Consider the following 288358-nt stretch of genomic DNA (forward strand, 5'->3'; position numbering starts at 1 on the left):
CATAATAATACTTTTACGTTTTGCAATCTACAAAGGTTTGTACTTTCAGAATCAACTTGTGAGAACTGTGAGTAATGTTCATGTGTGTGGGGAAAAAAAGTGTATGAAGTGTGTGGCGAGGGGCTAGTTATTCTGAGAACCCCTGCTGCAATAAATGAGGGACCACTGTATATAATTTCACTATGATTATTGTATTCAACCTGTTAACATTTAATATCATCTCGATAGAACCAACTGATTCTGCAGCAGAGCATCCCCTGTTGCTTCTCCTGGCTCCCCAGTCCCTGAGCTCCTGCTGCTGCACCCACAGGTGTGCAATTGTAGCATCAGATGTACAGCAAGCACTGATAGCTTTGTACTCGGTGGGATTCCCTTGTGATCACCTTTACTAAATATCTACAACCAATCTGATTATATCCTGTTTTGTTTTTTTCAATGTTGAAAATGAAAATCTAGTAGCAGCCTTCTCATGTCTTTGTGTTTTGTGCTGTGTTTTACAGGCCCACAGAGGAGGACAGCTCCGAGGCAGATGAGGGACGGGTCCCAGGACGGTCCATCGGTGGTGGAGCTGGCCATCCTTTTTTTTTTTTTTTAATGGTCCATTTGATTCATCTTTTATTGTTTATTTTATTTTCACTTGCTGAATACAGGACAGACTTGACTGGAGGAAAGAAGGGGAGAAAGAAAGAGGGAAAGAGAAACAGCTGAGAAGAGGGACGGGGGAGAAGGGCAAAAAACAAAAACCAACAGAATGGGCAGGAAAAAAAATGCATCTATCGATCAGCTGGATCACCTATTGAGAAAGAAAAAAGAAAACAAGCAGAAGAGAACAAGAGTAATAGAATAAACAACATCACAATGATATATGGGAATATGACAGTAAATACTAAATATTAAACATTATTGTGCAGCACATAAGATCAACAGAACACAGTGTGCTTTGAGGTAGGAGCCAAAAAGGGTGTAGGGTGAAAAAGGGTGAACGGATAATTGGAGGTGAGCTTCCCTCCCTCCAAGACATCTACAGGAAGCGGTGCCTGAGGAAAGCGGGGAGGATCATCAAGGACTCTAGTCACCCCAGCCATAAACTGTTCAGACTACTTCCATCAGGAAGGAGGTTCTGCAGCATCCGGTCCCGTACCAGCAGACTGAGAGACAGCTTCTTCCACCAGGCCATCAGACTGCTGAACACTTCATAGACACCTCAGGTTCACTACTGGAACTTTAACATTATGCACTCCATACTGTACAGTAATGCCACTGTTTTGCACATGTCTCACTCTGTATATTTTATTTTATTTATTTTAAATATTCTACTTATTGTTTACTCTATTTAATTTGTAAAATATGTGTACACACACACACACGTAGAAAAATATTTAGTATACACATCCAGAAATGCATATACTATTATATATTGTACATATATTTATTAGTTTCAGATGTAGCCATTCTTGTATTTTGCTTGTTTACATTATTGTATTTTGCACAACTCTGTTGCTTGTGAAGCTCGCACACAAGAATTTCACTCACATGTGCTGTACCAATGTACCTGCACATGTGATGTGACAATAAAAGTGATTTGATTTGATTTGATTTGTGGGTGTGATCACCCGTGTGTACACCTGTGAGCATGGACGCGCTTGTTTTTTTAAAAGGTTCCTTCATGTAATGACCTGCTAGAGGGTGTGGGGGGGCCACAGCCCCGTCCTCCAGGGCATGAAGCAGGTATGGAGGAGATCAAAACTCCAGACATCCAGAGGCCCCCAGAACACAAGAGACCAAGGAAGACCAACAGAGGGGCAGCCGCGCCACTGTCCCAGAAAGAGCTGAGGAGAATCCCAGATGAGGGCTGACTCAGCAGCCGCGTAGCAGAAGCCAGGGGGAGTTGCAGTGGCGCGCCCGTGAGCTCCACCGGCAGTCAGCTGTGCCTGAGTGACCAAGCCCCAGGCCGAGCTGGCCATCCTGGTGTCCCTGAAGAGGCCACACCAGTCTCCAATGGAGCATTTCCTCCTCAGCCTTGTTCCTGCTCTGGAGAGCAGCTGGGTCCTTTTTATTCCTGTCTCTCTGTAAATACTTATATTTTATATATTTATGTTTAATGTTTTTGTGTGTGAGAATTTTAATATTATTTCAAATAAATGTTTATAATGACTAATGTCTCAGTTCTACTACACAGCAAATGTTGGCACACGAATTTATTTCATATTATACTAATGACAAAATATACTAATACAGTGGGATGCAAAAGTTTGGGCAACCTAATTAATAGCCATTATTTTCCTGTATAAATCGTTGGTTGTTACAATAAAAAATGTCAGTTAAATATATCATATAGGAGACACACACAATGATATTTGAGAAGTGAAAAGAAGTTTACTGGATTTACAAAAAGTGTGCAATAATTGTTTAAACAAAATCAAGCAGGTGCATAAATTTGGGCACCACAAAAAAGAAATGGAATAAATATTTAGTGTATATCAATGTGTGTGTCTCCTATATGATATATGGGTGCCTTTGTCTGGACGTGCTTCCCATCCAGAGCTCCACAGCAGAGAGGGAAGTTCCAGCGCTCCTGGAATCCTTCTGTGATGGACCGCCAGTCTCCAGGTGAAGGCACAGCCATGAAGTCGTCCACTAGACAGTCCCAGATGGCCGTCGCTACCTGGGGGTGATCTGGCTCACCGTGGACACACCGACTCTGAAACTGTACGCGATGGTCCTGAAGGAGTCCCCGGTGACAAGGAACCTGGACAAAATTGTTCAAAATTAGTATTATGTGTGCTGCAGTTACAAAATACATTATTCAAAATCCAAAATTTTGTGATGTCAGATTTAAATTACAAAACATAAATCTTACCTAAAACATTTTGTAATTATAGGGATAATTACATAATATATATTAGATATAATATAAAACAGTCTGAGGGGATATATTCAACTATACCAGAAGTAAACCAGGTCTAAATAAAAAAGGAGTGAGTATCACTACAAAGATTAACCCACAGTGGTCCTCATACCACAGTTTGATATCAGCAAACACCGAGAGCATACACTGATATGACAACACAGCCATGCTATCATTGCAAACACTGATAACAGCATAAATCGAATTAAATCGGGACTTGATGAGACCTTTTGAGTATCATTAGAAATATTATACACAGTCGTCTCCATACCACAGTTTGCTATCAGTAAACACCGACGGCATTCACTGTTAGCATACCACATCCATGTTAGCAGTCTATAAATGATAGTTTAGCATATATTAGCACAGGTATCAATAAAGGACTACCGTATTAAACACTTTTACTAACCTCAGCCAGATGGACTGGCGCTCTGCAGGTGGGCTTGAGCGCCTGTTGTTGGTTATGGGCTCAAAATGTGGTCATAAATATTTTGTACTTGTAAAAAAGATTTGTATGTGTAAAAAAGATTTGTGTGTGCGTAAAAAAGATTTGTATGTGTAAAAAAGATTTGTGTGTGCGTAAAAAAGATTTGTGTGTGCGTAAAAAAGATTTGTATGTGTAAAAAAGATTTGTGTGTGCGTAAAAAAGATTTGTATGTGTAAAAAAGATTTGTGTGTGCGTAAAAAAGATTTGTATGTGTAAAAAAGATTTGTGTGTGGACTTAGAAAAAAACCCCTGCAAGTTACAAGTACGGATTTTTGACCCTATTTTTCTTCCCTTCATCTGATTGGTCAATGTCATGTCAATCACAAATGTAACAATCCAATCAGAGAGCAGATGGGTTTGGCTGTCGGAGGGGCGCTTTTTTGAACTGAAGGGTGATACCGTTTGAAGCTGGAGGATCGCTATATAAATATCCGATAGCAGCTAGGTCCCCTAACTTTCAGTAGCTGTTGAAAGGATAAAGTTGTGGTATATCAGTGGTTAGAAATAACATTATTACTTTAGGATTAGTTTAACACAAAGTCAGGGCTGACCCAGGACCATTGCTGTGAGTCACAGTGCGCAGCATAAAAGTCCTTTCACATCAGATGCAGGATACGCTGCTAATGCTAACTGCTAACTAAAAGCAAAGGATCCAGAATTTGTTACGCTGGCTGCTGAGCTCTGTGGGTTTTTGCAGCAGCTCTACCTGTACTAGATGCACCTGCTCCTTGTCTTTTCTAGCTCTGACTTTATGTCCTCTACAAGAGTTTGTTTTTTTTGCTAGTTCTTCAAATGTTCAATAAAAACATGTATGCTAATTCATAACGAAGAAAGCTTTGTAATGAAGACTGTCATTTCCAAAACACTGCCCGCCCCCACCCCGCGGTCCGCAGCGCTGTTGAAAAGGCTGTGGAAGTCCCTGTATTAAACACGTAGACCTGTGACATAAAAATCACCAAACTCGGACGACCACAGACTGCTTTCCTTCGTGGTGATGAAGGAAAACGCTGGGTTGGCATGTAAAAGGGCATTTATTCCCTTCAAAGACCTGCAGTTCAAAAAAGCGCCCCTCCGACAGCCAAACCCATCTGCTCTCTGATTGGATTGTTACATTTGTGATTGACATGACATTGACCAATCAGATGAAGGGAAGAAAAATAGGGTCAAAAATCCGTACTTGTAACTTGCAGGGGTTTTTTTTCTAAGTCCACACACAAATCTTTTTTACGCACACACAAATCTTTTTTACACATACAAATCTTTTTTACGCACACACAAATCTTTTTTACGCACACACAAATCTTTTTTACACATACAAATCTTTTTTACACATACAAATCTTTTTTACGCACACACAAATTCTTTTTACACATACAAATCTTTTTTACACATACAAATCTTTTTTACGCACACACAAATTCTTTTTACACATACAAATCTTTTTTACGCACACACAAATCTTTTTTACACATACAAATCTTTTTTACAAGTACAAAGTATTTATGACCACATTTTGAGCCCATAGTTGGTGACTAAGCGGGCGATTCTGGGACCGACGCGGGACAGCAGGTCCTCAAACTGGGTGAGTGAAAGACGGTGGTACCGCTGAAATCATCCATGCGCAACTCCTGGAGCAAGTGGTGAAACTCACCAAACTGCTGATGAACCTAGGTACGGCAAGGACGTCCTTAACGCCGCTGCTCTGCTCTCCACAGTAAATATAGAACGGAGACTCTCTCTTCAAGTGCTAGCTCGACAGCTGCCATCTTGCAAAGATACCATCTGGCACAACTTCCTCCCACATTTCCAGTTCACGTGCGTCAAAATTGCATATTTTGATGCGCGATTGATTTGTGTTGGACACGCGTCGAGGTGCGAATGTGCACGCGTCAAATTAGGGGCGTCTGGTGCGTTTTTGTTCGCGTCTATGTGAACACACCGTAAGAGTTTAGGAAACAGAGAAACATGGACCAAAAATTACTGTGAAGAAATGCAAAACAAGTCCATAGAATAACCACATAAAAGTGGAAAACAGAAACCAATGTAAAGAAATACAAAAAGGCCTGTAAACAAGTCAGCTGCTTTCAGTTTGAGTTTCCAGCTACTGCACAGAAGAGATTGAAGCCCTTTTATACAAGAGTGCATGGGGCCCACAATTTTATAAAGTCTTATGACTGTGAATATTAAAAAGTCAGATTGGGACATTAAATATTGACCTGTATGTGTCTGTAGTTATCAGCTGTTTCAAAATGCAGAAAGGACCATAATTTTTTTTTTCATTTTTCACTAATAAACAGTAAGACACATTTGATTTCATGGAAATAAACAAACAGCTTAACAATGGAAGAACTTGTGTGTTATTAAACTATTGTAGCACTTTCTGTTACAGCTCAGTAATAATGAGGTAAAAGTGGGGTAAGATGGTAGAACCAAGAAGGCAATAATATAGAAATTTGGGAATTGGGAATTTGGGAATTTTCGAGTAATAAAATGTTAATGGTTACAGGTGAGTAATAATATACTGATTTGACTGGATAATACTGACCAAAAATCAGCTAATAACCTCACGATAATGAGGTAATAGTGGCTGATGTTTTAGCATTATAGGATAGTATTACCATATTATAAAGCTTGAATTGATTTTATCTTAAGTTCTCAGCATTCTGCTTTGCTTAAAATAAGAAGTGATGTAATTGTGTGGTGGTTGGGATCCCCTCACAAATACCTTCACACTACTTACTTCTGTAACTACTATGCAGGAGAAAATGTCTTTATGAAGATGAAGGAGTCATGTGACCTTGTGGTGGATTTTTGTATGATATGTATAACTATGTAACTATATACACTATATGTCTATGTGCACTGAACATATATATTTTAACTTTCATGTAGAGTCTTAAGCACAAGACATTTTGCTTCACCGAGGTTTATTAAGGTGGTACAGTAACAGGGCAGTTAATGTAAGAGGAGAGTTCTCCTGAATAATTTACTCTAACTAACCTTCCCTAATACACACTCAACGTCTTTAATGCAGCACAACCAAAAACAGTAACACTGTAAACGATATAGACACACACACATACTATATGTGCCACTTGCTGTGTAAGATTTAGTAATTAGGATTAATGTGTGATGTTTGACCGTGTCATGACCTTTTGTGATAAGCTAGAGCAAGGGGTAGTCAGAGTCCTGACTGGCCTTTGGCCAAGACCTTGGCCTCTACCTGACCCCTGCAGCTGTGTTTGGACGGGTGGGAAAGTTACCCAGCAGCAGGGGGCGTGGATACTGGTCCCTATATATTAGGGGACCAGAGGACACCCCAGCACTTTTCCCCCCTCTGCTGTTACTCTCTGTCCGACTCTGCGTTGCTCTACTCTCTGTGCTTAAGGCTGTACACTAGTGATGTGTCGGTCACGAACGAAATGGCTCTTAGAGCCGGATCTTTGACGTGAACGACGCGAGCTGCCTCCTTATCGCAAGCCGTGTTTTTCTTTTTCTTTCTTTCACCCCTCTCTCTCACACTTTTTTTCCGCTTCACTCCTCACGCGAGCCTTGTGTTTTGCGCTGGGCAGAGGGGGGAGGGGCGGTAGTTACACTTGCAGTAGCACAGGGACAGAGCGGGAGGGAGAGAGAAAGAGAGCCAGGGACAACAACGTCACATCAGAAAGGTATAGTAATCATCCACAACTATTTTCAGTTGCAGATGATAAAGGATTCAGAAAGTTTATTCATGCAGGCTCATATGACAGAGAATATGCATCTTCTTTTTGTTTTCATATTGTAATTTATATTTAATTGTGTTGTGGTTTGCAGTGTTTTGTGTTGTTTCACTTTAAATTTGTTTAAAAGGAAAAAGCTAAAAATTTAAATAGTTAAAAGTTGAAATGTGAATAGTTGGTTTTTTGTATTATATGATTTATTTATTACATTTTATGTGGAGTGAATAAATAAAAGTATATTTACGGTGGCCCCAAGAGACAAAACACGTAAAAACTCCAAAACACGTAAAAACTCAGAAGTATGTAAAAACTCCAAAACACGTACAAAACACAACAGAAGTGCTCCAGAATGCTACGCCCAGCGTTGAGCTTTTGTTACCTAGAGGCTACACAAGCCAGCAAGTACCAACGACCGGATTTGGTGTGTGGTAGAAACAGGTAAATTAACTTTTTTTTTAAATTATTTGAATATATATGAGTGCTTGTGTAGAAATACACAAACAATTGTTTGTGTATTTATCACTTAAATTACACAATTGAAAGCATATGTGTATTAATACACATATGCTTTCAATTGTGTAATATGTTTAAACATATATAAATAAAACCACTTTTTTTACATTAGTAATTCCTTTTGTGCATAATTTTATATTATTCTTAATAATAAATTAATTAAAGCAACAAAACAACCTGAAGAGCCGGTTCGGATCCGAAAGAGTCGGCTCTTTTTAGTGAGCCGAGCCGAAAGAGCCGGTTCTCTAAAAAGAGCCGGAAATCCCATCATTACTGTACACCCCAGGGATTTGCTTTGCTTGATTTCTGCTATGTAATTCTCTTGCTAAATGTCTGTATGTATTTTTCCTGCTGTTCATATGATTCGGTGTATTAAACTCTGTTCCAAGAATTCTACTCTTTTACAGAGCATCTTTTTGAGTGTCTTGATTTTAATTGGATCTAAAAGGGTTGGATCTCCACATCCTTGGTGGAAGAAGGTTATCAGGATGGCTTCAAAATTTGCGACCACAACCTGTACTGCTGTACTAACTTTGAGCCCTGAACCATACTGACCCAGCAGGAAAACACCTTTAACGGACTTGTTGTGAGTACTTTTGCTAATCTGGCTAAAAACACACAGACAATATTATATTGCAGTATCGTAACACTCATGTTGAACTGAGACTGACATTTATATTTTTAGTTTATTTCACTGGTTCTGATATTTTGCAGCAGTTGGTCTGCACTGATGAAATGCAATCTAAAAATACAACATGCTGTGGGTTTATAGAGGACTATGTGAATGTGTTTCTGTGGCCAGTCAGAAGCTGTTATTTTATATTGATGCTGCTTTGGTTTCCTGACATGTGTGTGACGTGTCAAAGACGAGTGTTTGTTAAAGTCAGGTAGATGTAGTCTCTGGAGGCATTTCTGCCAGTTCAGTTGTGACTCGATTTCATCATGACTGGACATCTATCGTTTGTCATCCTTCTCTGTAAGTTAAACTTTCTCTCATATATATTGTTTAAATGTGAATACTGCTACTTACACTTAATAGAAATGTAAAGTTGAATTTTTAATCTTTCTAATGTAATATTACTATTGGAACTATTTAATTTATTAACTAATTGTTTCTCCAACAGATTCTTTCTGTGAGATCAAAGGTCAGTCTATGAATTTGATATTGCTTTTGACAGTCACTTTTATCGATATTTAACATAATTCATACACATACAGTTCGCTCCAGAAATAGGTGCGCAGAGACAACAGGGGCTCAAAAGCAATTGGACAACAATTTAAATTAATAACTCAAAATAAGATGTTAATTTCTAATACTTGGTACTCTTTGCTGTCCATAACGGCCTGTAGTCGAACTCATGGACATCAGCAGATACTGGGTTTCCTCCTTTTTAATGCTCTGCCAGGCCTTTTTTGCAGCAGCCTTCAGTTGTTGTTCGTTTGTGGGTCTTTCTGTCCAAAGTTTAGTCTCCAGCAAGTGAAATGCATTCTCAGTTGGACAAAGGTCAGGTGACTGACTCGGCCATTCAAGAATAATCCACTTCTGTGCTTTAATAAACTCCTGGGTTGCTCTGGGTGTATGTTATTGTCCATCTGTATTATGAAATGCCGCCCAATTAATTTTACTGCATATAGCTGGATTTAAGCAGACATTATGTCTCTGAACACCCCAGAAATCATCTGCTGCTTCTGTCCTGTGTCACATCGTCAATAAACACTAGTGTCTCAGTTCCACTTGCAGCCATGCACGCCAAGCCAACCCACTGCCTCTGCCTGTCTTTTACAGATGATATGATATGCTTTGGATCATGAGCTAGCCTTCCTATTCTTGAAGCTTGTTAGCGGCTGGCGCCTTACAGTGAACTTCTCTCTATTTATTTTCATACATTCTTCTCTTTATGTTAGACTTGGACATCGATACACCTTCCTCCTGGAGAGTGTTTTTTCACTTGGTTGGCTGTTGTGAAGGGATTTCTCATCACCATGGAAATTTTTCTGTGATCATCTACCACCGTTGTCCTCCATGAATAGCCAGGTCTTTTTGTGTTGCTGAGTTTACCAGTGCTTTCTCACTTTCTCGGGATGTACTAAACTAAATTTTACAACTCACAATAATGTAGCAATTTCTCAGATGGGTTTTTTTTCCCTGCACAGCTTAAGGATGGCTTGTTTTACCCACATGGTGAGCTGCTTTAACCGCATTTTGTCTGTTCACAGCAAAATCTTCCAAATGCAAGCACCACACCTCAAATCAACTGCAGGCCTTTTATCTATTTAGTTGATAAGGACATAACGGGGGAATTACCCACACCTGCCCATGAAATAGCCTTTGAGTCAATTGTCCGGTTACTTTTAGTTTCTTTAAAAAGAGGGTAGCACATGTTAAGGAGCTGAAACTCTGAAATGCTTCATCCTTTTGGAATCTGCATATCCTCAAATACCCAACACACCTACAGATTTTGTGCAGACTCAGCTCTATGCCCATTATATAACTAAATTGGAATAAACTGGTAAAAATCAACGATTGTGTCCAAATATAAATGGGCCTAAATGTATGTTATTCTCTTACTTTACAGCTCTTCCTGAACCTAAACTGACAGTGAGCAGATCAGAGATCACAGAAACAGATTCAGTCACACTGAAATGCGAGGCTCCATCCTCTGTTCCTATGTCTCAGTGTTCTTTCTACTCTTCCACTGGAGCAACTGTTAAAGAATTGCCCTGCTTAACGACACTGACAGCAACCGAACTGCTGAAGATGGCAAATCTCAAATCACCTGCTACTGTTAAACTGAACTGTTTTTACACAACGCAGCCTGGAGCACCAAACTCTCCATACAGTAACTTTTCCAGCATCATCATTCAAAGTCAGTGGCTTTAGCACTGATTACTGATGGCATCTTAATGCAGCCTCAACACAAGTAACACATACTTTTAGCATGTTGCTCATGTTCACAGATATAATCCTAATGTTAATTAATGCTTCAATTCTTCAGCTCCTCTTCCACCTAAACTCATCGTTAATCCACTGGTGATCACAGAGACAGACTCAGTCACACTCAACTGTGAGACTCCCCCATCTGTTTCTGTGCCTGAATGTGATTTCTACACTTTGAGTGGAGGAATAGTCAACAGGTTTTCCTGTCTAACGACACTGACAGCAACCAAACTGCTGGAGTTGGCACATCTCAGATCACCTGCTGAAATTAAACTGAAATGTTCTTACACTGCACGGTCTGGAGAGTTAACATCTCCATACAGTAACATGTCCACCATTAAAGTACAAAGTAAGTGATTTTCTATTCTACCCTATTATATATTGGACATATACAATAATACATTATATAATACAATATACAACACATTATATATTGTATAATTTTAGGGTCTACCTTAAAATATAAAGTGCCTTAAGGCAACTGTTTTTGTAATTTGGTGCTCTATAAATAAAATTGGAATTGAAATATTCATACAATATCATAACAGCAGATGTTGTGTATCGTAACATTTCAGTTTTAAATGTGACTTCAGTGGAAAATCCAAAGGATGCAAGCACGACAGATTTAACAACCATCATTCCTGATAAAACATCATCATCATAAAACATAATGTGTTTTAAGTTTGTCCACTATTCTAATTTAAAAAACATTAGTGTCACATACAGTAAATATTATTTAATTACACAACAGTAACTGTTCTAATTAAATCTTTGTTTTACAAAACCAAATTTACAGAAGTTCTGATTCTGTATCAAGATGTAAATAAAAAGAAAATGCAAGGATGTAGAAATGGACTTTCTATTCCACCTCATTCACAGTATGCTAATCACAGATGTTTCCTGCTGTAATATTCCAGTCTTAAATTGTGTTTAGGGACAACTTCAAAGGATGGAAGAACCACAGATTTAACCACTGTCAGACCTGGTAAAAAAAACACCTGGGCACAAAGTTCACACACGTATCTATCATGAACATATGTCATTGTTACAGTGTGCCTGCAATATCATTTTCTAGTTTGTCCACTACTGTTCCACATGTTATGTAATCACATAAAATAACAGGTATAAACCTATCTGTTTTCAAATTTACAAAAAAATATAAATAAATCCAGAATGCAATGATTTTTTTTAATCTTATCCACCTGTATTTTATTCACAACCAAATGAATACAGTACAAAGTGAATGACTTTCTTTTCTTTCATTTATACATTTATGCAGTATCCTCATCACAGATATTTTGTGCTATAACATTTCACTTTTAAATGTTTATTTAGGAGCAAATCTCAAGGATAAAAGAACCACAGATTTCACAACCTTCAATCCTGGTACACTATCATCTGGGGAGACAGTTGATAAAGGTATCCTTCATTAAAATATTTTACTGGGACAGCGTGACATTTCTTTTTTCTTTTTTTTTTTTGGTATTTTTGTTATCTTTGTTGTTGTTGGTTTTTTTTGTTTGTTTCAAGTTTGTCCACTACTCTGTTTTTAAAATACTGCTGCCACATAAATGTTATCTAATTACAAAACAGTGACAGATCTGAATTTATCTTTGTTTTATGACTCAGAATCCAAAAAAGTTATAATGCTGCGTAAGCTTTAGATAAAAACTAAATGCAAAGATTTAGTTTAGATTTAGGCCATGTAAAACCAGAGTCATGATAAAAAATATATACGCGGCGTTTTTTCCTCAATAGTTTCATCACGTTTACTGTCTAAGGACAGCGCTAGCAAGCACTCTCTGCTTATGAGCAAAACAAACAAACAAACAAACAGAGGGCGTTTTAGGAGTGTTTTAGGAGTGACGGCTAGAGAGAGAGAGAGAGAGAGAGCAGGAAAGAGCAGATAGAGAGAGAAAACGAGTTTTGAGATGTGAGAGATTTGTAACGTTTAGCGTGTTTGGAGTGTGTAATTAATGTGTTGTCTTGTGTAGTTAGTGTGTAGTGTTTTGTGTTGTGTGTCAGAACAATGAGGCGACTGCTGTCTCCAGGTAGAAAAAGGAGTGATACACCTGCTGCTGTCAGACCTGCAGGTATCAGGCTGTGATGTTCTTCTTTATAGTGGACAGAAATTATGTTTTTGGAGTGGCACAAATAATTTGTGTGGCATCTTATTGAATGCAGAACAGCTGATTGTTCTGTAAATAGTTTGAAATGGTTATTTAAAAAAATCAAGGTAAAAGGTAAATGGATGCAAATAACTTTATTGTTTGCAAAACTTGTGCATAGGATTTTAAAATTGACAAGTTACGAAATATGATTCATTAAACATATGTGTGGTTGCTACAGTTAAAAATATAACTTTTTCTACTCTGATTTTATGTTTTGTGTCTGATTTTAGATCAATTGTGTTAATACAGTATGTCAAAATGAAAACATGACTGTAAATTTAGACACGTGAGGTTGTGCTGAGAAGAATGATACCAAACAGGGCAAAGTAAATAGTTTTTAAAGGTGAAATGTAGAGTTCAAATCAAAAGTAGTTAAAAATGGCCAAGTATACCCTGGACCCCAGAGGGTTAAACATTTTTTTTAAAGTAACGCAATAGTTACTTTTCAAGTAATTAATTACTTTTAGAATATTGTAACTCAGTTACTAACTCAGTTACTTTTTTGAAGAAGTAACTAGTAACTATAATTAATTACTTTTCAAAGTAACTTGCCCACCACTGCATAGGATACATGTTATATAATCTCATAAAAATAACAGGTATAAGTCTATCTTTGTTTTCAAACTCCAAATTTACAAATAAAAATAAATCTCTATGTGATGGTATGTTATTTTGAAAAAACATATCTCAAAATGTAACCAACATTTTAAATTATCATCTTAGAAATGGTTACTCCATTATCTATGGTAAACAATTTGTTAATGGTTGGTTTCACTGTCTCAGTCTTAGTTTTGTGCAACTGAAAAAGTAAGATTTTCTTGTTTATGACCTCTTGTGCTGCAAAACAGATGTACTGATATGGAAACTGGTGGTTTCAACTGGTTGTGGAGTTGCTGTGGGTGTTGTCTTACTGGGATGTGTACTTGTGAGGAATCTGAAAAGAACTGGTGAGAAATGCTGTTAATTTTTATTTATCTTTTAATGATCTTCAAATACACTTTTTATTTAAATTGAGAATTAGACAAAATTATTTTAAATGCAAATTGTATCAAGGTTTTTCAGCCGGGAGAATTTCATTAAGTTCCATATGAAACATCACAGAAGTTTGGTGTTGAAGTGTCCAAATTCTTTATGGGGCCAATTTCCAGTATGTGTATTATAAGGGTATCGGGTTAAATGTATTGTTACAAATAATTTTTTTCACGATTCCAATTTTCCCATCATCTCTTCAATAATTATCCTCTCACTTCTGCCTTATTTTGTTTTTTCAAACTAGTCCCCTCCAGGAAACGAGCAATCATACTCTATATTCACCTCAGTACCTGCTGCTGATCCAGGTGAGCTTCTTTGTATCCTTATTTGTAAGAATGTAAACGATACAATTTAATGGCAATTCTATAAAACCTCAAAAACCTTTTTCTATAACATGCTTTGCATTAAAGATTTTCCTTTTCAGTTGCAGATTCTACTCAAGAAGATGGACAGCAACTTCAAAAAAATGAAGTAAGTCTGTCACAAGCAGAGATAGCAAAAGTATGGACATTCTTAAGCAGAAGTGTTAAAGAAATTAACATTGGAGACAGTGGAGAAAAAAAAGAAAACAAGATGTACATTTCTAAAAATTTTGTGAGATCTCGTGTTACCTCTGTGAGGTCCCACAAGTCCATGCACTTCCAGGTCAGTACTGAGACCTTGGAATCAACCATAGCGATGGAAGACAAACACTTGCGGGTTATTAGTGTAAGCAGGCAGAGTCGTCACAAGGAGTATACTGACCTGGCAGTTTTGGTTGAATTCATTAACAGTGTTGGGACTAACGCGTTATTAAGTAACGCGTTACAGTAACTACGTTATTATTGTGGTAACGAGCACGGTAACTAGTTATTATGCCAAAACCGGGAACGCGTTACTCGTTACTGGGATTTAGATAGGCTCGTTATTCGTTACTTCGTGTGGTGGCTGTCGCGGAGCTTCCACAGATTCAATAACATTAGCAAGTGGTGGAAGCCAGCAGGTGGATGAAGGAAAAGGGAGGCAAGAGGAGGAGAGACCCAAAGCGGCCGCTGGTCCGAGTGTCAGGTGAACTGAACTTCAGGTAAGAAGTTATGACCTGCAGTCCATCTGGGTCAGATATGAACCAAGTTTAGGTGGAGTTTATTTTAGTTATGCTGACTTTTTCGTACTGCATGCTAGCTAGCATGACGAAGTTTCTATACAGCTGGGTGGTGCTATGTTACTGATGTTGAACTTTATTTTGTTCATAAGGTTAATTATTAGAGCTGCCAACCGTCCTGTACAAAATGGAATCGTCTCGTATTCAGAGAAAATATTACGCGTTTCGTATTGAGATGAAAAGGAACAGTTTGTCCCGGACTTCAGCTACAATGAAAAAGGCACAAAGCTGGAGGTATTCTGTGTTTACGCTGCACAGCTGCCTCTTCTTCTCTCATCCTCTCCCCTCCCTCTCCTGTTTCTACTTCAATCATGAAACTGATCAATGATCAGCTGATCGGCTTTTCTCTCTTGCTTGTTTATCACCCACTTTGCGCCAGAAAGAGGAAACCAGCGGATGTCGCGGTAAACAACAGCAGCACGTTTAAGCTTGATCAGCTGTTGTTAGAATTTATTTAATATTAATTTCTAGTATCAGCTGATGTTTGCTGGAGCCACAGCTGTAAAGCTGCTGGCCATGATATCGGTTTGAATATGTGGTGAGAGGGAAACATGAAGATGAAACCAGGAGATGTCCTTACTGAATCATCAGAGCTGAACAGGTGATGGAGAAACAGGTTTACCTTTTAGGTGACATGAATGAGTTGAAGGGAAGTTATGAACTGTTTCTGAGCGACAAATAACACCAGGATCCTTTTCTAAGTAGCTGACAGCTGGTAACTGTGCAGGGGCGGGTCTAGCAAAGTGTTGCCAGGGGTCCATGTAGGGCAGTAAAAGGGAAAGGAGGGCACAAGGAAACACTTTCTTTTTCTCATTTAAAATGTCTCACTTTTAAAAAAAATAATTATCTGAGTCTTGCAACAAACAATTGATAGATTGATGCATATATACCATCAGAACGGTGAACATCACAACAGCGTCACAACAGCGTTTATTTTCATTCAAAGGCTTTATGATTTTTCCTATAATGGTGGGCCGGTCTCTAGTCAAAATGCCCGGGACGATTTTTTTGTCCCAGTCCAGCCCTGTATGCAGCTCATCTGCAGTCTGGTGTTACCTACATCTTCCTATTCAGAAGGCAGAATTTCCAAGTTCTGAGTACAATCGAAAGCACCACGACTGCAGTTTTTGTGTTGGATGTAAAAAGCGCACATGATGCTGTGACGTAGGCTAGAATCATGGCAGCAGTCAATGACGGTCCAGGCGTGGGATTTCTCTCGTGGAAATATGCACATTATCTTTTCCTTTCTATTGGTAGGTGGCACAGTGCACTTGTGGCAAGTAAGCAAGCTAGAAGACTGGCACTCTTGCTGGGTATCCAGTTACGGAAGGAACACATTAACAAGAGAATTCTGAGTTAAACCAAAGTTACTTTCCCTAGTAACTAGTTACTCTGAAAGTAACGAGTAACTTGAAGTAACTGAGTTACTTTTGATAGAAGTAACTAGTAATGTAACTAAGTTACTAATTTAAAGTAACTTACCCAACACTGTTCATTAACTACCACCTGAAGTACTTTGAAGCTCCAATATCAAGTACAATAAATGCAGGAGGGGGAAGCATTTCTCAATCTCTCGCAAAACTTTTGCAGGATCTTGCAAAAGTACATCTTTTTCTTTTTTTCTCCCATGTCCCTTGCAAGGCTCTGTACATTTGAAATTATCTGCCTCATAAAAATATTATACCCTTATCCTCACTCCTCTTCTATAGCTAGCTAGATGCTGAAGTACCATGATCACAATTTGTGCCCATCTGCACTTGTCCCGGTGTTTTGCCATAAAAAGCACTGGCCCACTTTAATTCCTATGGCGCTATAAATAATGCAAAAATACAGTAAATGTAGTAATGTGAAATAATAACTCCCCTCAAATGTCCTAAAACAAAAGTAACAAGCCTGTTTTGAAAATGTAAGAAGCAGAAAGTGTTAGTTGTGTTAAAATGTAAGGAGTAAAAGTGAAAAGATGTTAGAAAAATAAATGCTTAAGTAAAATACAGATACCTTACAAGTATTTGTACTTTGTTACTTCCCACCTCTAGTCACAAGGGTAACATTAAATCTGCTGGTCATATAAGTTAATAGATAATACAGTTTATTTTCTCCCCCCCCCCCAGTCTGACATATACCATTTGTACTCAACCATCCCCAAGGAGCCAGCTACATCAGCCCTGAAGAGTATGGTGTATAGCACTGTGAACCCTATGTACACCTCTGTGAACTCCGTGTAAACTGCAAATGAAAATTGTTTTAACTTAACTGCATTAAGACAGTTTGATAGCCTAAATGTTAAATTCCTGATTAAATTAAAATGTTTTTAAAAAGTATTGTTTTCTAATGTGTCTATTTTATGCTTAACACATTTTTTGTAATGTTTTTTTTATATATATATATATATTTTGTTTTTCCTCCAGGACTGTATATACAGTAAATAGCATCACATTTATATTCAATGTCTGCAATTCAGCTACACAAACTCACCCACACAAAAAAGTATCTTAATGTGTAAATGATGGAAAATATTTATTTGCATTTATTCATCAGCTTTCCTAAACATGTAGTTACGAGTATGTGGTCACCTTGACAAATGGCTGAACACATCAATGCCACATTCTTCAAACACACTGCTCTTTTTCATGCACCTTGTACTTTTCTTAAATATAATTTGCTTAAAAAAACAGAATAAAGCCATTTAATATTTTCCAATGTCTCACTACTATTTTACATGATCCATTACAGACATCAAAGCAAATTTAGTAAAACAAATAAATTTTACTAAATAAATTGTTTTAACAAATCATTACTGTTTGTAATGATTTACTGCCTAAAACAAAGACCACTCTGCATTCTTTTCTCATTTCACAAAAGTGCATTTTACATTCTGCAGACAATAGCTTTCATATTTTTCCTGACACAACAAATAATCAAACATTTAATGTCTTCCTGTGCACAAAGGCTTGTCTTAGACTTTGAGTAAAGCACTCTCACTTGTTGAGAGGCATTCTACGTTTCTTTCTTCTAATAAATTCAGCACATATGTAGAGCAATTTTGCAAACTCTATTTGGTATGCTCTGCTGTGCGCTGATCAAAGTCACCAAGCACTCCTGTTATTCTCATTTTCTTTTGTTCTCTGCATTAATGGATGTGTCTCAGTGCTAAAGATTTTGTCTTTGCAGAGTACTGCCTGTATTAGAGGTATGAGCAAATTCATGTTTTTATGTGTCTATAAGCTTCTTCTCATTGAATTAGTCCTTACTGATTTCCACTGCAGCTGCTATTGGTCACCTGCTGATGGTCGCTGTTATCAGAGGCAGCAGAGCTGCTGCTAGGGGACCGGAGAAGCGTGTTGCTGAACCGCACTCCATGGCATTTTCCTGTAAGGTACACAATCAATTGTCATATTGCAGTACACATGCTCTTTAGTAAACTTACCAGCTGTATTTGGCTATGAGAGTACTGAATATAACTTTAGATAACTTTTTTAATAATGTTAACTTGACCCATATAATGTTATTTATATGTAAAAACAAAGTGAAATAACTATTCAGTGACATGGATGAGAACGATCCCCCTTGGAATTGCAATGTACAAGTGAAAAATACAGATGTGGACAATCAGGATTTAAAAAAAAACAAAGAAACCAACCCTCTAAAATTGTGGGATGAGTTAACAATTCATAGCTGAAAATTTTAAATATAAGATTTTAAATATGTACATTTTTATTAACAGATTAGTTTTTAGACATTTAATGCTAGAAGAGGATATGCCATCATCACTCCACATTGTGTTTGGACTGGCCTTTCATATACTACTGTAGCCCACATCTTAAAAGAAGCAAGCCAGTGGGTTAAAAATCAAGTACCAGCTCCCTATTACTACTACCACTTTAACTACTATCTCTAAAGATAACTTACTATTATATTATTATAACAATATTATGTTATTCTTACAGAAAGAAAACAGTTTCAGTGATGTTATATGGAATTATATTACCATTATCACATTTTCATAGAGTAGCACATAACCTTATTTGTGTTTCCTTTACTGTCAGCTTTCACTGTATCGATGTTGACCCGCATACATACAGATAGTGTGTGCAGATCAGCACTTTCACATACCTCAGGGTGGAAAGGATGACATGATTCAGGCTTTTTTCTGTCCTTCTGATACTTCAGTCTCTCACATTTTAGTGACTCGTTGTGTTCAAAGGAGTCAAGGGTGTAAGAATAAATCAACAAGATATGGTTCTAAGTTTGAAACCCAACTAGCATGCATTAAACCTCACTTACCCTAAACCACAACTTCAAATTTAACCCTAAGTGTAATCATCTCAATAGTAAACCCCTCAAGATGAAATTCATAATGATCACTTTTTCTCACAGCCAGCTAAACATATTTAGGAAACAATTTTTGTTTAAAAAACAAACAAACCTTTCAGCTATTTTGTTTCAGTTCATGAAATGTCTCTGCTTCATACAGAAAGGATATATATGATCTCAATGGGATCCATTGTCACTGGAGGAGCACTGCTGCAGTCACACTTATTATCCACAACAACCATGAACAGGTTGCTGCTGGGAATCTGCTGTATGACAAAAGATCTGCAGCACAAACACAAAGTCTAATTTTAAAAAAAAGTTTAATGTTGGTTAAATGTAATCAAATGATACTATTAGATTATTATTTCATGATTAATAGACAGTTCACTTTGCAGCACCTGATGCAGCCGTCGCACTCAATGTTTCCGGTTGTTTCTTTGATGGTCCGTTCAGACACGAATGCGGGGTATTCTGTATCACATGGTACCATCATGGTTTTACCCCGAGATCTCTGAGCTGAACGTGAAACAGAGCAGGTTTAACTGAAACACAGAGGCTTTACAAAATCAGCATTAAGCAGAAGAGGTTTTCTTTCTGCCGCTCATACTTTCCAAATATTCTCCCTCTCTCAGATCTCAAATGCCTATAAATCATCACGAAGTTATGGTTACCTTTAACTGAGAGATCAATATTCCACCAGCTGTACAGGTTAAATTCTAGCAGGAAACTAAGAGAAAAGCAGAAACATAAAACATAATCAGTGTTTGTGATGAAAGTTATAAGAACAGAGTAAACCATACTAAACAAATATTTTATCAAAAATTCTTACATGACAAGTTCAGTCAGAAGCCATTTAACTACAGAAAATGGCTAAAAGACAAAGAAAAGATAAGGTCAGCTTTTTTATTTGCTTTGTTTTGTATTGATTGTTGTAAATGCTGTAGTTCATTTTCCACTTGTTCAACATGCATCAGCCACATGCAAATGATAACCACAAACTGAAATATGTTCGATGGCCAGTGGTTTAGTTTGAGGACATATGCAGCTGTAGATGTTGTGAACCACAGATTATAAATATCCTTTGACTTCTCTTCCTCTAAACGCTGTCTGTTGCACACTTACATCTGACAAAGTGCGTGCACTGTCACTGCTCCCAGCATACTCTCTGCAAAGGGCCTGGTAGTCATAAAGAGTGATCCTGAAACACACACAGCACAGTGAAGGTCTTAATAAACATCCGATCTCATCATCATCATCATCGTTTATTTATATAGCACTTCGAAAACACACCTGGTAGACCAAAGTGCTGTACAATAAAAATATAAATATAGTAATAAAATAGCAAAAACCAAACATAGCAATAAAATTAATAAAAATGTCAGTTACCCACAGAGTTAAAAGCCAGGGAGTAAAAATAGTTTTTTTTTATCTGGACTTAAAAACTGGCACTGATGTAGCCTGTCTAATATGGAAAGGAAGAGTTTTTCAAAGCATTGAAGCCGAAATAGAGAGTGCTCAGGCTCCTCTAAGTTTCAGCCGTGACTTAGGGACTGAAAGCAACAGCTGCTCAGCTGACCGAAGCGAACGAATGGGGACATGGGGCTTCAACAAAACAGACAACACAAAAAGTCCAGTTTGAGAGATAAGATTTTAACCACAAAAGTGCCGAACCAGAAATTCCCGCACAGTGCTGTAAGCGGGAGATCAGCAAATCGTGATCCACTGTGTCGAATGCAGCGGTCTTGTCCAACAAGACAAGCACTGCATATTTACCACGCTCTGTCGTTATCAGAATGTCATTCATAACTTTTACGAGGGCTGTCTCCATACTGTAAAAGGGCTTACAGCCGGACTGAAAGATTTCACACAATTGAGAGTCATTCAAATAGTCCATCAACTGAGTATAAGCAATCCTTTCCAGGATCTTACTCAGAAAGGGAAGCTTGGAGATGGGTCTAAAATTTGACATGACTGAGCTGTCTAACCCTGGTTTCTTAAGTAAAGAATGTATGACTGCATGCTTAAATTCGTAAGGTACTTGACCAGACAAAATACTAGTATTGTATAGTATACTAGTATGTTCAGAATGTGTGGTCCGATGGTAGGAAATACCTTTTTGAGAAAGCGGGGAGGAACAACATCATTTGGAGAGCCACACGGCTTAGATTTCAACACAGTTTCACTAAAACAGGTAAAACAATTGGTAGAAAAGCAAGAACCATGCATGCCAGATCAGCAGAGGTCTCAACCTAGCAACCTTGTACACAAAATAATTAAGAAACTTATTGCACATAACCTGAGAAGAGTGCAAAAGAACATAGCCTTCTGTATTAAGTACATAATTTATAGTGTTATAGAATACACGAGGGTTATGCGAGCTGGCAGCAATAAGTTGAGAAAAATAGGAGTGCTTGGCAGCCTTTACTGTTCTCTGATAGACGTTCACAACAGTGAAGGAGAGGAGCCCGTTCGCACAAACAGAGTTCAAAACTGGTGTGGCGTGTTGAAGGGGATAGCTGCTTAAAGTCAAGATGTGCCTTATTCTCATATATAACAACATGCTTTTTAGCCTTTGAGTTTAATTTATTAGGTTAAAGCTCAACCAGTTGTTTAACTGTGTCTCAAACCTTTTGAAGGATCCCATTTGTAGCAGTTTGTTCATAACAGCACCTTCCACCTCTCCAAAGAAAAGCCCTGTCTGAGAGAGAAATTATGTCAAAGCACACCAGAAAGCATGAAAAAAAGGATTTTAATTTGTTTAATTGAGTTTTATTTAAGCAGCATTAAGCATTCACAAAGAAACATGAGATGCAAGCTGGCTTTTTAGGGCATCAGCATGTAAATAGCGTCTACCACAGTGAGGTGGTAACCACTGAGACCTGGTCAGCTAAATGTTGTGTAGCCGGAGCTATTTGTTCTTGGTCTGCAGTTGAAGGTTATGTGAATGCTCTGATGCACACAATGTAGAGCACTTATATTACCAGATGTTACTTAATGTCTTTGGGATTTTCTAAAGTGGTAAATGCATAGTTCACTCTTCCACTTTGATATTTCCTTTTGACACTAATGCATTTCAAGACTCAATGGAAAGCCATTAAAGGAAGAACTGAATGAATAAATATCATAAAGAAAATTTCTATGCCTAAATATGTAATAGAAAAAGTTGCTAGTTTTTTAAATTTATATCTAAATTTGTGCTTTTCACAGAAATGTTAACCCTGGACAAAGGAAGGTCAAAATCTAAAAAGATGAGTATTTTATTAAAAAGAAATACATTCTTCAAGCCAAAACTGGTCCTTTGATGTAGTTTAGTTGCACACAGTACCTGAGACTGTTCTTCTGTAACAAGAATAAATCCATTGTTGTCAATGAGATAACAGTTGATGTCCTGTTTGAAATGTGGATATAAAGATCATAGTCATATTTTCTTCTAATACCTTTCAGCACTCCTCAAGTCAGAATAAAGAAGCTCTCTTACCTCATTATCGCAGCTAATGCTACATTTTCCATCCAGAGCTGTACACTGAGCATATAAAGGACAGGTTAGTTTCATGCATAATCATGAGGCTCACTTTTGTATGAAAAACTGTTGTGACACTTGGTGTGTTGTTACCTGTCTGCAGGCAGTCCAGAACTTCTTCTGAAAGTATTCAAGCTTCATTTGGATCCCTACAGCTGAGAGCAAGACCAAGCAAAAGTGAGCTTGGACATAAGTGCAGCTAGAAACTAAAGATATGACAGAATATTCAAAGTCATTACCAGCAACAATTGGAGATTTCCTGTCATCGAGGAGCTGAATTGCTGTGCTGGCCAAAACCACACTTTTATTTTCTAAAGCTGGAGGAGAAAAGGAGATAAATACAGCTCAAGTTATAGTTTCTGTTCACTAGATGGCACCCTTTACCCGGCAACCGCACAATAAACCTAGTAATGGAGTTCAGTCTGGTCTTTTTTGCAGCCAGATGACTATAATAATTCGGAAATGGGTTCTGTGACAGAACATTTCAGGTTATGATGGCAAAGCCTGGCTGGATGCAGTCATTATTAACAGGGGAAAGGGGGGCAAATGTCCCGGAGAAGGAAACTGAGATCTCTACCCTCCAGATAGTAGACAGCACGTGAGCCACATTAACGGCAGGAAAGCTGTGAGGGAGATGAGCATCCCACCAGTAAAAACCACAGTCCATAACAGAGAGAGAGACGTAGAAAGACAAGTTAATGCCTACAGCAACCAAATGAATTTGCAAAATGTACAGTGTGCAATGCTGCATTGAGATGAACTTGTATATTAGAAGATACAGGAAAATTTACCAGCATTGTGGAGATAAATTCATGTTTTGTACATTTTTGTACAGGCTCATAGAGCTGATATTTCACACTCCATAATGTTCTGCATACCTGTGCTGAAGGGGATGGAGTAGACAAATGTGCCGGGAACCTGCTCTGCTGCTCTCTTGTACCACAGAGGGAAGTGATCAGCATTAAACACACCCTCCTTGTCCTCTGCTGTCAGGAAATCTCTGAGGAAGCATACAGAGTGAAACTGAGGTGAAGAGCAAAGGATTAGATTCATCAAGTACAATCACAGCCTCACCTCACGCTGAATGGTTAGAGAAATGTTGAGCGGTGGCACTCACCTGTTGGAGAGCTGATCAACGGGTACAAACAGGTTGGTTCTCGAAAGACCCGTACGTGTTCCCAGAAAAGCAATCTCCACTCCTTTGTCTGAGTTTCTGTTGATCGATTTTAAAGCAGTGAGTGCATGCCACAAAAATATACCTGCGCTTTGATTTTACACACTTTCCCTGAACATTTGTGACTGATTTAATGCAGCATGTAATTTAAATTTCTCTTTGAACACAGTATTTGACAAACTGGGTATTTTTACATAAGAGTTAACTTAACACGGATGTTCTTATTAAGTTCATACTTGATTGCTTTTTAGTTATCCATGTAATTATTCACATATGACTTCTGATGCACTTAGTTTGATATTTTATTGGCAAAATTATTCATTTGTGACAAAAAATATTCAGCAGCTTTATCAAAAGGAAATTATCATCAGTTGCAAACATGCATACACATCTTACACATTATTCTAGAATTCAAAGTGTTGCATCATATCCTGTAACAGTGTAATAGTTGATGAAGAATTAGCTTCAGCTATATCAGCCAAAAACTGAATTATACAGATGTATTAATTTGAGTCTTACAAGGCATATCTTTTTAAGGTATGTATAATTTGAACAAAAGATGTTATTTAGAATTAAATAATTTCATAATGTGTCAGAGATTTATAAATACTAGTAATAATTAACTTCATATTTGGGTAACTGCTTCTAAAGTATTAAAGTGATCAAACCTCAGCTACATCGAAGCACCTCTGTGCATATGGCACTAACACAAACAGCACTTCTGACTTTGCTGGTAAAAAATGGCGACTGGATAATTGCTGCACTCCTACTTGCAACATGGAAAGTTTTGCAATCCATCATATCAGCATAGTCAATTAAAACTTAATTTAGCGTCGTGTACACATGCCACTAGATGGCTGTTTTTAACTCCCTGAGGCAACCACAAATTTTCTTAAATGCACAGTAATATATACCCCTGTGACTGATTAAATGAACACTAAAATCAAATAAATCATATTGTTTTATAATTTAAAAAAATGAAACATATTGCATATCATAATTTTGAGGTTTGGGGGGGCTTTTTTTAACTTCTACAATCTAATCTTATTTTAATGTTCTTTTATTCAACATGTGTGTTGAGCATAATCTTTATGTGTTTAAATGTATTCAATTATGTGGAATGCAATGTTTTTTTTAATCTATGTTTTTAAAAGCAGACCCCAGGAAGACAATCTGTGCCTTCCTAATAAATAAACAAAACAAAAGATGTCAGTATTTACCCAGCAAACCTGCTGGGCTTCTGTAGGAACCCTTCACCCTTCATTTACAGTGACATTTAAGAGTGCAGATGAATTACAAGCAATCTTGTGATAGTTTGGTATATAATGATAATCATATTATTAATGCTTTATTCACAACTACATCTCAGGAATAGGTACCTAAAGTTTCTTACTCTGACTTGTTGAGAGCCAATCCAGTCCAATAGGCCTCGAGCGGAGCAGTGACCACAGCATCAAATAAAACCTCCTGGATCAGCTCTCTGTCACCTGTAACATCAGAGGATAACATGGGTCTGATTAACTGTATATCCATCTCATTCAACATGTTTTTGTCTTGATCACACTTGATAGGATAATTACATTTCAGAAATTATAGGCTGCTTGTACTATGACTTTTTTAAGTGTGCGTGTTAGTCCCCATAGGGAAATAGTTCCTCTGCATTTAACCCATTCACCCAGTGAAGCAGTGGGCAGCCACCAATGCAGCGCCCGGGGAGCAGTGTGTAGGGACGGCACCTTGCTCAGGGGTACCTCAGGGTAGCCGTTCAGTGGAATCAAACCCCCGACCTTCCGATCATGGGGCCACCACTCTACCTACTGAGCTATCCCTGCCCTGCCCTGACTTGCTTATGTGTCACTTTATGTCTTACATTTGAGGTGCGGTCTGCGGCCCGTCATGAAGAGTTTAATAGCTTGAATCTGGGTCAGGTGACGATGTTCATGCTCCTCCTCTATGTTGCAGTAGGTCCTGCATCCAAAAGAGCCACACTGTCAGACCACAGGCCTCAGGATCCCTGGTGATCACAAAGGGGTAACCTACATAACGCATGAATGCCCACTCCCATAACCCCTGTGTTACCATTCGTCTGCCAGGGCGACATCTGGCTGTTCCAGATCACGGAGCCCTGAAAAACACAAGTCAGTAACGCTTCAGCAATGCTGATCTGCAATGACTGAAACACAGAGTAAATTTACATGTGCAAGGATTTTTATCATTAGAGAAATTTGGTTATGTGTTCCTGATGTAAACGTCTTACTTTGTTGTGTTGGTACAAAAACTCATGTATAAATGGATATAAATAACCAGGTTTTATATATTTCCTGTAAATGCCACATTCTCAGGATACTCACTACAGGATACTAACCAAGTAAGATCTTCCTCACAAGCCATTTCTTCATGTATTTGTGAAGTATTCAGACTTAAAAGTGTAAATCAAAGAGTGGAGTACCTGCTTCGAGCGACACATTTCCTCTGAAGAAGTACTTTCCGTGACCTCTTGAGAGAGCTACTCCGACACTAGAGGCACGCACCGAGAAGAACATTAGCCTGAGTCAGTCAACGTTTGAGTAGAAGTGAGACATAAACTGACGGAAAGTCAGTTTATTATGAATGTAATAAAACTTTTCTTCCACCTGAATGGAGTTCCTTTGATGTCAGTGTAGTAATAGTCATTGTGCATCTTTAGCACACGCCTCTGAAAGAATAACAGATTCATTCCCTCAGTTCAGAGACAACAAAGAGAACATTCTCATTTGTTATGGAGACACTAAGCGTCTTTATCTGCAGCCTCACCCCTCTATCCACAGTCTTCTTCACCTCCATAGAGAAGGTCCCTGTCCTCCTGTTCACCATAGCATTGCGTAACTAGAAGATAAAGCAGAGAGGGCAAGGCTGGGTCACTGATCATACTACCAGCCGGATTTCAATGCAATTGCACTGTGTTGCAGAAAACTGAGCAATCCCACCATGGCAATTCATATGCTAATTTGATCTAATAGAAGCCTTTGCCATTACCGAACAAAGTAATAAATGTGTAATTACAGTGTGTAATGAAGTCACTGATTTGCTTAATATTGCAGATCCAAACACATTTAGTGGTTCATATTCTACTAAACATAAAGGCTTAAAACGATATGAATTTTGGCACATACTATGCCATCTTTGTCTTCCCATTCCACCTCCGAGAGATCCACACTGCTGTAGTTGGGCTTCCTCCTCTTCTGACCCTCCTGATACTGCATAGAGGAACACAGCATGCACAACTTAGTGACCTTTTTAGTGTAATATTATTTTATTTGAACTAATAGCTTAACTTAGGTTCAAACATGTCATCTTATCTAGCCTTATTCATCTGTTAAACATACACATAAGACATAATTTTCAAATGCATGAGCCAGATATTAAGGAAATAGATCAATTTAGAAATCATTATTTTTCACTGTAATCTGTCTTTCATGTTGCACTTTCAGAATTAAGACCTACTCTTATTTATCAAGTGCAGTTATTGAGGTTTTGCTGAGTAATTATTTAACAAATCGACTGTGAAATGAACACTGTCAGGTAAATTAAAAATAATTAATATGATTGATAGAAAATCCACGCTCAAACAACTCTACATCGATGCATTAAACTTTAACATGTCAAACTTTGCTACTGAATGTAGTCCCGATCCACATGAAACAACAAGTCAATGACTACGACCACAGCACAGTTTTAGCCACAAAGAGACACAAAGAACCAACACAGACCAACACACACACACACGCACACACAGTTGCACAGAGAGGAATAGCACTAACACTGGCACACACAGATCCACTAGCACAGCCATAGCTCCCGAGGAACCAACGGTGCCAGGGCGAGCGGCTGTGATCTCTGCCAGCGAGTGTTAAGTTACCTCTGGGAAATCTCAGGCCAGCCAGCCCTATGAATGGCCTTTATCCCTGCATGCATACATCAAAGGAAAAGGTGGGGATTACAGACTATACGAGCCCATGTAGCCTCCTAACCAGATAACACATTTGTCTCTGCGTACCCTCGTGGGAGGTTCATATTTTTGGTTATGCATACAATAGCATGGACAAAAGAAAAAAAGGAAAAATAGGGTCAAGTCAGGGAATGCTGTGAGAATGTTCAGGTGTAAAAATAATGCTAAGAAAGTGAGTTACCAAAGGCCTGAGGTCCGGATGTATCAGGATGTAGCCATTGTTTGTGATGGCAAATACATATCCATGGATCCCTAACTAGAGACAGAAAATGAGATACTTAAGGCAGAATGAAAATATGCATATGAATACATTAATCTAGCCCAAGACAGCTGATTGTACCATATGTTTGGGGATGAGCTTCATCAGCTCCTGCAGAGGGATGTCTGTTCCTACCACCCCCAACAGAATACCCTGGTTCTTCTGCATGAAAAGATTCAAAACACATACACAACTTTAGATAAAAACGGCGTTTAATATTCAGTCACCCAGCAGTGGGAGGATATCATTGCTCTAGTAAAAGGTGTTTAAAGTATGAAAAAGTAAGTTTAGTCTTTGCTTTGCATAATTTAAATGAAAGAGAAGGGGCATTTCACCTTGTCAGTTTGGTAATTCAGTCCACCAGGGGTGTTTTTAAGGTATATACAGAAGATAAAGTCAGAAAGAAAAATACTAAGGTCTGGTGCTCGCACTCTGATTTCAATTTCTCTTTATTGTTCATTTTTTTCAAAAGTTTAGATACAAAAGTGTCTTTTTGTCAGAATTTTTACACCAAAGAAGCCAAATTTCTTGTATTCATATAGATTTAAAGTGGACCTATTATGTTCATCAGCCCTACATTTATATGCCTGAAACCAATTAGAATAGCTTTTTCAAAATTTCCATATTAAAAACAATCTTTAGTTATCAATACCAGAGCTTTACAAAGCCTATAAGTTTATCCATGACCCTAAAACAAGCAGTTTGAGCACCCCTTGATCATTTTTAAAACAACTTTCTTCTGACTGGCTGTTCTTTAAAAAAGAAGATTTGAACATCAGGGGAGTTTTTGCGCCCACATCCACATATAGTGATTGATCTCACCCACAGAGACGCGACACACAGCCGTTATGTGAAATTTAATCATCAAAACACCTAGTAACTAGCTAATAAATGCTATAATTGACTCACAGTTTCATTCTTTGTGCTGAAGACAGGCATGGCCACTGTAGTTGTCAAAGTTGGGCCCGATTTGTCATTCAACTGAAAAAAAAAAAGACAGAAAAAAGCAAAAGAGGACTTTATTATTTATAATAATAAAGCAAGGGAAGAAAAATTGTATTGAAAAAAACACTCTCTCCCCTAGATAGGCTCTGATAATCAAACATAATTAAAATAACTTTTCGTTTTTTAATTAAAAGCTCTGAAACTGACAGGAGCCAACAATGCATTCATCCACAGAACATAAAACTTTCATTAAACTTTCTTCACCATCACATTTGATACATTTTAAGACAAGTTACATACAAAGCATGCTGCCTATGTTTATGTTGACACATTTTGTTTATCATCAGTACCTAAAGTCCTGCAAAATTATATTAATGATATAGATTATGTAAAAACAATAAATCTGAACCACCCAATAAAGTAGTTAATTGGTAATAACGATACAGCCTAAGTTACATATAAGTGTGTTATTAATGTATTTATTAAATGTGTAAAAATTGATCCCATAACACAAGACTGATGTGAAAGGCAGGGGCGGAATTTATTCCCTTCACATAATATATAACTGTAGCATCCAAACAGTCCTGAAGAATTACATGTAAAATGAACTGAGACTGGTTAAAGCCTTTAACTTGTCAGACCTGAACCATGTGCGGCTCATGTGCTCAGGAGGATGAAGGCTGACATCAGCGCATGAGCACCATTAAAATAGGTCTGCCTTTCCCTCACATTGTGAAATGGTACAGCTGAGCATGCCTGTGTCCGTGTTTGTGCATGAGCGTGGTTGATGTTCAGGTTGTGTGTGTGTGTGTGTGTGTGTGTGTGTGTGTGTGTGTGTGTGTGTGTGTGTGTGTGTGTGTGTGTGTGTGCGTGTATATATGAAGCCAACGAGCTGTGAACTGCTGTGTGTACAAGCTGGCTTGACAAAATGAAGAATGGAGGCTCCTTAAATTCATCACAGCACACAATGGAAGAGAAAACTGGCCTGCTTTAGTCCTTACAACCATACGCACACAGGTACAGCAATGGACACCTCCATCGCTCTCGCTCTCTACCTTCTTTCCTTCTTTCCTTCTTTCTTGGTCTCTCCTCCAGTGTCAGTTTTATTATGGGCTTTAGGAGATAAAGTGCAATGATCCACAGAATGATGAATGGTGTGTCTGAGGCTGAGATACAAGAGCACACACTGCAGAGGACAATCTCCCAACCCTTTCTGTATGTGTGTGTAAATGTATATGTGCGTGTGAGAGGGAGAGTGTGTGTGTTTTAGTGTGTGCATGCTTATTGCCTCCATATTGGAAAGAAAGACAATAAATGCTCCTCTGCTGTTTGTGCCCCTCAGAGCAACCCCCCGACTGAAGCATGATGTCGAAAGGCGAGAAACAATGGGCAGGTATTTAACCTCTCAAGTCACTTCTGCTTCATATAATATGACTTGTACTGGCTGATACTGAATAAAAAATTTTTTTATATCCTGCCCATGATGCCTTTTCTGGTCCTACTTCAGAACCAGATCCACAGCACAAGGCCAGTTCTTGCACAAGAAAACGAAAACTTTGCTGACGTACCTTGTGGGCCAGGGAAAGCTGATGGGGAAGAAGAGATACACAAGGATTGAATCATCAGTGAAATAAAATCTGCATATTCTGCATCGACTTTGTGGACACAGATGCACACTGGGGGGAAAAATCCATGCAGATTAATGAAGCTCATAATGAGGAATCATTCCAGCAGCATGAGGAGTAATGATGAGAGAGCAGACCCACACATGTGAATACTCATTGTACAGTACAAGAGATGGACAACACAGCATGAAAACCTCATATCATGTAGAACAGCAACAGGATACAGCATTTAAATGTCTCTGAAACAGACAGTTCGACAAATCTGTTGCTTTATTTCTGATGCTCAGGTATTTTATGAACAACGCTTTCACACCAGAAAACTATTGTATACTTGAATAATGAACCAGTAATATTAATTAATGTACAATACTTAAGATATACTTACAGCACTGTCCACGTAAGCCTCAGTCCACACTGTGTCGTGCTCATGATCGATAACCTTTGGGCGGCTCATGACATGAAGATATCTCATGACGTTCTCCTGAACATCAGCTAAGGTTGAGATCTGACTAAAATATCCTGCAATGACACACACACACACACACACACACACACACACACACACACACACACACACACACACACACACACACACACACACATTAACCCACAATCACAGCAAACACACTTCTGCAAGAGGAAGGATGTGATCCATAAACTCATTAAAGAACAGCCCAACATGTGGAGTATTTAACACATCAAACGCAAAATTTACATCTAGTGGTTGGAACAACAGTTCCTTTACTGAGGTAAAGTTAAAAAAAAAAATACAAGTGAAAACTCCAAGTTCGCCAAACGCATCAATGAACAATCATTCATAAAATGGATCTACAGGAATTTTCATCTTAAGTACAGACAAAACGATGTAGAAAATCACAGCTTACTAAGCGGAGCATCTATGTGTAAACTATGCCGTTAGGGAGGGTCCTTCACACTCCCGTATCTAATGTATTCATATGTGTTATTCTTTTAAACTTAATTATTAACATTTTGCATAAGTGCATTAGAGACTTCCTGATGCTTTTTTTAATCAACTATCATGACCATAGTATTAAATTCCTGCTTATTACACAGAAACCACCACAGGTGTTTCCTGGTAGTCATTACTATTCTTTAAGTGTGTTTTAAAAGTCTATTACCTGGCTATTAATATGTTATTAAGTAGAAACAAGCTGGTTTGCATTTTACAGCTATGTTTTCTGCTTATTATGCAGAAACTACCCAAGATATTTCCAGGTAATAGCCTCACAAACACACAAGTTTGCTTTAATGGGATATTCGTATGTTATTAAATAGAAACAGGCAGTTTTGCATTTTGCAGCTCTGTTTCCTGCTTATTACACAGAAACTACCCTGGCTAATTGAGTGGTTATAACTTAGAAATGACCACCTTATCTCTTTCTTGTTACCCTACAATTACCACTTTATCACAGAGCTATATGTCCACATTGTTACCCCAGTTTTGGGGCCCTTATTATCCTGTTACATAAATTTCAGAGTACTATTACTCAACTCTAACCACTGTTGCTACCATGCTGGTACTTGGATATTATGTAGTTATTACTTTAGTAATTGCATAGTAATAACTTAGAAATTACTATATTATTACGCTCTTGTTTCCGCTTTGTTACCCTACTATTTCCCCTTTATTACCGAGCTGTGATAGAAAGTGGTACCGAGTTTCCTGATGGTTATGTGGGAGTGTTTGAGTTATATGTGCGTCCAAGCCTGAGATAAACTTTGCAGTTTTTCCCTCTGCCCCACTTCATTCACTGCAGCAGCAACACATTCCTCCCACACAGCGTGTTTGGCTTTGTTTGTCAACCCTTTACCATTCGTTTAATTTCTAACAATTTAGCCCTACTCTTTTAGTGTGAGGCTAAATCCAACCTTTGCTAACATGATCTAGGTAAGAGGAGAGATAAGTTTAAAAGATATTACAGATCGCTGGTGTGTAAACTCCTCAGCATCCTTAGACAAATCAAATGTAAGGACACCACTGGGGATGGTCTTCAGTCTAAGTCCATTTATGAATGCAAAAAATAATATTTTAAATTTAAACTTTACATTAAAACTTTTTAAACTATTATATGTTTTTGCATGTTTTTATTCACACAATTAATAAATTCTATTAGATTTATTAAGGTGATGTGGTGCACTAAAAAAAAAGAATTCTGAATCCTAAAGCTAATACAATTTCAACATGCTGCACATTTAAATCAGCTCACAATACCCACCGTGTGTAGTTTTTAATGACTTAACAACCCAACATATATCTATCAATCCATCCATTATTTCAATAGCTACTTATAAAATTCAGGGTCATGGGGAGGCTGAACCCAGCTGTCACATTTCAACATTTCCAGGAAAAATGACCCAGCTTTGAACTCACTGTCTTCACTGATGTCAACAGAAATGTCAGCAAAGTATAAGATTGCACAAAACAGTATCTCTCAAATATTTTGTGTATATATTCCATGTTATTTGACTATTATTGGTGTGTTTTAAAACTTCTACTGATTATATTAAAATTAAGTCTAAAATAGCTTTTAATTCAAATATGGTTCCAAACCAAAAGAAAGTACCTCAAAACTGTGTTAAAGTACACTACTGCCCTCCTGCTGATGTCTCTGCTGGATTGCACAGAGCCAGTGTTTCTGTTTAAACTGAGTGTCACCTCCTGCTGTTGCTGACAATGTTTTATATCAGACATGTTGGGTTATAACGCAGCAGTGGCCTGTATGGGAAGGAGGTTTGTGGCTTGTCATTCCACAATCCCTCTGTGATCTGTTTTCCTGGCTGTGACTTTCCCTTCCAGAGGGCACTCATCTGGAGCGTTGACGCGAGGGAGCCATCAGTAGTGAGCAGCCAAGAGGAAGACACTGACAGGAAGAGGGATTAGAGCAAATTGACCTCTGACCCTCCCGAGTGCCACTTCATTGCCTCTTGGCAGAAAGAGTCTGAGCAAGCACATGCATATGCGTGCACACACACACAAAACACACAAAGCTACACATACATGTCCAAACCACACAGACCCCAAAAATCCTTAATCTATCATATTATTGCACACAAGCGCAGCATCAGACCCTGTTTGACACTCTGATACGAAGCTGTCTTGGAAAGTGTTTATCAAAAGGTCTCCAACCTTTGTTGGCACAAGCCATCCATTTAAGGTTATCAGCAAATGCAGACTCTCGTCCAATCAGGTAAGGGAATAACCGGACCTGTTTAAAGGACACATAGATGACAAGAGTTTTTGAGAAAGAAGGATTAAAAAACATGCAAAGTGATGTATCTCCTCAGTGCTTCATCTTCCTGTCCTGATTCTATCTGGTTCTGGAGAAGGAGGAAGCTATATGTTCTTTTAAATTCTCAGGAGGAAAGTGTGTCTTTGCACTTTTCTTTTTTTAGCCAATCCTTTTTACTTTATTTTTATTTTTTCATCTTTTTTTGAGTTTATGTAGTCAAATTAAATTAATTTTCCTTTGTTATTGTTTGGGCATGGGGGCATGTACAACTGTCCTTCTGAAGAACGCTGCGTGACACTTTGCCAGACCTTTACGGCTCATTGGCTCCAGATGCTTTGCTAAGCAGAAAGCATATAGAAAACACTGAAAAGCTGCCATATAGCAGCCCTCAGGGTGTATTTGCGGGGTGGGTGGGTAGGATGAAGGGGGGGTGCCCTGCCAAACACTGCCCGGTGCTCTGCCAAAAGCCCCACACATATGCTTCACAGGACTGAACAAAAGCCCTTTAGCTGTTGTTTTTATGGCTCTGTGAGCTGCACAGCAGTTCATTTCATTTTAACTGCATTTAGGTCTTACTGAGAAAGACCAACAAAAGATTTTAAACCCAGTATTGAATCCACGAAGAAGTGTGGGGAGAGCACAGCAGAGGGGTAAGAGTCCTTTGAGCCTGAGCTGCTTGTACATGCAGTGCCCTTGAAAATAATTAATTTCCCATGCTTTATTCCCTGAGCTGTAATTCATCAACACACTGAAAACATCATATTGACAACGATTTTTACACGAGTGATAATGAATTAAGAAACCAATTCCTCAAAACATCAGACCGGAGCTCCAGCTGGGATAATGTAAAATGTACATTTGATGCAAGAAAACTGCAGTGCAAGCAAAAAACTGTGATGCTTACAATTTAAAATTAGACAGAAAAGACAGTGTGATGGAGACGAATAGAAGGGGAGAGAGACAGCGGTTAAGACTCACTTTTCTTTCTGGCCAGTTGTATTTTTCAAAAACATCGTCATACATCTCAGTTGCCCCATCAGTGACGAGCATTATGGCCTGACTGCACACGCTGCCACGACCAGTCTGATTGAACTAAAGTACAAGGGGGGAAATGCATGAGAGTAACATAGCATAACAGAAAAATCAAACAATATCTATGATGTTATTTACACATGAAATAAATAGAACTAGCATTATGTTGAAGTAAATAAACCTGAAAAATGTGGCACACTTGACTCAGATGCAAGAAGATGCAGTGCAGTAATTAAGTGGCTTATTGACTTGTAGCAGTGTAAATGTGAAGAACCACAGGAGTGTGAAGAGACAAGATCACAGGACAAATCCTGCTGAGCACACCTGTTCTTAACATATAATATGCATCTTTTCATTTCTGTTGTCATTGGAGGACAACAAACAGAGACTGTGGCTGTATGTGTGAGGTCAGCATGACTCAGTGTCAGGAAAAACAAGGAAAAGGATGAAACCCTTGGCAGGTGCAGGTATTAAAAATTAGTTAGAAACATACAGCAAACTCTTCTGATTGGGTAACTTTGGGTAAGGTTTCATCTAATATTAGAAAACGGAAAGAATGAAAGCAGTGACTAATGTGATCATCCACCACATCTGAATGTTAAAAAATGGTTTTAGTTCATCGTGTGTTTTGCTGACAGGAGATCTTTTAAACTGTCAAAAGTAAAACATGAGAGTGGCGACAGTGAATCAGTATAAACATTATCAGGAACACCAATTTTTTACTTTGATTAGTTAGACCTGTGCCTTTTCTGACAAATGCCAGCAGAAAGCTCAGTTGAGATGTTGCGGGATGCCTTTCCAGCTGTGGTTGTTCCTCATTTCAGGCTGTTGACTTGCTCTTGTTTTCTGACAAGCATCCATTCTTTCTTATAAATTCTAAACTCTTGCTGTTAAAGAGTTAAATCCATATTATTTTTTTCAGAAAATATATTATAAATTAGTATTGGCAGAATGTTTTTTGTGTTTGCTGTTTTATGGTACTTTTATATCACTAGCTTTGTAAAGCAGTTTGTGTGTGTGCTTCTCAGCTTTACTCTCATCCATCTCACCAGGCCTCGGTATAAATGCTGCAGAGCTTGTTAAGTGCAAAGAGTTTCTCTGTGATTCGGTCTATGATAGGATGCATTGTGACTTTATTCACTGTGCAGCGGTGTAACAGTGAATTTCGATGGTAAGCTACGGGCTACCTGATTACCATATTCATTGCAGAGCTTTAATTAATCTGACAAATGCAGAGGTAAAAGCTGCGCTCCCTCAGCTTCAGCAGCACTGCCAAAGCTTGCCTGAAAACAGGGAGATAAAAGCAGTGCGGCGTGGCTCCTGGCCTTATCTTCTTTGTGTTCCAATCACACGTTATTAATCATTGACGTTAATTAGAGCCATTAATCACAGTTCAGAATAGATGTGTCTGTGTTTGGAGGGTGGAACGGGGATTGCAATGGAGCATTTCGATGGGCGGCACACCTCCCAAATGCTCGAATATATTTGACTAGAGTGTGCTACTTTTTATGATTAGCTCTGTGTTGTACTTGGAGCACATTCTGACAGTGAAAACAAATGTGGCTTGTAAAATGAAAGTTTCTCTTGTGTTCGGGTCAAATGGAGCACTTGAATTAAATGAGAACGAAGAAGCATTTGTCTTATGTGGGCACGTGCAAAAATTCATTATTTTTATGTCAAATTAATCAATAAATGAATTAAACTTTTTATAATAAAATTACAAATGCTAATAATCCAACATTAAAATGCAATCAGAAAATCAGAAGCTGTTTCACCTCCTTTGTAATAAGTTAATTTATTAGAGTATAGACTGAGAGGATGTTTGAAAGATTTGTCATTAAATGTCAGTCACAGTTTTTTTTTTTACTGGAACTTACATCACTCAGGATCATGAAAGCTTCAGTCAGAGCTTCACCAAGCAGTCCGATCCCTTTGGCAAACAGCTTGTCCAGATGTTCACGGAAATGCTGACACATAACCACAAAAGTGGAAGAAGAAGTTTTTCAACTTTAGCTGCGTGAATTCGACCTGCTGCGAGACATATATTCATTAGTTTTAATAGGGACTCACGTCTTTATTGGTTCTGTCGGCCCGGACCAGCGTACCATTCAAACAAGGCTCCACATAGTGGATCTCCTGATTATACTGTGGGAGTATAACAACCATTTAAACAGAAGAGATTTAAATAACCAATCTTTGTTTTTCATGGATGACTGCGCTCCAGTTATGCCGAATACAAGAACATTGTAGAAACATCTAAAAATGTGTTCATTAAAGTAACAGAGAGGGCCTGAGATTACACAGGAATGTGAGAATCATTAATTTAAAGGAGTAAATACTTTGTTTCGACTTTAACTTACAGCAATTATGTTGAAGAAGTCATCATCTCCCAGTGTGTCTAATATGGAGGAAACAGTCTGTCTGGCAATGGTAAGCCTCAGCCCCTTCATACTTCCACTAACATCAACTAAGATCACAACATCCTTGGGAGACGTAGCGGCCTGAATGTACCTGTGAGACAGAGTTCACTTAAAGCAGGGGCGTCAAATATTTTAATTTATGGACCTTGTCTAGTTCAATTTAATCCAAAGGGACTAGGAAAAACCATCTATTATAAACAAAGTGTCTTTTTTTTCTTTTTAGTGCAAAAAAAAGTAAAGGTACATTTTGGAAAAGTGTCAGTTGTGAGTGTGAGTGTCTTTAAAAATTGAATGCAATTAGTGTCTTCGATTTCCCACATCTAGTCCGTCTGCTGTAATTGCATTCATTGTGCATTACAAAATAATAGCGGTTGAGCTACAAAGGCACAAAACCTTCACATGTAATTGCAGCTAAAAAAAACTTTCAGATGATGCCAAGATCTAAAAATTAACTTTTGAAATGTCTTCCTTTGTTTATGTAATTTTGACCTCCTCACACCAGGGATAGTAGGAATATATATAAGATGACTTACACACTTCCTTGGACAAATAGACTAATGACTTCTAGAATCTAGAAGCTGTGTGATGTACAAAACTTCTCAGGTACATGCAGGCTTACCACTTCCGATTTCTGCAGTCGAAGCCAATGACGCCATGCTCATCTGGATGCCACTTAACTCCTGGGGGGCAGATTCAGAAAAATCAGAATTGGCAGAATTTTAAAGTAATAAAATAACATTGCTTCACAGAGAGCAAACACAAGCACACTGACAAGATATATTAACATGTAACAGTAATCAAAATATAAGTTCTTCATCTGTCAAGCCCTTCAGTAAGACACAGCATACTACATTGTTCCAGTTACAGATCATAAAGAGTCACACTATAGTGCGCTGGGTAATAAGCTACATATTGGGAGGTTTGTTAAATACGGTGTTCACCTTGCATGAATCTACATAAAAGACTGATAATGCACTATATTTTTAAAGCCACCAGATTTGTGAGGGGAAAAAAAACAAAGCTCTCCCACTATCAAATTTAGCCTGTGGGTGAATTTCTCTGAGCCACTGAGTGCTACTGTTGCCAAAAAACTATTAAAAAGACATTACAAGCCGCATTGCTGCAGTGGGCAACATGTTCCCTCGTTATGATGAACACACTCAGTGTGGCTTATCTCGAGTCAGTCCCACATTAACCATCCTGATGCAGTAGACTCACGAGGCTCATCAAATCTGGTTTAATCTAAGGATAAAAACACTCACCACAAAATAGCTGTTGAGACCTATTTATTTAAAGTTTAAAAGCTGCAGTGCTTGAAAAACCAATGACACTAAAAGACTCGACATCTCTGCAAAAACTGAAAGCTCTAAAAGGATATCTGGGTCTGAATTAATTAAATTTTAATTTGATATTTGTGAAGATATGAAAAGACATGAAAAACACACAGATGCTTGGCCATGAACAACAGCCACACACAAATATATTTGTCTTCTCAGTTAGTTTCTTTAACAGAAACCAAAAACACAACAAAAAATGAACAATCAGGCTGAAAATATTAAAAGTTAATATCTGTTTATGTAAATTTCTTTCCTCATTTAATGCAACGTGTTCCCAAAACAAAGAGCAGTATTGTGGAGTGAGTAATAAAAACATGAATACATATATTAGCAAAAGACTGATGAGAAACATTTGGCCTTTAAAGATTCCCCGTTATGCATTAATCACATAAAGCCTACATCTGTTAACAATCTCAAAAGCCATTTCTCATCACTGCAGCTTCTCTACAGTGAACAGGCAGCCTGTTTTACATCAGCGTAACCGTCTGAATAACATCGTCTGGATCTAAGAGATGTTACTGAGTGTGGCTGCAGACCAACTCTGGCAAATTCAGATTAATTGCAGTCTGTATATATGCATCCTCTCTGATGGTCTGTAAAATTACAACATTAGCCAAATTACCCCTTTAGTAATTCAAAATCATTTGTTCTGATCAGTTTTTTTTTCACTGACAGTTGAGAGCTCCCATGGGATGCTCTCTCTCTCTCTCTCTCTCTCTCTCTCACACACACACACACACACACACACACACACACACACACACACACACACACACACACACACACACACATGCAGACTGACAGACAGATTGGCAGCACTCACCAGGGTACTGTCTGAAGAAACCTTTGGCACTCCCAAAGTACTGCCAGATAAGCGTTGGATCTCTTTCATAATTATCTACAAACACTTTATTCAGGGCCTCAGACCAGTAAACCCCGTTCACTATATCAGGATCTGCAAATGGCGGCCACAGGGACACACACACAGGCATGGTGAAAGAAAGGAGAAAAAGAGAGAAAAGTAAATTAAATGGTGATAATGGTAACCATTCTGGTCACCATTACCGAGTGCATGGTTGACCTTTGTCCCTTATTGACCCCCCTGAAAGAGATACAATGCCTGTGACTAAATCATCCCTCCCTTCCTCCTGCTGGGTGACTCCCCTTTTGTGCTGTAAACAGAGAGTTATGGGGAGTCCATTAATGCTGAACAAAAGCCACACAGGCAATACACGGGAAGAGGTGAGAACAAGAAGCGACAGAGCAGCTACCATATGGGCAGCATCTTTCCAGAGCAGACTGCTGCTGCTTTCTTGTTATGTCTGGGCTCATATCGATCACCTATCTCCACTTCGCCCAGCCTGTCACACTGATACAGCTTCAGCTACCATTTCTCACTTTCACCACTTACTTTCCTCCCTCCCTCTCTCCTCCCCATTCATCAGCTTCCTGTAGGTGAATATCACTCACATAATCCTGAATTTAAGGCAGCCGCAGAGAAGAGGAATACACACCTTTGTTGTACATGTTGGTGGGCACCTGGACAACACTGAGGCTGAGGTTGACTGAGAGGTTATTGAAATGGTAATTGGGCTCCAGGAGGAACTCTCCTCCTAGCTCCACATTATTGCCCTCCTCATCCACTTCATTGATCAGCACAGCATTGAAGTATTCATACTGCAAAAAGAGCAGACACAACAGATATTAGACATACAGATATGTTAACCAAAGCCCGCAAAAACAAAGACAGAACAGTTACTGCACACACACGACAATAATAACAATATTTATGTTCATATTTAAAATATGTAGTGGGGGAAATAATTATTTTATCCACTGCTGAATTTGTAAGTTTGTTCACAAAGTAATGAAGAGTCTAGAAGTTTTATGGTAGTTTCATTTTAATCAAGAGAGACAGAAAATCAACCACAAATCCAGAAAAAATGCATTGTATAAAAGTTAGAATTTGATTTGCATGTCATTTAGTTAAATACGTACCTGATCCCCGTCGAGCCAATCAGAAATTTGGCTGACACCGATTAGCTATTTGCCCATGTGGCACACAGATTACAATCAACCAATTACAGATACACCTGATCTCAACTCATTATGTATATAAAGCAAACTTGTACACAGAATTTCAACCTCTTGACCACTATGGGCAAGACCAAAGAGCTGTCAAAGGATGTCAGAGACAAGCTTGTAGACCTCTACAAACTAGCTACAAGACTATCAGCAAAAAACTTGGTGAGAAGGTGACAGCAGCTGGTGTGATTATTTAGAAATGGAAAAGATCTAACATGACCATAAATCGCCTTCTGTCTTGTGCTCCATGTAAGATTTTGCCTCATGGGGTGAGGATGATCATGAGAAAGATGGTGGATCAGCCCAAACTGCAAGGAGCTCATTAATGACCTGAAGGTAAATGAGACCACATTTACCAAGAACACAATTGCTAGCACACTAGGAAGTAATGGATCAAAATCTTGCATCACCTGTAAGGTTTTCCTGCTCAAAAAAAAAAAAATGTTCAGGCCCATATTAAGTTTGCCAGTGGACACTTAATTTGTGTCAGAGAAGACTTGGGAGAAAAAGCTATGATCAGATTCGGCTTAATTCAGTTTAGTTTTATTTATACAGCGCCTAATCACAACAACAGTCACCTCAAGACACTTTATAATGTAAGGTGGAAATGCTGCAATAGAAAACAGAAAATCCCAACAATCATATAACACCCTATGAGCAAGTGCTTTGGTGACAGTAGGAAGGAAAAACTCCCTTTTAACAGGAAGAAACCTCCAGCAGAACCAGGCTCAGGGTGGGGCGGGGCCATCTGCTGCGACCGGTTGGGGGTGAGGGGAGGCAGACAGGACAAAAGACATGCTGTGGAAGAGAACCAGAGTTTAATAATAACTACTGACTAAATGCAGAAAGGTGTATATACACAAGATTCAGGATCACCTGGTCCAGCCCTAACTATATGCTTTAGCAAAAAGGAAAGTTTTAAGCCTAATCTTAAAATTAGAGAGGGTGTCTGTGTCCTGAATCCAAACTGAAAGATGATTCTATAGAAGAGAGGCCTGAAAACTGAAGGCTCTCCCTCCCATTCTACTTTTAAAAATTCTAGGAACAACAAGTAGGCCTGCAGTGTGAGAGCGAAGTGCTCTAATGGAAGAATATGGTACCATAAGGTCATTAAGATAAGATGGGGGCTGATTATTTAAGACCTTGTATGTGAGGAGCAGGATTTTGAATTCTGGATTTAACAGGGAGCCAATGAAGGGAAGCCAATACAGGAGAAATCTGATCTCTCTTTCTAGTCCCTGTCAGCACTCTTGCTCCAGCATTTTGGATTAATTGAAGGCTTTTCCAGGGGTTTTTAGGACATCCTGATAATAATGAATTACAGTCATCCAACCTAGACGTAATAGATGCACAAAGTAGTTTTTTTAGCGTCACTCTGAGACAGAATGTTTCTAATTTTAGAGATGTTGCGCAAATGGAAGAAAGCAGTCCTACATATTTGTTTCATATGTACATTGAAGGATATATCCTGGTCAAGAACGACTCCAGGATTCCTCACAGTGTTACTGGAGGCCAGTGTTATGCCATCCAGAGTAAGAATCTGATGAAATCCAAATCTAGCTCTTTGGCATCAACTCAACCTGCCATGTTTGGAGGAAAGAGAAATGCTTTGGATCTATTTTCTGCTAAGGGTACCAAACTGACGGACCAACGGATAATATCTTGAATGAGAACTCTTTTAGCCAAAACACTGAATCACGGATGGGTCTTCCAGCATCTTATCCAGAAAAATTAGGCATCTTAGACCCTAAACCCCAACCAAAATGACCTTTACAAATGTTAACACTCATGTGTGCTCTGTCTACATCTGCAGGTTCCAAACCATGAAACCAAAAGAAAAAATAAACAATGGACACAAATGGCATCAAAAACAGACCTTTCTAAAGCAGATTACAGTTAGCACAGTTGTTGTTTTTTTCTTTATATATATTTCTCAGTTTGTCAAAAAAATTGGCACTGGATGTGCAAACAAGGACTATGAGTAGAAAGTGAAACCCAACAATTTTTCTGTCCTGTCCTTCACTGCCTGCTGCTGCAGTAGAAAGACTACCTCATCCCGTGTGAGCGGCCTCTCTGTGGCCTCTAGTCCTCATTGTCTGCACTAAGAAAGAGAGTGTGAGAGATGGGGGAGGCAGGGAGGGAGGTGAGATGGGTGATGGACTCTCAACCATCCCTCCTAGGAAGAGGGGGAGCAAGTGGGCATCGTCATCAAGCAGCCTCTGACAGCTCATACCACGCCTGAGCAGCTCTCTGACGAGCTGTGGTGGTGGTGGGGCAGGAGGAGGCGGGGCGGCTGTGGAGGAGGAGAGAAACGTGCATCCTCAGCAGAATTGAGTGCTGTAGAGAGGCACGTTAACCACCAGGGTTATTACTGTAGAGCAGGCCATGGGACACTGCAGCTCTCCGAGACAGCCCGCTGACTCTTACACCACTGCAGTTAGCTGTAGGCCTTACTGCAGAGATCTGCCCTCCATTACAAACAGCTAGGCCTTACTGTATAAGCAGGCTCGACAGCTGCAGCTATCAGGTCTCACTAAACTTTGCTGGATTTAACAGCCCTTAATCTCCACACTATCTTATCATATCGAAGTTAAAACTTGTTAGTTTCAAAGCTTTTGCTTTGTGTGATGTGATGAGTCAGATTGTTCATGGGGGAAGTGCTGCTTACAACATGAAGTCAAACAATGAAACACTGTGATAAATTCATTTATAGTAAGTATTTATAGTATAGCATCTTTAGAGATACACATCACAAAATGGTTCACAATGAAATGCCAGAACAGAAAAACAAAAGTATGACTAGAGAATTAGCATAATTGTATATGAGTGTGATTATACAAACTTAAATCTTTGTGGTGTCTATAAAGACCTTTGTTGTTGTTGTTGTTTAAATGAAGTGATTCAGATTCAAACATAGTTTTTTAAACCAGTTTTTTAAAACATCTGAAGTAGAAATAAAGGAATTCTCACAAAGCCTTAAAAGTATTTTTAAAAACATGCACAAAGTCAGACTTTATGTTGTTTTAATGTTTAGAGAAATTTAGAGCCTGTATGAAACAATTTTATTGATGTGTCTTGTTATGCATTTGTATTAGGAGACAGAATAATTCTAAAGGAATGATCTTATGAACAACAACTTTATATTGCTCATATTTTAATATTTAATACTTTCTTTTAGGCCTACTGAAAGGAACACTGACACCCCCCCCCCCCCCCCCCCCCCCCCAAAAAAAAAAAAAGAAACTAAATAAGGCTCTACTGTACAAATGTTTCGTTTACACCATCAGACTGGATCCACACACCCTTGAATTGCACTCAGGTCAGCACAAAACATCTGAGTGTCCTGAGACAAAGCAGCTGAGATAAGAGCAGCCAGCTTATCTCACTGTGGTCAGTGAAATGGTGCGTGAAAAATGTGTGGTGTCAGAGGAGGCGAGGTTGGCTGAATGATGCCAAGAGGAGTACTATAATGACATCACATCATTACCGCAGGTGGATATTGAATTTTCCTTATTATTTTTTATGGCCTTTAAGCTGAAATGGCTGTGTGATAGGCCTGTGTGATAACTGTCAAGGGCTTGGATGAGAACTTTTCTTATCTAAGAGTGTGCAACAATTTATGTGTACCAATGCAGCCACGGGAGGATCACGAAAAACTGAAAAATAAAAAACAAAAAAATGAAATAAGATCTTCAGATATTTCAGGAAATAATGTTTTTGACAAAAATATAAAGAATGTAATATTTGTGTTTCTTTGAAGGGACTCATAAATACATAAATGCATAAAAGATATAGTTTGGTTTGTGGATTATTGCTTTGAGTCTGATAAATCTTCACATTTCCTACAGATCTTATTTCTTAAATATAAAATAGAGGAGGTTGGGGGTATTTAAGTATAAGCCAAACCGTTTCAAATAGGTTAAAGACAAAAATACTTCTTTATTTCACTGGTCATATATTTCTTTTAAGGTAGCATCTCTCCCTCTTGTCCCTCTTGTTCTGTGGATGTGAACAGCAAAGAAATGGACAGGAGAACAAGGTGACAGAATGTATTCATATGATGTAAATGCTTCTATTAACTGTAAAGTGCTCCAGTTATTTCAGTGTTTTGTTGCTCGAGTGGTTTTCCAATCTGCAGCCATGGAAGTGAAACAATGCGCCACGCAAAAGAGTTTCATTTATCTCTGTCCAGTGGACGGAGAGAGAGCGAGGGAGAGCGGTAACAAACGCCAGAAATACTGCATTCCCTCTGCAGAGACCAGGGAAGCTCTCAGCGCGCACTGAGAGCCGCTAAATAATGTCCCCAACAAAGCCCGAGCGCATGAGCAGATCCTGTGAAGTATAATTAAATTTAGAATGACTTGTCTCCCTTCCCTTTTCTTTCTGGTTAACCTACAGACCGCCCTCTAATAGACTACCTTACCTGAGGGGGAAAATTGGTGGTTCTACAAAATATAATACCATGCACAACAACCCGAAGCCCATACTTGTGCTCGCAGAGGGTGAGATAGATCTTAATCTCCACTGTGTTCTAGTTAGTGTTAATTACAGTATGTAAAAGCTTAAAGGCTCTGCAGCCTAATTTAAAAAAAAAAAAACATGGTTATGAGTTATGGCAGTATTGGCGCCGCAGCCTTCACTGTGTGAGGCTTGACTTATCAAAGAAACATTATGTATCAAACCGCTGGCAGGACGTCAGAGTGAAGGGCGCTGCCAACGCAATTAAAGACTTTTAGGGCCTATTACCCTTCTCTCACCTTGCAGCCGCTCCTCCCCTCACCAACTAAAAGATGATTCATCGTGATCTATGACAGTGACACGCCACTTTAAAAAAAAAAAAATCACGTCTTTCCTTTCCTTTTCTTTTGCAGCCTCACCTGCAGGTCGGGATTTTCCTCATGCTGATGATGCGCTTCTTCGGCCGCCTCCACGAGTCGCTGAGAGGAGAGAAGTGTTGCTTAATAAGAGCAAAACTTTTTAAAAAATGCATGTTTAAAATATACAAACTCTTCCGTTCATACATGGTGACTGTACAGAAACTGTTAAGACACTGCGTAAAACTTGGCGTAGCTTCGAGACTCCCACAAATTTCCCCCGAGGCGTTAACACTCTGCTGCTTTTTTTTTCTGTTTCTCAGACTTGCTGTTTGGACATTGCTCTGCTCCTCGATAATTTCCAAAGCGCAGCGAATGACATTTCACCAAAGAGGAACGTGATCGAGGACCGTAGCACTGCTTTAAATTAAATCTTAGAATGAAATCGGCAGCATGTGAAGATTTCTGTCAGCGCTCTCCAGAACTTACGAAAATGATATGTTCTCAAAATTCAGTCGATTAATTCTTGACTGTCCTCGCAGCATTTTAAAGGGGAAAATGTACATAAAATATAGGCAACTGCTGCAGAGAGCAGGAGCGGAATGATTGATGGAGGCAGGTTGGAACGGGATTTTGATGCCTTTCACCAAAGCAGAGCTAACTTCTGGAATAGATTGATTCAGAGAAATATGCTTGACTCCGGGTTTCCCGGGAAACCGCAGGTAAGCAGGTAATTAACATCTGTCACGCGTGTCAAAACAAACTGCTATATAAACACAACTGCGGCTTTTTCCGCCGACTCCTGAGGATAAATTCAATTGACCCCAAAGTGAGTTCTAGTGGTGTCAGCAGTTGTCGAATAAAAGCAGCAGGAAATAGGTTAAATCTATTTTATTTTATTATTTTTTTATTTTTTGTGGTAGGTATGAATGTCTTTTTTTCACCCTTAACACTTGAGAACAGCGTCGATTTTCAATTTGGAGCAAAGCGACGACGCAGTCAGACTGAGATAAACCTGAAACTGATTTTGTTTTTGCACGTGTCCGTTTATTTATATATTTAATGTGTATTATTCAGCCGCACTTCAAACTGATTCCAGCCGGGTTTTTTTATTAAATTAAATCTGTGTATCCGGTGTCATTTGTGGCCCGAGTTGCCATGAATTATCGCGCACATGGGACAAGGCGCAGGGAGATAAACGTTATCATTTCCCAGCAGTTCGTGCGAGGCGTAGCATTAAAATGGTTACAAGCTCCTGTGCGCTGAGGTCGCAGACAGGCTGCTGCTGTGAGGCTTGACTTCACCTCAGGCCCAGACTGTAACAGACTACATTCACGACTACTACACTTCAGATCCACGTAATCTCTCAAAGTTTCTCAGATCGGTGACTACTCTTTTTATTTTCTTCCTGGTATTCACGAAGTTACGTATTATTGTTACCAAAAAAAAAATGCACATAAAAAAAAAGCAAAGCCAGCAAAAGTCATTGTGGTCACTGTTACTGAGGATAACTCCTGCAAATTTTCATACTCCCTTTATGAGAAACAAAATAAGCATAAATTGTTGACTTGATCAGACTCCAGATTGTTTCTCAAAGCTAAACTCGCACTGACACAGTTAGAGCTGCTTTTAATTGTCAGGTGCGTCAGAAAACATTAAACATTGAAGCTCAAGTTAAGTAAATGAGAAGGGAAGAATTTGAAAAAAAAAACAAAAAAAACAAAAAAACCCAAAAACCTTATTTCAGCAAAAAAAAAAAAAAGGAAAGGAAAAAGACTGATTTCACCCCTATCCCATACATGCCCTTACCCTGACAAATTGAAATGAATATATTGTACTATAAATGTATTTTTCTGATAAATAAAAATTCAGTAACACGGCCTACCCTTGTTGCTTCGGCTTTTCTCCGGAACATTTCCTCCATCTTCACAGCCAAGTTCTTGACCACTTTCATACCATCAATCTCTTCCACTCTGACTGACTTTTCGAATTCTTTATATTTCTGAAAATAACCAGAAGAATCATAAAGTGTGGTGCTGACAGGGGCAACAGCTGTGTGTCCTGTAACATGGAGAGCATAGTTTAAACGTAATGAGATCTCAAGACTGATTAACCCATTCCTTAGATCTTACTCAGCATGACAGGGAAAGAAACAGATAATTAACATCTTCTGTGTGTATATTTGTATGCATATTTAAGCCTTATTGTTTCACTGTATCCACTATAGAAATGAGTAAATTGTTAAACAAGGTTTAAAAGCTTTCACAGGTTGGCTGACGGGCTGCATGCAGCTAGTCTCAGGTGAACATAAAATCCATGCTGGGACACAAAATGACTGATGGTCTTTATCTGGTCTCAGTTACTGGCTGCACATGCCGCATCTTCCTCGCTGATTGGCTGGAGAAGGCCATGTTGGGTGGCCAGGGAGGGGGTGGAGCTGGATCTGAAGGCTATGCATGGCAAGAGGGTAATTGAAATGGAGTCAAAGCACAGAAGAAAGATAATAACGTGTCAAGCTTGGGCGACTCTGGGTAATGAACTACACCTCACATAATGCTGATTCTGCTGGATGCACAGGACCTCCAGTGATACAGAACAAAGCCCGTCACAGCTCGAAGGAATATAGCATTACATAATCCCACACCTGCCTGCCACACACACACACACACACACACACACACACACACACACACACACACACACACACACACACACACACACACACACATGCCAAGTAAAAACAAAAAGCTTGATCCTCCCACACTCTCCAGTCAGCCACTTCATGCACACATCCAGCAATTGTATCTAAAAATAAACACAAGCCACTAAAGGCTCGTAGCACGTCCAATATTACATGTTACGGGGACAGGATATACAAAAAACACACACAAACCAGTACATGAGGCAACAAATTACCTACTGAAAGGAAGAGTGTGGACTTTCAGTGGAGCAGAACAGTTCATTTCACGCCTGTCCTCCTCGCCCCAGCACCCTGAGTCCCCAGTCCCACCCCAGACCCCCACCTTCCTACCTCCCACCCCTCCAAGTCATCAAGTGGAGGTTAAGCCCCATCCATCAAAAACACTCATCACTATTATTGATTAGAGTAATGACCAATGCTTGAGTGCTGGGAGCCGGAAGAGCCAGTCTTTTCCCCCTTCTTTGTGAAATCGGGTAAATCACCATAAAAAGCATCTAATGATCAGCCTTAATGACCAGCCCCTAACGACCCATCAGTTCCCTCACAGCTCACTGCTTTGTGCTGACTGGTTCAGTACAGCTCTCTCCAGATATGGCTCCATGAACCGCAACATAAGCAAAGTGCTTACATACAGACAAAGAAAAAAAAGTATATATTTGCAGGGCATCATGAAAAAGTCTTTTTTGTTCCAATTTGATAAAAAGAAAAATAGAAGGGGAGCTTTATATACAGCTGTGTTTCACTTTCAACCACACATCTTAGCTTAAATTCAAAAGAAGTCACCTCAGAACAAGAAGATCCTAGGCTGGGACCCTGAAGACGTCTTCTAATTGCAGTTTGAACACTCTCTCCATGCTTGCGTGGACTTCCTCTGGGAAGTCCGCCTTCTTCCCACCCTCCAAGACAGGCGGGATTCTTAATCCTGCTGCTGCCCTTGACTGAGGTGGTGCCCTCAGAGCTGGAGTTGACACCTGGACGTGGCGCTGTGATTGCCCACAGCTCCTAAAATAGCAATGTGGATCAATGCATTAGTATTAGCAAGAGTCATGCACAGATTCATGTACTTAACAAGAGGAAAGTAAAGGTTATAAACAGCAGACAGGGAAGATGACAGTGTTCTGACAAGAAAAATGGAAACACTGTAATACAGTCCTCTATACCAGTTTTGTAATTAAAGCCTCACATAAATTTAAAGATTTCCCTATTTTTATTGCCACACATATGAAAGGATAACTCAAATATGACACCACCACAAAGAACAGCTTTACGATACAGTGAAAAAGAACCTGAATATTTAACTGTAGCTATACAGCACTGCCGAGCTCCTGCACTGCACCGCATTACATCACACTTAAGTGAGAAGGTCAGGAGAAGGAGTATGCACACTCAAAAACTTACTCAGTAAAAGTTGCTTTTCAGTTTAGAGACACGCGGCATGCTTACAGCATTCATCTCTTCAAGCTAAGCTGAAATTGCTTGTACAACCTTTCAACATACAAAGTTTTTTTTTAACTTTTTTCACTTCAAAATTAGATGATTCCGCAGTTTGAAGTTAGACTAAATACGTGGGAGAATCTACAAGATTTCCAGAGACACAGCCATTAAAACAGAGAATGTCCACTTTGACTTGTTAGCAGCAATAAAACATGACTGCATGTTATTTTCCCAAACGCTGGGATTCATAACTGTCATCCTAACATTCATGCAGGGTCTTTACCTAACATCATAAAGCACTTGGTGACTGTTGTAATTTGGTGCTTTATAAATACAATTGAAAAACCCTCACTTGGGTTACTGCAAATAATTTGGTGTTTTTTTCTTTTAAATCTTTTTACCTGAACCCTGTAAAAAAATAATAATTCGAAGTCTTTGCACACAGTGCTATAAGCCTGCACAGCTATTCTGTATTCATGCACAGCTCCTACAGCTGTTTGCTTTGCAGTCCCTGGTTTGGTCACTTTTGAGGGAAACCTGCAGTTTACCATTCATCCCGAATGAACACTGACCACCTTTTTACACCTCAGGCCTGTGACTACAGCGCACACCTCTGCCATCATGTGGTCAGAAAGTTAAATCTACTGCATTGGACCGTCGCTCATTCTCCCGAGGTTTCACTTGTTCATCTTGTCACTCCCCTACACCCTCTATCAAACTCCACCACACTTATTTAATTTGTCCCCTTGTCACAATCATATCCAGAGGTTGAAACTCTTGACTCCAGAGAGTTAACTGGAGACATGAGATGAGAGAGGAATCAGAGCCATGGTTAATGGGCCGTATCATGAACAAATACACACACACACACACAAATGTGTGCATGCGCACAAAAACACATGCACACACATATACACAGAGTGCTCTACCAAGCACACCTGAGTCTCCTCCAGAATAACGCATCAGCATTCAGCTGAGACACGGAAATGTCTCTGCAGTCATTAGATAGCACTACAGCATACAATGGATGTAACTGCATGGCATTCAGACAAAGGAAAAATCCATCCATGTTAAAAAATAACATAAAGGAAATCTACCTTTTGCAGTAGCTGGGAACCAGAATATTTAGCAGATATTGATTTAATTTCTCCCCCAAATGCAGAGGCCCAAAGCTTTACGCTAAGAAAAAAGACAGAAAATGACAAGGCAATTTATCCAACAGTTCTCTACATAAAAGAGAAGAAGCAAAATTTAACAAGACAAGACAATAGAGTAGAGAGTATTTTGAGTATTTAAAATATAAAATCCTTTTGATCTATCATTTTAAGCTTCCTTTATGAAATGATCAGTGAGATTATTGAAGAAGATTATCATAAACCTTCACTTTCCTGATAAAAGTTTATAATCTGATGATCTAAACTACAGTTATTGAACCCTCTTATATTAAACTGTAAATAACGTCTACGTGGCATCAAAATTTTGCACTGTGAATATTAAATTAACATCATTTCAGCTGACAAACTTGCCTTTTTATTCCTAAATGGGAAGTAGATTTATTTAATGATATGCTAATTTTAAAAAGCCCATGAAACACTGAATACATGTTTTCAAAAATAATGTGTTGCAGGTCAACTGTCTCCATGTGCAAAACAAACTTTGGTAAAAAGATAATCCTTCTAGCGCTTCCCAAATGGTTTCTCAAATATCCAAAGGGGGAGATTTTTTTTTCCTTTGCACAGTTTTTATTTGTTTTCAAAATCTGTCCATTTCACATTAAATTGCACCTTAAATGAACTTGCTAGGAGAAAAAAAGTATTTTTAAAATATTTTACAGATAGATGCACAGCACTAACTTCCATATAAGTGAGCGTTAACTGCAGTGGAAACTAGATTTATTTACACCTTACACATTATTTTAGATTTTACAGTCTTTCATTTAGACATTTTCAGAACAAATGAAGCTTGGTAAAAACTTATTTCATTAAATTATACAGCATTGAAATAGGTGTCTACAATCTGCTACAAATAGGCCTACAAATAGTTATAACAAAGAAAATGTAAATCACTTGCAGCTAAACAGTTATGTGGGCATTAAATTATTAGATTACACTTGTATAGGACTGGGTGGGGATTCCAGCTATAACACTTCACACTTATGTGTGTTATTATAATGAAGAGTGTGTCTTCTTTATTGCAACTCTTAAAAAATAAAATGATAAAAAAAATTCCCTTTAAGAAAAAGATGCTGTAGTCCATCATATTAAAATGTCTTGTTTTATGAAAAATGAATAGGCGCGTCATGCTTACATTTATGACAGCAAATGCAGGTATAACTGTAGATAAACAGGTAGCATTCACTGCAAAGAACGTTTAGGTCTGCAGTTTAGTTTCCAGATATATCTAAATTCCTCAACCTTATTTTAATTTTTACAACGTTTTTTGACATACATCCAAGAGGCAAGCGGTATTTTATGAGATGCAAAATACGTTTGTTACTAGATACATTTATTTAAATCTAGAACATAATGCATGATTTGAAACGCGGACGTTGTGGTAGTTTAATTATCTGTAAGTCACAAATCGACACGTTCAATGCGAATCAAAGTTGCACAGCAGTTTCTCACTCACACTGACAGAGGGATCCCTTGCTGGGACCCTACCACCTCTACCACATTCAAGCCGACGAAGATCCAGAGCAGAAGAAAGCTGGTGCTGCACACGTGGGAGAACAGGATCCTCCAGTTTCCCTCCATCTCCAACTCTCTTTATAAAATGTGGGTACAGTAAAATCCAGTCCCGGCACCGTGCTGGACCGCTCGACCCCAGTGCACCTTCTCAAACCCGCGCTTCTGCCAGCACGTATCCTACTGTACACCGCTGTATGGACGAGAGAGAGAGAGAGAGAGAGAGAGAGAGAGAGAGAGAGAGAGAGAGTATTACACTCCAGCTTGTCTCTCCAACCTCTCTGCTCCATTGCCTTATCTGAAAATGGGGGGAAAGCCCTTACTCGGCTCTCCGGTGCAGGAATCGCGATTTCTGTGTGTGAGAAAGCCTGAAAAGCTCGGAGAGGCAGGAGATCACTTATATCTAGCAAGACTTCATGCGTTTTCATTTCCACCTCAGCAGAGCAGCACACAGGTGTATGAGACTCTGAGCTGCAGAAGCACAATGCTTTACTTCTGTACTTGTCTTCTGTCAGGTCGAAGGAAACTGGCACTGAATTGTCCTAAAGTTGTAGCATTAACGCTGACGCAGCAGTATAACTGTACACGGCCGCTGGACCGTGCTGCCTCCAGTGTCCAATCTTTTGCCGGTATAAAGGTAATCAGGTGGTGCAAAACGTACTTCCTCTTTTTAAACACATATAAATGGTTAAATATGAATTCTGCTTGGCGTTTGAAGGGGGCATTGTTCACATAAATTGTGGCTCTGCGGGTAATAATGAGACTGCAGATGTGATGAAAGCTTCCGCACTGGCTGCACAACAAAGGAAGAAGAAAACATTCAGTTATTTGGTTTAGCGAAGATGCGGGTAGTCAACCAGAATGAAAGAGAAGAAACACTAATGGGTAACCGTGGAGGGGGGGAAAGAAGCTCGTCTATGATTGGATGAAATCCTGCCGAATGAATCAATCATGGTCACTCAGTGCAACTTTATTTTAAAAACGTCAGTCCCGCGAATTATTTGGGGAGTTGTGAATAAGCTCCTCTCTTGTGGAAACAGTGAAGGTGCAACTAAATGGCTTGCAATAAAAGTGTTGGATTGTGCGCAGTTTTCACTCTCTGGTATTCAGTCAGGCCGAAAGATGTCCCCATCGTCCTGCACCTTAAAGGCTGATTAGGAGGCGATAATGATGTCAAGGCAGCAGGCGGGTTGATGCAGCACGCCTCCCCCCCTCCGTGCCACCATCACCTCACCGGGAATCCTGTTTCGACTTGAAGCTTTTATTAGTTTAGTAATTGCATCATACATCAAAGTTGTGAGGAGCCTCTGCTGCCTGCGACGTGTCGATAAGGCGCCCGCATGTTGGATGACGGACAGTATCATCCAATGTCTTCTCTCTGACCGCCCGCTCTGTTCAGCGGCTCCCAGAAAGCTTTAATTAAGTAAATAAAAGCAACTCGCTCTTATTATCCTTAAGGTCCTTTGCTTTTATCGAGCTAGTTCAAGACGCTTACTGTAGCTCAAGGTGTGCTGTCCTTGTGCAAGCAGTGGCATGGTTTGAGGTTTTCATGTATTAGGATACAGAGTTCATTGACTACATTTCTTATGATCTCCACCCACAGAATGCAGCTTGGGTATATTTCAATATATCTTGTTCTCGTCGCTGCAGTGTTTTATGTAAAGCAGCCTATAGAGAACCCGAGTTATTCCAGGGTCTCTTTTTAAGCATAAATCTGTGTTTTCAGGTAAAAATTTATTTACTGATCTGTAAATTTTACTGCCCCTATCAGCTGAAAGTAGAGTCTGATTAGCTTAAGTCATAATTCAGCTAATCAGGTGCTGAGTTTGATTTACAGCAGCATGAGATCAAATATGATCAATTGAGGTTTGTCTAAGCAACTCTGTTTATAGTGTATCAGAAAAAAACGTGATTCTAGGGGAAAGCAATCTATTTCCTTGATCATTCTCTGATCCCTGACACTTTTCCTCCTGAACTCCAGCTTGATTGCTTTTACTTCCAGTCTATATTGGTCCTCATGGACCCTCTGGTCCCACCCCAGAAAACGTTCACCAAAAGACAGACTTCCAAGCAGTAAAACGTAGTCAAGGTGTAGTCATAATAATATTGTGAGGGGGATGGATTTGGTCCATGCCCTTTGACCTCTATTGTCATGATATGGATCTATGTTGCCTGATATCTGAACAAGTTGCCTAAATGCAGGCTTGTTTTTTTGTTCTTGTTTTTTTTTAAACAGACTTAGTTTAGTTTAGAGTGGCTTGAACTTGATTCTTCTGTAGTTGAAAAGACCCTGGAGTATTTGTGCTTTGTTGACCTCTTGGACTGTCTGGGCTCTTCTGAAGTCTGTTCATTTACTGTCCAGCCTTGAGCTAAAGGTATACCTGAGACTACATGCTTGTTAGGGCAGTTGGTGTTTATATGCATTACTTTTAGGTAGGTGTGTAAATGTTGAACTGGGCTGAATGATAACCATTAAGAAAGTAATGGTTGAGACATCTTCATGAATGGGGAAAAACAGAGGGCTGCAAACACTGAATACACTCAAGAACAAAAAGGCCAGGTTAGACTCTGTAAAAAACAAACAAACAAACAAACAAACAAACAAACATCTAAAATAATCCTCAAGTCCACAATTCTGTTTGGAGATATGATACCATGATTGACTGGCACCAGAAAGATGGGAAGAGAAAATTAAGGAGAAGGAGAGAATCAGCTATCTAAAGCATGCCAAATATCTGATGAACATGATGGAGACCATGTTATCACACAGGCATGTACGGCTACCAGTGGAACTAAGCTATTAGTGTTTGTTGATGATGTGACTTGAGATACAAGTACAGAGGCTGAAGTGTGCAGGCCTATACTCTGTTTAGATTCAGCCAAATAATGTTAAACAGACCAGACAGCACTTGGATAGTGAGTTTCTTAAGACAAAAAAATGGGATGTTCTTTATTAGCAAAGTAAGTCACCTGATCTCAGCTGCTTATTATCTCAGATAACAAGCAGCAACTAAACGTGGCTGCAGTAAAGATCTGGCAAAGCATCTCAAGAGAGGAAACACAGCAACTGACATCAAAGTATTAAAATTAAATATTACAAATATTATCTTTGAAATTAAGTTAGATCATCAAATTACCGTTGTGCCTCTGAAAATGAACATAGAGTAAATGGTTAACTGAAAGCAGTGTGAGTATCTGTATTTACTGTCCTCAACTAAAAGTAAATATTTCCAAATTTATTTCGCAGAATTTATAATATATATATTTATTTATCGTACATTGTTTTGTTAAACACAGATCTACCCACCAAAGTCATGTTATACCATGCATAAATACAATATTACATGCAAGCTAAATAACAGCTGTTAATTTTACTGTGTGCATACTTTATTAGCAGGGTAACAATAGCATCAAGGTAAAAACAGAAAAGTCAGAAAAGTCAAACAAGGGCACTGAAGGAACATGGAGTGAGGAGTAGTGACACAGTAACACACTGTGTAGCACAAAGTGCTCTCTAGTTACACAAGTAAGATTAGTACAATAGCTTTCCTAAGAGCTGTCAACAACAAGAGCTGTCAACAACAACACGGTCTTTATGAGCAGATAGATTTACCCAGGAGATGTTCTGGATGTGTTCAAATCTGTCAAAAATATTTTGGGGAAGTAATTTGGAACAACAACATTTCAATATCAAAGTGCTTTCAGTGATCTGAAAACAGTTTTAACATTCTCATGAAGGTATGAAAAGTAAAGTTTTCCTGGATGAGACAATTTCCAAGAATTCAAGTAAATGTTAACCGACAACAGTACGGCCTCTGATAGTGGGATGGGCTTCTTTTTTTACCACTTAGGTAAGATTTTGTTTCAAAATGAAAGAGAAGTGCTATCATCTGAATTAAAAAAAAGAAAAAAAATCTTTTCATCAGTGCTCTGGAACCCACGACCCAAACAGTTGTAATCTGTGTCTTGACTTGATTGAAAATAAGCCTCTTAAAGGGTTAAACATTGGACACCTCTTGGCATGTTCTCTTGATAATCTTGAGGATTAACCTCACCTTGCAACCCCAGCAGCTGCGGATAACTTAATTCAGGCCACTTCCAATGGTCATTCAGTCTTATGTATTCAGCAAAGGCCATGACTGAGTGAACTGTTCTGGCTTGCTGTGCCATATGTTATTAAGTCTTGTGGTGGACCACTAGAGGGCTCCACTCACACCCAGTGTAAAGGAAGTGTGTTCCTGTGTTTTGTGGCGCGATATGCTGAGTTGTTGTCGAGAGACGAATAAAGAAGGAGTGAGGACTGAGAGCTCTGTGTCGTTAATGCTTACCTCCACATTGGTGACCCCTGACTCGAGCATGCAACGGGCCGCAGATAACACAGACCCCGCTATGGATATATCAGCGGCCGCCGGACCTCCGCCTCCTGTTTCAGCTACGTTCGCTGTGGCGCTGAAACTGCCGGACTTTTGGCTCCATGACCCCCCGTCATGGTTTGTACACGTGGAGGCTCAGTTCGCCCTTCGCGGCATCTCGGCTGACGACACGAAGTATCACCATGTGGTGGCCTCGCTCGACCCGCTGGCCACCCGCCGCGCGATGGCGCTCCTCCGGGACCCACCCGCCCAAGGGAAATACGCCGCCCTCAAAGAGCTGCTTCTTCGGCGCTATGCCCTCTCTGACGCTGAACGAGCCGACAAGCTCCTCAACCTGTCAGGCTTAGGTGGCGGTACTGCGCTCGAGCTCATGGAGAACATGCTATCGTTGCTCGGGCCAGATGACGGTGGTTTCCTCTTCGCCCACCTCTTCCTCCGCCAACTACCGGCCGCCGTGAGAGCTGTCCTCGCGAACTCTCCACTTCTGCCTGCGAAGGATTATCGCTCCCTGGCTGAAGAAGCGGATCGCATTCTCCTGGCTAGCCGCACTTTCGACGTTCACGCCCTGGCTACGGACACGCCGGCGGCACCTTCCACGCCTCCACCTGCCTCCCCCGGAGCATCCGCCCCCTTGCTGACGGCAGGGATTGCTACACGCCGTCGCCGCGGAAAGAGCATCTGTTTCTACCATCAGCGTTTTGGCGACAGAGCGCGTCGCTGCCTGCCGCCTTGCGCTTTCACGGCCCAGGGAAACGGACCCGCCAGCGCGCCGTAGCGGCCGCGACCGCTGGCAATACAGAAAGGCTGCTCTTCATAGAGGACTCGCGCTCCGGGAGACGTTTTCTTGTGGACTCCGGCTCCCAGAAGAGCCTCCTTCCCCCTACCGCTGCCGACGGACTAGCAGCGAACTGTGGGCCGCAGCTCATTGCAGCTAATGGCTCTCCCATCAAAACGTTTGGGGAAAGGTTGGTGACTGTTTGTTTTCATGGCCGGGATTTCCAGTGGAACTTTGTTGTTGCCGCTAGCTCTGTACCTATTTTGGGAGCTGATTTCCTGTGTGCTAATGGACTGCTTGTCGATGTGGCTAACAGACGTTTAATCGATGCTGTTTCGTTTTCTTCGCTACCCTGTTTTACCCGGGCCGCCGAGCCCCTGATTCGAGCTAATGTAGTGACCTCCGGGGATGCTTTTCAGCGTTTGCTTTTACAGTTTCCATCGCTGTCTGTCCCTAATTTCTCTAACACGGTAACGAAGCATGGGGTTGAGCATTATATTCCCACGGTCGGGCCCCCGGTGTTCGCACGCGCGCGCCGCCTCGACCCCGCGAAACTGTCCGTCGCTCGGGAAGAGTTTGCAGCCATGGAGCGCCTTGGCATTGTACAGCGTTCGAACAGTGCATGGGCCTCTCCGCTTCACATGGTGCCCAAATCGGACGGTCGGTGGCGGCCATGCGGAGATTTCCGCCGTTTAAATAATGCCACGGACAATGACCGTTACCCCATCCCCCACATTCAGGATTTTTCTGCCAATCTCGCGGGAACATCAATTTTTTCTAAAATTGACTTGGTGCGGGGGTATCACCAGGTTCCCGTGCGCGCCGAAGACGTTCCTAAAACCGCTGTCATTACCCCCTTCGGCTTGTTCGAGTTTTTGCGCATGCCGTTTGGCCTGAAAGGTGCTGCCCAGACCTTTCAGCGGCTGATGGACTCCGTTTTGCGTGGGCTGCCGTTCGTTTTTGTTTATCTGGACGATATATTGGTGGCCAGCTGCTCAGCAAGCCAGCACGAGTCCCATCTGCGCCAGGTTTTCCAGCGTTTGGCAGCGCACGGCCTGATCATCAACCCTTCCAAGTGCCAGTTTGGGTTGCCTGTTCTGGATTTCCTCGGGCACCGCATTTCCGCTGAAGGTGTGGTTCCGTTGCCCGACAGAGTCCAGGCCGTTTCGGTTTTTCCGCGTCCCACGTCAGTTAAAGCGCTGCAGGAGTTCTTGGGGATGATAAATTTTTACAACCGCTTTCTCCCCAGAGCTGCCCACCTGCTACAGCCACTCTATGCTGCCTTAAAGGGTAAAACAGCCAAAGATCCGGTTGACTGGCTGCCAGAACGCGTCCGTGCGTTTTCCGCAGCTAAGTCTGCGCTGGCTGACGCCGCCCTGCTGGCCCACCCGCTTCCGTCGGCAGAGATCGCGTTGACCACCGACGCCTCTGACGTGGCAGTGGGTGGGGTGTTGGAACAGCGGGTTTCAGGTCTCTGGCAACCGCTCGCCTTTTTCAGTCGTACGCTCAGGGATGCTGAACGCAGGTACAGTGTTTTTGACAGGGAGTTGCTGGCCCTGCACCTCGCGACACGACATTTTCGTTTTTTCCTCGAGGGTCGCAACTTTACTGCGTACGTTGACCACAAACCTTTGACGTTTGCGATGTCCAAGGTCTCTGACCCATGGAGCGCACGCCAGCAGCGCCAGTTGGCGGCCATTTCAGAGTTTACTACAGACATTCAGCATGTGGCTGGTAAGTCCAATCGCGTCGCTGACTGTCTCTCACGTGTGTTGGTTTCTCCGGTGTATGTTGGCATCGACTACGCTGCCATGGCCGCCGAGCAACGTGCTGACCCGGACGTCCTTGCCCTTCAGTCAACGAAAACGGGCCTCGTGCTGGAGGACACCCCGGTGTGGGACGGCGGTCCGCACCTTCTTTGCGACATTTCCACCGGCCGCCCCCGCCCGGTGGTTCCCCGTTCGTGGCGTCGTCGTGTTTTTGACTCGGTGCATGCCCTCTCTCATCCCGGCGTACGGGCCTCGGTCAAGCTGGTCAGCGCCAGGTTTGTTTGGCCGGGCCTTCGCAAGACGGTGAAAGAATGGGCGGCGGTTTGTATCCCATGCCAACGCTCGAAAATCCACCGGCACACACAGGCACCCCTCGAACCTTTCCGTGTCCCAGGTAGGCGTTTCGATCACGTTCATGTGGACTTGGTTGGTCCCTTGCCGCAGTCACAGGGTTTCACGCACCTTTTGACTGTGGTGGACCGCACAACCAGGTGGCCGGAGGCGGTACCCCTGGCGTCCACGACAGCGGCGACGGTGGCCAGGGCATTTTTGTCAACGTGGGTTTCACGTTTCGGCCCCCCTGCTGACATTACCTCGGACAGGGGCCCCCAGTTTGTTTCCGAGCTTTGGTCTGCTATGGCTGACGGCCTGGGAGTCAAGGTCCACCGCACCACAGCATACCACCCGCAAGCTAATGGGATGTGCGAACGGTTTCACCGGTCACTTAAGGCCGCGCTCCGGGCTTCCTTAACGAGTGGCGACTGGGTCGACCGTCTTCCGTGGGTTTTGCTGGGATTGCGTAGCGCGGTTAAAGAAGACCTCGGGGTTTCCCCGGCTGAACTGGTCCTCGGCCAGCCTCTCCGGGTCCCTGGGGAATTCTTACCTGAGAGCCCTCCCCCATGTTTCGATACCTCTTTGTTGCCTTTTCGCCCCCCAAGAGACTCATTTCCTGTTCCTGGTCCTGTGCACCACTGCCTGCCTGACACTTTTGTTCCGAGTTCGTTGGACTCTGCTCGTTTCGTTTTCGTCAGGCACGATGCCCATAGGACTCCGCTGCGTCCACCATATGACGGGCCATACAGGGTTCTTAAACCAGGCAACAAACATTTCATTTTGGACTTTGGCGGTCGGGAGGAAGTTGTCTCTGTTGACAGGCTTAAGCCTGCATATGTTATGCAAGAGGATCAGGTGGTCCCGGCCCAGGCCCCTCGCCGCGGCCGCCCACCTGCCGCCGAGCTGATGGATTCTGTTTTTTCCCCCAGGAGCGACCCAAAATCAACGGAGTCGTCTGCAGCTTTTTCTGACCGCCAGTGCCAGCCTCGCTCCCAGGCTGGGTTGCCCTCTGTCGTTTCCCCATCCCCCCAGTTCAGCCGTTCCGGCCGTTTGCTTAAGCCCCGGGTCCTGGACTAGTTCTGCTGGGTGTTCGGGGGGGGCATGTGTGGTGGACCACTAGAGGGCTCCACTCACACCCAGTGTAAAGGAAGTGTGTTCCTGTGTTTTGTGGCGCGATATGCTGAGTTGTTGTCGAGAGACGAATAAAGAAGGAGTGAGGACTGAGAGCTCTGTGTCGTTAATGCTTACCTCCACAGTCTAACATATAAATACAGATCACATTTCATCATCAAAAATTGGTTGTGTTTTTTTCTTTACTTTTTAATCACTGCTGTGAATTTGTGTAACACATTAATTAGTAATCCAGCTAGCAGTGAAATAGTAATATAATAGTAATATTACACTTGTAACGTGTTGTTATAAATAAATATAGATCAAATAAAAATATTTATTTTTACTTGATGATTAGGTTCAAACCTAACCTTTGCACTTGTTAAAGTGTTTGCATCTTGTTGTTGTTTGTCTGAGTTCTGGGTTTAGGTGGAACTTTAATACAGAGTTATTAATAGCACATCACCGTAATCCTGAGTCCAAACAGCCCGTTACATGAGTTTGTAGCTAAAACGTAACCGGTTACTTCATCGCTTGTTTAATCGAATCTCTCTTTAAGAACTAGTCTTAAGCCAGCCTTCAGAATAAACTTTGTTGCACACAGAGAGACAAAATTGTTCACATCAAACTAATTCCACATAATATAATTAATGCAATGATATATTTACCATTGTCATTATCCTACACAACAAGCACTTCATGGCTTTGTCACCCTGAAGTAAATATTTTATTCATATAGACTATAAAAATACTCAATATATATGTTTTGCTTTCTGACAGAAATCTGTTATTAGTAATATAGTTTCAAAATTAAGTTTGTTGAAGACATTTTTATGCCAACATTCAAGAGAAAAATATTTTAAATCCTCGGACCATTTTGTATAACCCTTCCTTCCCCAACTCACTCAAATCCTAAAGATAAAACTACTCTTGAAGAAAAAAGGATAATTTAATCACATTTGAACTAATTTGTTACACTATTACTGTCATTTTATTGATCTAAAAAATAATTTCCAAGAAAGATGATCATGTTTCTTACGCTGCTGTATTCAAAATTAGCAACTTAGAGAGTTTAATTATGCCTATGCTTTTTCTATACAGAGCAGTAGCACTAAAAGATGCATATTTGAAAAAGTTACAGTTTGATTTTTTTAAAAATATATATATGTCCTCATCTCAAGAAGTCACTAGGATGAGTGAGAAAATGTTTCTCCCACAGAAAACGCAACGTCTAGATGAACAGAATCAACTTTTTGGGGCACACAGTCCTAATTACAGTAGTTAGCACATGTTGTGAAACACCTCTCTCTAAGCATTTCACAGACAACTAAATCAGCAGTCTGATTTAGTTGTCCTCTGTGAGGGGGAGCAGTCACAAATAATCTTATATTATTGTATTTTTATTTTTGTTGTATTGTCTTGCTTTTCTTCTGTACTTGCTCAGTGGGTTGAGCGCAGCAACAAGCACTGCCTGTTTAAATCCTTTTACAATTAAGAAAAGGGTGGGGGATCAAGGACCATCATTTTGGAGGAATTACTCTTTGGTAAGTCCAGATCTGGAGGATTTATTCTTAGACTCGAGTCGTCTAATCTCCACTGTCACACTCGAGTAGTGAGATATTGAACTCTGAGCACCTCCAGGGAAGAAAAGACGACCATACCACTTTTTTTCCTATAGTTTTGCATCCATGCAGCACTCTGGATCTTTACAAAATGCTTCTTTTTACCTGGGTCCGCAGGGGGAACCCTCTCTTCCACGGGCTGGCTACATCATTCTGTCCATCATTATGGCCATTTTTACTGGTCCGGCCATCACCCTCAACGCTACAGTGATTATTGTATCCCTCCTGTACAAGCAGCTGAGGCAGCCGCTCAACTATGCTCTAATGAACATGGCTGTGGCTGATCTGGGCACAGCCATGACCGGAGGAGTGCTTTCTGTGGTCAACAACGCCCAAGGGTACTTTTCCCTGGGCAGAACAGGCTGTGTGATGGAAGGTTTTGCTGTGTCCTTGTTTGGTAAGTTCAAAGAATACCACATGGAGTACAGTGTCATTAAAAGTACTTTCACCTCCACTAGCGTCCGTGAAAATTCAAATTTTATTTTATTTACTTATTTATTTATTTTAGGTATCACATCTCTGTGCACCGTTGCTCTGATCGCAGTGGAGAGGATGTTTGTGGTGTGTAAGCCACTGGGACAAATTACCTTCCAAAAGAAGCATGCAGTTGGAGGTGTTATATTATCTTGGCTGTGGTCCCTGACATGGAACCTGCCTCCATTGTTTGGATGGGGAAGGTATGAGTTGGAGGGTGTTGGGACATCCTGTGCGCCAGACTGGCACAACAGAGACCCTCAAAATGTCTCCTACATCGTGGTTTACTTTGCGGTGTGCTTTGCTGTTCCTTTTGCCATCATCCTGGTATCCTACACCAAGCTAATGTGGACGTTACACCGGGTGAGCTATTATAGCGTTGAAAAAATAACACACATACTTTTAAGTTATGGTGTTAAAGTCATCTGCGGGATTTGTAGCGCAATGGAAGTATGTTTTTGAATTTACATTATAACTCTGATCACTAGTAAAATCTCTTATTTTTAAATTGATCATATTTAACTGACAGCTTTAGGCTACACATACTACTCACAATAAAGACAATATACTATAAGAAGCAGAGGTGTGGACTCGAGTCACATGACTTGGACTCGAGTCAGACTCGAGTCATTAATTTTATGACTTTAGACTTGACTTGAAAAAATGTTCTAAGACTTGTGACTTGACTTGGACTTTTACACCAATGACTTGGGACTTGAATTGGACTTGAACCGGTTTACTTGAAAAGACTTGATATTTTACCCCAAATATAAAATTTAACATGCATATTATATAGAGATTGAAAATGTGACGTCATTCACGGGTAGAACCGCAAAGGATTCTGGGAACTCGTGGCAAGCGGTACTAGCGCACGCAGGCTTTCAATTAAAATCAGTTATACAGCGATAAAAAGAAACACAAAAATGTCAAGAAGCCGTTGTATTATTAACTGCAATAGCCGGTCGCATGACAGCCACGGGAAGCCGACGGGTAAAGAGATCGGTTGTTATCGGATTACGTCATTGAGGAGAAATTGTTCGAGCCATGTTTCCGAAGTAACAAAGACGCGACGGATGGCCTGGATTGCAGCCATTCAAAGATCAAATATAACGTCCCAGAACACTCCAGCTCACAGGTTAGTCTGCTCCAAGCATTTACACGAAGGTCAGTGTTTTTTAGTAGTTAATGCGTCATTTTTCTTAACATAATTGGTGATATAGGTTACAAGCAAGTCTGGCGCTGAACAGAAATTGTCGCGCTATGCTCCTTTATTTATTGTGCATAAATAGTGAATTGTCCTGACACAATATTGCGTTTCGCTTCTGTTATTATGGTACATTGACAAAAACATATACTTTTATTCACAGGATAAAACAGGTTTTTTGTATCACTAATTGCCCAGTACGATTACAGCATACAATATTGTTGTCACTGCTACATTTCTGTGATGGGTACCAGAAATTATTTCCACTGCTAATTAATTACCGTTGAGCTCAAAGGTCCTATTAATAAACGGTTAACGAATGTGTATTTATGATGACGATTTGTGAGACTGGTAAACTTATGATACGTACGATGGTCTTTCGTTCTACACGGTGCATTTCAAGGTCCTGCACCCATCCGTCGGTAAACTGTACCTGGGCTTGTTGCAGTGACCTGAAGTTACTAAACTTCATGATCGTATGCACTCACTCCAAGAACCGTATGATTATAAATATGCATATAAATATGCTACGATGAGATAGCTGACTTCATCTAACTAGCAAATGTTTTCCAGGCTACGTTGGTGATGCAGTTTTTTTTTTTAAATGATATTTTTTTTAAAAATATCATTTATTTATGTATGATATTTTTGTCATGCGATTTTAAAGCCGGTCCTACAACCGCATCCAAGAATAACATGCAGCTTATCTCAGAACTGTCGGTGAAAATTATTCTTGGAGCTAGGTTTAATTGAGCTGCATTTTAAAGAGGTGCAATTTCACAATTTGTGTATATTTTCTAAGTTCACTATTTTGTCATGTGTTGAGAAAAACACAGATTTTAAAATTACATGGTCTAATATTTACATTTATATAACTGCAACATGCTTTTTTTCGTTTTTTTTAACGACTCGAAAGGACTTGAAATTCAAAGTTTCAGACTTGTGACTTGACTCCGACTTTTACACCAGTGACTTGAGACTCGACTCTGACTTGCCTGACATTACTTGAGACTTGACTTGAGACTTGAGGATAAAGACTTGAGACTTACTTGAGACTTGCAAAACAATGACTTGGTCCCACCTCTGATAAGAAGTGTGTAAACTTTATGATACTGTGTTTTATTTTTCTGTTTTTTAAAGGTTAAATCAGTTCTTACCAGCTTTTTTAAAATTCTAATCCTGTTCAGTAAAGTGTTTAGTGTCTAGCTGGGGCTTCTTGTCACTTTCAGTTCAGTCTTGAATCTTACTGCAGAGATGTTTCCTCTCTAAATGTCTTTAGTGACCCTATCAGTAACACACCATTTTACAGGTATCAAAGATGGCTTGTGTGGAAGGTGGCGCAGTGGCTAAAGGGGAGATGAAGGTGGCGTCCATGGTGATCCTGATGGTCCTGACATTTCTGATCAGCTGGATGCCGTATGCCACCCTGGCCATGCTTGTGGTGTACAACCCAGATGTGAAGATTCATCCTCTGGTGGGCACAGTGCCTGTTTATCTGGCCAAGAGCAGCACTGTGTACAATCCCATCATCTATATCTACCTCAATAAGCAGGTAATAATTGTATTCAGCCAGATATGGTAAACACATTGAGGGGAACTAGTGAATCAACTTTTTTCCGTCACATGAGCACCACCCAGTGGGGATAAAATGTATTACACAGCTATTCAGGAAATACAGGAATAAATACAACACTGTTTCTGTTGGTATTATATAACTTACAGATTTGATATATTTTACGTTGAATATTCCAGTTTTAATGAGAAAATTTTAAATTTGTCTACAGTAAATAAACCATTTCACCCCAGTTTAAAACGAGCAAAGGGTTTAGAGTCTATTTTTGTTTATTTTTAATTTTACAGTTACCTTCACATATGATCAATTCTCCCATAAAGCCAGTAAAACATATTTTCAATAGACACAATAGACACACAGGAGGGGTTGTAGTTACAGACATGTATGTTTTTTCTTAAATGCATATTTCTGTGCTTACAAAAGCCTTATTATATGTTTATACTCTCTTTTTAAAGCATATGTGTAGGGTTGGCAATGAGTTACATTTTAAAAGTTATTTTTATTTTGTCACACTTTAATATCACTGTTAGTGTTTGTTTTGTTGTATATGATATAACCTACAATCTAAAAGCCTATCTAATGTACATAGTTTCTACTGTATATGCTGATAAATCAGAAATGTTATTATTGACTTACAATAATAGACTGTGATATATGTTTCCTTTAGTTCCGTAAATACGCTGTACCCTTCCTGATGTGCGGGAAAGAGCCATGGGAGGACGATGAGGCATCGGAGGCGACAACAACTGTGGAGATAAACAAAGTGTCTCCTTCCTGAAATGTGCAAATGCAACATGCTTGTAAAAATTCATTTTGCAGACGTCTTCTGTCACATTACACAAACGTCAGTGAAGTTATGCGTTTGAATTATTTGTTTTGATTTGCGAGGCGACACTCACAGCAACTGTCTGTCTGCTAAAAAGTGTAGAATGCAAAGAGATTAGAACAGCATTTCAGCATAAGTTTATTCAATGATGATCAATAGAAAATAAAATATCAGTATCGATTCAAAGAAAATCAAGGCCAAAATAAAATAAAATAAAAAATACAAAAAATGTATTGATACAAAACCTAGAGGGTTATAGTAAAGCATTTGCTACTAAGAGAAAAGATGTTTACTCAATAAAAACATTAAGGAGCAGATATCAAGACTTTCAAGTAGAGAACATTACCATGGGTCTTTCCATATTGTACATATATTACATTATCTTCTATTTTAATACAGCTTTCTGAACATTAATAGTAGTAATAGTAATTATAATCATAACAAGATGAAGAAAACTAATAGAAACGTTCAAATCAACATGTGTTTCTCTGTAAACTGGTACTTGATCATTTTATTTTATTTTTTCTCCTACCTGCAAAACAGAGGAACAGTGCACCTTGAAAAATGTTTTTAATACTCTTTCATTCCCAGCATTATGAGGTGAGGTGTAAATGACAAATATAGATTCCACTAAACCATACACACAGTCACAAAAAGTACAAAATTGTCTCACCTTAATACACAAATCTGTTTAGAAAAGGGAGAAACAAAAAGCACTATACAGTTACTTGTGCAAAGACAAACAGCTATGTGCTAATATTTAAATACCATTGGTAGACTGAACCAAATCATTATATTCTTTTTTTCTTTTTTCAGGAATCCCTGACATGAGGTAAAAGTAAGTTCTTTTAATCTTTAGTTTAACACAACTTTTAAAAGTGTTTACAAAATAATGCATATCTTCAGTTCATCAGTACTGTAATTGCTACGAATAGTACAATGTGCCTTTTATGTGCATTGGTCCTTTTTATGACAGTTATCAACAAAAGGACTACAACACTTTTTTTTTTTTTTACTCACAAACAATTCAAAGAGCCCTTTCAATGTGCACACAAAATGGAAAACCTACATTTTCATGACAGTATTCGGTTGAATTAGAGTACAGTATGCACTCGCCTACAACAGCAGGTCACATTAACCCTTAAACGCTCTATGGTAACGCCTGAAATAGCCCACCTCAATTTATTTAGTCCAGTATCTTTATGCAAGAGAAAAACGGATGATGAATGGTTAAAAGATATTTTGTTGCCTTGTGTTTTTAAACTTGTGGGCTCCAGCTACTCCTTTATTTAAACGTACCCAGTGTGGGGTTTGCCATTCATTTTCATACAGTCACACTAAAATCCACGTTCAGCCCTAGTTAATCTCAACGAATCCACTGTGGGATACTGGGACAAACAGATAAGCTGTGACAATGATATGTCTTCACCAATGCCTAACGAGGTATACTATACGCAGGAACCAGGGAGGCTGAGAAAGAAAGGTTGGGGGTGTGGGGGTTAGTATTGCTTTGCCTCTCTGCAGCATCCTGACACCAGGACACCCTCAGTACTTTCACCTAGAACACATGTTGGGGCTGTTTCCGGCCCTTGGATGTGTGCATGTGTCTTCTGCCACCTAAGCCCTCTCCACATACAGCATGAAGGCTAAGATGTGATAGCTAAGATTCGGTACAAAGGTCTAACGAAACCCTGCCATGACCAACAAAGAGTGAAATTCCCAGCATGAGCTTTGAAAGTGTTAATTTATCCCTGTTATTACCATCTATCAGTTTTCGTTCTTTCAGCAGCAAAAAGGCATTTCAGTAGGGGCTGACAAAAACCTAGGTTTGACTCCGAAGCCAACTGAAAAAAGCAGCATTGTTAATGCACTACGCATTTTAAAATACTGTGCACAAAATATGCAAACAAATGTGTTCGTCACATCTGTGAGAAATTTCAGCACTGGATCCTTGAGGCTTGCCTTCTAAAAATGCTCCATTGTCGGTTTGATGAAGTAACAAGTGTACTCCTATGCTAAGGAAACAAAGCATATCTTGTGCGGTAGTGTCGCCACATAAGCAGAACCTCTAAAGAATGCTGTCGTCATAGGCAAAATAAAAGGTGCATATTGGCAAAAAAAAAAAAAAGCAAATAAATATCCGAACAGTTTACCTAATAAAATAATGCAAGTCTGCTTTTATAGTATAACATGAGTCACAAGGGTCCATATTGCTGATCTTTTAAATGATACATAATTACAAAATATAGAATATCTCTTTACAAAGTTTCTTTTGTTATATAATACAATTTACAGCATATCAACTATGAAATATTAATCAGGCTATTCTAAAGTGTTAAAATAACCTGCCTGCTAGTGCATTTATCACAAATGCTTTAGTTGCTTGAAAAGTACATATCTCAAGTTGAATGATGCTATAAGTAGGACTGTTAGTTCCTGCATAATCTGGTGCAACTCAGCTCTCTATCTCACTATTTCACTCAGCTCTAGCGATCTTTAAACGATCTGCGCTAACGACGAAGGGGTCGAGTTATTCTAAAAACTATGTGAGGAGATATGCCTTTCTATGCTTGCATTGAAAACTTGCATGATATGCCAAACCTTAAAAAAGTGACTGAGGTAATGACATCGAACATCTGATTGTCATCACCCTTAGAGACCCACCCTCTAGAGCATCTCACACCTTTGCCAGTTGGTCCATCTCTTTCACTGGCATCAGCGTTATTGTCTTTGACTGGCTGCAGGCAGAACCTGTATATTACCATCAGGTCAAAGCCTTTGGAAGGAAGATCCAGTCTGTCCCTCTGTGCTCAACAGGAATGGTAACTGGCTCTGTGCTGTGACCTCCACGGCTGGCAGGTGGAGAACAATTAAACGAACAGGACTTGTGTGTCTCTCATCCCTATGCCTTTTCGCTTCACTTTAAAGGCACTTCTTTGGGTCAGAGCCAACAGATGCATTTCTTTTAAATTTTCGCAAATCTATAAGGGTCCTAATGTGCAGAATCCTCCAGCCTCTGCTATAAAGTTGTGATGCAGATCATCTCGTCTGCCAGGTCCTCCTCGTAAGGACCTCTGGGTTCTGTCTCTGGCTCTTCATCACTGTAGCTGGCTGCGGTGTCCGGCAGTTCATAATCCCTTGGAGTCAGAAGGGGAAACACATTTACCCCATTGATACCCGGGGACATTCCTCCATTCAGCAGGTGGCTGGCTGCACTCTCCATCTCATCTATCGTCATCTCACATGCATCTGCTATCTCGTGCTTTGTGGCAGCGACAAACTTGGGATCCTTGGCATATCTCCCAAGTCCTTCTGATATCAAAACCTGTTCGGAGGAATTTGAAGAAAAATATCTCAGTGTGGATTTTTTTAGGACTGTGTTTTGTGTTTTGTTCAGATGACACAATAAATCTGAAAATGTGCTTGTGAGATCAAAGCCCAGGTCATGCAAAATTTCCAGTAACTATTCCACCAAACAGCCTTAAACTCACCGCTTCCACAAGGCTTGTTGCACTGCCTCTTTTCTGGTGGTACTGGTTATGGTACTCCGGAGGAACCTGCAGGTGCACAGGTGAGTACGTTCTCTGGGAGAACTCGGGATCGTCTGTGTACCAGGAGCTCTTGCGCACAGACACTTGGCTACCAACAACACTCTCCCTGTGTGGGTGTTCCACACGTATGAGAGGGGTGTAGTATGGTGACTGGTCTTTACTGGCCGGTGTGGCAGGGGGTGTGGCCCAAGAACGGGTGGAGCGGGTTGGGGAGAGGCGATGGGCTCTGCTAGAGTCCAGCCCTGCTACAGCCATAACCTGATGGGTGAAGAAGGAGGATTTTGACGGTGGAACACAAAAGTGACTTGAAGTATAGTTAAACTGTGCCACCCACTTGGGAAGCAGTTCTGTTTGCTGCTATTTCATAGCTGTGTAGTATCTCGATTCAACAGTTTTCTGTGATATTTAGCAATTAATTTAAGAAAGCTGATGCAATCTGCAACTTACTAACAAATGTCACTCCACCCAAGGCCAAAAATGTAACTTAAAGAATGTCTGTGTTACCTGGTGCTGCATAAGGTGCAGTGGTAGAGCAGTACGCTGATGTGGAAGCTCATCATGGCTACTTTGTCTGCGCAGACACTCAAAGTTGAAGGATGGCCTTCTATTACCTGAATTAATCCAGAGTAGAGCAGTGAGCATTAACTTAGAAACAATGAGAGAAATTCAAACTTACGAGTAATACAATACAATAAAACGAACAAAAAGCAACGTTTGTGTACATGTACAACCTTTAAAAGAAAACTACAGCTTTGTGAGGTTTGTCCACAAGCACACAAAAAACCCCACACAGCTATTTTATGTTGCTCATCTATTAAAATCACCTTAACTGGATAGAGGATTAACATTTGCCACTTTAATAATTTCAGATATTAAGAAAATCTATGCTCTGATCAATGTACTAATGTACAATGTAATAACAAGCTATGAAGAAATGAAAAGCAAAGAGGGGTGTGCCTCACGTAAAAGCTTTCTACAATATTTAACATTGACACATGGCACCAGGTCAAGGAGGACGACAATCACAGGCTGTTTTTATAGGATGAACAATTTTAATATTTTAGCCACCTTACTTTTTTGGAACCAGAGCCCACATGAAAGGGAAGGATCTGACCAAAAACCAAGGACACTATTACTGTAGCGACAATCACACAATAAGAATACCCTAAAGCATACCCTTCTTTCCTGTCTGCTTACTCTATATCAAACCATAACTGACTAAATGAACATCAGGCCGTGTTAAATAAAGTCATTACTGAGAGTGTAGACTGATTGAGAAAGATTTTTTTTGAGCATAATGCTTATTTTTCTAATTGACTCCTTTTTGCCCCCTACTGGCCATTAGAAAGAATGCATTCAAATATCAGCCTCCACTTTCAGAGAAGAAAGCCATGTCTATCTTTTATATATAAATGACGGTCATAATATACCTTGAGGTGTTGCAGGAAGCAATCTTCTCTTTGGTGACCTCCGTGAGTCGCGGTAGAGAGGCTGCTCATCATCATCGTAGTAACTGTCAGGATGATGGTAGCCTTTGGGAGTCTCATACTCCGTGTCGCTGTTCTGATACCTGGTGAACATTACATTATGGGATCCATTATCCAAAACACCTTTGGAATAAATTTCTAGCCAAGTCAGAATGAAATTGCAACTGCAAACTGCAAAACTGTGAAAAGACTGTTACCTGTCCCCTGACAGCATACTGTCATCTTCATAAAACTCCTCCCCGCTGTAATACTCCCCGGAGAAATGGTCTTCATCAAACTCCTCCTCCCTTCGGATGGTGGGATGGCGACCATCCCCTCTGTGGGACCTGTGAAAGAGCCAGGGCAGAGGGGTTAGAGCGTGCACACTGTTACTGTCGTTATGGGGGTTACTGCTATACTGCCATGCACTGCCATGCAGACACAAGCCTACAGGGGGCAGCAATTCAAGAGACCACCCTTTTACAACCAAACCAAGACAAACAGAAGTCGTGGGTTATCTCTGCCATGTAAACACCCCATCCACTTTGACATTCACTACTTTAATTAAAACACATCTCTTTCTAGTAAGTCATGACGTTAACTATATGCAGTGTTGCGGGAAATGTGCACTAAACAGAAGAAGTGGACACAAGTAGTGATTTTCACTCACTTCATTTCAAACATTCTCATACACTCCCCTGTCTTCAAGCATCTGGGTAGTCCTTTAAAGCAAGCGCATCACTTTTACACATGCATTAAGCAGGGCTGCTCTCAGCACAATGCTGACCACTCACATTCATTTCTCTATTATTTATCCAACAATGCATAAACACAACTGTGCCATAACAACTAGGAAAGCAAAATGACTGGCCAGCATGTAATGTGAAACACTGACTTAGCAAGGATGCAACAATTTCCAAAACCAAGTCAAAATGAAACAAAAGTCCTTCTTTTGCTGTTGAGACACATTGCTGGAACCAAACCTAGAAAAACAACATACCTAACATAGGTCTCATAGTAGCGCCTTCTGTCCAAGAAAGCACAGGGATGGCCAAGAGAAAGAATTTAGTTAGGAAGGAGAAAGGGAGAAGGAGAGAACACAGGAAACTGGGTGAAGAAAGTGTGACATATATATCATACAGTATATGAAGCATATACAGCATTCTCATATATATATGTACAAGGAGAACAGAGAGTGACGGCGATGACTCCACTGTCGGCTGACAATTCCATTATCTATCTTTAAGATAAGAAACAATCTGAGAATCATTTCTTTTTCATAAAGAGGAAGCAATGAAATTGTCCCCCAAACTTCTTGGGCACTAAGGAAAAACAGGCCCAATACTGGAGAATGTAGTTTAAACAGAAGATGGGAAATCAGAAGAAAAATGTGCTACTGGTCACAAATTAAGTGTCAGTACAAGAGTAGGCTTATGATGCATGGTGGAATGAAGTTTCCAGTAGAGGCTAATGTAATGGAAAAGTCTGATAAGAATCTGCCTGTGGAAAAACACAGTAGCAGTATTGTCCATCGATGTCTGACAACAGCAAGCACTCACACAGTGAATAACCACAGTGATGTTTTTAAAAATAAATCCTCTTATGTGTTGTTGTACACCATAAGAAGTCTCTTCGTGACTATCACTGGGCAGAAATGAAGACAAGGACACCTCTTAATATGTGTTAGTGCTATATGTTCTTCCATAATTATCAAATTCATTGTAACATACACTTGTAATTACATTCATACAAACGTGGTATCTGACTTTTCTACAAAGATTTTCTTACAGATAAGTTAGTTCAGACAGTATTGAAATTCCTGCTGCAACAGTCCATGTTGAGCACGTCTTGATGTGACGTAATATTTTACATGTTTAGTCCACATGTAATTGCAACATTTGACGCGTAATGGGAGTAAGTACACACTGCCAAATAAAATGTGCCAGAGACAAAGGATACAACAACAGGGTGTGAATGGAGCTTCAGGTTTATATAAATTTATATAAATCCACTTTCACTCTATATTGTTTGATCTAATTCTGCAACATGACATAATGATCACTGTGTGGATACCTTTGACCCTGGGGTGTCCGTGGCTTGTCGTAATCATAATAGGAGCTGCGTAGACCTGGATAGCCATTGGGAGGTGCGTGTTCGTAGTAGCGATGGTGTCCTCCGTTGGGAAGACTGGACACGTTGGCATTGTTGAGGTTTATGTTGGTAGATTTGGGAGACTTTCCGTAGGAGTTGTGGTGGCGGTGGTGATGATGGTGGTGGTGGTGATGATGGTGGTTGGGATGGGACATTGCATTGGCTCTAGACAGGCGTCCTACTGGCTGCTCCATGTGGGCGTAGTGAGGTGGAGGCTGCACTTGCAGAGGGCGCTGAGTGGCATTGGTTTGATGCCCATTGGATCGCCGATGACCACCATTCATGAGATGGTTACCAAAGAGTCCACCATTACGCTGTGAAGGAACACTCACAGTAAAACCACCAGCATTTCTCCTTCTTACAAGACAAATGCTATTGATGTTAAGTCTGAGGGCTGATATTGTTTAAGAAAAATATATGTGCAAAAGTAAGTTAGGAAGCTGGTACATGGCATGATGTGCGAGCAAAACAAAACACTGTTTAGATTGTTGGAACTGAAATGGAGAAGAAACATAATAAAGCAAAATGAACTCATTAGAAGAAAAAAAACTTACATATTGCAGATATAAAATCTGAAGCTAATGCTTCTGCTACAGATTTAGCTGCTAAATGCTTCCTACTCCATTTCCATCTACAGCTAGCTTTTTCACACGTACCTTTCCATGAACAAGAATTAATATTTACAAGCACAAACATTTCCCTTTGTGTAAATTTGAATCAGTTACCCTATAAATTTCCTCGTCTTCCTCTGGAATAAAGTCTATTAGTTCGTCATCCTGCAGATCACATGATATCGCCCGGCGAATTTCAGGCCCAATATCATGCAGCGTACGAAGGCCAGCCTGGAACCATGACAACAACAAGGCTAAGAGCTATGGTTGTGACCTTCATCTTAAAACTCACAATGCGAACTCTGACATCATACAGGCACAACCACCACACATACTGAACATACACGCACCTGTGCTGTACAACACCTGACACTTACAGTACTTTCAGACTGTGAGAGATGAGAACACAGAGACAGGCAGATGTGCTCTCCTGAATGTAGCCTTCGGTAGATTCCAGATATGCTTCTGTCACATACTGGGAATACTTTGAGTACTGCAGGAAGTAATTTAATATGAATAAAAAAATGTGATTCATGGCTATTTCTTGAGTTAAATATAGAAAAATGTATGTTCAATCACCCATATGTTGTGTTTAGTATTCGATTTTCACTGCAATGATTGCAATTTGTCAAATAAAACTTGACAGAAAGAGAAATCAACAACTCAAAGAATTTGATTGCTGCAGTTGCCTTCCTATCACCAAGAACGGGAGATTATGTTGACTGTGTGGTGCCTAAAATGACTGGATTCCAATTTCTTAAACATCTTATTAATTTGGAAAAAGAGAGCAATTTACATTTCAGGTGAAAGCATTGCATGTAATTATATAATTGATTCGTTTTACTTTTTTATTTATCTTCATTTTTATTCTGCTATTAACTTACCTTCCCATTTTTATGTTTTTTCTTTAAATTAAATCATTTTTGTATGTACTCATTACTGCACTACTTTACTTTACTTTTACACTTCCAAATTACTTAACATTACTCCAAAAAAGTATTTATTCGTATATTTCGCTTTTACTTTTGCTGATGTTGTTTTGTAGCCCTTTCAGTCCCTTTTTTTCCCTCTGAAATATTTTCCACTAGTTGGATGAAAAAAATAAAATGTAAATAATGTAAAAATATAATTTTCTTCTCACTCTTTTCTTTGTAGATCTATATAATAGCAGAATACATAGAAAAAGTTAAATATAAAGAAACTAGTTGGTCATGTTTTTGTCTGACAGTGATATATGGGACTATACTGACGCCATATATCATACGATATAAGGTAACAGAAACTGCAACAAGCTTTGCATGTGAAATTCATGAGTCGTGGACTGTGATGCACAGAAAATACATGCAATGGTGGCTGAAGACAGTGATGTGCACTTAACATCAACATCTAGCTATTTTTTTGAGACACAGAAGACACAAGTACTAAATTCACACAAGAGAAACATAAATCACAGAATCATACTGTACACCAAGATCATGAACGTCCTGCTGGATCACAAACCATAACATCAGCACTCTTGATGAGTTTTGAATGAAATGCACAGAGATGTATATCAGATTTAACAAAGTTCATTCATTCATCCATTTTAACAAAGGTCTCAACAGCCCGTCTCACGTTGTCAGAAACACACTTGAGTGTCGTAAGACTCACCTGTAAAGCAATGGCTGTGTTGTTCTGGGAAGGGTGTGCACCCACCAGGCCTTCCTCTTTACGTTTCTTGAATTTCCTAAAGTAGTCCTGTATCAGGAAGGTGGCATAGAACTTCCCCACGGTTACCTCATCATCTGAGTGAACAGACCACACAAATGCTTCCTATGTCAGCAACACACAGTACCCTGGGAGAGAGAGGGAAAGACTCTTCTCTTCCCTCGTCTATGGGTGGTGGGGGTTCACCACCTTAGAACTTAAGAATAGCGAGGCACTTTTTAACCTCCACCAACCAAATGATTTCTAACCAAATGTTATAAATCCATTTTGATGGTGTATATACTTTACCTCATTATGTACCAAATAGGATCATTTGCTGTGTATCAGAAAGGACAGAGAATGAACATATCCCAACATGTCTTCATGTGTGTATTTCTGTGAGATTACATGTATGTAAGTATGTCTGACTTGTGGATGATTTAATTGGAGGAATTTGTGTTCAAACACCTGCAACATTAAAAGGACTGATAAAACTTTAAATGATTACTATTGCTCTGCAGAAAGTCTTTTCTTCTTCAAGAGAAGATCAACAAGAGCATTTGAGCTCATTGGAAATTAATGAACAATTTTAATTCTGTTCAGTTAATCATGACAGGAAAACAGAAAGGCTTTTCAATTTTTAAATGTGTATCAAAAACAATTTTTCCATTTAGGCCACTTGATTAATTTGTTCAAATTTTTCTTAAATTTTCTTTTCTAAATCTTTCTTGGATGTCAAAGGATGCTATTGAATGTTTTTTAACTGCTTTAGCACATGCAAGCAAGCAAAACTACAGTATGCATCATACATGTCGGTGTGTAATTTCATATGCTTGTGCTCATGTATGCCCCTACATAATATTATGTATGCTTTTTTTTCTAAATACTGTACTCAAAGCTTGTGTTCTTGCATGTATATTCTGCCATTTTTTGAATTTAAAAAGCATGTACGAGTGTGTGAGAATCATTCTGAAGCAGGGGTCTGAATCACTTTGAACAAGCACGCTGGGGACAGAGATCAGAGAGAGAGGCAACACTAGTTCCATGCCACCACCCTAAAACAGAACTGCTTCAGAATATTCTGAAGTGTTTTCAAAGTTTTGGACACAGAGATACAAAAGTATGAGAAGAAAAAAAGCTCAGGCAGTAAAAAAAAAAAAGACAGAAGAGAGAGAGTAGAGACAAGAAACAGATAAAGAAGGAAGGACAGAGATGTTGGAGAGAAAGACGAAGCATGCTCTTGCACAGTGGTCTATAAGGCCATGCAAGCCCAAAGCCCAGCAGATAGTCAGTGGCCTCCATCAGCATCCAGGGCAGGCGGGAGGGAGCAGTGTGTACTGAATACACACAGACTAAAAAAGACATACTGCTGAGGGGACAACAGGGAGAAGATGAACAAAGCAGAAACAGCACAATATAGCCTTATTTATATGTGACACTGTCTCAGTGTGAGCGTGAGTGTTAGGTTTATTTAAGGACTTGGTTACAAAATACCTGTTTGGAGTAATTATATGTGAACAGCATGGAAGCATATGGTTTGTGTGTGTGTGTTTTCTGCAGGCTGCTTTAGGCTGATTTGTGTGTCAAACAGAGGACATGAAGGTGTCTGTGATGTTAATTCCACTAACCACCAGCAGGAGGCACCACTTGATCCAGCAGCTTCATGCTGGTTCTCTTCCAAATTTTCTTGATGACAGCTCGCAGCTCTTCATTGGCCTGCTCTAGATTACCTGCACCACAGGGAAACAAGCATCCCTGAGAACCCAGCCCTCCACTTTACAGCCATTTAAACTGAAGTTGAGAACAATTAATGCAGTGTGTGCGTGAGCTGAATTTTGGGGGAATATTTTTCTTTGTTCTCTTAGCAGCAATTTAATGAAATGTCATTCATGTTTGATTTATACCTTCTGTTTTTATCTTTAGGGCTGTCCGCACCAGTGCAAACAAAGTGGCATTAAACATAACAGTACCATCACTGTTCAGAGGCATGTTCATGGCTACCAGCCTCTGAAAGAAGAGAACAAGCCTTTAATATTGTTGTAAAATAATCATCATTTCTACCTGAAATTATTAATCAAAATGACAGGAGAGAAGAGAAGAGGAGAGGAGAGGAGAGGAGAGGAGAGACCTTGCAAGCCACTCTGTGAGGACACAGCTTGCCAAAACCCAGTGGAGGCTGGATGCGACGAAGAAGGGTTACAACATCCAGATGTTTAATTCTGCCTCTATATGAGAAAAATACATAGAAAGTAATGGACATAGTTAAAAAATGAACATGAACATGAATATTCAGATGAGGAATAAAGCACATACTTTGCCTCAGGGTCATACTCTGACCAAATTCTTTTGAATTCATCAAGGTGGTGAGGACCAAGAATGGACCAATCACGTGTCAGATAGTCAAAGTTGTCCATAATGACGGCCACAAACAAATTAATAATCTACGAAAATAAAAGAAAAAGGTCTTAATATATTTACAAAGTATTTTTTTCAAAATAACAGACATACAGTATACATAGGGTTCTAGGAACACATTGTATTTTATAGAAAGGACATTTTTATTTTGACACTATTGTGCTATGATGCACATAACTTGGACCTGTTGTTTTATGTTATGATGATTTTAAAGATTATTCATTTTTGCCCCATTTCATATTAGCTCTAGGTGTAAGAATGATCAAATGTTATATGTATAGTAATATGTTACACATATTAAACCTGCGATGTGAAAACTGATATCTTTAAGAAACAGAACTCCCACTACTGATGCTGCAAATGATAAGGTAGTGCAATACACACCACGCAAGTATAACTGATAAGAAATGAATCCTTAGATAAACACAGTTTCATTTTTGTGTACCAAGAAAGCACAGAGCATGTAGAAAGTGATGAAGTAAACTATTGCAAATCCACTGCCACACGTCATCTCCTCCCCGGGGTTGTAGTCAGACTCTGGGTCGCACAGTTTCCCTGGCATACAGGCCAACATGATCTCTTGCCACGCTTCACCTGTGGCACACCTGGAGAAAACGCAGGCATGGCGCACACAAATTAATCACCTAGAAAACAAATTTGATTTTCCTGATGGCCTGACATCAGTTATCCACAGACCTGAAGAGAAGCAGCACGGCCTGTGGGAAGGTCTGGAAGTTGTTGTTTCTGTTAATGTGAGTGCCATCAACCATTGCAATCTTTCCAAACACCTGTTAGAGAAACATTGCCAAATGAATACAACTGCACTCTTACTGTTGTGGTTAAAAATTTGTGGAAAAAGTATTTTCTGTCCAGTTTACCAACCTGCATGCCAATGACAGCGTAGATGAAGAACAGCATGGCTATCAGAAGAGCAACATATGGCAGAGCCTTAAGGCAAAAAACAGGGGAAAAGTAGAAAAAGATTCATATGAGCAACTTCCATTTTTCCCTTAGACATTGATTAAACATTTGTGCTGCATCTCACCTGAAAGGATTTAATAAAAGTCCAAAGCAGGGTGCGAATACCCTCTCCTCTGCTGAGAAGTTTGACCAGCCGCATGACTCGAAACAGACGAAAAAAAGTGATGGAGATTCGAGCGCTGTCCTCTGTGTTCTGTGGAGGAAACGTTCAGTGTTATGCAGCAGAAGAGCAACAGAGCACGTTTATAGTGAACACAGAGCACCCGGCTGTGCTTTATGGGATGATGAAGTCTTATCCAAGACGTCTGTACCAGCTACATATGAGCTGAGAAAGCAGCACTGCATCTTTTCATAGTGAAAAACTGAAACTGGATCTTTAAATCAAAGCAGAGTTTTGCTTTTATTTGAGCAGAGATTTTCTGGTTTGACCGCTATGCCTTTCAGATATGATTGCAGCTCTCAAAAACAAATGTAAAGACTTCAAAAAACACAATCTAGAGAAGTCTGTTAGGCAGTCTGCGGCAGCTGATATGTGTCTGTTTCTGCCTGTGTATAAAGCACTGTCAGGTTCCCTGTCACTGTAAAGACCTACAGGGAAGGAAGCAAGGAGGCAAGCATGCTGGAGAAAACCTTGCCATACTTGACAGGACACATCTGCACAAGCATGGCACCCTCAGTCCAGAGTCACTGCATGCGGAGTCACAGTGGGACCAACCCGAACGGGTCGGCCAGGAGGTTCACAGGTCAGAGCTGGGTGACCTGATCCCAGGGGTCATCCATGGGTCACTACCCCACCCAAGAATGGTGGCAGAGACCATGTAGCAGTGTCAACAATACAAACGTGAAGAGCGGCTTAAAAACCGCTCCCACCTAACAGGATACAAACGTCACGTTTGAGAGACACACTCTCCTTCGAAATAACTCCAAACAAAAGGAAAAATTAAAAGCAAATGTTTTGAGGATTTATGCAAAGGAGCTAACAAAAGCAAAATGAGGAAAAGAAGAAAAGAAATATAACGAGAAAGGAAACCTGAACGTGAAAACGTAATAGTACATAACATGGACTTGAAATAAGCAACAGATCATAGAAAGTGTAACTGACAACAGAAGACTAAACAGAGAAATGCAAATCCAAACATGGCATGGCCCTGACAGAGTTAAAGGTGTGGGGGGTGGAGCATCTTACCCCCATCTCATCCAACTGAGGAGTCTCCGTTGGCTTTAAAATCAAAGACCTGTATTAATGACTTGTACAGAGGCCACAGGTCTAACACACAATGGGCCAAAAACGTGGAACAACACATTTGATAGTTTTTGTTTTGTTTTGTTTTTAAAATCACACGACACCAGCACACGTCAGCAAAGACGCAGACAGAACACAGTCACTACTCTTCTCACTGACAGGACAAACTGTCTTATAGTTTCACTGTGACAAAGACACACATGTATTTACCATTAAATCTTATCTTAACACTTTAAAAGACTGCCAAACAACAAGTTCACATTACTTAACATTTCTATGTGGGGTTGACTGACATACAACATAAAATTACTTAAATACGAATCAACATTTAAGACTGACACACAACTTTATCACTCCCCCGGTGTAATGGTTTTTATTGATGAGACTAAATGATGATGAGATCCTCTTAGACGATGTTAATGAGTTGTTACGTCTAACTGACAAATGCAATGAATCGATGTTGCTATAAAAGCATCATGTGCTGTTCTTACAGAGTCCTGCTGTATCTCGACATATACCCTGCAGGCTTCAGATTCAGACAGGTACACATCAACATATGACTGCACAAAAATCATATATTGTGCGCTTGAAGCATTATCTATGGCACAAATAGACACAAGAGAGTACAAGTAGGATGTTCACAATCCAATAGTTTGTCATTTTAAGTGACTGAAAATTTGCTGACCAAAAGAGCTTGAGTATGATCAATTATGTACACACAGTCGCTCGCACAGATTCATACCCATACACAACTTTTGTTTGCAATTCATGTCAATTGACAAATAAATCATTTGATATCATCAGCTGTAATCAGCGAGCATTTATCCCCAAACAAAATCCAGATGCAAAACTTTTAAAAAAAGAAAAGAAACATCAGTCATAGTGATGGTGGTTAGGCTGAGCCTGTATCATGATAATGTGATTTTACAGCAAAAAAAAGCATTTAGCTCCATGTGGAAAATATCAGAAAGGCTCAGCACTGACAACATAAGATAATCAGACAGATGTGGCTTGAGTCAATATTTTGCAAACTGTCGTTATGAGGTGCAGCATGAGCAGAAATGATTAAAAAAAATAGAATTAGCCTGAGGAGGTTCTTTAGGTAATCCTGGCCACAGCGCCGATGGAGCATGCGTTCAGCATTGCCACGTTGCTGGGGAAGCACTGCACGCACACGCAAGACCTTTGAATGATGTGAACTCATAGCAATGCAGCAACTCATGCATGTCAGTAGTGCCCTGCAACAAAACTGCCATAGCAGGGCGCTCTCACAGTCCGGTGCAGAAGGATATGAATAAACATCAGAGAAGGAAAAGAGAGAGAGAGAAAGACACAGACAAAGAGGCAGGAGGAGGGAAACAGCAATAGAGACCAAGACTGGGACAGAAAAGAAAACCAGAGAGACTGAGCCATACTGAAACAGGGAGAAGAAGAAGAAAGGCAGAAAGGTAGAAAGAAGGAAAAAGTAGAGAGTTGCTGTGGGAGTGTTCATGCACCTGACTGGAGTCTACACACCTGCGCTACATATGAGCTCCATTCTGAGCTTTAAGAGCTCACTACAGGAAGACAGAACAAAACACAGAGACAATCACTCACAGAGACACAAACACAAGATCATCAAAGAACCTCAGACTCAGCTGCATTAAACCACCATCATTGTAAGTGTACAAAATCACACTAAATTCGTGCCTACTGAACTCCTGGGAAATTTTCAGACCTTACCTGAATTTTTACTTTGATGTGAACACTACAACTGAGGCCTAACTTTTAGTATCGTTTCCTTTTAGGTCACTCTGTGACTTGATCTGTTCCCTGATTGATGCATTACAGCAGCTACATGTGAAGCCACAGTGGCCTCTACACAACTTTAAGGACATTAAATGGTGACATTAGGAAACACAAGTAAACCTTTGTTAGGAATTCCCAAACACGCTGAGCTTCATAGGTTCATCGGTTTAATTCCCAACATTATTGCCCTTAATGTTGTGTAGAATTTCCAAGCTCTGAGCACCAGGGCCATTCTGTCTGGAAGTAAAGAGGAGTGTAGCAAGCGAACAAGGACAAACTGCACAAGGCTCTATGGAAAAAACTGACCGGAGGGGAATGGAGCGGGTGGCCAAGCGCCATCTGCGAGAGGCGGGACATGGAAAGGATGTTAGGGGGATGAGGTGAGTGTCTGACACCCCAGCATGCATTTGGAGAGGTCACGGTAGTCTGGTAAGAATCTGAGCAATGACACGAGTCATGACTGACACAGCAAGCAAGTAGAAAAAAAAATATTACTGACTCAAAACACATCCTCATAACAGATCTCCTGTTATGAATAAATGCAAAACTAGAATATCTGAACATTTACATGCAGTGCAAATAAGAAAGAAATGCCATGAAAAAGCATGTCATAGAACCACAATGTGAAATAAACATCACGTCTCCAACACACACACACTAACACACTCCTCTGCATACACTCGCACATACAACCGAAAGCACACGCTGAACACACATTAAACACACATGCATAACAATAAAAAACCTGAAAACACACCACTGTGTCTTATGCTTCAAACAAAGTTAATGTTTTGTTGTGCACTCATGCAGACACACATTTTGGAACACAAACTAAGAAGACATGAAAAATTACTCCAGAAAAACAGCACTGCAGCTCAGACATGAGAGCACTCAGGAGGCGGGAGGAGGGTCAGTTTGGGTGATAAGCCTTTGGTATGCTACCCCTATAGTAAGCACCATATTCACCATAGTTATTATCTGGAAATGCAACATTTGGGTGTTTGTTGGAACTTTCTTTTACTATTTTTGTCCTAGCTAAGCTCAAAGCAAAAAAAGCACAAAAGCAGACGTCCAGTCTTTGTTTTTAGACGTTTCTTTTATCAAGGGAAAGCTATAAAGAGAAGCAATCATCTACTATTTTAATGAGCTTCGATATTAATTTTTTAAAGTACTGCGAAATTACAAAAATCTCTTTGTCTTTGTCATTAGTCCATAGCAAAGGGGTCCCAAAGATAAAGTTGTCATCAACAAAAGGTTACACACAAACAACATTTTTTCATTGCCATACTTGCCTCTACAAGTTTCTATGGAAACAAAATAAACAAGAGTAAGAGTTAGACAACTACATCAGAAACCATCCTGCTCTGGACCAAATTCTGGCCACAGTTCACAAAGAAATGTGAGGTTTTGACATTGCTATGTCCAAGAATAAACAGAATAATCAACACGTTCATCAACAAGTTTGTCGCGATGTCCTGTCAAAAACTGCAACAAAAGTTACAGCAGCACAGACAGAAGCAGAACTCCAACAGGAGAGATCTGAGTTAGGTCAATTTAGCATGAAAGAAAAGCTTCATGAAAATCAAACTGAAGTTTTACAAACAAAGCCAACAGCCAGCTTTAAATCATACTTTTTAAATTCTTTTATTAGGGATGCATTTTCAACATTTCTATTATATTTTATAGCGGAAGCTAGATAAGATTCACAGTAAATTTAAGCTAATAACACTAAAACTTGCCAGGTGGCTTTCTTATAAGGCTTCAGTTCAACTTACAAATCAGAAAGAAGAAGTACTTACGTTAACTTCTGTGATAGCGATATCGACGACACTACCGACAACAATTAAGGCATCAAATGTGTTCCAAGCATCAGCAAAATAGTGCTGTTAGTGCACGAAGGTACATGTAAGGGGAAATGATGGGGATGAAAGTGAGAGACCAAGGGAAGGGATAGGGGAAGACAATCAGACAAGAGTGGAAATTTAAAGGAAGTCGTTGTAATCAAATGGAAGGGTTGGAGAGAGAAAGAAAGGAGGAAAAAGTTAGACAAAGCAGCAGAAATCAGAGTCCTGCCCCTAAAACCTGCTGTGGAGGTGGTCTGAAAGGAAAGAAGTCAAAGAGCAGCGGGGTGCTTCAAGCTGAGCTTACTTACATCAATCTCACTGAGAACAATGTCTACTATGCTGCCAATCACAACCAGGGCGTCGAACACATTCCAGGCATCCCCAAAATATCCCTGAGTGAGGTTGAGCGTGTGGTGGGGCGAGTCAAATGTGATATCAGCACAAGAACAAGAAGGCTTTACTCTCACACTGAAATTTAAATCAACGAACTGCTTATTTAAGGACACACGGAAACCCCTGCTAGCTACTTAACCTGAAGGGCTCGTGATTATACAGACTGTGACTGATTGCAGAACACTAAATTTGCACAAATTCCATGCTAACAATAAAATTACACATGAACACTCTGTGACTAAAAAATTGGTTAAAAAAAAAAGATTATTTTTAGCTTAAAAATGGAAGCACGGCACCCCACACGTGTTTGTCTTACTAGCATCCTGTCCTTCTTCTCAACACAGAGCTGTCAGCAGGCAGGGACGCCAAAGGGGAAATGGAAACAAATATTTACATGTCCACATGCTGCTTCTTTAATAAACATAACTGAACATTTTACAAATCGCAGTTTTAGAAACATGCTGAAGAGATGGATACCACTCGTTGCTTTACCTAACAGTCATACTGAAATGTTATTGTCTGCAAGCTCGTACACTCAAAAAAATGAAATTGGGTGGTTGTTACATGTACAAGATTCAAACTTGTAATTTACACTAAATAATTTCATGTTTCTATGGTGAACGTAATTAAATCATGTAGCATCTGCATGAAATTCAGCAACTTAATTTGTTCTTGTTGAGATGACATGATACAATCTAGTAAGAGTGGTTAGTTGCCTGGACTCACGAAATTCACAAGATCGCATTAAATGTCAAACTGCAGGGAAATCGCTGGAGTTTTAAGAGGCAGACAACTACACCCACACCACGTGTATGCTATAGCTATTTATTGTGGTTTAACCTGTCAAGGACAAAAACATACAGAAAATTCTGCATCAAGCCTTGTAATCATAGCTTTCCTAGTTTTGTTAAGCCTGGATTGACAGCATAGTGTGATGGTTAGTGTTGTTGCCTCACAGCAAGAAGGGCCTGGGTTCAAATCCACAATCTGGCTGGTTTGCAGTGTGTAATTAGGGTTAAGTTAATTGGTGATTCTAGATTACCCATGAATGTAAGTGCAAATGGTTGTTTGTCTCTATGAAATAATCAACCCCCATATTGGTTCATTAAGAAAGACTAGCAGTAATTGCCTTGATTAACAAAGTAGTTGTTCAAACAACAAGATTTCATTATTTTTTCCTAAAGTTTTTAACTTGTGTAAAAAGAATTAAAACAAATTTCACTTTACATACTTAAATGAATCACTTCAAGTCAATGTAAGTATACTACGTTGATCCAGAGTAATCAGATTACATTAAACCATCAAATGCCAAATGTGTTGGTTTGACATGGTCAAAAATGGGTTATTGTACTTGGTTAAATCACGTGGAAAAAGGTGCCATGATTAAATTGTGTTCATCGAACAACAGATTTTTTTGAGTGTATAAAGAAACTGAATATAACCATAGACTGTACATAAAAGCTGGATAACCATCATTATGAACGGGTTTGTGATGTTCTGTAAAGTAATGGTTTAGTATTCTGGATGCTACCACCAAATCTCTTTCTATAGCAGGCTGCAAACATGTTTATTTCTGCTGTAAGGCTGGACATGTGAACTGAGGTGTCTAAGGGGACTGACCTACCATTCAAAGTCAGCTCCTGGGTTTGCCAGTTGTGTATGGCACATTTTGCCCCCTTCATATTTTTTATGATTAGCTAAGCTAACTGACTACTAGTTAGTGTATATACATCTGAGCGGTATTGTCCTTCTAACTCATCTCATAATGTTGAAAAGTTACTCTAATAAGCAAAAGCATTTCACAGCAAATGCATCCGTTTAATAGCTGGACTTAATTTGATGCTTCATGTCAGCTCACCCTGGGTTTGAAAGCGATGAGTTTGAGAACCATTTCCACAGTGAATACAGCAGTGAAGACCATATTGAGAATATCCATCACGTAGTTAAAGAGTGCAGACTGGCCGTAGTGCTGCAGACAGAGATGGAGATGTTCGGTTAACATAAAGATTCAATGTATTCAATATACAATGGGAAAGTAATGCGATGTGTCTGAACAAACAGTCTGTTTGCATTTTTTATGTTTTTCTGTGACTCTAGTACTTTTGCATGCACTTATGTTCACCACATTGCTTCTTATAATTCTGTCAAGAAAAAATAGCAAAACCTGAGCAACTGAAAATGACATTTTACAGGCTGACACATCCATACTAATGAAAAGACTTACAGCAACTTACGAGATACTCTAATGATTTAAGTCTGCACATTTACAGTCTTGTGGACTCCATGCAGTAGTGGGAAAAAACTAAAAACACCTTTATTGCTTCCATTAGCATTCAGAGGGTAAGGAGCAGCCATGTTCTGGGGTTGGTTAAATGATTATCAGCAAGTACCTCTATAAAATAACAGAGGCTTTGGCAGTTTGCCGGTTTGAAGCATTCAGGTGTGTGTTAACGCAATGCCACAATCTTTAACAGACGTCCCAGAAAATTCAAACCGAGGTCACTCATGTGGCACAAGTGTATGCTTCAACAAAAGTTTCTCCAAGTAGAAAAATCCATAACTTCAAAGACTCTTTGATGACTGGTTGTCTGGCAGGTAAATACTTGACTTCTTACCTGTACAGCCAGGCAGAGTGTGTTGAGCATGATGAGCACAAACATGATGTACTCAAACCCAGTGGAGTTCACCACATACCAGAACTTGTACTGGTATGGGTTCTTTGGGATGTATCTCCTCAGAGGACGGGCTTTAAGAGCGTATTCCACGCACTGACGCTGCACACAAATACACAAAATATTTAACATCATCATTTAAGAACAATCTTAACGTTCCCTTTTAAATGAGACACAATATTAAAAATGTAAAGGAGTTCATCAGCATTAGAACGTCATCTGTCTTGCTACTTTGTTGATGTTTTGTTTTTCTTGACACAAAGTGAGAGGAACCCCAGAGAAAAGCCTTCAAAATTAATCGTCATACTTTACACATAATGTTTTGTGCTTCTAATGACTCTGACCTGGTTCTTGTCGAGTTCACAGTTTTTATACTCCTTCTCTCCCTGTTCCTGAAATGTGACGATCACAAAACCTACAAAGATGTTCATCATGAAAAAGGCGATGATGATGATGTAGATGATGAAGAAGATGGAAATCTCCACGCGGTAGTTGTAAATGGGACCAAGGTTTTCCCTGTTGGAGTCAATGGCCTTGTACAATAACCTAAAGAAAGATGAGAACAAGCCAACACGTGATTCAGATTCACAAATTCAGGCTTTCTCCGTACATTATCTAAAACGTAATCAGCTCAGTGATGATATCTTTCAATCTTACGCAGGCCAGCCTTCAAAGGTGGACACAGTGAACAGAGCCATCATGGCCATGAGGACGTTGTCAAAGTTAAAGTCACTGTTGTGCCACACCCGTTTGTGGACAGTTGGCTGGTTCACGTCTCCATCTTTGTACAGGATGTAGGTGCCCCTGTGACAAAACATGTTGCATGGAGGTTTAAGTCCAACATGTGATGTTAAACCAGGACATCTGCAGTTCAGGAGCAAGATGGGATGAAACTCACTTGCACTCTTCTGGGCTGGACTTAGCTTCATCTGTGCAGCGATAGAATTTTCCCTGGAAAAAGGAAAAGGAAACGTTTTTGCTGTTATTACACATTTTGAACTTCTTTGGATTGATGTGTATTATTGATGTTTTTCAAACTCAGAGATGCTCACCTTGAACAGCTGCACGCCTATACAGGCAAACATGAACTGAAGCAGCGTGGTGACGATCATGATGTTACCGATAGTTCTGATGGCCACAAACACACACTGCACAACGTGCTGTAAGACACAGATAAAAATGTTTAAAGCTAAGGTTTCAGATAGTGGCTATTGTAGACATGCTAGAAAAGGTCTCGAGTAGCACCCACCTTCAGGCCTTTGGCTCTATTGATGGCCCTCAGGGGTCGAAGTACTCGAAGGACCCTGAGAATCTTCACCACAGAGATGGCAGAAGACCTGAGTGTAAACAAATAATAATAACAGTTTGTAAAAAAGAAGAATCAGAGAAATATGAGCTTTTTTAGGGGTCAAGAACCACTTCAGGAGGAGTAACTGCTGCACTCTGCTTGTATGGCCTGCTTCAACCAAAAGATCAAAAATGACATAAAGTGCTCAGATGATTGAACTTCTTTTCACCTCTATATTATTGCTCAAAGGGGATTTTAGTTTATTTCCTAACTTTCTTCCTTTAACTATTTTTCTTATGAATGAAACCTTTTTGTTTGTGCAAAAAGCTTAATGCAAATATGTTCTGGTTTTTCTGTACTCACTGAATGCCAAAGGAAACGAGGGAGACTCCCACCACCAGCAGGTCCAGAAGGTTGAAGTAATTCCTGCAGAATGCTCCTTTATGAAGAAAAGCTCCATATGTCGTCATCTAAGGAGAGGACAGAGGAAGTTAAAAGAGCAAATGACCAAAAAAAACAAAAAAACATGTAGCATCCAGAAACAAATACAGTGTTGCACTCCTCACACTCCAACAGAAACAAACAAACACACTGAGCTAACAGTTTAAATAGGAAAAACTCATTCTCAGCACTCATTCCCATTATCTCACAGTCAAACACACACGCCCGCACACGTCTCCACACTCTTATAGATCACTCTGATTCGGGGTGGCGAGTTCAGAGCAGTGAAACAGGAGGCTAAAATCTACCATCGCCACCCCCACGGCCCTTAGCTACATGAATGTAGTAGTAAGTCATTCATTTCGCAATCTACTATGGGAGGCAATAAAACATGCATTTTGTTGCCATGACGTCAGGGATATTTACTACCTGCAAGAGCTCTAGTTATAGAGATTGGAAAATAGAAATGGCCTTACTGTCACATTCATGTGGACCGTCGGCTTAAAGCACATTCCATTATGTTCTTTAATAGTTCAGCGTAAGGGGAAGCAGCTCCCAATTAAAACTCCAGAGATCAGCAGGCAGAGAAGAAAAACCAGCCAAAATAACTCTTCTTCAAATAATAAAAGTAAAGGATTCCTTCCAAGAGTGCATGTAAATGTGGAGACCTGCAGACAAGGACTGGATGAAGTTGCTCACTAAGAGCAGTGGACGATTTAGAGTCAAACAGCACTGGGTTGGCAAGTGTTTGCCCACTCCCACTGAAAAAAGAAAGAAAAAAGCTGCAGAGAAAACTCCACATTTCTATGCACTCAGTTGGGGAAAGCAGACTGAACCATGCTCGGCAGGAGCATGGTTGATTTTGCCCCCTCTTTTATGGGTAATCTGAGGAGCAGTCAGTACGAGAGGCATGGAGTTAGCTTTGACTGGAGTTGATTTTCGACTTTCAATCACCGCCACTCTGAAGATGACCTCAAACTCAACTTCAGCCAATGCTCTGATATGTCTGAGCAGCCCGTTAAAAAATTGTGTTGCATCGCACGGGAGGGGGTTGCATTACGTATTACATATCTGCATCATCAAAATCATTTCAGCAATGACTGCCCGAATGAAGTGACACCCATGTGAGTATAATGTAAATGTTCATGATGTTTCCTTCCCCTAACAGTTCTTTCATCAGTGCAATTTGAGCAAATCTTGTGTTTGTGTTCGTGTGTTCAAAATAGTGACTAACAATTCCAAAATTCGCTTCATCTTCTTCTTCTTTTTTTTTTTGCTGTTTTTTTTTTTTGCTTTTTAAAAGAGGTGCCATGAAGAAAAAAGTAAATAAGAGAAAGGAAACAAACAAGCCAGGTTGTACTGAGTGGCGGGTGACACACAAGGAGAGAATGCAGCAAGGCTCTCGTTGTCATTTAAGGGGTTACCTTCAATACGATCTCAAATGTAAACATACTAGTGAAGACATAATCTGCATAGCCTAGGACCTGGAAGGCAACGAGACGTTTGGAATGTTATTGGGGTGTGGTTAGTTACAGCACGCACAGGGGACACAGGGAATTTACCTTCAAAACGATCTCAACAGTAAAGATAGCCGTGAAAGCATAGTCAAAGTAACCAAGTATCTGCAAGAAGCAACGTAGATGTTTAACAAAGACAGTTCATTGTGCAGCGTCATACATTACATGTTAACAAGATGAAAGGGGAAAAAAATGAAAGCATTTTCTGGAAAGGATTTGTTAGAGTGAAGAACTCACAGCAAAGATACTTACTGACCTTACAGCTGTTTTTGCCTGTTTTAGCTCATAAAAAACGAGTCTGCACCTTGAAGCAGACAAGGAGCTTCAATCTGCTTTTAAATGGAAGTGCAAATCGAGGAACAGAAACCAGGAACTAGTCTGATGGACTACTGTGTTTCTTATTTTCTTGTAAAGCACATGCATGCCCAACTAATTAATCAAAAGCTCTACTAAATGTACTGCAATCACATGCAAAACAATAAAAGACAAACAATACTATAAAAGGACAATGTGAACTTGAAGTGTCTTAGATTTAAAAGGCTGCCATTAAGGACTTGATCTCTATATCTTGGAAAGGACCAGAAGGAACAGAGCGATCAGATGTCCGCTTTCAATATAGACACTAGATTTTCAAGTACTTATCCCGGTGTCCTGACAGGACAATTACACTGAATATATGTTTTAGAAAATAAACTGTATCTAATGCTTTCTTGTCTAGGTTAAAGAGAGAATAAATCACATGGCTCAAGATAAAGAAATTGTGAAGTGCAGAAATAACAGACATGAATTTAATACATACCATTTTCACTGCAGTAAAAAGAGTATTGAATGTCATCCTATTACTGATTACTATGGAAAATAAGTGATTTATATTAAAAGTAAAATGCATCTTTTGTTTTGTTACTTTTTTATGTTTTTACAAAAGTGTATAAACTCATGTAGAGTATGCTTTGCAAAATCATCCATATAAAGTACAAAGATCAGCTATAGCAGGGATGCCAAGCACAAGGCTCAGGTGACAAAGGCTCCAATCCAGCTCACTGGGGGACACAAATTTCGAATTTCTAACTGTATTTTCAAAGGTTTTACAGCTTTTTCTACTGATAAAAAGCTCGCCTACCGCCATTCATACTGCACTTACGTCAAGTAATAGATAAACAGAAAAATTCTTGTTTTTCATTATCTATAGAATTGTGCATTTTTTATAGTGGGTTCAACAGTCTTAACAAATTGGAAAAAATTACATTTTCTGGGAATGACCAAAAACCTTTTTTCATGATTGCAGAACAGGCCATGAGCTCCCAGAACTTTATCTGTACATGTCAATTTTGACTAATTTAAGCCCAAAGAGTTGTGCTGACAGACTTCCTATGTGGCCCACAATGTAAAAAGAGTCTGAGATCCCTGATTGTAGTAATTACAATAAATGGGCTAAAACATGCAAAACCAAGAGTACGGTCATTTATAGAAGCATCACAAATTGTTACGCAAAGGCAAACATGAGAAAAGTTATTTTAAATTATTTTACTTCATTTATGTGACTTTACTAATCTGTTCATTTGAAGTTCAAAAATTTTATGACAGGGTTTATAAACTTACAATATTGCGAGCTGAGAAGTTTCGGATTGGATCCTCAGCAGCGAGGGAGACGGAGCTGAGCATGATGAACACCAGGATGAGGTTGGTGAAAATGTGATGATTAATGAGTCTGTGGCAAAACACACGAACCCTGAAGAAAAACAACAACAAAAACACAGCAGACATCAGTGTGATATGAATAGCGACCTGTTTGTGTCTGCACAAACATAATTTCAGCTTACGGGTTTGTGTTGCTGAAGATGAAGAAGGCACTTCCCTCTGGGATAGGAGTGATCTTCTCCTTCTTTACCAGGTCGGAGATGACCGGCCGAGGCCCCGATGGGACTTCAGGATCCTCCTCCTCCGCTGCAGTGTCGTCATTGTCCTCCTCCTCCTCCTTAAACGAAAGCAGGAAATATGTAATGTGTAACACGCGTAACTTTTCAAACTGTAAACATGTTTTCTGACTTAATAAAATTAAAAAAAGAATACCTTGTCATCTTTATCATCATCTTTTTTGTCCCTGTAATGAACACAGATATTTTTATAAATGCAGACTGGAGTTTGACCAATTATCCAAGCAAATATTTGAAGTAATTCGTTGTCAGAGAGAGACATATTGGACGGTCACCCTTTTTTGTCTCCTTCATCTGTGTTGAGAGATTCTGCATCTGCCAAGTTGTCCACAGCGATAGCCAAGAAGACATTCAAGAGGATATCTGAGTAAAGTGTTAAGTCGAGAACAACCCTCCCACTACGAATAAAGTAAAATTCTAGTGACTAATCAATAACACATGTCTGCAGTGGATACAAAGAATTATTGTTTTCTTTGTAACAGCTACACCTTTGTCAGTGTGAGCGAGGATACAGTTTCCACAGATGAATAGGATGATGAAGTAAAAGCACACAATCATTCCAGAGGAGGACGGGCCACCATACGCCATGATCCCATCATACATTACAGCATTCCAGTCTTCTCCAGTCAGAATCTGAATAGTTCACAATATTTATTATGTGAGAAACACAACAACTGAAAAACATCAAGCATAATAAGTGGCAGCTGCTTTATACGATGCAGGGTGGCTACAATGAACATGTTAGAGCTGCAGTAAATTTGCAGTGATTGTGGGTATGATGTGGATGTTGAAACAAGTTTACTGGCATTCATATGCATTTTGACGTTGTGGTCTTATGCCGAATTGTTTTAGGAATTGACACTCACGGCCACTTTTTTAGGTACACCTTGGTATTTCCCTTAGCCTTCAGAACTGCTTTAATTCTTCATGACACAGGTTCAACACGGTGCCACAAATAGTCCTCAGAGATTTGGTGCCATACTGACATGACAGCATCACAGCGTTGCTGCTGATTGATCGGCTGCATGATGTAAATCTCCCATTCCACCACATCCCAGGTGTTAAACTGGATTCAGATCTGCCAAATGCCAAATTCAGACCCCATCATCTGAATTTCACAGCAGAATTCAAGACTAATGAGATCAGGCAACATTTTCCCAGTCTTCTATTATTCAATTTTGGTGACCCAGTGTGAACTGCCTGTTTCCTATTCTTAGCTGCTGTAGCTCATCTGCTCATTTGACCTTTGATATCAACAAGGCATTTTTGCCAGAGAACTGCTGGTGACTGGATAACTTCTTCTGTTCAGACCATTCTCTGTAAATAATAAAGATGGTTGTGTTGTAAAATCCCGGCAGATCAGCACTTTCTGAAATACTCAGAGCATCCTATCTGGAACCAACCACTATGCCACATTCAAAGTCACTTAAATCACCTTTCTTCTCCATTCTGATGGTTCAGTTTGAGTTTCAGCAGGTTGTCTTGATCACGCCTACTTACCCTAATGTCGTGAGTTGTTGCCACATGATTACATATTTGTATTAACCAGCAGTTGAACATGTATTCCTAATAGTGGCTACCTAAAAGTAGTAATAGTAGTAATATTTCAGGCTGTGCTTTTCCTGACTAAAATCCAATCTCCAGTCCAGCCCCTCCTGCATGTATGCCCTGGTTGTACATCACCTCTCTCCAGAGGTTTACTAGCAGCACTTCAATTCTGTGTTTTTGCTAACCTGTGTCTCCTCATGTGTGGTGTCTGTCTGCTCATTCATCTGTGGTACAATTCTCCCGTCTACAGTGTCTCACTTTAGTCCGCTGTGCTCAATCTGCCACAACCTTTCAGCCTGCCGCTCACAAACCATGCCATATAAAGAGATCAAAATGTTCTTTTGAAAAACTTCTCTCAACAATTCACATTTGGGTTTTCAATAAAGCGTCTGAGTTCAGCCTTCAGGCACACTCACGATCCTTGAATGTTTAGTTGTTTTTATAAATCTGTTCTACAACTTCTTGTTACTTCTGAACTGACATATACACCAAAATCTCTAAAATGGGCAAATACTGACTCATATAATGGCTTGTTCACAGAATCTGTTTAGTCTGCCACAAATTCTTCTACATCTGTATGAAACACACCCTTCACCAATTTTATTTACATTTTCAGCCTATTTCACTTGCTGCGTATTTGTATTTAACAGTCAGATTTTACTGTATGACATTATCTGAACTCTGTTAATACCTGAAACACAGTGAGGAGGGCCTGGGGAAAGTTGTCGAAGGTGCTCCTTTTTGTCTGGGTTTCGTCAAAGTTGAATTTTCCACCAAACACCTGCATGCCGAGCAGGGAGAAGATGATGATGAAGAGGAAGAGCAGCAGAAGCAGGGAAGCAATGGACTTCATGGAGTTGAGCAGCGATGCCACCAGGTTACTCAGAGACTGCCAGTGTCTAAACAGAAGGTCGACCAAGAGAGAGGAGGACGGACGGGATTTTAATCGAACTCCACAGGCACGAGACTGTGAACACACGAGCACGAACGCACAGCATGTTGACAGTCTTACCGTGTGACCTTGAAAATCCTCAGCAGGCGCACGCAGCGGAACACAGAGATACCGAGTGGAGACATGATTTCCAGCTCCACCAGAATGGTTTCAGTGATTCCTCCGCACACAACAAAGCAGTCAAAGCGGTTGAAGAGTGACACAAAATAAGCCTGCAGCCCAAGACTGTACATCTTTACCAACATTTCACATGTGAACAGGGCCAGCAGCACCTTGTTGGCCACATCTGAAAAGCAGAGGAAAAGATATTAAATCAGATGAATAAATAGTGAAAGAGAGTGATGCATTATGTATTGGAGGGGTTTTCTGTCTTTTAATGCAACATATAGTAGATCAAACCTCTGGTTGCACAAATATTTTATATTACACCTTCTTGCAGCTTCTTGTAGCTTTTTCTTTGTGTGCACTTCATTTAATTATTACTCTTTTTTACTTCAACCTCATTTCTATTTTTTATTTCTATTTCTTTATTTTTTTATCACAGTTAGACAAAATCTTGCTATGAATCTACACAATTCACATTAATGAAACACATTATTTGCATAAAAATCATGACATTTAAAACAATTTAGTCATCCACAAAATACATACAGTAATAGAGAAGATGGGAAAAAAATCAAATTAGTAAAAATATTCTGATATTTCATGAGAACATCATGACAACATGTTACATTAAGTAATCCTTTAAAAAACACTAATTAATAGAAGATAACCCATTTAAACAAATTCATTCATTTTATTTCAAAATGAGACGTTTGTAATTCGTACCTTGCACCTGTGTCAGCCACAAAGGCTGGTTGTAATGTTCTGATGATATGGTCAGGGTGTTGAGGAACACAAGGATGATGACCAGCCAATAGAAAGGCACTGACTTGACAGCCAAACGGCACTTCCTGCGGCAGAATCTGTTCCATCGGCGCCAGCGCCGACTGCAATGGCAAAGGACACTTTCAGCACATAGAGGCTCAGTTTGCACATAAAGAACACAAGACGCAGTCACACAGATTATGAAGTCAAAACAATGGAACAAACTCATCACTGCAGTGTTTTTAAGAAAATCTCGAAAGTGTGTGCCTCGAAAGTGTGTGTAATAAGAAGAACGCAGTGAAGTATGGGTGAATGCCCACAGGGGACTGCATCAATGCGTTTCTGCAAGTCATACAGTACAGTAAATGAGCTGAAAAGTACTGTGTAAGCCTATTCTCTAAAAATACCTTATAGCACATGCTGACTATATAAAAGTTGTTGATTTATCATTCCCTGTAACATCTCATTAAAAATACAGTAAAAAAGAAGCCAAGCAAAATAAAAATCAGTGTAATTGAATGCAGGCAAAAACCATATATTAACAGCTACATGCACTATGTAGACACGCCTACCTACAAATATACTTACCTGAACTTTGACTTTGAAATCTTTTGACTGAAAAGAAGAACAAGTGAAAGTTGATGAATGCATCTTGTAACAGAAATGAGTTGTTAGCATGTAGTTAACTGACATCAACCCCAAAAAAGTGCAGCTGCAATGTTTGCAGCATGAAGTTTACCAGTTTTTTTAAACACATATGACGAGATAAAGCAGGCACTGACACAGCAAAATGGCTGTGCTGACTGAAATTAGTGACACCGAAAGAAATCCTGTGTACAGGTTCATGGTGCACAGTTCTCACCACAGAGGTCCGCAGCATGGCGTCTTTTCATCCTCCCCGTTCTGATTCTCGGTGTTCACAGACTCTGTTTCACTGGCTGGAACGCTTGCTGTGGCATCAAATAAGGGAGCATATTTAAAATATATATATAAACAAAATCTATGCACTTTGAAATGGTAGAAGATTCTTCAGAAAGGCACAACGCATGCTTCCCATCAGGAGCAAGTGTAAAGAATGTTCCCATTGTATCAACAAGAACGTAGATGCACAAGAAACATATAAACAAAGAGAATTCAGAAACTCTTTTCAGGTGAACGAGAACTGTATGACAGTGATTTTAATCTCCAAAGCCACAGTGCAATCACAAAGCTACCTCAATGAAAGGAACGTGCTAAGTTCCACAGCTCCGCATCACTGTCATCATCAGTATCATTTACCAAGTGCTGAGAGTGAGCTGACGTGGGTCAGGCGAGTGGACAGCTGCTACGTGAGAGCTGTCTGATGCAGACAACGAGGAGCGGAGAGAAGACGGGAGCCGAGAGAGGAAGACAGAGCTCTTTAAACTGTCTCTGAAATGCTACACTCAAACTACTGCCAGCACTTTGGAAAGACTGTGTGTGTGCAGACTGATGATGATTAACTGTGTGAAATGTCTCGGTGCTTTAACTCATGTGAGCGAGCGTGGTGTGCTCTCCTGCTTAGCTTACGCAGACGTGCCGGCTTTGATTCCTAAGTGGTCGGACAGCTCTCAGCTCTGAAAATAGTGCTGACTGCTGGAGTAGTCATCTGGGTTTAACCCTGTTTCCTACATTCATACTGAGCTCCTGCATTTGAAGTGGAACACGGGAGGGAAACAGGGTGTGGTTGCTATCAAGCACAGCTGTACGGCTCTTCCATATCGGACTAGTTTAATAGGTAAGAGACAAGGGGTTTTTATTCAGGACGAGGACATAAGGAGAAACGTAAGAAGGCTGTGATGTTTGGACACAACAGGTAAAAAACAATTGTAAAGCACAATGTGATGGTATATTTTGTCAGGTTTCACACACACACCCACAAAGCAACAGACTTATTAATCTATCCTGGTCAGTAATATGACACTGACTGGTAATATTGCAGTAATGACAATGTACATTTCAGTCTAGTCTTAATAGTTTGAGAAAATATGAGCTAAATTTTCTGTATCAGATCAGTTTGATCTTAAAACACTAACACACACACACACACACACACACACACACACACACACACACACACTGGAGGGAAACCACAGGATTTACCATGAGTGTCGGACGACTGGCTGAACCACCCAAACCTTCCTTTCTTCTTCTCAGTAAGGTCAGCCAGAGTCACCCCTTCATGTGTAATGCATGCAAGCCAATGCATTCAGACACAACGGCACAGCAGAGGGACATGGAGGGGAGGGGGGCGAGAATGGGCTGCTATCAAAATGGGTCAGAGCAGACAAGCACCACAGGACAACAACAGTTTTCAAAATATCAATATTCAACCACGACAAGAGCAGCAGGAGCCACACCGCAGACACTGAGGAGGGCAGAAGAACGACACAGAGAGCTGTTAGTCAAAGGAAGCGTCTGGAGGTGGCAGCGCCCTGTACTAACATGTGACCATGCGAATTAAAGCATTTACCTTTGAACATGTTAGTAGGGGTTCATGTTTCGTGGACACACACTATAAAGCCAGCATGGATGTTTTAGAAAAGCAGTATGGACTCCCTTCTTCTAACACGGCACAATTAACGGCGATTTTCCTGCTTTCTGGTAAACTTACAGAGCACCGCTGTTCTGAAAAATTGGAGCAATAGACTGGTGGAAGAGGCAGGAATATACACAAGGAGTACATAACAGACGTGGGGAAATCATAATGAGTTGACAAAAGGCAAAAAATAGAAAACCCAAGCTCAAACTCTAGGATGAAGCAGTTGCAGGTTTTCTTTTCTGGATCATGTGTGCCGCTTATATAAAGAGGATTTGGATCACTTTTTTTCTACTGCTTGAGTAACATGTTTCTTTTTTTTTCCTTTCCTTTCCTTCCTTTCCTTCCTTTCACTGGTGCTTACAGAGTGCTCCACTTCCATCACCGACATACATGGAGGCTGGAAACAAAACTAGTCTGATCATTTCGTTTCAAACACCTTTCACATATCCACATATGGATGTCAATACTGGCCTCTGTGTCGATATTTGTGCATCTACGCATTTGTCAGTATGTGTACTCTGCTTCTCTATAACCAAAAGGTAGACTATTCAGAAGCACAGTGGATCATCACTAAATCCCAGGAGTCCTTCTGAAATCACTATAGTCCTGTTTTGTTTTGTTTTTCTTTAACTGTGGTGATCAGCTGGCACAATTGATCAACTTGCCTTGTCTAGCTCCATTATAGCATCCATTTTTGCAAATTTGCATGAGAAAACTGAATATTTCAGGGCTCAATCAGACCTAATTAAGATTTCCATGATGCTGGTTTCAAATCTCTGGTGGCTTTCTTCCTGCTTGATTCAAGCAGAATTATTGGGCTAAAAGCAAAGAGGACTTAAATGATGTGTTAGATTATTAAGATTTTTTTCTAATTAATACCCCCTCTATCTGTTCTCAATATGTCTCAGCGTAATTGACCAGTTATCTGGGGCAATATGAAAAATGGAGCACTTTAGACCCAATAAGTCAGGACACAGCACCAATTCTGATTTAAGCAATGTCACGTTCTTTCTCCAGAGTGATTTTTGGTTTGAAGATACTGCTTTTAACCAAGAAAAAAGAAACTCTCTCAAACCAGTAATGATGTACACTACTTGATATTTATCCTTGACATGGCAAGAGTAGCTTCAACCAGTTATTTGCATTGAAGCTCTCTTGTGATGGTAGCGTAGCGTTAACAGCCGGAAAAAGGAAGCGGGTCAGACGGCGCTTACGGTTACGCTTGCTCTCCTCATCTGCCTCGTCCTCATTGTCAGGGTCAATGTCCTCAGCCTGAGTGATCCAGTCCAGGTAACCCTTCAGATCCTCCTCCAGCTGTTGCTTTTCACGCAGCTTCTGGAAGTCTCCGCGAGCTTTGGCCTTTTCCCTCTCCTTGGAGAACTCTCTGTATTTGGAGAAAGAACCCCCAAAACAAAACAAAACAAAACAAACAAAAAAAACCAAACAAACAGAAACACCAACAAATACACAGTAATGCACGAATTAAAGACAAACATGGGACGTTTCACAGCAAACAAGAAACAAATTGTTTCACACAAAATGGAAAGCAACAAACATGTTGTTCTGTTCTAGATCATTTTCCCGACAAAATAAAGACATTCTGTGTATGAGTTTCTGTATATCCTCTTTTCTACATTCTTTAGTCACAGCCTTTTAATTTCTTGTGTGTTTTTCAGAAATGTAGCCACTGGAGGGAGATGTACGCCTTTAAGAGACGACACAGAGCTATATTTAGAGCCCGGCAGTACAGTAGTGTATCTGTCAGGTGGGCATCTTCATCTTACAGAAAAGGCAATTCAGGTAGACAGATTGTTTCAAGAGAACTGCAGCATTTGCACAGTATCCAAACTTATAGTTTATATAAGACAATGAACTTGAAAACAACGAGATTCGACTGTATCTACCCACAGTGCATTGTGAGATAGTCTTATTAGAATAACCTGTATTTAAGCTGGTATACTAAAAAATTAAGATGAATGAAAAAGTCACATGTGTGACAAAAAAGTGAAGACGTCCAGTGTCAAGAAGCCAGCAACAGGTAAAGCTGTATCAAGGTAACTGGTGCTGACAGGTCATGCCAGTCTAAAGACGCCAACATGCACTGTAGGAATGCTTGACTCGATTGTCATGTTAATCTTGTTTTCTTTAAAAAAAAACCACAGGTTTTCTTCGCTGGTCAACCAGCCAGAGTTAGTTGTACTGTAATACCCCACCCCCCACTCCACAGAGCAGGGAAAGCAAACTGGGGTTTGAGAGAGCTTAGGCGTGCAGAGGGAGTGAAGGGCGAGGAATAAGATTAATTTCTTTCACAGGAGGTTGGGTGAGCTGTCGAGGGGGTGGGGGAAGAAACGCTCACTTTGCAGTTGCCGTGGAAAGGATGTAATAGTTTGACATCAACAGAGGTCAGAGAGGAGCGCTTAAGAAACAAAATAGACTCTAATGTAGACTGGCCACTTACTGCTTTATTACTTGTAATGATTTTTGCATTTCTGGCGCACAATTTCCCAAACACACATACTAATTCAATTTCAAGTCAACTCTATTTTATTTATGTAGCGCCAAATCACAGCACCAGTTGCGTCAAGGTGCCTTATATGTTTATAGGTAATAAAGTGAAAACCCCAATAATCAACGGCCCTCTTTGAGCAAGCACTAGGTGACAGTGGGAAAGAAAAACTTCCACTTAACAGGAAGAAACCTCCAGGATCAGGGAGGAGCAGCCATCTGCTGCAATCACCTGGGGATGATGTTGTGAGTGTCAAGGAGCACAGCAAACCCAAAGTGCATGCACTTTGCACACTACAGACCAAACCCACCGCAAAAGTTGCCTCTTACCCACTTAGCACACCTAATACAAGGTTTAACACGAAAAAGGATCCCAGTATAATCAGACTGACAAAATAAATCCACGGTGTTTCCCATCCAATGGCGTCATTGACCTACAGAAGCCAAAAGTAGCCCGTCAACAAACATGGACACATACAAAGACAGAAACCTTCTGCCTCAAAGGAGCAGAAAGTCTCTGTTTTGAAAGAGAAGATGATGCTTACCCGCTCAACACACCCAAAACCAGGTTAAGAACGAAAAAGGAGCCGAAGATCACAAGACTGACAAAGTACACCCATGGAAGTTCAAAGCCCATGGCATCGTTCATCTGCAGGAGTGGATCGGTCACCGCAGAGAAAGGAGAGCAGGGGGAAAAGGAAGGAAGGATGCACAGACAGAAAAAGGGTGTTAAACTGTTAGAAAGGAGGAAGAGAGAGCAAGTCTTAGGAGTGCTGATGACTGTCAGGACAGTATCGTTTTATTTGATGAGTTGTTGATTGAATTCAATCATTTAGCCAATCAATCATATCAGAGTGGTAAGAGCCGCCCCAGGAAATTATCAGCAGCTTCATCATCAGACTGTCAGTCGCATTGGTGTTGTGTGTTTGATTTGAGCAGACATTAAAGCTGAAAGAATGTGACAGTCACAGGTTATTGAACTGGGTGCACAGAGCGAGAGACTCACCCAGTACAGCACATCAGTCCAGCCCTCCATGGTGATACACTGAAACACCGTCAGCATGGCAAACAGAAAGTTGTCAAAGTTGGTGATGCCACCGTTGGGACCTTGCCAGCCTTCCCTGCACTCCGTGCCGTTGATGGGGCACTGGCGCCCATGCCCTGAGATCGCACATGGAGCTGGCTCCTCTTCTGCTATCATATCTACAGAAAGAGAGTTTTAAATAATCTGACACTTAACATAAGTGCTGCAAATAAAGTTGCTTTTTAGACTGCCTAGTCTTAACTGCAGGATTTCCTACTATAAACAGTGTTATGACTAAGAGCACTCTGATTCACTGCATCTTATACCAAATACTCTCTTTAGCAGCTGTCTTATTCTTCTCATTTACAGTTGTTCAGCAGTAGAAAAGTCTACTTTAGACTTTTAAATAACTTTGACAATAACATATCTATATATCTTAGAGACGAACCACTTTTCAATTTACAGTTTCACAATATACAAACATATTATACAAAACATTATTGGAACGATTAACTAACATTTGTGGTTAGGTTTTATGTTTCAGTGAGTTCCATCAAAGAGGTATTTCCATCTCTGAAGATTTAGTTCACAAACTATTAAAATGATTATATTTCTGTGAAATATTGCTCCATCTCACAACCCCTCACATGGACTTGTTCCCCTTGGGAAATTCCTGACGTTTGAAGTAAACTACTTAGAGAATAACTTCTGTCACGTAATCCAATATATCAGTCATGCAGTACATACTTTTATGTTTTTGTCTAAGTTAAGAGTTATATTTCAGTTTAAGGAGAAAACAAGCCAGTCGAGATTGAGTTTGGCATGCCTGATTTGATTTGACTTGCCACATTAATTTATGAAAATTCATCATCCCTCTCAGAGCTAACTGTGTCAGTGTTCATAGAGCACTACATATTGTTTTGTTTGCCATTAGAGGTTATATGAAATAAATAACATAATTTGAGTTCTAACTGGAAAAAGCATGTCTGGGACTCATCTTTGTCTGCTTCATTTTGTCAAATATGAGGCATAATCATAAACTTCTCTAACGATACCCATAAAAACAATCAAACTAGCTTACTATATCACCTTTAATCTTGGCCAGTCTTCCCTGACCAGCGCAGGAACTGTTTGAGGAATGCTTCTATAGGTCGATTGCTACCTAAGATCCATTATAACTACTTGTACTTTGCGTCCGCAATGAATGCTGAATTTTCTCCAGTGTGTCAAAATCCTGAACTTTAAACTCGAACAGTATGAAGCAGCGCTGAGCTAAATGTGACTAAAAAACAAGCTGTGCGCTGGCACACAATGACGTGCACCACAGTTCAGGTCGTTTCAGCTGCCTCGCTCTGAGACACCTCAGGATGCTACAGTAGAACTCTGGGTTGGCAGTCTGGCCCAGGGGGGGACAAATTGACAGTGCACAACCCCGTGAATGACGAAAAAATGGCGCACACGTTCCTGACCAATGTGCCGCCTTGAGGCTTGGACACTGTAGACTGTTTTACTGAAAACTGCTGCGTGATGTCTGCATCATAGCAACAGACCCTGCTCTCTTCAGCATGAAAGTTGTGTCAGTTTGACACAGAGCAAGAAGGGAGGTCAGGTATGGTTTTTGATAATCACTGACAGAGGCAAAGAAGATTATGACCACACCCAATAAGTAATTAAAGCACAGAAACTATTACTGTATCTGATAAAGCTATTACCTGTCCTGATAAAAATCCCTTGTACTCATTTGTCTGGGTAAGCAAATCACCAGACTAAGCATTATCCTGATTATACCTTTAATCTGTTGTTGTTAATGGAAAATCACAGCTGACATACAATAACCTCAACTCCTTGTTACTTTATTTAAAAAAAACAATTTGATTTTATATATAAAAGTCAAAGTGCTCACCTGTACTGGGGAAATAGCAGGTTGCATGCATTTTACCAATGAACAGCTCCAGGCCGATAATAGCATAGATGATAATGACAAACAAGACCAGGAGGGCAATGTGCAGGAGAGGGACCATGGCTTTAATGATGGAGTTCAACACCACCTGTAAACCTAAGCAAAGAAAAACAAACACTTTACACAAAGCCCGGCCGTACTTTGTAGTACCAAATGGAAAACACAAACTACAAATTCTACCAGTCTTTGTACCTGTTCTTAACACAAAAATTAGATTCCTGGCTCCAGATGGTGAAGTGGCTAATTCTGTTTGCTCTTGATCTTACTTAGCTTAAATTGCATAAATACATAAAACGTAATCACAACTGTATAATCATTTCACAGACTGCTAACATAAACAAACGGAAGTATTTATGGTTTTCAAGTATATAAATATAAATAACAATGTAGAAAGAATGTAGATACTCCTTTCAGTATATACAGTGGGGCAAAAAAGTATTTAGTCAGCCACCGATTGTGCAAGTTCCCCCACTTACAATGATGACAGAGGTCAGTAATTTGCACCAGAGGTACACTTCAACTGTGAGAGACAGAATGTGAAAAAAAAATCCATGAATCCACATGGTAGGATTTGTAAAGAATTTATTCGTAAATTAGGGTGGAAAATAAGTATTTGGTCACCTCAAACAAGGAAAATCTCTGGCTCTCACAGACCTGTAACGTCTTCTGTACGAAGCTTTTCTGTCCCCCACTCGTTACCTGTATGAATGGCACCTGTTTGAACTCATCATCTGTATAAAAGACACCTGTCCACAGCCTCAAACAGTCAGACTCCAAACTCCGCCATGGCCAAGACCAAAGAGCTTTCGAAGGACACCAGGAAAAGTATTGTAGACCTGCACCAGACTGGGAAGAGTGAATCTACAATAGGCAAGCAGCTTGGTGTGAAAAAATCAACTGTGGGAGCAATCATCAGAAAATGGAAGACATACAAGACCACTGATAATCTCCCTCGATTGATTGATTGATTGATTGAATCTTTATTTTGAACATGTTGAAAAAGTATAAAAAAAAATAGAATTAAAAGAGACAAATGAACAAAGCAAACAAAAGGAAAACGAGCAACCACAACTCCAAATAACGTCCATGTTCAAAAAGGAGCAGGAAGAAGCATAAGCTTATTTAATCCCACCCCTTTTCCACTATCTAGTATCAATAGACTACAGAAATACCTCCTTGCAATTACATTATATGTTATGTGTAATTTTTTTTTTTTTTTTAATTTATTTTTTTTAAATATATACACATATATGTTTCTATCTATCCATACATACGTATATACACACATACGCACATATACACATTTTCAATAACCCCATTAACACCTCAAGGATACACAGCCTACAATTATATATATATATCCATACCAACAAACCCGTGCATGCACACACACATGAAAATATTAGACAAGAACACCCTATCAAATCTCTACCTTTTCCCTGTACCCTGTAAAAACCATATCCTTAAACCGCTTTTTAAACTGCGCCATGCTTGGACATTGCTTCATATCTTTACTTAGTCTGTTCCACAGCTTCACTCCACACACAGAGATGCAAAAACTTTTTAATGTTGTACGGATATGAGGATCGTTCGATCTGGGGCTCCACGCAAGATCTCATCCCGTGGGGTCAAAATGATCATGAGAACGGTGAGCAAAGATCCCAGAACCACACGGGGGGACCTGGTGAATGACCTGCAGAGAGCTGGGACCAAAGTAACAAAGGTCACCATCAGTAACACACTACAACGGCAGGGAATCAAATCCCGCAGTGCCAGACGTGTTCCGCTGCTGAAGCCAGTGCATGTCCAGGCCCGTCTGAAGTTTGCCAGAGAGCACATGGATGATACAGCAGAGGATTGGGAGAATGTCATGTGGTCAGATGAAACCAAAGTAGAACTTTTTGGTATAAACTCAACTCGTCGTGTTTGGAGGAAGAAGAATACTGAGTTGCATCCCAAGAACACCATACCTACTGTGAAGCATGGGGGTGGAAACATCATGCTATGGGGCTGTTTTTCTGCCAAGGGGACAGGACGACTGATCCGTGTTAAGGACAGAATGAATGGGGCCATGTATCGTGAGATTTTGAGCCAAAACCTCCTTCCATCAGTGAGAACTTTGAAGATGAAACGAGGCTGGGTCTTCCAACATGACAATGATCCAAAACACACCGCCCGGGCAACAAAGGAGTGGCTCCGTAAAAAGCATTTGAAAGTCCTGGAGTGGCCTAGCCAGTCTCCAGACCTCAACCCCATAGAAAATCTGTGGCGGGAGTTGAAAGTCCGTGTTGCTCGGCGACAGCCCCAAAACATCACTGCTCTCGAGAAGATCTGCATGGAGGAATGGGCCAAAATACCAGCTACTGTGTGTGCAAACCTGGTAAAGACCTATAGTAAACGTTTGACCTCTGTTATTGCCAACAAAGGTTATGTTACAAAGTATTGAGTTGTATTTTTGTTATTGACCAAATACTTATTTTCCACCCTGATTTACGAATAAATTCTTTACAAATCCTACCATGTGGATTCATGGATTTTTTTTTCACATTCTGTCTCTCACAGTTGAAGTGTACCTCTGGTGCAAATTACTGACCTCTGTCATCATTTTAGGTGGGGGAACTTGCACAATCGGTGGCTGACTAAATACTTTTTTGCCCCACTGTATTTCAGAACATCTTTGCCTCGTATATTTCATAAGCATGTCGTGTTTTTTTCTGTAAGTTTGTTTATTATTATGGAACTGAGAGCACATGGCCCTTGGTTGCTGATGTAGATGCTTAAAGAAAATAGTCCTCAGGGACTGCACATGGACCATCTGGACTTGCCGTGTTTAACACTTAGCCCTGCATTTTTCTATTAAAAAAAGACTCATTTTATTGTACGACAGATGCAAAAATTATGTACATTTAATAAATATGGGTTGCCAACGTGCGGAGCTTAAAAGTTCTCTTACTGGGTACTCCTGAGACCAGCCGCAGGGGGCGCAGCACACGGAAGGCTCGAAGGGCTTTAACATCAAATCCACCTGGCTTACCCCCGTGCCCATGCATTGATGCATGGTTATCTCCTTCAACTTCTCCCTTTTCTTCTTTGGTCAAAAACTCCAATGCAACACTAAAGAGTCTGTTGGAAAACAAAGAAAAATCCTTACATTAGTCACCTCTGCATTTGAGGTACATAATGAACAGTGCTGACAATCTTTAACAAATAGTAGATAAAGATTAAAGATCATTTTTGAGAAAAAGCATGGCAAACCTTTGACAGTTCAATAATTAATGTAGGAAATAAAGAACAGATTAAGCAGCATTAGATGTACTGATTCTTATATAGCATTTTTCTACTTGAGCACAGAGTAGCCAGTTTTCATTCAATTCTACTATTTTCACTCGTCAATAATTTATTGTAATTAAGAAACAAACCTTCACGAGCATGAGTAAAACTAAGATGTAACAAGTATGTTGTTGAATGTACGAGGCGCTAAAATGGGGTTAATAAACCTTCAGATTCTGACAAAATGTGAGAATATATTAAAAGTCTTACTTTCTCATAGTTCATAAGCTCCTATTCACATCAGTAATGTCACTAAGTCAATTTAAGTTCTCCAACAAACACTTTTGACATTAAAAATTTTGCCTGGCTGAAAGCTTTTCACTTTGCCGTTATTCCCTCAAAGTATCATTTAGCTGTGAAACTATTATGTAGTGGCATCAGTTTACTTTACAGCCACCCACAAGCCATACTGAAATCTCCAGGATACAATTTGATAAAAAGCAGTCTGAAACCTTTATTAACCACAATCCGCTGTAAATATCATTTTAGACTGCATCAAAATGGTTAGTAAACACCGTACTGATAATGATCCAATCAAAAACAATTTTAAGACTAGAAAAAAAAAACTCCCAGATATTTCTTGCCCTACATGCAGCGCTTCAAAAGAAAAAAAAAGAAAAGCCAGTGGATATGTTGAAAGAGCAGGATAATATGACAGCATTGTAACCTGTCAGTGCCCAGTTTGAGTGTACCAACAAAACCTACCCACCCAGCAAAAATTTGGTGAAAAGACGACTTCGTCATACTAATTTGGATTTTGTTAAAAAGTGAAAGTAGGCTATTTACATATGTTCCCAGCATGTGTCACAGTCAAGGTCCATGGAACAAATGTGGATCTCCAAAAGATTTGGCCCCTCCTTACTGTATGCGTGGTCTGGGCAGAAATGCTCGCATCTTGCAAACAGCAAACATTACACAAGCACATATCCACAACGTCTGCAAGCTAAAAAGCCAGCATACAAAAATATGTATTTAACGTATTATTTTTTAATCTACCCGCCACCAAAGATCAAATTACAGATTTTCAGAGAAACAAAAGTTTTTCTGTCTTTGTTGAGCAACAGAACCAAATAAATATATGAACAAAGTTCTGTAACTTTCACAAATACTAAGACTTATAGAAAAATGTGCAATATTATTTACATGCAGAGGTATTTTGTTTTACTAAATAGATCAGATATCACTAGATTGAAAGATGGATATTTATAAAATACACTTTATGGACAAAAGTACTGGGCCATCTGTATATGACACTTCCTGGGACATCCTAACCCATGGTATGAAGATCCCAGTACACAGTTTTTGTGCTGATGTTAATGGCAGAGGAGGTTTGGAGCTCTGCAGTTCCTGAGTCAGCAGATCATTGGTGACCTTTACACATATGCCTTCACATGCTCTCTACCATGCTTTATGTGGTCTCACACTTTGTGGCTAAGTTGCTGTGGTCCCTACTCCATTTCACAATAAAATATTAATGTCTGAACTTTCACTTTTCCCAAATTTAGGCATAAAGGGACATTTTTTTAAAGGTCATGTCTGGCCAGCCAGATTAAGCCCAGAATATAACATCCACTGACATCTGGTGCACGGTGGATCTGTATACAAGAGATAACTGTACCATAGGAAGTGGCCCCTTCCGTGGTCGTAAAGTAAAATCAGCAGTGAACAAATCCCTCCCCAAGAAAGAGGACCCTTCATTACACTCAGATAGACATTCCTCATCTAGCCAAGAGGGAAAATCATCTCAACACATTACATCAAAGCTGCGGACTAAAAGCAGGGAATAGAGCTGCCGATAGGCGCTGGAAGGAGTTCGGATGGCCTTTAAGCACAGTCTGCTCCGGCTTATGTTATACTGAGTCACAGCTGTAAGACTGACCGCCTGCCACTGGGGGTTTTATTAGTCATCCAGTCATGCTTAAAAGAAAACCCTCCTTCACATATTGACACCTTTTTGCGAAACATATTTCATAAAGTAAATCAGAAGGATTTTGAACATCAGATTATTTGAAGCAGGTGTTTTCACAGTGTCTCCAGTCAATATTCAAAGGGTCACTCCAATAGGTTTACAGGTTTAAGCCTATTTGCACCAAATCACAGTTTAACTCTTCCTCCTAGAAACGTGTTCCTTTGCAAAATAGTTTTCCAGTTATGTTTAAGTCCAGCACAATCACTGGCTAGATTATAAAAATGTTTTTAACAAATTCACTGAAACACTTATGAACTCGGTCAGAGTTGGCTCAAAGCTTCAAGCACGGCGGACCTTTTAATAAACCAGACCACAATCTTTTCAAAACCTTATCCAAGTACAGCCAGTGAAGAGAAATATCTCTAAAAATGTTTAATAATGCACATCCCAACACTGCAGTAGATATTTTACAGCAAGAATATCAGTGTAGTATATTAAATATGTTGCCAAAAATGTGTCCACTCTTTGCAACATAGTAAAAACTTTGCTTTAATGCATAATAAATCACAAGGACTTCTGTAGCTTATGCAACTTTCTGAGTTTTCTCTTTGGCTTTTAAACTGCACAAAAAATGTATTTATATTAATGTATTATTTAAGATTAACTGCATATAGTGTAAGAAATATTTACCTTATCTGAGCCAGTATGTTTATAAGACAAACCTTGGTTTAGTATGTGTAAAAAAAAGCTGTGGTACATGAAACCAAAATGGAAAAGTAAAAGAAAGACATTCATTAGCGATTAAAAACTGTCATGTGATCATTTTCTACAGCTTAGTTACCATTAATGATTCCTTCCCATCCAAGACTTTATCCAATGTAATCTAAAATTCTGATCAGTGCATCTTTAGAAATCCATTTTGTAGATTTCAAGACAGTACAATGGCTCAGTGGTTTGCACTGTTCCCTCATAGCAAGCAAGTCCTGGGTTCAAGCTTGTGTACCATAGTACACTTGCAAAAAAGTCTGACTTCCTGGTAAAATAAATGTTAAAATGTAGGTTTAAACCCAACAATATAGTTCTTCAAGTTAAAACAAAACACTATTTTTGGATTATTTTTTTCTCTATGGGGAGTGTGTTTGCCTGTCATGAAGTCCCTACACACTACTATAGAATAAATAGTGGACACACAAACATCCTGATGACTGAACTGTGACGATTTTCATCAGATCCTCGCAAAATTATTTCAAATATGTCATTTCAAATTTTAGAAGCTGCAGTCACATTTAATAGTTGGGACAGCCGTCTTTGCATTTGAGTGGATGGCAGATCAACCCTGCATGCAGCATACAGACAGCGATCTGACCCAGCTACCCACTGGACTGTGTGTATTAGAGGAGAGAAAGAGGGAGGAGAGAGGAGAAAAAAAGAGATAAGGCTGAGATAAGGATGAAGATAACACGGGGAGAGTGTGCAAGAGATAGGAATGAGGGCAGAGAGAGGTGGGGAGGTGTAAAGCATGAACCATTTGAGATATGAAAATGGAAGGGGGCAGTAATAAGAACAAGCTGCAGAGACAAAGGAGAGCAGCGTGAGAGAAAGACAGTCAGTGAGAGGAGAGGGAAAGATGGGAGGGAGTGTTGGAGAAGAGATGAAGTATGGAGAGATGGTGACTCACTCCAGTGGTGGTAAAGCTCTGATTTATTCTCTCTGTCTTTTCTGGGTCATATACTGTGGGTGTATGAGGGTCTCTGTTAGCCACTTGGAGCAGAGGCTTAAGCAACTTTAGCTTTAATACTGACTTCTCCTCTTACAAACACTGTAAACTGCAAATGTCACAAGTAAAAAAAAATCCTAAAAGGAGACTAAAAATAGCTAAACCTTGTGACCTGGCCTGCAAACCAGCACATAGAACGAGCAAATATAATACATAAATATTAACAAATTTAACAATCGCAACTAGTTGTGTCAATAAATGAAATAACAAAAAAAAAAAACTGAACCTAAGATTTTAGATTTCAAACCCCACCATCTGGCCAAAGTTCAGGTAGTGGGTTGCAAAATAATAATTATAGTAAACTAGAACTAACATAAATAACAGTTTTGGTATCTGGTTGACAAAAACTAAGTGGTAACATTTCTGTTAAAAACTGTCAGCCAACCAATTCTCCTGGTGTGAATTTTGGTTATGATCATTTCCCTTTCAATCAATGACTTACAAACTGAAATATTTTCATAACAACCATAGTCATACCAAACGTGAAATAGACACACATGCAGAAGCTGCATTACTGCATGCAGAAATTGCAGTACCAGCACGGGCAGATAATATATTTAAAGTTAAAAGTCGGTAGTGAGTAAAAAACATAAAGTATATTCCAGAGTTTTTAATTTCCGGAACTGATTAAACTAGTTGGCTCCCAGTCCACCCATGGACAGGGTGGACCAGCATGCCTATTACACGCTTTGTCCTGATATCCTGATGGACTGCATCAACTACATCGCTTGCAGAGGATCTCATTATGGTAGTGCCAGCATTCTGTCAAGGTTTAGCAAAGAATCCACCATTGTCCTTTTACCATTTACATTCAGAGCATTTATCATTTAACTTGAAAACTTACCCAATCACCACAATGACGAAATCCAGCATGTTCCAACCGTTTCTCACATACGCATTCTGGTGCATCACCAAGCCATAAGCGATAATCTTCAGAAAGGTCTCAATTGTGAAAATGATGAGGAAGGCATACTCAACTGTTTCCTGCAGATACACAAAAAGGCAAAGAAAGAAAAAAAAAACGAAAACATGAGCAAGGTATTAATACAGACAGTGTTTTGGAGATTCAACACACACAGGTACAGGAATAGGTGCAAAAGACACAGTGCCTATGAAAGGATAAATTAAGCTCTATTTTACTGGTGAGCAACAAGAAAACGACTTTTTGTCGAAGCAAAAATATTTATAAATATTTTACAATTAAATGTAAAAAATTAAGTTGTTTTAACTACTTAAAAATACAATAAATCTATAATTTACAAGAACAATGTGCCTCCAAAGCAATATTCTCGTCAACTTTCATTGATCAGTAGGCACTGAACTGATACATCAGGACACAAAAATAACCCAGGTTTGCAGAAATGACAATACACAATACAGTTACACTATAGGAAACAATATACAAACAGACCAGATTGCTGTGCAGTTTGTCACAACCCCACATTGATTTTACTGACATTTAAAAAGCAAAAGGCCAAAAAAGGTAAACACTCATTCATAGCGTACTTCCAAAGCACTGAACAATGATGTTCCACCCTAAGATCAGAAATACTGACACGGTGCACAAGAAAAGACAGAAACGAAAGATAAGGACATCAATGTTAGTGTAAATTGTCTTTTTTCTTTTTAGATGTATCTTCTAAATTTTGATTACTGGTTTGCAAACATTTCAACGCTCGATGACAGAGTGTGTCATTGCCTGCAGGACAACCTTCCTCAACACTGCCTGAATGTCTTTGATGGACTTCCTATTAAAGGGAACTTTGTGTACAACAACAGCTATTAGAAAAATATCAGAGAGAGAAGAGTCAGAAAGCCAAGAAAAAGTGACCTCCAAAGGGAAACTGAAACTCCTGATTTGCCTGCAACATAGATATGTAGACATCAAGTTTCACAGCTTCTAAGTGTTGGTAATACTAGTCAGTGTATGAAGTGGACATTGTGTGGCTGCCTGTTCACAGCCATTCAGTGACCAAACACAGTGATTAACTTTTCTTGTAACAACTTGGACAACTTTTGTATGTGGAATCAACATAAATCCCATGGAAATGGCATCTCCTGTGTAAGCTTCACCTATAATCCTGAAAACATTTCAGTGCCTGGAATGTATCTTTGAATATGCAAAATTAAAATAAAATTGTGACCACTGTGTACCACTAAAAAAGGGCAAATCTACAAAAGAGCCAGTAAGAGCCATGCTAAAATGGTTAAAACCAATTGACTAGTTTGGAATGAAAGGCATGAATGTATCAGAGAGCTATAGAGGTTAAAAAAAGGGACAAACACTCTCTGAACAAAATCTGTGTTTTTAGAGGGTATATACAGATTAGAACGAGTGATGTAACTCAGCAGTGCGCCTTTCTCCGGTTGTTTCAAAGGCAGAGAGAACACAGGAACATTAAGCCATCAGGTTGAGGTCAACTGGGAGTGGATCTGACAACAGAGGCGGGCAAAGGTAGTATGTGCATTTAAGACAGTGAGATGTTTGTGAAAATGGGGGTGAACACACTAAAAGGTGACATAGCACCATTTAGAAGAGTCCTCGCACCTTTTGCTAAGATGTGAAATCAGAAAGAAGCTCTTTGCATTTTTCAAGCTTGGCAGGTCAGCATAAACTGCACAAAGGCTGGCATTCAAAATATCTGCCAATCAGTACAGCAAGCACTAAATGTATCACAGGCAGGAATTTAACCTTAAACACACTGCGGAAAAATGCATGCATGCACACATACTGTAATATACATAATAACCTCGTCTGCCTGAGGGAGTCTTTAATCCCTTTTCTGTGCTCCTTTTCACGATAAATGCAGGGGTACTGTGGGCTGCAGGGCTCGTTTTCCCAACAGTTTACTGCAGATTGTGAGAAGCACTTAGCCCAGAATAAGAGACATGGGTGTCTTTGTTACTGAAGTAAAAGGTTGAGTTAAGCTTACGGCCGCTGCCTCTATGACAGCGCACGCTGAGGCCACAGGGAGCAGAGAGAACAGAACGATTCATGTGAGGATGGAAGGAAAGTGACAGAGAGACAACTGAACAATTTTAGAGGCAGCAAACAGAGAGGCGGTCTCTTGCATTTTTCTGTTGTTGGTTAGCAAAAACATATAAATAAAAGTCAAATCATATGCTTTAAAGCAGCCAACACACTTATGCATATATGTGTGTGTGTGTGTGTGTGTGTGTGTGTGTGTGTGTGTGTGTGTGTGTGTGTGTGTATATATATATATATATATATATATATATATATATATATATATATATATATATATATATATATAGATCACTAGCAATTTAGCAATGACTGTATATTAAAAACACCCATTATTAACATTATCGGAATTATTTGAGCTTTCAGGGCCACAGTAAGTGTGTGAAAATTACCACTTCCTGGTTTGTGAAAGCATGTTAAATATAATAGCAAATGATAACCGTTCCCTTTCAATTAACCAGCAATTTATTCATTCATCAGCAACGGTGGCAGAAATAGAAAGAGGGAGAGAGACAATAAGAGAAAGAGAGCAAGGAAAGAGGCCTTTGGGGATGACCATAAATATCTCTGACTCATCTTATTGTGCTGTAAAGACACTTACTGTAGCATTTTTCCTCGTCTAATACAGTTTATGAACGATATATGTAGTTAATAGTTTACATCACTGCCATCCTCTTAGGTATATCACGACACATAAAGCACATGTGCTTACACATGCTTACTTTGCATATTTAGACTCAAAAATGCACCGTAACGGCAAAAGCAATAAACTTAGAGTAGGATACTACACGATATAACACAAGTTCCTCCTCAAGCCCCACAGCAACAACCCCAACTGGCCTTTCTCTGCCACAGGGTAAGTGTTCGTGTCTACAGGCACAGCTCACTTCATCTCACAGAGCTCACTTCACCATATGACATATGATGCTAACCCACTGAACCATGCATTCTTCTACATAACACGCCATATGACTGAGCCAGGCGGACAGCAGTAATGTGAACCTATTAACAGTTCAGATTGGCCTGTCCGCAATGCTCATGAGCTGCAATTTAGCTTTCTCTAGACTTCACACAGAAATGACAAAATTCTAGATTTACAAAATTAAAGACATAAAGCTTGTTGTGTAATTTTGTCTATGCTGTTAAAACACTGTGGCTTAATATTTAAATCTGAAATTGCTCTTGAATGAATACATAGTTTTAACAAAGCAGCCTAGCAACCAATCAACATGCATCATTTTGCAAGAAGATAGATAGAAATACCCCTCTAACTTCTGTCTCTGGTTTAAACAGACAGAGCTTATAGACCATTAGCTTGGTTTCGAGACTGCACAGAAGGTGAAATATTAATAACAGTAATCTTTATATACCCTAGAAACCTGCCATACTACCCCTAAAAGTAGGGCTGGGCCATATCATACCGTTCATGGTAATACCGGTATAATGTTGGCCAACGACAAGAAAATGAAATATTGCGATAGAATATGGGTAAAACGCGCATGCTCAGTGGCTTTGTTTTCATACGCACATGGCGAAAAAGGCACGGCGGTGACGGAGAATGACAAGGGCGAAAGCGAATCGTTGAATGAAACGGATGAACCAGAATTGGTTTGTAAAAATGCTGCAACTTCAGTGGTGTGGAACTGGTTTAGCTTTCGTCCGTCAGATACACAACAAAGCACTATTTTTGGTAGAGCATGCTAGCGGGCCGTCATTATAACCGTGTTTTTTGGTAAATACGGCACACTTAAAATCAAACCTTTGATTTTTCTGAAAATCGACAGTGCCCCTTATAATCCCGTGTGCCTTATGTTTGGATTCTGGTTGTGTTTACTGACCTCGAAACGATTTTATGTACACGGCGCTCAAAAATCTGTCAAATGTTTTAGTACGACTTTGCTAAGCTACGAAGCCGCACCGCTTGATGGATTGTCGGAGCATTACGGCTATCGTAGGCAGGAGCCTCGCGGAGTGATACATACGGTGCTTCAACGTAATATTACCATACTGTGTGTGTATAAGCTCTTTTTAAGTTTTGTGGATATTATACATGGTTATGCTGAGGATATGTCGGCCAATTTCCACTGGAAATGCCTTTTGGTTAAACTGTCAGCAAGGAATTTGCATTTGCACTGTTACGTTTTTATACAACTTTGAGCTTGTTTAAGTGAAAATACATTGATGGGGTTTTTTTTTTTTGCAATAATAAAATTGTGGAGTTGTAAAGTATTTTGTCTAGTGTCAATTATATCGTCAGTTATATCGTTATCGCAAATTTTCAAATCTATATCGTGATAAATAAAAGCCAAGTTTGTTAGCTTATCAATTTTCAACTTACATATCATGCCATGTGAGCAGTTCAGAAATGTTTTAATTTATCTTTAATATGCAGATAAGTACCAATCTCTTACTCTCATTAAAAATATAAACTTTCTCGTTCACAAAATCTTTCCTGTTGTTGATGTTTCCTGATGTTCCTTCAAAAATAGGTATAACCACCACAAAAAAGGTAATTACAGAATGTCAAGCTAAAAGATACACCAATCGCTCAGCCCTTTTTCAGCATGTCCGTTCAACTGGTCGATCTCACATAAGTCTCATTATGAGCTGGTCCGTTTCATGCATCCACAACCAGTGTTGGTCAAGTTACTTAAAAAAGTAATCAGTAACTAATTACTGATTACTTCCTACAAAAAGTAATCCCGTTACTTCACTGATTACTTATTTTCAAAAGTAATTAATTACTTAGTTACTTAGTTACATGGTTACTTTTTAAAAACACGATTTACAGCCTGAATAGGTGATAAAGCGATAGATCTTTCAGCCTAAGTCTACTTTTTCTACATAATCCATCATACAAAATGTAATCAAATGGAAACGTCTCTTTTTAAAACTTTAAACTTTAAATCTTTTAACTTTATGCATCAAGCAAAAACTTAATTATATGCAACATTCTCTGACTGGAAGAAATTAGTTTAACATTTAAACCTATTTTCTGCACATTCCAGCACATAAAATAAAATATTTTTTTGTGTTTACACTCTTTCAAATAGATGCAAGTAAAACACAGCAGAAAATAAATAAAGTCAAAGACTAGCGGTCCAGTTGCTCTATTTTCACCTGTAAAGCAGGAGTGGGGTAGGCGGAGGTTTACCCTGGTGCAGGTGTGCCGCAGCGGTCAGTTGAAGAATCCGCGAGTTTCTCTGTGAATTTCCCATTACATCGTAGCTACTCGGTGCTTGCTTGGAAGTTTAGGGGTTTTTTTCGCTGTAAAAAGCAGTTTTCTTCCCACGCACAACGGACACTAATATTTTTGTCACTTTTTATGGAATCAAACTCAAAGTAAGGTCAGTACTTCCACGCTTTAAACGCTGCACGCTCATACTCTCTCCCCACTCGATATATTATCCATTGTTGATCTGCACACAGCTGTTGTCACGAACGTCGCACTCGCTTACGTCACTGTCATGAGACATTCTCGCAAAAAAAATCACGGTTTTAGTAACGCAGTAACGCAGCGTTCCTACGGGAAAGTAATGGTAATCTAATTACCATTTTTGCAATAGTAATCCCTTACATTACTCATTACTTGAAAAAGGTAATCAGATTACAGTAACGCGTTTCACGTTACTGCCCATCTCTGTCCACAACACAACACAGCGCAGCAGCACAGACAAAAAAAAAAAATTGCACGCTGACTCACGCGCAGCCACACAGTAACATGTTTTGAGCTTGGAACCCTTCACCGTGAGTAACAACACAAACTTCACTAAAGTAAAGTACACGGAGACCACCACAAAAATATTCATAACAACAAATCAGATCAGACTGTTACACTTCACCTACCTAGCTTAACATGAACATTTAAAGAAGCTAACAAAGGACAAGCAGCTAAAGTGATCCAGAGTTCAGAGCTAGCCAGGCACGGGCCAGCAGCCTCAGTATGAGCCTTGGTATGAGCAACAGATCAAAACAATTAAAGGAAAAATTACAGAGATGACCGAAACACAGAAAACAGTTATTGTCCTGTTATCTGGTGACATTATAAACATTATGGAAAATACTTAAGTACCTATTGTCACAACCTGAGACCTCATGGTTAATCTTGGGTTTGACCAGAAGACAGTTAATTTCTTAATGCACTACATGACCACAGCAACTTCTGGTGCAGACCTAACCTACTCTGGAGCAGGTTAGAGATGAACAGGCACAAAATCTCAGCCTACTAACTGATCAGTTATTCAGATTCTTAAACTGAAAAATAAAAGCTGAAAATGTTTTACCCGCATCTAAATATTAACTAAATGAAATAAGAATCGCAATTCATCAGATTCCCCTATGTCTTAATCATAGAGCTGTTATACTAAGAAGTCTGCCCACTTACACAGTCAGCATTTTTGCCAGTTTTCTGTCCCGACTTTAAATAGACTAGATTTTTTTATTATAGTCTTTTACAGTCTTACTGACCAAAGCACTTAAAGTGCTCACACATTTATACAGAGCTTTTAATACCTTTATTCTAACGCACTGATATTCTTCAACCTCATTGGTGTTAGACTGTATTATGTGTTTAATTGCTTCATATTGTTGTAATGCTGCAGTTTTACTTTTCTTCTAAAATGTTTGCCAACACCACCCCATTGGCTTCATACTGCAGCGTTCGGCAGGAGAGTCAAGACCGCTGAGGAGGAACACACAAACCACATCATCAAGACGAAGGCTAATAAGTTAGGAGTCAGGAACATAAGACTGGAATAAAAATATATCAAAAATAAATCAGGAATCTCCACAAAGATGATGACATAAACCAGGGTTAAACTTTTTTATTGCATTAAACTTTAAACCTCTAGATGTGTTGAAAATGGTCACAATTAGACTGAAAATATGTGCAGGTTCCTCTGACATAACATGTGCAGTGCACATTTAATTTGCTGTTTGCTCTGTTTTCATAAGTACCTGATTGTCTCTACTGTATACGTACCTGTAGGAATATCTGAGTATGAGACAGCGAGCCCACAGATGGAAATCAGAGTATAAATATGCATGTTTGAGTCCATGTTTGAGTGTATGTCATATGTAGAACAATATAGGGTATACACACTCCGTCCAAATATAAATTCCACAGTTACCAGCTATGGGACAGTTTGAGAGCAGATATCTCTCGAATCTTAAAGAAACATTACAGTGTCATTACGGATCTGATTCTGCACTGAGTAGACATACACTCTCACTCTCCCGCTATCGCCCTCCCCCACGCCCTCTACATCTCTCTTTCCTTCCCCTGTCTGTATAGATCAGTCAGTGCCATCCAGCCAAGCCAGGGGGGGGGGGGTGAGGGCAGCCAATATTTAGTGCTTTTTCACCGCCTACTCCTGCAGGTTTTCACAGTAAATATCTGTGCTTGAGTGTGCAGTCTATATTGGGATGGCTGTTCAAGTGTTTATCAGGTACATCTTTTAATAAGACAGTAATCAGATTACCGGTTAGTCATATGTTTAGTAAACTGGAATATTTGTAATATGGTATTCATATACTTTTCTCAGATATTGTAGCATTTTCAGTAATTCTTAACTACTGATTACAAATACAAGAATAACAAAAGCAGGAATGCAACAAATTGAAATCTGGCAACTACTCTAAGAAATACCATAATGCACTGCGCATCTGCCCTGTGCTCTCTTTTGTATTTGTTCATGTGTTTGTATGTACAGCACATAAATGTGTCTTTTTGTGTAGCTTATGTGTGCGTATCTGAAGTACTGTGGGGGCGGGCAGGAGTTGCGTGTGAGATGTGGATGTCACTCAGCCAAGGAAAACACTACTGTACAGGTCATCTTACCCACACTGCTAAAATGAATGTCTCAACAAAGAAAAAAAGGAAACATAATAATATATACACATATTTGTTGCATAAGAGATAAGTGATAGCTTTTCCCTAAAGCTACATAGTCGACACACAGCTGAGCAGCGATGTAGCTGCTGAATAAAACTGTTGTCATTTCCTCATTTGAAAATGCTGCTGTTGTCAGAGATCAGGTAGTTTGTCTCGCTACAGTTACAGCTCAGTGGAGGGAAAAAAACAGGATTGAGTTTTTACACTACAGCAGTTATCTACAATACCACATGACCTGTACAGAGCAACAATGCTTCTGACAGGAAACAACACAAAACAACCTAGGAAAACATGGGAGATGCAAACTTGACAAAGAGGTACACAGATGCATATACAGTGTATACACTGCCAGAACTATAGCACTCACTGAATGAGACCCAGGTCAAAGTAATCAACAACAGGTGGACACAATCAGGGGAGGTCAGACAGGAAGCAAAACTAACACATCAGAGGAAGGAAAACTATCTTTCAAAATAAAACAGAAAAAATGCCAAAAGACATGGCACATAAACTACTGACACATAACACGTGAACACAGAGAAACCAAGACATGAACAAGGAAATAAGACAAAGGATAATGCAAATGGAAACCAGAACTAAGACTTACATTATACTATAGACAAGGCCCCAAAACAGGAATCCAACATTCACAAAAATCATCACCAAAATCTAAACTTCATATATTAGAACAACCAAATATAAAGAGTCCAAAACTGACAAACATACATGTAAAATTTTTACGACAAAATCCAGGGACGACAACATATTTTATATGAAAATGTTGTTTTAACTGAAATAAAACCACAAACACTCATTTTCAACAGAGAGGTCATGAAGGTTTTCTTGGATCTCATGAATCTTATGAAGGGTTGGTATAAAGTTTGTCAGTGTAACATGCAAATAGAAATTCAAATACATCACATTATATTTCTAATCATCATCTATCATCAACAGCAAATCAACAAACGCTTAGGACAGCAAACAAAAAATGGCAACTTCTCTTTTTCCTCATGCAATCTTGATGAAAATATTTTTATAAGAAATGATTCCGCGTCTATAGAAAAAAAAACAGAATTTCTTCCTAAAACAGTTTTCCCCTTTAAGAAGGCCTGTTTGATGCACAGCCTTTGCACATGCTCGGCTGTTGTACATTATCATGGCTGCACAGTCACACAGCATTTGCACAAAGCTAGCATAGCTCTGCCTCTCTCCATCTCTACCTCAATTACACACACACAAACACACACACAGACAAACACACTCTCGCACTTAGGCACATGTGCAAAACTACACATTCAAGATAACAAGCAGGGACAGAGCTAGTGTGAGCCACAAATGAGCAGCTACGTTAAGTGACTAAACACATACTTCTACAATCATCTCTATGGGAGTCCACGGTCCAGGCGTTACTGCTTGTGCCAGCCATTACACACACACACATACGCACACAAAGAGAGAAAGCCAACTGCTTCATTTACATTTACACTCTTCTATAACACAACATGCCACTAAAGCACTGACATGTGAACCTTGGCAGCACTTCCTATACAATACTTGTCATCTGCTCCCTCAGCTCCCTCCAAAAGCTTAGGGATAGTGGGACCTTTTACACCTCCAAGCCCACGTTGGCACTTTTTGTGTTAAATTATAATTGTGAACAGCATATGGTCTATAAAGACACATGGTGACCATAACTTTTTTTTTAAATTGGCCACTTCATTCTTTTGCTGAGACATACCATAAAGACCACTGCGTATATAAAGTGGAAATAGTGTATATTGTATATTTTTGCTGATAATAACAAAGGCAAGCTGTACACATCATAAACCACCAGTACTACTGAAGTGGAGTTTGAACCTAAGTGCAATGATTATGTTCAACACACTAATGAAAGTGTTGGTGTAAAATATTCAAAACATTATCTCTAAAATCTCCAGCCGTGTAAAAACATTTTTAAAAGTGAGACTGACAATAATCCAGACATGTTCAAATTATAATTAGTTGTGAAAACTTTGCTGTGCTGTGCCTCAGATTTGACAGGAAGCACTGAATGCCTCTCAGTGGTTCGTTGTCACTCTGAAAAACTTGATGATTGTGATCAGTCAGCAGGCATTTGGCTTTGGGTCACAAGTTTGGCACCTTGATAGTTGTTGGTACGTATTTACATCAGAACTGATGATGACGCTGATAGTTGCTCATTTTCTATTACACAATAGGCACATTTCATGCCTAGGACAGAGTCCCATGCATGTTAACTTCACATGTAATAGCCTCTCTTCTTTTAGTTCCTGTAAACATGTTGCTCATTGTGTGACATATCTATGTGATTTTAGTAGAGTTGGCATTGCACTGTGTTGTAACTGACTGAATGTAAGCTTAGGGGGATACATGGTGGTGGATTTGTGTGATTAGTTATTCTGTAGTATATTTGAAGCCATATATGGCATCAGTTTATACCATTACCATTATACCATATCAAACTTATACCATTTATTTGTATTTTAAAAATTGTGGCACAGTAAATTGTAACAGCATCCAAAGGGAAACTGGTCAGAATTGATCATTCTCTGCTGGCATCCAAATGACCTCGTTGTTGGTTGAAGACTGACTCTTTACATGTTAGTGTCCTTTTGTCCCCAGTAAAATAAATAGCTCTGCAGCTCCAGAGTTACGCAATTACAGGGATATGGGCACAGACACTACCTGATACCAGACGCAATTCACTGCATGTTGCCTGACAAAGGATAAGATGTATGAATCATATTCACCGTGAAAAGGTCATTGTTTTGCTCAGCTACCTTCAGCAGGAGCTGCCTGTGGTGTTGAGACTCAGATAGATAAGTCAGAAATGACCTTAAAGCAAAGGCAGGAGGGTCACAGACTATTTGTCTGTCCCTTGGACAAGGTGGGTGTGGAGGAGACGCAGTCACGTGTAGGGTGGGTTACGTGTACATTTCTTATTACTGAAGTGAAATGACTAAACAAAGAAGAGCAGTCAGAGAGCAAACTAAGCAAGAGATTAATGAAAATATGACTATAAGGTCCTGACAAGGGTTTGTGGTCTCACGGTGCATGTGTGTATTTGTGTGCTGGCTACATCCTGTTACTCACTTGTGCCTCCTGGTGGTAGCTAGACCCCAATCTTATGCCCTCTGTTCCGCCTGAGGAGAAAATTGCTTCCTATTTATAATGAGCTGCTGCATTTAACCAAGCCTTACTAACAAGATGGGCAGACTCAGGCTATAAAGGCCTCTGTGACTTTGCAGCAATGTAATGTTCCAAGTCAAGCAGCTCTGCAGCACCTACATACTGTGCACACAGTGTAAAATGCACAGACTGAGTATTTTATCTTGTGATTTCAACAGAACATGCAGGGACTGTCCTGAATATAGTTTACACATCCACACATCTACACAGCAGCGTATTGCATGCTGGTTTTAGTGTCTCTGTGCTTTGTAAGTGAATTAAAACCTGCATGCTATCGCAGCTTTCGGATATCATTTGTTCTGTGCTTTACACATCAGCCTCTGAGCACAGCAACTCAGGTTTCATATCAGTCCACCTGTGAGGCTGCAGAGCAGAGTAGTGTGAAATGGCAATCTTCACTCCAGCCTTACCTGCTGGCTGCTACAACAAAACCAGCTCAGCGTTTTTCTCTCTAGTGCTCCTCCTGTGACTACAGCGTGAGTTCTGTAGAACAACCAAGGCCAAGCTGGCACACCTGCCCTATAAAGATTTCTATTGTTCGAGCGATGCTGAAAAGGAAAAGATTGCATTATTTGCCCTCTAGTATTTGATTATATGCTGCCTCTGCAGAATTAAACCAAAAGCCTGTGCAAGCAAGAGGAAGCTGTGTGTAGCACTGGGCAATAATCAGTGTAACCGCTGTAAGCAAAAAAAAAAAACCTATATAGTGTACTAAAAAAGCCTCTGTATGAATTCAATACAGAGTAGGTTAGAGTTATACGTCTAAAAAGTTAAAGCTCTAACTGTAAAAATTACTGAAAGCACACCAATACATGATAAATCTATTCATATCTACTCATCAGCCCATCGTCTCATCTCTGCTTAATGGCCTTGTTCATGAAGCATGAGAGCCACATAAATGTACTATTCAGTCCTGGATCCTGACAGGCACTGAGGTTTTTCGTTAATTCTTAATGGGTGCATTCATAAATCCAATTTGACACTCCTATGTAAACCACTAGAAGACGGTGAGCAAGTTCAGACAACAAACATAAAGAAGTAAGACACATACAATAACTGCTATGTGGCAAATAGTATCCCTCCTAATAAGTGAAGGTATTTGGTAACCATTTAACTCAACATTTAAAAGGTTCCCAGACTTTGCTGCCAAACTAATTCATATCTGAACAGACATATATGTAAATTCAGACACTTTGAACTGATTAAAATGCCACCATGATGCTCACAGTGCATTAAGGTGCATTTGTAAAAAGATCTAAGCTATAGACACTATACAAAGTTACTGGTACAAAATAAGCAAGCAGCCACACAGTCCATTAACAGTTTGAAGCTAGACACATATTAGTAAGTGGCATCTGTCCCTGAAAGCTGTTTGGTTCAACAGCCATCTAATGCACAATGAAGCTCTCATTCATTTGCATGTAGTTTATCTCAATGCTCAAATAAAACTCAAATGTATGGTCTGTCATTAAAGCATTTTCCTACTACAGATATTCTATGATATAAAGGCAGACAAACACACACAAATTAAATCACAAAAAGCCTTTTGTATCATTATTCACAATGCAAAAGAATGACAATAGTTTTCAAATAAAATATGTTTTCATATTCAGAGAAGAGGAACTAAGTATTACTTATTTCTAGACTCTTTTTCTGTATTTTCTTTTACAACAGTTTCATCTAGTTGTCACCATTACGATTCTAATAGACCACTTTTGGATTTCACTCCAAGCTGAACTTGACAGCATATGGTAGATAATACTGTATCAGGCACTGTAACGTCCCAGATGGCCCACTTTTCTCTGATGTAGCAGTGCTGTGTAAACAAACACCCCGAGGTCACCCTCCAGGAGGTCAAACTGGGACGCAGCACACCTTTCTAAAGTAGACCAACTCACTTTTAACCAGAGCTGTAGCTTATCTTTCACAGCACGTTCAGCAACATAACAGTCAGAGGAGTCATTTAGAGCAAGCCAATAACCTTTCACTCACATGTTTCTGCTCATAAATAGAGCTTTCAAATCCTTTCATGTCTTCATACTCACTCGACACGCCACTCAAAACACACTAAACACTATCAAACTCTGTTCATGCGAGCATCGCAGATTCTATGCATCTGTTTGGCCTTTGAAGAATCCACTTATCCTCAGCTGTGGAACAATGCTTACAACAACTACGCCCCCCATAATTCATCATACAGACATAAATGCACAAGGTGCAAAGAGTGGTGCAATGACGATAAAATTCTAAAAATAGAACGCTGAATAAAACCTGAAAACGATGACATGATAAAGCACCGTGAGAATGGGTGTCTAAGTATTTCTCTCCTAAGCACGGCAGATGCTAAATAATAAAGCTACTGTATACACAGAAAACACTGTCTCTATGCAGTGTCCTGCTGTTACTGCAAAACCTCTGGTATCTTCATCTCAGAAGAATGATATTATCAATCTATATACTTAAAGAGGATTATAAAGCAACAACACGTTTGATAATGTGTCGTGAAACAGCTTAATGATAATATAATCTGATGAAAGCTAACCAGACAAGAAGAGTACAGCATACACTGCACTCGACAATCTTCCTTCAGTTTCATCACAAATACAGCAAAAATAATATTTTTTATATTCCTTACTAATTATCCAATCATTAAGAAGACAGTAAGAAGTTGACATTCTTAGTTGATATTGTTACTATGTGGAGCAATGTGTATGTAGCAGACACCAACAGATACAAACTACTCACCAGGTCATGGTTAGTGGAGTTGGAATCGTCTTCAGGGAAAGGGATATAAACAGCTAAGGCCATACAGTTGGCAAAAATAGCAATTAATATAAAGATATCAAATGGCCTGAGAGAGGAAGTTAAGGAAAATGATGACAGAGAGATGAAGCAATAAATTATATGGATAAAAACTGCACATTTGAACTTCTGTATTTTTTTGAAATCGTGTATCTAACAAAATACTTACTGAAATACTTCACTTATACAGTAGAATACAGAGCTTTGTTTCATGAATCTTAGCTCTCATTTATTTTTATTTGTTTTTATGTATTTGTCATTTAATGTTTTGATTTGGTTTTTATAATAATGCAAATTTTACCCCTTTTTCAAGTTTATATAATTTGCACTGATGACGCCACACATGCGTACACATGCATATAACGTGACTGAAAAAGGCAAAAAAGTTGAAAAAACTGGTAAAAATATCTATGATGGAAAAGAATGGAAAAGAAAGAAAAACGCTTGCATCTAAAAAACAACTGCAATCCCAACAGAGGGTTTATGACAAGCTACACTGATCTAATGAAATGCTGAACCGTGCCAGATTTTTATGACTAAAATTTTTAAAACAGTGGGAAAAGCATTCACCTCCATTATGTCCTCCATTACAGTAAGCACTGACATATTTTACTCTAGCTTTCCATTTTCATTTTCAAATCCTGAAAGGTTAAATTTAAGCTTCTTGTCATTCAAAAATGTAATAAAAAAGGAAAAACGACCCTATTCCAACAACATTTGAGAAAGAAATGCCATTTGTGCCGTGCTGTTGCACGTAGTCCATGCAGAGCAATTTGGGACACCTGATATGGCTACAGCTGCATTTCCTAAAGTGTACTGGTAGTCAATCCCCAGAGACTTTTTTTTCAACAAACATGAAAAGAGGGCTTATGAATATATCTCTGTGATTCATGTTGAGCAAACTACTTTATAACATCTGACGGCTTTTGTGATAGAAGCATCTGTTCCAGCAAAAACACCACCACAGCTGTGCTGTGCCAGGGTTCAGTTGCTTCGTCTATAAAGCTCACCCGTAATGACATGGTAATGTTCACTCTGTCTTTATTGGAGAGACATGCTTCAAATAGCACATAAGCTACATTGCGCCTACCTAAAATACATATATATATATATTTATCAGCATTTAAGATAATATAGAAACTTATTTTCCTGTGACTTTAAGTGTATTCGTTTTCCATCAGAATCAATAAACTAGAAAAACTGAATTCAAAGCTTTACTAAACACAAAAATGCTCCAAAATAAGCAGACAATATGTAAACCATGAGAAATTTAATCTGTTTACCATTTAGTTAACCTAAGTCTACATTTAGTGGCAGTCATCAATAATCATTACTTAATTATCGTAGCTAAGATCCAAGAGTTGTAGACACCAAAAATGATCAGTTTTCATTGATCAGGAAAAAGATCAGCAGAAATTTGTTTCCCTATCAAGGGTCATAAAAAATTTAAAGCTGCCTGTCGCAGTTTCTCACACATACAAACATATTTTCAAACATTTTTGTGTTTCTGTGCTACAGTGACCCAAAATCCTGCACTATCCTGTTCATATGAAGAGAAACAAAGACTTTGCTACTTTGCAGCCATACTGCTTCTATCTGAGATGTTATTTTACAATTTCAATGATCATCAAATTATTTAGAGTTCTGAATGATACATCCAATTATTAATGGCTATTAGATAACTCGATGTAATACGTAATTACATGTGTTACATAAAGCTCTAAACACCAAAATTTCACAGTTTCCTCCTTTGCCCATATCTACTCTTTTATCAGCCTTTATCTTTTGTCCAATCTAAACACAAGCATGCACATGCACCATTTTAAAGGATACTTCCACTCCACCAGGCTGATGCAGGCCCTGCGTATAGGGTTGTTGAGGTTAAGACAGAACAGAGCCCTCGGTGGCCTACTGTTGGCGTTACTGCCCTGTTTCTTGCTTTTGGCATACTGCTGCCGCTTCTTCTGTGCCAACGCACCTACCGGGATGGTAGAGGATGTTGGGGCAGGTGGAGCGGGGGGAGCAGGTGGTGCCGTGGGAGCCGGTGCTGGGGCTGAGGCCGGGGCTGGACCCGGAGCAGGGGCGGTCGTTGAGGTGGGAGGGGCTTCTGGGGCGGTAGGGGCTGGGTCTGGGGCAGGCCCGTTGGCGCTCATGGTGCGGGCGTGGCTCTGTGAGGAGCATCCAGCAGCATGGATCTGCCAGGGTAGACCGGGAGACTATAGGAGGGCAGAGTAGTCTGACCAATGAGGTGGCAAGTCACCAGGGTGTCCGACTCTGATGCTGCTGGCATAATTTGCCTCTGAAAAAAATGTGAGAAAGACAGTTTGTTTTTTGTAACAACACAAAGCTCATTACACTGAACCTACCTCAATTGCTGCAAAGGCATCCAGTATGAACAAGTAAAGATTTTAAGGTTCTTTTTCTGGATACAAAACTGTGAATGGCTTTACTTCCTCATATCCATGTTCGCCCTGGGACCTGGAGTCCTGACAGTCTGTTCAACATACATTCAAAGCTCCATTACATTGGACCCTAGATGCTTGAATACACCCTGGACAAAGTGAATGATTTATTTCTGAATGTTGTGAATTATTTTTTTTTTGTTGCTATTGTTTTAAAACATTATTGATCGATAGCATTTCCATTAATTCTACTATTTTTATGTTGTTCTCGTCTTCATTTCTCTAATTTTCCCTGCTGTGTAAATAAAACTGGCTTTGCCATGCCTTAACTTTGTTTATATTCAGTACTGACAGTTAGGAATAACCTCTAATCTTTCCGACTAATAATAGTGCTAAATCAGCATACAGTTCTTTCCCTGTCATCTGCTGTGTACTAAACATATATACAACACAGGAGGTGCTCCCAATGGAATTGCAAACAATTGGAGTTTAATGATGTAAAAAAAAAAAAAAAGAGCATTAACCATATCGATACATGCCTATAATTAATGTTTGCAACATTATAAGGTCTTATAATTTATGATAGGAATGATAATTAATCTAACAGAGATACCAAAGCACATTCTCAGTGAAACTCTAACCCATTTTTTATTTTCCTCTCTGATAAGCAATCCTGGTTCCACAGTCCTGTGAGTAACTCAAACAGAGAAATTACCTGATCACCTTCAACAAATATAGCAGGCTTTGATTGGCTTTGATGTAACGATCAAAGTCTGGGATTAGTAAATTGCCCCAAATTGTCTAAAAATAACCATATTTCACAAGGGGGGGGGAAATAAAAGCAACATGCCACAATTCAGAGCTGCCACTCTCAGGCATCACTTGGTCACATCAGCTGTGTAAGTCCTTGAACTGCGAGCAGGCCCGCAGAGGAAGAAACACAAAAAGGTCACACTGCAGTGATGCTCCAAGAAGAACTAATCTTCTTATTGCACACACACACACACACACACAATGTGATATGTGTATTATTGTAATGCATGGCTCTACACCTCGCTGCAGCGAGACTGGCTGCTTTACGTCTCTTTTTGCACTACGCTCCTGCCATCATGTAGCCAAGGCTAGTGTGCAAGCTCAAAATGAGAACAATGCGTATTAAATGCATAATTTTTCTAGATATTAATTTCACTGCTGCATCGACGTCGTCGACCGTGCGACCGTGATGGAAACAGATACTGACATTTCCATGAGCAATTCGTGACAAAATAACCATCATCGAGCGTCCTCGTGTTTCTCCTTGGACACCACCAAGGTAAGACATGGTCACCCCCCGCCCCCCCAAAAAAACCAAAAAAAAAAAACCCAAAACACAGCGATGTGAAATGACAGGCTGGACTCCGGGCGCTCATAGTGAAAATTGAGCAGCGCACAGCCGTCAGATGGTCCCCGCTGCCCATCAGAAACAGCTGGCAACGTTATTACAACAAACCTCAATCAGCGGTGCTCTCACACTCGGGGCTAATACAGTGGACGGTCCACATGACCAGAAAAGGTATCAGCCTGGTATCAGCCCTGGAGAGCTCTATTCATGTCAATTTACCAGTGGCCGCTATTGTTTATGACAAGGCGACAGATCTGTGAATCTACAGAACAGGACAGCATCGAGAGGAAAGTGGCCTTTAATATCTGCTGTCCTCTGACAATAATAAAATATACATTAAAAAAAAAAAACATCATTGCCTGCATGCAGGAAAACGCGGCTATGCTAAGAGGCTAACTTCAGTTTGTGGAGCAGAACCCGCACCACGCTGTGAGCTACCTTTTCTGAAGACTTTATAATTCAGTCGCGGTCCTCTCCGATGGATAGCCGAGTCCGGAGCTTCGGAGGGCGAAAAACGCAGGTCCCGTCTCTAACGGCGCTCTAAAATTCATCAGCTCCGGGAGTGGGAGAGACACGGAGAGGCTGTGCATTAATTAGGCTCTTCCATGGTGATTGTGGAGAGCTGGAGACAGGAGAGTGCGCACCAGACAACAGAGCATCCTCGTCTGCTGCCTGCTTATCGTCACGGAGCCAGTCAACAGTGAAACCAGTGTCCAGCTGAGAGCGAGCTCTCCTCCTCCTGCTTCCGACTCATGGTTCTGCACACTACAGATCGTTGCTGGGTCAAGCGGGCTATCCAGTGACAGCGCCTCTTTAATAAATAATAAATAAATAACAAAGCGACACCTTTCAGTTTTCCTTCCGGATATTGTTGCAGAACATAAACTTATCTTTAAACTAATTACAACCTGTTAACTCCCTCGGAAGGCTGTCTTATGAGAATGTACCACCAAATATGTCTAAAATCCATTTGAAACCCCGAAAATTAAAATGAATAAATAAATAGCAGGACATCAGTCATAAACTGGGTCAGTCATATAATTTACTCGATTAGAACTTGCTGGTGCTCAATAAACTCCCACCCCATGTATGTATACTCCCCTTTCAAGAGTTGAGATCCAATTGAAAAATGACTTGACTTCCGAATATTTAAGCGCTACGCTCATATAAAAAAAAAAAAAGCATATTAAACCTGAAACTTTAAAATGCCGTCCCTAAAATATATTATAATCAAATCGGAAAGTCAGCTTTGTATAGACAAGATTCTGCAGTGAAAAGCAGTGCATGGGCTCAGGAAATTTGAAAACCACTGCCAGAAACATAGCTTACTGTTCCATCAACAATGGAAGTTTAAACTCTACCATGCTTAAAAAAAAAAAAAAAAAAAAAAAAAAAAAAAAAGTGGCAAATATAAACAACATTCATAAATTCTACCACCTTTACATTTAAGATGGACTGAGGCGAGGCGGAAAAACTTTCCTCTGAGCTGACAAACCAAAAATGTGAAATTCCTTTTTGAAAACAAGTCTCACTTGAGTTTCTATAAGCCAGTATTTAAGCAGATACATGGCTGTGTTAGTGTACATGGCAGAGAAAACTTGCACATGCTTAATGACTCTATCAATGCTGAACTACTTATACAAGTTTATGCTGCCATTTTTAGCAGGAAAGGTCTTGCCTATATCAGCAAAGCAATGCTGAACTAGATTCTGCACATACAGTATTCAAAAGTATTCGGCCCCCCATGAACTTTCCCACATTTTGTCACATTACAGCCACAAACATGAATCAATTTTATTGCAATTCCACGTGAAAGACCAACACAAAGTGGCGTACACGTGAGAAGTGGAACGAAAATCATACATGATTCCAAACATTTTTTACAAGTAAATAACTGCAAAGTGGGGTGTGCATAATTATTCAGCCCCCTGAGTCAATACTTTGTAGAACCACCTTTTGCTGCAATTACAGCTGCCAGTCTTTCAGGGTATGTCTCTGCCAGCTTTGCACATCTAGAGACTGAAATTCTTGCCCATTCTTCTTGGCAAAACAGCTCCAGCTCAGTCAGATTAGATGGACAGCGTTTGTGAACAGCAGTTTTCAGATCTTGCCACAGATTCTCGATTGGATTTAGATCTGGACTTTGACTGGGCCAGTCTAACACATGGATATGTTTTGTTTTAAACCATTCCATTGTTGCCCTGGCTTTATGTTTAGGGTCGTTGTCCTGCTGGAAGGTGAACCTCCGCCCCAGTCTCAAGTCTTTTGCAGACTCCAAGAGGTTTTCTTCCAAGATTGCCCTGTATTTGGCTCCATCCATCAACTCTGACCAGCTTCCCTGTCCCTGCTGAAGAGAAGCACCCCCAGACCCTGATGCTGCCACCACCATATTCGACAGTGGGGATGGTGTGTTCAGAGTGATGTGCAGTGTTAGTTTTCCACACATAGCGTTTTGCATTTTGGCCAAAAAGTTCCATTTTGGTCTCATCTGACCAGAGCACCTTCTTCCACATGTTTGCTGCGCCCCCCACATGGCTTGTGGCAAACTGCAAACAGGACTTCTTATGGTTCTCTTTTAACAATGGCTTTCTTCTTGCCACTCTTCCATAAAGGCCAACTTTGTGCAGTGCACGACTAATAGTTGTCCTATGGACAGATTCCCCCACCTGAGCTGTAGATCTCTGCAGCTCGTCCAGAGTCACCATGGGCCTCTTGGCTGCATTTCTGATCAGCGCTCTCCTTGTTCGGCCTGTGAGTTTAGGTGGACAGCCTTGTCTTGGTAGGTTTACAGTTGTGCCATACTCCTTCCATTTCTGAATGATCGCTTGAACAGTGCTCCGTGGGATGTTCAAGGCTTAGGAAATCTTTTTGTAGCCTAAGCCTGCTTTAAATTTCTCAATAACTTTATCCCTGACCTGTCTGGTGTGTTCTTTGGACTTCATGGTGTTGTTGCTCCCAATATTCTCTTAGACAACCTCTGAGGCTGTCACAGAGCAGCTGTATTTGTACTGACATTAGATTACACACAGGTGCACTCTATTTAGTCATTAGCACTCATCAGGCAATGTCTATGGGCAACTGACTGCACTCAGACCAAAGGGGGCTGAATAATTACGCACACCCCACTTTGCAGTTATTTATTTGTAAAAAATGTTTGGAATCATGTATGATTTTCGTTCCACTTCTCACGTGTACACCACTTTGTATTGGTCTTTCACGTGGAATTGCAATAAAATTGATTCATGTTTGTGGCTGTAATGTGACAAAATGTGGGAAAGTTCAAGGGGGCCGAATACTTTTGCAAGCCACTGTATTAGAACAGTGTGATTCCATACATAGGTTGAGAGTGAAATCTCTAGTCCATCAGTTCATTAAGATATGACAAAGGGGGGTCTGAAATGATAAGAAGCAAAAATCCTATATTAATCAAGAACTGCAAATCATTTTGCTTTTAAAACTAAAGCAGCTGTTCCAACAGCTCACAGTGTGAAAGAACAGCTAATGCAACACAACATCCCCCCTTTTTTGGGAAACAAGTTGCTGGCATCAGATTTTGGGTGTTTTAATTATGTGTGTGTGTTTCAGAATAAAAAAATTAAACATATATATAAAAATAACAGTTACTGGTGACTGAAGTTCATGCTTATCGCATCTTATTAAAAGAAGAAGTGAAGTAAAACAGTGGAAAACAACTTTTTTGTATAATGTTGCAATAATTCATTTTTTCCATCATCACTTAAATTATAATAACTATTCATTATCATAAACATTCAGGCCTTTAACCATCCTCTGTGATTTGTTTCCATAGTTATTTAAGCACAGAACTAATTAACCTGCTTGCTTTGTAACCACAAAGCACCCTATCGTGGCTTCTAAAACAATCCAGCACTAAAAGCATAGCAGTGGGACACAAAGGGGGTCAGTTCTTGCTCAGAAGTGGGTGTTAAGCAGGATCTCAATGATTTACATTCTTTGATAAAATCTGTGATCCCTTCATCTCCCAAAACCAAAAGGTTTGCATTTATCACTTCACAGATGTGATGAATGTGATATAGCTCACATGGAATAGCCTTATAACAAATGTACCTTAGTTGCATATATAAATACATACTGCACTGTTAACGTGCTGCTATATAATATTTCAAAGGGAATGTTTACTCTGGCAACCATAGGGGGTTTGTTATGGAGGGTGCCAATTAAATTTAATGAACTGCATCTACTTATATAAGGTAATCATTCAAAGCGATGCTCACTATTTGATTTAAAAATATTTTCTGTGGTGTATACCGTCTATACAAATATAAATGATTGCTGTTATTTGTTTTCACAGACCTCCTGTCAGCGAGTGTGATTCCTTTTCATTGACAGTATGTTGCATGTTTTCATGATGAGAAAGTAAGTCAACACCACCTAGCCTGATCTAGTTGTAACACCTACCTCTCTCCCATTACAGCTGTTGAGCAAATAACCGAATGTTCCAGATGTATGCAAACATACAAAACACTTTCCTTTCAGCCATGTGTGCTATGTAACAAGGGGATGAGTCATACCTTATTTTGCTTTGCTACAGATTTTTTTCTCTGAGTGAGATTAAAAATCGTTATCAGAAACATTTGAGCAAATGCATTACTTAAAAATATTGTTACTGACATTAGCAAGATTCTTTCCGTTATGCATTATGAGTCCAATTCACTACCTTCTGTTGTTTTGTAAAAAAAGATATATACCTCCTATACAGGTCTACTATCATCATTAAAATCGTTAAGTAAAGACTGCATCTGGCATACACAACAGTATCACAAAACACTTGTATCTGTTATACATAGAAGACCATTTAACAACTTTTGTCTTCATTTTAATTTCAGAGACTATATACAGGTTCCTTTGCAGTAGCTATGAATAAGTCAAATGAGACATGGTAGTGGTAATGTAATATAAAAGTGTAGGTATCTCAGTTCAACCACATTCACTGTTCACCAAATTTCCTTCAGTAACATCCCACAGACAACATGAAAATGGAGTCTGAAATAATTCCTACATTCCATTGTTGTTATTTGCACAAACAGCTCAGTATGGTATTACAAAGTCCTACCTGCTAACAGCTGAGGGAGGCCTCCGTCTCACCTACATGTTCCAGTGGACAACAAAGAGCAGAAAAAGCCCCTCTTCGTCCCCGCTGGAGTAGTCAGTGAGTTAACTGCAGCAGCAGTTGGTGAGGGGTAAAATACACCTGGGTGAGGAGGCAGGGACGGGGTACTGTATCAGCTTACCTGTCTGCTAAGGATAATGGTTCCTTCTAGAATCATCTTGAATTATTTACATATAGAAGAGTAGTGTGTGTGTGTGTGTGTGTGTGTGTGTGTGTGTGTGTGTGTGTGTGTGTGTGTGTGTGTGTGTGTGTGTGTGTTGGTAATTAAATCCAAAACTGTTCTGAGGACAAATGTTTGTTTAAAAGTCACTTTATTCATCATACATTGTTGATAATGTAATCATAGTATGGACAAATATGTGACACATTAAAGGAAAAAAGTTCCATAGAAGGGGATGATACAGTTGGTTTACTCCAATTTATAGACAAAAAGATCATTAACTGGTATTTAGGCATGTGAAAATTTGGAAAATATAATAATACTATGCTTTTTTTCTTCTTGCTGTGAGTTAGATAATAATATTTATACCTTTCTCTTATCTATACTTTAAAAAAGAAGTTGGAAAGAACAGCTTACCTTAGCATAAAAAACAGAGACTGGCAGGGGAATTGCTTGGATAGAAGCCAACGTCTATTTGAAATGCTGACTAATCAACATTATATCTTGTTTGTTTATTACATAAATGTATCATTGTGAAGTATAGTGAAAAGACTTCAAGGAATCGCTGCATCCAGCCAAGAAATAGCAATCTGTAAAACAATGTGTCATATTTATATTCTGCTTTTTTGTACTGATTAAAAAAGTGGGGTTGTATTTGTTTCTCACGAGTTAAGTTTTTCATTTGTGAGAAATTAGTCTGTGTGCAAAGCTCACACAGACTAACTGTCACGGTCGTGGGTCGGTGACCCAGTGTTTTGAGTTTCTTGTGTCTCTTAGTTTTTGTGTTATGATCTTAGTTCTCTTTGTTGCCCCAGTTTATTCTTTAGTCTAGTGTCTTAGTTTGGCTTTCTTGTATTCTCTCTAGTTTTCTGAGTATTTAGTAGCTGCCCTCTGTGTCTCCTTGTTATTGTTCTCTGTGTTTCTTAGTTGCTCTGTCTCCCCTAGTCAAGTCTGCGTCTATGTTACATTTCCTGTTTTACTTTGAAGGTCTGTGTCCTACGTGAATGTATTGAGTTTCGCTTCCCTTGGGTCTCGTTATGTCCGATTTCTCCCAGCTCTGTCAGTCCCCTCGTTATTTCCAGTGTATTTAAGCCCTGTGTTTCTCTGTGTCAGTGTCGTGATCTCCCTCAAGCTGTGTGTGTTTTGTTAAATTCTTCCCAGTTTAGGTTTTGTGGAGTTTTGTGTTCAGCAATAAAAGCTGCCATTTTGAGTTCAGTCCTGTTTCCAGTGAGTTTGCGTTTGGGTCCAATTCCTGCCTGCATACAGCCGAATCATGACACTAACTGCTTCCCATGTTTTAACAAAAATAACAATCAGTGGGTTACAACATTGTATGTTAACAGCTGGCAGTGGGGGCTTTATTTGACTTTATTTGTGTAATGATTTAGTACTAACCAAACTCTACCCATACAAAGCATTCTTCTTCTTTTTCGCCTCATGTCCAGAACCTGGCTTCGCTGCAGAGACGACCGTATGGTAGTGAAGATAGTGGAAATAATAGTTAAATGTTGTAGGGTTCACTCACCTGGAAAAGCACTGAGCATGTAACAGCACGTCCATGTTTTTAGTGAGACTGTGTTCAAATTTGTCTCCTTCAAAATCACTGAAAATGGAATAAAAACACAGACGGAGGTTGCAGTGGCCCCCATGGACCACTGCACCACCAAACTTTCCCAACCAAAATGAACTTTTAAAAGATTTTACGCCTTTAATACTTTCCATGCGTCACGCGAGAAAATTAGTTTAACTTCAACCATTTTTTATTACACTGCCAGACAAAGGGACAGTGACGTTTTAATCTCCCTGTCGATATTTTTTCAACAGGTCCCTGCTGAGATGTTTTGTCTTTAGTGTTTCATCCATGTACAGGAAAAGCAGCAAAATAAAATTACCTGCAGAACATGCCTCATGTTCTCATTGTTGCTGGACTGAATATGTAGTGTATGGGCGATCTCTGAAGGTAGTTTTTCAATTGCAATTCATGGTGTAAAAGCTCTTATTTTTCTATTTAAATTTCAATGCACTTAGCTTTTACTCTATGTCTTTTATGTCTCGCATTGAATTAGTTAAATTAGTTATACCATATATACCTTAAGGTGGCCTTTGCTAGTGCTCATAAGCTGCCTTATTGGTATTTTCTTTCTGTTCCAGTTTAATCCTGGCCACAGTAAAAATTCCCAGTAAAAGAAAATTTGGGAATTTTGAAAGTATTTTAAATTTCACCACATACGTCTGAAAACCTGGCGATTGCTACAGCACGTTCATGTGCACTGATGCAACAATCAGTGCTTTTGTGATGTTTATGAGCGCTGTGTGCACATTTGTGTGTAAGAGAGGGAGTGTGTTGGTGGAGCTGCTTGAAGGAGAGCAGTAGTGATGGAGCCTGAAAGCCCTGCAGCGCAGCTGTTCTCCCAGTGCATCGTCAAATTCGCTGCTGAGCCCACAACACACCCTCAGCCTTAACCCCTGCTCACACACTCTCCTCTATGAATCTTCGTCCCTCTTTGTTCTTTTTTCTTCATCCACTTTGTCTGCTTAGCTAAAGCTCTTCACTCAAACCTTTATATTTCTTTAAATTGCTCACTGAATACTATTTGCTTCAGCTGTCTCAATAAACTATAGCACCAATGTGATATGGATATACTTTGACATCTCTTTGATTTCCACCTTTTTTTTTAGCATATATAATCTCAGCCCAACCCAGACCTGCACTCACAGGGTGGTCACCAAATCCTGTCCTGAGCATTTGAATGACTGAGTGCTCTGTTGATAATTCAATCGCAAATGCCATGCTTTTGTATCATGCACTGTCAGTGGGTGGGACCTTTGAGTGACAGGCAGCATTCTGATAGAAGGGCAAGCACCATGTCATCATGGTGACTGCAGAATGTTTTAAGGAAATGGAGTGATAAGAGCAGAGTGGAAAAGGCTCAAGCCTGAAGGAACGACTGGTATTAAAGAGAAGCACCAACATTTTGTGTGCGCAATATGTGTACATATATATATATATATGAATGTGAGAATAATTTGTGTGCAAGTGTACTCATGTTCATATGTCAGCATGCCTGAGTACATATGCACATTATGTTGGGCTGTATACGTGTGTACATCTGTGTCTTCTGTCTATGCCATTAAGCATTCAAAGCCAACGATGATGAATCTCTTTTTTTGCTTTGTGCTCGTGCAACCACACACATGTTGTGTGTTATTTAAAGGCATTGTTTCAAAAGTGGTGGCTTTGCTCCTCTTTTTCTGCCAGAGATTAAAAATAGAAACATTTATGATCTCTGAATGTACTTTCCCTCCAGGAAGAGTGCAACTGTGGGTGTCAGACATTGGCTGAACATCACCACGTGGTGTTGTCTTCCCATGCCACCATTGGCTGGCACCTGTGGGGCCCTGTGAAGCAAAGCTTTTCTGACAGGACCCAGGAGCCCAGAGGAGTTGCTGGAAACTGAGAGAAGGACAACGTCGGTGGAACCAGGATAGCAGTAGGAGGCTCAACTGATGGCATCAGCTTGGCTATGAATGCACAGGTGCTGAGACCTGACTCCGAAGCTACAGAAGAGCGAAGGAATCCATAGAGATCATCTGATGACTGTAAAGATCAAGTGAAAACTGAAACAGGGACAGTCGAGGGGCTGATCAATTGTAGTAGTTACACTCTCAGCTCACACTTCAGTTTGTTTGGATCTTGTTGGAGTTACTAAATACTTGTTTGGTTTCTCTGCGAAGTGACCAAATAATTCATCTTTGAATAAATATGTTATTCTTCTAATGATTCCCCCACTATAACACCCCTGGCTGTTATAGTATAACAATAGTATAGAGGAACATTTTTTTTGGTTACATTCATACAACATTTATGGGGAGACAGTGTCCTCTGGTGTCTAATGTTTAGAATACTCTTGGCTGTGACGAAAGGACTTTCAAAATGGAGTACTGGAAAATAATGACTGTTCATATAGCATTTGTCACACTATGCCTTGCTGATGCCTACACACACATACACACACATTTTCAACTAAGAAAATTAAATAAAATTGCTCAAGATATTGTGTTAATTATAAACTTAGTTTCTGATATCTGCATATTGCATACTGTACACACGAAAACATTCAGAAATAAAGATGGACAGTCTTTCCATATTTCTATCCTTTTTGTAATACTGCATGATCCAATATACAAACGGGTTCAAAGTGAAACTCAGTTAATGAGTAATGAAGTCTGATTGGCAGTTTAATACAAAATCCTGTCGAGTGATTTCAGCTTTTATGAGCTGCTGTCCGGTGGTTCTTTCAGCTGATGCCACAGAGACCGTTAAATGACCACATGATCCCGCATGCATGCGTCATTTTCCTGTCTCATCCCTGTGGTGCGTTCACGGTTCAGACGTGACGTTAGCCAGCGCTGCAGAGATGGGGTGAGCGTAATCTGAGTAACTTTAGAAATTACTGTATTGGCAGTTACACTGTTTCTCTTTCGAAGTTACTCAGATGCATTGGGAGCCATCATTTCTAAATCTGAGCTGTTTTTACAGATCAGCATATGACAAACTGTTTCTGTATAGTATGACCCGCACTTCCGTGCTAGCTTAGGGTACAGTGATTGCATTTCCAAGGAATTTTTAAGGTAAAGACTGCTCAGTAAGTGTCATTTGATCAAAACAGAAATTGAAAGCTTACATAGGCTGTTTATTTTGCATTTGTTTATTATATCTGTATGTGTAATGTGTTGCTGAAGTTTTCTGCTTGATAAATATTCTAAAACATTTTACAAAAGCAAATTTATGATAATGATAAATGATAATACTGGGAGAGACATAACAGAGAGACGTGGCTCTCAATTCTGAAATGACATTTATGAGAGAAAGATGGTGAAACTGTAGCTACCAGGAGAGATGCTTTTTAATCTTATTTCTGTGCAAAGCGAGCAAACATTTAGACAGTCTGTATCAGGGTCCATTTGACGTTTGAAATGAAAGTTAATTTAGAAAACGCTTCAAATTAATTATAATTTATTATAAGTGCCGACATATGTTTTGATATGGATGCTAAGTAAAATGATTTTCTTCTAGAAGGAGTCATCCTTTTGAATTTAAGCTTACCGTGTTGTTAATATCTAATAATAATAGTTATATTAAGTTCCAGTCTTAATAGCAAATGTAACATGGGCTTATATGTTGTAAAATGTTGTTGGTCTACCCCCTGCACCCTGCCCCCTACACCTGAACTTCAGGTCCCCCTACCAAAATGTCGCAGACAAAAGAGTGCACCGAGTATTGATTTGTCTCCAAGATGCTATTGGTTCATACATCAGATACAGCACTTACCCATGTAGAAATAGACCAATGTGATATCAAAGATTTTCCTCTAGATGGCAGGACAACCCTCCCCATAATTACAGGTCTGTCAGATGCTGTTCGCAAAGACTGTAGATCAGGGGCGATTTTAGCCCATTTTGGGGGGTATGAATCAAAGAATCAAAGCACCCCCAAAGATTTCTTACTCTTTTTTTTTTTTTTTTTTTTTTTTTTTTTACAATATTTGCTGTTTGTGTGACACACTACTAAAAATATAAAAAAGCATTCAGTACTTGGTTGTGACGTAACATTTTAACAACAAAAGTATAGATATCCCCCCCCCCCCTCCCAAAATGGTTTGTTCCAGCTCGCCTCTCCCCTACTCTGGCTCCAGCGCCCTTTGGTGGCTGAGACAGCGGAGCCTGGCTTAAAACAGGACATATTAGCTGCATTTAACCTTCAGTTACTCTTTATATAGTTAGGTAGGAGTCAGACCATGTTTCTTTTTAGCTGAAAAACATTACACCAGGTACCCTGCAGTGTTGGAAACGTGTTTTCCAACAATGTTTGCTACCCTACAGTCCGTCCTGCTCTGTAGTAAAATCAGCCACATTTGACCGTCGACATGTTGCTCCCATCGAAATTTATACAGCCTATTTAAAATCTAAAACTTTAAATTGTCTGTAGCTTACTGTTGTTGATACTGTCCTGTTTGAAATGGAATGAGAGAAGTTGGTTATTTTGTCATATGTGCATGTGCCCATATTAAACCCAGGAACAACATTCAGGTAAAACTGTAAGAGCAAATGATCCGTCAATCAAGAATAATGTTGGATCAGTGTTTCAATATTTATATCTTTTATTAGATGTACATGTGGTTTGGTTATTTGCCTTTTGGTTGAAAGTACACTGAGAGAGGACTTTTTTTTTTTTATTAGTGATCTTAATAATATATTTTTTTCATATTGATGTAATTTTTTCATCTAATTGAATACAATCTATATGTGTATGATTGTCAGTCCAAAGAAGGAGAGAGGAAAGAGGGGAACGTGAGGAGAAAGTACAAGGTCAGGAAGAACCAGGTAAGAAAACAGACAGGGAACAGTGACAGGCACAACAGAAACTGTTAAACTGCTTGAGAGAGTTGATCACCAAAAAGTGATAGACAGATTTGCCAACCTCAAGGTGAGGCGACACAGGTTAAAATAAAATAAAAAATCTGCAGAGCCATAGTAGTATCTGTAGTAAAGGTCTTTTCATACATAGTATACATTGTACCACAGGCAAAGTTGCCTCCATTTTGATAATTGTTTTTATCAATATTTTGTACATTTCAAGGACTCTATTTTCATTTATCTGTATTGTATTATACATACACATTAAAAGTGAATCTCAGGGACAGGGAGGAACAGGGGTTTAAATGCACCAAGGAGACAGTCAGAGGGAACTTGGGACAACTGGAGACATGTCAGGATGCAGGGACTGACAGAGAAGGGGAAGAAGTCTCATCGTGACGAGTAAAGTTTATCTTGCCTGTAGTACAGTTGTGGGAAACTTCCAAGTAAGTGTTACATCCTGTGGACAGGAGAACAAGGACTTGGTGGTGGAATGAAGAAGTACAGGAAAGTGTTCAAAGAAAGAGGCATAAGACCTGTTGAACAAGTTTAAGAAAGAGGACTTTTTGACCAGGTTTAGCACAGTTTTGGGGAGTGAGAGGAATGGAGAACAAGTATACTGATTTTCAAGAACGAGGGTGATGTGCAGAACGTTAGTAACTACAGGAGGATAGAGCTGATTAGGCATACCATAAATTGTGGGAAAGAGCTGTTGAAGGTAAGTTAAGAAAAGAGGTGACAATCAGCAAGCAGCAGAGTGGCTTTAAGAGCATTACATAGGTGATGTTTGCTTTGAGTGTTGATGGAGAAGTACAGAGAAGGTCTTTGTGGATCTAGAGAAAGCATTTGATAGAAGACCAAGAGAGGAACTGTGGTACTACCACCCTATCCCTAGCCTCCTCTTTTGTCACACCAACTCTATAACCCTTCTTCACCACATCCATGAATCTTCTCTTTGGTCTTCCTCTTTTCCCAAAATTAGCTTTCTGAACAACACGATAAGTCAGGTTGTTATAATAATACAAATGTTTGGTTTAATGCTTCAAGAGTTTTGATCTTGTTTTTGTTTTTTTATCACCACATGCAGCCTTTATACAGTGCACAAAGTATCAAAACCTCCAGTAAATCCTTCAGCAGGATCTTCCTCTTCAAGAAGAAAAAGGGATTTGTAGTTTTCTCAATGGGTCACCACACCATGTAGCTCCACGAGAGTTTTTACACTGGATTCCCTTCTCACAACTCCAAATGAATTGGTGCCTCCTCCCAGGAACAAACTGTAAGAGAAATATGTAAATCTCTACACTGTGGAGCTACAGGGATCTTCCTCTTTTACCACAGTAAAATAAAAACGATGAAGTGGATGAGCTGGTAGATCTGTAAACAGAGGTGAGGAACCTTGACCTGAAGGTAGCTGAGAGTCCTCCATTGTATTATCAGAGTCTGGCAGAGGTGGAGAGGAATAACGGTAAGGTTAAATTGCTTTTGGGTGGATAGAGTTTGAGAATGAAGCTGTAGGGCTGGAGGGAGGTGTCAGAATTTGCAGATGAAAATTTAGCTGGCTCCCCGCAGTTCCTCCAGTGGTCTATCAGAGTTTTCCTGCAGATGATACAGTTAATCCCCATCATTCTTTTCAGCATCATTAATATCTGGATGGCTAGCTGGAAAGTGAAAAGGTGTAAGCTTCTGTCTTGATGTAACCACCTTCAAAGATGTTTCCTTATTAATGCTTTAGCAGGTGCTGAAGATGTATGATGATCAGAGATGGTAACGCGTTACTGTAATCTGATTACTTTTTTCAAGTAACGAGTAAAGTAAGGGATTACTATTGCAAAAACGGTAATTAGATTACCGTTACTTTCCCGTAGGAACGCTGCGTTACTGCGTTACTAAAACCGTGATTTTTTGCGAGAATGTTTCACGACAGTGACGTAAGCGAGTGCGCCGTTAGTGACAACAGCTGTGTGCAGATCATATCGATTGTGGGAGAGCGTATGAGCATGCAGCGTTTAAAGCGTGGAAGTACTGACCTTACTTTGAGTTTGATTCCATAAAAAGTGACAAAAACATTAGTGTCCATCGTGGGAAGAAAACTGCTTTTTACAGCGAAAAAAACCCCTAAACTTCCAAGCAAGCACCGAGTGCGCAACGACGTAATGGGAAACTCACAGAGAAACTCGCGGATTCTTCAACTGACCGCGGCACACCTGCACCAGGGTAAACCTCCGCCTACCCCACTCCTGCTTTACAGGTGAAAATAGAGCAACTGGACCGCTAGTCTTTGACTTTATTTATTTTCTGCTGTGTTTTACTTGCATCTATTTGAAAGAGTGAGTGTAAACACAAAAAATATTTTATTTTATGTCCTGGAATGTGCAGAAAATAGGTTTAAATGTTAAACTAATTTATTCAAGTCAGAGAATGTTGCATATAATTACATTTTTGCTTGATGCATAAAGTTAAAAGATTAAAACTGATAAAACAAGTTAAAAAAAGAGACTTTTCCATTTGATTACATTTTGTATGATGGATTATGTAGAAAAAGTAGAATTGGGCTGAAAGATCTATCACTTTATCACTTCTTAAGGTTGTAAATCGTGTTTTTAAAAAGTAACTAAGTAACTAAGTAATTAATTACGTTTGAAAATAAGTAATCAGTAAAGTAATGGGATTACTTTTTTGGGGAAGTAATCAGTAATTAGTTACTGATTACTTTTTTCAAGTAACTTGACCAACACTGATGATGATTCTGTAGGAAAAAAATGTTTTGTCACCATTACTGTCTAATTTCAATTGTGACATCTTTAGAAGAGTGAAGTGATATTTCCACCAACTTCCTCCACCTTCCTGACTCAAGCATCCACCAGCATGATTAACATAGTCTTGAACACCTTGCAGTCTGATGAAACACTCCAGAGCAAAGTACTCTGAGGCAGTCTCCTCGACAGACTCACATCTTTGGCTTGGATGGAAGCCATCGGCCTGGGGAAGTGTTTTTGAATATAAAATAAGAAACATTTTTAGCACTATGAATGTAATGTATACTTTATTAATCTGCGTAGGGAAATTACTTCTCTGCATTTAACCAATTCACTCAGTGAAGCAGTGGGCAGGCACCAATCCAGCGCCCGGGGAGCAGTGTGTAGGGACGGTACCTTGCTCAGGGGTACCTCAGGGTAGCCGTTCAGTGGATTCTTCTGATCACTCTACCTACTGAGCTATCCCTGCCATCTTCCTTCCAAAGAGCTCTAAGTTGCTAGTGAAGGTACACAATCTCGGATGTTAACAGACACAGTTATGTCCTCTTTTTCTTTATCCACAAATCGCTTAACCACTCCAAATGAGGTAAGTTTTAACACTACCCAATCACAAAAGACCTCTTCCCAGAGTCTCACCCACCAGGTACAGACAGAATCCCCCTTGGACATGTTTCCCCATCTTCCACTCATTGGACAAGACTCTGAGCACCACTCATCTAGAAGAGACTCTGTTGGTAGCAACTAGATATGGCAGAGAAATATCACAGCCTTCCCGAGGTAAAGTTTCTCAGTACATCATCAGTCGTGTCACAAACCAAGGACGAGGAAGGCATCATTTTGATTTTTAGGCGCTCCTCTTCCTTGTTAATGTATTTATTCACACTCTAAGACAAGAGTTTTTTGTTTTGTTTTTCTTAACCTTATCACACTGATAGACTGCATGCACTCACCCATAACTAAATAGGCAGGACATGTGGTTAAACACAGCTCTATGATTTGTAGGAGGGATAGAATTGAACTGTAACACAGACACATTTTTTTAAAATTACCCTCTGGGATCTTTCACAACCTTTTGTGACCTTAGCTGTCAAAACATAGTCTGGTAAAAGGTATATAGTTTTGGTGTATGCCGTTGTATTTTAGCAGTAACGCCCAGTGCACGTCACTGGGTTCCTCCTCCTTTGTGTCTGTCAGCGTGTGTGTGTGTGTGTGTGTGTATGTGTGTGTGTCCCTGTGCATCCATGTGTGTACATGCCTGGTAGGTTAAATCCAGTTTCTCCTCGTTTCTGTCTCTCTTTCTGCCTGCCTCTATAACTCACACACTCACACTAGCTTTGCTCTTTGGCAACACACACACACACACACACGCACACACACATATTAAAACCACACAAATTCAACAGAGGATTGTAGTTGGTCCATTTTTCTGGTGCTTTAAAACTCAATATATCGCCTTCATGGAGGATTACCACAAACCTGACCAGCAGACAGTGCAAGCACTGAGGAACATCGCCAACCGCCTCCGAATCAACTCGATCAAGGCAACAACTGGAGCGGGCAGCGGGTAAGTTGCATTTACTGATTCTTGCACACGAGCTTTGCTGTAAGATTGTAAATGAACTGCACATATAAACATAAGAAATGTGTGCATAACATAATGCAAAACCTAGTTTTCCTTTGCATCGTGCACTCATCAACAGAAATAGTCACACCCAATGAACTATGCATGAACAGATTAGGATGTAAGGAACAATGTGTTCTGCTTTTGTTCTCCTCCTTTGACAAATTTAGATTTGGCTGAAATAATTTTAGCATTTTATTTCAGAAAATGTAAATATCTACATTGTGTTATTTCCGTGTAATTATACTTTATTTATAGCATATTAGAGATACACAATTGTTTAAAAAAAATTCCAAATCTTTGATGTGCAAGCAGAAATGAATGAAAAACATGAACAGATCAGGGTGACATCAACAGAATTTAGGTTATTTGATTTTTTTTTACATTTACTTTGGTTACAAGATAATAATTGTCTATAATCATCTATTTTACTAGATATACCCCTATGAACAATTCAACAGAGCAGACTACCCTGTATAGTATAATGGTGGGTGAACTGTACGTAGCAATAGACTCGAGTACTGTGTGGCCGCTGCAATCATGCGATCCTCTTCAATGGAAATTTCAATGAAAAGCTGCCTGTAATCTTTAATATAATTTCTCCTTCGAGCTCTTATTGATTATGAATGTCTAATTTTGAATAGCAAGAAAATTATTTTATCGGAGCCTAACTCCACATTGCACAATTCTGCAGTGTTAAGCCTACAGTGATATGAAAAGAAAAACACTGAGCACCGAGAAATATTACTTGACTTAAAATATTCCAAGACTTATTAGAATTAATGACTTATTGATCTCGAATGCTTGGAAAGATGGAAAGGATAGCAACGAGCTGAACACAGCAAAATACTTGCCTTCAGACTCCATGGAGCTGGAATTTGTGATTTCTTTGTGACAGAAGTTGGCGGTTTAATATAATGCATTAATGCCAATTATTTATAGATGCAACATATTTTAATGCTACAATTAATTTTGGGCAGCATATACTAACAGTTTACGGGTCTCTGTGTGATTGTCTTTGCAAAAGCAATTTGAAGTGGTGTTTTTGACTTTTTTGTGTTGCACTCTTTTGAAAAGAATCTTCATTTGGCATCTCAAGCTGAAATTTTAGCTAATTAAGTGTGCTTTGTGATAGCTTTACCTAGAGTGATACTGCAGCCTTTTGGGACAGTACCATAAATGTATAGCTATAGTGGATTTTATGCAAATACAGTAGGCTACTAATAATAAACATATTAAAGTTTAACCTGTATTTTCTGTGTTTTTGAGTTTGCTGTTTATTTGGATTCATTTTAATAGCACCCTCTCATACACTGTGCAGATATCCCACGTCATGCTGCAGTGTGGCAGAAATCATGTCTGTGCTTTTCTTCCACACTATGAAGTACCGCCCTGAAGACCCAAGAAACTTCAACAACGACCGCTTTATCCTGTCTAAGGTGAGAGTCAGTAAGCTCCGCTGGTCTGAATATGAGAGCCTCTGTTCCTTTTGTAATTGTAATGCCTTGCTTCTTTTCATGTCTATCTCAGGGTCATGCTGCTCCTGCGTTGTACTCCATATGGGTTGAAACAGGTTTTCTCAAGGAGAGCGAATTGCTCAGTTTATGCCAGGTTGACTCTACCCTGGAGGGGCACCCAACCCCCGTAAGCCGCCACATACTGTACCTATAACACACCTCAGGACTCAAAGAGCACAAACTCTACTCAGAGTTTATTGATTTATTTGATCTGTGTACATTTCAGAAACAACAATTTGTGGATGTCGCCACTGGATCGCTGGGGCAGGGTCTTGGTGTGGCCTGTGGAATGGCTTACACTGGGAAATATTTTGACAAATCCAGGTAATTCCTTGTCCACACGCAATACACAAAACACCTATGGGAAAAAAAGGTGTTTTTGCAGCTTTACATGAAAATATCAACTCAGTTGTTTAAATTATTGACACAGCGTTGCATCGTATTTTTTTTGTAGTGCTTTGAATTAGGATTTTCTTTCATTCTGTGGGTGTATACTGCAGCTACATGATCTGCTCTAACAATTCTTCTGCTCTAATAATCACAGGCGCAGCAGTCACGCCTGAGATATTTTTACCACCCAAGCAGATTTCATTTTGGAGTAAAATCCAGATATTATGCCGTAGACTGTTTATTTGTTTTAAGTTGCCACAAAAGTGGAACGCTGTCATATTTTAATATTCCTTTGTATAAGCAGCTACTTTGATGACATTTGATTCATCTGCTAATATTTCAGACCGTGTGTGATTAATAGGTGAATAACAGTACAAAAAATGGTCTTAGTTAAACACTATTTGGCTCTTATGGCAAAGTAAGTTACAAAGGTAGGTGTGAAATTAAGTAGTCACATCTCAGCCCTCAGGAAGCTTAAACACGTCACAGCTGATTACCCATCCAGGTGTCAGATAATGGCGATAAAACAAGCCTGACTGGAAAGGCGTTTTCCTCAGATATGACTTTTTTTTTCTCACATCCACAACACATCACCCTCATCTACACAAACATAAAACACAAATACAGTATGCACAGTATAATCATGTAATCTTGGCTTGTTCTCCAGTTACCGTGTCTTCTGTCTGCTGGGGGATGGTGAGATGTCAGAGGGGGCTGTCTGGGAGGCCATGTCATTTGCCTCCTACTACCAGCTTGACAACCTGGTGGCCATTATGGACATCAACCGTCTTGGCCAGAGTGACCCTGCACCCTTGCAGCATCACGTAGAAAAATATCAGAAGCGTTGTGAAGCCTTTGGGTAAAATTGCATATGAGAAATCCATACTGATTTAGAGGCTGGTTAGCATCCGTTTATGGTATAAGCTCTGAAGGAAGACTGTATTTTCCTATATTTTCTGTATTTCACATATTTACGTATTTCTTATTTCCTATATTTCACATAAATATGTGTGAGACATACCGAAAGCCTTTTCATGTGTGTGTCTATAGCTGGCATGCTATCATTGTCGACGGACACAGCGTAGAGGAGCTTTGCAAGGCTCTGAGCCAGCCATGCCACCAACCCACTGCCATCATAGCCAAAACCATTAAGGGCAAAGGCATTCCAGGTAAATATTGTCTTTCATCTTTGCACCCTTTGCACTCATTTTAAAATAAATGATATTCAAAAGTACACTGCAGTTTTGCAGTTTGAATGGCACCTACCGAGTAATGTATGTGTGCATATGAATTAAATGAACATAAGAGCATTTTTTTGTGTTTTCAGCTGCAGAGGATAAGCTGGGTTGGCACGCCAAAACTCTGCCCAAAGACATGGCTGACATGGTCATGAAGGATCTGCAGAGCCGTATCATGAGTAGCAGCAAGCACCTGTACCCACCTGCTCCTATTGAGGACTCCCCACCTGTCAGCTTAAGAAACATCAGGATGCCAAGCGCACCCAGCTACAAGGCTGGAGAAAAGGTCTGTAAAGTGGACATGAATACAAATACTTTATTCTCCAGGTAGCAATGAATGAATGAATGAATCCCAAACAACCGTGTCTACAAAAAAGTTGGAATGTTGTATGAAATGTAAATAAGTTTAGATCAGACATTTGCAAATCATACAAACTCTGTGGTTAACTGAAAATATTACAAAGAAATGCACAGAAACTGTGAAGTTTGAGCCAAGTATGGGGTGGCTGTAGCTCAGGAAGTAGAGCAGGCCATCTACTAATCGGAAGATTGGTGGTTTGATCCCTGCATGCTCCAGTCTGCATGCCAAATATCCTTGGGCAAGATACTAACCGATGCATCCATCAGAGTAGGAATGTTAGATGGAAAGCACTTAAGCATAGAAAAAGGTGCTTGTATGATAGGTGTGACTAAAGCATGTCTTATAAAGTGCTTTGAGGGCTCTGGGAGAGTAGTAAAGCACTATATAAGAATCAGTCCATTTAACATTTAATTATGGAAACTAATTCAGTGCAGGGACAACAAAAGGGGAGGTTAGACATGATCACCACTCTGTGGGAATCTACATAAGCAAAAGGATATGTTAGAGCATAAATTTAAGTATAAATAAAAGAATAAATATGTGTAAGATGTGTATGATCAAGACAAGAATTCAAAAGCAATCATACTTGAACTTGTGCGTCTATGAAGTAGCAATTAAAACCAATTGGTATATAAATATATCATGTTTGATTGTAGCAAATGTTTTGAATTTGCATTTACTCAAAGCAAACACAATAGATTTTTCACAAAAGCGAAAGCCTGATTCATTAAAAATGAAAGCATAGACAATGTTAACCAAACCAACTTTTGTTCATATAAGAACAGTAAAATGTGGTTTGTGTTCATCATTGAGAGTCCTGGTTTTAAACAGTGTTGCCTAAAGTCCATATTATTCACACCCCCTTCAAAAGCTTGTGGTTTCAACTGCCTCCCAATATACAAAGCACAGGTTTCCTGCAGCCCCTTCTGCAGGTGGTCTGCCCACAGGAGGGTGGACCCATGTGGCTGATCCAGGCCCCATTGACTAAGGCCTGGGAACCAGGTGCTCGGCAAGCCTGGCTTTTGGGGAACGGGGCTCATCTGTGTCTAGATTTTTCTACACAGAGGTGCTCTTGATCTGGTCCATCACCCAGAACTAAACTGCCTTGGAAGACCCAACCAGGGCAAAATGCCTCGAAAACATAGCTCCTGGGATCACTTAGGCATGCAAAACACTCCACAGAAGTAAAGAGCCAATTTGGGATATATATTAAAATAAAGGGAAAAAAAACAAATAAAACAAATTGTCACAAATTAACTATCACAATTTTCACAGTTAATACATTAACATGAATTCAGTTATTAAAAATTGTTGATCGGAATACTTTTAATTGAATTCAGTACAACAGTACAGTTCAGTACAACTAAAGAGGAGGTTAGGCCTGATCACCACAGGCGTTTAAAGGATTTGTAAATCATTGTGTTCTGTTTTTCCTTTTGCAGCATCCAACCTTTGCAGGTTGTAAAAAGATTGATGAATTTGGCCTCCTTTTCTCTGCAGATTGCCACACGGAAGGCATACGGAATGGCACTGGCCAAGCTGGGACGCTACAATGAACGTGTTGTGGCCCTTGATGGAGATACCAATAACCTCACCTACTCAGAGATCTTTAAGAATGAGCATCCCAACCGTTTTGTTGAGTGCTACATTGCTCAGCAAAACATGGTATGATCTTTGGTCAAATTTACGCCTTTTTCTTGATAAAAAATATTTCTTCAAAAACAGATGTGAATCCTATCATTCTGTCACTTTTAGTTTAATGCTATCATTTCATTTTAGATGTAACAGAGTTGCTTTTTAATAGCGATTCTTCTCCGTAAACTGCTCTTCGTTTGCTGTCTGCACAACCTAGCTTGCCATAGCTGCTGAGCTGAGCTTATGTTATTAAATTATAGATGGCTTGTCTGTACCTGCCCTGTAATATAAGGATAGTCACATAAAAAACTCAAGTTCCTCCTTTTACATCAATGTGGCAGCTGCTGACACCAGTGGTTAGAAAACCCCTTTATTTTGCTTCGGTCAACATTTTATCAGATCCTAATTTGAAGAGAGGCAATTGAATTCTAATTTCTTGTCTTTTCATGTCCCCAGCAGCAGCCTGCTTCAATGTAGGTCAGGCATTTCCATGATGATAAGCAGTTATGACAAGTGTATTCAGAAGGGGCGAGCGTGGCTCAGGGTGCCTTGAAAAGCGCTATATAAATCCAATCCATTATTATTATTAAGTAAAATATTAATCACTACAGAGGGTGGGACCATCTGGCTGAATGCATGAGAAAAGTCAAAAGTTCAAGGGTACAATCGAGATGAAATTAAAAAAATATGCAAGACTCACCTACACTGAAAAAAAGGAAATTGGTTGGTTGTTGCATTTACAAAAGTCTAACTTGTAATTTGAGCAAAATAATTTCATGTTTCTATGGTGAATGTAATTAAAACATGTTGGATCTGTTTGAAATTCAACAACTTCATTTGTTCTTGTTGAGATGACATGTCAAGGACAAACAGAAAATTCTGTTTCAAGCCTTGTAATCATAGCGTTCCTACTTTTGTTAAGCCTGGAAGGACAGCTTTGTGGTGTGGTGGTTAGCACTGTTACTTCTTTTAACTCAGTTGTTTAATTGTCTGCCAAAGCAAAACAATTGTGTGCAACCAATGTCCACAATTGAATTAAGTAAATCCAACATGTTCTGTTTTTCAGTGTACAAAAACTTAATTAGTTACAAACAAAAACAAATGGAGTTTCGTTGAATTCATTTATGTAGCGTCAGATGTTACTTTTGAGAAAGAAGAGAAGATGTGGGACTGTGGAAAGGTTTGGAGACAGGACAAAGGAAATTATTTGTAAGAGGAGGTATGCCACTGATCCTGTCCATATGGTAAAATAAGCTTCAGAGATTTTTGCAAAACTTTCTGCTTACTGTGGTCTTTAGTTCAAAGAGGCTTTCAAATATGGTTTGCACTACAGATATTTTACCCTCTGGGTGATCTTTTTGTGGTGACGTTCTTGCAGCCTGTGTCTCTTTAGTTTGGCACATGAAGGTTTCCTCGCTCGCAAAGGTACTAAGAAATAATGATTTCATTTCCCAGGTCAGCGTTGCGATGGGATGTGCTGCCCGAGAGAGGAATGTGGTATTTGCCAGCACTCTTGCTTCCTTTTTCACTCGCGCCTATGACCAGCTTCGTATGGCAGCGATCTCAGAAAGCAACATCAATCTGTGCGGCTCTCACTGCGGTCTGTCCACCGGTCAGTAGACTGCTGCCAATGAGCAATTCACATAAAAACCCTTCTCATACATGTCACCAAACTCACACCTTCACAAATTCACCCTCATCCCCTCTTACACTGAATCCAACCACTTCAGAGCACCCAGTTCCTCAGAATATATCCACAGCCTCCTTAATAAATGCACAAGTGTATACAAAGAAGTCTGTGTCAGTTTGTGAGTTGTTTCAATCCTTTCTATTTTTCCCCTCTAATGCTGTGTTTTCCTTGCCATTTACCCTCCTTGACCTTACAGCTATTACTCAAACTTCCCCCTTTTCTCCTTTCGTGTCTGCCCTGGAAGCTGTCAACAGGGAACCAAGTGTCCCTCTGTTAGTGCAGGTACACTGCATGCAGCCGAACTTTATGCTTGTGCACCTGCATGCTTCAGCTCACCTAACAAGTAGATAACTTTTGAAGATTTCCTCAGTGTTGAATGCATAAAATCAACTATAAATGTGTATGTTGCAGGAGAGGAGGGCCCTGCCCTGATGGGTCTGGAGGACGTAGCTATGTTCAGGGCCCTTCCCACAGCAACCATTTTCTATCCCTGTGATGGTGTGTCTACAGAGAAGGCTGTGGAACTGGCTGCAACCACAAAGGTACTTAAACAAAAATGGCAGCGTTACAGCTCCCCTACATGATCATCTATTGCAGTAATGATCTTTTCATTTTCCTTTTCATTTAGGGTGTTTGCTACATCCGAACCAGCCGCCAAGACTGTGCTATCATCTACAACAGCAATGAGGACTTCCATGTTGGACAGGCAAAGGTGAGACACTATTTGTGCTTCTCTTAAGACAGTGAGAGATAAACACATGAGGCAGAAATGGCAGATTATTGTTCCAAAATAATCACTCGAAACACTACAGCTTATAGAGGGTACATTTCCTTCTCTTTGACAGGTGGTGTACCAAAGCAAGGACGACCAGGTCACTGTGGTGGCAGCTGGAGTGACTTTGCACGAGGCCCTTGCTGCAGCTGAACATCTAAAGAAAGGTCCGCAAGATATGTGCCGACACATCCAGAACAATTACAAGAAAAACATTGTAATCCGCTGCTAGCTGGTCAGATTTAGATCTCTATTTTTTTTTAGAATGTATCTGTTAGACCATTGCTGTTCCTTAGAATAGGTTTTGAATGGTTCTGTGTTCAGTTTGTCATTTAAATGTTAGCCTGATCTTAGTTTTTGTGTTTCTTGCACAAACTATGCTTTCTTTATCAGGTTGGCAGAACTGCTATATTATCCTATATTCAATCGCTGTGGTTCGGTTAACCGTATGATGTATCTTTATGCATTGTATTTTTCATCTTCCAGAGAGGATCTCTGTCCGAGTGATTGACCCCTTCACACTCAAACCTTTGGATGTCAAAACGATCATCGACCACACACGTGCTACCAGGGGAAGGATCCTCACTGTCGAGGACCACTACTACGAAGGTAGGTTTATATAGAAGTTGCTTGGATTTTGCATATTGCATGCCTATCGCCAACCAAGCAGCAACAAGCTCAGTAGCATAATGCGGCTGCGCCTCGTCATTGGCGCATATCCTTGGGAGTGTTGTGGTGGCATGTTTCCATTGGTTCACTGATGTAGACGGGTTGTGCTGGCAATTGCTTATTGGCTGAGGGCTGAGACCGCCTGTCGCGTGCCTTCATTGCAGGCAAGGTATTGGTACTGTGGTGCATTTTGTAAGTGCGACAGCCATGGAGGCAGAGTGCTGTCAGATTTCCTTAGCTAAGCGGGTGCCCATGGGGCTGACTGTGACCTAGATAACACAGACAGCTCTGGCCTGTGCCTACTAAGAGAAAGGGGATGGGTGATGGCATGGATGAGGCTGGACAAAGGAAATCTAACAACTGTAATTTGTCTGATGTTGTGCATCTCATTCATTGTACATCTGGAACAGTTGTGGTGCAACGTTCAAGGGGATCATTTTTACACTTAGCTGTAATGATTTTTTTGTTATCCCTTTATGTAATGTGTGCACAGAGGCTCAGTGTTTTTGGATACTGTAATGGGAGCCAAATATGCTTGAACTTCCCGCTCCATGTTTTTATTCTTGGACACAATTGGGCAGTACTTCAAAATTACAAATACAGTACTTGCTACATTATTACATCTATAAGAAATAATGTAAAACAATATCATTCAAAGGCATAATTTTTCTATATAGCTACCTTTATTTCATTTTTTTATTTACTTCTGAATTTAGGACTTTACACACACAGCCTGAGATGACCATGTTAGAAATGTCCCATCCTTAAGACATCACATTAACCAGACAGTTAAAAATGCATTTAAGTGGATTTGTCTTTCACATTTGTCTTTTATATATTCCTTTGCTGTTTTTCCACAGGTGGTCTTGGCGAAGCAGTGTCTTCAGCAATGGTCAATGAGTCTGGCTTCAGTCTGCACCGTCTCGCTGTGTCCCACATTCCTCGCAGTGGAAAACCCCACGAGCTGCTGAAGATCTACGGTATCGACCGTGATGCTATTTCTCAGGCCATTCGCAAGATGGTCAGCAGCTCTACCAATGCCAAGTAACTTTCTCCCTGCAACCACCTACCTATCCAATTACACCCCTGAAGATAAGGCTAGTAGTCAAGTATGTTTTCGATTCACATGGCACCCAACTCTTTGATTTTGTTCACAGTGAATACCCCTAAGTGTGTAGGCTACTAAAGTAATGTGATTTTGTGCTGTACACATTAAAGTAGAGTTCCACGTTTGCCTTCCTTTTTGTGTATTTATCACCAAAAACTGAGACACACAAATTCATGCAACATGCATATCCTCACTGATAATACCAGCGTTGTTATAGACCCATTTCAATGACAGAGATGTGGACATAACTGACATTTTCATTGGTGGATGCTCACTATTAAAAAATAATAATAATAATCCGGTATTACATGTCTGCTGTGTGATGCTCTAATGTGTTCTTAATGCTCTTGGATTCATTCAACTGACAGTGGTTTTATATTGTTTTGCTATAGCTTGTAATACTGAGTGGGGCATAGTTTTCAAGTCGGTGTTTATCATAGAGTGTGTGTGTCAGACAGAAACTTAGTGAGTTGTTGTTGTGAAAGACAATAGGAAACAAAGTGAAAGAAATGTGTACATGTCATAAAGAGCAGTCATGCAGAGCCAGAATTTAAACATTCAGATGATTTCACTTTCATTTTTGTAGTTCTTAAATTTATTTCTATTCACCATTGTCTTTTGTTATTGAAATTTCAGTTACCGTAAACCAACACACCTCAGTGTTCATTTGTGCTCTAGCACTGCTTTTGGACCTCAACAGCAGTGTAATCTTTACACAACGTCGAGCAAAGAAGAGCCACCCGGTGCTGATAGGGGGTATAGTGGGCTGTGATGTTGAATAGCTAGTTACGTCCAGCGTGTCAGCCTAAGAACACTTTCTTTGTTACTTGAAATTTTGTATGTACCATACTTTCATGTAATAAAGCCCTCTGCATTTGACTTTGACCATTTACAATAGTTTCTATTCGCCTTTGTGTTGACGTGTGTTATTTAAGCACTGCTCATAAACAGCAATCTGCAACTATAATGGGAAAGTATCTATGAAATTTATGAACAGCCATCAGCTTCAGCATGCATTGGTATGAGACAGGCCCATCTTATGAAAGTCAGATGAACTTCAGTGTATTGGTATAACATACATTCACAAGATTGCAGAGACATTTATAGTGGAAAAAAAGAGGAAACTACAGTGTTTGTTTCTACAGTGACATAAAACGTCGCCATCTCGTCATCTTAAATACCACTTAAATAGCTTCCTGTAAATCCCCCCACTGTAATTTTAAAATCACTACCACCAGGTTCTCGTTCTCTCTCTCAGCTTCCTGTTCAAAACAAACAAATGCATTTTTTGGGTCATACAAATCCCAACTTTCAGAAATATTTTAAAACATTGAATGAATTCTGAAGAAGTGCTCCTAAAACTTGTACTAGCATGCCCCCTACAGGAGCGAATAAAGAAAAAGAAATAATGACATCCACCACCACACAATTCATATCAGTCATAATCGATTAAGAAAAAGAGTTTAAAGTTTAGTTAAATGAAGATCAGTGCCATAATATAAGAAAACCCGTGTTTGCTTGTAGATCGAGCATTTTGACTGAACATATTTCCTCTCCATATTTCCCACTGGCCTTCTACACTCTTCACCCTAAACTTTGATAAGCACTGCTCTTTATACAGTCTGTGTTCTACAGGAATGTGCAAAAATAGTTTGTAAAGAGGACAAACCTCAGAGAGCTGTATTTCCGTTTTGCTCCTCTAAGAGCAAACGTTATGATTCCACATCCATACGATAGTGTGTAAACTGAAATACACAATATTTAACCACAGTTAAAACAGTATATCCCCTGAGTATCTGAATATTCCATGTATTCTATAAAGTCTTATATTTAAAGTATTGTGGTCTTACCATGATATGAGTGGAGGTGCAACAAAGCAACAAATAGTGCAACAGCAAATCCCCAGTAGGTATCTAAGGAGAGTTTGATGGTAATGTTTAGCTTTTATACAAAACCTAAATATGGATGTAAAATTAGGATTCTGACTTTGATATAGCAGCAGGAAGTACCTCCTTTGTTGTAGGGCGCACCTTTACATCTTTTAGTATGGGCAGGCAGGCCTGAGCAGGGTAGAAAAGTCAACACAGACATTGTGACAAGCAAAACCTGCAGTGCATTATGTAAAATTACATTTTTCTTTTTGGAAAAAAAATTTCGCTTAAAATTTTTTTGTGAATTTTATAAAAAAAAATTATACTTACCAGTAAACATGCCCAGAATCTCAAACGCTATGGTGCAAAATATACCAAGACATACTGGAACTGAGAGTGCTGAAAGTGAAAGCAAAAATAATAAATGGGTCGTTAATCAATCTTGGCTCAGCCAGGGGTTAATTACTTTGAACAGCGGCTTAAAAAGTGTAACTTACTTCGAAATGGCCTATAGAAAGCCATTCCACATCCCAGTCCAAAGCAGATTGAATAGAAATGGTAATATTTATCTGAAATGTTCAGAATAATAGGTTTCAAATGAATATTCTACATAAAGGAACATTTCTGCCAAATCTGCTGATAATAAATAAACATAATAGATATACATACAGTGTTGATAAAAGTCAAAAATTAAATTCCTTTTGTACTCCTGAAAAAGAAATGATCAGTAGCTTGATGGATAAAAAATACAACATACTGCTGCTTGATAGGAAATAAGAAAAAAAAGCATGTGAGAGAAAGTGAAAGCAGCAATAGACACACTGTGTAGACACATTGTTATATTTATAACACAATGTGTCTACACAGAGCAAGAGCTACAATCGTAGATAGAAAACCTCAGCGAAAGGCAGAAACGCAGGTGTACACACCATTTCAGTTCAGCTGCTCCTGAAGTCCCCAGGCAGGTGTAGCTGAACAAAACAAACAGCATTCAGTAGACAACTTCCTCAAACTGCTGCCAAGGACTGTCAGTACCAAGAATTACCACTGAATGGAAGTCCCGCTGACACAGTTTTTCTTTCACATTCACGTGTGTCAAAGGTTAAAAACAATAAGACAGTGCTCTGTCACCTTGTGAAGTACTAGATTTGAATCAGGTCCTCAGTTGTTTGGCATTCAAATTTTTACACAAAAAAACCGACACTCTTTGCACTCTTTGATCACATGACCACAACTTGGTGTCAGTCAACGTAGTTCATGAGCAGATTTATGACAGATACCTTTTGACCATTTAACAAGACTTCTAAAAGTACTTAATTGCCAGCTACTTTTATAATAAACATTTTCCATTCTCTAATAAAGAAGAACATAAACAAAATATTAAATATTTTTTGTGATTTTTTAAAATATATTTATATTCATTAGCCCTCTTTTTTAGTTACAGATAGTTGCAGATTTGTCAGCTGCACATCCATGACCCAAATCTCCCATTGTATCACATCCCAAGGGTGCTCTATTGGATTGATATCTGATGACTGTGGAGGTCATTTGAGTACAGTGAACATGTACAAGAAACCAGTTTGAGATCATTTGAAGACAGTTATCCAGCTGGAAACAGTCAATAGAAGATAGCCACAGTGTAAACAGATGGACATGGCTAACAGCAGAATTCAGGTAGACTGTGGCATTTAAATGATGCTCAGTTAGTACTAAGAACCCCAAAGTGTTCCAAAGAAAATATCTCTCACACCATTGCGCCATCAGCATTAGCATGAGCAGCTGATACAAGGCAAGATGGATCCATGCTTTCATCTTATAACAAATTCTGTCCCTACCATCAGAATGTTTCAGCAGAAATTAAGACTTATCAGATCATGCAATGTTTTTTTTCCCCACAATCGTCTATTGTCCAATTTCCTGTTCTTAGCTGCCACTTGTATGGAACCCGCTGTGGTCTTCTGATACTGTAGCTAATGTTCTTCAACGTTGCACGAGTTGTGCATTTAGAGATGCTGTTCTGCACATCTTAGTTGTGGTGAATTGCCATTTGAGTTACTGTTGCCTTCCTATGAGCTTGAAGCAGACATCAACCATGCTCACAGGATATTTTCTCTGTAAATCCTAAAGATGGTTGTCTGCAATAATCTCAGTCGAGCAGCAGTAAAATACTCAAACCAGCCTGCCTGACACCATCAATCATAAAACTTAAATGAAAGTCACCTAACTCACCTTTCTTCCACATTCTGATGCTCAGTTTGAACTTCAGCAGATAATATTGGCCATGTCTACATGCCTGGATGCATTAAATTGCTGCCATGTGATTGGCTGATTTGATATTTGCGCTTACGAGCAGTTGAACAGGTGTACCTAATAAATAAAGTGACTGAAGATCATATTTCTATAATTAACTAATCTAGTGTTCATTCGACAAGTGACTATAACAAAAATACCCATAAACTCTAATAAAGATCCTAATAAATATGCAATGTAATTATAGTTGCAGTTTCACAGTTGATTCTCTAGATGGCGTTTCAATAAACTGTGGGGTCATGTCTCGGCAGACGCAATGCATTCTGGTACTTGAAGTCAACGCGGCTTCAGAAGCAAGGAGTCCTTGAGGTAGCGCGCCTCACTGAAAACTACATTTCCCTTCGTAGTCACGCTGATTTGAATGCCGTGTAGGGGGAGCGTTTTTTTCTAATCGATGAGCTCAACTGAAGTTTCCTCTGTCAGCTTCAAGAAGAGGCAGAAAAATATCGAGAATGAGCAAACTGTTGTCCAGTTTGAGCTCCGTCGAGGTCCGCAGTGAGTGAAAGGCCGGGAAGCTAAACACAGTTTAAGCCCAACAATGCGCCCCAAACAAAGAAGGCAGTGATTTGCGGTCTTGGTGGTTTGCTCCGCTGCTCCCGCTAGTTAGGGCTGGGTCCCGTTACGGTTGGGAGTCGGCGGCTCGCCAAGATGTCTATGGAGGAGCAGGAATATCCTGAGGCGGTACTGGTGACAGAAGCCGGGCCGCAGTGGCTCCAAGTCGAAGTGGAGCGTCTGACCCGGGAGCTTCGCGAAACGACCCAGGAGAAGATCCAGGCGGCTGAGTATGGGCTGGCGGTGCTGGAGGAGAAACAGCAGCTCAAGCAGCGATTTGATGAGTTGGAGACGGACTACGAGACGGTCCGACAGGAACTGGATCAGCTGAAGGAGGTAACCCGAGGTCACCGCCACGCAGCCAGATATAAGTCCTGGCATCAGTCAGTATGTGAAGGCGAGGAGAGCAACTTAGTGCATGTTATAATAGCAGCACGGTGGGAATTTAGAGTGACATCGGGGATCAAACTGGAAGCAGTCGGTAGTGGGGTTTGCTTCCCCTGAGCCCCAGCCATGTCTATTTATATCCCTCCTGCCTCCTCAAATATTATATGAAGTTTGAAATATGCATAACCACCTCCAAGCAGAAATATTGCAGTGTTACCTAATGTTGCCTCGCCTTAAAGGATGAAAACTGTCATTAGTTTTGATTACTTGCCTTTACTTGCTCCAAAGGCTGAGGCCTTGAAATCAGACTGTAGCTGCAGTGGCTTATGTCACATTTAAGCCTGTTTGGCCAATTTGCTGTTAACCTGTTTAAAAATAAGTTTTTCCAGTGGTGAAATCATAAAAAAAAAGTTAACAGCCCTGAATAGCTGTGTTTCTTTTCATCTCCTAATAGCTTGTCTGTTGAGACATTATTAACCCACAGTGTCAGCCAACCCCAAGGCCCTTCAGTCTCACAGTAGAGGAATAACCTCTACAGCTAAATATGACAGGTGAAGGCATCTATCAATCTAGTAAACATTAAGCTGAACAAAGATAACTTGGCAACACTTTTTCACAGCAACTCATGAGATGCACCGCCAGCCACTGAGATCCTAACGTGTGGGAAAATCTGTCTGTATTTCATTAGAGAATAAAGAAGTGTGTGTGTTGGGGGTGGTCGGGAACTTCCCTTCAGTTCAGTCTTAAGACTGTTGTCACATCCAGTCTATCAGTCAGTAGAGGAAGTGCATCCTAAAGCATTTCCACATTGCTGTCTGTCAGCTGTATGTCTAAATGTCCAATTTCTATTATTAGTGTCCTTCAGTGGTTGTGTTCACATGAAATGGCGATAGGTCATTGTGTGTAGGCTGGGCTTAAATGGGTCGCAGTCTTATTAATACCTTTATACTGGAAATCTAGTCTAATATCATGAAATGTAAATTAAAAAGGAGGATGTGAGATTTTTGCCACTACCAGTAATTTTCTGGTTTATAGATTATAGTTGCATCACGAAGTGACTAATTGTTGGGGACATTTACTTAGTATCTCATGATTGTGACAGTTTCTCCTTACTACAGTACATCGCTGAGAGTGATGTAAGGTAAAGGAATCATCCATCCTCGTCCTCTATCAGCCTCCTATTGATTCACATCATCATGACTGACCATGACTATGATCCTAGTTACACAGATCTGTTTGTCTGACTGAGAATTGGCCAGAAAAAGACATCTAGCTCTACAGTGAGGTCCATTTGCTCTCACATCCCCACTTAGTAACTGTTGACTTAATGTGTGTTTAGCTGTTTAGTTCGTAACTGTGCAGATATGGCATCAAATTATTCATCAATTTACTGCTATTCTGAAAATTAGTTCACCTGCTTAGTAAAACCATTCAACTGACATTTTGCAAAAAGACTGTTCCTAGTAGCTGGTTAAACATTGAAAGTAAAACACATGCTGCAGCTTTGGGAATATTGCTAGCCATTTATCCAATCTGTTTTAAAGTAGATAAATATTTATTTTATAATATCAAAGCAATATCTATACAGATTTGTGTTTGATGATTATTTGAACAGTGTTTTTTTTAATTGCAGAAAAACACTGACCTGTCAAAATGTCAATAAAATTAAAATTTCTGACACATTTTGAAATGTACATTTGAGTTCTTCTGTAATCCTCAAGGGACTGAACTGTTTTACCAAGTGGGAGTCATGTATGAAGCCAGAGTATTTTATTTTATACTGGATACTTTTTTTAAGATTCTATATTTTAAAATAATATTCTATCATTTATTTATGACAGATATGCTGCAGTGCTCTATTTTTATTAGTCATGGTTTCATGTATTACTGGGCTTCAAGCATTTACAAATACACTTGAAGGCAGTTAGTTTTTTGTTTATGGCCTATGTGCTTTAATTATTGTCACATCCACTTTTTTTTAGTCTATCTTTGTGATTATTATGCAGATTGTACTGTTCTGTTACAGTATAATTGTTGTCTCTGCTAGTTTCAGTATCATGTTTGATGTTTTTTGTGCTAATGAATGTCTACATCCATAAAGGCGCTGACATCATCGTCATTAAATAGAGAAATAAATTCATGTTAGGAAACATTTTATCATTAAAAAATCAGTTTGGCCAAAATTGTTGTATGAATAAGTTTCAAATGTAATCTGTGTTTGCAGCAAAACTCTTCATAAAAACCAAAGAAATAAACGCAGTGAATGTAGCATGTAAAAATGCATCGCCAATTTAACTACAATTTTATTTAGAGTGATGACTAAGAACTGATACTCGTGTATATTTCCTTATCTGTGGTTTCATTTCCTCTCTTGAGATGGAGAATTTTACTTAGGTCATTGTTATTAGAAAGAGCTGTCCAGTACCCCATACACACACATTTGTGATATTTTCTGAAATGGTAGATCTTTATTTAACTGAAGTCTCTAACTAGTTATGTTGGCCATGCTCGTGGTTGTGTGCATGTGTCTTAAAGCAGGTTTGTAACAAATCCTTAATCAAACATGTTTGTTCTATTGTTTTTTCTGTCTGTCTTTAGGCCTTTGGACATGCTTACTCAACCCACAGAAAGGTGGCAGCAGATGGGGAGAGCAGGGAAGAGTCTTTGATACTGGAGTCTGCCAGTAAGGAGGCTCTCTACCAGCAGAAGGTCCTGGAGTTACAGAATGAGCTCCGACAGTCCAAAGCTTCCCTCGCCAGTGCACAAGCTGAAAATGACCGCCTGTCATCCATTGCCCTGGAAATGAGAGAGGTAGGTATTGAGAGTGCTGCAATATGAATTTCTTCTCACGATTTACACTCAAATGCTCACTTTAACTCCTGTTGAGCATTTTCTTATCATAGTATATGGTCGGCCAAAGTTTGAATCGGCGTCTTTTATGTGTCATCATCGGAGATCTGCTATTTGCAGCACGATTGGGAAATCAATGAAAGCTTGTAATGCTAACTGAAGTTGACTTGTAGACTACGAAAAGTTGCCAGTGTTGGTTGTGAGAGAGCTGCTTCTTATCATGCGGGAGGGCCAGTTTGCACTGAGCCCAGCAGGAAAGATGATGTAATGGTCCGCAGTGAGTGACACAAAGGATGTCCTCCACCGCGGCTCTCTGTAGAATGAATTGGTAAGTGGACCATGTCCTCCTTCCGTCATTGCACATGGCTGCCAAAGACTTGTGGCATGTGAAGCACTCTTGCCCTTATTTTAACTTATTTGCTGAACTATTGCAAGCGTGTAGTTTGTGGTTTACACTGCATTTGCTAATGGTGAACATAGGTTTAAATGAAAGGTCATCCAGTTATTCTCCCGTTGTCCCCGTTCTTGTGTGCAGAATTCAGAGCTGGCAGAGCTGCAGCGCAGTCAGCTGCGAGACGACATCAGAGAGTACAAGGTTCGGGAGGCTCGACTGCTGCAGGACTACAGTGAGTTGGAGGAGGAGAACATCTCACTTCAGAAACAAGTGTCTGTGTTGAAACAGAACCAGGTGAGACTGGCCATAAAACTCAAGTTTTGTAGTGGGTGGAAATCATTCAGAAATAGCTGTGTTGTTCATGTTTTTATGAGTCAGACTAACCATATTATCATTTTGGTTCTAATATCACTACACAGTCATTATGTCATTTCCTTACAATTTAAAAATATGAGCACGCACCAAATTTTACATTCAAAAAATGGGTCTGTGTATAATATTTTGGCCAACCACGATGCACTCATGCCTGTTTCACAAATTATAACAAATGCTGCCTACTGGTGTAAAAGTATTAGCTGTGTTATTTATATTTTTGGCTGTCTCTACAGGTGGAATTTGAAGGTCTAAAGCATGAGATCCGCCGCCTGGAGGAAGACAGCCAGTGTCTGCACAGCCAGCTGGAGGAAGCAATGCGCCTGAGAGAAATTGCCGAGCGGCAGCTGACGGAAGCTTTAGAGACCATCAAGACAGAGCGTGAGCAGAAGGCCTCGCTGCGCAAAGAGCTTTCCCACTATATGACCATCGGCGGCTCTGTGTACAGTAGCTCTTTCAATATTTCCATCGATAACCCCAAACTCCACGAGGATCCTTCGGCCATCAATGAACCGGACAATGATGATCTAATAAGAGGCTTTGAGAACGGCTTGGTTAAATTGAGTGAAAGTGATGAAGACAATAGAACTGCAGTGAACAAGAGAGGAGAGGGCTTCAAACCAGTCCCTAGCTTGGTGGACGATCTGCTGAGTGAGCTCAACATATCAGAGATACAGAAACTGAAACAACAGCTGGTGCAGGTATGAGATCCATCAGATGCACTTGGATCAAGAGCCATCATTATCTGACTGCAGCATACCTGATGCCATGATTTCACATTCAGTAAAAAGCTCAAGTTCTACTGTAGATGTCATAGAAAGGCTGCCATGCTATTTTCGCTAGATGATTATCGTGGCCAAAAGAATTTAAGATCTTATCACAGGAGTTTTGAGAAAACAGGAAATGCTGTCAGTCTAATGCATCCCTAACTTTATCTGTCGCTGTGTATTCTGTGGATCTAGAGCGTAAAAAGGGAAACTGGGCTAAACCAGCATGGACAAATGTCACCCATGTGTGCAGTAACTCAGTTTGTATACCACAGAACACCACAAACTGTGTGGGGTTTATACAAATGTACTAGAAAATTAGAGAACTAACTAAGTAGCTGAACTAAATCTGTAATGTAGTGATACTAAATTACTAGTAATCATCAGGATTGGCAGGTCACACTGAGATAGGTAATGTTGGGTACACCTTTAACTGAGTCACTCAAAAGTTCCTGAAAGGTTGTTAAGAAACTTTAATTGCACTCTGTCACCTGGCCAAAAAGGCCGTTCCTGTTTTGTTCTTTCTCTTTTTTTTTCTATAAAGTTGCCTAGCTGACTAATGAACTCTTTGTCTGTATTTCTGTAGGTTGAGAGGGAAAAAGTTGCCCTGATCAACTCTCTGCAGGAGAGCCAGAAGCAGCTGGAACAGGCCTATGGGACTGTGTCCGAGCAAAAGGAAACGGTCAACAGGTTGACTGAAAATCTAAGTGCAATGAGGAAACTTCAGGCCAGTAAGGAGCGGCAGTCTGCCCTCGACAGTGAGAAAGACAGGGACAGCCATGACGACGGAGACTACTATGAACTGGACATTAACGGGCCTGAGATTCTGCAGTGTAAATACACCGTTGCAGTGTCTGAAGCTGGAGAACTGAGGCAAGAGCTGAAAACACTAAGGGTGCAATACGAGGAGTGTCGAACCCAATATGAAGATGAGCGAGCGCGGCTGGAGAGCGACGTCCAGGACTTGAGGTCAAAGCTGTCGTCCTTGGAGAAAATTAGCCAAGCAGATAAAGCAGCGATGTCACGTCTGGAGAGGGAGCTCCGTCTGGCCAGCGAAGCTGCAGGAGAGTCGCTTGGCAGCCTTAATGTGGCGCAGGATGAGCTCGTAGCCTTCAGTGAAGAGCTGGCCAATCTCTACAACCACGTGTGCATGTGCAACAATGAAACCCCTAACCGCGTCATGCTCGACTATTACAAGGAAGGTAAGGCCATCATAAGAAAGGGGCAAGAAGCAAAGGATCACCAGTCAGTACTTCTCACTAACGGGTTAATCGGTGAGACTGAATCTGGAAAGTCAGACTCCGGCAGCGCAGCAGTTACTGCAGCTCCAGCACACGAGCACCGGCCGGAACCCATGAACATCTATAACCTTGTTGCTATTATCAGGGACCAGATCCGCCACCTGCAGCAAGCGGTGGACCGCACCACAGAGCTGTCACGTCAGAGACTTGCCAACCTGGAACTGAGCGCAGTGGCTGACAAAGACAAAGAAGCGTGCATGGAGGAGATTCTCAAACTGAAATCCCTGCTTAGTACCAAAAGGGAGCAGATTGCCACTCTCAGAGCTGTTCTCAAGGCCAACAAACAGGTGGGAGGATGGTTTGTGTATGTGTCAGGGGAACGATGTTTATTAATGCACACATAGAATAGAATAGCGATGCAAAAACCACAGAATTTAAAAACTGCAGAACTTTACATTAATCTTTTTATGTTGTTCCCTTCAGACAGCTGAGGTTGCTCTGGCCAACCTCAAGAGTAAGTATGACAGTGAGAAGACCATGGTGACCGAGACTATGATGAAGCTCCGTAATGAGCTCAAGGCTTTGAAAGAGGACGCAGCTACGTTCTCATCTCTCCGGGCCATGTTTGCTACAAGGTACGACACATACTTTCAATGTAAATCAGCCATTATGTACATAAATTGGGCAAATATAATTTAAAAATAAATAAATAAATCAGGTGGCTCAGACCAAACGAATCCTTCTCGGTTACAGGAGACATTAAAAAGAACATTGATATAGATTTGTAATATTTCTGCTTTTTCACTCGAGAGAAAATATTTTGCGTTTCTGTGTATTTCTCTGAGAAAGATGCAAAGCATTGTGGGAGCAGTCTGATGTAATACTTGTGCAGTCAGTTAGCGTGGTAATCATACTCCCATCTGGAAAATGCAGTCTGGGGAATCATGACAGCCGCAGTAGTTTGAGGCAAATTGCTCCACCTGCTGGCAGTAAAGTTTACCCCCTCTTCTCTTCTCTTCTCTTCTCTTCTCTTCTCTTCTCTTCTCTTCTCTTCTCTTCTCTTCTCTTCTCTTCTCTTCTCTTCTCCTCTCAGGTGTGATGAGTATGTTACACAGCTGGATGACATGCAGAGGCAGCTGGCTGCTGCTGAGGATGAAAAGAAGACGCTGAACTCTTTGTTACGTATGGCCATTCAGCAAAAACTCGCATTAACTCAGCGCCTAGAGGATTTGGAGTTTGACCACGAACAAGCACGCCGCAACAGCGCCACAACAGTGGGAGGCAAGGCCAAAACGAAGGGCAAGGGAGCCTCTTCCAGCCGCAGTGTAAGTCACGAGCTGTAATGCAGAACGACCTCTAAGGCACAAAATTTCAGTGAAGGCCAGCTCTTCTAGATGTTTTCAAAATGTAAAAAAAAAAATAATTTGGGTCAGAATAACTCTTTCTTTTACTGGTAGGTCTCGATATTCAGCATTGAGTTATTTGTTTGTTTTGACGAAGTATAGGCAGGTGTAATGTGGAAAGAGGAAGAACTTGTCCCCTGTAGTAGCCTAAAAGTCTATTGGTGATTCATGTCTGAACCCTGCATGCAAAGCACACCCAACACCTTTGTTGTGCATCTCACTTAATGCAGGAGAAACTGAAATTAATTTCATTTTTTTCTCTTTTGTCTTTGCAGTAAACTCATGAAGCCAAGTGTCCTTAACGAGCTCCGTCAGGTTATGCACGTCGGTGGCCAGTTGTCTGCTCTCCTGGTTTCTCCACTCTCAATCACACGCCATATCGTGTCACTACTAAGACGAGAATATATCAAACAGTATTAGCCAAGAGCCTTGTTTTAGAGTGCCAGAACAGCTATTTAAAATGGCATCAAATTCTATGAAAACTGCAGAAAATAACACACCAGCTACCCGGTGCAGTCCATCAGTCTTCCAAAATATGAACCACTATGATTACTCAACCGGTGGAATAGTCACAATGGGTGTTTGGTTGGTTACTTAACGCCTGACTGACTTAGCACTTTTCTGTTTCACGTATTTGCTCCAAGCTTATTCCACTTTCTAAAATGATGCTAACTGTTTCAAGTATTGTGTAATGTTTGTACTCTGTGTGCATGCTTGTCTTCCAACATACCTTTAACCTTATTTATTTCATAGCAACAAAGTCACAGATTGCTTTTAAAGCCAGAAGTAAGTCTCTGATTTTGATGTCTGTTGGCCTTAGATTTAGTATTTGACACATACTGACAGCCAGAATTCTTGACAACCGTGTCTTCTGTCGTGCTGTATTGTCATAACTCTATGATCCTGGAAATATGAAGCTTCAAATACGGGATCTTAACTACATTGTGTATCACTATGTTCCTAACAGATAAAGCAGAGCGGTTACAAATTAAAAGTATGCTCGTTATGTCTGGAAAAAGAATAAAAATGCAAATCTTATTTAAGGATTTATAAGTTAAGGTCAGATGTATAGTATTCATAAACTCTATTCATGATAAAGAATTTTTAAAGTTACTGTTTTAATACAATTTTTTTTGTAAAGCTTTTCAAATAAGTCTGCAGTGCCATTGTGTGTTTTTTTTTCTTTATACAAGTGCCACATTCAGACATGACAACAAAAGAGAACCCTAAGTGTTTGTGCTATATAATAATATTTTACATCTTGTTGCTCACATTATTGGTCCTAATTGATTGCAGTTTTTACTATAACTGTAATTGTATTTATTTGTCTCAGTTCATTCAGACTACAGGATTTGAAATCCTTTTTATTTCATAAGGGAGTGTGCATTTAGCTGGCAGGTTGAGGCTTAAAAAAAGTACTGAAATGGAAAAAAAAAAAACACAAGCAAAAATCCTAATTGTAAGATCCTGTCACTGCTTCCTGCTACAGTATGTCTGGTGAAGAAATAAATCTAACTTTTACAATTCTGATGGTTTTTTATTTTTATCTTTTTAACTCATGTCTTTATATTTTTCAAGGAAACATCTGCAAACATACATGTAAATATAAGTATATAAGGCAAAATGAGCTCTCATGCAATTGAGGCTTCAGTGAACAGCAGAAGAATAAACTGAAGGGCCAGGTGTAGCTCTCAGGTCCTGTGTCAGGTCTCTGCTGGATTTTTCCCAAATTCCTAAGGACATGACTTCAAGATACTGTTCATCTGCTGTAAATAGTTTTTCCTCACTTTGCCCAGCTTCCTCAGATTTAATAAGCTAATAGCTCTGTGGGAATCACATGTTGGTGCAAAATGGTATTTTGTGGTTGTCAAACTATGTTATCTTCTGCATTTTTCTTATATTTATTAAAAGAAATGGAAAAGAAACGTGTTTTTCCAGCTAGTAGCAAAGTACCTGAAAATACTATTTAAAATTGGTTATTTGACATGTTAGTGTAAACACAATGCTGCTTCCTCCCTTCAGTTCGGATACCCATTTTATGCTTGAATGACTCATTGGTCAGTGATGGACTATATCACATCTAACATTAGCAACATTATTTACGCTATTAACATTAAGTGAAACTAGGTGGTTTTACATAGAGCTCTCATTTTGCACTTATGTGTATAGACATAAAAAATATACATCAATTATGATACAAATAGATCCAAATAAAGTTGTTACAGTTCTAATTAGTTACAGCAAAAGCTGCATTGTATAAAGTCTTTGCGCTGAAAAAGGTTCTTTTTCCTTAATGGGAGACGTTGACGTAAGCCCATCCCTGCCGGCGGCATGACGTCAGCGGGCGTGTCCAACAGAGGGCACAGGGGGACTCTGCAATGGGAGGTTTGTGTATTTCTTTACCTAAAATAACAAATAACGCTTATTCTACATTATCTAGCCCTCAGTTTTGCTATAATATGACCCGATTAGCTTGGAGTGACCAATATTACGACAGCAGTGGCAAGCTGAAGTTTGCGCTTTGCCAAAGATAATGTAACGTCTCATTCCAAGTCATGTTCGGGACTTTGAAGTTTCTTAACTTCGCCACGCCTCATACTCCACTCTTGCTAAAGTTTCGAGAGAGAAAAAATAACTGGCTTTAACGTTTCTTTTCTATGAGTAAACCACTGCTTACTTACGTACCCTTCCAAAGAAAAATGCTAGCCTGTTGACAAACAACTGCCCATATAACGAATGGGTTTAACGCCTCCGTTTACACCGACAGACAGTTTTTGTGAGCAGCTCACAGAGGACAGCACCTTCCTCAAACATGACCCGAGACTGGACACAGAAGTCGTGGATAAACTCATCCTGCAGCTCAACAGAATCTACCCGCAGATCCTCACTGACAAGGAGGCAACCAAAGTGAGTCCTCCTCAGCAGCCTTTTACTGTCTCTGTCGCATACTGACAGTGGTGCAACGGAATAACATTCAAGTAAAACAATGTTAAAAAAAATCGAAGTTGTACTGCTCTAGAAATACACTGCGGTGTTTATTAGTGTAGTTGCAAGTGCATAATAAAACCAGTCAAACAGCAACAGAATGGCCATGAGCTCACAAGCTGTATAAACTATGCTGTTATTACTAGTTTGATCACTTGCATGCAGCATTTGGTTTCGCTATAGCTGTTTATGGTAGCTGCTATGGTTTATGCAGTGGTTGCTAGGGGTGTAGCAATCTAGAAACCCAGACCAAAACCACTATTGAAACATCTGCATACCTGTATCACAGTTTCATCTTTCCTTACTGTGATATATACGTGGAGGTGTTAATGTCTGGTTAAAGCTGCTGTGTTCAAAGATCATTAAAGTGTGCGCTGATTGGAAATACATCACAATAACGGATGTTTTTTGTTCATGCTCAGTTATAAAAAAGTTGTCAGGTCTGTGGTTTAAAAAGAAGAAGAAGAAGAAGAAAGAAAGGGGGTTTGGAGAGTTGTTATAATTGTAGTGATTGCAGATTTTCAGAACCTCATTCTGAAAATGGAACCATAGTCAACAGGATAGCAGGAGTAAAGAAAGAAAAGCGTGAAGCTGCATAAAATTAAAATGCTCAAGCATCGTCAGGTGCCTTTAACATTGTATTTCAGCAGGCACGCTTACATAAACTAGTTTAAATTCCAGTAATAAATGTATTTATTTATGTCCCATCGCTTCAAGTGAAAATATTCCTATACAGACACCTGGAAAGCATTCACGGTTCTGAAAATCTTGAGGTTAAAACACCATAGTGAATGATTTCAGTGTAAGATTAACAAATAATATCTGTTGTTAACTGTTGTCCAGTTCCGAAACTTGGATGTACCCACAAGTGTTCGACTGGGTGAGCTCTTGACACACCTACAAGGGAAAGGAGAGGAAGCATGCAGGGAATTTTACAGGGCGCTTCACTTGCATGTTGAGGAGGTCTACTACAGTTTGCCTACAAGGCTTCACCTCAGAGGTTCGTCTCTGAAATGGCTTATACTCATATCATACCACTTTCATACATATCAGTTTTTTTTGGAGGTTATGGGGAGTAATTGTGGTTATATATGTAGGCATATTTTACATTTTATTCCATCCTGCTTCCAGATTCCTTGGATCCGCTCAAACTTCCACGGGTCATCAAACAGAGACATGCTTTGAATGACAGAGGTAAGATTTGGAGGGAGAGTAAAGAATTAGTGCCAGCATGTGTGCCATGTAATATACAGTGTAATTTATTTATGTATATAACTAAGAAACAAAACTATAAAACATAAACAGTGATGCTGCTTTTAAGCTATGAGGGCTTTACACATGTTTAAAAAATAACTTTCAAAACTGTGACAAAACTATTCAAGGCAAAACTTGTATCTAATTATTTAGCACTGACATGATGCCTAATTTTTTATGTGCTTCCTGTTTTGCAGGTCCCCTCTTCTTTATGGGCTGTTTCACTTTTGTAGTGGGAATGGCTTTCTTCTATTACTACAGTGGTAAACTTTTTTTCTCCCAAATTTTTCACATGACTTCATTTTATATTGTCAGGATTATATAAATGCTCATTTTAATAGTGTGAAAACAATTTTCACTTTTCCAGAGGTAATTTTTATTTCTTTCTTATTGTGTAGAAGCTAAAGTGACTGGAGGAAGCCGGGCACTTGGGATGGCTGCTCTTGGACTGAAAAGAAAAGCTCAAGAAGTTCTTATATGGTACACTGAGGAAAGCCTCATAAAGTAAAGGGAGTCTTCTTCAGTTGTTCTGCTCTTGCTGCTTTTACCAAAGCACAACACACTATATATTTTCAAGGGTTTTAAGGTAATCATGTACACAGTGCAAATGATATATACGCTTATTTTGCTTGTTTGCATTTGGTACTTCGCAATTGAAAGTATCCCATTTAAATGGTTTTGAGGGATTAATACAGTTGAGGTTAAAACTGGTGTAGGGAAATGAAATGGAGGATTTGTGCTGTGGAATGCTTCCACAAAACTAGTTTAAAACTTTTTTTCCCTAACATCCAACTTTATTACTTTTTTCAAACTGAGAAATTTGAAAACTAAATAATGGGGTGGTTCTTGACTTTAATCTATGATTTGTTAAGAACATTTTTTTTTTTTTTTTTTAAGAACTAGTTTTAAGCTCTTCAGTTAGGTCAAGAACAGCCCCTGGCTGCCATCTTGTGGTTAAAAGAGGAGCTACATCACTAAATTTACGTCTGTTTCATAAGAACTTCCCCAAATTCCGCCTCTCACAATACAAAAAGGATATTAAACGTGTGAACAATCCAGTGCCACATGGGGCAAGCCAAATCCATAAAAGTAATGCTTTAAATGTCTTTATAGCGAATGTTACAATCACGTGACTGCATCTACCAATGCGGGGACGGCTTCCTACCGCAGTGCAGTGTGGGTAGAGTTGCAACCAATTGAAAACATAAATATCGAATGTAACTGAAAACAGAGAAGACATAAATAGTGAACCACTCGTTTGAAGAAAACCACAAATATTCGACCTTTTCAATTAGACTAAAGTTTGGAAGTGACACCGTGAGTGAAACCAAGCTGTGTCCTCGCGGGTATATATGACGACGTCCTGCTTTAGGGAGGTTGTGTTGTATGAAAGGAGAGAAGGTTAGCACTCCCCTTGACAAGGATGGAATTGGCCCTAGTGGCCTGCAACACACATACGGTTAAGGCATTGCCACCTACTTCGTGGCATCTCTAACCATGTTTTTTTTTTAATTGTTTTTAACCGTTCCTTGACCTTCCCCGTTACTGTTTAGCTGACTCTGTGTCACTTACCGCGCCCTGTTTTTCCACCGAGCAGCTGAAGAACGGAAATCTATCATACTCTTTGCTTCCGCTGTTTCGAGCAGGACGTTAATGTTTGTTAATGTCCTCGTTTGGCTTACCACTGAATGCACTGAAAACCCGGCGTCAAACTTCTCACTGAAGTAGTTACATTTAGTTTGCTACAGTTATAAATCCATATTGTATCATATAGTATGGATATTTTTGTCTTGTTGTTCATACTGTGCCTCTCCTGCCTATTTTAAATACTGTCTAGCAATAAATTAACTTGCACCAAATGTTGAAACAAATACAACTTCATAGTATTTTCTGTAAAAACGCACACAAGATATACTAGTAATGGTGCTTAAACCTTCTTCATGGTTTGAAGGTTAATTCTCAGGATGTCAGATGCTAATATTGTGGCAAATTGTAGTTTAAATTATTTTTGTGTTTGTGCCTTGTAATCAACAACCTCTAAACATAAAAATTTGACTTGTGGTGAAAATTAGTTAACATAAAGCCAGTTTGTCATGATTTGTGTGTCCTGTGCCTTACATGTGGGGATGCTATTTTGTAAAACTGACTTGTCTTCGCACAATAAACCAGTAACAACAAAAAAACACTCAACTTGATGGTTATGTAGTTTTATTTTGTATAACAAATTGTTTAAAAATAGGCAGTGTGTAACAGGAGATTATTAAAGGATAAAGACAGTGATCCTTAAAAATGCATTTAAAAAAGTCTAAAAGTAACCATATAATTCACAATAAACAAACAGAAAAACAAACTAATTCGTAAAGCAAGGAAAAAAGTTTAACCTGTTAACATCCACCAGGTCACCGGTAATCCATCATGAGTTAGGGTTTGGTTTTATTTCAACCACCGTTGATGAGGTGTAATACATTTCTTTTTGGTTCATTTGGGGTTTCCCATTCAGGTGAAAATTCTATAAAAATGGTAAATGGCCTGTATTTGTATAGCGCTTTACTAGTCCTTAAGGACCCCAAAGCGCTTTACACATCCAGTCACCCACCCATTCACACACTGGTGATGGCAAGCTACATTGTAGCCACAGCCACCACTGGGGCACACTGACAGAGGCGAGGCTGCCGGACACTGGCGCCACCGGGCCCTCTGACCACCACCAGTAGGCAACGGGTGAAGTGTCGTCCCCAAGGACACAACGACTGAGACTGTCCAAGCCGGGGCTCGAACCAGCAACCTTCCGATTGCAAGGCGACCTCCCAACTTTTGAGCCACGACCAAGAAACGTGGTGGACATTAACCAAACCAAAAACTCTTAACCATAGGTGGGTCAACAATGAGCTGGTGTATGCTAGGAGGTTGAAATTTTCTTTAGACAGATTTTGCATAGCTCTTTAAAAAATAAAGCAGTTAAGGCCCACTGTAAACATTATTAGAATGGTAAAGCTGTTACACATATAACACCTCTTACAGCAGCAAGACAGAATGAATCATGATGCACTCACCATTGTTAATTTTCTTTGGATTCTGTGGTAGTAACTGTGGCATACTAACCTGTTTAAGAACTTCAAAATAAAAGCAGGTGGTCTTCTTTAGCTGTTGTTTGGGAAACCTTCACAGTGATTGTGACTATTGCTCCTGATGTTTGTTTTCTGCATACAGACAATTACTTATTTGCATCAGTAACCTGAGCATTATAAGATCTGAGGTAACAGACTAGTTAATAGCCACATGAAATAAGAACTGATCAACACATGTAGGGGAGACTGGGGATAGTTGTAATGTGGGTCAGTTGTAACACTTCCAATTTCTCCAATCAGGGCTAAGTTTCAAATGATGTGACTCATCCTGTCACGGTCCCCGTGTCTCTCTGGTTGGCCCACGCTGGCTACAGGTTTTGTTGTTGTTAGTTTTAGTTTTTTGTCTCTCCTCCTCCTCTCTGCCTGGGTGGAGCTCATTACGGGCTCTCACTCTTGGCCCACGCACCCCTGTGGATGGTGTCCACCTGCGGCTGATCTGGCTGATTTCCCCAGCTGCTATTTAAGGCAGTGGCACAGAGCAGCTCACCGCTGGAACGTCGAACCACCTGAATTCTGGACCGAATCACCGGACCTGTCCAAGTGGGGCAGTGTGTGGAGTGTTGGAGCGAGTGCGGCTGAAGAGGAGTGCGTGTGTGCGGAGGAGCGGTGGCGGTGACTGAGTGGAAGAGGAAGCGTGTGTGTGGATTCCCCCCCCCTTCTCTCCCTGGAGCCCTGGACCCCCTCCCAACTCACTGTACATATATTTTGCACTAAGGTGATCCCTATTGTAAATAAATCCCCTTTTGTTTCCTTGAAAGAACTGTCTGCGCGTGGGTCCGTTCAGTAGCCATGACACATCCTGTGCATGCCCAATTCAGTTCTGCTATCACATGTGAAAAATCAGCACATTTTGTCAAACACAGACAGTTTAACATGAAAAAAAGTAATTTGTATGCCAAAAAGTAAGTTTTTCTATTTTATTTCAATTTGCTTTGCAGTTAAACTCATCAAACTTAAATTATGTTATTTGTATGTCTATGGGGATATATTCTGTGTAGGTCTTTAGTGCTAATGTTTTAGCCATTGGCTGTAATGTTAGCTAGTTCATGGCTATAGGAGTCTGGGTCAGTTGTAACAGCAACAGTCTGGGTTAGTTGTAACAATAATGCAGATGTTGCAACTTACCACACTATTACTTTAACTTATATTAAACAAGTTGGGGCAACGACATCAGCAGAGAGAGGTTCACTGGTCGCTTTAGTATATGCGGTTAATGCCATTGGCAACACAATTCCTCCACTGTTTGTGTTCCAACACATACATTATGCAGACCTCTGTGTCAGAGATGGACCAGTAGGAAGTACTGGTAGTGGAAATAAGTCAGGATGGGTGCAAGAAACAGATTTCCTCATCTTTCTGAAGCACTTTGCAAACCACACCAAGGTAAGCCATGATAAAAAGTAATGGAATTGCGATGCTGGTGAACAACTACATTTTTTCAGCTTCATTGTTATGTTCAAAATTGGTGCAAGAGTTGTAGGTTATAATGCCCACTGAGCCAATGAGGCCAAACTCAAGGAAGACCAACCAAAATTAATGAAATATTCAGTTGCAGAAAATTCCATAATTTGTCTTTTTTGGGGGGTTGGAATATGTTCAAAAGCTAGATTTCTGCATTCTGTCACACACACACAGCTACATAAATGGCTCTAAGTGCATTCATGTGTTGAATAAACAAAGATTACATGTTAATGTTTTGTTAGTACCCTTATTTCATTGTGTTACATTTTACCCCAGGATATGTTACAACTAACCCAGACTATGGGGTTAATTGTAACATTTCACTCTTCGTGTTTGAAGCCATACCATGCAATGGGTAATTGTGCTGCAGAGAAAATAGCTGCACTATTTAATAGCAGAGACATGTAAATACTTTGCATTACATTTTGAATCCACTACCTTCAACGAGCTCCAATTTACAGACAGAAATGTCAAAAATTTTACAACTATCCCCGGTCTCCCCTACATGACTGGCCATGGTCTGAGGAACTCCTTTTACTCAGAAACACACACACACAGGAGACAATATAATGTAACTTGATTCTCTGAGTTCACTGGTTCTCCTGAGAATTACAGAAAAGCAAATACACCTGCATGCCAGCCAGTTTGGTGAATAAATATCTTGTCTTGTCTCTCCCTGTCTGGATGTCCTGCCTTTACTAAATTGATCAGTAGGGATTGAAAACTATTTAAAACACAATCAACCGCTCGAGCTGGGCTGCTGGACACCGAAGGCCGTAATGAAGACGTTGATAACCACTATGATAAAGACGAAAGCTGTGGTCACATTCTCCAAGATGTCCAATCTGTAGTGATTTCTTTCATCATTTAGATTCCACTTAACTAAACAGAAGAAGAAAAACATAATCGTGAGTATAGAGGAATGGAAACATTAGTCATCATTACTGTTTGTGCACAGTCACTAGGAACTACCTCATTTCCTCACATGGGGGCAATACCGTTTTCTGTCACATCAATACTGAAAGATAAGATATGAATTAGCCGACAGCTGCTGCCCTCAGATGTATAATTAGTTCTTTCCTTCAGTGAGACACTACATAACAAGGCAATGTTTATGGGTCTGTTTATAATCAAGTGATACATGCTATCTAAATGCACCAAATCTTCACGTCAACCTTGGCTGAATGAAACCACCCGTGCTCTCAGACACGACGTGCAGAGAGAAAATGGAAAAAGCATCCTGCATGACCGCTTAACAAAATATCAGAAAACTGATAAAGCTGCAAAATCTGCTTTCCTATCCAGTGTAATTTCTACCAGTAGTCACAAGCCCAGATTTCTTTTTAATATTTTTATTCTGTGGTTAACCCCTGTGCCACTGTTCCTAGTGTAGCTTCCTTTGCACTGTGAAAACTTTTTGAAACATTTCACTGAAAAAATCTCTGCTTTAAGGTCCCTGCATTCACAGGCAGTGTTAGACCTAGATTCACTTTCTAAATGCTCAGCTGTTTTTCAGCAGTTTGAGCCAGTGAATTTTTCTGCGTTAGCCTCCTAGGACCTGGCGTCCACATATGGGGACATCACATTTTGGGTTATTTAGACCAAAATACTCAATTTTTCTCTACAAGGGCCTGATATCCACTTACGAGGACATTATACTGCTACTGTTCTATCGAAATTCTTCTTTAAACGAATATCCTCATATGTGGCTCTCATTTTTCTTAGAAACAAAAATCAGGTAAAAAAAAAAAATCGGGTAATTCTTTGTTTTTACATTACTGTACTGAGAGTGCGCTTTTAAGAGTTTTTAATGATCTTTTAACAGTCGACTCAGGTTGTTCTATTGTTTTTGTCCTTTTAGATTTGACTGCCACCTTTGACACAGTTGATGATAAAATTCTTTTATCAAGACTTGAACACGTTGTTGTTCTTTTTCTGTTACTATTGGGCAATACTCCTCTTCCTCTGCGTTGTGTTGTGGTGTGCCACAGGGGTCTGTTTTGGGTCCAATTCTGTTCTCCCTATACATGGGGTCTATTTTTAGGAAATACAACATCTCCTTTCATTGTTATGCTGATGACATCCAAATTTACTTTCCCTTGAATCTGGATGTCTCTGTCCCCCTGCAGGCTTTGCTAAACTGTCTACATGATGTTAAAGACTGGTTAACTCAGAATTTTCTCACACTAAATGAAAATAAGACTGAAGTTATGGTTTTTGGAAGTCATGTCCCTTTTGATAAGCTAACTGACTAAGCTAACTACCCTTGGTCCTCTTGCTTCTCATCTTTCTCAAACTGTAAGGAATCTCGGAGTGTTTTCAGGTAGCTCTTTTAAATTAGAGAAGCAAGTGTCCGCAACAGACTACTGCAATTCTCTCTATTTGGGTCTTCAACACTCATCTCTCCATCGCTTGCAGTTAGTCCAAAATGCTGCTGCCCGTCTTTTAACAGGTGTTAAAATGAATGAACACATCACTCCAGTTTTAGCAAATTTACGCTGGCTTCCTGTCAAATATCGTATTAATTTTAAAATTCTTTTACTTACTTTTAAAGTTGAGAATTTTGCTGAGAATTTTGGTTAAAAGGCTTAACAATCTTCCTTCACGTTATAGTACATGCTTTAAACTTAGACTTCACATAGCTGACAATGAATATTTGCCATTTTTGCAATCGATAAGAGAATCGATAAAGAATCGACTCGTTAAACAGAATCGAAATTGGAATCGGAATCGTGAAAATCTTATCAATACCCATCCCTAGACAGCGACTAGAAAAAAACAACTTTTAAATTGCATTTATGAACACATTTATGAATAATACCTATTTATCACTTTATAAATTAAAGTAGTAAAGATAATAACATTATGGTTTACACTGAATTAAAAAAAATTCTATAGGCTCATGTTTTGATTTTTTTAAAGGTTTCAAGCCAAAAATACCAAGAAAACTGTAACAAAGTTAAGCAAATGGAAATCTGGCAACAACCTCCAGACTTACCTATGAAAATGAGCAGAACTCCGACTAGGATTTGCAGAGTGAGAGAGATGCTAATGAGAATAATGAGGGGCACGTAAAAGGTGAAGCTTGGTCCTTGCTGCATCACTGCCTTCAGCTGGGAGGCATTAGCCATGAGCAGAGCTACATCCAACATGCTTTCTGCTGCACTCTTCTTATTGGCATAGTGGTTCATATTCAGGGATCTCTGTAGCCGCCTCTCATGGCCCCACCGCGGGGTCTGAACACAAACACAAACCCCAACATAAGTATAACAAAGACAGTGAATATTACACACAATCACATTTAACAGCTCTACTCTCGATAAAGCTCAAAACATTAATACATTCAGGTAAGTTACCGGTTTAGTAATTATTAAATTAAATCACAATAAACACACTTGAATGTAGTACTTGTTTTGCACAATTTAACTAAAAAGCACAGCGATCTTGTTCTGTTGCATAAACTGGGGTATTTACAAGGTTACTTTAATATACAGAAGAGGGAGAAGTCCTCTGCTGCTGCCATCATAATGGAATTTATTTCAAAATGTAACTGGCTCACTTTACAGTTTTGGTTTCCCTAGAACAACATGTCATGATTAAGAATGACTTTCTTTTGTATTCAGCTTTCGTCGGCTCCGAACTATAAATGACAAAAATAATGCAGCAGAAACAGGATATTTTTTGACTAAGCTTCACGTAAGACAAACAGCCCAGAGTTTGTTTATCGCCTGCTTTAGTCAACACATGACTTCTCAAATCTCACTGAATGTCTTTAGCAATATGGTGCATTGTCCATGTCTGGGTGTTGTTTCAACATGTCACATGCTGAACCTGAGAAGCGATGTGGACGATATTAATGGAAGTGAAAGTATTTTTTTAAACTGAACAGCAACTCTCATCAAGTAGAAGGAGAAGGAGTTGGATTTGGGCCAAATGTCATAAATAACACACATCCTCTTATTTCTTGTTTTTCCCAAGTGACCAGGTCACAAAAACCCCAAAATGATCTCTATCCAAACACAGGGGAAAGTGAGTGAAGACGCTTATTAACATCTCATGAATAAGTATTTGTTAGAGCATACATTTGACATCATACAGGGTGAAATCACCACACTTATCCCACTATCAGGGTTACATGTTTGATTACTGCGAGATACTCAAGATTATTTATTCAATACTGAACAGAAAGCACTAAAAGAGAAAAAAAAAGTAGTAGTTATCTTCAGTTTCTATTCCAAGTTAACTGGAACTAACAAAAAAAAAAAAAATTAAAACTTTTCGTCACAGGAAACTATGGTCACTGGTGAAACCCCAGTTTCTCCTAATGAGATTCTCATACAAATTGCTCAAAGTTTCAGCTGGGTGGAGGTTTAATTGCCCAACAACACCAACCGTGTGCACCGGTTGGCAACATTATAGGCTGAGGTCTGACTCTGACTGCAGCCATGAAAGCCTGCCAGGCCACAGAGGGAGAAAAAGATACTTATGAGGTAGAATTGAGAGTCACCAGCTTTCACTCACTATATACTTAAACTCCTAACTGGTGCTCTCTCTCTCTGAGCTACTTTTTCTTTGTTTAGTCTTTGCTATTTTTAGCTGAAGTTTTCTAGATAGTTCACCACATGTGATAATCATCTTCCTTCAAGGGATACAAGTAGGCTGGCAACTAATTACAGTCCTATTTCCAAAACGGTTAGAACACCTATCGTAAATATAAAACTGCAAAGAACTTTTGGGGATTCCATCCATTAAATATCATTAATGGATGAAACCACGGTTACGGCCGACCGTGGTTCAGGGGGTCGGGAAGCTCATCTTGTAACCGGAAGGTTACCGGTTTGATCCCTTGCTCTGTCTGTCTTGGTCGTTGTGTCCTTGGGCAAGACACTTCACCTACTGGTGTTGGCCAGATGGTGTGATTTGGCAGCCTCACTTCTGTCAGTCTGCCCCAAGGCAGCTGTGGCTACAACTGTAGCTTACCTCCACCAGTGTGTGAATGAATAGTGGAATTGTAAAGCGCTTTGAGGGTCTCGAAAAGCGCTATATAAATGCAATCCATTATTGTTATTAATATCATCAAAGCATCTGCATATTTTAGTCTCTGTTTGACACTTGCAGTACTATCTGACAAACAGTTGAATGGCCCTGATCTTCAGATGAAACTGCACTAGCAGCATTCTTGCTAATTTCAAACACATTCCAGCAGCGTGGGTTTATAGTAAAGGAATTATGTCCTGACCCCACATTACTCAAAAAAACAAAAAGAGTCAAACAACAAACTGTTGGGTAAAAAGGGCAATGGGAACATACTTTGCTTTCTAGTGCAACAACTGATTTCCTCGATTCAAACATTGTCAGAGAGTAAGGCCACACCAATTTACAATTTTTAAGATCAATACTGATATATAGTGATGTAAAAATCCAATATATGCTCGCTGGCTGGTGAGTGATGACTTCTGATTAACAACTCATTAGCCAATGAGCAACCTTTTTAACTCATTCTGACCCAACTCGAGGGACTGACCTCACAAACTCAGCAGGGAAGTCTTTACAGAGGTCAAGAGAGAGAGAGCTGTTTCTATAGGACAGGAAGTGTTTTTACAACCACAGCTTTAACCATCTTCAGATAGAATTTTTTGAGGTACTTCTGAATTGGCTTTTGGTTTTCTATCAACATCTACCAACAACTGTGCTGCAACAAGAGCTATGACAACACAGTGGTAAACAGAATGAGCAAAAAAAATTCCTCTGTTTCAATTTTTTGGACTCAGGGCTGCATTATTTATGTGATCACATCATCTATCAGCAGTATTATTTTATTTTACATATCAAAAGAAAGCCTATTACTAGTAAAGATTAGAAATCATAACACTAACATTAATGGGGCAATCTGGATGATCAGCTTGTAATACTGCGTTTAGTCTTTGACTGTTGCTCATGTGTGATGTGGTTTTCATTGTGTAGCTAACCAAAGGCCACCATAACCCAAACTACTATGGGAATGAGTGACCTTTGGCTGCCATTCCTGTTTTATATAATGTCTGTGGTTAATATTAAATCAAGCTGAATGTACTACGCAGTCTAAGGAGCACAGGAACTCTGAGGTGAGAACTTGGTGTATGTCTCTCACACTGACTTGATCATTATTACTTTTAATTATTACTGACATATCGGGAATGCAACTAATGCGACTCAAATTATGACTAATCAAATTCATAACTAATAGCTATTTAATAGTGGTAGTAACAAACTGATTATAAGATTCACTTAATCAAGTAACCTAATAATTTTGATACAACTCAAATGAGCCTGTCAATCATTAATGACTGGGTTTCTCTGCCTTGGGTTTGGATTACCCATTGCATACTTCAGAGTCTTTCCTGTGGACTACTATCGCAGAATAAGCAGTGTACCCCACAACACTTTATTGTAGCTTTCCACTGCACTCATCTGCTAAGGTCAGCATGCAGTGTATTCTCATGCAAGTGACACCTTGGACGTTTTGATAAAACACAAAATGTCATTGTTACTTTAATGTCATAGATAACTCTAAACATCTCATATAAATAAAGCTCCTACTGATCTCAGACTACGGACACAAAGGCATGTCAAAGGTGTACTATTTGAACAAACCACTTAGTTACATGTTATCACTGATTTTGGGTGAGCTGGTCCACCTGATCCACCTGATCCTCCACAGAACAATGCTTAAACTCCGTCCTCATGTATCATCTGAAGTAAACTGAGCCTTTGGACAACAGCAGATGAGCTCTCTCTCACACCACAAAACCAAGTGGAAAATGTCAGAAAATGTTCAAATTAGCCTTGGAATTTGAGGCAAATTAAAGCAAACCCCAGCTAACTGGCTACAGTTAGCTCACTACATGTCTAATACTTTGAATGACACAAGTTCAGTCACTCTGGTCTACATCAAGCGACATTATGAGGAGGAGTGAACAGATGAGAGAAATGGGGGGGAAAAAACCCCGTGTAAACCGGGAATATCCCACACTGCCACAAACTGGGAATTATTTCTGTGGGAATGTGCACTTGGCTGAGCCTGAGCAGGATGTTAGTGGGGGCTTAATATTGCTAAACAAGAATTTGTTGGCAGTCCTTACCTCTGCCTCGCCGTTTTTGTCCGCATCGCCGGTCAGTTCGAAGTTTTCAGTAGCCATTATTGTCAATGTTTGTCGAAGAGGATGTTCATGTAGCTCCGCCGTGGGTCTCTGGGAAGCCGCGGCTGTAGTCGGTCCTTACAGGCTTGTACAATGAATATGTGAGGAAGAAGGACGAATAGCTTCAGACTACCGCCCCTAAAACATGAGGGCGGCTGTCCTCAGAAAAGCGGGGGACTGATAGCAGAACTGCGAGGAGGGCTGGGTATCACTATACTATATATATGGGGTTAGTACGACACACTTATAGTAACAAATACACATAAATGGAATTTTATTTGGATAATTGTCACACTTATTCGCTGACAGACGGTTGAAGAATGACTTTACTGCCATCTAGTGTGGTAACACTGTATTGCCCTTAAAACAAAAACCAGAATTGGAATAAATGAACTGACTCTTTTTTGCACTCACATTGTATTTATATCCAAGGCTGTCCACTGAGAGGAGCTCACTCTCTTTTGAACCAAAACAAAAGTAAAAAAGTGTAAATGATGTGCAAACTGCCAATAAAATGTAAGGATAAATAACGTAATCTGGTACAATAGTTTGAGGTGTTGGAGAGCATTGTATACCTGGGCTGTCAGTCTGTGGGGCACAGAACCTGTGAGAGACCAGTCGTATATGTGGAGCACAACAAGTTGAATTCATATGATTATATAAGGAAAAGAGACAAAGAATTTATTTAAAAAATTAGCGTTTGACATGTGAACTATTTTTATTTTTTGGTTTTTGAATGTGCTACACTGTCTTAGATATAACTTTACCTGTAGTCGACCAAAGTAAAAAAAAAAGAAAAAGAAATATATATATATATATATATATATATATATATATATATATATATATATATATATATATATATATATATATATATAGGGAAGGTAGTCAGAACTGAGGGGATTGAACTACCAGAAGGCAACATTGCAGACATAGAGGACAGTTACAAGTACCTGGGGATCCCGCAGGCAAATGGGAACCATGAAGAGGCCGCTAGAAAGGCTGCAACCACCAAGTACCTGCAGAGGGTCAGGCAAGTCCTGAGGAGTCAGCTGAATGGTAAGAACAAGATCCGGGCCATCAACACGTACGCCCTGCCCGTGATCAGGTACCCTGCTGGGGTAATAGGCTGGCCAAAGGAGGAGATAGAAGCCACTGACATAAAGACAAGAAAGCTCCTTACCATGCATGGAGGGTTTCACCCCAAGTCCAGCACCCTGAGGCTGTACGCTAAGCGGAAGGAAGGGGGCCGGGGACTGGTGAGTGTCAGCACCACAGTCCAGGATGAGACAACGAACATCCAAGAATACATTGGGAAGATGGCCCCAACTGACCGAGTGCTCAGTGAATACCTCAGGCAGCAGAAACCCAAGAAAGAGGAGGGAAACGAGGAACCATCATGGAAGGACAGGCCCCTGCACGGTATGTACCACCGGCAGATAGAGGAGGTGGCTGATATCCAGAAATCCTACCAGTGGCTGGACAAAGCTGGACTGACAGACAGCACAGAGGCACTAATCATGGCAGCACAAGAACAAGCTCTGAGTACAAGATCCATAGAGGCTGGGGTCTATCACACCAGGCAAGACCCCAGGTGCAGGCTGTGTAAAGATGCCCCAGAGACAATCCAGCACATAACAGCAGGGTGCAAGATGCTAGCAGGCAAGGCATACATGGAACGCCATAACCAAGTGGCCGGCATAGTGTACAGGAACATCTGTGCCGAGTATAACCTGGAAGTCCCGAGGTCAAAATGGGAGATGCCCCCAAGGGTGGTGAAGAATGACCGAGCTAAGATCCTGTGGGACTTCCAGATACAGACGGACAAAATGGTGGTGGCTAACCAACCGGACATAGTGGTGGTAGACAAACAGAAGAAGACGGCCGTAGTGATCGATGTAGCGGTTCCGAATGACAGCAATATCAGGAAGAAGGAACACGAGAAGCTGGAGAAATACCAAGGGCTCAGAGAAGAGCTCGAGAGGATGTGGAGGGTGAAGGTAATGGTGGTCCCCGTGGTAATCGGAGCACTAGGTGCGGTGACTCCCAAGCTAGGCGAGTGGCTCCAGCAGATCCCGGGAACAACATCGGAGATCTCTGTCCAGAAGAGCGCAGTCCTGGGAACAGCTAAGATACTGCGCAGGACCCTCAAGCTCCCAGGCCTCTGGTAGAGGACCCGAGCTTGAAGGATAAACCGCCCGCAGGGGCGTGCTGGGTGTTTTTTTATATATATGTAAAACTCCAGGAATAAACAGTTCCTAAACCACCCACTACATGATGTCATAGCATCATATATTTGTCACCAGTGGATGATGATTACGTTTTACAAGATTGCTTTCTACTACAAGTCAAGTATCAAATTAAGTACAAAAAAGCAAGTCAGATCTTTCAGCTGAAATGTCGAACATACTTTAGGTGATGTGTGAGTGCTACATAAGGCACAGTGAGGATGACAGGACTGTTTAATAATTGTTTTTATGGGCCTTTAGAGCGCCTGTAACCACCCACCAACTGATTCCCATTGCTCCCTGCGTTACCCTGGTGATCTTTGTCTCACAAAGTCGACACTATATAAAAAAAGAAAATGTTAAACTCAACTTTCCTGTTGACAGGTGTGGAGAATGTAAAAATACTTTCACAGTATAGTCTTAGAAAGAAAGAAAGAAAGAAAGAAAGAAACCTTGATACTATACTGTGTGCTAGATTGTTGGGCTCTAAATGAGGGGAATGGCAGTTTCCACATTTTATGGCCAAAAGGGAGGGTAAGTGATAATATTGCAAATATTTTGATTCTGTTGCTTAAAATCAAATTGTTTTCTTCAGTTTGAGACTCCTAGCTTTAGGATTTAAGAGATGTATGTCAATTTTACCTTTTTAGTTATTTATTTATTTATTTTTTACCTCTTTACTTTTAATCAGTGTCCTTTGTAGGGACCTCGCATTTTGTGTTCAAATTATAGGAAGCAGAGGGCAGCCTGAGGCAGAAACGATTTTCCTCACAATCGTGGACAAGGAGTCAGACCTAGAGCTGTCAGGAGATGAGAAGCACAAGCATCAGCTTAAAGTTTGACAGTATTAGTATTTATAGTATTTATTCTAAAAGTGCATTACACCGTACCTTTCCTGTCTTTATCAATTCAATTTAGATGATACAGAAATTGGGTGAAAAAATGACAATGCTGCCCACATACACCAAGACAGTTGGTCCTCTGATTACATCACACAGAAAATAGGAAACCAGATTTTAGAATAGAAAAAATGTCACAAGCCAAACGGAGGTGCTTCATCTCCGAATATGGCCTTAAAACTGCAAACATTCATCAGCATATCTGTGTTCACAGCATGACTCGGATAACATTAGATCCATATTTAGTGGTTCCTAGTTATTGCCAAACCAATAAATCAGGACAGATTCTTCAAGATTAGTCCATCACAGAAACAAATGAGGGGGAAAAGATAGCAGTTGAGAAACCAAACCTCAGAGCTCCACGTCTTCAGAGCCCTGCCTTACACAATACTTGGTATCCATAATTGATATTGGGGTCATCATTTTGCCCCAGATCAGGTGTCTCAAAAACTGGTTATGTCCTCCTCTGAGCTTCCACTTGTTTTATTTTGGTCAATTATTTCTTTGTTGTAACAATGCTTTTTGGAAATAAATCTCATAGTGTTAGAAAGCCTGTTTATTTCCCCTTAAATGGTGCCACACTTGTAAGGAAAATGCATTTGTGGATTGAGCAGCGAGTTGAGTGTGTGGGCTGGGCCCTTATAAACTTGTCAAATCTTCCCTGCCAATGCCAAACAGCTTATCCAATACTGACTTCTGTTTTGAGCTTCTGGTAAGTAAGTAAGTAAAATTTTATTTATATAGCACATTTCTAGATAAAAAGATCACAAAGTGCTTCACAAAGTATAAAACAAAAAGTCAGTACCCCAGGTGCTGACAACATTTTTTCCACTAATTTTGCTGATACCAAATGCCCTGATTAAAATTATAAATATATTATATTATTTTTAAAATAAAGATAATAACATATTTCGTACATCTTTCAGATCACCATAAAAAGTGTTTAAATACTTTAAAGATATGTGATGTAGACTGTTATCAGATCTTCGTAGTTTATTAATATAATGAAAATAATATTTGTCACAGAGATAATATGAAAATATGTTAAATATGTATTAATATATGCTACCTTTCTGACTTAATTCCAACTTAATTTTTATAATTTGTTTGTTTTTGTTTTACGATATGGATACAAAGACCCCGTTTAACCCTGTTTAATAAATGTTTAATAAATCCTGTAAGCACAAATAAAATGTCTAAGGGGACTAAAACCTATGATAGCTCTTCGAGAAATACACCAGATGTTCTCATGTGTCGGTCTGTCTGCACGTCATCCATCCGGATGAGTCTACTGTTAAGACAGGGTCCGGTGCGTGTTATCCGGTAACCCACAGCGTGCCTCTTGGTTGGTAGGCTTTCAGTCATCTTCCCATTGGAGGCTTAGCGCGTCACGATGAGGGCGGACAGCGGTGTGGACTAGTGATGGGATTTCCGGCTCTTTTTAGAGATCCGGCTCTTTCGGTTCGACTCACTAAAAAGAGCCGGCTCTTTCGGCTCCGAACCGGCTCTTCAGGTTGTTTTGTTGCTTTAATTAATTTATTATTAACAATAATATAAAATTATGCACAAAAGGAATTACTAACGTAAAAACAAGTGGTTTTATTTATATATGTTTATATATAAATATATGCGGTGGCCCCTAGAGACAAAACACGTACAAACTCCAAAACACATTTCTAGCATGAACTGAACTTCCAAAGCAGAGCTACTAGATCACTTAAATTACACAATTGAAAGCATGTGTGTATTGTTTGTATATTTATACACAGGCACTCATATATATATTCAAATAATTTTAAAAAAAGTTCATTTACCTGTTATTACCACACATCAAATCCGGTCGTTGGTACTTGCTGGCTTGTGTAGCCACAAGATAACAAAGGCTCAACACTGCGCCCAGCATCCTGGAGCACTTCTGTTGTCTTTTGTACGTGTTTTGAGTTTTTATATGCTTCTGAGTTTTTACGTGCTTCGGAGTTTGTACGTGTTTTTACGTGTTTTTGGAGTTTTTACGTGTTTTGGAGTTTGTACGTGTTTTTACGTGTTTTGGAGTTTGTACATGCTTCAGAGTTCATACGTGATTTGAAGTTTGTATGTGCTTTGTCTCTAGGGGCCACCGTAAATATACTTTTATTTATTCACTCCACATAAAATGTAATAAATAAATCATATAATACAAAAATCAACTATTCACATTTCAAGTTTTAACTATTTAAATTTTCAGCTTTTTCCTTTCACAAATTTAAAGTGAAAAGAACACAAAACACTGCAAACCACAACACAATTAAATATAAATTATAATATGAAAACTAAAAGAACATGCATATTCTCTGTCATATGGACCTGCATGAATAAACTTTCTCAATCCTTTATCATCTGCAACCGAAAATAGTTGTGGATGATTACTATACCTTTCTAATGTTGTTGTCCCTGCCTCTCTTTCTCTCTCTCTGGCTCTGTTCCTGTGCTACTGAGTGTAACTACCGCCCCTCCCCCCTCTGCCCAGCGTAAAGCACAAGGCTCGCGTGCAGAGTGAAGCGGAAAAAAAGTGCGAGAGAGAGGCTGAGAGAAAGAAAAAAAAAAAAACCCACGTGACGGCTCGCGATAAGGATACGGCTCGCGATAAGGATACGGCTCGCGTCGTTCACGTCAAAGAGCCGGCTCTAAGAGCCATTTCGTTCGCGAACGACCCATCACTAGTGTGGACCACACAGCCTGTGTCCGGGGAGGGTAAAGGTGCCGCCTAAAAGCGTGCCGAGTTATTGGATACGTGTTGTTGCTAGGGGCGTGGGTTGTGCCGTGAAATGTTCTAGTTTCCCCAAACCTGAAAGAGATGAAATTGAAGAAGAAAACAGCATTATCATCTGGAACGACAGATGCGCTGAGAGCTGTGTGCTCCGACGACGTGGGGCAAGCTGTGCCGCAGTGAGCATAATCTGATAAGCGCTTGTGTCCATCCTGCACTCGGCTTCAGGACGACGCAGGAGAGGAAAAAGTATATGCGGAGTGTGAGGATAGATGGAATTATGCTGAGGTCACACTTCTCGGAGCTGATTCACACTTTCACCCGGAACACCTGCTGTATATTTGCATCCACCGGAGTCCGTCTCGATGACTGACGCACACTTGCTTGTCCCGTGATGTGTCTTTGGAGGAGCCGGTGCGTGCCACGGTCTAAACATCCCCGCCTGTCCACTGTAGGCCTATAGAACAGCTATTTGTCTGCGGAACAAATCACAGTTTTATAGTAGGCGCAGGATCTTATGCAATGTGGTCGAAACGGATTTCGTGAGCTCATAGGTTAAACTGACAGCGACACCAGGCTTAGGTCGCCTTGCTCTGTGCTGTACTGCAGCAAGGTGGACCACCGGGGCGTGAGGTGGCAAGGAGCAATGCACGCATCCTCCCCGCTGGACATTTTTTGGGGGATGTTTTGTGTCCCGAACAAACAAAAAACCCAAGGCCATACACCCTAAACTGGCGAACTGCGTCACCGTGTTGGAGTGTTGCAGGTAAGCAGCGAACTCTTCCACCGCTACGAGAGAGCGGCTCATCATCCTCCAGAAACAATGTCGCCGGTGAGTGTTTAACAGCGTAACCGGGATGGATTCGGTGGATTCAAGCAAAGATCCGCCACTGGGATCCACGTTTTCCTCAGCACCTAATCTGGACTCGGACATTAATGCAAATGCTTGCAGGCCTGTGTATGAGAATGGTACAGACCACAATGTCAACATACAAAACACAGCCCTGCGTGGAGCAAGTGACCCCAGCTCATACCCCTCCACAGACTACCAGGTGCCGGTCCGCCACAGGTTTATTCGGCGGAGCCAGTGGTTGTCAGACTCCGAAGAGCCGCCGGTGGACACACCGGAGTTCGCCAACAGCAGCCCGGCACTCAACATCGACCTGCGAACCATCGTTGACAGGAGTCGGGCGCGGGTTCTGCACGCGACCCGCCTCCAGGAGACCTCGAGCACGGAGAGCCAGGTGGGCCTGAAAGACATGGCCACAGAGAGCGTGAACGCGGACGAGGAGAAGGGAGGCAGGAGCGAAAGCGAGCCCAAGGCAGAGGTCGTGCCCTCCGATGTCACAGGTAAAGCAGGAAGTGACGAAAACGAAGAGGAGCCCGGAATGAAGGCTGTGGCCACCTCGCCCGGAGGGCGCTTCCTCAAGTTTGACATCGAGCTGGGGAGAGGGTCTTTCAAAACTGTCTATAAAGGTCTCGACACCGACACCTGGGTCGAAGTGGCCTGGTGTGAGCTTCAGGTGGGTTCGCTAATCACTGAGGTCCAACATCAATCAGCCAACACAAATTAGCTGACTACAAGAGCTCTACAGCATCATTGATTGTTTTTCATTCGCTCATTTGAAGGTTAAAAATAAAAAGCAAGACAATAATAAAGATCTTTATATTACACATAAATACCCATATACATGCCAGTCATGTACCAAACTCTCAGGCAGGGTCAGTGGATGCTGTGTTACATTGTTGCCTTTGGTTCTTTCCCTCATTAGCTCAGCCAGGTCACAGCCATGGTTCTGTATATAGCTGGGATTGATTAAACAAGCTGAAGTTACAAGCATTTACAATACATATGACAGGATTTATGTGTGAACACACGCACACATATATATGTATTACAAGAAACTTCACTTTTTCACTTTTTTAAAATTCAGCAATCAGTTTACAAGCTTTTATTTTTATAATTCTTAGCCTAGATGTTGCTATTTCCAAACCAAGTTGAAGTAACAGCACATTTCTGATTCAGTAGATTACAAAGATGTCATTTAAAGGAAATCTGCATCCTCCTTGTCCCCTGCGCACATTATTGACTCTTAAGTGAATTGAATTTCATCTGTACCTACTCAGCCATGTCAGCAGATGAACTGAAATGGCACTTTAATTAGTCAGATTTGCTTATAGGCTATATTTTAGCAAGGGGTGATGCAGTGTTTCATATGAGTGACAGCTTGCTGTATCGCTAATCTGTGTATGTGGTAATCTAATGATTAGTTTAGATGCTGCCCATGTGATATACAGATTAGTCTGCAGACAGACCTGTAGACAGTGGCTGCCCTTTAAGGGCTCAAATTGTGCTAAGCTTTTTCAGTCTGCAGATTTATGAGCAGGCATAAGAATAGAATTTAAAAAATTAAGTATTAAGACATTCTGCATCAAAACACAAGCAGAAGCGTCTTTGTTTTTCCCAGCAGATCTTTTTCATTAAACTTAAATAGCTACTACTTCTTGGTGTATGCTTAGTCACTGAATTGGCTTTCACGTTACACGCGGACTTAGACGTTGGGGCCAGTGCACAAAATGATGAGTCACCATCTCATCGTAATCTTAGAAACCTTTCGTGTGCTTTAACTGATCATAATTACAATTATTTCATATAAGATGAAAAACATTTCACCTCATACTCTTGCAGAAAGTGTAGGAAGGCATCTCAGCAAGTCTGGCCCAACAAATCACTGAATTTCTCCCTAATGAAAAAATCACAGCCTAGCTCTGTAAGGTTCATAGAATTAAGTGGTAGTTACATTGTGCTTCTATTTGCATTCAGTAGATGAAAATGAAGTTCTGATGTAGCCCATTCAGCGTGTCTTCATCTCATTTGAAGAGTGAGAACGGCGATTGTCCAAGGCTGTACCACAATGCGTCACTACTGTTTAAGATTAACTTTATTACTTTATTGCATTTGGTTTTCTGATCCTCATCAGTACACCTATCCATATCTTCAGTGCTCATTCTTGTCTGTTAGAAGAGAATCCAACCACTGGGCATATTTTTAAGCACTTAAACACATAATTAACTGGATTTCACAGCAGAGTGTGCTTTTTGAATGTGTGTCACGTTTGATGAGCTCTACAGTAAGTGTATTTGTGCATTATGCGTGTGTGTTTGCATCTGCGTGGTGTCTGAGCAGGTTCTTAGGGGAGATCTAGTGATGATTCAACCATTCTGTCCCTCGAGATGAGGCCTTGCCCTTCGGGGTGTCTCTGTCTGTGTAACTCACTCACAAAAAAAGCTGCTGTAACTCAGATGCCCTGTGTGGTTTGTACACTGTGTGCGTACGGAGGTAGAACTAAGAATGAGACAGCAGAAAACATAGATGCTCATAGAAATCAGAAATGAATTGTATTTGAAGTGGAGCTTTTTTCCTGGTGTTGAGCAAACCAGGCTGCCAGTTTTGCTACTTACTTGCCTGCAAAAATGCGATCAAACGTTTGCTGACTGAGTTGTTTACCCGAAATTAGCAAATCGCCTAACACAATTTAGTAAAATGCCAAAGCACTTTACCACACTGAGAAGTGTCTCACAGTTGTACATTTTGTCTGATGGCTTAGTAATAAATATCAAACAGCGATTTATACCCTTGTGCTGTTACCACACAGATGTGTCTGGAGAGTGAGTCTTGCTGATGCAGCCTTCTGCACCATGAGAGTAGAAACGGGAAAGGCTGGGTTCATCTAAGGACAGTTTATAGTATACGAAGTATTTGATACACAGTAAACCAAGAGTTCTGTATGTTTATATTATTTCCAGATTTGTGTCCACAACATTCTATTTTATTTCTAATATTATTTATTATTTAGTTTTTCATTGTGCACAATTATGTCTCAGTAAAGACAATCCTGGTGCCACACCCTGCTGAGATCTTATCCCTCAAAGCGTCTTCTAATAATTTGTATGAAAATTGCTTTTAAAAAAGGACAATGAAGATATGGGGATGAGGCAAACTGTAATATATTTGTACACCATAAGAATCAGAGTTATGAAAGAAAGTCGGATCTGTATCCTTCACAGTGTTGCATGTAATATAAGACACCTCAGACTGAGCACTGTATAGATCACTATGAGCTTTGCAGGAAATCTGATTCTCAGGTATTTGTCGATAATCAATAGCATGAAATGTACATCAGGTTATTGTGGACCCCCTGGCCTTTGAAACATCAACTGCACCCGAATGGTTTCTGCTGAAACGTGTCTATGGAGACGGCTCTAAAGAAACCCTGGAGGTCATGCAGTTTTTGGCGTTGTCATAGTCTTTGAGTTGGATGTGTTGTGCTGACAAGAGAGAAACTGAAATGCGGAGGGTGTTTGCTGTCAGCTGTTTTACTATTTATACAACAGTTCAGGGAAGAAAGGGGACAAAATATTGATCCATTATACACAAACCCACTCAGGCTTGTATAAGTAAAGATGTAGAATTCAAAATTTGTGCAATTTAATTCCTAAATCAAGGATTTTCATTATGCTTTGTGGCTTTGTGATTGAAAGGAAAATAAAAAGAAATCCTAGCTCGCTGTTATAAAGTCTTAATGGAATTTTTTTTTGTTCCATTATTTACCAGAGGCATGTTTGCTTGAAAGTCAGTGTTTGGTATGTTCACCTTTATTCTGCAGCACTGTCTGAACTATATTAGGCAAGTGTTCTTGTATTTTCTTTAAGCAGTCTTCAGGTATAGCTCTCCAGGCTTCTTGAACGACATTCAAAGCTCTTCTTTGGATGTTTCTGCCTTTTGTTCTGTTCTGTCAACACGATCCCACACTGCTTCAATATATGCATTTCTATATATGTGTTTGCTTTCAAAGAAATAGTTGTCATGTTGAAACTAAAGCTGTTTCTAATCAGATGCATTCCAGGTGATATTGCATGATGGAGAAAATCTGATGGTACAGAAATTCCATCAGTTTTGACAGGATCGCCAACCCCACTGGCTGAAATGCAGCCCCAAACCATAACAGAGCCTCCACTGTGTTTCACAGATGGCTCTCCTTCTTCATCATCATTCATCAGTTCTTGTGTAATTTGGCATACCTCAGCCTTTTCTCCTGGCCTCTCCTCTCCATTTCCTGGCCTTCCACTGAGGCCATTTTTGCTCAGGAATCTGTGAACAGTCCATGAATCAAATGAAGATGCATCTCTCAGGGCCTGTGTCAGGTCTTTGCTGCCTTTTTTCCCATTTCTTAAAGACAGGACTTTCAGACATTGTTCATCTGTTGCAGATAGGTTTTGAGACCTGCAACTTCTTTTATTCTCCACTTGTCAGTGAAGTAAAGTAAAGAAAACACTGCACAACATGCTGAGATACGCAAAGTTTTCACCTAATAGAAAAGATACTATTTTTTGTCTGTCAAACTGTGTTACCTTTGGCAATCTTTTTAGTTATTTATTTTGTAGATTTGACTAAAGAAATGGGCCCAAAATAGGTATTTCAGTCCCAGGCTGCTAGTAAAGTGCCTAAAGACACGAGTTAAAATTGTTTTTTTGCTAAGTTGTCTTCTATGTGTAGACCCATTACCAGTTAGTCCCCTGAGTTGCCTTTTTATGATTAAATGCTTCATAGGTCAGTGTTACATGGCTTAACAAACAAACAAGCAAACATTCCTATGAAAAAAGGACTGGGCTGAAAATCCCTCAGAAAACGTGGAGAACTATTATTTGAGACCACTTTGAAAAGATAGAAGTCTGGCTTGTTGGAAGCAAAATATAAAGAAATGAGGTGGGTAGAGAAACACAGAGAGACTAATACTGTTTCTTTATACTCTATAGAAGTAGATGCATAAATAATAGTAAAAAAAAAACCAAAACATTTTCTTTCTTCATTTTTCCAGGAACGGAAACTGTCCAAAGCAGAGAGACAGAGATTCAAAGAGGAAGCAGAAATGCTAAAGGCTCTCCAGCATCCCAACATTGTGCGATTTTATGACTTCTGGGAATCACCCGTCAAAGGGAAAAAGTGTATTGTTCTGGTGACAGAGCTGATGACCTCAGGAACACTAAAAACGTGAGCGGCAAAAGAAAAATATTTCCTGTCATAACCTTTGTTTGTCTTTTTTGCTATATTTTAATTTGCTCCCCAAAGCTGTTGAATGGCATAATTTTAGTCATTCTACGGCTGAAATCCAACCAAAAGCTGAAAGATATATTTATGTGAATAAGGGGGTGGATTTTCTTCGTAAAGAGTAATTAGCAAAATAAATGAATACCAAATAGAGGGTAGGACAGAATAGAAAAAGATTTTCAGGCAGTCACAATTAGGAAATTGGTTTGAGAAAAGAATAATCATTAGAGAAGGCTATAAAAATTAGCAAGAGAAGAACAGCTAACTGGATATATTTTATAAATGCAGAGGTTACTTGGGGATAGATCTCTAAATGTGATTTCAGCAACTATCATTCAGCATGTTTGAAAAGCCAGTTTTTACTTGTTGTCAACTGGAAATTCTCTATCACCACAATAATATATACATTCTTTATCTTCCAACAGGTATCTGAAGCGCTTTAAGGTCATGAAGCCTAAAGTTCTTAGAAGCTGGTGCAGACAAATTCTCAAAGGCCTCCACTTCCTCCACACTAGAACTCCTCCGATCATCCACAGAGACCTTAAGTGTGACAACATCTTCATCACTGGTCCTACGGGCTCTGTCAAAATCGGAGACCTGGGCCTGGCGACTCTAAAGAGAGCCTCTTTTGCTAAAAGTGTTATTGGTTAGTTACCATGCAGTTGGAAAAAATGCTGTTTTAATGATTTGGGAATTTTCACAGTGCAGAAAGAAACTAAACGCAGTGCAGACACTGTTAGACACCGTTAGAGGTCGAGATTATTTTACCTGATGCATCAAAGTCAAACATTCGCTCTAGTTTTGCTTTTAATTCTTGGCTCTGTTTTTATCTTTGGCAAAATATTTCACTGCACTCACCAATCCCACACTAAAATGTGTCAGCGGGTTATTTGTTGCTGCAGGTAGTGTTCAGTACCAAAAATGACACTGACGATCACTGTGGGAGTAAACGAAAACAGTAAATCTGTGTACTGCATAACCAAAATAAGGGAACTTGTTCCTTCTAAGTGTGGGATTTTGTGCCTGTTATGTTTTTTATGTAACAAAACAAAAAATTCTGTGAAGTGTAGAATTACATTAAAAGCTCAACATCTATGTGTCACTGGATCCGACCAGCTGTGACACAATGAGTGTTTTGAATCATTGGCCACTTTTAAAAAAACATTAACCCTACTTGGTGTAGAGTTACCGAGACTGTTTGGGCTTATTATTAGCTTTTTGACCACCTTAAAGTTGCTATATTTTACTGTCATGTTTAGAAAATTCTTCATGATTTATCAGGCCTGATCAGTTTCTGCTGTTGATGCCACTGGAGTTCAATTAAACCATCAGTAAGTTTGCAATTTATCATCTTCTCTTGCATTAATTTTCCAGGCACTCCAGAGTTCATGGCTCCAGAGATGTATGAGGAGCACTATGACGAGGCCGTGGATGTCTACGCCTTTGGGATGTGTATGCTGGAGATGGCAACATCTGAATATCCCTACTCTGAATGTCAAAATGCTGCTCAGATCTACCGCAAAGTGACCAGCGTGAGTTCACGTTCAAATCCTGCCACTGCTATAATAACTTTCAATCTATGATTACAACAAAGCCAAGCTATATCTCAATTTTTTGGTTCTTATTTAGAATGAAGGGTTCATTATAAGCCTGCCACAATATCCGATTTGTTCTGCACATTTGCAGTGATCAAAAGACAGTCAAATTTACATGTAGGTTTGATTATTTTGTTGGAGTTTTTTTGCCTGCACAGATGCACTGTTGTATTCTTGTGGTGTTCCAGGTCAAACTTGGAAGAAAAAAATAAAGCATCTAGCTGGTTCTGCAGCGCTTGGAACACAGGACCCTGAGAGCATGGGCAAACCTCGGACTAATTTAGTTAAATTACTGTTATAACAGACAACAGTATCTACCTAATGTAGCTAATGCTGACACTTTTAATTTGGCAGATGAGAACTGTCCTATTTCTTTTGAAAACCTTTATCCCAGGGCTCATATGTCTGAAAGACAATGTGTTTAACAGACTCTGTATTTAATGATTTTATACAATGCAGACAGAAGTTTCTTCTGTTATTTCTCCAAGTACTTCTGTTTAAAACCTGTCATTTGGTAAGCTAAGACATGGATTACATTTTTTTAGGGGGTGAAACCTGCCAGCTACAGCAAAGTCCGCGACCCAGAAATTAAGGAAATAATCGGGGAGTGCATCTGTCACAGATGGGAAGAAAGGTAATTGGACCAGAACCTCTATCTCTAGCTTATGACGCATTGTTGTGTGGGTAGAGATTGACTCTTATATTAGCACTGCGTTGTTTTGTTTCTCCTCCTGCAAAGAGACGTCAATACCACTATTTGACTCTGACATAGTTTGTGCTCCTCTGTGTTTTACTGTGCCAGTGACATGTAGTGCAGGTCTGTAGTGTTTGTGTATTTCTTGCAGGTACTCCATCAAGGACCTCCTGAATCACGCCTTCTTTGCAGAGGACACGGGTGTGAGGGTGGAGCTCAATGAAGAAGATGATGGGAAAAAAGCATCCATCGCTCTAAAGCTGTGGGTCGAAGATCCTAAAAAACTGAAGGGAAAATACAAAGACACTGGTGCCATTGAGTTTACCTTTGATTTGGTGCATGAGGTCCCAGAAGTTGTTGCCCAAGAAATGGTAAGGAAATTTTTTTTCAAAAAGCACTGTTTCTCAGTGCTTTGCCAGTTCATGTTTCTTATTGGTGTCTGTTAAAATGTTGCCTCGCAACAAACACCTGGGTTTGAATCCATCATCTGGCCGGAGCCTTTCTGTCTAGAGTTTGTATGTTCTCCCTGTGTCTGGGTACTCTGGCTTCTTCCTACAGCCAGTCAGTGAGATTAGGTTTATGGACTGATAGAGGGGAAATGAATTTAAACTCTAACCATAACAAAAGTAGTTTTGTTTTTTTTGTTTTTTTTGTGGTTTGCTATTTCAATTCAGTTTCTGTTATTTCCTGTTATGAGGTAGTTGGGCTATCAGCATAATGATATACAAAGTGTCTAATAATGTTATGGAAGTCATTACATTGGAACACATCTTCTGATGTAGGTCTGATGTAAGGAGTGCGTTACTGGTTTGCAGTACTGCGAAGTGCTTCAGATACCACAGGACTATGTCTACATAGACACTAGAGCAGGGGTGTCAAACATAAGGCACGGGGGAAAGAATCAGCTCGGCAAAGACAGTCGGGCCCACTAGAGAGCTTTGGGAAAAGGAGGGCATATATTTTCGATTTTCAATTGTATTTTAATCAATTTTAGAGTTTTTCCTGTTGGTAAAGAGCTCCATCTGGGCATTTATATTACATAACAGTAATTATTAATTGTTTAGTTAAAAGTCTTTACATGCACTTGGTGTAAAAAGTGAGTTTGACGCTCCTGAACTAGGGCAACTGATCACTTGACCTTTCGCTCTTCATGCAAACTTCTGTTAATGCAGGATGGGTAGTTCTGAGCTGCAGTGAGTATCTTGCCTGTGCCTCCATAGGTGGATTCAGGTTTCTTTCTGGATTGTGATGTGAAGATCGTTGGGAAGTCCATCAGAGATCGTGTAGCTCTAATCAAATGGAGGAGGGAGCGGACTGTCTCACCAAATGGAAACAGCGAGACACCCGTGAAGAAAACTCAGCAGAACCTCCTACAGGTTCCCAGTACAGGGATGCCACAGGGAGCTGCATTAGCTACTACAGATTATGAAGACCAAGAGTCAGAGCAGCAGACTCTGATCTGCACCGTCCCCGCTGCCACATCTACCACATGTAAGAAACTGGAATTAGAATATTATGTGAATGTGTGCATTAACACAAAACCTGAAGTTAAAACCAGTGTTGATTTTAAGAGCCAATTTTGACCAGTTTTAATTTTATTAAGAATTTAAACATCTAAGCTCTTTTAGTTTTAGTTGATTCAATATCGCAAGAGCATCACAAACTAAATCTGAAGTGATTCAGTTCACTAAAATATAAAGTGTAAAAGTTTGTCATGTTTTTACCAGTGAGAGTTGCTCCACGTGGTTTACAAAGCATTTTATTTTCCATGACATCAAATATGAAATGCTGCTGCTTTTCCTGCTAAGAGATATTTTGTTGTGTTATCGTGAGAAAGCATAGCTGAGCCTGCCCTCCCTGCGTGTTTTTCAGATTAAATGTGTGTATCTAACCTTACTGCACAAGGAGATTACTTCTGATTGGATCCTACCTATCTACACAACGTAATTAGCTCTGTTTGGATCTCGTATTTCCAGAACGTCTTCATCTCGCTCATATGAAATGTGCTGACAAAAGTATCAACACATGTCATGATAGTTTTTCTCCTTGTGCATTTGTTATCATCTTGGTCAACAGAATCAAACACTGGTTAAAACACACGACACAGACTGTTGCTAAAATAGTTTCAGTGAACCTAAGCGAGAATCAGACATATGGCTGCTGCAGTGTCTGAGTGATGCCAAATTACGTGACATCATTTAGCATTTGAATTTTATTAAGATTCTACTCCACTGTCTCCCACACCCCATCTCTCTTTTTGAGTGTCTGTCCTTCCTGCATATGGACAAAAAGCATCACGGTGAATCATAATCTTTTACATGCTCTCTTATTACAGCTGGCAGTGGAGTGAGCTCCACCATGCAATTAGATGAGCAAAACAATCAGCAGAATGGCCCCTACCCAACGTTTCAAGAACCTGTTACCACAACTCAGATTATCTACAGTCCTCCTGCACAGACTGACCCTCAGCTGCACCAGGGGCCTTACCAGCAGTCCACTGCACAGTCCGTGCAGTTACACCAAGGAGCGTACCAGCAAACCGCAGGCCAGCTGCACCCTGGGACCTTTCAACAACCTGCATCACAACTGCACCAGGGGCCTTATCAGTGTCAAACAGTGAGTAAAAGCATTTCATGTTATTTTCATTTTCTCTTTCTGATATCCTTAATGATATTTTTCTGAAATAACGAAAATGTTATTTTCTTTTTCGGAATGATACGTCATCAGCGTCACTACAGTGATCCCTTTGTTTGCCATGAGAACCTGCTCATCACTGAAAGTACTATGTGTCTTAGGCGTGGCAGTGCCTCAATGGTTGAGATGGTACAGTGTAGGATGCAATCGCTAACTAAGACAACTCCACTCCCCTGCTTGTGTCCGTTACAGGAAGTGTCTCCGGCAAATAGCACAGAGAGTCGAGTGCACGATACAAACTGCCTGTATGCTAACTCTGCCCAGAAGCCGTCATTGTTATCGCCTTTCTTGCTCCCCCATCAACACTCTCATCATGACTCAGCAAGTCATTTCGATTCACCTCACCTTCCCCTTAATTTACAACCTCCTGCAGAGCTGCCTCCATGTGTCCCACGCAGCCCAGGGCCTCACCATCACTGCAAAGCTTGCATGTCTCTCCTCTGCAAGGACAGGACAAAAGGAGGTGGATCACTGGGACACACACACAAACGCACTGACACCACATCCACCCAGTTTGCTCCAGTCTCCAAGCCAAGCTCGCCCACATCTCTTCATCAGCCAAGGTCTCCTCCCTCTCTGCCCACTACCACATCATCAAATTGTCAGCCCGTCGTGGCAGCTTCTCCTTCACATCTTTCTCCACCTTCACAAAATGTGTTCCCACGGAGTTTGTATGAAGGTGGAGATCTCACGCTCCTCAACTACTGTCTCCATCACATTGTCAGTCGCAGGACCAGCTCCCCCACCCTCTCTGATAGAGGTGTTAATCATCCACTACACAACCAAACTGGGGTTTGTTGTTCTTCAGTACGTGAGCATAAAGACAAGAGCCAGAGCCTGGATGCTCCGTTCTACTGTTCTCCAAATGTGGTTAGGAACCTGCAGTTATCATCACATCACAGCAAAGACAGAGCCAATTCTCTGGTGGGTTAGAGAAGAAGACTTTGCATAGCCTGAAATGCCATAGCAGCAGCCTGCTGTATCTTTCCTGATCCTGCAAGTTGCCTCTCTCCCCTGGCCAGTATGTTAGCAGCCTGTTTTTGCTCCTGCTTAATCAACATTAAGTGCTGAATTACTCGCTCAAAGTGCTTCTCTTAACATGTTGGATGGGCAATGATAGATAAATGCTGCTGCTTCCCATTTCCATTTTAACTGCCCTTGATGAACAATTCCAGCTGCTAAAAAACACCCCTCTCCATTTTCTTGCAAGTGACCACAAATGCTTTGACAAACTAAAGTGTGAGCCACATTTGTTGTATTAAATACAAGCACATATTATACAGTTCTACTATCCCTAAAGAAGGTCTCCCATTATGTGTTTCTGACAGACAGCTCCTGCTCCAGCTACGCCAGCCACTGCTGCTAACCAGAGCAGACAGTGCTTTCCAGCTGCAGGCCCAACTCTACAGACACAGAACACTGCCCAGCCCAACCAGGAGCAGGTACTGCATACATCTGACTCTAAAATACCCTGGCAACATCTGTAGTGAGACCCAAAAATCTGAATTATGAAGCGACGGTTTGAAAGTCGCTCATTGGAGCCCACCCAGCTGCCTGTCCTAGCGTGCTTGACTCGCAGGGTCTCGTCATTTGACATGTAATATAAAAAATACAATTTCAACTTTTAAATCATAAACTGAAACATGCAATATAATGGAAGTTAATCTGCCATTTGATTTAGTGGTGCTGGCCATTTTAAGTCAAGTAGGTCTAGTGCTGTGTGTGAGGTGGGTGAAAAGTGTATCTGATTTTCCCTTTAATAGCCAATGTGCACTGTACTGTATATCTGTGTTTATGTGTGTGATGTGAATAGCTGTTCATGTGGTTTGTGTCTCCTTCACATTTATCTCTCCTCACTGTAGTACCATCTCCAACCAGCTGCTATCCTGCCAAAGGTAGAGCAGCATGCAGAATAACTGAATCACAAGTCTGCCCGCCCTGCAGCTCACTTGTAATAAAGTGAAGCTGTTAAACTGTTTAATTATTAGTTTGAATTCTCAGTTTCAGATTCATACTGTAAAAAAAACTAAATAAGTAAAAAAAGAAAAGAAGAAAGACAAAACCCCAAACATGTCATTTCCTTCCTTAGCTGTTATCTGCAGAGCAGCCTGCTTCCCACCTGAGTCATCCTGACACCGCTACCAGTTTTCCACAGTTAGTCTCCAGTGCTCCTTCCCCACTTCTACCCCTGCAGATCAGCATGCAGGTGTGTTGTGTTAGAGAAGACAACAACAAATCTTCCTATAAAATGATATAATAGGTGGCAGGGTAGAGTAATAAATAAGGGGCCTGTGTGAATGTTATTTCTATTGGTTATCTTTGTTCATTTTATATCATTTTCCCTTTTTCTTTCCCAGTTTTCCTCACCATATGCAGTTATTCAAACAGGGGGCCACAAGCCTTCCCCCGTCTCGCCAGCTCCTCTGCCATCTGTCTACAGCAGCAGTGAATCCACTATGTCTAGCACCTATTACTCACGTTCACCCCACCGTCCCTCTCTGCCTCTGATTCCTCATTCTGCCATGCCATCTATGTCTACTCTTGGCACTCCTCTGTCCACACCTCAGCATGTAGCCAGTGTGGCATTCCCCCTCCCATTTTTTGCCATGGCCGTGTCCTCAGCAGTGCCACAGCAGCAGGGCAGCCCCTCCACATCTCAACCAAACCTAAGTTTCCATTCCACCCATCCCTTACCTCTCTCTCAGGTACAACCCACCCCATACCCTGCCCCCAATCCTGAGCACGGTCTGGCTGAGCAGCCTGTCCAGGTGAATATTTCACTCAGTTCTCACTGTAATGGTTGGTTGGATCATAGGAAATCTATAATGCTAAGGTGGAATGGGTGTGATGCTTGCTGGGCATGGGTTTAGCGACTCGAAGACACAGAGTACTTGAACTAACTGATGAACAATTCTTTAAATGTGCTTGTTTTCTTTCAGATACAGTCACTCACTCCGCATGGCACTCTGGGAGACTTTCAGCATTTGGGTGCGGTTCACTCAGTTTTGCCTACTGTTCAGACTTCTCTCTGGGGAAGGGGAACAGATTCAGAAACTAGTGGAGCTGGCCTTGACTTAGCAGGAGCTTCTACAATTTCAGCCCCAGTCCCAGCCCCAGCGTCAATCCCAATCCCAGCTAATGTTGTTACTCAACCTCCAGCACAAATTCTGGCTGTGGTGGGAGCACAAAACCAACTTCAAGTCCCAGTATCAGCTCAGGCCGCAGCTATGCCTCAAACCACAACCCTTCTTAAATCCCCCACTTCAATCCCAATACAAGTTCCAACAGCAATTCAAGCTGCAGTCTCAGCCCCAGCTCAACCACTAGTATCAGCATCGGGTCCCATTTTGGAGCAAACAGAAGTCTCCTCTGTGAGCATACTTTCATCCAAACCCGAAATGTCAGTCCCAGGCTTGGTTTCAGGCCCAAACACCCTGCCAGCACCAGTTCAGTCTGCAGCTCCTGTTCCCGCTCCAGCTTCTGTCACAACTTCAGTCCCAGCTCCAGTTCTGCAGCCTCCTGGCACCCAGACAACAGTCTCAATACCCGAGTGTTCCAGCCTGCCTGCAACTCAGCAAACTGCAGACATGGCATCTGCATCCAGCACCCCTCATCAAGAGCCCTGTGCAGAGGTAGTGATGAATCCAATGTCTGTGAATATTTGAGAACAATACCAGTTTATACACTTATGTAAATTCTATAAGCTTTACCTGTGCTTGATTAAAATTGTCTCTGCAAATGACAAATAAAGTCATGTGAAAAAGAAAGTTCTTCACAGAACTCTTTGGAGATCCATGAAAAAGTAAGTACACCAGCCAGGTGCTTCTAAAGAAAACTTGATTAACTGATCATCAGCACTTGTGAAAGCAGAGGTTTAGGCAGTTAGGTGTGGGGGTAACTCAACGCCACAGTCTTACCAGTTTTTAACGTCTCTGAAAATTCAGCCCAAGATCAGACCTTACGATGCTCCAAGGAACTGTGGGGGGGAAAAAAACGCTTCTCAGACTCCAGAGGCTTTATTAACCATGTCAGGTGTTAAAGTTCATGAAAGAACATGGCTCCACAGCTTAGGTTCGTTTAGATTACAATACGCCAGCACATCAGTGCAATTCATAGCAGCTGTGTCAAGCATGGTTGAGGAGGGTGATTATTTGTGCTTGTTTTGCAGCTACAAAACCAGAGCATTCATTGAGTTGACCACGGACTCCACTGTATATTAAAGTAATCTAGAGTCACATTTGAGGCCATATGCCTGACAGCTCAAGACTGGCTGAAATTGATCCCAAATGCAGCAGCAATTCTACAACAGAATGGCTGAAAGAGACAAGATGTGTCACTGGTCCAAAGTGCAGACCTCAACCTGACTGAAATGCTGTGGCAGGACCTGAAGAGAGCCGTGCATAAATGAATGCCAGCAAACCTCAGCAAGGGATACAGAAACCAATTACTTCACATTATTACTACTTCCACAAATGATGGCTCATACTGTAGCTCTGTAAAAACTTTCTTTTTCACATGACTGTATTAAAGTATCCGCTGGTCAGAAAGAACGTTCAAACTGCAGGATTCATTTCAAATTACATTAACATAAATTTTATACATCAGTCCCATCATGACACCAGCTTCTGAATCTTAGTTTAACATGCTGAGAAGTAACAACACACATTAACCATATTACATTATACATTAACCACAGTAAGGCTTAGTCCCCCAGTGATCCATTATAGGTCCTTCATCGAGGTCCTCTTACACTCCCATTTTTCTATTTTCAGGAGGTGCTTCAGGAAAAACCAATATCTTTACCCAGTTATGAATTTGACAGGTGTGTATCTGTTATTTTTTAAAAAAATATATATTTTATGTCTTTTCAGATTCTGTAGTTTTTACAATTTTGTGTGAGGAAAATGTGCCACTTGGCCGTGAATTGCTAAACTGTCTTAAAATGTTCTTTTTCGTTTTAGTCTCAAGTCTGATATACCATCTGGTAAGGAAACAAGTGATGGCTATGAAAGCTTTGCTAGTGTGGGAAAGGGAGATGGGAAACCGAGGAAACATCACCGCAAGTCTGCCCGCACCCGTTCCAGGCAGGAAAAGACCAGCAAACCAAAGCTGAGCATGCTCAATGTGAGTCTTGGTGACATTCGTGGTGTCAGAATGTACAGTTTCTTGAAATCTTTTATTTTTCAGTTTGTAAAGTGTAAGCACTGCTCCCACAGGTTTGCAACACTGGTGATAAAATGGTCGAATGCCAGCTGGAGACTCACAACCACAAAATGGTGACATTTAAATTTGATCTGGATGGAGACGCTCCCGAGGAAATCGCTACTTACATGGTTAATCCAGACTTGTACAATCTAGACTTTGTGTTTAATCATTTCTTAATATTTACATTATTGTTTAACATCTTAACAACTGCATATCTACAGGTAGAGAATGGCTTCATCTTGATGTTAGAGAAGGAAATCTTTATTGACCAGCTGAAGGATATTGTGGATAAAGCTGAAGACATGCTGAATGAAGACATGGAGGGTGAAAGGGACACAGCTTTGAGTTGCAGTCCTTTACAAGTCCAGCCATTTGAAGCATTAGTAGGAGAGGTAAGAAACAAATACACTCATTGCTTGAAATTAGCAATTAGCAGACTGACTTAGCTTTCATCTGTACATTTCTTTGTAGAGTCAGCAGCCTGGAGGATCTCAACCAGTCTATCAGCAAAATGGTATAACACTTTTCTTAGAAAAACATTTACCCATATGCATGTCTGGTAAATCCTTTTTCCTCGTCACTATAACTTTTTTTTTTTTTTAATTCTTCCCAGTTCTTCATACAGGAAAGAGATGGTTCATAATCTGCCCTGTAGAGGAGATACCTACATCCAGTCAGGAGACCCCCTCTGACGGGACAACTACGCAGTCACCTGGGAGCTCAGCCGCTATGCACCCTGCTGACAGCACCACTGCAAAGCCCTCCAGAGGTGACTGCAAATTTTCCAATAATATCCAGCAGCTTCAAGGAGCAAGAGCACCACCTTGTGGCAGTACAATGACAGGCATCCTGCAGCTCAGATGGGCAAAAACTGATTTCACAATAAATAAAGTAGACCTTTTTTTAAAATAAATAAATAAATATCACAATTCTGTGTAATTTTGATTCTACCTTTTTAAAAACCTTTTGCAGAAGAGGGTTCATCTTCCACAATGTCTGGGGGAAGTGGAGGTTTCTCTTACGACGTGTACGGATTCTGCAGTCCTCCAATAATGTCCAACACAGACCCGCTCCTCCTGGCCACCCTGTCACCTCCTGTGTCTGCACCTCCGACTCTCCAGTCAGTGCCATCAGTGGAGCCAGCAGGCAGTTCAATGCAACACAGCATGCAAGCCCAGACAGCCAGAACACAAACATCATCCCCGCATGCTGCTTTCCCTGTGGAAGATTCGCAGGGATCCCCTCTCGGCTCCATCTCACCAATCCATGCATCTCAGAAGTTGCCTGATATGACATGCCCGGTTTCTATTGCTGACGACGTGCCCTGCTGCCCTCTGGTCATGCCCCTCTCTCTCGATGTGAGCACTTCACAGGTTGGATCTCCGCTTACTCTTCCGCTCCAGGAGCCAGGATCAGTCAAAGAGGCACCGGCTGTCTCCTACGCCCCTGCTGCACGGAGCGAGCGACCACAGCAACCTGTGGTGCTGCATCAGCCTTTTGCCACTGTTGGAGGGACCAAAGTGTCCTCACTACCACAGAGTCCAGCACCATCCCAGCATGGTGCAGGTCCCAGTGAGTCCGATGGTGAAGGAAGACTGGCTCGTAGCGGCTTTGTGGACAGCACCATTAAAACCCTGGATGAGAAACTACGGAATTTGCTCTACCAGGAGTATGCTCCCATGTATCCATCAGGCAGCGCTGCAGAGACACCAGGGTCTGGCACAGAGTACATCCAGTCTCCTCCTGGTCCAGACAGCGCCACAGGAGGCTCAGGAAACAGCACCCCAGGGCCAATAGGGGAGGGACGCTACAGAGGAGGTGAACAGCTGGTAAGTATGTTTTGTACTGTGTTGTACTGTATCCAAATAATATTAATTTAACTGTTTAATATATTTTAGTGTTTTAATGGAGTTCAAGAAAAGGAGCACAGCTAAACTGATCTAAGAGAGAATGACAAATATTATTTAGCTGTTCCTCATCAAGTATTTTAAAGGACAACGAGTAATAGTTTGTATCCTCTGCCCTCTATAAGCCTCAAATTCCAGAGAGAATGGACAGTTTGAGCGCACTGAGTGATTCAGCTGTGTGTGGTACGTCAAACATCGCAACATAATCGGCATCATTATCTCCTAAGTAAAATGAGATGCGAGTTAATTCCTGCAGTGCTACAGTTTTAGTATTGTGGATATTTTCCTTCCAGCATCCCTGTCAAGAAGACACGTTCCTCACTCTGCTTCATGCTCTGGAGCAAGAGGTCGATTTAAGGTATGTTCTAGAGTATGTTCACACATTTAAAGTGAAGGTAGAGCTGTGTATTCAGCACCATTTTCTTCTTTCACACCATTCATGATGTCATACGAATTCTTCTTCTGTGCTTTTGGCAGATCACTCCTGTTGCCCCTGAAGTGGCCAACAGACGAGATGTGAAGCAAAGGAGCTGGAGCAGCGCTGCCTCACCGGCGCACCCTGTGGGATACATTAGGGACCATGGTCAGTTTGATGCCATGGCTACCTCCACCACAATTGGCCGTTTCTCTGTGGTGAGCACTGAAGATGACATTACACAGAGGACACGTTGTAGCCGTTACTCTGCACCGCCTGATTTCTATCTGGACACGCCTCCTTCTAACGCCAAGCGGGGCTCTTTACCTCGTGCAATGACATCCGTCCCTGTGGATGTCACGGTCCACGCTCGCTTCCTCTCCTCAGATTCAGGGGCAGAGAGCAGCCCTGCAAAGCTGACTCCTGCCACCCCGTTGCAACACTCCCGCTCTGAGCGCAGAGGAAGTGACCTCATGAAAAGGGCAGTGGCCTTTCTCCGTCGTTCTGGTCGCAGCAGCAGCGTGCAGAGCTCTGACTCACCGAGCAGGCATGGTGGGGTGCACGGCTCTGCCTATGGCAGCAGCGATAATGACTCCGAGATGGAGGATTCAGACATAAAGAGAGAACTACAAAGACTCAGGGAGAAGTAAGCATCGCTTTTGGTTTGCTTTCTGTCATGCAGCATGTTTGTATATGAAGATATTTTGTCATTTAGCTTGTAAGTCATTATTATTTTTCTCTCCTGGGTTTCCTCAGACATCTGAAGGAAATCTCTGAGCTGCAGGCCCATCAGCGAGGGGAAGTGGAGCTCCTGTATCGAAGACTTGGTAAAGTTCCTCCTCCTGGCCTGGGAGTTGCTGCACCACATGCCAGCCGTAGAAAGAGGTCCAGCAAGCACAGGCTGAAGCCAGGCAAACTTCTCAGCCCTCTGGTTCAACAGTTTAGAAATGTCACAACCAAAACTGGTGACTCTAGCAGATCCAGTGAGTGGCTTTGCAGAAATCCAAGTACTAAAAGTTAAGAATATGTACTGAAAGACTATTTATCGATGTTATCCTCTTGCATTTGTGTGTCTTTAGGTGCTGCTGCAGGTACGGGTGACAACACAGTTAGTTTAAATGGGTCTCCAGCTAAAGGGTCTTTCCCCACTCACAGCAGGGCCCGGTCATGCACCAGCCACCTTCCCAGCTCAACCTCGGAGCCTGTGCAGACTCAGCAGCCCTGCTCCCTTAAAGGCTCTTTATCTTCTGATAATATTTATGCTGGACTACACGGAGATGGAACTGGCACACAAGTGCCACCGGGGCAAGGTACCACACACCCTGATTCAACAGTATTAATAAAAGAGTATTAATAAAACCATTATTTGTGTTGTTGCTTTGTTTAATAATGTTGGCAATGGAGTGTTTATTCTTCTTACCCTGTTGTCTTTTCCCCTTGATTATGCTCCTCTACAGGCTGGTCTAATTACCCTCAACCATCTGAGAGAGTGACCTATAAATCGAGTAGCAAGCCACGAGCTAGATTTCTCAGTGGGCCTGTGTCTTTATCTATCTGTTTGTATCTCTTCTCTTCCTGCATAGCTTCATATTTTCTGGTTTCCATATTTTCAGTAAAACTCCTTTTAGTTCACAGGGTTTTTTATGTGCTATTTTTTTCCCTGCCTCATTGTTATTAGTTGGTATTTTATTGTATTATTTCATTTCAGAGATGATTTTATTTTATTCAGCAGTTTACACAAATTCCCTGAAAGAGAAGCTGAGAATTTTACCCAATAGCTATCAGTCATGTTTAAAAACTGTTTTTATTTATTTATTATTCAACGTATTTTTATAAGTATTGAGTTTTACCTCACGTTTCACGTGTCTCACTAATTCTTCTGCTCTCTGTCTGTGTGCAATAAGCACTTATCAACTAGGAAATAGACTCTTGCATGTCTCATGCATCCCAAACTACAATAGATTTTCTCGTCATGCTTCTTTCTAACCCTGTATTACCTGTTTGTTATCTGTCACTTTGATATCCTGCACTTTGTAATGCCTTAAACATGGGTCATCTGCATGATTTGCTAACTATACGGATTGTCTCATTTAAGGGGAATGATTGCCTTGTTTATCCATTTGTTAGTGTGACTTTATTCCCTTGTTTTGCAGTGCTCTGTAGCTTTGTTTTGCACCGTTCCCCGTTATTGACCATTATAACCTGCTGATGAAAGCAGCGATTTGCATTAATCTTTTTTTGTTCTGTAGGGGCGACACTGAAGCGACTTTGTCTTGGTAAAGAGCGTGGTAGCAGTATGTAAAATTACAGTCTCATTAAGAATTTGTTTTTCTATAAGTCAAGTTGTTTGTTTCATGTTGTAATCAGGGTATTAAACCAGGTGTTTATATGTGTGTGTGTCTTTTTTAGGGTCTGGAGCTTCAGCAGGGGCTTCCAATCAGTCACAGCAGCTGCCTGGGGGTGTCACACCTCCTCCACATCAGCCGGTGATAGGATTGGCCCAAGCTCAAGCCAATAACAGCAACAACAAAACAGGCACATACAGTAGCACATCTGCGAGTGCCCATGATAGCAACCTGCCTGAAGACTTACAACGACTAATGGATGACTGGGCCCAGGAGGTTCTGATTGTCACCCACCGGCCTCGCACTAACTCTTTGAGTATAACTCGACCCCAGCTTTGGGATCAGGATCCACTTCAAACAAGTGAACAGCTTGCTAGGGCTTCAGATGTGAGTGCTATGGTTATTATCTATTCTATAAAAGAGATATTGCAAATATACAGTGTTTAGATCATGAGGCCTGAAGTGTATAAAACTACTCTAATGGCTATAACTTCAAAATGCCTTAATGTTGTAGGGACTCATTAATTAGAAGAGTTCATTACAGAATACAGTAATACGCTTTCATTTTATCATGACTTGCACTCTGACTTGATTATTGTATTTCATTTCCTAATGCATGCTGGGGCATTCGTTAAGATTACTAGAGGTTATTGCCATGCTAGTATTGCAGTACTGTATCCTGCATGTCTACATGTTAGTGTAGCTATTATTGTTTTAATATGCAAAAGTGCTATGTTTACTATTTGCTTTTAACTATGTAACCCTTTTAGTTATCGCCATGGACAGCTTCAGGACCAGAGGCCTGTAGTCTGCCACTGTCCTGGCCTGATGCCCCTGGGTCAACAATGATCGCTACCCCGCCGGCGGGGGCACATCCCTCTTATCAGCATCACTCTCCTGCTCCATTCAGGGCCTTGCCCTCACCTCTCTCTATTAGCCAGTGGCCTGGGTTTTTCTTTCCCCTTCCTCCAGGAGTCTTTGCCTTTCCTGCTGTGGCCTCAGCTCAGGATACCCACAGCTCCATTCCAGCACCATCATATCAGCCAACTGACCCCAAGGCGAGGACTCTCTAATCTCTGTAGCATTGTGTCTTCCAACTCCGTTACCAAAAATATATCTCATTGTAGTTCTAGTCAATCTGTACATAATAGTGTAAATATATATAACCAGCACGTATGTAATCATATGTACATACTCATCCTTAGTCTTTTTGTTATTTGTGTCATTTTGCATCAACATACCTCATGTCCGTATTACAATGCATAATCCTTGAGTGCAGTCCACTTGTAATTAGCTGAATCGTGCATTAAAGTGCAGATTTCTTTTTCTGTATGTGCATTGAATGTACATACTGTATTTCTCATTCATATTGTGTTTTCAGTTAAACAGCTGATGTTTGTGTTGCTCATCTCACTCATATATATATAAGCTGCCGAGTGTATATATGAATTATCGTCAGTCTGTAAATAGCTCCTGTGTTTGTACAGTTACCATTAGATAATCTGTAGGTTGGTGCTGCAGTTACGTGTCTTAATGCAACACCTTATTTGCCACCATCATGCCATCACTGTGAAGACTTGACATCCTGGTCACTAAGGCCAGTCGCTTTACTCTCTCTCAGTCCAAGGATAGGTTTCATTCTTCATCGATGAAATGCTTCCAGCACAAGCGCTTGAAACATCCTTAAGAGATTTGAATGAACTTGAACTTTATCTTCAGGTGGAAAAAAAAACACCTGTGAGAGTGCCTTGAAATGCAGTTTCTGTTTTTTGAAGAAAAGCATTTAGATTCAAAGCATACTCTAGATATATTCTATATAAGCTTTCACCTTCACAGGTAAATTATGTGATTTGAATAATGAATGTGGATTAAAACATGTTTAATTTAGCAACAAAACACAGCTAAACACTACAATCCGGTGTTGCGGTACATTAAATATCAGAGATTGTAAAAAGATTAATGAATATCCAAAGCTGCATTAGGTTAGCATATACTTGTGTAAGTTTCCTTGTTCACTGAAGTCATGTTCTTGTGGGATTGCTTTAGCACCTGCACAGCAGCCTGCATGACCACACGGATGTTCTCTGAATCCCCACTGAGTGGTGTTCTGTGTTTAGAGTGGATGTTGTTCAGAGAAAGCGATTGAAATCATACATAAGGAGGGCTGAAGGACTCAACACACGAGTCAAAATCATAATCATCCCATACCTCTACTAATGCAATCTGTAGCTTTACATATTGTTGCCTTGTGGTTTTTAAGAGATTACTGCGTGGATGGTTTTCGTTTGATAAATGCTGTTGATGTAATAATATTAGGGGGGCATATGATGAATGTGAATTACCGAAAAGCCACAACTGTTTGATGTTTGCGTAATAGGCATAGGTTTTCAAAATTGTATATTAGATGCTGGCCTTTTAGCTCATGCTTATACGTATTAAGGCTAAAATGATTCAAGGATTTCCAAAAAATATAGTGCTTTCACTATTTTAGTCAAAAACAATACTTTAATACATCTCTTGCATAAATCATTTACTCCCTTACAAGAGTTCTGGGGTTGCATAAGTCATTTTGTGTATTTTTGAGTACAAATGGCACAGTCATCTTAAGAAAACACTTGCTTTTATAAATGTGGTCCCTTGTTTCCCCGTGTAAAACTACACAGTCAGTATGGTAAGCCAAGCAGTTCTGTAAAGGCACAATAAACACTTTTGGGGAACCAAAACAGAAATGTTCTATATTTGCAGAATTAGAGGACGCTAGATTTCCCATAATGCAACACGCTAGCATCTTTACATCATCAGGGTTGTTATCTTTCAACATTTAAAAAAATAATTTCAAATTCACAAAACACATTACGCAGACTGAGTATAACACATCATAAACTGAACCTTAAATGTAAAATCATTGGCATGACCCTTTAAAATTGTTTCACTTTTGCACATTAGAGAGTAATTGAAAATGGATTATTTGTCTATAAGGTAGATCTTTAATAATGACCTAGATATTTTTTTTAATCTCCTATGCAGTAGTTTTCTTTGTGCTTTCCACTGTAACTTCTGTCTTTAAATCTAATGCTTGCAATGACAGCTAGATGTATGATTGCTTTTGCCTGCTATATCACCTGTTTTCCCAGCAGTTTCCTGACCTTGTCAGATTGATACCTTCTCAAAAAAAAGCTGTACATACTTGAAGACATAAATAAATTCATTTTTGCTTGACACCACACAATATTAGTCACATACTGCTTTCATTAGTAGTCACAAGCCAAATTGTCTCTGGATCTTTACTCTTCTCCACTCTGATTCGCCAAAACAGTATTGCTTATTACAAATGAAAAGACAGTTTTGCAAATGCAGTTCTGGGAAAGTTATCACTCTATATTTCACCAAACAGAGGCTAAAATCTATGTTAAAATCCACATTTCACCACTGGTATTTGTATTTCACTGATAATAGGAGATTTCTGAGGTGTTTACTTAAAGTTTTTGTGTATTAGTATCTTTCTGTCAGGCATAATACACTTGACACTGCAGTTTGAAGATCATCCTGATCTTGATTGTGGCTCAAAGAGTTGGCAGTTCGTCTTGTAACCGGAAGGTTGCCGGTTTGAGCCCCGGCTCGGACAGTCTCAGTCGTTGTGTCCTTGGGCAAGACACTTCACCTACCGCCTCTGTCAGTCTGCCCCAAGGCAGCTGTGGCTACAACTGTAGCTTGCCTCCACCAGTGTGTGAATGAATAATGGAATTGTAAAGCGCTTTGAGGGCCCCAAAAAGCGCTATATAAATGCAATCCATTATTATTATTATTGTCCAAGGAAATCTAAAAAGTAGAACTCCAGAATTACACAAATTGTCAAGGTGTCTTGGAAGCATTTCTAAATAACTGGGGATTCCAAGATTGCTAGTTTAAACAGTTGTGTATATACACAAGTCAATCTGGATGTGTCACCACATTGCCAAGGTCTTAAAGAAGGCCAGCAGCCACCCTCAGATGTGAGGAAATTAGTGATGTTCAGGAACAACACTGGATCTACCAATGTTCAAGTACGCTACCAACTGGAAACTGGTTTCATCATCGACCAAGACATGTTGACCAAGAAAGAAACCCCTGCTCCAAATTCCACAGATTTAATATTGATTGAAACCTGCAGCTGCCCACATGGGCAAGCAAACTGGCTTCTAGAAAAAATGTTTTGGACAGATGGAGAAAAGATTGAGCTACTTGGCCACAATGACAAGAGGTATGTTTGGAGGAGTAAAGGTGAGGCTAAGAAACCTGAAAACTCTGTACCCGCAGTCAAGCATGGTGGTGGTAGTGTCGTGGTCTGGAGCTGTTTTGTTGCTAGTGGTACTGCAACACTGCACAAGGTGGATGAAATAATGAAGCAGGAGCAGGAGGACTCCACATATGTTGACTTGGAGGTGATTTGGACACAGCTGGGTGTTCCAACAGAATGCTAATCTGAAGCACACGCCAATTACAGTTTTGGATAAAGAAAGCAAACATCTGCAATGGCCAAAGCTTCAGCCTTAATCCTATGTGGACAACACTTAAAAGCTGGCTCTATGCAAAGAAACTAATTTAAATGAACTCAGTTATGCCAATTATGCCAAGAAGAGTGGTTAAATATCCAGCCAAATTATGCCAGAAGCTTGTTAATTGCTACCAAAAGCATTTGGCTTGGGTTCAATTTGCGAAACGACTTTAAACCAAATATTAATGATGGTGTATGTATAGATTTGACACTGTGTGGATTAGATAAAATTTAAAATAAATTTAAAAAATAATCCAATTCATGCTTTTTAAAGTCGTTAAAGATGAATGCTGTATTCAACCTTGGAAAAAGAACTTTTCAAGTAAATCATTAAAAGCCCCAAATAACCATGATATTCATGCCAGTGATGAATGCTTTATCTAATGCTTGCAATGAAACCTTCAAGGCTGTTTTTCCCAGCACCTTTCAGATGGTTTCAGAATGGCACAGTCTCAACTACATACTTTAAGTCATAAATATATATTTTGCCCTAAACAAAACATTATTAGTTACAGTCACTAGTAATGGAAAGACAAATTATTGCCAAGACAGGAAACAGAATTTCCTGTCACTAATGAAAAGACAGCCGTGGGACCAAAGTCCTGGTAAAGTGCAAAGGTTTGACCCTCAATGTAAACATGAACTCCCACAGAAACTGCTGGACTTCTGGTAAATTACTGATTTACTTATGCGAGTGGGTGTTTTTGTCACAGACAGTTGTTGAAACTGGAGATAGGGAAAACAGAGTTTGAACTTTAAAAAAATAGGTACACAATAACGCTGTCCTTGTTTGAGTTCAAAAGAGTGTTTTGGCTGTTTTGCTGGCATTTTGGTTGGAGGCGTCATGGGGAGAACCGTGGTGCAAATCACCTTCATCATATTCCTGCTGGTTTTGGCTTCCACACAGCCAAACAAGGTAAGTTCAGTACACATAAAGGGCAGCAACAGTATTTCAATGTAACAAAATCCTTAAAAAGTGCTATTTATACTTCACAGATAACAAGAGATTTATGAGGTACATTGATTTTTATCTCTCTTGGCGTCTTTCAGTCAGGTGAAATACACTGAACTTTGCAGGGTGAAGGTCCTTTTGACTTCTTCCTCCAGGGTTACTTCATGTTGGTCCTATTACATGATAATAATTTAACATAAGGACTGGAATAAGCTTAAGCCTTTAAGTAACAGATAGAAGATAATGTAATGACACCTGAAGTGAAGAAATCCTGAATGTGTGCATGTTTACTGTATCCTTTGTCTAGAGTCAGAGTATAAAGTAGTCTATTAGCTCATTTTAATGTTTAAAGATATACATTTAATAACAGTGATGGTTAGTGCTAGATTAAGCGATTTATCATCATCCACAAAAACAAAACAAAACAAAACAAAATAAAAATCAACACATAGCACAGTGTAAAACTCTGTTTCCATGTATTTACTGCATCCTGGTGAACTGTTGGCATTTATCAGGTTGCAATAAATATTTGATAATTTATTGCACCCAGCAGCTGCAGTGTGTCAGCTGGTGATTCTATTAATTCATTTATTTCCATGTGTTGATGTTTTTCAGCACATAACCAGTCACATTTATGGTGTGGATGTGTATCTATTTCCCTCATGGCGATGATATCATCCAAAAACAAATTATTTTTCTGCTAAATTTGACCTTTGGTCAGCTGCTAAGCTCAGTTAACCATTATGTTTTCAGTGAAATGTGCCCCCTGTGTTTGCTCAGGATGACTGGGACATCTACAGCTTTCACATCAACTCCACAGTGACCAGTCGTTATGCCACCACTGTCATCACAAGCCGTGTGGCCAATCGTATGAACGAGTCAAAGGAAATTGAATTTCATGTTCAGATTCCCAAGAATGCCTTCATCAGTAAATTTCGAATGTGTGTGAAGTTAAAATAATGTGTAACCATCCAGAGATATTTGCAAATAATGAATTCTACAGTGAAGAATAAATGACAGGATACTCAGTAGTATGTGCATTTACACAAGGGCTTTTCTTGGTCCTTTTCAGGTTTATCGATGGCCAGGTTTATGATGGTGTTGTGAAAGCTAAGGAGCAAGCTCAGCAGCAGTACACTGAAGCTGTGTCCCGTGGTGAAAGTGCTGGACTTGTCAGGTATTAACTAAATGATTAAATGATAGGTATTGTACAAATACACTGAGTGTTCCTTTGGATAAAGAAGAAGAAAAAGAAAATATTTCTGTCATTCAAAATTAGTTTGGTCTGTTCTTGTGTTTTCTCTTCTTTCTTCATTTCTCTAAAATAATGTTAATGCGAATAGGAAAATATATTTAGTTAATCTTATTCTCTGCTCAGGTCCAAACTACAGCCATAATCGCAATTTAGTGAGATCATTTTTTTCTGCTTTAGTTCTGTAGGGAGGACACTGGAGGAATTTAAGACCTCTGTAACTGTGGCTGCTCACAAAAAGGTCACTTTTGAACTCACATATGAGGAATTAATGAAACGCACACATGGCAAGTACGAGCTGCAAATTCATGCTCGACCCACACAGCCTGTCAGTGACTTCAAGGTGACTGTCTTATTGGTATCTATTAGTGGAAAATGCTGAGATAACATCACACATGATGAGATCTTTTATTTTTATTATATTGTATTTATTACCAGGTGGATGTGTACATTCACGAGGAAGCTGGCATCAGTTTCATCAATGTGAAAGGAGGCCTGAGCACCAATGCCCTCGCTAATGCCATCACCAAAACACATGCAGATAAACAGGTACTGAAATCTTTTTTGTTGCAGAACAGTAAAAAAAACACGAGCTTTCTAACAAGAGACAGTTTGAGGTACTAACAGGTTGTTATTCATTTGCAGTAAGAGGGAGCTTGATCTCAGTGTAAAATGAATGACTATAAAATGAGTAAAATGCACAAATAACCATTATGGTAACAATGATATTTCTTCCAACATTATGGCTCATTTCTCATCCTTGTACACAACACAAATGCTAGCAAAGTTCTGATGTCTGGCGTAATGTAGATGGCAGCACATCGTGCTTCCAAATCGTAAAAATCCTACAGCAGTTTATTAACTAGAGATCACTTGGAAGAACTGAACATGATTTACAGAATTTACATGAGATACAGAATTGGATTAATAATTATTTGGCGATTAGATTCTGATGAACCATCATAGTATAATGAGGTCCCAGCAATGATAGGCATAAGGGCAGGATCCCCATGGATTCTAGATGCCAGTGAAGGTGAAGGTGAAGATGGAGACATGGATGCGCCTCTGAATGATCAGTCGGAGGTGGACATGGTGATGAGACAGGCTGGATGAATGAATGGCAGAAGAGAACTGAGATTTTAAAACACACCAAACAAAGTCTGATTGGCTCATAAAAGGTTTGGAAGAAAATGATTGGACTAGAAAAATGCTGTCAGCACCAGTGTTTGGGTCATTACTCAAGAAAAATCAACTATCACACAATACTTAACAAAAAAACAGTAATGTAGAACATTACTTTCTTACTTGCAGGAGAAGGTAATTTGTTACATTACTTGTTACATTACTTGTTAAATTACGTTATCATCACTCCATAAAATGACCTGAAACAGTTACATAATTACCAGAAAACAACAGAAACCTGAGGCTACAGTCCCACACACAAACACAGATCCCTATCATATTGCGGATGAAGACAGTCTTGCTTTTAGTGTTTACAGATGAACACAAAGCAGAGAAAAAACAGCCCAAAGAGACTAGAAAAGAGGCTGGTTTCTAAATCTTCTTAATATGTTTTTTTCTGTACATGGCTAAGTTTTAACCCACATTTGTCTTTGCAGCAGTGAAGTGTTTTTGGTTTTCTGAAGTATTCACGATGCAGTGGTTCAAATACATATTGTCATGGTCCAGAGTCTGTGACTCCGTGTTTATGTTAAGTTTATTATTATTCTGTGGTTTTGGTTATCTTGGGTTTTTGTACTCTTCTGTTTCACATTTCATGTTCCTATGTCGGTGTCCTCCAGTCTGTGTTTAGTTGGTGTGTGTCGTGTTCAGTCGGTGTGTTTCCTGTTTTACTTAGAAGGTCTCTGTCTGATGTCAGTGTGTTCTGTTTACGTTTCCCCTGCCTCGTCAGCAGTTATGTCTCCCAAGTGTGTTTCCCTCCTGTTTCCCATGCCCTGATTACTGGTGTGTGTAAGTGTGTGTTCCCTCGTCCTCGTTGCTGGGTCGTCTGCTTCTCTCCGTCCGTCTTCCTGTGTATTTTCCTGTGCCTCCCTGCATATCTCTTTCCGGTTAGTTTCAGTTAGTTTTTCCAGTTTAGGTTTTCTTAGTTTCATGTTTCACCCTCGCCATCTCTGTTGTATCCACTGTTGGTAAATAAAGTCACTTGCACCACTGCTGCCGCATCTTGGGTCCTTATAATTCACAAATTCACAATTCAAAAACATAATTTCAGTAGTTTACTAATCATTTAATTCTGTTTGCATTTACATTTTCAGCAGACCATGTATACAGAAAATAAAATCACTGACATCTCTCTCTTTCAAGTTCCTAAACTCTGTGATTCACTCTGTTTCCAGGCGTGGGTGTATTTCTATCCAACAGTCGACCAACAGAAAATGTGTGACAGCTGTGGAGATCAGGGTATGAATGGAGATCTGGTTATAGTTTACGACGTTAACAGGGATAATGGACTGGGACACATCAAGGTAAACCCTGGTCTTTTAGCAACACAAACCGTATGACTTGGGCTAAAAAGCCTCTTGAATAATCCTATAACCAATCAAGTTTTGTTTTTTGTTTTTTTTTCATAACGCCGCCTTAGAAATCTGACGGGTACTTTGTTCATCATTTTGCTCCATCTGATCTTCCACGGATACCAAAAAATGTCGTCTTTGTTATTGATCAAAGTGGCTCAATGGAGGGGAGAAAAATTGAGCAGGTAAAGTATTTGAAGGGTCAGTTTCTGATATGATTTTATACATTTTTCTCTTTTTTTTTACATTTTTAATGAAAAGAAAAACAATATATAGCCATGAATTATGTTTTCTTACCCAGACTAAGACCGCATTAATCCACATTCTGAATGATCTGGCAGAAGATGATCACTTTGGTCTGATCACTTTTGATGACAGAATTTCTTACTGGAAGCGAGAACTCGTTCAGGCCAACAGCAAAAACCTGGAAAGTGCCAAAAACTTTGCACGCAATATTCAAGACAGAGGATGTGAGAAGTTGCAGTAAATACACATTTTGGAATATCAACAGTTGGGAGGAGAATAGCAGTACTGAAAATGCATTTGTTGTTGTTGCATTTCAGCCACAAACATAAATGAAGCAGTGCTGCAAGGAGCACGTATGCTGAATGCACATAACAGAGAAGGTTCAGCATCTATCCTTATACTTCTCACAGATGGAGACCCAACCTCAGGTTGTAATAAAACACATCTGTAAACAAATGTACACAAATATTTCATGAAACCGAGATCTTTATGAGCTTATTGTGGTTAAAAGTCCTGATTTATTATGAATTATGAGACTACATTGTTTCTGAGCTGAACTGGGTATGTCTTGTCTTTTTTCAGGGGTGACAAATCTGGAGAAAATCCAGTCAAATGTAAGACAGGCTATTGCAGGCAAATTCCCACTGTACTGTCTCGGTTTCGGTTTTGATGTTGATTTTAATTTCCTTGAGAAAATGTCGCTGCAAAATAACGGTGTGGCACGACGGATTTATGAAGACTCTGATGCTGATTTACAGCTGAAGGTATTTAAATTATGCATGCTCTTCTTTTATGTGATTTGAAACCCCTGAGAATTGAAAGAAAAAAGAGCATGATTTGTATCACTTCCACACTGTATGTCAACAGGGTTTCTATGAAGAGGTGGCCACACCTCTACTGACAGATGTGACAATGATCTATGTTGGTGGGACCAATCTAACCCAGACTAACTTCAGTCAGTATTATAATGGTTCTGAGATTGTGGTGGCCGGTGAGATCACAGATAATAACATTGAAACCTTCACCCCTCAAGTTGTGGCTATTTCAGTAAGAATCAATCCACAGGACTCATCAGCAGAACTCTTCTCAAAACCTTTTTTGTGATAGACTGACGTTACAATTAATTTATTACAGAGTAATAGAAGAATAATGTTCTCTAACCCAAATGAAACCGTGGAATCCACTGGAACAGTGTCTGATGACCGTATCCAGAGGGTTTGGGCGTACCTCACAGTTAAACAGCTTCTGGACAAAGAGTGAGTTTGACTTACAACATCTTTCCACTTTTTTTCTTTTTAAGTGATGAGCTTATTTTAAAGGGTAGTTGTTGATTGGCACAGCAAAGCTGAGATTTCGGGTAAGGCTCATCATAATTTACCTGAGCCTGAAGAAGAAATGGTTTGTTCAGTCCAAGGCCCAAAAGATTCTGTTTTACACACCTTTATATATTTGTTAGGAAAATACTGCACACTTTCCAGTTTTAATGGTGATATGAGATGGTAACAATCTTACCACCATATTCTATTTAATTTATTTGTGTACTTTTTAACCGGTTGACTCTGGACTAAAGGCTGGTTTCCAAAGTAAATTTATTTCTTTAACTCTGGGGTGTCACAGCTGTTGCGATACAGCTGCAAATCCTTCTTGAAGGAAGTAGTATATTAATTTATCCATGTTCATAATTCAAACAGCCTTTCAGGTTTGTAACCCTATATCAATATTTTCAAAACACTGGATTATCTTTGGACATGGAAACATTTTTTTTTAAATTACTTAATTACATTTGATTTCTGTGTCAAACCCCTTATTCGTTTAATCCTTTGTGACACAGGCTTCAGTTATCTGAAACTGAGAAAGAGAAAGTGAAGAAGGAGGCTTTGGAGCTGTCACTGAGGTACAGTTTTGTGACCCCTCTCACATCCATGGTGGTTACAAAGCCTCCCGGAGAGAACACAGATGTGCTTCATAAACCCAAGGAAGGTGAAACACCACAGAGAAGGCATTTCACTGGAGGTTATTAAAAGATTATTAAAATTCAAGTATTTAATTTGGATCAATTCACTTAATTATTTGTTGTTTCTCTGTCACATAAAAGAGAACCATTGAGTATTTATAATTTAACTACTAGAAAATGTAGAAAAATTGAAAACTAAACAGTTATGTAATAATATAAATTATTAATTTTTATTATTACTTGTAATAATAGAAATTATTACAAGTAAAGTTTCTATTTAGTGTTTTGTTGGTGATTAAATATGAGAATAGTGATGCCTTGCCTGAAATCATACAATATTTGCCAGAACTTTGCAATATTCTTGTCTGAATTTTTTGTAGTTCCTGTTAACCGCAGGACCAGGATCCAACATGTTCCTGTTCAAGGTATAAAGCGTATTTTTACATTGTATTGCATGGATGGTATATTGAAAATACAAGAAGTTTTTTTTTTTGTTCTTTTTTACACGATTTGGTTTTTATTATTATTATTTTTCCTTTTGAGCTTTTAGTGATGTATTGTCTGAAGCCATACAGTATTCACCAGACTTTTGTGATATTCTTGTATGTAACTAATGTTGTCTGAATTTTTTTGTAGGTACTGGTATGGTCAAGTTCAAACATGCTCCTGTTAAACCCCCCAGGCATCAGGCCCCTGTTCGTGTTTTAAAGAAAAACACTCGTGGTATAGTATTGCATGGATGACATACTGAAAATACAAGACGTGTCTTTCATATGAATAGGATTTGTATGACTTTTTTTCCTTTTTATGTTTTAGAGGTCCAAACTATGTCTGGCTCCTTCAATTAAAATCCACTCCTTACTTCTTTCATTTCTCTTTTTTGTGTGTGCACATCTTAATTTTCAGCTATATAGAGCAGTTACAAGATGTTATCAAATAATAGAAATCATTAGAATCACATTAAGTGTGTTTTTTGTTTGAGGTTGAATATGAAAACAGTGATGTCTGAAGTTATACAAAATTCACCAGAGCTTTACAAAATTCTTGTGCGTAACTAATGTTGTCTGAATTTTTTTGTAGTTACACTCAGGAGTGGACTTCTAGACACTTCTAGTCATTTTCCACTGGCACCTAAAGGTATAGTATTGCATGGATGGCATACTTTCTTTTTTCTTTTGATAGAATTAAAGATTTTACAGGGGATTTTATACATGGCATCTCCAGGTTAAACTCATGATACTTCCCCAACTGATGACTTAAAGCAGGCTTGGCCAACTCCAGGCTTTGAGGGCCGGTGTCCTGCAGGTTTTAGATCTCACCCTGGGTCTACACACCTGAACTTCAAGACATGTTGAGGACTTAAATCAGCTGTGTCAGATCAAGGACACATCTAAACCCTGCAAGACACCAGCCCTTGAGGCCTGGATTTGGACACCACTGACTTAAACAAAGGAAATTGTTTTTGTTAATGTAAATATTTGCCATAGAACAAAGTGTGTATTTATTGCTTGATGTTTAATATAAGAACATACATGTTTTGTCCAAAGTCATACAATATCCATCAGAGCTTTGCAATATTACTGTGCGTAACTATTGTCTAAATTTGTTTGTAGGTCCTGCTCCCCGTGTCCATGTGGTCCCGTTCTTCTCTATAGCTGCCAATGTCCCACAGGCAACTGATGGTATTGTATTTTATTGATAGTATAAAGATAGATCCTCAGAGAGGATTTTGTAAATGGCATCTACAGGTTAAAATGTAAACAAAAACATATCATCCAGATACTTCCTCACATGATTACTTAAACAAAGAAAATGATTTGTATTTAGTCTATTTTCTAAAACTGTGTATCTGTGGCATGAGGTGTTGTTCTTTTATAGATTTATAAAAATTAATTTCCATGTTTAAAAAAACCTGAATTTGTTTTTTCAATGTTTACTACCCAAAAGAAGTAAAGTGACTAATATGTGAAAACAGTAAAGTTGGTGTTGAATGTTAAGCTTTTTATTTTGAGGAACAGAGTTTCTATATACTGACTCAGTGTGTCTATGTGTATCTAGTTCCTCTTCTTCACAGGTTTTTAATAAACACTGAGAATCAGACTGTTCCATTGTGCTTTGATGTCAGTGGCTCACTACAACTTAAACTACTTCACCATCCCAGTGAGGGTCAGTAGTGTTAACTTTTCCTAATTTAATGAACCCTGATATATTTTTTCTTTTCATGCATAATAAAATCTTACTATTCTAATTTCTCATTAGCATTTTAATATAATCCCCAATTTGTGAAGTGTGTTAAGAGCTGCATTTCTCTTTTGTTCCAGAGCTGTTTGTGAATGGTGAGCTTGATTCAGTTGTGAATGGAGGCTTCAACAGTATTTTTATACACTTCCAAACTGACCATCATGTTGAGATTGACTCCAGGGGTGTGACTGTACAAGGACAGACAGTGGCACATCACACTGGACAGGATACCATCACAGCTGGGAGGTAATCTTGCAATATAATGGTACAAACTCATGTTCTCAGTATTGTATACAGATATGTAACTTCACTTTTTCCAAGAAGTATAGGAGATGACGAATCCTAAATTAGCTTACATGTTTCAGACTGAACAAGAGAATAAACACGCAACAAATGGAGTTATCACAGATTTTTATTTGTACCGATTAAACATATGAAATGTTTTTAGTGAGATCTAGTTTGGTAAGCAGACCCTTCAACAAGGTTAATAGTTTACAAATGCAGAGCAAATTGGCTGCACAACATTATTCTTATAATGCTTTTTAAAATTCATGCTTACATTAAAGGTTCTGTACACCCACAGAAGTGGAACAATTTTTTTTGTCAGTGACAGAAACTCTTCTCATCTTCAGAATTACAAGATTCGTCTTTGTTGGTGTTCGTGTTTGTACATCTTGGTCACTTTCTCCTTAGCTTTGTTTTGGGAAACAATTTTAATCTTTCATTTCATTATAATCCATAAAATTGTGGCCCTTTGTAATGCCTTTAATAGTTTTGGAAGTGTAATCTGAACACAAGGCTGTCAGGAGCCCACTGCAGCATTTGGCAGGCATCACAGCAGTGCCTGCTAATTGCAGAAAAAAAGATTTAAAAAAGATGGTAAATTTTAAAAAATATATTACTCCTATTGCTACTTATCTAAGCAAATTATGATTTAGGACGTTATGATAAATATGAAACGATTGAGAGTAACTATTTTTTTCTTTGGCGATATAGCATCAAATTATGTCACCTGTTAATTTCTGAAATTTTGTTTTAAAGCCTGGAATTTAGTTGGAAAGATGAGATGTGATAAGGAGGGGTAGGCCTGACTGGGAAACCACACACTTACTGGCAAATTACTTTTAACTGATAACTCATTAGCCAATGATAAATGGACCAGTTTTTACACAGCGCTTTTCTACTCTAATGCAGCACACAAAACTATACAACTTGCCTCATTCAACGATATTCCAATATGAATGGAGAGCAACTTCACATTACCCGCAAAAGAGCATCTGATGTTGGATGCTGTGCATCTTTGAACGTGTTGCCTGTGGAAAAATAGGCCTATAGTATGTCTTGACTGGTGTAACTAAAGGGATCTTGTGAGACTAGCAAACCTTTCAAGTTTCAAAATGAATTTGCTCTTAGGCATGATAGTCAGCCTGTGCACCCTCTCATATTACAGAAGTTTCATTATTATTGTATTATGTGCAGAACAAAAATCTGCCAAAATATGTGAAATGCTCAGAAACTTTACAGAGCTTTAAAAAGTTCAAATAAACTCCATATCCTTGCAGTGTGACAGTGGTTGTGCACAACAAGAAAATACATGTTACAGCTGGAAAGATGCGCCTGGTGATCTTAGTTCATGAGAAGAATAGCAACAAATTCCTTTGGCCAGTTTTAAAAAAGCATCGCTCGGCCAACGACTCTGAAGGACTTTTAGGTGAGTGGAAGGTTTTTGTGTATGTGTGAATATTCACTGCATGAGCTGGAAAATTGTGTATATACAGTAGTTAAGAAAAACCCGTTTACAACCAGCAGTGGTGTTTTCTGTAAAAATATCTTGATGCTGGGTCTGTTTTAGTATCTGATTCTAAATGTCAGGTCCTATTTTATTGTTTTACTCCCTTTTTCCAGCTGTAAAGCCTGCAGTGTATGAGGTGGTGCAGCAAGTTCCTGTCACAAAACTAAAGATTAAAAACCAAGAGATAGATGTTACAAGGTACGTTTTTTGTAATGTTTTCAGTTTCTTCATTCAAAACAGAAAGCCGTTTAAGATTCCACCTATAATCTTTTTTTCTCCTTTTGTAGTGACAACGCTACTGATTACAGCATCGACCCTCCTGTCACAAAGAACTGCTGGCTTATGTCTGCTGACTCTGCCCTGCAGAGGCCACTGGCAGATTTTTCCGTGGCACAACATTAAGTGTGAACTATGCTGAATTACAAACATGAAGAAATAAAAAGTATCAGTTTAAAAAAAGAGCATTTTGAAACTTATTCAGTGTTGGTCTCAGAATGTATGTCTATGTAATGGGAAAGGCTTTAGGACCCAGGGCATCAAAGGAAGGTAATAAAAGAGGAAGTAGCAGAAAGTGTCTTCTTCTGTTTAGATGTGTAGTCGTTGAAAATTGTGGTTTTGGGATGTTACAATGTTTTGAAGTCCATGCTGAGTAGATCGCGTTGTCATTCAAGCACTTTGCGATAATACTGCCCTTCAGTATGATTCAAGTAATGAGTGAAAGGACATTAATCATGTTGTGCAGCAAGCATAGTCAGTTGGAGGATGGGCTGCACATGTGATTGTGCCACTGTTTTTCTTCTCTCTAGTTTGTTTTAGAGTGAGGGTCGTATTTTAAAACTGATTCTTTTTTCCTTGGTTTTGTCTTTATGTAAACTGGACCTGCTGCAATATTAATTAAGAAATGTCCAAACACCTCACAGCAATGTGCCACCAATTATTTCCTTAGCAAAGCACTTAGTGGATGTAATAAGTGTCCCCATGGGATCGCATTTATTTAGGGTGGATTTGGTTAAAGAAAAGCACCCATAATTTTTCTGCTGGCTAGATTGAGTTATTAGGTGATGCTACATTGCTGGCAGGTTGCACCATTAAAAGTACTCTGTAAATCATTAGTGGCCTTTCACTGTGATAGTCACATTTTATTGCAAATCCTTTTTAGTCATAAAATTGTATAAAGGTTTGGTGATACTGACCTCTTATCCGGTTTATTCTGGACTCTGGTGGTCCCTGCATGATATTCTGACTGGGAGTTTGTATGACAAGGTTTACAGAAGGTCTTTAATCCTCCACAGTCTACTTACCATATCTTGTCTACACATTCCCTCAAATTGTTTTCGTTTAGTTTTGAGCCTTTGTTAAGGCCAGATCCCATCCAGGAATGTTCCAGAATTTCTTCAACCACAAACATTTGTGGCCACATGTATTCATTGGGTAAGTCCAATGAATACATGTGGCCAAATAAAATGGTAAGGGCATGTGCAATGCTAACAAGGTTGTAAAGCACTTACACCTTTGATGATGACTCCAACACTGTCCAGGTCATCTATGGTTTCTTCATGTTCACGTTTCATGGCCAAGATGGCCAGGATTAAATTCATTAAAGGCTTGCCTAATTTGTTTGAAGATGAAAGTTTGTTTCCCTCGCACCAGGATCATTTTGGTTTTTTGGGCAATGTCATTTGTCAAACTTAAATCAACCAAAGGTGGTCTGTATTTTTACACATTACAGACACCATAAAAACATTAGTGTCATGATGCTCAGTCGTTTTGTATTTTTGCAAGGTAAACACAGCAAAACCATCAGGATGAACAGTACTTACGTACTGTTATTCAAAACCTCCACATTTAATAACAGATTAATACGTTAGCTTGTTAAATATTTCCTGGACTCCAACATTTCTTCTTGGAGAGTTTTGAAGACACCACCAAAGAACCGCATGGCTATTTATTGATAGACCTCACACCAACCTGCCCAGAGTGGGGATATTGCCTGAAAAGCAGCTTTGTCTTTTTATTTTACGAGGAAAAGTAACCAAAGAAACCAAGGAAATAGCCATTACTTTTTCCAAAGACACTGATAGAAAAAGTTTGGACTCTGGATTAGAGCCTGGTACTGACAGTTTTTGATGATGTCTTTTTTTTTTTATCTGTCTGCTCATCTCTGGTCTGGGCCGCTCCTTATTGATGCATCTCTCTCAGGCTCGTATTAATCTTGGGGGTGACAGTCAAAATCAATACTGCCCAGTCAGAGGTTGTCAAAGTGACTCTGGTTGTTAGCAGTTTAGAAACTTCACGACTTTTAACCGGTAGAGCTTCAGTTCTGGGGCAGAATTTAAAGCCCATTGTTCTTCCAGAGTTTTTTCAGCTGTTTTATGGACTCTGCAAACATATATCCAAAGCTGCACTGGTACCATTGTAAATGCCCTGTTGTTTGTGTTGGGTGTCTGGCTGAGCAGCAAAATGTTGCAGGGCCTCATGGGCACAATGGTGAAAAGTTAAATATTGTTTACACACACACACACACACACACACACACACACACACACACACACACACACACACACACACACACAAAAGCAGTTATGAAAACAACGTGTGCCCAAAACTTCCTGTTAAAAGGGAGTTTTTCCTTCCCACTATGATCCCCTATCATATGATTTTTGGGGTTTTCTCAGTATCTATTATTGTAGGATCTACTGTATAATATAAAGCGCCTTGAGGCAACTGTTGTTGTGATTTGGCGCTATATAAATAAAATTGAATTGAATTAAATGTGATAAAATTTATAATTGTAATAGATTTTATTACCTCCCATAGCAAATCACTTGGTAGGTCATAAATGACATTTTTGACAAAAATTTACATCACATCTCTCTTTTTTTCATGCTTTCCCAGACGTCTCCAGTACATACATGCCAGCCCTCCCGATTTTTCCGGGAGAATCCCGAATTTCAGTGCTCCTCCCAAAAATCTCCCGGAGCCACCATTCTCCCGAATTTCTCCCGATTTTCCACCCGGACAACAAAATTGAAAAACCATATCGCAGAATTCATAGCGTGGCCCAGCCAGTTCCAGTTTCCAACAATGGCGGCAGCTACTTAGTTTTAATATTACTCTTTCTGGGTCGCAAAATAAACTTTTATTATATTTTCAGGCAGGGCTGTCTTTAGCCCAAAATGAATCAAAGCACCCCCAAAGATTTCTTACTTTTTTGACAACATTTGCTGTTTGTGTGACACACTACCGAAAATATAAAAAACATACAGTACTTGGTTGAGACATAATAGTTTGTATATATATATATATATATATATATATATATATATAAGAAATACAGCAAGCTGTCCATACCTGAGGCCTTGGAAACTGCCAAGCAAAGACTCATAGCCTTGGCCAGCCGCTTGAGGAGGTACACCAGAGAGATAGAAGGCAGGAGAATAAACCAGCTGTTCTCCACAGAACCAGCAAAGGTGTACTCTCAGTGGCAAGGGAACAATAAGAGAACAGCACCACCAAGGCTGGAGACGGAGCAATACTGGAAGAGCATATGGGAGAAGGACGCAACCCATAACGGCAATGCTCAGTGGCTAGTGGATCTGAGGGCAGACCACAGCGACCTCCCTGATCAGGGTCCAGTAACCATCACAGTGGCAGATATCCAAGAAAGGGTCTCCAGTATGAAGAGTTGGACAGCACCAGGGCCCGACATGGTTCACGCCTACTGGCTAAAGAAGCTGACTGCACTCCACGAGCGTCTGGCAGCACAAATGAACCAGCTGCTAGTTAACGAGAGACACCCGGAATGGCTAACCGAAGGTCGGACGGTCCTGATCCCCAAGGACCCCAAGAAGGGACCGGTCCCCTCCAACTACCGACCAATAACCTGCCTCAGTACTACATGGAAGCTCCTGTCAGGCATCATATCGGCTAAGATGAACAGGCACATGGGTCAATACATGAGCGGGACACAGAAAGGGATTGGCAAGAATACCAGAGGCGCAAAACACCAGCTACTGGTAGACAGAACAATCAGCCGAGACTGCAAGACCAGACTGACCAACCTGTGCACTGCCTGGATTGATTACAAGAAGGCCTATGACTCAATGCCCCACAGCTGGATACTGGAATGCCTAGAATTGTACAAGATCAATGGGACCCTAAGAGCCTTCATCAGGAACTCAATGGGGATGTGGCGTACAACACTAGAGGCCAACTCCAAGCCCATAGCACAAGTCACCATCAAGTGCGGGATCTACCAAGGAGATGCTCTGTCCCCACTGCTGTTCTGCATAGGCCTGAACCCCCTCAGTGAGATCATTAACAAGACTGGCTACGGATACCGACTACGGAACGAAGCAGTTGTCAGCCACCTCCTGTACATGGATGACATCAAGCTGTATGCCAAGAGTGAACGAGACATCGATTCACTGATCCACACTACCAGGCTATACAGCAATGACATTGGAATGTCGTTCGGACTGGAGAAGTGTAGCCGGATGGTAACAAAGAGAGGGAAGGTAGTCAGAACTGAGGGGATTGAACTACCAGAAGGCAACATTGCAGACATAGAGGACAGTTACAAGTACCTGGGGATCCCGCAGGCGAATGGGAACCATGAAGAGGCCGCTAGAAAAGCTCCAACCACCAAGTACCTGCAGAGGGTCAGGCAAGTCCTGAGGAGTCAGCTGAATGGTAAGAACAAGATCCGGGCCATCAACACGTACGCCCTGCCCGTGATCAGGTACCCTGCTGGGATAATAGGCTGGCCAAAGGAGGAGATAGAAGCCACTGACATAAAGACAAGAAAGCTCCTTACCATGCATGGAGGGTTTCACCCCAAGTCCAGCACCCTGAGGCTGTACGCTAAGCGGAAGGAAGGGGGCCGGGGACTGGTGAGTGTCAGCACCACAGTCCAGGATGAGACAACGAACATCCAAGAATACATTGGGAAGATGGCCCCAACTGACCGAGTGCTCAGTGAATACCTCAGGCAGCAGAAACCCAAGAAAGAGGAGGGAGACGAGGAACCATCATAGAAGGACAGGCCCCTGCACGGTATGTACCACCGGCAGATAGAGGAGGTGGCTGATATCCAGAAATCCTACCAGTGGCTGGACAAAGCTGGACTGAAAGACAGCACAGAGGCACTAATCATGGCAGCACAAGAACAAGCTCTGAGCACAAGATCCATAGAGGCTGGGGTCTATCACACCAGGCAAGACCCCAGGTGCAGGCTGTGTAAAGATGCCCCAGAGACAATCCAGCACATAACAGCAGGGTGCAAGATGCTAGCAGGCAAGGCATACATGTAACGCCATAACCAAGTGGCCGGCATAGTGTACAGGAACATCTGTGCCGAGTATAATCTGGAAGTCCCGAGGTCAAAATGGGAGATGCCCCCAAGGGTGGTGGAGAATGACCGAGCTAAGATCCTGTGGGACTTCCAGATACAGACGGACAAAATGGTGGTGGCTAACCAACCGGACATAGTGGTGGTAGACAAACAGAAGAAGACGGCCGTAGTGATCGATGTAGCGGTTCCAAATGACAGCAATATCAGGAAGAAGGAACACGAGAAGCTGGAGAAATACCAAGGGCTCAGAGAAGAGCTCGAGAGGATGTGGAGGGTGAAGGTAACGGTGGTCCCCGTGGTAATCGGAGCACTAGGTGCGGTGACTCCCAAGCTAGGCGAGTGGCTCCAGCAGATCCCGGGAATAACATCGGAGATCTCTGTCCAGAAGAGCGCAGTCCTGGGAACAGCTAAGATACTGCGCAGGACCCTCAAGCTCCCAGGCCTCTGGTAGAGGACCCGAGCTTGAAGGATAAAACCGCCCGCAGGGGCGTGCTGGGTGTATATATATATATATATATATATATACCCCCCCCCAAAAGAAAAAAAAAATCTGCTCGGTTCATCAAGACATCACATATTTTAAAAAAGCTAGGCTCATTACAACCAGGGGGAACACCGCACTCCCGGCACATTGTGCCTCGACCTCCTGGTCGACGAGCCGGTGGCCTCTGAAGGATGCGCCCAAAACATTTGCGAGATCTTGCAGAAGTTTTGTGAGCACTCGCAAAAGTTCATCTTAATTTTTTTTTCTGTCCCTTGTGTGGCTCCGTACTCCAGTCCTTGTCACATTCATACTGTTTTAAAAAAACTGTTCATACTTGCAAATAAACTTTTTTTGTTCTGAGACAATAATATTACTCAAATTCACCAATAGTGAAAAGCTAGATTGTTACTATATATCTTTCACTTTGATTTGTCAGAGTGCTATTGCTTATCACAAATGAAAAAGACAGCTGTGGGATCAAAGTTTGGCCTCGTTTGGCTCAAGTGCACAGGTTTGACCCTCAATGTAAACATTAAAGGTCTAATAAAGTGCTGGGTAAGCAGTAAATTACTGTTTACGGGGAATGTTTGTGTGAGGGGATGTTTGTGTAAGCGAGTGAGTTTGCCCTTTAAAAAAACTTTGTGCATAATAACAGTGTCCTTGTTTAAGGTTAAAAGAGTGTATCAGCTGCTTTGCTGGTATTTTGGTTAGAGGCATCATGGGGAGAACTGTGGTGAAAATCACACTCATAGGACTCCTTTTTGCTTTGGCTTCCACGCTGCCAAACAAGGTAAGTTCAGTAGACCCAAAGGACCAAAAGAGCACTTCAAGGGAACAGAATAGAAGATAATGTAATATCCTTTGAAGTGAAGAAATACTGACTGTGTGCACGTTTACTTTATCCTTTGTCTGAGATCAGGGTAAAAAGTGGTCTATTAATTTATTTTAATGTTTAGAGCTTGGCATTTAATAAAGGTGTTGGTCAGTGCTAGGTTAAGGATAAATTGGCCTTTCTGATTATTTGATTAAGTGATTTATTCATATATATGTGTTTTTTTTTATAACTTGTAATACTGTCATGTTATTTGGACATTGGAAAGACCTGGAGAGAGTTAGGTTTTCTGTGAAATGTGCCCCCTGTGTTTGCTCAGGATGACTGGGACATCTACAGCTTTCACTTCAACTCCACAGTGACCAGTCGTTATGCCACCACTGTCATCACAAGCCGTGTGGCCAATCGTATGAACGAGTCAAAGGAAATTGAATTCCATGTTCGGATTCCCAAGAATGCCTTCATCAGTAAATTTCGAATGTGTGTGAAGTTAAAAGGATCTGTAACCATCCAGAGACATTTGCAAATAAAGAATTCTACACTAAAGAACAAAGTACAGGATACTCAGTAGTGTGTATTCACACAAGATCTTTTCTTGGTCCTCTTCAGGTTTATTGATGGCCAGGTTTATGATGGTGTTGTGAAAGCTAAGGAGCAAGCTCAGCAGCAGTACACTGAAGCTGTGTCCCGTGGTGAAAGTGCTGGACTTGTCAGGTATTAACTAAATGATTAAATTATACATATTGTACAAATACACTGAGTGCTCTTTTGGATAAAAAAGAAGCAAAATTGTCACGGCCGAGGCTGCCTCAAAAGTGAAAGGACTCAAATGCTGGACGCCGAACAGCACGTAAGTAGTTTTAGAGACGACGTTTATTTACTCAGTAAGTGTTCATAAACTGGAAAGTGAGGTTAACAAGTGCGAAGTGCCACAACTGAATCAAAGGGGTCAATCTGGTCTTGGTCAGTGGAAACAGCCGTTCCAGGGATTGGGCTGGAGGGAGAGTCACACTGGGTCCAGGGAAAGGGTCAGAGTCACTGTAAATAGAGTACAGACGTTCAGGTATGGTTCAGGAGAAATATGGATAAGCTGTTCGTTCTGAATCTTCCTTCGTACTGCGTACTTGCCGCGGGTGGTCGGTGGTGACGTGCAGGGGTGAGTGGTCCGGGTGTGTGGTCCGAAATTCCTGGCGTAGAGGCAGGGAGGCAGGCAGGTGGTTCGGGTGAACAGCCCATGGGACTGTCAGGTGGTCCAGCGTCTGGGTTGGAGCTCTTCGGCAGAGATTAGTGTTTGGCAGCTTGGTGTGGTAGGGTTAGCTGAGAAGTCCCCGGCTAAATTACCCACAGGTGTGAGCAATCAGCAGAACACTGAGGCCCCTCCCAGGGGTGGAGATGCCGGCTCGGAGGGAGACACAGTGGCACACACCCGGACCATGACACAAAATACCCCCAAAAGGTTGATTCTGTTCATCTGGACGTAGCATTTTCAGTGGGAGAAATATTTCGTCACTTATCCGCAATCTTATAAACAGTACATTTGCACAATAAAACTAGCCCACTGAATGAACAATGGGCTGTGAGGTCAGTTCCTTGATCATTAATATGCAAATTGTCATGACCATTGATCCACAACCACTGATCAAGGCCCATGAGTACCATTCACAGAGAGTTGGGAAATGGCTGCAATCACAGCATTGTAAGATGGCGAAAGATGTACCCTTAGGCCCTCGCCTCAATTCAGAGATGGTCTTTCCCTTTTCACGTGAATGGCCTCCTTGACTCCTCGCTCAAACCAGCTTTTCTCCTTGTCCAGAATTTTTACATCCTCACCTTCTGCTTTGTGCCATTCGCTTCGCCAGAAGTTGTTTAGTTTCCCCGATGTATAAATCATGGCAATCCTCATGGCACTTAGCAGTGTACACTATAATCACTAGGTTTGACTCTCATCATCCACTGGAGCACAAACTGGGTGTTATCGGGATGCTACAACACAGAGCAAACACTATCCCCACAGATACAGCAGCCAGGGAAGCAGAAGAGCATCACATCAAGAAGGCCCTGATTAAATGTGGCTATCCCAGCTGGACATTTGCTAAAGCTGGGAAGGCGCCTAAAGAAAGCTCCAGCTGATCCAGGAGAGAAGGACAACTGCTGCCTAAGTGAAAACCGTTGGTGATCCCGTGTGTGTCAGGAGTATCAGAATAGTTAAAACACATTTTTTCTAAACATCCCATCTTTGTGGCTTTTAAACCCCAAAGCACGCTGCACCAAAAATTGGTCCACCCCAAGGATCAAGTTCCCTGGGGGGCTAAGGTTACATCTTTTGCCATCTTACAATGGTGTAATTGCAGCCATTCCCCAACTCTCTGTGAATGGTACTCATGGCCATTGATCAGTGGTCTTTGATCCATGGACTTTGATCAGTGGTTGTTAATCAATGGTCATGACAATTTAATATTAATGATCAAGGAACTGTCATTCAAAATTAGCTTGTTCTGTTCTGGTTTCTCTTCTTTCTTTCTTTTTCTAAAATAATGTTAATTGTGAATAGGAAAACATAATTTGAGTTAATCTTATTCCCTTTTCAAGTTCAAACTACAGCCATAATTACAATTTAGTAAAATGATTATTGTTTCTGCTTTAGTTCTGTAGGGAGGACACTGGAGGAATTTAAGACCTCTGTAACTGTGGCTGCTCACAAAAAGGTCACTTTTGAACTCACATATGAGGAACTGATGAAACGCACACATGGCAAATACGAGCTGCAAATTCATGCTCGACCCATGCAGCCTGTCAGAGACTTCAAGGTGACTGTCTTTTTGGTATCTATTAGTGGAAAATGCTGAGATAACAGCACACATGATGAGATCTTTTATTTTACTTTATTGTATTTATTACCAGGTGGATGTGTACATTCACGAAGAAGCCGGCATCAGTTTCATCGATGTGAAAGGAGGCCTGAGCACCAACGCCCTCGCTAATGCCATCACCAAAACACATGCAGATAAACAGGTACTGAAATCTTTTTGTTGTAGAACAGTAAAACAATTATCAGCTTTCTAATAGACAGTGTGAGGTACTAACAGATCATTATTAATTTGCAGTAAGACGCAGCTTAATCTCAGAGTGTAAAATGTATGATTATAAAATGATCAAAATGCACAAATAACCATTACGGTAATGATGATATTTCTTCCAAAATTATAGCTCATTTCTCATCATTGTACAGAAGAATTGGGTTGAAAGCAGGGGTATTCAGCTAACATTTCTTTAAGCAAAGATCCGGATTATCATAATGTGAAATTATTTCGTTTGCGATTTAAGACTGTCAAATCAAATGAAATCAGTACAATTGCAAAACCTTTTGACAAATAATTTGAAAAATAATTCCAAAATGATTATTGGTCACACAGCATAGAACTGAACATTGCTTAAAATTCTCATACACCTGTGGAGGTGCACACTGATGATTAGTTTGATTATGTTCACTTTGGACAAAACTGCCTTGCTTTTGTGTGTGGAGCCAAACATTGTCAGGATACATAAGGCTACTTTCCTTAAACCTGAAAAAGTTGTCCCAGGAACCATTTGAATCCAGAGAGTGGAAAGATCAGTTCTTACAAACTGCTCTTTCAGGCAGTTTATAATTGCCTAAAGCGCAGGTAAAACTGCATGTGTTGTATCTTTTCTTCTTATACTATCCTTTCAACTTACTACATCTCAACTATTGGCACTGTAGAGACCAGTGTTTATCACCTGGAATCCACAGAGTTGATTGGCTGAGTAGTAATGGGATGGCTAAACTCACATCCAATGCTTTTTCAAAACCTGGACCATGGTCCACCTGTTAATGACATCTGGTTTAATGTTTTGATCCTTGAATACATTCTCATTCCATTTTCTTCTAAAGGTTGGGCTTCTCCAACACTCTTTGTATGTAAAGTCATGTTGCGTTAATTTGAGACAAATTAGTAATTCTGACAATGTTTCATTTAGGATTTTTAACAATACAAATATCAGCCCAAAAAGGAAAACAGAAAATAAAATCACTGACATCTCTCTCTACCAAGTTCCTAAACTCTGATTCACTCTGTTTCCAGGCGTGGGTGTATTTCTATCCAACAGTCGACCAACAGAAAATGTGTGACAGCTGTGGAGATCAGGGTATGAATGGAGATTTGGTTATTGTTTATGACGTTAACAGGGATAATGGACTGGGACACATCAAGGTAAACCCTGTTTAGCAACACAAACCGTATGACTTGGGCTAAAAAGCTTCTTGAATAATCCTATAACCAATCAAGTTTTGTTTTTTGTTTTTTTTCATAACGCCGCCTTAGAAATCTGACGGGTACTTTGTTCATCATTTTGCTCCATCTGATCTTCCTCGGATACCAAAAAATGTCGTCTTTGTTATTGATCAAAGTGGCTCAATGGGGGGCAGAAAAATTGAGCAGGTAAAGTATTTGAAGGGTCAGTTTCTGATATTATTTTACATTTTTAATGAAAAGAAAAACAATATGTAGCCATGAATTATGTTTTCTTAACCAGACTAGGACCGCATTAATCCACATTCTGAATGATCTGGCAGAAGATGATCACTTTGGTCTGATCACTTTTGATGACAGAATTTCTTACTGGAAGCGAGAACTCGTTCAGGCCAACAGCAAAAACCTGGAAAGTGCCAAAAACTTTGCACGCAATATTCAAGACAGAGGATGTGAGAAGTTGCAGTAAATACACATTTTGGAATATCAACAGTTGGGAGGAGAATAGCAGTACTGAAAATGCATTTGTTGTTGTTGCATTTCAGCCACAGACATAAATAAAGCAGTGCTGCAAGGAGCACGTATGCTGAATGCACATAACAGAGAAGGTTCAGCATCTATCCTTATACTTCTCACAGATGGAGACCCAACCTCAGGTTGTAATAAAACACATCTGTAAACAAATGTACACAAATATTTCATGAAACCGAGATCTTTATGAGCTTATTGTGGTTAAAAGTCCTGATTTATTATGACTTATGAGACTACATTGTTTCTGAGCTGAACTGGGTATGTCTCGTCTCTTTTCAGGGGTGACAAATCTGGAGAAAATCCAGTCAAATGTAAGACAGGCTATTGCAGGCAAATTCCCACTGTACTGTCTCGGTTTCGGTTTTGATGTTAATTTCAATTTCCTTGAGAAAATGTCGCTGCAAAATAACGGTGTGGCACGACGGATTTATGAAGACTCTGATGCTGATTTACAGCTGAAGGTATTTAAATTATGCATGCTCTTCTTTTATGTGATTTGAAACCCTTGAGAATTGAAAGAAAAAAGAGCATGATTTGTATCACTTCCACACTGTATGTCAACAGGGTTTCTATGAAGAGGTGGCCACACCTCTACTGACAGATGTGACAATGATCTATGTGGGTGCGACCAATCTAACCCAGACTAAGTTCAGTCAGTATTATAATGGTTCTGAGATTGTGGTGACCGGACAGATCACAGATAATAATATTGAAACCTTCACCCCTCAAGTTGTGGCCATTTCGGTAAGAATCAATCCACAGGACTCATCAGGAGTACTCTTCTTAAACCGTTTTCCCTGTTGACTGACATTACATTGCATTTAAATTATTACAGAGTAATAGAAGAATAATATTCTCTAATCCAAATGAAACCGTGGAATCCACTCAAACAGTGTCTGATGACCGTATCCAGAGGGTTTGGGCGTACCTCACAGTTAAACAGCTTCTGGACAAAGAGTGAGTTTGACTTACAGCATCTTTCCTTGTATGACTCTGAAATGTGTTATCAGCTGTTATGTCTTTAAAATTTCTACCTCTACATCAGTGTCTTCAAAACACTATAAAATAAAATAAAAATATAAAACTGTATTTATTTTATACTTTTCTTTGTTTATTTTTCTGATATTTTAAGCATATATAATCATTGAATGCTGTTTAGGATCACATTATATATACATTATAAGAAAAGTCTGGATATATTGAATGGATGTCTGAATATATAGAATTAAATGTAAACATACAGACTGAAACTTGAATGTATAGAATGAAATTTGAATATACAAGGTGTCAGAAAGACAGGTGAACTGCAGTAAGACAATATGTTTTAAGTTTGTTAGATCAGGGCAGCAGGTTGAAATTAAGTCCCAAAATTCCAAGTAGAAGTCTGTTAAAGGGACATCAGATAATATGCCTGCAGTAATAAACTGTGTTCTCTTCAGTGTTGAATAGTTTGACATCAACATCTCCATTTCTTACCTTTCTATTAAATAGTCATGTACATCTCCCACATAAAATTATATTAGTACAATTATGTTTGTTCATCATCACTCATCTCCTTAAATTTCAAAAACAACGTTTTTCACATCTTTTTAAAGGCAGAGTTTTTACACTTAATCATACAAGTATGTTTCTCAGAAGCTAAGGATTTGGACAATATAGACAGCAAAGCTGTCTATGGTCTGGTAATGGATCTCTATGATTTGGCAAGACTGTATTTTGCCTGTAACAAACAATAGATTGTGTGTTTTTTTATGAACTTTGCTGAATTGACTTTCAGTGAAGAAAATCTCTTAGATACATATTTTAGGACATGGATTCAGCTTAAAACCTGTAATGTGTGAAGTTACATACAAAACCATTTTACACTTTGTCACACAGGCTTCAATTATCTGGACCTGAGAAAGAGAAAGTGAAGAAGGAAGCTATGGAGCTGTCACTGAAGTACAGTTTTGTGACCCCTCTCACATCCATGGTGGTCACAAAGCCTCCAGGAGAAAACACAGATGTGCTTCATAAACCAAAGGAAGGTGAAACATCACGGAGATGGCAGTCGCCAGGAGGTCAACCCAATTTAGCACCCTTTACTCCTGCTAGTGGGGGTTCTAGTGGGTGGGTTCATTCTGGTGAGCAAATCAAACCAATACAACAACATTCATCAGTTCAGCTGAGGAGACGATTGCTTACAGTACAGAGATGTTCTGTGAATGAAAGAAAGGGAGTATGAAATAGACTGAGTCAAATAGATGTGAGTCAGACAGAAGCAGGATGTAAGATGCAAGCTGAGGCAGCTTAAATTGGGTGGTACAAGTGGCTAGGTTAGTGTACAGGAACACCTGCCGCATAGGATTAGAAATCCCCATGGGAGACACCACTAAAGGTGTGTGTGTGTGTGTGTGTGTGTGTGTGTGTGTGTGTGTGTGTGTGTGTGTGTGTGAGTGAGCTATTTAAAGATTTAGTTAAGAACTTTAGTGTCAGGGCATGGATGTTAGTAAAAGCATTAATTAAACTCAATTATAAATGAATTAGTTATCCTTATTTATTATTATGTCCCCTGCATTGCCTCTAGCAATATTAACTTTATGTAATGTGTGTAAATGTTTTTTACAGCTGCTGATTTACATTATCGGTTTAGCTCCTACGATGACGTGCTCTATGAAGATGCAGGTACTGTATTGCATACATGGAATACTTTTTTTGTTCTAAGACAGTCAAAGATTTTTTATTGTCATGCAATGTCAACCAGAGATCTGAAATTTTCTGCTATGTAACTAGTGCTGTTTAAATTATTTGCAGGTTATTTAAAGGCTACCCATGTCCCAATTGAAGTAACTGACGGTACTGTATTGCATAGATGGAATACTTTTTTTTTCTAAGAAAATCAAAGACTTTAAAGAGGGGACTTTGGAAAAAAAAATCCTCAAAAAAAAAAGAAAAGGGGAAAAACAATTTCTGGATAAAATGGTCTTTAGTGCTATGCATGATAAAGTCTCTTACACTTTTATTGGAAAACTTGTATTTATAGGTGAAAATTTAAAAAAATCTATATCACCATGACACTTTCTTAACTTAAGGCAAGTTTTCTAACATTCTATGACTGCATGGGAAACTTTTTTTTTTTTAATATAAAAATTGATTCATTTTCAGAATTGTGAAATAGACAAAGTATGTAAAATTAAAGAAGTGTTTTATGTTTACTTTTCCAAAACTCTGAAAAAAAAATTCAAAAATGCCCAATGCATTAAAAGAGTTGAGTAGGTGTTGATTGCACAGGTCTTTATTTTCAGATTCCAGTCTAACTTTTTGTCTCTATACCTCCAGCTCCTCTTCTCCACAGGTTTTTGCTCAACTCAACTGGGAATCAGACTGTTCCACTTTGCTTTGACTTCAGTGGAGCTATAATCCTTAAACTATTTCACCACCCCAGCAGAGGTCAGTAGTAGTCTTTCTCGTGAGTATTTTCATATTTCTCCCCTAGTGGTTAAACAGCAGCATTTCTCTTTTGTTCTAGACCTGTCTGTTAATGGTGAGCTAGATTCAATTGCAACCGGAGGTTTCAGCAAAATTTTTATACACCTCAAAACTCATCAGCATGTTGAGGTTGATGCTGAATCACAGAGAGTCACTGTACGAGATGGACAGACGGTGACATATCAAGCTGCTGGACAGGATCCCTCAACAGTTGGCAGGTGATTTTGCAATATACAGTGGGGCAAAAAAGTATTTAGTCAGCCACCGATTGTGCAAGTTCCCCCACTTAAAATGATGACAGAGGTCAGTAATTTGCACCAGAGGTACACTTCAACTGTGAGAGACAGAATGTGAAAAAAAAATCCATGAATTCACATGGTAGGATTTGTAAAGAATTCATTCGTAAATCAGGGTGGAAAATAAGTATTTGGTCACCTCAAACAAGGAAAATCTCTGGCTCTCACAGACCTGTAATGTCTTCTGTAAGAAGCTTTTCTGTCCCCCACTCGTTACCTGTATGAATGGCACCTGTTTGAACTCATCATCTGTATAAAAGACACCTGTCCACAGCCTCAAACAGTCAGACTCCAAACTCCGCCATGGCCAAGACCAAAGAGCTTTCGAAGGACACCAGGAAAAGTATTGTAGACCTGCACCAGACTGAGAAGAGTGAATCTACAATAGGCAAGCAGCTTGGTGTGAAGAAATCAACTGTGGGAGCAATCATCAGAAAATGGAAGACATACAAGACCACAGATAATCTCCCACGATCTGGGGCTCCACGCAAGATCTCATCCCGTGGGGTCAAAATGATCATGAGAACGGTGAGCAAAGATCCCAGAACCACACGGGGGGACCTGGTGAATGACCTGCAGAGAGCTGGGACCAAAGTAACAAAGGTCACCATCAGTAACACACTACAACGGCAGGGAATCAAATCCCGCAGTGCCAGACGTGTTCCGCTGCTGAAGCCAGTGCATGTCCAGGCCCGTCTGAAGTTTGCCAGAGAGCACATGGATGATACAGCAGAGGATTGGGAGAATGTCATGTGGTCAGATGAAACCAAAGTAGAACTTTTTGGTATAAACTTAACTCGTCGTGTTTGGAGGAAGAAGAATACTGAGTTGCATCCCAAGAACACCGTACCTACTGTGAAGCATGGGGGTGGAAACATCATGCTATGGGGCTGTTTTTCTGCCAAGGGGACAGGACGACTGATCCGTGTTAAGGACAGAATGAATGGGGCCATGTATCGTGAGATTTTGAGCCAAAACCTCCTTCCATCAGTGAGAACTTTGAAGATGAAACGAGGCTGGGTCTTCCAACATGACAATGATCCAAAACACACCGCCCGGGCAACAAAGGAGTGGCTCCGTAAGAAGCATTTGAAAGTCCTGGAGTGGCCTAGCCAGTCTCCAGACCTCAACCCCATAGAAAATCTGTGGCGGGAGTTGAAAGTCCGTGTTGCTCGGCGACAGCCCCAAAACATCACTGCTCTCGAGAAGATCTGCATGGAGGAATGGGCCAAAATACCAGCTACTGTGTGTGCAAACCTGGTAAAGACCTATAGTAAACGTTTGACCTCTGTTATTGCCAACAAAGGTTATGTTACAAAGTATTGAGTTGTATTTTTGTTATTGACCAAATACTTATTTTCCACCCTGATTTACGAATAAATTCTTTACAAATCCTACCATGTGGATTCATGGATTTTTTTTTCACATTCTGTCTCTCACAGTTGAAGTGTACCTCTGGTGCAAATTACTGACCTCTGTCATCATTTTAGGTGGGGGAACTTGCACAACCGGTGGCTGACTAAATACTTTTTTGCTCCACTGTAATGGTCAAAACGTATGTTCTCACAGTATTGTTTACAGATGTGTGCCCTTATTCAGTTCTTTTCCCAGGATTTACATGAGGCAATCAGTATATACATCTCTGATGTCAGTTATATATATGACAAAACATTTGCTGGGAAATGAAACCTTAAAAGGGCAGTTTGGGCCGTTTATTATTTTGATTCTACACTTTTTTGTACGGAGTATTTTGTGAGATTTGGCCAAATCTCACTAATTTAAACATGTCTGCCATAAAATTAAAATAAAAGGTTAATTTCTATCACAACTACAAACACATCAGTAGCAGTGTATAAGCTTCGTAGCACAATATTTACTTTATATTTTTTAAAAGGCTCAAATTATGTCATTTGCTTTAACCATCCAACACACAAGCTCTCAAGCTGAGATACCCAGAGAAACCAAGAACATGGTGGTGAGAGGTCTCACTCTTTAGTAACATGAAAGAAAAAGAATCCAACAAAATAATTTCTGGATGCAACAGCAACTCTTCAATATTGGAATATTGTAAGGCAAATATACCAGGACAAAAAAGGTTTTGGATGGGAAAAGCTAGGAACACCTTGCAGAAAGGCCAAAAAATTAATTCTGTTCATCCAATTCAATTCAATTTATACAGCAATAATAGATTCTTTTCATCATCAGCGTTTTCAGTGGCAGAAATTTGTCACTCATCCAAGTGACCTTTCCAGTCTCAGTTGACTGCAAGTTTCCCAAACCTTATAAACAGTACATTTGCACAATGACTGAAACTAGCACTGAATGAACAATGGGCTGTGAGGTCAGTTTCTTGGCCATTGATATGCAAATTGTCCTGACCATTGATCAACAACCACTGATCGAAGCATCATCTTAAAATGGCCTGCGGAGACAAATGGGATAAGCTTCTTTAGCCATACAACATATGATATCCTTCCATCACCTGTCCCATCCTGTCCCCACTGTTCAGTTCCAGTCAGTCTCAAGCACGTATTAGCTGTGTCCCAATTCAGGAATCGCATCTTTCGAAGGATTCAGCCTCCGCTGTCTACGTAAGCCGAGTCCTTCGAAGGCTGAGAAGGCCAGAAGTCTGAGGCTGTTAAATGGGATTGTCTAGCCTTAGTCGCACTGCTCAGGTTGCCCAGCAACCATGCTTCTAGCCGCTAGAAACGTTTTATAGAGGATGGTTTGACAGAATGAAGGCAAAAAAAATCATCTTTTTCTTGTTTCATGAGGTTTTTTTTATTTGTTAAGTATCTGAGGCTGAGACCACAGGACTTTAAAAACATGATTGTTGGGCTTCATTTCTATACCAAACAATAATTTTAAGATTAGGTAATAAATAACAATTAGTAACAATTAGTAATAACAACTAATGTTGTTCATGAGACTTGTGCCATCTCATTTTGGTCATGTAAATATGACATGGTCAATATTAAATTTATTGTATTAAATTAAAAACATACAGCACTGAACTTGAACTGTGTTTCAAATACTGAGCTTTAATAAAGATTCAAGTTGCATTTATTTATTCCTATCACTTTATATCTTCATCTCAAACACAGTACATCTTTTATAGTGTAAATATAGATGTATTGTATATAAGAGAGATAAATATTGTTTTGTAAATATGTTGGCATTATTAAATTTGTCTGAATGCTTACATATATGGGTAAAAAGAAAATCTATGAGCTGGGATAACTGTCTGTTTGTGATAAAATGAAAAATGAAAATGTAGACCAATATATTAAATATTCCCTAATATAAACATGTTTTACTGCCTTCATAGTTTTTAACTTGAAGGCCTTGAATACTTTTTCTGACTCTAAAAACAGTTGAATGATAAACTCATTTTAACATTACCTAATAAGACTGATAATTAGGACAGACAATTGGTTATTTTAAACATTTCTAGCAGTCCTTCACAAAGAGGGAACACTCTCTCTCAGCTGGTGCTGGCTCTTCCTCCTCCTCTTTGGGGTCCTTAAGGACTAAGTAAAGAACTATACAAATACAGGCCATTTACCATTTACCTCTTCCTCAGACTCTGCTTAGTTTGTCCTGGTGGGTCATCAGGGGTGCAAAACCTCACAGATGATCTGCAGCAGCGGGTTCCTTAGTCTGTCCTCACTCTGGCGACTTGCAGTTCTCAAACATGGAAATCAAATGTGCAATAAGCTGTAGGATTCAAACACACTTGTAACTTATGCTTATTCTTTTATTTAACAATCAGAGAGAAAGAAAAAGAGAGAGAAGGGAAAAGTGCAGGACAGACAGAAAGGTGAAAGTCTCAGGTGGCAAACACTACTAAAAACAGCAACAGAGAATGAGTATTTTCTGTTTGTTATATAAGGAGTACTAAATAAGATAAGATACCTTTATTAGTCCCACAAGGGGAAATTTCATGTTAAGGCTGCCGGCCCAGTCGGTACATTGGCCACATGTTTGGCTCCTATGATTAAAGCACCTTTTTTTTAGCTTAACAAGTGAACTGTTGGCACTAACATCACTAATGTCACGTGACGTTGCCACCATGTGGCCAACAGTAATGTTTTAATGTTCTTTGTTATTAAAACTAGAGATGGACCGATCCGATATTACGTATCGGTATCAGTCCGATACTGACCTAAATTACTGGATCGGATATCGGAGAAAAATAAAAAATGTAATCCGATCCATTAAATATCACGAAAGCACCTCACAAAACTTGCAACACGCCGTAACTCGCCTCAGAACGTTAGCACGTCGGAGCAGTATGCATCACGTGATAGAGCGGCTGTGGCATGCGGGACCTGTCGGTGGTCTGGATAGCATGTGGAGCTTCGCTAGCAACCCGGCATTTCATCTCCGACAAAGTTATCCCCGAGAGAAGTAAAGAAAGTGTGTAAGTCCATCTCTGAATGTAAAGCATTCCTGCGTTAAGCTTAACAAGCGACTGCCTGTTCTTGCTGCTACTTCAATCATGAAACTGCTTAATGATCAGCTGATCGGCTTTTCTGTCGCGAGTCGGTCTCTCTTGTTTGTTTTTGGCCCACTTTGCACCAGAAAGAGGAAACCAGCGGATAAACAACAGCAGCACGTTTAAGCTTGATAAGCTGTTGTTAGAATTTATTTAATATTACTTTCTACTCGAGGATCTTTTTCTATGTAGCTGACGGCTGGTAACTGTGCAGGGGCGGATCTAGCAAAGTTTAGCCAGGGGGGCCGATAGGGCATTAACAGGGAAAAGGGGGCACAAAGACACACTTTTCTTTCTTATTCTCATTTAAAATGTCTAGCTTTTAATAAATAATTATCTGACACCCAAAGTTTTAATTTGATGCAAAATGAATAGAAGTCCATTACTGTATATAGTAACTATTAAGTCTAATATATATATATATACCCTAGTAAGCTATAGTACTTTTTCCTTTGGGAAGGTACCATCTGTGCAGTCTGCAATTCTGTTGAAGAAAGATGCTGAATCTATTTAATATTTCTTGAAAAATAATTGATTTCTGTGCATTTTTTTTCACACTGCATCAAATTAAGGTTGATTACGTCGATTAAGCATCATGAGGTGGAGCATGAGGGGTGGTTCCCCATTTTTTATTTATTTATTTTTGTTGTTGCTGGGAGTTGGAACCCTATTAGTTAGGTTGCTTAATATTTACGCTAAGTACTCTTTAAAATGCCAGAATAGGGAGGATGGTGTAGGTTTAAGTTTATTAGATTGATCAGTATTGCTGAACTATGAAATATTTTTTTTTTGCATACAGGTATAACAGAATAGCTTTAGTGTAGTTGTTGTTTTAAACTTGAGTATGAACTTATACAAAATGCAGCAAGATATTTAAAAAAACAGTTTTGTTGATTAAAAAACACTATATCGGATTCATATTGGTATCGGCAGATATCCAAATTTATGATATCGGTATCGGTATCGGACATAAAAAAAGTGTTATCGTGCCATCTCTAATTAAAACATTTGCATTGCCACATAAATAAGTGATATAAAATTCAATACTTAATTTTAAATATGTACTCTTCAGCTGCCCCCCTTCAGCCGTTGGCCCTTTTTTTCAAAAAAAACAAACAAAAACTATCCACCGCTGTGCTATGAATCCTGGGATATGCTGGGCCTGACCACTTGACCCATCCTTCAAATCGGGGGAATAGGAGGACACATTTGTGGGCTGCATTTGGAGCAGCCCTCGAATTGGGACAGCCTTCGTCACCTGGCTGGGACATAATCGGCCTTCAAATGCGGCCTCCGAAGGATGCAGCCCCTGTATTGGGACACAGCTACTGATTGCTTGTAATACCAGTCTGACACATAGAAGATACAACTTGACACACCACCAGGTATCGAGATGCCTGGCAGCTGCACTAGAGCACATGCACATGCAGATTTCCCAGAGGCTTGGAGGACAGGCCTGTAGGACAATCATCAAAACACTGTCAGGGATGCATGCATGTATGCAGATCTATACAGAAACACCCAAGTGAAGATACATAAGTGACGATTATCAATCTTCGATCGAGTAGGAGGAAATCCAAAGGTGTGTGCTGATATTTTGGGATTGTAATATTTATAAAGTTTTCATTAATTTCATGAATTTTTTTTTTACAACCAATGCTTGAATCAAAGGCCCTGCACACTCATGGTGAACCACAAAAAGTGGCTTGACTTATTTTCAATGACACTAGCTTTTGTCAAGCTTAGAAAAGTTTCTATTACCGTATCATTGCCTTGTTGTACCTTCCAGGTAGAAGCAAGTTTGTTGGATTACATGGAGTTGTGACATTGTGAAATGTCTATTACAGCCCTCAGTCGGACAGTAGTCAGCCAAGACTAGTGAAATGATCTGTGAAGGTTTTTAAAATCTTCAAAGAGCTTTAAAATATTCATATAAAGTCCATATTTTTCCAGTGTGACAGTGATTGTGCGCGACACTGAAATTCACATTGCATCTGATGACATTCTCCTGGTCATCTCACAACATGAGAAAAATGGCCAAAGACTCCTTTGGCCTGTTTTAAGACAGCAACCCTCAACCAACGACATCGAAGGACTTTTAGGTGAGTGAAACGACATGCATGCACATACTTTGTTCATTGCTTAAGAAATAAATGAATTTGTCAGTGTCATGTTAAGAATATTAACAAAGTTTGCACTGAGCATAAGTGGTTTCTGTAAAAGTACCTTGTTGCTGTGTCTGTTTTAGTATCTGGTTTTCAGTGTCAGTTCTTGTTTCATTGTTTTACTCCCTTTTTCCAGCTGTAAAGCCAGCAGTGTATGAGGTGGTGCAGCAAGTTCCTGTCACAAAACTAAAGATTAAAAACCAAGAGATAGATGTTACAAGGTAAATTTTTTGTAATGTTTACAGTTTATTCATTCAAAACATAAAACTGTTTAAGATTCCACCAAGACATGAGCTTGTTTTGCTTTTGTAGTGACAACGCTACTGACTACAGCGTCGACCCTCCTGTCACAAAGAACTGCTGGCTTATGTCTGCTGATTCTGCCCTGCAGAGGCCACTGGCAGGTTTTTTCGTGGCACAACTTTAAGTGTGAACTATGCTGAATTACTAGAAAATATTTGGTTTAAAAGTAGAGAAAACATTTTCTTACTGTGGAAAATGTCCTTCCACCTGTTCAAATGAACAAATAAAGTATCCCAGATTGCAAAATGGCTCATGACTACATAATTTTATTAAAGAAAGAAAGAAAATAAAGAAATAAGGATTTGGAGATTGTGGTGCCAAAATAATACATCTAACCATGTGAATTCTAATGAAACGATTACACAGAAAAAATCCACTGTGTTACTTCAGTGAAGTTTCTAATCTGACCCAAATCTATTAAATGACAATAGATAGAGTAAGAGGTTAGAGATTAAGAGATTACTATTAAGAGATTAATAGGCATTTATTCTACACTTTGTTGTTAAACAGAAAGTTAAAACTAATTAGATTATTTTAGTTAAATGAAATATGCTTTGCTGGGTGATTTGTCTGAAAGAGAGTTATACTGTAGAAAAGGGTTGTGCAAACTCAGGGGCTACACTGTGCTGGAAAGTATGACAATGTGGTCGGGTTCGCCATTCATTGTTTACAAAGGAATTTCAGTGTTAATACTTACATTTACTTTTAGTGGTAACAGTGTGGTTGATCAACCTTTTTTGCCAGTGCATCAAAGTCTGGTGTTAGTTTTGTTGTGGCAATTCTCAGAACAGATCGGAGGTGTTCATCACTCAAATGGGACCTGTGGGGTTCTTTTGTTGGTGTTCATCACACTAAAAGACTGTTCACAAACACACACACGTAGCGCCAAAAACATCAGCATCCTCCGTGTCAGCTTCTGGATTTTTGTAGATTTTGTTGGTCTTAATAAAGTATAAAACTCATCCAGTTTAAGAAAGTTGAACTTCTCCTAAGGCAATGTCACATTGGAGATCAATCAGTTCCAATTGCAACTCTGCCTAATGCATCACCTGGTGGAATGTCAGTCAAATGAATGTAGTCATAATTATTATATTATTTGATTTGGGCAATTCTGTAGCAATCTTTGGCAGGCCAGACTAAAAAGACCAAAAGGCCAGATGTGTCCTGCAGGCCGTAGTTTGCCCACCTCTGCTGTAGAACGTTTGCATATCAATCACAAATTCAAATCATTTTAAATCTTGGTTAAATATCATTAACAGAGAAATCGTCTTACAACACTTATTAGCTGCTGGCCTCATATCGTTTGCCTCATACTGCAAATACAAAATATTAAAGCATACTTGATTCAAGGATGTCCAACAAGTATGACTGTTTTAGTCAAAACAGTACTTATATTTCTTGAGAAAACACCCTTAAATAAACTGATCAGTGCAGTTTGTGAACTTAAGCAAACAGTTGCATTTATATACTGTTTGTGTGTCCTCATTTCCCAAAGTTTAAATCTTGTTAAACCTTTACGTTTAACAAGATTTTTTTGTCAGTTCACCAAAACTCTTTAAAACTTGTCCTTTATACACTTTAGGGATTTTTAAAAGGATTTCAGGGTCAAACACATAAAGACATGTATTTCAAACTTCAGTTTATGATATATTTCTAAAATGTGAAAGAAATACAGATGCCTACATTTCATATAATGCAACGCATGATCATCTTTGAGATTATCAGTGTTACTTTTTTCAAACGTTAAAAGCCATTTCTATAGCCACAGGATACATTACACAACAGATTTGACAGACTTTACCTGAATAAAAACAGTAAAATGACCTATCAATATTGTCAAACACTGCTGTAAATCAGTGTTTTATTTACAGTGTATCGGTAAATAGTTAAAACAATGAGGTTTAAAATTGCAGAAAAATATTGTTGTTTGTTAGGTTTTATTAATTTTGTGCTAAAAGTACATGTAATGCATTTTTACTCGAATAAAATGATACATCAGTCAAAGTCAATATAATGTTGTAAAACTATTAACTGGGCTTATAATTACAACTATCTCTTTGAAAGTTTTGACTATATCACCTGTAATATGGGTTTTTACTTTTTGATGTAAATTCACATTAAAGCTGGGAGTTCTTCATCAAAGGACCCGATCCACAAACTCCAACATGATGGAAAGCGAACTCCATCCAATGCTGTTTTTTGGTTTTTTTTACACAGCAAAAAAGCTTCAGTAAGCCTCCAGAAGTTGTATTAAAATATTCAGATGAACTGTTAACTTAGTCTGCTGAAGGGAACAGGGGTGAGTCTAAAGGAGGACACTGGGTGTACCAGATCATATTAATTCAGATATTGTGTTAATTAATGTCCTAAGACCCGAACTCTTTCGTGGCATGCATTTTAATTTCTCTTTGCTATTTGGGCTTTATCATGTTCGACAGAATACTTGTCACGGCCCGGCAGACCAGCCTGAGGAATATTCAGCAGCAAATGGGCTTTGTTGTTGTTTTGCTTTCTCTCTTGTTCTCTCTCCTTCGTTCTCTCTCTCCCACTGTCGCCTGGGCAGAACTCATTATGGGTTTCTGCCTTTGGCCTACACACCTGTAGGATGATAAACAACAACAAAAAACTGTGCACATCACAAGGACTTTGTGGCAACAAAGTCCTTGTGATGTACACTGGTTTGACCCTCAGTGTCAACAATAAAGTTTACCGAAACTGCTGGATTTCTGGTAAATAACTGCTTTGGGGGAGTATCTTGCGTGGGTGGGAGGTGAAAGAAGAGGGAGAGAAAGTTTGCCCATTAAAAAAAATTATGTACACAATAATCTTGTCCTTGTTTGACTTCAAAATACAGTTTCATCTGTGTTTGTGCTCTGCTAGGAGGCATCATGGGGAGAACTGTGGTGCAGTTCACTCTCATTGGGCTGCAGCTGGCTTTGGCTTCCACACTGCCAAACAGGGTCAAAATACATAAATGGCCATAGCACCACTTTAAGGATCCATAATTAAAAATTAAATATAAAGAGTTAAATAAATAGTTTAAAAGCCAAAAACAAAAGAAAACAAAACAAACTTTTTATGTACCTCTGCAATTCATATTTCACAAATAATGAGATATCTGAGGTGTGTGATTGAATATTTTGCGTCTCAGCATCTTTCTGTCAGTTCAACACCAAACTCTGTGGGGGTTGAAGGTTCTCATGACTATTCTCAGGATTATATCATGTTGTTCATGTGTGGTGGTTGTGTACAAGTCAGCTGACACATTAACACTGGCAGTTGTGCATTAGTTTGGAGATAAAAAGAAGGATTGGGGTAAGATGAAGTATTCTGCTAAGCAATATGAAATAATGTAATGTCCCATGAAGTGAAGAATTTCTAACTGTATGTGTTTGTATGTCTTCATTATCCTTTCTGTGCATCCACAATCACAGATCTCATTTTAGTTGTTCAGGCTTGTTATTTGATGATGGTGTTGATTGGTTAAAGTAAATTTGGCTTGTTTGGTTGTTTGAACTATGGAAACATGTGTTGGATGTTTCTAATAACTCCCCTTATGATGCATAAAAAGTTGGTCTTCAGCAAATAAATGTAAGTGAGTGTCATGCTCTTTTGCGTGTGTGCCATGAAGACTAGATGAAAAATAATTTGAAGGTTTTTGCAGTGAGACCAATGAAATTCCACTGAAACCAGTCAATGAGATTGGTTAAGCCTGTCGTTTTTTCTCAGGATGACTGGGACATCTACAGCTTTCACATAAAATCCGCAGTGACCAGTTGCTATGCCACCACTGTCATCACAAGTCGTCCCCTTCATAAATTTGTAATCTGATGGCAATCTCTGCAATCCTGGTGTTAAAGTCCACCCATATGGAAAAGAAATAGTAAAAACTTACATGTGATTACTAAATCATATAAGGCTTACATGATTTACTCATGAAAGTGGCCACTTTCTCATTACTTTCATACATTGTTTTAGTAAGTATCCAAAACATACAAGTTTCATTATATAATTTTTCAAGGGATCTTATATCTGTTTTCACTCTTATATGCTTTTCAAGTTTCACACAAGACAGATACAAACTTTACAAGATTTATATATATCTTTTCCATATGGGCACAATATCGACTTCATCCATAAGTTCCTATACATTTAATGTGTATTAGTAAGTTTTGACACTATTTTGAGTTAAAGCATATGAAGGCTGGTAGATGCTTGTATTTTTTCAGCAGATGCTTCATCTGTGGTCATGTATCTTTCACTAGAGCAATGATAGTCTCCCAGTGTAATGGAACATGTCTTCATTGTGTATTTTATATTCCTTTTCTTTGTACAGTTTTACAAAAAAGAGAGAGAGAGAGAGAATTTATTTTCATCATTAAATCCTGCCAAACACAACAAGCAGCCTGTTTCTTGTTCTTGTAGGATGAAGTGCTGGGAATAAAGAATGTTAAGCTATCTGAAATTACGTTGCCTGCAACAAACTTTAGTGAGGACAGCATATTGTTCTTTTAAAGATATAAGTTTGTTTACACATCCAAGGAGGCTCCCGAGATGTCATCCCGGTTGATATGGTGCACATCAGCTGGCATAGAGCTGCCTCTAGAGAAAAGAGGTTAAAAATATTTAACCAGCTTAAAAAACTACAGGCAGATGCCATTTTATTACAAGAGACTCATAGACCTGTCACAGCTACAAATTAACTTAAAACACCTACATTTCCTAATGTGTTCTCAGCCTGCTAGAACTCTAGACATAGTAAATAGTACTCAATACAGTTATAGATCCAGAGGGTAAATTTCTAATCATTAAATTATCAATACTTAACAAAAAAAATATGTATTTTAAGTATATATGGCCATAATGTTGATGACCCCTCATTCTTCCACACTTTTTTTTACTGCACTCTCTGAACACCTAGATTGCTCACTTGTTCATGGGGGCGACCTCAACTTTGGACTTATTTCCTAGTCAGCAGCTCACTGTTGAATAACATTTCAGACACTGAGATGCATCCTACAGCTGTCAGCTATCATGCTCCTGTATCTTTAATACTAATACATAAGAAGAACATTCCGCCAAGTAAAAACTGGAGATTTAATGCACCATTGCTCAAAGACGAAGAATTTATTAATTTTTTTTTTTTTTTTTTTTTAAAGGGGTAGACTTTACATTTAGACTATAATGACCTGCTTCGAACATCGGCATCTGTTCTCTGGTAAGCAGGGAAAGCTGTGATGATAGATAAAAAAATTTATCTCTCATTCCATAAGAAGAAAGGAGAACACAAAAATAGTCTGGAATTTGAAAAAAACACAAAATCCTTAGAAGAAGCCTACGTGTCCGGCTAGGAACAGGAAATACGTAGCAAAATACATAAAACAAAACTAGAATTAAATGAAATTATTCATTAAAAAAACCCCACAATTCTCAGTAAAAAATTTTTGAACATGGTAATGACTTCTACCTAACCAGTTAAAAATAAAGAAAGAACTCTATGTGATGTTAAATACTTATCTGGGCACACAGTATATTAGCCTGAAAGAATAGAAAATATTTTTAGGGATTTGTATAAAACGTTCTATTCACCTTTATATTCATAAACACATCTAAAAATGAAACTGATCCACTTCTTGACAATGTAACCCTTCCAAAGTTACCAGACAGTCAAGCAATTGCACTGGATTCACCGCTAACATCTAGTGATTTCAGGAAGCGCTGAAAAGTATGCCCAATTATAAGGCTCCAGGTTCAGATGGATTTCCAGCAGAATTCTGTAAAGAATTCAGGACAATTCTGGCACCAGTATTCTACAGAATGTTGCAGAAAATGACAAACTACCACCAAATATGAATTTTGCTGACATTAGTCTCCTGCTAAGACCAGGCAAAGACCCTATATTTCATTATTAATGTAGATTTCAAAATAATCCGCAAAGTTCTCTCAAAGAGAAGACAAAAATAATACATCCTAAGCTAACTGGTTTCATGAAAGGGAGGTACTCATAAACAAAAATACGTAGATTACGTAATTTAATAGACTATTAATGTAGTAAAAGCACTGAAACCACAATATTGTCTCTAGATGTAGAAACAGCGTTTGACAGAGTTAACTGGAAATTTTGCCACTTTCCACAAATCTGGTTTTGGAAATTCTTTCATAAACTGGTAAAAAAAATATTATTATAATTGCTGCTGCTGCGATTGCTTCTGTGGTTTCCCTACTGTGTAGTAGTGATGGGATTTCCGGATCTTTTTAGAGATTCGGCTCAATTCTAACCAATATAGAAATTATCTATTAGATTACATTAGTCTTGACACAGCCTCTGCCACCACATTAGATCAATTGCTCTGGAGCAGGGTGCCGCCGGTGCGTCGAGCCGCCTGGGGGGCTCTTCATCTGGTGGGGGGGATGGTCACATCTTGCAGGAGCTTTCTTCTCTTCAGGAACTCTCTGCGGGAGGGGGAGATACAGGAGAGGTGGAGGAAGATCTCAGCCTGGGCGTTTACCGTCTTATGTAGTCTGGAAGATGTGTGGATGGTGGGGTGGGTGCAGTTTTCTCTGTGGTGGGGTTGGGTGGACTGTCCAGGGCTCTGTGGAGCCGGAGGGCGCTACTGCACTGGGCCCCGGTCTGATGGGCCTGGGCCCCCCTTCCCTGGCGGGTCGCGGAGGGTGGGAGTGCCTACTGGGGTCAGCGGGGGAGCTGGCCCCAGGGAGGGGTTACCTGCCCCTCCCTTCCTTCCCTCCCCATCTCCAGCTGCCTCCCTCTTCCCGCTCCTCCACAACCACCCACACATGCAGGGCCTTGGAGTGGGGGTATGTCACCAGGGTGCAGGGGAGGCTACCCCCCCCCCCCCCCCCTGTCCCCTTCTGGCTGCCTCTGCCTCAATTTTATCCCACAACTTAGACATTCACATTATTCACACTCTCATTACACATACATATAGGATCTTGGGGGTGGGCACAATCACGGAGTCCAATTTACCATCAGGGTGTATACCTCACCCCTGACGTCGTTGCCCACCTCTCAATTTTAAATACACTTAGTCATTGAGGGCTAGCAGGAGGGACTATGCGCTTACCTGCTGCTCCATGGCAGGTAGCTCCATGCCCTCCTGGGTTTTAATTGCACCTTAGAACACATATGCATCAACACTACAATGAGCGGGTGGAGGGAGGTTTGGAGTCTTCTCCCACCCCCATTCTCTGCGGCCTGCTGGAGCGGGAGGGCTAGTAGGAGGAGTTGGCCGTCCGACTGCGGTCTGGGGTGTGGGGCCTCCCTGCTGCTGCGGAGTCGGGGTGGTCTGCCTCTCCCCACCGCAGGGAAAAGGGTAACACCACCTGGGTCTGGGTGCAATTCCCCCCTCCAGGGGCAAGGGTACCTAGACCCGGTTTGTAGAGTACGCTTGGGGAGTGTGATTGTGTGTACAGCGTCTCTTTATGTCTGTCTCCACGTTGGTTGAGTGTGGAGTGAGTGCATATGAGAGCATGAGGGTGGGAATGGATGTTTGTGTCTGTGTGTGCCTGTATGTCTGTGTCTATATGTCAGGTTGGGTATCAGACGCCACCTCTCTGGGGACACCTCAGGCCCTCCAAGGTTTGGAGGCCTATCTCCACCTACCACCACTTCCCCTGCCGGTGGCGGACTCCCTCAGGTGTCGGTGTGTTGGTGGTTCTTTGTGTCTGGGGGTGGGCGTCCGGGTACACACCGGCTCACTCCTTGGCGGCCGCTCGTCGGGGCCTGGGGCCTGGGGCTCGCTCGGGCCCCTTTGGAGGTGGGGTGCCCCCGGCCTCTCGGCCTGGGGCTCGGTCACTCAGGCGCAGCTGGGGGCCGGTGGAGCTCACGGGCGCGTCACTGCAACTCCCCCTGACTTCTGCTCCGCGGCTGCTGGGCGAGCCCTCATCTGGGACTCTCCTCGGCTCTTACTGGAACAGTGGCGCGGCTGCCCCTCTGTTGGTCTTCCATGGTCTCTTGTGTTCTGGGGGCCTCTGGATGTCTGGAGTTTTGATCTCCTCCATACCCGCTTCACACCCTGGAGGACGGGGCTGTGGCCCCCCCACACTCCCTAGCAGATCATTACATGGAGAAACCTTTGGAATGCAAGCATGCTGATCCACACAGGTATGCACACATGGGTATTCACAGACGCGGACTAAAGCTTTCTTGGCTGCTACCTCAAAGCACACTGTGCGCTGTCTATCTTGCGTGCTGCACAATATCGTTTATTATTTAGTAAATATTGATATCTATGGCTAGCTAGTTTATTGTGATGGTGCTTTGTTTTCTCTATTATTATGTTGCTCTTTGTTGTTTGCTGTCTCCTCTGTTTGTTTTTTTTTTGTTTGTTTGTTTTTTTTCTCCATACAGGTGACCCAGGAGTTCTTTTTTTTTTTTTTCTCTCTCTCTCTTCCCCCCCCTTCTCACCGTCTCTTCTCCCCTTTGGTTTTCTTTCTTTCTCTCCCCCTCTTTCTCTCATTCATTCCCCCTGTCCTATTTATTAAAAAAAAAAAAAAAAAAATGACAAAGGATGAACTGAAGCTCTGCCATCACGTAATGTCGCATACTGCTGTTTCTGATGTCATTTAAAAAAAAAAAAAAAAAAAAGAAAAAAAAAAAAAAGAGATTCGGCTCTTTCTAGTGATGGTAAATTTGATTCTTTTTACTGAATCGAGTGTTAATGAGTCCCTCACCAAAGTGAATCGGATTTTTTAGTCATTTGATTCACTGAGTCAGTTGACCAGAGAGTGCAAAAATTTTACATTTTCACTCAAACTTAATTTGTTTCCCTTTTCATGTAAATCCCACTGCTAAGATGAATGATTTTATAGAGAAAAAAGAGCAAAAACATTTCTAAAATTAAGCAACTTCCTATCAAAATTGCTTAATAAACATTTATTTTGTTTATTTGTATTGTATTAGTATTTTCCTTAAGTGTGTCAAATATATATTTTCTCATCTAAATGTCCACTGCGCTGTGAGGCAGGGGGCGGTAATGCGCCTTAACATTGGTGGCCAACCAAGAAGAAGAAGAAGCTGTGAGCCAGGAGGGAGGGGGTGAGTGAGTGATTCGTTCGCTCGCTCGTTGATTCAGCACAGGAGGGAGGGGTGAGCGAGTCTTGAGTTATTCGCTTATGATTCAGCACAGGAAGCGAGGGGGTGAGTAGCTCAAATGTGTTGTTAGCATGTTAGCAGCGCGATGCTACTCTGAACCGAGGAGCTATTTTCTTGATGTGAGCTTCTACTCAGGGTTTTTTCTTCCAGTTCAGAGCAGAAATGCTTTTGTTACGAAACTGGCTGTTGTTTTCCCCCCACAATTTTAATTATAAGCTAGATATATTTCTACTAATGGAATTAGTTTGCTAACAGCAACAGGGATGAGTCAGTGAGTCAGTTGGGCTTGTGAATCATGATTCACGAGTCAGTAAAGTGATTCTCGAGTATTGAACGATTCGTTCACGAATCGAACATCACTAGCTCTTTCGGTTCAGCTCACTAAAAAGAGCTGGCTCTTTCGGCTCTGAACCGGCTCTTCAGGTTGTTTTGTTGCTTTAATTAATTTATTATTAACAATAATATAAAATTATGCACAAAAGGAATTACTAACGTTAAAAAAAGTGATTTTATTTATATATGTTTATATATAAATATATGCGGTGGCCCCTAGAGACAAAACACGTACAAACTCCAAAACACATTTCTAGCATGAACAGAACTTCCAAAGCAGAGCTACTAGATCACTTAAATTACACAATTGAAAGCATGTGTGTATTGTTTGTGTAATTATACACAGGCACTCATATATATTCAAATAATTAAAAAAAAAAAGTTCATTTACCTGTTACTACCACACACCAAATCCGGTCGTTGGTACTTGCTGGCTTGTGTAGCCACAAGATAACAAAACCTCAACACTGCACCTAGCATCCTGGAGCACTTCTGTTGTCTTTTGTACGTGTTTTGAGTTTTTATGTGCTTCTGAGTTTTTACGTGCTTCGGAGTTTGTACGTGTTTTGGAGTTTGTATGCTTCAGAGTTCGTACGTGATTTGAAGTTTGTATGTGCTTTGTCTCTAGGGGCCACCGTAAACAGTGAATTTTGAGATTAAACTGACTTTTAAAATGTTTTTATACAAAGAGGAAAGAGAAGGCGCATTTCCACCGAGAGGAGCAGGGTTTGCAACAGCATGTTCATCATAAAGTCTGCAACCTGGACAGAAATATTATATCAACTGTTTTTTAATAGTTATTCAACTGTATTCTAAGCACCAGCTGTCTGTTAGAATGTGATTTTTTTTCTCTCTCTGTTGGCAGAGGTATAAAAAATGCGCAGGAAAATCTGACGTGCATGGCAAACTTCACCGACGATATTTAGGGAGGAATAAACACACATCAAACATAAATGAACCATTTGCCTGTCTCCATAATTGAGAGCATTTTCTCTTCTTATGTCAACACTCTCTCTCTCTCTCTCTTTTTTTTTTTTGCTTTTTCGGTCATGTTATGTTTACCTGTCAAAGGCTTGTTACAAACTATGAAACACATCGTTCAGACTTCTGGATGTTAGAAGAAAACTAATACTGCTCATGAAGGAGACTAAAGGCAGGAAGGTGTCCTTTAAAACTAAACATGTTAATAGGACCTCCCTATTTATATCATAGTTTATGATATAGCACGTGTATTTCAGTAATAGCCTGCTGATTTCAGTGTGGTGAACAGTCGCACAGCTCACGTAGGCATTATCTGTGATACTCCTTAACTATAATTTATCCAAGCTAACTTCAGTTAACCATTCAGACAGTTCTTTTGCAATGACAAACATAAACACCCATGCTGCCGGTAGGTTTCCTCAGTGCCAGCTGTTAACATTATAGCTGCTTATGCAGTAACCATGGTAACCACGGACTCGAGCGGCTGGATCGACGGAGGTCAGACAACAATTTTACATACAGTGGGGCAAAAAAGTATTTAGTCAGCCACCGATTGTGCAAGTTCCCCCACTTAAAATGATGACAGAGGTCAGTAATTTGCACCAGAGGTACACTTCAACTGTGAGAGACAGAATGTGAAAAAAAAATCCATGAATTCACATGGTAGGATTTGTAAAGAATTCATTCGTAAATCAGGGTGGAAAATAAGTATTTGGTCACCTCAAACAAGGAAAATCTCTGGCTCTCACAGACCTGTAATGTCTTCTGTAAGAAGCTTTTCTGTCCCCCACTCGTTACCTGTATGAATGGCACCTGTTTGAACTCATCATCTGTATAAAAGACACCTGTCCACAGCCTCAAACAGTCAGACTCCAAACTCCGCCATGGCCAAGACCAAAGAGCTTTCGAAGGACACCAGGAAAAGTATTGTAGACCTGCACCAGACTGGGAAGAGTGAATCTACAATAGGCAAGCAGCTTGGTGTGAAGAAATCAACTGTGGGAGCAATCATCAGAAAATGGAAGACATACAAGACCACAGATAATCTCCCACGATCTGGGGCTCCACGCAAGATCTCATCCCGTGGGGTCAAAATGATCATGAGAACGGTGAGCAAAGATCCCAGAAGCACACGGGGGGACCTGGTGAATGACCTGCAGAGAGCTGGGACCAAAGTAACAAAGGTCACCATCAGTAACACACTACAACGGCAGGGAATCAAATCCCGCAGTGCCAGACGTGTTCCGCTGCTGAAGCCAGTGCATGTCCAGGCCCGTCTGAAGTTTGCCAGAGAGCACATGGATGATACAGCAGAGGATTGGGAGAATGTCATGTGGTCAGATGAAACCAAAGTAGAACTTTTTGGTATAAACTTAACTCGTCGTGTTTGGAGGAAGAAGAATACTGAGTTGCATCCCAAGAACACCATACCTACTGTGAAGCATGGGGGTGGAAACATCATGCTATGGGGCTGTTTTTCTGCCAAGGGGACAGGACGACTGATCCGTGTTAAGGACAGAATGAATGGGGCCATGTATCGTGAGATTTTGAGCCAAAACCTCCTTCCATCAGTGAGAACTTTGAAGATGAAACGAGGCTGGGTCTTCCAACATGACAATGATCCAAAACACACCGCCCGGGCAACAAAGGAGTGGCTCCGTAAGAAGCATTTGAAAGTCCTGGAGTGGCCTAGCCAGTCTCCAGACCTCAACCCCATAGAAAATCTGTGGCGGGAGTTGAAAGTCCGTGTTGCTCGGCGACAGCCCCAAAACATCACTGCTCTCGAGAAGATCTGCATGGAGGAATGGGCCAAAATACCAGCTACTGTGTGTGCAAACCTGGTAAAGACCTATAGTAAACGTTTGACCTCTGTTATTGCCAACAAAGGTTATGTTACAAAGTATTGAGTTGTATTTTTGTTATTGACCAAATACTTATTTTCCACCCTGATTTACGAATAAATTCTTTACAAATCCTACCATGTGGATTCATGGATTTTTTTTTCACATTCTGTCTCTCACAGTTGAAGTGTACCTCTGGTGCAAATTACTGACCTCTGTCATCATTTTAAGTGGGGGAACTTGCACAATCGGTGGCTGACTAAATACTTTTTTGCCCCACTGTATATGATCTTAAAACAGGACACAGCCACTATACGTGCTGGCCTCATATCAAATGTGAAGGCAGACTGAGTCTATGTTTGACGTTTGTTTATATCTAATCTTCCTTTTCAAACATTTAAACAGCAGCGAGTCTGCAGCTGTGCAGAGGGAATACAAACTCAAATTGTCGGAACAGGTTTGCTCGGTTCTTGGATTCATTTGGTGATTTATTAAATGTATAACTGTTATTCTAATCTGCTGCTGGGTCTCTTACACTTTTCTTTATGCTGTATATTTTCACGTCTCTGGAATAGTTGGCAGTTAGATAGTCAGCTGGGAAACTCTGTGTTAACTCATGGAGCTGAGGATATCGTGGATATGCTGACCTCGCTCCGTGGTGTACAGGGCCGTTTACCCTCATGATTAATATTCACTATAAAAATATTAGCCGAACATCATGAAGTCTGTATGTGTTTCATAGTGTCGAACAACCTTTGTACAGTTAAAGCCAGCAGTTACTACATGACAGAAACACCAACGTTATCTCTTTTATGCGTTTATACACAGGTCACGCTGATTACTGAACAAAAACCCAAAGATCAGATGTTAAACAGATTTATTTGCTGTCTCTCCTCCTTAAACATGTTTTTAATGTTAGTTATAATTCAGAATTGGCGACTGAAACACGTAGGACACATAAGAACATGAGGAAATAAAACACCGATAAATATAACCTCAGTACAAGAAGTCAGCGGGGGTTACTACAGCTGTGTACCGGGGCCTGCGCTTTGTCGGTGGGATTGCTTGCGAGGCGAGCGGGTCTATCCCACGCTTTGCCGTGAGACTGGGCAGACATCTCCGAAATCATCGAAGCACTTTTGTAAAGAGGCTGTATCTTGACAAACCGACCAGACACATGAAGATTAAACCACTACATTCTCGGCTAAAAAATATTAAAACGGTATTTGGTGACACACAAACAGGGTTTTTCAAAGTTCAGTTCTGTTAGCTTCCACGTGCCGGTTGTTGTGTGCTAGAAACAATGGCCACCAGGCCAAAGCAATGGTTTTGACTCGATCAGCGTTAACCCCGCCCCCTGAGTTTGATGGGTGAGGCTGACAGATAAAATTATTTCATGATGAGAGATGCCAAAATGAAATAAATAAATATATCATTAAATAATTAATTAAATATATCAATAATTAATTAAATGTGTCAATAATTAATTAATTACATTTATTTAATTAATTCCAATTTTAATTAATTATTGCCACATTTAATTAATTATTTAATGGTGTATTTAATTAATTCATTATGGCAGTCCTGGCGCTCCATAGCATCACTGACTTTCAGCTTGTTGTGTTTGTGGATATATGACTGACTTTAATTATCCATAAATTCATCACATTCTCTGTAAGATTAAAGTCAACTATTGAACGGCGTATATTTTTAAGTAAAGGCTTTAAAACCAAGTTAGTACAAACATCGCTAATGTCACATAACTTTCCTGACATGTGACCAACAGTAATGTTTTAATGTTCTTCAATATAAAAACATTTGCGCATAAATATGTGACATAATATTCAGTACTTACTTCTGAAAGTTTACTCTTCGGCGGCTCCGCTTCCGCCGTTTTTTCGGCAAAATTATCCACACCACCGCCGCGCTATGAAATCTCGGATATGTTGGGCCATGAAGGCTACACCGACCCATCCTTAAAATTCAGGGAAATTAAGGACGCATTTGAGGGCCGCATTTCGAGCAGCCTTTGAATTGGGAGAGCCTCCGTCGTGTCGCTGTGACGTAATCGGCCTTAAAATGCGGGCTTTAAGGCTGCAGACCCTGAATTGGGATACAGCCCAAATCCGGTCATTGGTACTTCCTGGCTTGTGTAGTTATTAGGTAACAAAAGCTCAACACTGCCCCTAGCGTCCTGGAGCACTTCCGTTGTGTTTTGGAGTTTGCATGTGTTTTGGGGTTTGCAAGTGTTTTGGGGTTTGCATGTGTTTTGGAGTTTGCAAGTGTTTTGGAGTTTGCAAGTGTTTTGGAGTTTGCAAGTGTTTTGGAGTTTGTACGTGCATTGTCTCTAGGGGCAACCGTAACTGTTAAATCCAAAACACACCAGATAAAGAAAAGCGAATAGTTCAGTCTAACACATGTGCCAGTGAACCATTAAACGTCTGTGAAACTTTGCAGTTATGAAACTTAACTTTAACCTCAGCCAAACCGATTTGCTCAGTTGTAAATAAAACAGCGAAGTAAATGTGACCCGACAGACAGAACCTGAGTGAATGAAGTCCAGCGATTAACCACTGAGAGCTAAAACTAAGGTGAGGTTTCAAAGCTGTGTGCCGGTGATTGGACATCAGCCGCTGATGAAGCTGGTTCGCCTATAAAGTGCTCTGTAAGGAAACAAGCTCCAGCAGCTCTGCGCTCGGGGAAAACACTATATTTACTGATCTTGTGCAGAAAAATGCGCTGACATTGCTTTATATCGAGCACCGGCTGCCCAGTTAAACTGTGACTATCACCAGGTAACGTAGGCGTGTTTCTTGAATTAGCAGCAGGTGTTAAACAGCTGACAGATGAGGAGGAGGATGCAGATGAGGGTCTGTTGAGCTGATCGCTGGTTTCGTGAGAAAAATGTCAGCTCGTTCTTTATGTTACAGAAGCACAGAGACACAAGACCAGGCGGAAAGAGACGATCGTTCGGTGAAAATGAGAATCTGCGAATGCAACATGTGGAACACGGAGAGTGGAATATGTAAACAAACCGGTTAACGTAACCCCCTGGGTGCACTCTGCATGCTAATTGTTAGCAGAGCTAGTGAAATCTCTGAAAACATCTGAGCACTTTTGGAGGCATCATGGAGAGAACTGTGGTGCAAATCGCTCTCTTTGGGCTGCTGCTGGCTTTGGCCTCTACACTGCCAAACAAGGTAAGGTTATAATACATAAAAGGGATACAGCATCACTTCAAGAGAACAGAATCTTTCTGTCTTCATCTTACCAATGCCACTGATGTTTCAGTTTAACAGATCTCTCAAAGATATCTGAGATGACTCATTTTGTCTCTGTGTTTCTTAACATCTTTTTGTTAACTGAACACTGAGCTCTTGAAGATTCCCTTGATTCTCTGTCGTCTGTGTTATTTAATGCTTTTCATATGCGTCACATGTGAATGCATGTGTGTGGTCTTGTATTAGAAATGTTGTGAAGAGTTTACATATTAATACTAACAGTCACACTTCAAATTAGAAATGAAACTAACATACAGATTGGGGTTATAATTGTTTTGTTTAGTGTTAGATTAAGGCAAAATTGGATCTGTTCCATTAAGTTAATTATTCTCGTCCATTTTTTTAAAAAACATGTAATGTTAGTTGTTCTGTTTACACGGTCAGAGTCTAGGAGATCAACCCCCCTTCTCATGTGAAAAACTGTCATGCCCTGAGTGCGAGGAGTGTGAGAAAAAATGCAGACATACAGAGACTAACAAGATGAATGGAACAAAAGGAAAACAATGGGGTCCAAAAACAGTTTTCATCTTTGCCCAGCCACGGGCCAAGACAGGGGGGTCATGGCAATTCCAGGGAGTTGCCTAGGCCAGGGGGGAACTAAACGTGAGCTGTTTTAGGCTATTGCAAAAATACAAAACTAAAGCATAAAGTGAAAAAGGAAGCTGAAAATAAATAAATAAATGCATAAATATATATATATATACACATATATGTATATGCATACATACATACATACATACAGTGGGATGCAAAAGTTTGGGCAACCTTGTTAATAGTCATTATTTTCCTGTATAAATCATTGGTTGTTACAATAAAAAATGTCAGTTAAGTATATCATATAGGAGACACAAACAAAAAGAATGTAAAAAGTGAATGTAAACATTAAACATACCAGGGATTAAACAGATAATTCAAAAAAGAAAACCTCAAAGTCCAAAAAACTCAAAACACCTGGCAATGAACCAGTGAAATCAGCCAATGACATGCAGAGATGTTTGAAGGAGCGGGTGCTCAAACACTGGTCAGTCAATGAGAATTGTTAAGCCTGTCAGGTTTTTTTTGTTTGGTTTTTTTTTTTGCTCAGGATGACTGGGATGTCTACAGCTTCCACATCAACTCCACAGTGACCAGTCGTTATGCCACCACTGTCATCACAAGCCGTGTGGCCAATCGTATGAACGAGTCAAAGGAAATTGAATTTCATGTTCAGATTCTCAAGAATGCCTTCATCAGTAAATTTCGAATGTGTGTGAATTTAAAATAATGTGTAACCATCCAGAGACTTTTGCAAATAAAGAATTCTACAATAAAAAACAAATGACAGGATACTCAGTAGTGTGTGCATTTACACAAGGGCTTTTCTTGGTCCTCTTCAGGTTTATCGATGGCCAGGTTTATGATGGTGTTGTGAAAGCTAAGGAGCAAGCTCAGCAGCAGTACACTGAAGCTGTGTCTCGTGGTGAAAGTGCTGGACTTGTCAGGTATTAACTAAATGATAAGTATTGTACAAATACACTGAGTGTTCTTTTGGATAAAGAAAAAGAAAATATTTCTGTCATTCAAAACTAGTTTGGTCTGTTCTTGTGTTTTCTCTTCTTTCTTCATTTCTCTAAAGTGATGTTAATGCGAATGCAAATAGGAAAATATAATTAGAGTTAACCTTATTCCCTGCTCAGGTTCAAACTACAGCCATAATTACAAATAAGTGAAATGGTTATTGTTTCTGCTTTAGTTCTGTAGGAAGGACTCTGGAGGAATTTAAGACCTCTGTAAATGTGGCTGCTCACAAAAAGGTCACTTTTGAACTCACATATGAGGAACTGATGAAACGCACACATGGCAAGTACGAGCTGCAAATTCATGCTCGACCCATGCAGCCTGTCAGAGACTTCAAGGTGACTGTCTTATTGCTATCTGTTCATTAATTATTTTGGAAAACAATGCTGAAAAAACAGCACACATGATGAGATCTTTTGATTTGTTTTATTTTACTTAATACCAGGTGGATGTGTACATTCACGAGGAAGCCGGCATCAGTTTCATCAATGTGAAAGGAGGCCTGAGCACCAAAGACCTCGCTAATGCCATTACTAAAACACATGCAGATAAACAGGTACAGAATTTTTTTAGTTCTCAAACAGTAAAAAACTTGAGTTTTCTTACAACAGACAGTTTGAAATAATTTTGGTCACACAACATAGAACTGAACATATGATTGCTGAAAATTCTCATACACATGTGGAGGTGCTCATTGATGATTAGCTTGATTATGTTCACTTTGGACAAAACTACCTTGCTTTGTGTGTGGAGCCAAACATGGTCAATATACATAAGACTACGTTCCTTAAACCTGAAAAAGTTGTCTTAGGAACCATTTGTATCCAGAAATTGGAAAGGTCAGTTCTTACAAACTGCTTCAGGCAGCTTGTAATTGCCCAAGATGTGTTGGTACCCCACAGTCCAGTGTTTACCACCTATTATACACAGAGTTGATTGGCGGAGTGGTATTAACTCACATTCAATTGGCCAGTGTGTTTTCATCTGGACCATGGTCCGCCTGTTAGTGACCTCTGGTTTAAGGTTTTGGTCCTTGAACACATCTCATTTCATTTTCTTCTAAAGGTTGGGCTTCTCCAACACTCTTTGTATGTAAAGTCATGTGTTAATTTGTGATAAATTACTAATTCTGACAATGTTTCATTTAAAAATTTGACCAAACAAAATATCAGGCCAAAACGGAAAACAGAAAATAAAATCACTGACATCTCTCTCTTCCAAGTTTCTAAACACTGTGATTCACTCTGTTTCCAGGCGTGGGTGTATTTCTATCCAACAGTCGACCAACAGAAAATGTGTGACAGCTGTGGAGATCAGGGTATGAATGGAGATTTGGTTATTGTTTATGACGTTAACAGGGATAATGGACTGGGACACATCAAGGTAAACCCTGGTCTTTTAGCAACAAAAACTGTATGACTTTGACCCAAAAGCCTCTTGAATAATCCTATAACCAATCAAGTTGTTTTTTGTTTTTTTTAAACAACTCCACCTTAGAAATCTGACGGATACTTTGTTCATCATTTTGCTCCATCTGATCTTCCTCGGATACCAAAAAATGTCGTCTTTGTTATTGATCAAAGTGGCTCAATGGGGGGCAGAAAAATTGAGCAGGTAAAGTATTTGAAGGGTCAGTTTCTGATATTATTTTATTTATACTTTTTTTCTTTTTTTTAAATTTTAACTAACAAATATGTGTGTAAATAATGTTTTCTTAACCAGACTAGGACCGCATTAATCCACATTCTGAATGATCTGGCAGAAGATGATCACTTTGGTCTGATCACTTTTAATGACAGAATTTCTTACTGGAAGCGAGAACTCGTTCAGGCCAACAGCAAAAACCTGGAAAGTGCCAAAAACTTTGCACGCAATATTCAACACAGAGGATGTGAGATTTTGTACTGAATACATATTTTGAAATATAAACATTTGGCCAATGAATGGTGTACTGAGACTTTGTTGTTGTTGCATTTCAGCCACAGACATAAATAAAGCAGTGGTGCAAGGAGCACGTATGCTGAATGCACATAACAGAGAAGGTTCAGCATCTATCCTTATACTTCTCACAGATGGAGACCCAACCTCAGGTTATAATAAAGCACATCTGTAAACAAATGTACACAAATATTTCATGAAATTGAGGTGTTTGTGACCTTATTGTGAATAACTGTCCTGATTTATTATGAATTATGAGACTACATTGTTTCTGAGCTGAACTGGGTATGTCTTGTCTCTTTTCAGGGGTGACAAATCTGGAGAAAATCCAGTCAAATGTAAGACAGGCTATTGCAGGCAAATTCCCACTGTACTGTCTTGGTTTTGGTTTTGATGTTAATTTTAATTTCCTTGAGAAAATGTCGCTGCAAAATAACGGTGTGGCACGGCGGATATATGAAGACTCTGATGCTGATTTACAGCTGAAGGTATTTAAATTATAGATACTCTTCTTTTATGTGAGTTGAAACCTCCGAGAATAGAAAGAAGAAAAAAAAAAGCATGATTTGTATCACTTCCACACTGTATGTCAACAGGGTTTCTATGAAGAGGTGGCCACACCTCTACTGACAGATGTGACAATGATCTATGTTGGTGGGACCAATCTAACCCAGACTAACTTCAGTCAGTATTATAATGGTTCTGAGATTGTGGTGGCCGGACAGATCACAGATAATAACATTGAAACCTTCACCCCTCAAGTTATGGCCATTTCGGTAAGGATAAATCCACAGGAGTCATCAGGAGTACTCTTCTTAATCCATTTTCTATGTCAACTGACATTACATTGCATTTAAATTGTTACAGAGTAATAGAAGAATAACATTCTCTAATCCAAATGAAAGTGTGGAATCGACTGGATCAGTGTCTGATGACCATATCCAGAGGGTTCAGGGGACGGCTAGGTGACGGTGAGGAGGAAACAAAAGCCCCAGGTACATCACCAACCTGTTCATGTGTCTAACCGTTTTTCCGCACTCCGCGACACACCTGCCGGGGATCAAACTGTGGTAACTGGCGATTCTGTTCTGAGACATGTGAAGCTGACACTAGCAATCATAGTCAGTTGTCTTCCAGGGGCCAAAGCAGGCGACACTGAGGGAAATTTAAAACTGCTGGCTAAGGGTAAATGTAAATTCAGTAAAATTATAATTCATGTCGGCAGTTATGACACCCGGTTACATCAATCGAAGGTCACTAAAATCATTGAATCCGTGTATAACTTTGCCAAAACAATGTCTCTGTAGTTTTCTCTGGTCCCCTTCCCAATCAGACCTAGGAGTGACATATTTAGCCACATGTTCTCCTTAAATTGCTGTCTGTCGGAGTGGTGTCGAAAAAATGATGTAGGCTTCATAGATAGTGGCATCCATCCCACTTTGGATGGAGCAGCTCTCATTTCTAGAAATTTGACCAAATTTATTAAACCCCCCAAAATGTGACTACCCAGAGGCAGAGTTGCAGTCTTACACTTCTCTCTGCAGCTTCTCTCCTCCTGTTATTCCCCCAAAACCCCCATCTCCGTATAGACTGTGTCAGCTCCCAAACAGACAAAAACAAACTAAAAACCAGCAAAAAACAACTTAAACATAAAAAAATCACAAATAAAGAACAATACAGGATCCACATCTGAACCAAAGACTAAAACAGTGAAATGTGTATTATTAAACATTAGGTCTCTCTCTTCCAAGTCTCTGTTAGTACATGAGTTAATAAGTGATCAGCAAATCGATTTACTCTGCCTTACAGAAACTGTCATAGTCCTGGGTCGGTAACCCAGCGCTTTAAGTTTATTATTATCATTTTCCAATTTATTATCATGATTATTATTGTTTGAGTTCTACGTGTTATATTCGGTCTGCGTCTGTATCTGTCTGTCTATGGTGTCACCCCGTCTGTTTGAGAATCTGTCTGTTTAGTTCAATGTCTTGTCTGGTTCCATGTGTCTGAGATTCCTGTTTCATTGTGAAGGTCTGTGTTGTATGTGAGTGTGCTCATTTTACGTTTCCCCTGTCTCGTCAGCTGTGATTTCTCACCGGTGTGTTTCCCTCCTGTCTCTCATCCCTTGATTACTGCCATCTGTGTATTTAAGCCCTGTGTTTCTCTGTGTCAGTGTCGCGTCATACCCTCAACTTGCTGTGTGTTTGTAATGTCCTGTCCTCCAGCACCTCGGTTTAGAGTTTTGTTTTTGTAAGTTTTATTTCGTGAATCATTCCTCCAGCAATAAAGCTGCGTTTTCAGTTTATTCCCATCTCCAAGAGTCCTGCAATTTTGGGTCCACCACTTCTGCTTGCCTGCCACACAGCCAACCATGACAGAACGACGCGACCAGTACATGGACCCAGCGGACTCATCCCGGGAACGCGATCTCGCCCGCGTCATGGCCCTAATGAAGCAGATTTCCCACACAAAGGATACTAAGGTGATGGCGATCGGATTAAACGCTATCGGAACAATCCTTGAGGGGAATCCACATCTCTGCCAACTCAAGGGATTCATGAGCTTAATTGACGAGATGCACGAAGCCCAGGAGGTTCTTCAGGCTCGGGAGCTAGCGGCCTTTGCTCGTTCGCAGTACTCCACTTCGAGGCCTCCGCAGCAACAGCAGCAGCGGACGGTTCTTTGAACTGCCACCTCAAGAGACTGTTCAGTGTGCGCCCGAATGTTTCGTTTCTTGGGCTACTGACACTCATTTGAAGACTTCAAGTGGTAATGTTGTAGATATTGACACAATCTCCAGGGCCTCCCCAGAGTCTGCGTGTCCTCCCTCAGCAGAGTCTGGACCGCTAGAGGCTGAAGAGCCAGCATTTCCCGAGTCTTTTAAAAACTCCACTGAGGTAGTGCAGTCAGCTGCCCAGCAGTCATCACACTTCGCAGTCCAGCAGCCCTCAATTCGCTTAGCTGTCCAGCCAGAAGCTCACTTAGCTGCCCAGCGGTCCCCAGTTCAGTCCTCTGCAGCTCAGTCTCCTCCTGTTCTCCAGTCACTCGCAGCTCAGTCGACCTCAGTGCACTCTCTTGTATTTCCAGCGCCTCAGCCTTTAGCACGGCCTGCACCTCAGTCGCCAGTTCCACCTACTCGTTTTCAGGAGGAGGATGCCCCCACATAGACTTTCGTTGCTCCTCAAGACCTGGCTAAATTTGAGACTTTTACTCTCTCCGGGGCCTCCCCAGAGGTTAGATATCAGCATTCAGTTAACTCTGGATCCCTGGACATAAAGAAGCCAGCGCAACCTGTTTCGTCCCTGCCAGAGGCCCGCGTGCCTGCTGGTTCTGTTCTGCTCCTGCCAGAGGCCTGCGGGCCTACTGGTTCTATTTTGCTCCTGCCAGAGGCGGAGCAAAATACTAACTATCTGTTTAGTTCAATGTCTTGTCTGGTTCCATGTGTCTGAGTTTCCTGTTTTATTGTGAAGGTCTGTGTCGTATGTGAGTGTGCTCAGTTTACGTTTCCCCTGTCTCGTCAGCTGTGATTTCTCCCAGGTGTGTTCCCCTCCTGTCTCTCATCCCTTGATTACTGCCCTCTGTGTATTTAAGCCCTGTGTTTCTCTGTGTCAGTGTCGCGTCGTACCCTCAACTTGCTGTGTGTTTGTAATGTCCTGTCCTCCAGCACCTCGGTTTAGAGTTTTGTTTTTGTAAGTTTTATTTCGTGAATCATTCCTCCAGCAATAAAGCTACGTTTTCAGTTTATTCCCATCTCCAAGAGTCCTGCAATTTTGGGTCCACCACTTCTGCTTGCCTGCCACACAGCCAACCATGACAGAAACCTCGTTACAGCAGGATGATTGTGTTAGATTAAATGAATCAACACCCCCGAATCATTCTAACTATCAGAAACCTCGAAGACCAGGCCGAGGGGGCGGTGTGGCAGCAATTTTTCACACCAGCCTATCAATCAACCAAAGACCCAGACTGACTTTTAATTAATTTGAAAGCTTGATGCATAGCCTTATCTACCCTAGCTGTAAAACTCAAAAACCAGTCTTATTTGTGATCATCTATCGTCCACCTGGGCTTTACACAGAGTTTCTGTCTTATTTCTCAGACTTTTTATCTGATTTAGTGCTCAGCTCAGATAAAATAATTATTGTGGGTGATTTTAACATCCATGTAGATGCTAAAAATGACTGCCTCAACACAGCATTTAATCTGTTATCAGACTCAGTTGGCTTCTCTCAAAATGTAGAAGAACCCACCCACCACTTTAACCACACTCTAGATCTTGTGTTAACATATGGGATAGAAACTGAACATTTTACAGTGTTTCCTGAAAACCCTCTCTTGTCTGATCATTTCCTGATTACGTTTAAATTTACAATAATTGTTTACACAGCAGTGCGGAGTAGACTTCATCACAGTAGATGCCTTTCTGAAAGTGCTATAACTAAGTTTAATAATATAATCCATCCGGTGTTATCATCTCCAATGCCCTGTACCAACACAGAGCAGAGCAGCTATCTGAACACTACTCCAACAGATGTAGATTATCTTGTTAATAATTTTGCCTCCTCACTATGTATGACACTGGGTACTGTAGCTCCTGTGAAAAATAGAGCCTCAAATGAGAAGTATTTGACGCCGTGGTATAATTCTCAAACACGTAGCCTAAAGTAGATAACTCGTAAGCTGGAGACAAAATGGCGTTTCACAAATTTAGAAGATCATTATTTGGATAAATTGTTTGTTGCTGGAGAAATTGTTTGTTGCTTTATAAGAAAGCCCTCCGCAAAGCCAGAACATCTTACTATTCATCACTGATTGAAGAAAATAAGAACAACCCTAGGTTTCTCTTCAGCACTGTAGCCAGGCTGACAAAAAGTCAGAGCACTGTTGAGCCAATCATTCCTTTAGCGATAACTAGTAATGACTTCATGAACTTCATTACAAATAAAATTTTAACCATTAGAAAAAAAAATTAACCATAATCATCTCACAGATGTAACATTATCTATAGCTACTTTGAATACCACTGATATTCATTTAGACTCTTTTTCTCCAATTGATCTTTCTGAGTTACCAGTAATTACTTCCTCCAAACCTTCAACGTGTCTTTTAGACCCCATTCCTACAAGACTCCTCAAAGAAGTCCTGCCATTAACTAATGCTTCAATCTTAAATATGATCAACCTATCTCTAATAATCGGCTATGTACCACAGGCCTTCAAGCTGGCAGTAGTTAAACCATTACTTAAAAAGCCATCTCTGGACCCAGCTGTCTTAGCTAATTATAGGCCAATCTCTAACATTCCCTTCATATCAAACATTCTTGAAAGAGTAGTTGTCAGCTTACAGATCATTTGAAGAAGAATGGCTTATTTGAAGAGTTTCAGTCAGGTTTCAGAGCTCATCACAGCACAGAAATAGCTTTAGTGAAGATTACAAATGATCTTCTTATGGCCTCTGACAGTAGACTCATCTCTGTGCTTGTCCTGCTAGACCTCAGTGCAGCGTTGGATACTGTCAACCATAACATCCTATTAGAGCGATTACAGGTACTGCGCTGCAGTGGTTTGTGTCATATCTATCTAATAGACTCCAATTTGTTAATGTAAATGGAGAGTCTTCTTCACACGTTGAGGTTAATTATGGTGTTCCACAGGGTTCAGTGCTAGGACCAAATCTGTTCACATTATACAGGCAGTATCATTAGAAGGCATAGCATACATTTTCACTGCTATGCAGATGACACCCAACTCTATCTATCCATGAAGCCAGATAACACACACCAATTAGTTAAGCCTTTAGAGCCGGTCGGAGCGGGCACGCTCTGTTTTACGTAACTATTTTTAAATCCCGGTAGCTCTGCAATCACGTAAGCTAGCGCAATAATTTGTTTTGCATATGAAACCGGAGGAGTTGTACTTACATCTTATGCCATCAGCTTGTCCTAGGTCACGGTTTCCTTCCACATATAGCTTTGTAAAAACTGCATAAAAAGCGCTTGCAGGAACAAAAACATAATATTCCAGAAACACGCTTTGCCGATCCGATCAGCTGTTCATAACACTTCCTACTTTGGAATAGACGTCAGCGCGAACTTTTGCATTTCCGCCATTACCTGCCCGAAACCGGAAGTGACGTCATTTTCGCGGAAATGTAGTCTTTTTTTCCATCAGGGCCTCAGGGCCTATACTGGTCTTTTTAAAAGTTATCTTTGACTTTATGACTTTCTGTGTCGTTTCTGGGATGCTTAGGACTCATATTGCACTGCTGGAAATAGTTTATTTTGATGCATATGCTGCTTTTTTGCAAATTTGCAGTATAATATTTATTTTCGTTTTTCCTGCAGTGTATAAAAATTGGTGTATTTCAAAAATAAAACTATGAAGACACTCAAAATAAATTTCCTGTGGTGGGAAACTATTTTGTGCAACTTTTTTGTATTTACAGTTTTGAGGGATAAGCCTCTTAAATTTCTCTAACTACAAATATATGTTAAAAAAGCAAAAAAGATTTTCAATTTTTTTCTAGTTTATTACACTTTTTTGCAATTTATGTAATTACTATGCACTTAATGAATATATATTATTAAAATCTGGGCTATAATGGTTGTATTGATGTATAGCAACTTGAAATGCTCCCAAAAATGGCTGCACAGCATGTAAAAATATAATATAAGCTCTGGCGGACTTGGTTCTATGGTAGGTCTTAAAGGGTTAAACTGCAGGAATGTCTTAGAGACATAACAACCTGGATGACCTCTAACTGTCATGGCTACTGAACGGACTCACGCGCAGACAGTTCTTTCTCAGAGAACAAAAGGAGATTTATTTACAACAGGGATCACCTCAGTGCTATATATATGTACAGTGAGTTGGGAGGGGGGGTCCAGGGCTCCAGGGAGAGAAGGAGGGGGGAAATCCACACACACGCTTCCTCTTCCACACAGTCACCGCCACAGCTCCTCCGCACACACGCACTCCTCTTCAGCCGCACTCGCTCCAAAACTCCACACACGCTGCCACACCCGGGCAGGTCCCGTGATTTGGTCCAGAAGAGGGATATCTACACACAGAAGTTAACGTTAGTGCCACAGCAAAATACACACAGGGGATTCTTTTGAAAATGCCGAGAGCGCGAACTCAGGAGGTTCAACATTCCAGTGGTGAGCTGCTCTGTGCCACTGCCTTAAATAGCAGCTGGGGAAATCAGCCAGATCAGCAGCAGGTGGACACAATCACACAGGTGCGTGGGCCAAGAGCGAGAGCCCGTAACGAGCTCCACCCAGGCAGAGAGGAGGAGGAGAGACAAAGAAAACAAAAACGAACAACAACAACAAAACCTGTAGCCAGCGTGGGCCAACCAGTGAGACACGGGGACCGTGACACTAACTTTCTGCTTCTTAATTCAGATAAAACTGAGGTTATTGTATTCTGCCCCGAAAATCTTAGAAATATGGTATCTAACCAGATTCCCACCCTGGATGGCATTACTTTGGCCTCCAGTAACACTGTGAGGAAAGTCACTTGATGTTACTTGATGGTGACTTGTGCTATGGGCTTGAAGTTGGCCTCTAGTGTTGTACACCACATCCCCATTGAGTTCCTGATGATTTATAGCTCTTAGGGTCCTGTTGATCTTGTATAGTTCTAGTCATTCCAGGATCCAGCTGTGGGGCATCGAGTCACAGGCCTTCTTGTAATCTTGTAATCATGTCGGGGCCTGGTGCTGTCCAACTCTTCATACTGGAGACCCTTTCTTGGATATCTGCCACTGTGATTGTTACTGGTCCCAGTTCAGGGAGGTTGCTGTGGTTGCTCTTAGATCCACTAGCCAACTAGACAGTGAGCATTGCTGTTATAGGTTGCATCCTTCTCCCATATTGCAGTATTTCAGTATTGCACAGTCTCCAGTGTTACGGCCCTAGCAGGGCCTCCTCCTGAAGGTGCCTGTGTGGGCGTGTCCTTCAATCGCTTCTGCCTGAGGTGCCACCTTTTCTCCTTTACACAGCTGACTCACATCAGTAATTAAAGGGATTTAAGCCCAGGTACAGGTGAGCTCTGGGCCAGAGTGCCATGTGAATGATTACAGCTAGTGAGCTGGGTGTTTGCAGCTAGTGAGCTGTGTTTTTCCAGTTTGCAGCTAGTGAGCTGTGTTTTTCCAGTTTAGTTTGCAGCTAGTGAGCTGTGTTTTTCCAGTTTAGTTTGCAGCTAGTGAGCTGTGTTTTTCCAGTTTAGTTTGCAGCTAGTGAGCTGTGTTTTTCCAGTTTGCAGCTAGTGAGCTGTGTTTTTCCAGTTTGCAGCTAGTGAGCTGCTCTCTCTTTTTGACTTATGTTTTTACTTTATTGACCAATGCTTGAGTTTTGTTTGTTTCCTTAAATGGTGATAGTGGCTTGTCAGTCTCTTTTAGTTGAGCTATTTTAATAAAACTCTTTAATTTAACCCTTTTGCCTCCTTTTTCTGATCCGGACACACCGCCTAGACCACTCAGGGGAACATAACAAGTGGGGGCTCTTCCGGGATATTTGAAAAGGGAGCTTCAAGTTGGATTTGGTTTTTGATTATCTTGCTTTGTCACCTTTTTGAGTACCACAACTTATTTTTGTGCCAGTTTGACACAATTAGCAACCACACAGGCTTGTGACAGAAGAAACACAGTTTAGGCCTAGATCTTAAAACCGTAACTGCATTTGCCTTGTTAGCTGGCCCACTCTTACTTAACACCGTAACACCAGCCTTGGTGTTGCTGTTCTCATATTGTTGCACTGCCACTGAGAGTACCCTTTGGCTGGTTCTGTCGAGAACAGCTGGTTTATTCTCCTGCCTTCTATGTCTCTGGTGTATGTCTTCAAGCAGATGGCCAAGGCTGTGAGTCTTTGCTTGGCAGTCTCCAAGGCCTCAGGTATGGACAGCTTGCTGTACTTCTTAGGCACCTTCTTCATTGCACCTTATGGCAGATCCGATAGTTGGCTAACCTCCGTCCATGCTACCTTGATCTTGACTTCTAATCTCCTTCACTATGGAGGGTACCTCTCCTTGTGGCTGTTCAACTTATAGCCAAGCATCTCACTGATCACTGCTGCCGTAGTGTAAGTCAGGTGGTTAGTCTTAGTAATGGTTGCGGTAGGTATTGTCCATAGCACTGCACTTGCACAATCTAGTAGATGTTCTAAGGGTACTTCACGTAGTGTTGGTAACCGACTATGGAGGATTCAGGTTTCCAGCTTTGCCATGATCCTATCTTTCTGGTCAGTTGCCCTCACACTGAACGATACCGTCTTGTTCCAGTAGAACACTTTTCACCAGGGTGCCCTAATTCCTGAACACCTGACATTGACCTTGTTAATCCAGGCAATGTCCAAACCAGTATGGCTTTATATTTATCTCTCTCATTCATATCTGTGGTAGACTTGGTTAGCATGGTGGTCTAGCCTAAGATCGATACTGGATACAAACAAACCCTCAGCCAACTGAGTGTTAATTTTGTAAAAAAACAACAACAACAACAACCACATGTTAACGATCTATAATGAAAGCCAAAGCAGCACCAATGAGTTCAAAACAATCCCTGAACCCATTGGTGCCACAACTGTTCTGATATCAGTTCTCCAGTTTATCTTGCAGCAGATAGGTAAAATAGATCAAATAATATACTATGTTTTTAATGAGCATTATCTTTCAGGATTCTGAAAGATGTGTCCCATACAGCAGTGACAGCAGTAAAGACTAGCTGGGGATATTTTCAAATTCAATTGATCAATTAAAAAACAAATGATTTAATCATATTCCACTTGTAAGTCAACCATCATATTTATTTAATATATTGTGACACAGACTTCAGTTATCTGGACCGGAGAAAGAGAAAGTAAAGAAGGAGGCTTTGGAGCTGTCACTGAAGTACAGTTTTGTGACTCCTCTCACATCTATGGTGGTCACAAAGCCTCCAGGAGAGAACACAGATGTGCTTCATAAACCAAAGGAAGGTGAAACACCACAGAGATGGCAGCCCCGTGTAGGGAAGTCCTTTTCAAGACAATATTTGGCTCCTAGTAGTCGCCGTTCATCTGGTGAGTATCACAAACACAAAAAGACTGAAATAAATGAAATGCCTCATAATCTCTACTTTTAGCCCCCAGACTAATGTCATTGTCAAGTTAAGGGGGGAAAAAAAACATATGCATCAAACTGCCATGCCCTGACTATCATCTTGTCTTTATTTTTATTTAGCACATACCTTAAACATTTAAAGCTGTAAGCTAATGATAGTTATATAAGAGCAGATGCATGCTGGTGCAATAAGCTGTACGTTTTATGTCCAATGGATGTATGATCTGATTAGTCGACTAATCGAAAAAATAATTGGTGACTAGTCGATTATCAAAATAATCGTTTGTGGCAGCCCTAGTCCTCTCCAGGTTCCTCCCACAGTCCAAGGACATGCAGTTGGCAGGGTTGGATTAACTGATTATTTTAAACTTAAACTGTCCATAGGTGTGAATGTCAGTGTGAATGGTTGTGTGCCTCTCTGTTTCCCTTTCATAAAACAGCCACCCTTCCACTGGGGCCATTTCTGATCAGGCTTAGAACCTTAAAACCTCTAAGGATACTTCTAAATTGAAGACCTTTCAGAATGTTTTTATTTATTTTTTTCAGTTTATTAATGGGATAATGTACCTGTAATACTATCGGAGACTATGGTAAATTTTTACAACTACCTGCAAAAGGCTAATGGGGTAGGTTCTCAGCCATCCAGGTCATGGTAGTCTAAGGAGCTTGGAATCTAAGTTAATGGACTTCTTTAAGTTTCTTGAAGATGTTTCACCTTTCATCTGAGAAACGTATTGAGTTCTAGAACCAAATGAGAATTTTCACCAAGCATGACATCCCAGTCCACTTCAGACCCAGCCACACCTCTACATCACAGAATCCAAACAGCCATACTATAAACACATGACATAGAAGAGCCATCTTGACGGGACAAGACTTGGCTATACAACTGGATCTAAAGGTCAAAGGTCACTCTGTCAAGGATGGCAATGTTCACATTTTGGAAACAGAAGACAGATAATCTGAAAGAGGAGTAAAAGAAGCTATTTATGTCTACTGTGAATGACCATCTTTGAACAGAGGGGGTTGCTTACAACACCAACTGTCTGCCACCTACAAACCAGCTTTGAGATCCCTTCCCAGCTCACGCCCCACTTACATCTAGCATCAGGTGAAGCAAGGTCCCACAGTGGTTTAACCCAAAAACCTCTTGTGATAATGACCCATGCCTTTTTCACACTTTGGCTCATGTGATGAGTCACATGATTAATAGTCCTCTTAAGGGACCTCCACTAGGGTATAAATGCAACCAGGAGATGACGGACTAGAGCAGCGCAGATACTGAAGGACCCGTCCCATCCTGGCAACAAACTGTTCCAACTTCTGCAATCCGGTAGAAGTCCGATTGTCTATTCTTATTTAAGTCACGTAATGTACAGAATTCACCTGAAAAAGGATTCTCTGGTCGAGGTACAGTGCTTAACAAATGTAATAGACCATCACCTGATGCAAGGTTCATGTAATTGCTACCATAAAATTAACAGTATTGGTAACTACCAAAACAAATCTGTTTATTGGAATAATTAATACACCAGTATGTGCAAGCTGTTTAATTAAAATCATATTGTCAATGCTAAAATATAATCATTAATATTATCCCTGAATTTTCAAATGTACTCTTACAAAAACATACAAAAGTATATAATAAAAACAGATATTTCCTTCTTATATGTTACTGTTTATTTTTAGTCATGCAACAGCACACCCCCAGAGGAGAGAGAGGAGAGAGTGGACATCCTGGAGCAGGTGAAGTGCTTAACAAATTTATTAGATCACCCAATGCAAGGTTTATGTAACTGCTGCTTTAGATTAACAGTATTGGTAACTACCAATTTTTTTATTTTTTATTTTTTTTTGGGGGGGTGGAATAATTAATCCAACAGTATATACAAGCTATTTAATCAAAATCATATTGTTAATGCTAAAATATATTCATTAATATTATCCCTGAATTTTCAAATGTACTCTTTTACAAAAAATAGTATTTCATAAAAACAGATATTTCCTTCTTATATGTTACTGTTTATTTTTAGTCATGCAACAGCACACCCCCAGAGGAGGGAGAGGAGAGAGTGGACATCCTGGAGCAGGTGAAGTGCTTAACAAATTTATTAGATCACCCAATGCAAGGTTTATGTAACTGCTGCTTTAGATTAACAGTATTGGTAACTACCAATTTTGTATTTTTTTTTTGGGGTGGGGGGGTGGAATAATTAATCCAACAGTATATACAAGCTATTTAATCAAAATCATATTGTTAATGCCATCCATCCATTTTCATCCGCTTTGTCCGGGGCCGGGTCGCGGGGGCAGCAGCCTAAGCATATTGTTAATGCTAAAATATAATCATTAATATTATCCCTGAATTTTCAAATGTACTCTTACAAAAACATACAAAAGTATATAATAAAAACAGATATTTCCTTCTTATATGTTACTGTTTATTTTTAGATTAACAGTATTGGTAATTACCCAAAAAACCTGTGTGCACAGTTTTAATGCGTAATTTTACTGGGTTTCCTAACATCTGTTCTTCTAGTGAAGCATTCAAAGCTTTTATATGAATTCATATGTACTATCAGGTTTTGCATTTGTGGGGTAATAGAATAGAATACAATGCTTTTTATTGTCACTGTACACATGCACAATGAGATACAGAGCATCTCCTTCTCAGTGCAGACATGTAGGAAAAGAAACCGTTTTGCAGCACTATATACATATGAACAGTATTAAATTAATTAAATATTACACAGTAGTGATGGTAAAGAGTGTAGTCTGGGTGTAGAGGGTAGTCCTTGGATTGGGAGGTGGTATTGTATTGTCAGTGCAGCGTGGTTATGGCTTTTTGGAAGAAACTATTTACGCTGCATCTGTAGTGTTTCCCTGAGTGAAGCAGGTTGAACAGGTCAAAACCAGTGTAGGAGCTGTCTTTGATAATGTTTGTCAACAACATTTCTAACAAGTTGAAGTGCAAAAATTAGAATTTATGTACAAACTATGTTTACAGACTGACACTGAGTTGTGAGACTCAATATATACGTGTCTTTATTTATTTATTTAAAGCAGTGGTTAGTATCAGGATGTGTTTATAAACTCAATATGCAACATAAAGACTTAAAATATTAGTGTATGTGATTAAATGTATTTACAGTTGTTCTCCCTGATGTCCAACCTGCTGTTGTTCATCTTTCACGTGATACTACTACTCTGGAATCCACTGATGGTATTGTATTGCCTTGATGTCATTCAGGTTGATAAAAGAAATAATAGTAATTGTTTTGGTTTGGTTTCTTTTGTTTGTTTGCTTTTTTTGTATTGCAAGTTCCAAACAACCCATGATGTACTCAGATATGCAGCAAATTACATACTTTTTTTCTGGAAGGAAACTCCAAACATGGGCTGTTTTTCAAATCTCTTCATTAACCATAAAACAAAAAGAAAAGCAAACAAAATTGTAAGAATAATATGTTATATAAATCAGGCTCTGCATAGTATGTATGAACAAATGTGTATTTTTTGGATTCCTGGCTCAGGGGTTATAAAGCACATTTTGGGTAGAAAACCTGGGGTGAATATTTAATTTCACTAAAAATGTTCTAACACTGTGTACCTCTGTATCTCTAGTTCCTGTACTCCACAGGTTTTTGCTAAAAGCTGAGAATCAGACTGTTCCACTATGCTTTGATGTCAGTGGACCTGTCCGCCTTAAACTTCTTCACTATCCCAGCAGGGGTCAGTAGTGTTAGCTTTTTCCATCCTAATATTTCTTTTCAGTGTAATAAAAACTGTTACTCTTCTTTCTCATTGTTATTTTCATATGAAAACTCCAGTTTGTGGTATAAGATGAGCATTTCTCTTTTCTTCTAGAACTGTCTGTAAATGGTGAGCTTGATTCAGTTACAAATGGAGGCTTCAGCAGAATTTTCATACACGTCAAAGACAGCCAACATGTTGAGATCGACACCAACTGGGTCACTGTACGAGATGGACAGACAGTGACATATTACACTGGACAGGATCGCATTACAGCTGGAAGGTGATGTTGTATTATCATGGTCGAGACTCGTGCTCTCAGCTTTAAGCACAGATGTGTGACCTTATTCACCTGTGTTACCAAGATTTACATGAGAAGACTGTCTCTCTCAGCACCTATATATGTTAGCTGACATCTCTGAGGCTGAAACCCCTAAAAAGTTTGTTTTTTATTTTGTGTTGATTATTGAGCAGATGAGATGTGATTTCAGTAAGGACAGATCATTTGAAAGCACTGGTAATTCATTGAAGTAAAGAGTATGAATTATAAGCTATTTGGTGATTAGACATAGTGTAACAGATCAGAGTCAATGTTAGGAGGGTACATGCGAATGGTGGATGAGGTAAAGCAATTGGAAGAGGTGGGTCACATGAAGGAGCAAAATGATAAGAGGCTGTGAGATTTAAAACACACAGAACAGAGATTAGCTGGCTCAGAAAAGGAAAGCGAAAGCAGGAACATGATTGTTTCTCACATGAGTGGATTTGAGTAAAGCCCAAATGCACGAGAATACAGGCAGACGAGTGCATACAGATTTTTACTTTTTATGCTGAGGTAGGCTGCAGTCCATAGATTTACATTTACTTATAGACTTATGTTTACTTATTAGAAACCAAGCCAGCACTGTGTCAGATTGAGGACCTGTCCAGGGTGTACCCCAACTTTCAAGGATAGGCTCCAGCTCCTAGTTCCTAGGAAGAAAGTGGAAGAAAATGCATGGATGGGTGGAAATAATTATTTGTTCAAGCCATGGACTGAAGAATGAAAATGGCAGGGGCAGACATTAAGTAGAGTTTGTCATGAATTGACTGTCATAAATTCATTTTTACAAAATATGCTAACATTAAAGGCTCTGTACTTTATGCACTACACTGCTGTTTAATCAGAGCAGGCTAAATTCATCCAAGTAGCATGATCTGTGCAGGTGCCTTGAACCGTTACGTTTTTTTAAAAAAGTTGAGTAACTCCATGTTTTTCCAGTGTGACAGTGATTGTGCGCAACAACGAAATAGACGTTGCCACTGGAGACATGCGAATGGTCATCATAGATCATGAGAAGAATGGCCAAAAATTATTTTGGCCAGTTTTAAGACGGCGTCCCTCGGACAACAATGCTGAAGGACTTTTAGGTGAGTGAAAAGCTGTGTGTGTTTGTGATCTGTAGGTTGCGAACGAAACGGCTCTTAGAGCCGCCTCTTTGAAGTGAACAACGCAAGTTTCTTTTCTTTTTTTTCTTTCTCTCACCCTCTCTCGCATTTTTTTCCCGCTTCACTCTGCACGCGAGCCCTGTGCTTGCACTGGGGAGAGGGGGGAGAGACGGTAGTTACACTGCAGTAGCACAGGAACAGAGTGGGAGGGAAAGAGAGCCAGGGACAACAACGTCACATTAGAAAGGTAGAGTAATCATCCACAACTATTTTCAGTTGCGGATGATAAAGGATTCAGAAAGTTTATTCATGCAGACCTATATGACAAAGAATGTGCATCTTCTTTTTGTTTTCATATTTTTTTCATGTGTATATTTAATTGTGTTGTGATTTGCAGTGTTTTGTGTTGTTTCACTTTAAATTTGTTTAAAAGGAAAAAGCTGAAAATTTAAATAGTTAAAAGTTGAAATGTAAATAGTTGTTTTTTGTATTATATGATTTATTTATTACATTTTGTGTGGAGTGAATAAATAAAAGTATACTTACAGTGGCCCCTAGAGACGAAACACGTACAAACTCCAAAACACGTAAAAACTCCAAAACACGTACAAACACAACAGAAGTGCTCCAGGATGCTAGGCGCAGTGTTGAGCTTTTGTTACCTAGTGGCTACACAAGCCAGGAAGTACCAACGACCGGATTTGGTGTGTGGTAGTAACAGGTAAATGAACCTTTTTGTTTAAATTATTTGAATATATATGGGTGCTTGTGTATAAATACACAAACAATACACATATGCTTTCAATTGTGTAATTTAAGTGATCTAGGGTAGCTCTGTTTTGGAAGTTCAGTTAATGCTAGAAATGTGTTTTGGAGTTTGTACGTGCTTTGGCCAAAGTATATATTTATATATAAACATTAGGGGTGCAACGATATTCGTATCGATATTGAACCGTTCGATACCGTGCTTTCGGTTCGGTACGCATATGTATCGAACAATACAAAATTTGTAATTTATTTTATCAACTTTCCTTCTGACGATGCTGTCTGTGTTGAGCGCTCAGTGAATCTGCGTTCGACTACTCCGCCTAGGCTGCACTGCCGAGCGCAGATCCACTGAGCGCTCAACACAGACAGCATAGTCAGAAGGAAGAGCGCAGGGCAAGCTAGCAAGACAGAAGTTAAGCTCTCCTGGCAACATGGCAAATTGAACCTCCCCCACCCTCATTCAGATGTGGCGTTTGGAATTATTTTGGTTTTCATGTGACGTATGACCCTGAAGGTAAGCGCGTCATGGACTAAAGTAAAACAGTATGTTGGATGTGCCACGCAATGCTCAATTACATGGGTGGGAGCTAGTGTGTTAGCGCAGTTAGCTCGTTAACGTGTTGGCCGTCTAGCCCCATGCACAATCAGGGGTAGCTCGTTAACGGAGATTTGCCGTGTTGTGGCGTTAAGGTCATTTCAACGAGATTAACCTGAAAGCACTAGTGGGAACACAACGAATATGACTGCACATTTACTCCGACATCATCCTAGTGCAAAGACAAGTGGAAGCAGACAACAACAACAAGCAAGCATGCTACAAACTTTAGCCAAGTCGTTTAGACAGCCGTTAGCACATGATTCAACTTATGGGGACCTGATATGTTTAATATGCTGCTGAGAATATAGCCCAGAAGAAGCGTATAGTATAGCTTTTATTTTGGAAAGAGCCATTTCTCTGTAATAAACTCTCTTTTCCAAAGATGAGTGATTCCTCAATCAGATACAGGGCTCGCAATATCGCTAGCCCGACGTCCCGGGGCTAGCGATTTTTTTCAGTCGGGCTACCAAAATCTATCTCTGCCCTGCCCGTCGGCCTATCGCAGGAAGGAAAAATATATGTGAATGCTTTTGCATTCTTTCGGAAATGTAGCTGGGTAATTATGTCATTGGCATCGGTGAGCCACTGTCAATATGTGACATATTGAAATCGCGTTTGAATTTGCGCTTGTTTTTTGCTTTCACTTTGCAATCGTGCAAACTGTGTATAGAGAGCGACAGCACTGATCTGTGAGTGATGATAATTTGTGCACAAATTCCTCTGACATCGTCTTATCAATCGTTAGCTTACTATGCAAACATGACAAGTGAAATCTCCTGCAGCAAGCTTAAACATGTGAGAGGTTGATCGCGCAGAGAATCGCTGAGCGTTATGCGAGTCCGTGTGTAAAAGCAGCAGGATATATATTTTAGTTCTGCTGAGCCAAATAAGACGGGTCAGGGTGAAGAAGTGACAGCCAAAGAAAAGCTTACCACAAAACGGAAAAGTTATGACAAATCAGACTATAAGGCAAAAAGAAAGTGCAGCTTTATGGTTTCATGGACAAAAGAATTTCTGTGGCTGCAATATGATGAGCTATATAACCAGGGCTGCACATAAGTGGTCCGCAGGTGCGCATTCGCTGTCAAAATAAAAAACACGCACAAGGGTTAGGGTTAAATTTAAAAACTGTACTTTTGAGTTAAAATATATATTTATAATTTTAATAAATGACAAATTAAAAAGGCATGAACATTTTTTTGTATTGAAAAAATATCTAACCGTGACACCAAAGTATCGAACCGAACCGTGAATTTTGTGTATCGTTGCACTCCTAATAAACATATATAAACAAAACCCCGTTTTTTTTTGTTTTTTTTTACATTATTAATTCCTTTTGTGCATAGTTTTATATTGCTGTTAATAATTAATTAAAGCAACAAAACAACCTAAAGAGCCGGCTCTTTTTAGTGAGCCAAACCGAAAGAGCCCGTTCTCTAAAAAGAGCTGGAAATCCCATCACTAGTGTTTTTGCACGCGTGTGTGTCCTTGCTGCATTGGTTTTCAATCTTAGCTCTTGTCTCACTCTCTCTTTTCAGCTGTAGAGGCTGCAGTTTATGAGGAGGTACAGCAAGCTCCTGTCAGAAAACTAAAGATCAAAAATCAGGAGGCAGACGTTACTGGGTATATTTTCTTTTCTTTTTTGTATTTATGTTTTTGTTTTGCTTTAGAATCCAGCCATTTCTACAAAGATTAATGATCTCTTTATTCTTTCTTTTGTAGGGAGATGGTTGTTGACTACAGCTTTGCTTCTCCTGTCTCAATGAACTGTTGGCTCATGTCTGCTGACTCTGCCCTGCAGAGACCACTGTTCCAGTTTGTCATTACACAGCTTTAACTGGCAAATATGTTGATTTATTTGAAAAATCTTTAATTTAAAAGGAAAACAAGGCAAAAACATATATTGTGGAAACTTTCTTTCCATCTGTTTCCAACATGTAGAAATATAACTGTGAATGTGGATCTAGTGTCAGACAGCATTACCAATTAAAAATAACATACATAAATCAGGATTTATGATTACCACCATCTGCCATTAACATAGCGTCCAAAATGACACAAATGCAGTTGAGATGACAATAATAGGCATACTTCTACACCTTTATTTTTTAAATACGTTGAAAAATGTAAATTTTTGTAAATTTTAACTACAGTAATCATATTGTTATAGCTAAATGTTAATCAGCTTTGCTGGCTGATCTGGAAGAGAGTTGGATTGTAGAAGGTTTGCTTATAAATAACAATTTCAAATATTTCTGAATCCTGGTTAAGTACCAGAACATTGAGAGAGGAAACTTTTTAAAACATCTCTTCTGTTTTGTCTTTAGCCTCAAACTGCAAATGACATGTAATGAGGCTGACTTGATTCAAGGATCTCTGACAAATATAATGCTGTTATTTTTCTTGCATAATTTCATGACTTCCTCAGAACAGTTTATGGAATGGATATCAAGCGAATGAATAAAGAATCCAAACTATTCCCTAACCTTGTTTGCGAGCTCTTCTGTACAACAGCTGTAAGCCCCTCCTGCTGGGGAGGTTGATGTACAAGAAATTCAAAACATGCCTCCCATGAACCACTAGGAGGAAGTAGGTCAAATGCAATGGTTATGCTGCTGTGCAAAAGTCTTGAGCCACCCTTGTTTCTTTGAAGTTTTCATTTGGACATTGGCTCCCTTTTCGCTCATTTACGTCCAGTATTACTTGAGTATTTGCAAGGAAATGCTACATATTATATATATAGCATTTCTTTGCATTATGTTTTTCTATAGCCACTTAACACTGACCTATTCCTGCATAAGGAGGCACCTAGCTCAAACAATGAAACAGTTTAGAACCCATTCGTAAATTGTAATACCTTTCTTTCTAGTAGCATGTGGCACAAACACATAACTTCAGCCAATTTCTTTAGTTGAATCTATAAAAGGTGCCAATGATAACAATGTGACAGGTGGGAAAAAGTATTTTTCCACCAACCAAAGAGCTATTAGCTGAAAATGCATATGAGTGCAGTGTGTCCTTAAAAGCACTGGGGGAAACACAACAAATAGTGGACAAAGATGAAATGGCAGGCCTAAAACGACTATCTACAGCAGATGAACACTATCGGAAAGTCATGTCCTGAAGAGCTGCATCTGGCCCTGTTCACTAAAGCCTCATCAGAAACGGTCTCAGTGGAAGGGTGGCTGTCAAGAAGCCATTTGTGCGACATGGAAAGAGAAAGAAAAGGTTCAGTCATGCCAAATTACATAAGAAGTGGACTGAAAATCAGTGAGAAAATGATATGGTATGAAGTGATGAGTCCAAATGTTGGTTCAAAATCTCAATATGAAAAAAAGAGGTCAGAAAAGCAGAACACGGACCTGGGAATAATGTCACAATCAAGTAAACGGCATTCTGGTTAGCCTTGTCAGAGAAGTCGGGATTCCAATTAGTGATGGTAAATTTGATTCTTTTTTACTGAATCAAGTTTTAATGAGTCACTCACCAAAGTGAATCGGGTTTTTTGAGTCATTAGATTCACTGAGTCAGTTGACCAGAGAGTGCAAGAAATATACATTTTCACTCAAACTTAATTTGTTTCTCTTTTCATGTATATCCTACTGCTAAGATGAGTGATTCTAAAAGAAAACAACTATTTTATAGAGCAAAAAAGGGCAAAAACATTTCTAAAATTAAGCAATTTCATATCAAAATTGCTTAATAAACATTTATTTTGTTTATTTTTATTTTATTAGTATTTTCCTTAAATATGTCAAATATATATTTTCTCATCTAAATGTCCACTGAGCTGTGAGCCAGGGGGCGGTAATGCACCTTAACATTGGTTGCCAACTGTAACCCCCCTCAGTCTCTATGTCCGGTGCTGTATGAGTAAAACTCTCTGGATCCGAGATGGGTAGAGCTCAGGCGTGGTTTATTCCCCTTTTTGCGGGTCTCTGCAATAACATAGGACATGAATAACCATGGGTTTCCAGTAACAGGATTCCGCCAAACACAGCAAAAGCTTCATTGCTACAAACGGATAAGCTAATGATCGTATAGTGGAACTCTCAGTTTTCTTAAAATAAATGAAAAAATAAATATTGATTGAAAAATAAAATGGCCACAAAACTTATGATGGAAAATAAAATAAAAAATATTACTGCATTGTGGTTTAGGTAAAAAAAGAGAAATTAATTCACTTAAATGCACATTCATGTGAATATAAATAAACTTCCAGACCAAAGCCAAAATTTCCTTTCATGTACAATAGTAAATGGAACAATGCTGCCATCTACTGGGCAAAACTTAATAAGCAGTATTCCTTAAACAGAATTAGCCTGCAGCTCAACCAAATACATGTTTCAAAATACACATACCTGCAATAACATGGGGCATGACCATGGGTTTCCAGCAACAGGATTCCGCCCAAACTATCAAGAGAAGTTTCAAATTATTAGACACGACAGTCTCCTCTAGCTGTTAGCTGCTAGCTCAGCGTGTCCACTTTTCCTACCGTCTAACCCATTAATTGCAAAACAAGATCATAAAACCGAAATCTACTCAGATGCTACTGTATGGGCAGTTCTTGCTGTTAATGCACTGTCATGTTAACCTCAATGAGGATTTTCAAATATGTTTGTGGCAGAGAAAAGGACATTAAAGAAACTGATGGACATTATGAACAATGCTGGGCATCCTCTGCACACGGCCATTAACAACCAGAAGAGTCTGTTCAGTGACAGGTTGCTTCTCCCCAAGACAAGAACTAACAGACTTAAAAACTCCTTTGTCCCACACGCCATCAAACTGTTTAACTCCTCTCTGGAGGGGAGAGGGAGGGGAAACAGGAGGACAAAGGAGGGGGGAACAACT

The 288358-nt window shown here is 40.0% G+C and overlaps 13 protein-coding genes and 1 non-coding gene across 20 annotated transcripts; 10 read left to right on the top strand and 4 right to left on the bottom strand.

Moving 5' to 3' along the window:
* The first annotated feature begins 8569 nt into the window (after positions 1–8569).
* On the top strand, positions 8570–14663 carry LOC146632281 (uncharacterized). The gene is made up of 10 exons (XM_085354863.1): positions 8570–8603; positions 8752–8772; positions 10204–10494; positions 10624–10914; positions 11500–11550; positions 11901–11984; positions 13585–13683; positions 13900–13907; positions 14013–14073; positions 14193–14663. The coding sequence occupies exons 1-10, from the start codon at positions 8570–8572 to the stop codon at positions 14579–14581; spliced, it is 1329 nt and encodes a 442-aa protein (XP_085210989.1). The 3' UTR covers positions 14582–14663.
* Positions 14664–18185: 3522 nt separating this feature from the next.
* Positions 18186–52561, bottom strand: cacna2d3 (calcium channel, voltage dependent, alpha2/delta subunit 3). 3 transcript variants are annotated; one of them, XM_085354244.1, is made up of 39 exons: positions 52437–52561; positions 50906–50987; positions 49158–49376; positions 47559–47675; positions 45737–45796; positions 40289–40451; positions 39598–39729; positions 38057–38117; positions 37378–37528; positions 37088–37162; positions 36895–36984; positions 34964–35077; positions 33883–33961; positions 31120–31253; positions 30678–30695; positions 29074–29145; positions 28246–28326; positions 28087–28161; positions 27070–27153; positions 26711–26782; positions 26551–26612; positions 26367–26434; positions 25997–26042; positions 25788–25885; positions 25311–25404; positions 23861–23956; positions 23622–23743; positions 22983–23060; positions 22837–22898; positions 22702–22746; positions 22549–22611; positions 21851–21921; positions 20346–20421; positions 20053–20093; positions 19895–19950; positions 19622–19739; positions 19393–19505; positions 19023–19105; positions 18186–18278 (listed from the first exon to the last, which is right to left on the bottom strand). In XM_085354244.1, the coding sequence occupies exons 1-39, from the start codon at positions 52559–52561 to the stop codon at positions 18186–18188; spliced, it is 3489 nt and encodes a 1162-aa protein (XP_085210370.1). The 3 variants fall into 3 exon arrangements, with proteins under 3 accessions (XP_085210370.1, XP_085210371.1, XP_085210372.1); XM_085354245.1 differs by lacking the exon at positions 30678–30695 and having other exon boundaries at positions 22983–23054; positions 23873–23956; positions 52437–52510; XM_085354246.1 differs by lacking the exons at positions 30678–30695; positions 49158–49376 and having other exon boundaries at positions 22983–23044; positions 23603–23743; positions 52437–52468.
* A 9979-nt stretch (positions 52562–62540) lies between these two features.
* Positions 62541–66503, top strand: LOC146632283 (parapinopsin-like). The gene is made up of 4 exons (XM_085354247.1): positions 62541–62871; positions 62983–63311; positions 65462–65704; positions 66393–66503. The coding sequence occupies exons 1-4, from the start codon at positions 62541–62543 to the stop codon at positions 66501–66503; spliced, it is 1014 nt and encodes a 337-aa protein (XP_085210373.1).
* Positions 66504–69570: 3067 nt separating this feature from the next.
* On the bottom strand, positions 69571–128005 carry cacna1da (calcium channel, voltage-dependent, L type, alpha 1D subunit, a). Of its 3 annotated transcripts, XM_085354248.1 has the most exons (48): positions 127686–128005; positions 125796–125901; positions 111809–111948; positions 106902–107071; positions 103892–104044; positions 101971–102167; positions 101510–101613; positions 99674–99843; positions 98021–98095; positions 96762–96849; positions 96488–96514; positions 95861–96021; positions 95093–95318; positions 94772–94979; positions 93045–93165; positions 92808–92895; positions 92669–92699; positions 92419–92573; positions 92198–92327; positions 90644–90703; positions 90506–90565; positions 89004–89110; positions 88602–88689; positions 88405–88512; positions 88251–88303; positions 88010–88156; positions 87697–87898; positions 87296–87454; positions 86539–86649; positions 84243–84326; positions 80599–80631; positions 79477–79605; positions 79314–79379; positions 79128–79219; positions 78877–79036; positions 78330–78457; positions 78145–78241; positions 77921–78023; positions 77645–77746; positions 75981–76114; positions 74445–74561; positions 73642–74033; positions 72569–72595; positions 71787–71915; positions 71533–71672; positions 70607–70713; positions 70043–70360; positions 69571–69876 (listed from the first exon to the last, which is right to left on the bottom strand). In XM_085354248.1, exons 1-48 carry the CDS (start codon positions 128003–128005, stop codon positions 69571–69573), a joined length of 6429 nt encoding a protein of 2142 aa, XP_085210374.1. The 3 variants fall into 3 exon arrangements, with proteins under 3 accessions (XP_085210374.1, XP_085210376.1, XP_085210375.1); XM_085354250.1 differs by lacking the exon at positions 90506–90565; XM_085354249.1 differs by lacking the exon at positions 80599–80631.
* A 17569-nt stretch (positions 128006–145574) lies between these two features.
* On the top strand, positions 145575–155067 carry LOC146632285 (transketolase-like). The gene is made up of 14 exons (XM_085354252.1): positions 145575–145681; positions 147060–147177; positions 147269–147382; positions 147482–147579; positions 148313–148504; positions 148696–148814; positions 148973–149169; positions 150745–150909; positions 152335–152491; positions 152981–153111; positions 153198–153281; positions 153415–153508; positions 153828–153950; positions 154871–155067. The coding sequence occupies exons 1-14, from the start codon at positions 145575–145577 to the stop codon at positions 155056–155058; spliced, it is 1887 nt and encodes a 628-aa protein (XP_085210378.1). The 3' UTR covers positions 155059–155067.
* A 1257-nt stretch (positions 155068–156324) lies between these two features.
* Positions 156325–159231, bottom strand: LOC146632286 (uncharacterized). The gene is made up of 7 exons (XM_085353502.1): positions 159219–159231; positions 157487–157558; positions 157320–157388; positions 157128–157178; positions 156969–157031; positions 156788–156863; positions 156325–156380 (listed from the first exon to the last, which is right to left on the bottom strand). Exons 1-7 carry the CDS (start codon positions 159229–159231, stop codon positions 156347–156349), a joined length of 378 nt encoding a protein of 125 aa, XP_085209628.1. The 3' UTR covers positions 156325–156346.
* A 434-nt stretch (positions 159232–159665) lies between these two features.
* On the top strand, positions 159666–168237 carry LOC146632287 (protein bicaudal D homolog 2-like). Its single transcript, XM_085354253.1, has 8 exons — positions 159666–160187; positions 162837–163049; positions 163624–163776; positions 164091–164555; positions 165208–166209; positions 166346–166497; positions 166956–167187; positions 167541–168237. Exons 1-8 carry the CDS (start codon positions 159948–159950, stop codon positions 167541–167543), a joined length of 2460 nt encoding a protein of 819 aa, XP_085210379.1. The 5' UTR covers positions 159666–159947; the 3' UTR covers positions 167544–168237.
* Positions 168238–169606: 1369 nt separating this feature from the next.
* Positions 169607–173684, top strand: card19 (caspase recruitment domain family, member 19). Its single transcript, XM_085354254.1, has 6 exons — positions 169607–169650; positions 170033–170172; positions 171094–171250; positions 171382–171444; positions 171702–171767; positions 171903–173684. The coding sequence occupies exons 1-6, from the start codon at positions 169644–169646 to the stop codon at positions 172010–172012; spliced, it is 543 nt and encodes a 180-aa protein (XP_085210380.1). The 5' UTR covers positions 169607–169643; the 3' UTR covers positions 172013–173684.
* On the top strand, positions 172884–173011 carry LOC146632289 (U6atac minor spliceosomal RNA). Its single transcript, XR_014906236.1, has one exon. It is a non-coding gene; the product is annotated as a U6atac minor spliceosomal RNA (small nuclear RNA).
* A 3148-nt stretch (positions 173685–176832) lies between the features above and the next one.
* ninj1 (ninjurin 1) lies at positions 176833–183290 on the bottom strand. The gene is made up of 3 exons (XM_085354255.1): positions 183215–183290; positions 179092–179329; positions 176833–176975 (listed from the first exon to the last, which is right to left on the bottom strand). Exons 1-3 carry the CDS (start codon positions 183269–183271, stop codon positions 176833–176835), a joined length of 438 nt encoding a protein of 145 aa, XP_085210381.1. The 5' UTR covers positions 183272–183290.
* Positions 183291–190001: 6711 nt separating this feature from the next.
* wnk2 (WNK lysine deficient protein kinase 2) lies at positions 190002–211181 on the top strand. 3 transcript variants are annotated; one of them, XM_085354256.1, is made up of 29 exons: positions 190002–190667; positions 195024–195196; positions 195679–195899; positions 196628–196785; positions 197394–197482; positions 197694–197913; positions 198763–199033; positions 199878–200158; positions 200270–201160; positions 201565–201678; positions 202099–202131; positions 202594–203004; positions 203176–203868; positions 205009–205058; positions 205198–205360; positions 205453–205569; positions 205663–205833; positions 205913–205955; positions 206055–206210; positions 206414–207270; positions 207474–207531; positions 207642–207706; positions 207826–208409; positions 208520–208746; positions 208843–209073; positions 209221–209319; positions 210013–210057; positions 210173–210495; positions 210879–211181. In XM_085354256.1, exons 1-29 carry the CDS (start codon positions 190002–190004, stop codon positions 211179–211181), a joined length of 7713 nt encoding a protein of 2570 aa, XP_085210382.1. The 3 variants fall into 3 exon arrangements, with proteins under 3 accessions (XP_085210382.1, XP_085210383.1, XP_085210384.1); XM_085354257.1 differs by lacking the exon at positions 200270–201160 and adding an exon at positions 202326–202442 and having other exon boundaries at positions 203182–203868; positions 205012–205058; XM_085354258.1 differs by lacking the exons at positions 200270–201160; positions 202099–202131; positions 209221–209319 and having other exon boundaries at positions 205012–205058.
* A 4200-nt stretch (positions 211182–215381) lies between these two features.
* LOC146632292 (inter-alpha-trypsin inhibitor heavy chain H3-like) lies at positions 215382–226174 on the top strand. The gene is made up of 22 exons (XM_085353269.1): positions 215382–215558; positions 216375–216535; positions 216667–216771; positions 217027–217189; positions 217285–217395; positions 219204–219332; positions 219449–219565; positions 219682–219850; positions 219944–220054; positions 220209–220390; positions 220494–220673; positions 220761–220882; positions 221458–221639; positions 221961–222005; positions 222217–222303; positions 222661–222717; positions 223194–223262; positions 223639–223746; positions 223902–224067; positions 225384–225532; positions 225727–225811; positions 225901–226174. The coding sequence occupies exons 1-22, from the start codon at positions 215487–215489 to the stop codon at positions 226013–226015; spliced, it is 2685 nt and encodes an 894-aa protein (XP_085209395.1). The 5' UTR covers positions 215382–215486; the 3' UTR covers positions 226016–226174.
* Positions 226175–232030: 5856 nt separating this feature from the next.
* LOC146632293 (inter-alpha-trypsin inhibitor heavy chain H3-like) lies at positions 232031–248057 on the top strand. Its single transcript, XM_085353270.1, has 20 exons — positions 232031–232240; positions 232602–232762; positions 232892–232996; positions 234927–235089; positions 235184–235294; positions 236383–236511; positions 236623–236739; positions 236834–237002; positions 237096–237206; positions 237361–237542; positions 237646–237825; positions 237917–238038; positions 238960–239204; positions 239689–239745; positions 239875–239916; positions 240400–240510; positions 240590–240767; positions 247297–247445; positions 247645–247729; positions 247821–248057. The coding sequence occupies exons 1-20, from the start codon at positions 232169–232171 to the stop codon at positions 247933–247935; spliced, it is 2604 nt and encodes an 867-aa protein (XP_085209396.1). The 5' UTR covers positions 232031–232168; the 3' UTR covers positions 247936–248057.
* A 15149-nt stretch (positions 248058–263206) lies between these two features.
* On the top strand, positions 263207–285604 carry LOC146632294 (inter-alpha-trypsin inhibitor heavy chain H3-like). The gene is made up of 20 exons (XM_085353503.1): positions 263207–263278; positions 264444–264604; positions 264736–264840; positions 265092–265254; positions 265362–265472; positions 266171–266299; positions 266414–266530; positions 266639–266807; positions 266896–267006; positions 267161–267342; positions 267451–267630; positions 276689–276914; positions 278644–278700; positions 278988–279044; positions 280106–280177; positions 280579–280686; positions 280822–280990; positions 281969–282117; positions 285040–285124; positions 285224–285604. Exons 1-20 carry the CDS (start codon positions 263207–263209, stop codon positions 285336–285338), a joined length of 2538 nt encoding a protein of 845 aa, XP_085209629.1. The 3' UTR covers positions 285339–285604.
* The last annotated feature ends 2754 nt before the right edge of the window (positions 285605–288358 follow it).

Source organism: Diplotaxodon limnothrissa, linkage group LG5, assembly GCF_057381915.1.
Source record: "Diplotaxodon limnothrissa isolate DT_005_m linkage group LG5, D_limnothrissa_male_GT1.1, whole genome shotgun sequence".
In the NCBI taxonomy this organism is placed as follows: domain Eukaryota; kingdom Metazoa; phylum Chordata; class Actinopteri; order Cichliformes; family Cichlidae; genus Diplotaxodon; species Diplotaxodon limnothrissa.

Bases quoted from the DNA above. Each gene is read 5' to 3' on its own strand.
- wnk2 (XM_085354256.1), top strand. From the start codon at position 190,002: ATGGATTCGGTGGATTCAAGCAAAGATCCGCCACTGGGATCCACGTTT. The intron at 202,132-202,593 runs GTAGAGCAGCAT...TTTCTTTCCCAG, and splicing joins CAGCTGCTATCCTGCCAAAG to TTTTCCTCACCATATGCAGT. The intron at 205,361-205,452 runs GTGAGTCTTGGT...CTGCTCCCACAG, and splicing joins CAAAGCTGAGCATGCTCAAT to GTTTGCAACACTGGTGATAA.
- LOC146632286 (XM_085353502.1), bottom strand. The intron at 157,179-157,319 runs GTAAGTATAATT...TACCCTGCTCAG, and splicing joins GATTCTGGGCATGTTTACTG to GCCTGCCTGCCCATACTAAA. The intron at 157,032-157,127 runs GTACTTCCTGCT...AACTCTCCTTAG, and splicing joins TGCGCCCTACAACAAAGGAG to ATACCTACTGGGGATTTGCT.
- LOC146632285 (XM_085354252.1), top strand. From the start codon at position 145,575: ATGGAGGATTACCACAAACCTGACCAGCAGACAGTGCAAGCACTGAGG. The intron at 152,492-152,980 runs GTCAGTAGACTG...TGTATGTTGCAG, and splicing joins TCACTGCGGTCTGTCCACCG to GAGAGGAGGGCCCTGCCCTG. The intron at 153,112-153,197 runs GTACTTAAACAA...CTTTTCATTTAG, and splicing joins AACTGGCTGCAACCACAAAG to GGTGTTTGCTACATCCGAAC.
- LOC146632281 (XM_085354863.1), top strand. From the start codon at position 8,570: ATGACTGGACATCTATCGTTTGTCATCCTTCTCT. The intron at 10,915-11,499 runs GTAAGTGATTTT...AATTGTGTTTAG, and splicing joins GTCCACCATTAAAGTACAAA to GGACAACTTCAAAGGATGGA. The intron at 14,074-14,192 runs GTGAGCTTCTTT...TTTCCTTTTCAG, and splicing joins AGTACCTGCTGCTGATCCAG to TTGCAGATTCTACTCAAGAA.
- LOC146632292 (XM_085353269.1), top strand. From the start codon at position 215,487: ATGGGGAGAACCGTGGTGCAAATCACCTTCATCATATTCCTGCTGGTT. The intron at 219,333-219,448 runs GTAAACCCTGGT...ACGCCGCCTTAG, and splicing joins ATGGACTGGGACACATCAAG to AAATCTGACGGGTACTTTGT. The intron at 225,533-225,726 runs GTGAGTGGAAGG...CCCTTTTTCCAG, and splicing joins CGACTCTGAAGGACTTTTAG to CTGTAAAGCCTGCAGTGTAT.
- card19 (XM_085354254.1), top strand. The intron at 170,173-171,093 runs GTGAGTCCTCCT...ACTGTTGTCCAG, and splicing joins CTGACAAGGAGGCAACCAAA to TTCCGAAACTTGGATGTACC. The intron at 171,445-171,701 runs GTAAGATTTGGA...CCTGTTTTGCAG, and splicing joins ACATGCTTTGAATGACAGAG to GTCCCCTCTTCTTTATGGGC.
- LOC146632287 (XM_085354253.1), top strand. From the start codon at position 159,948: ATGTCTATGGAGGAGCAGGAATATCCTGAGGCGGTACTGGTGACAGAA. The intron at 160,188-162,836 runs GTAACCCGAGGT...GTCTGTCTTTAG, and splicing joins AACTGGATCAGCTGAAGGAG to GCCTTTGGACATGCTTACTC. The intron at 166,210-166,345 runs GTGGGAGGATGG...TGTTCCCTTCAG, and splicing joins TTCTCAAGGCCAACAAACAG to ACAGCTGAGGTTGCTCTGGC.
- LOC146632293 (XM_085353270.1), top strand. From the start codon at position 232,169: ATGGGGAGAACTGTGGTGAAAATCACACTCATAGGACTCCTTTTTGCT. The intron at 238,039-238,959 runs GTGAGTTTGACT...TTTGTCACACAG, and splicing joins AAACAGCTTCTGGACAAAGA to GCTTCAATTATCTGGACCTG. The intron at 239,917-240,399 runs GTACTGTATTGC...CTATACCTCCAG, and splicing joins CCCAATTGAAGTAACTGACG to CTCCTCTTCTCCACAGGTTT.
- cacna2d3 (XM_085354244.1), bottom strand. From the start codon at position 52,561: ATGGAGGGAAACTGGAGGATCCTGTTCTCCCACGTGTGCAGCACCAGC. The intron at 45,797-47,558 runs GTAGGCCGTGTT...CTCTCCTCTCAG, and splicing joins GAAAAGCCGAAGCAACAAGG to CGACTCGTGGAGGCGGCCGA. The intron at 23,061-23,621 runs GTATGCAGAACA...TTTCTCCTCCAG, and splicing joins CTCCATCCCCTTCAGCACAG to CTTTAGAAAATAAAAGTGTG.
- ninj1 (XM_085354255.1), bottom strand. From the start codon at position 183,271: ATGGCTACTGAAAACTTCGAACTGACCGGCGATGCGGACAAAAACGGC. The intron at 179,330-183,214 runs GTAAGGACTGCC...GTTTGTGTTCAG, and splicing joins ACAAAAACGGCGAGGCAGAG to ACCCCGCGGTGGGGCCATGA. The intron at 176,976-179,091 runs GTAAGTCTGGAG...TCTTCTGTTTAG, and splicing joins AGTTCTGCTCATTTTCATAG to TTAAGTGGAATCTAAATGAT.
- LOC146632283 (XM_085354247.1), top strand. From the start codon at position 62,541: ATGCAGCACTCTGGATCTTTACAAAATGCTTCTTTTTACCTGGGTCCG. The intron at 63,312-65,461 runs GTGAGCTATTAT...ACCATTTTACAG, and splicing joins TAATGTGGACGTTACACCGG to GTATCAAAGATGGCTTGTGT. The intron at 65,705-66,392 runs GTAATAATTGTA...TGTTTCCTTTAG, and splicing joins ATATCTACCTCAATAAGCAG to TTCCGTAAATACGCTGTACC.
- cacna1da (XM_085354248.1), bottom strand. From the start codon at position 128,005: ATGAGCGCCAACGGGCCTGCCCCAGACCCAGCCCCTACCGCCCCAGAA. The intron at 92,328-92,418 runs GTAAGCTGAAAT...GTTTTTCTTCAG, and splicing joins ATCTTCAGCAACACAAACCC to GGTTCGTGTGTTTTGCCACA. The intron at 74,562-75,980 runs GTGAGTCTTACG...TCATGGTTCCAG, and splicing joins ACACAGCCATTGCTTTACAG to GCTGGCCTTCGTACGCTGCA.
- LOC146632294 (XM_085353503.1), top strand. From the start codon at position 263,207: ATGGAGAGAACTGTGGTGCAAATCGCTCTCTTTGGGCTGCTGCTGGCT. The intron at 266,808-266,895 runs GTGAGATTTTGT...GTTGCATTTCAG, and splicing joins CAATATTCAACACAGAGGAT to CCACAGACATAAATAAAGCA. The intron at 267,631-276,688 runs GTAAGGATAAAT...CACAGACTTCAG, and splicing joins CTCAAGTTATGGCCATTTCG to TTATCTGGACCGGAGAAAGA.